The sequence below is a fragment of the Ursus americanus genome, chromosome 9, assembly GCF_024610735.1.
Source record: "Ursus americanus isolate L20-20 chromosome 9, mUrsAme1.1.p, whole genome shotgun sequence".
NCBI lineage: Eukaryota > Metazoa > Chordata > Mammalia > Carnivora > Ursidae > Ursus > Ursus americanus.
Genome location: NC_142135.1, coordinates 27,043,887 through 27,287,679, shown reverse-complemented (window position 1 = coordinate 27,287,679; position 243,793 = coordinate 27,043,887). Strand labels below are relative to the sequence as shown.

At 35.2% G+C, this 243,793-nt stretch overlaps 1 long non-coding RNA gene, 1 other non-coding gene and 1 pseudogene across 5 annotated transcripts; 1 reads left to right on the top strand and 2 right to left on the bottom strand.

Annotated features, from left to right (window-relative positions):
* The first annotated feature begins 23,891 nt into the window (after nucleotides 1-23,891).
* On the top strand, nucleotides 23,892-132,376 carry LOC123797781 (uncharacterized). Of its 4 annotated transcripts, XR_015725750.1 has the most exons (7): nucleotides 23,892-24,153; nucleotides 38,581-38,648; nucleotides 66,082-66,232; nucleotides 67,999-68,109; nucleotides 71,993-82,494; nucleotides 126,932-127,191; nucleotides 132,161-132,376. It is a non-coding gene; the product is annotated as an uncharacterized LOC123797781 (long non-coding RNA). The 4 variants fall into 4 exon arrangements; XR_015725749.1 differs by lacking the exon at nucleotides 132,161-132,376 and having other exon boundaries at nucleotides 126,932-129,724; XR_015725748.1 differs by lacking the exons at nucleotides 126,932-127,191; nucleotides 132,161-132,376 and adding an exon at nucleotides 106,901-112,164.
* LOC123797989 (U6 spliceosomal RNA) lies at nucleotides 129,115-129,221 on the bottom strand. Its single transcript, XR_006781144.2, has one exon. It is a non-coding gene; the product is annotated as a U6 spliceosomal RNA (small nuclear RNA).
* Nucleotides 132,377-167,942: 35,566 nt separating the features above from the next.
* LOC123797965 (pre-rRNA-processing protein TSR1 homolog pseudogene) lies at nucleotides 167,943-170,422 on the bottom strand (annotated as a pseudogene).
* Nucleotides 170,423-243,793: the final 73,371 nt, after the last annotated feature.

Sequence of the window (243,793 nt, the reverse complement as noted above, 5' to 3'; positions counted from 1 at the left end):
TTAATAAAAACCTTTCTGACTGACTTTCAAGATACTCAGCCTCCCCAAAGACAGGAAAGCCTAGTTTGAAAGAAAAAAAAATAGATTAATTGATCTTCATGTGAAACTTTCTAGATAACTAGACAGATATTAACCTTTCTGAAAATTCAGAGTTAAATCCTCGCTGCTTGAAATATGTTGCTTTTATAAAGCTAAACCGTCCATGAAATGAACTTGAACATTATGGAGTGCAAACAAGGAGATGATTATTTTATCATCAACTTTATTAACACAATTTATTAAAGGTCCTGGCTGGGTACAGGGAGTACTAAGTGAGGTACTACAGGGAATTATAAGGGAAAAAGCTGTTCGGCCCATCTAAGAAGGACCTCTGGAAGGCCTGAGAAAGGGGAGCTAACTTTACTGAGCCAAGGGAATTTAAAAGGAAATAACCACCCTGTTTTCACTGTAATTGGTCCCTTTGAGGCCAGTTTTGCCTGAAGCAGATATAATTTCAAAAGGAGGTTGGCAACACAAGTGGGTTCTTTAAAGGATCTGAGGGAAAGCATGGGATTAAAGATTGGGGATATATTCCTTGGAGCTTTTCCTGTCACTGAGGCAGGATCTCTGTTTAGCTCATGGGATATCTTCGACTTTTCTTGAATCCTTTCTTTTTACATTTTATCACTCTCCTGAGTTTGCTGAGTCCAGTTGTAAAAATATTGAATAGTGACTTTTAAACCCTATGCTTAATCATTAATGCTGATAATAAAGTACAGTTGTACATATATACAGAACATGGTATATCCATATCTGTCTATGCATATCTATGCACCTACTAAAAATAAATGAGTTATTATAAATTGTTGATTAGAACAATGCAATTATTTCTGAAAGAAAACACTTTCTTCCCAGAAAATCATGAAAATAAAACAAATTTATTAAACATCTCAATAAGTAGAAATAGTATTTATGGCTAAGGATGATAAAGAAAAACAGTCTTCATGGAGCTTGTAGGACTTGTGTTGGCTCTCAAAACTAGAATTTTAACAGAACGGAGATATGGAGGGAGGACAATCCAGACAATCCAGGTGATGGAAATAATATGAAGAAATGCATGGAGAAGTTATTCTCAGAGACTGCCCCTGAAACAGATAGCCACTGGCAGTAGAACTGCAGAAAAGCAGAGTCGTACAGACTTGGGGAGTCACCAGTAATTAGCATTCTAAAGTGCCCAATCGAACTTGGCTACTCTGACTTCTTTTGTTAATTTTTGTTTTGGAGAAAGAGACAGGATGGGAGAGGTCATGGAAGGAGGAGATGGCAATAATAATAAAATAATATATTTAATGAAAACATATCTTGTCTGGCGGTGCCTGGGGGACTCAGTCGGATAAGCGTCTGCCTTAGGCTCAGGTCATTCCAGGATCCTGGGATCAAGCCCCGCATCGGGCTCCCTGTCAGCGGGGAGCCTGCTTCTCCCTCTCCCTCTGCCTGCCACTTGCCCTGCTTGTGCTCTCGTTCTCTATCTCTCTCTTTCTCTCTGTCAAATAAATAAATAAAATCTTTAAAAAAATATAGCTTGTCTGAGCTTTGTTATCCAAGTGAGTATTGTTAAGGAAATGTTTAACATCCCACTGTCTTTGCAGCCATTTGTAAGATGGAGATGGTGTCCTTCTACCTGTGGTGGTCTGTCCCTCTTATTAGGGAGAATAGGATTTTCTAGGTCAGGCGGTCCTTCAGTGAAGAGTGCTCACCTACTTGTCTTTTCTTCTACGCTCAGGAACTGCTCCTGCCCTGGATTTGCTTCTGCCCTCAGAGGAAACATAGCATCAGTGTAATAGGGTTAAATGGATTAAATAAGTTAACGTTTGCAAATTACTTGTAATGGTGGTCATTTACATAAAATGAACAATGGGACAAAACAAAGCAAAAAGAAATTTCTTGGTTTCTGTCTATATCTCTCTAGAATTACATAAACTGCTGCCTAAACTCCATTCTTGCTACCATACATTTCCCTTTAGTTCTTAATCCATTTTCAAGTTCCACTGTTCCTGGTTCAACCCTACCTTCTGACTGCGATGCTTTGCCTACTGCTGTATTTCTGAAACTTGGTTATGTTAACTCTTTCCATTTATAAATAAGGGAGTTCTAATTTTATGCCTACAGCCTTTCTTGGTTCCACTTTGTTGGCTCAGAGAGAAAGGTGTTATTAATACTTTTTTCTATTGTTTCACATTTCTGGCTCCACTAATGGCCCTTAGCGCCTGTGCTGGATATTTTCCATCTATTCCTCCAGATCCATTCTCCTAACACCATCTCTGCGTCCTAGTGGCTGACCTCCATAGACTGCAGCGCCAGACTTCCTTGTCCTTTGGTTTGGGTGATTGAAAGCCCTTGCAAGGTATCAGAGTGTACCTCACCGAATGTCTTCAACAAAGGAGAGCTTATATGAGTCAAAGAGACAGTACTATATACATTTTTAGAAGAAAAAAAAAAAGATTGTTAAATGCTGTTGCTTTTTATTCAGTGCCATTTGGGAGCTCTGTTCCTTAGCCTTCCCTCCATCTCTCATGGATCTGTTCTGTTGGTATAATACAAAGAACTTGAGCTTGTCCCAACACAAAAGACAAAAGAGCTCCCTCACTTTAGAACGTGCAACAGAACCTAAGTCATTCACAAAAAACAAACAAACAAAAAAAAAAACCAACCCAAAAACAAAAGGAGCATTGCAGACACATCTTCAGCCAACTCTTCTTTCTTTTTCTTAGATCCGTCTTTTCATGCCTGAGGGGAAAAGGTCAGATACGAAGCTAGTTTACTTTGTTGAAAAGAGCGAATTTGTGTTACCTGCACTATTATTCTACAAGATAATCCCCATGCCAGATACTGCTAATCGAACAGCACTGCTTTTCTCTGAACCATGTTCTGCATCAGCATCCTTCCCAACACAACATTCCAGACAGCCACTCCCAGTCCGCCAGAATTGGTATTCAAGATTAAGTATATTTTTCATCCCTTCTAAGAATAGAGGAACAAAAAGAGCTCCCAAAGCTCATCCAGGGTGTAGTTTAGCTTACCACAGAAGGTAGAGTACGTATGAATTTGGAACCATCATTCTAACAAATAACAGAGTTTTTCTTTTTTACAATTTTGGAGAAATGTTCGGTTAAACAGCCTAAGCAATTTAGAATTTTATATATGCTAATATGCTTTGCTCATCTTCAACAAATGAGAGCAGTCTGTAGCTTGTATTAATCAGCTCTATTTTGGTTGTAAGTGAGGGAACTCCAGGTGGAACGAGTTTAGTGGGGGAAGACAGTTTACGGATGCCAAACTACAGAAATGCACGGGAAAGTAAGCAGCAGTCCAAGGCAGACATGGAACCAAGGAGAGTGATATTGTCAGGGTTTGTTTTTTTTTATATCATTTTTCTGCTTCTGTCAATTTTGTTTTATTCCTTAGTCTTTTTAGATTGGCTTTTTCTCTATGTCATAGAACATTCCACTAACATTTCCAAACTAGTACTCAGGGCTTTGCCAAAAAGAGAGAGATTGCTCCATTTTACTCTTTTTTTTTTCCAATTAAAAGAATAAAAGAAGGAAACACACAACGGACTTAGTTTGGGACATGCCCTGGATGTGGAATATTATAATGGTCAGCCCCTAGATCCATAATGGTCAACGCTTACAAATGAAGAGCTCATAATTGAAAAACGAAGTGCTTTTGTAAAGAGCAAATGCTATTGGATAGACAAAACTTATTTGATCATTGAATTTTTTTTTAAAAGAATATCTTACAAGGACCTCTAGTTTGCTAAATATCCTCTAGAAAATATTGGTTAATTTTAAAGATAGCTCTCAGAATATCGAAATGGTAGTACATGGCTTTTAGAGAAATCATACATTGAGAATTCTGGCCGTGTTAGGTACATCTATCCTCAGCGAAACAAAGCAGTGGTTTTTCATACTTGTTTAAGCAAAATTTTCACTCTCTTTAGTCATTTTGCATCCTTGTAATATTTTTATCGATTATCAATTTCTTTCTCTTTACCCATATTTCATAAACTTTTGGCAATGTTCAAATTGCTCTGATTGTGGGAAATTCACTGCTGAGTGAACATTTAATGTCTTTAAGTTTTTATACAGTGTTATTTTACAATTATCTGGCAAAATTGCAGGTACTTTAAATTGTCATCCTTGCATGTGTGTCTGTATGTGTGCAGAGATGTGCATGTGTGTGTCAGGGTGTGCTATGGACATAAACTGAGGGCATATAACTCAATCAGCAGGTTCTGTCGTAGCTCACAGAGAAAGATGGTGTCACAAAAAAGGGCTTGGGAATTAAGAACAACCTACAAATTGTCCTACTTGTGCAAAAGTTATTATTACTGATGAGAGTGTATTGTTTTGGTGACCATAACTATGTTCTGTAGTAGATGATTTGTCCTGGCAGGAAGAAAAAAGAGTCATTTTTCTCCTTTAGGTATTTCTGCCTTACTTTTTAGGGAATTTGGATATTGATTCCCCAAATTGTGGTGCCTGAATTGTCAGCATTGTTTTCCATTGGTTATTCCAAAATAAAAATCAAACGAAAGTTATGCAAATGCATTCAAATTATTTGATCATAAAAGAGCGTATCATTTAAGATTAAGGATCGGTTGAATGAAAAAGAAAACCCAAAATATTGGTGATTTATATAAAATAGAGTTTAATTCTCTACTATTTAAATTAAGTCCACAGCAAATAGTCCTGGTCAGATGTGGCTCTTCCATACTCAGGAAAGGTCCTTTGTCCTTCCACTCATGATTACTTGCAAAAGTTCTATTTTCATGGTATAAGTTGAATTTCAGGCAGCAAAAAAAGACCTTCAGTCTTTTAAAGAGTGTTCTCAAGAATTGTTATCCAACGATTCTACTTTAGTGTCTCTGGTCAGAGCCTAATCCCACGTTCTCATCATTGGCCTTCTCTTTATTTATTTACTAGTTGAATAAGTATTTGACACCCTATGTAATCTCTAGAATATTGACAATAAATTATAAGTTATATAATTGTCAAAGTCAATTCACTACAGTCCAGTCATTCCCTGATTGAACAAATTTGTGTGTCTTGACCTTTACAACCAAAGTTAGTCCCCAGACCATGGTGAGGTTACCCAAGCAATGTTGTGCAGGGATGCTTCCCAAAACCTGGCCAGTTGGATTTTTTTCTGGTGATATCTGCACTTCTAAATAACTCTTTTCAAATTCAACATGTCATAATCTTCATGGTTGCAAATGCCAACTTTGTAACCGGGCGTATCTACATTTACTTAACACATTTGAGATGACCAGGATTGTTATTTACAAAAGAGCAAAATAAACAAACAAAATATAACTATGACATTTATAATAAGTTGATTAGATACAGGACAAAATATCTAATTCTGATACTAGAAGTAACTTGGATCAGTGAGTCATCAGCTAGTTAGAAAGTCATATTGTGATTTTCGAGATAGTAGCTTTACTTTAGTCTTTATTCTCTGCAATTCAAAGTGAAATAGAGGTTTATTAATCTGATAATTTCATGATGTCAGCCTTCAGATTAGTGTCCAAATATTTGGATGCTAATAGATTCATGATATTCCAAATAACATAGGTATAATGCAAAGATCCTTATTTTTCCTCCCATACACACACTCTTTTTCCTTAAATTAGAATTTGTGGTTCTTTGATCTTCCTAGGAAGGTTCCGTCCAGCTTCAGGATATGTGGATATGTGGATTAAAATCTGTTGATCTTTACTATCCCTCACATCAAGCACTATCCAAGTCAAGGGCGGCAAACTTTTTTTTCCTATGACAAGTAAACTTACTTGTTTTGTTCTTTTAGGGTAGACTTAATAGTTTCTTTTAGATGTGCAATTATTTTTAAATAATTTTCCTTTTTCTTTTTGAAATAGCTGTATGACATTTCTCTTAGAAATCAGATGAATTAAAATTAGTTGAGTTTTGGGAATTAGAGGATTTATTTTTTTTTTAAAGATTTTATTTATTTATTTGACAGAGATAGAGACAGCCAGCGAGAGAGGGAACACAAGCAGGGGGAGTGGGAGAGGAAGAAGCAGGCTCATAGCAGAGGAGCCTGATGTGGGGCTCGATCCCAGAACGCTGGGATCACGCCCTGAGCCGAAGGCACACGCTTAACCGCTGTGCCACCCAGGCGCCCCGGGAATTAGAGGATTTAAAGCATAGATTGAATGATTGAAAACATCTCTAGGTAGTAATTTTTAACTTGAATTATGGTTCCAAGGGTTGAAAACGCAAGTGCTGTAAATTCAGCACGTGAGCAAAGGACAGAGCATAAACAAATGCAGAATGAATCCCAGAAGTGAGAAAAACATTATATACATGAAAAAGTTTTGGCAAAACTTACTATAAATTGTAGGAATCCATGAATCATAAATTAAGACAGTATAAAACGTTCAAACATCTCTGGCTATAGCTTACATTGAAAATACAATTTTATCTTAGGACAGTTCGCTGCCAATTCAGAAAATATTCTTTCATTTGACGAAGAGGGTAACTAAAAAAAAAAAAAAAAAAAATCATCTCCTCCCTACAGGTGGGATCCTCGTGTGTGCAGGCACTGGAAGACTACAGCTGTGTAAAGATGGGATTTCTTCCCATGAAGCAGAGATGAAATTTTCCCTGATAAAAGGTCTATGGTTTTTAAAAGTGAGCATTACTGTTCTCCACTGTTGCAAATGGGTCTTTTTGCTCATTCAGCAAATGTCAGTGATCGCTTAATAAACATTCAGTCTCTGGAGTTTAAAAGGAGATAGGAATGTATTTCTTATCCTTAATATCCATAGGACCAAGTGGTAGGTATCAAAGAAGGCAAATACTGCTTAATGTACAAAGATTTACTAGCAAGGAAGCACAAAAGAGTCTTATGACCTATTCAGTAGCTCTCTCCCTTCAATATTTTCACTGGAAATTTGTATGAAGACTTAAGTCCAAGGTGGACTTATAGATTTTTCAGGACAAAACTGGCCAACCGTATAGTGAGGTCAAGTATATGTTCCTTATGAATTTGGATGCAGGAATGTTCTTAGCTTGCACTTACTACACTAACACTACATAATAGTCATGAAATCTGAATGGCATGAAAAAACTAAAAAATATATACTTAGTCCAAGCTTTTTATATTGGCAGGTGGAGATGAGGGGCTTGGCTGGATGGCTCTGCTTTAAGCCGTGGCAGGACTTGACTCTTTGCTAAGATATAATTTGGTGTGGGGACCAAGATATTAAAGATGCAGTTACCTGGGGGAAGCTCATTTTATGGAAACACTAGAGACAGAGTGGGCGACCTAACTGCCCAAGTCCTTTTTAAGCCTTTGGTTATGTGACTCACATTAATGTTCTACTGGCTAAAGTAAGGCATGGCCAAATCAGTAACGAAGGGGTAGAGAAATACACTCCTCCTGAGTTAGAGAAACAGCAAGTCGAATGGTAAAAGATGTAGATATAGGGAAAGGTGAAAATTGGAACCATTAGAACAATCTAGCCCGAGGACCAGCAAGGTTATAGAAACTCAGGAACTGCATGCCCTGCTTGCCAAATTCTTACACCCAATATTAAGAAAATGAGACTTGTACTATCTTCCTAATCAAACACTGTTGTTTGAACATCACTATTTCACCAATAAAAGTATTGCTTTAATATCCTCTTGTGCATTGACAAACTCTCTAGTGTACATTTCCACGATGATATCAGAAATGTTGAATAATACTGTTTAGAGTATTGATGCCTGCTTAAGGTACCTCATGCACAATCAAAATAATCTTAGTGTTGTGGACACACATATGTCACATCCTTTATGCTGGAATATGTTTAATAGAAGTTGACACACAGACAATACAAGAGCCACAAGGCTTTCAAAGAAGTAATACCACCTGGCTTTTATAAGGCAGTCCCACCTATGTTCTAGGAAATTGGTCCCTCAGATTTTAAATTGTATATGCTTCACGGAAGAGAATTTCAGGCTTTTTAATAACTTGTATTGAGCAGAATTATAGACACACTATTTCCTGAAATTCCTTTCCATAGTTCATTCTCTTTACCCTCACTTGGCCTTGGATACCTGGTGTTACCCATTCCTGAAGTGTGACCACCCTGACATATTATCAATTGGTTAACAACTAGCCTAAAAACAACTACAAAGTTTTAAAAACCAATGGTAATGTCAGAACTACATAAAATTTCTTTTAATAAAAAATTTACCCTGGAGGGAAACAGAATTTCTATCCCAGCTAGTTAGCTAGAGATTGAAAAGGTGAGGAGATCAATCTCTCAGAAATGAGTGGCAATTCTTGGCTGCAATCATCGGGAAGGAGAAATTTGAGTAAGTTGAAAAAATATTCACGTGAAAATTGCTCTCCTGATACTTCCCAATGCTGGTAGGGGAGGCCAAGCAGGCAATCATTCAAGGAAAGTTAATTGCCTATGAGGCTTGCAGCAGAAGAATAAGCCAGAGGGAAATCATTGGATTGGAATCCAAATATAAGTTTTCAGAAAGGAAATTAGTGAATGATAATAAAGTCAAACATAGGGAAAGAAAGCCTGTAAAATACTACTAAAATGATAACAGACACTTGAAATGTTTCTAAATATGAGGAAACTATGCCCTTAAGTTATAGCCCTATTTGTATACTAATACACCTGTTAGTGGACAAAATGAGACTACAGTTATTTGAACAATAAAGATTAGAAGCAAAGGGTCTATTAGAATCCATGGAGTAAAGGTATGAATCACAAAACATCAGAATATCTTTGAAGAGAGGTGTCTGGCAATTATTATTTGAACCATTAAGGAAAATAAAACTATGTGCAATATTTCTGAACAGTAGGGAAATCATTACAATAAACCTCTAAAGAAAAAGAGTGCTGAAGTTTTTAATAGAATATATAAGAGGTCCCTGAGGTTCATGGACTTTTTCCAAAATCTCTACAAATTATCAGTGAAATATTAGGTATATTTATTGTGGAGTATTTTTTATTTTGTCTTTGACAATACCTTAAATTCTTTTGACTCTTGTCTTTAAAAAAAGGAGTAAGTGATTGTTTGTAAACTAATACTGTTTTTAATCTATAACAATAAATTCTAAGATGCAAGAAGTTATTCCTATTATTTCAAAGGTCAAAATGTTTAATAAAATAAAGTGTACAGGCTGTGTGTATCTGGGGACAGAGGATAAAAATATATGTAATAAGATAAATTTATAATTAGAAACTTCAATGTCATCTACTTTAACCACTTCATATAAATATGAGAAAACCACTCTTAGATAAAGTAAGTACTTTCCACAAGTCAGAATTTTTAGTTAGATATTAGTTAGATCTTTGGCCTCCTAGTCAAGTGCTCCTAAACTCCAAAATTCCCACTAACATTCTGACAGGGGAGAAATGTTTCATAGATATAAAATGAAATATAAAAGTCTTAGCTGATTGCAAATTGAGAAATATTTTTTTAAAGATTTTATTTATTTATTTGACAGAAAGAGAGAGAGCACAAGCTGGCAGAGTAGCAGGCACAGGGAGAGGGAGAAGCAGGCTCCCCGCTGAGCAGGGAGCCCGCCATGGGGCTCAATCCCAGGACCCTGACAGAGATCATGACCTGACCCGAAGACAGTCCCTTAACCAACTGAGCCACCTGGGTGCCCTGAGAAATATTTTTATAAATATTCTCTGGAACAAAAAAGGAAAACAAAATAAAAATTTTAGACTATTTAAAGAGCAACTTTTTTTTTTTTTTAAGATTTTATTTATTTATTTGACAGAGACAGCCAGCGAGAGAGGGAACACAAGCAGGGGGAGTGGGAGAGGAAGAAGCAGGCTCATAGCGGAAGAGCCTGATGTGGGGCTCGATCCCATAACGCCGGGATCACGCCCTGAGCCGAAGGCACACGCTTAACCGCTGTGCTATCCAGGCGCCCCTTTAAAGAGCAACTTTATACTAATATATAGAAGACGAAGCTACAATGTTATTCTGAAGAAAATAAATAATTTAAATACCTCCATTGCTAAAGAAAACATTGCTATTCAAGAACTAAATTACTCATTTTAAAGATTTAGGGAGGGGTACCTGGGTGGCTCAGTCGGTCTGACTCTTGATTTCAGCCCAGGACAAGATCTCAGGGCTGTGAGACTGAGCCCGGCATTGGGCTCCACTCTGAGCACAGAGTCGCTTGTCCCTCTCCCTCCTCCTCTGCCTTTCCCCCACTGGCGCTCAGGCTAGCGCTCTCTGTCTCTCTCTCAAATAAATAAATATAATCTCTAAAAAAAATTGGTTTAGGGAAACAAAGTGAATCAAAATTATAGGAGAATTTAAAAACTCAGGAATAATCAAAGAATAGATACATTCTGAAATTGGTTCTTGGAAAACAAAAACAAAATTTATATAGTGACTGATTAAAAAATAAGAAACCTATAAATGTTTAGGAATGAGTTTGGAAATATAACTGTATGGAAGAAATTAAAATAAGTTATAAAATCTATGAAACAAAGAAGAATTTAAACTTCTAGAGAAAATAAATTATTTCAAAGTAAAAAGTAAATTTGCTAAAATTGGCCCAAGAAGAAGTTAAAATTTAAACACATTTCTTATCAATGAAGAGATAAAAATGAGGGTTAAAAAAATTAATATTTTATACCTGAGCACTAAATAACTTTTAACAAACAGGAAATTTCAGTGCTCTTGAAAATGTTCCAGAACTATAAAAAGATGAAAATTTTCACAGTTCCTATTTATGAAACTAGAGTAAGCTTAATATCAAGTTTTAAGATAACTAAAAAATATAGATCAACTTTTCATACGAATATAGATGCAAATATTCTAATGTATTAACTAATGTACCTAGTGATATAATGAAGTTTGATTTTATCAGGACCAAATAGTGTTTATTGCAGGAAAGCAAGGGCAATTCAGTATGACATTCATTCATTCAAGCCAATTTATTTATTGGTGCTTTTTCTGCACCAGGAGCTTTATGATTTTGTTGTGAATATTACTTTTTTTGTGTGTGAATATTACTGAAGGTTGACACATTCCTATCCCTGTTGCTTCCTTTATAATGAATGATAATGAACAATAAAAGGGTGACAACTAAATAAATACTATAATTTCAGGGAGTGAAGAAGGCTATGAAGAAAACAAAAGGAAAATGAGGAACCGAAGTGGACATATGCTGAGGCTATTGTAGAGGCAGTGTTGATCGAATGCCTCCTCCTCCAAATAAACAAAATGATGTTCCGGTGTGAGATGCAATCTATGCAAAGATCTGGAGAAGAGCAATTTCTGAGGCAGAATTTAAGAAATGCCATGTAGATGGAACACTGTCCATAAGGAGAAGAGTGTTTCGTCGCAGTGCGACGGAAGTGGCATCAGCCTCCAGGCCAAAGCAGGCCTTTGAAGTCACAGTAGATTCTATTCTAAGTATTATGGAAAACGATGTTCATGTTTTAAGAACAAAGATGATGTAATCTAATTTACATTTAAAAATATTATTCCCAGTGTTTGGAAAAGAACTGAATGAAGGATGACATAGTGGTACAATTACGAGGCTCTTTTTTTGAAAAAGATTTATCTTTATTTATTTATTTATTTATTTATTTATTTATTTATTTATTTATTTGAAAGAGAGAGAGAAAGAGAAAGAGAGCAGGAGGAGGGGCAGAGGGAAAGAATGGTAGAGAAGCAGACCCCCTGCTGAGCGTGGAGCTGGATGCAGGTTGCGGATCGTGGGTCCCAGTTGGTGGGTCTTGATCGTGACCTGCACCAGAAATCAAGAGTTAGATGCTTAACCAACTGAGCCACCCAAGCGCCCCAAGAGACTCGTTTTAGTAGTTCAAGTAAAAGGTGAAGATGGCTGGGACTAGCAAGGGGTCTACGTAGTGGGGAGTAGCCAAATTTGACATATAGTTTGAAGAAATTGCAGCACGATGTGAATAGTAGATTGATTTGGGGGATGATAGAAAAAAGGAATCAAGGATAATTTGTTACTTAATATGTATATAGATATGTATATGTACACGTATTTTTTGTTGTTTATGTATGTTTACCTGTGGGTAGGAGGAACGTGCTTCTAATTTGTAATGTGATTTATTAAGATGGGAAGAATAAAGTATAGTGTGTGAGAGAATAACATTCATTTTTAAATACTAAGTTTCAGTTGCCAAATTGATTTGGGCTTTTTTTTTTCTCTTGTGGAAAATTTTTTAATTACCAACTGAATATATTACTATTTATGTTTTCTATTCTTGAGTTAGCCCTGGTAATTTTGCGATTTTAGAAAAATTTTCATGTCATCAAAATTTTCTAAATTTGCTAGCATGTTTGTTCAAAAAAATTCCCTTTGTAGGATCACCTCCTCTATGAAGACTTCCTTGTCTCCCTCAAATGGAAAAACAGCTCTTGACATTATTTTCATGCTTCCCTTAACCACCCAGAATCTCTCTCTTACAGCACCTCAGACACTATACTGTAATCATCAATGTATGCATCTGTCTCTCCCCCAGACAGTGTGTTCCTTAAAAGCCCAGGCTGTGTCTTAATCATTTGTTGAATTGTCAGCGTCCTTCAAAGGGCCTAGCCCAGGTAGATTGGGTATAGGTTGGGTTCCCCAGAAGCAGACTCTGAGATGGGGTTTGCTTGCAAGTGATTTATTATGGAACTGCTCCTAGGAGAAATGTTGTAAAGGAAAAGAAGGCCAAGAAAGAGGAGGAAGCCAAGCAAAACTGTAATTTTAGGCAAAAGTCCCATATAGGAGAGCTTCACCCTGACCCCATTGGGAACTCTGAAACATTAAGTCTATGTCTCAGTAGTTTAAACTGGGAAAGGAAGGAAGGAAGGAAAGGAGGAAGGAAGGAAGGAAGGAAGGAAGGAAGGAAGGAAGGAAGGAAGGTAGGAGGGGAGGAAGGAAGGAAAAAGAAAGAAAAGAAGAAAAGAAAGGGGAGAAAGAAAGAAAAGAAACATTTTTAATATCTGTAGTCCAATAGTGATGTTTCATCTTTTATTACTGATTTTTAGTAATTTGTATCTTTTCTCTTATTTTCTTGGACAGTCTAACAAAGGGTTTGTCAATTTTGTTGATATTTTCAAAGAAACCAATTTTATTTCATTGATCTTTTTCTTTTGTTTTCTATTTTCTAGTTCACTTATCTCCCCTGTAGTTTTTATTATTTCCTTATTATTCTTCATGCTGTGGGTTTAGTTGGATTATTGGAGAGAAGGTGTGTTGATCTACTCACTCCATTATGCCAGAAATGAATGTCTAGTTAAAGCAGAGAGGCATCATTTCAGACCTCATTAATCAGAATCTCTGGAGGGGCTTCCACTGAGCGTTTACTTCATAAAATGCCCGTGCTGAATCTAATGCCCACCAAGACTGAGATACAATTATATTCGGCAGTATGAATTTGGTTAAGTCTGTGTTCAGAAGCAATTACATTCATATTCCTGACATAAGATAATCAAGCTTAAATGATAACCTAGGTGAGGAATCAACAAATTTATATATATTTCATATATATATGAAACTTTCAAAATGACAAATATTATTATCATATCAGTTTTCTAGAACACTCTTCTGAAAACATTCACATGTGAAGTCAAATTGTAATGAAAAGCTTGTTTGACATGAGTAGGTAATTAGGACAGAGAAAGCTAAGTAATTGATTGATGGTTAATTTGATTAGGCTTTGAGAGCTTGCTATCTCCTTTTCCCCTTGATGATCACACCTGACATAGTAGATTCAAATATCCAAAGCAATCAGGCACTCTTCAACGGACAGTATTAGAAACATATTGACAGCTCTTTCTCTTTGGTTTCACCTATTCTAGATTTCCTTCAGATCTTTAATTAACAAGGTTGATTTAAATGCAAGATTAGTTTTAGTTACATGATTGGATTTGCTCATATACAGTCTTCACAGCCATATATCTAAAATCTCCTCCGTTATAGGCTATTTCTGTGTGGAGCTTCATTATTAAGAGGGGGTGACATACTATCAAATGATATCAAGACTAGAATAAAGAACAGCTTCATTACGGATGTTTTAGCAGCACTCTAGATAAATGGCGAGAGATGATTATAGCATTACTTTTTCAACATTGAATAAGGACCAAAATCATCTTGATGTTACAGTTTTAGACCTGACAGAAGACTTTAGTGTAACCTTATAAATACTATTAAGTTACTATAAAAGAGAGAAAGAATGAGACTTGTGTAACCTTCTAGGTATTTGTCTTTAGTCTCCACTCAGATCAAAGTTCTCTACCTGGCCTTTAGGCTGTCGAAGGTAGCATTTGCGTTGATAAGCTCTCAACTAGTCATGGAAGTAGGTACATATTCCACACGATTATTTGGACAGTTTTAGCACAGTAGACCCCCATTCCTTTGCCTTTGTTTTCCTTGTGTTTCACCGCAAGAGATTTGGGCCTGACTTCTTAGATAAATGGCTCCATCCCTGTCTTAGTTCAGGCTGCTGTAACAAATACCATAGACTAGGTGGTTTATAAACAACAGAAATTTATTTCTCATAGTTCTGGAAGCTGGGAGGTGCTGTCACATTTAGTGTCTAGGGGGTGCCTAGTTTCTGGTTCATAGGTGGTTGTCTTTTCACTGTGTCGTCACATGGCAGAAGGTGCAAGTAAGTGAATCTCTGGGATCACTAATCCCATCCATGAGGTCTCTACCCTCATGAGCTAATCACCCCCCAAAGACCCCATCTCCAAAAATCATGGCACTAGGGATTAGATTTCAACACATGAATGCGAGGGGGCACAGACATCTAGTGTATAACAATTCTTGACTTCACTTTGCATATGTAGACACCAGAATGCTCCTGTGACACCTGCTGATTCTGCTGAGAATCTAAGAGAGAACAAAATGATTGCATTTGCACCGGAAAGGACAACTAACACTTATTTTTATTTTTAAGCAAGAAATCCTTAGAAGCAGTGGAATTCAGTGTGTTCGTGAAAAATAATTGTCATGTTTGTTGTAGTAAAAAGTCTACAATAGGGCTGTTTTCACACGGGAGCAGATTTATTTATACAGGATTTCCCGCTAGCAAAGCAAGTTTGCTTCAACTAAATTACACAGAGACAATGCTTAAGAGACTCCAGAGAGAGCAATCCCAACTCAGTAATTCCCAAGCAGCTTTCCCTATGGTGATTCATAGTCTATACCCTAGCAGTTTTTCACTCAGCTTGATTGTTGCTAAGCAACAAATAGGGGATAGGGGTTAAGCTTCTAGAATCACTTACACATTAATTATAAGTGAGTAACATTAGAATAATGCAAGTTTTAATAATGAAGGGTATTACATACGTTGTCACAGTATGCCTTTTTTCCTACCCAAGAGAAGAAAGACCTGTGTGTTACTTGTCATGGCAAAGTGACATTTCATTAGCATTTGGAGGTACCAAGGGAGTAGGTTTTAAGAGAAACAATTAGGTGTTTTAAAGCTATCTTTTCCTTTCTCAAAGGTTTTCTTTCCTAATTGCTATTGACTTTGCATTCTTTGAACTACTGAAGCTAACAATAGCATAAGTAGGTGTTAAGTTTCCTAGTTAGGAAGTTGCTGAAGTGTTTTGATGATTGCATGATTGCCAAAGACTTTCAAATGCAAGGGAATTAAAGACCATTAAATGCAAGGAATTTAAAGACCAATTTTTTTGTTCCCTACATTTAGAGATCTTGATCAGAATTTTATTTTCCCACCAGGAAAAAGCAATATTCTACAATCATAGTGCATCTCCACTCACATTTCTCAAAGTGCTTGCACTGCTATCTACAGTCACTCTCTTTTGTGAAGTTTTATTTCTATATGACTCTCTTTTCTTTCTAAATGAAAAACTCTGGGACATGTATTAGCTTAAGCAAATAACCTTTTTGTCCTATGGTAGCATGCCAATATTTGGCCATTCAGATAGACTATGGAAAACCTGAAATGTTGTCAGCAGTGAGCTGCCACCAGATGTATTTACTCAGACTGGAAAAGCCATTGTAGTTGTGCAGTGTAGGCGTCTCAATCGGCAAAACTTGGGTATGAATGATTTTAGCTACACCGTAGTCTATCAACTAAAGCCATTTACGAGAACTGCCAAATTAAAAATGCTTTCGACCCTCACATATATAAAAATTCTTTGAGAAAAGTGCACATTACTGTGAAAAATGAAATTCAGATAAACACAAGTCTGATTTCAAGCTTGGGCACTTGGTACTGGCATAACCGTGACTCAGTGCTTCACTGTTTCTTCGTCTTGGTTTCCTCACAAATGAAGTGGGGAAGGAGGGTGTTAACCTAACTCAGGGATAATTGTGTGACTGCAGAGATGACTCTTCCTGTCAGCCACACCCACTCTTATTTCTCTGCTACATTTTCATCTTTGTTGGCCAATGTGCTCTTTTGATTTTCCACTGTTGTATGTACGCTGTCACATGGATTTATCGCTGGGATACAGGAGGCAACACTCCTTCTATCAGATGCTATCAGATAACAACATTTTGCTATTCCTGTATGAAATGAATATAAAAAGTGCAGTGATCAGTCACTGACAAACACCGAGAGAAGTGATGTGATTGGCCGCACGTCTGCGCCTCTATTATTTCTGTAGTCATTTGGGGGCTGAGGACGTAGCAGTGAAGTCTGTATTTTGTGGGTTTACTCACGGTAACTCTCACCCTGACTCCTACTGTAACTGAAATTTGAACCATTTTATTGTGACACTGGTGCTGTTTCACTAGACATTGGTATCCGGAAGTTACGTGCGTCACAGCAGTGAGCAGCGAGGGCTGCTTGTGTATGTGGGTGTACCTATCTTCCTTCCTCCCTGAGAGATCATGGACTTTGTCTATTTTATTCTCTGCTGCCTGCCTGGCACTCAGAGCAATGCTAAATACCTAATGATATCTGAAATTGATAAAAGACGATGAATGCTGTCACATGTCTACAGTCTTATCAGAGAGCCTGGAATACGTAACAGTTCCTCACTAAATGCTGGGTTTCTTAGTGTTTACTTAATGCCTCCAGTTTTAAGAGGTAGATTTGTCAAAATGAATTACGCACTCACTGTGCTCAAGCGTATATTTGGCACAGTATAATGTTGTGAAGGAAGTTAGAATTTATTTCCCTGAAATAGTCTGATGGTACAGCTTAAGGCTTTGTGCTTTACTGTCATGGAGATCTAAATTTGACTCTTGGCTTTGCTGCTTCACCCTAGGTTGAGTTATTTCAACACTCCAGGTGTCAGTTTCTTTATCTACATAAGGACAGCTACTATGTCTATTCACCTAAGTAAAGTATGTGAGGCCCAAGAAAGATTATAAATGCAAAGTGTTTAGCCCAGTACCTGGCACTTAGTACGCACACAAATTATTTTAGCTTTAGTTTATGAGTTTCTGACCTAATAAGGAAGAACAAAATTTAAACACAAAAGATATAATGAATTTAAAAATGTAGATGACGAGAATACACTACAAATATATCCAACTGTGACCACATGCTATATTTTAAAATTCAAATGTAATTTCCCCCAAGTGTAATTGACTTTTTTTTGGAGAGTAAAATCTGAAATTGAGCAAATTCCATGTCCTTTTCTTAGAGGAAACCACTGTAGATGTTCACGAAGCAGGAGTCTATAAATGTCTATGGAGAGATCAGAGCTGTGGAAAATTATATTGAGAACTAAAGGCAAATGTAAGATTATTCTGAAATCAAAACAAGTTAAAATGATTCAGTGTTTTAATTAGGGTTTAAAATATGGCAAGTTGCTTAGTATCTAGTGTCTCAGTTCCTTCATTTATAAAATGTGGGTGATAAAAATTCTGATCTCATTGAGTGGTATGAGGGTCAAATGAGAAAACACATTTAAATTATTTATCATAAATCCTGGACATAGGATGAAATTTAATGACCTTTGTATTCCTTTGTCCATATTAAATTAATCTTAATCCCTGACAATTCTTTCCTTATTATGCATTTTACTTCCGCGTTTTCATTGCTTTTTTTTTTTATTTTGCATTTTCTTTTTCATTAATGCTATTTCCCTACTAGTCACATGCTCATTACAAGATTAATATAATAATCCTCCTTTGGTTTCCCTGTCCTCAATTGCTCCTTCATTTACCCCTTTCCTGCAGTTTTTAATCATTCTCTCTTGTACACAAGAAAAATCCAAACTTCCAGCCACCAATTATAGTTCTTACAAACATTTCAATTAATTTTCCCTATATTCGTCCTGTTTTCAGTCAAATAAGTCTCCTTATTATTTCTCTATTATACTCCACAATAATTTGTTTGGCCACCATGGATGAACAGGAAAGTTCTCTGTATTCCATCTTCAGTTGATTGGCAGCTACCTCTTGAAGGGCGTTCTGAGGCTGCCCCTAAACTCAGGAAGAGGAGAAAGCCACAGTTCACTAGTGATGTGGCCTATGGGCTCAAGAGTGGGGACAGGATGAGCATCAGAGATATTTGTCATTTCTGACTTTTATCATTCCCCTGACAAGACATCCTTACATGCCTTTTCTCTGCTTCTCTAAGTTCTAACTTTTTCAGAGATTCAGCTCAAATCGCACCTCTTCTATAATTATCCCATCTATCCTAGCCCACAGTAATCACTGCCTCTCACATAGGACTTACAACCTGAATCTTTTCTTTGTCATTAACATATGCTACTTGTATGTTTACGACCTATAGATCTTGTGACGTCAACTATATTGTACTTCTTTTCAGACAGAGAATTCCGTGTGCATTGATTATCCATGGTTTTCAATAGTCAATAATAGCAATACCTTACATTTTTTATTATTTTGTCTTTTTACATACTAAACCCATTAAGATTTAATTCTTCATGGCCTTACCAGAATCATGTATTAATAATTTGAATATTTACTGGTTTTTGTAGAAAGTTTATACTCACCAACTTTATTTTCATGTCAGATGCTATTCAATTCATAGTTATAGACTTGGAAAAATCTAGGTAGTGTGTCTTATAATTCAGCACATTTTTATGAGTCCACACTGACAGTGACAATTTAGTTAAATTAACTATTAGAACAAATATTAAGCATATATATATACACAGCAATTATGGATTCCAAATTAGAGAAAAGGGAATGTAGTATTACTCCTTGAGTATTAAAAATATAGGGGAAGGGTTTTGATTTTAGGATAAATTATGATATTAACTTAGAGCCATTCCACTTCACCTTCTCAGATCTTCCTTTGTTCTTGAACTCCTCAAAGCGGTCTAGAGATTAAAGTTTTGGGATTATTCAGACAAGAGTTTAAACCTAATTGCAATACTTCCTAATAGCTTGATCTTGGACAAGATACTTAATTCATTTGAGCTTTAGTTTCCTTGCAGTAATTTGAGATTAATAATCTTATTTTAGAGATTATTGAGTGGAGAAATGCAGTAAAGTCTCTTGTATATAATTATGATTCAGTAAATGGTAAAGAATATGTTGTGTTTGACACTTGTACCCGTATCTTTTATTGATTTATGAAGGATGCATTCATCATTTTCATTATTATTTGAATTTTAACATACTAACATATTTCAATGACTGGAAATACAACATCCTTTATCCTGGAACATAGATCAAAATTCTAAATAAAACATTAGTAATTGACTCTAATAGTGTTTTATAGTAATTCTATAATATGACCATTTCTTTAATAAGATAACAAGGATGATTTAACTTTTTAAAATCTATTAATAAAATATTTATACTTAGATCAGTGTATTTTTATATTATTTATAATTTATATAAACATACATTTTTATAGTCATTTATATTTATTAGATTATTTATTTATACTTATTTAATTACTGCATAACAAATCACTCCAAATCCTAGTGGCTAAACAACTATTATTTCTCTTGAGTCTGTGAGTCAGCTAGGCAGTGCTCCTGTTCTGGTCCAGGCTTGGCTGACATTGACTAGCCTCAGTCATGCTTCTGTGGTAAGGTAGCAGTTGATAACCTTATTTACTCAATGGGTAGGTGGCTGGCTTGGGGTTTAGGCAAAATTCATCATTCGTCAGCCGAGCCCAGACTTGCTTACCTCATAGTGGTCAGATTTCAAGAGATAGCAGGGAAATATGCAAGTTCTTTGAGACCTAGGCTCAGAATTGAAAAATAGCACTTTTGTCACAGTCTACTAGACACAGTAAGGCATATGGACAGTAGAAATTCAAAGGATAAAGAAATCAATTTCTCTTACTGGCAGGAGTTACAAATGCATGTTTTAAAGAGGTGTACCTACAGGGAAAGGTGGAGAATTATGGAGGTTTTTGTAATATGTCACAATATTAATACAGTAAAGGGGAAAATAACAATAGAACATATCAGTTGTTCTCCTGAGAGGCCATTATATTCAACAAACATGGCAAAAACTTTATGTAAAAGAGAAGTAGAAGAACATTGCCTTAACTCGATAAAGAATATCTTTAGAAACCTAAAGATGTCTTTTCTATAGTCAATACTTGGATTAGTTTCCTAGGGTTAATCCCAACAAAATAACACAAATTAGGTGGCTTAAAACAGCAGAAATTTATTGTCACAGCTCTGGAAGCTAGAAGTCTGAATTCAAGCTGTCTGCAGGACAGGATTCTACTGGAGACTTTGAAAGAGAATGGGTCCATGATTTTCTTCTAGCTTTTGGGGGTTGCCTGCTGTCTTTGCCATCCCTTGGCTATTTCACTACAATCTCTGCCTCCGTCTTAACATGTTTTTCCCCAAGTCTCTATCAGTGTGTCTCCTCCTCTTTGTATGATAGTAGATGCCTAGAGGATGAAGGGCCTACCCTATTCCTGTTTCACCTCATCTTAACTAATTACGTCTGCAGCCGTCTGCAGCCATCCTATTTCCAAATGAAGTCACATCCTAAGGTTCCAGGAAGGACATGAATTCATGTGGACACCATCCAATCCAGTATATTACTGTAGTGGGATATAGATATATACCATTCAACTACTTTTCTGAAAATTTATGTCAATTTTAGATGAGATAAAGAAATAAGATAAAGAAACGGATTTGGATAGGAGATCAGTTATTCCTACTAATTGCTAATAGGATTGTCTATCAGGAAATGTCAGTAGATTCAGTTATAAATCATTACAATTAAGAAGATAGTTTAGTGGAATGGTTGAATTCTAGACAAAATGGTGAAACAAAAATAGTAAGAAAATATAGTGGGGGGAAAAGACACTACTCATAAAGAGGCATCAAAATATAAAGAAAGTAAATGTGCAGGTCATATATGAGGAAACGTAAAATATCTCATAAAGATAAAAGCCTTGTATAAATAGTGTGAAAGAACATTTTCTAAGTAGAAAGCTTAAATATTATAAGGATATTAACTATATTCATATAATATGTAATACTAACTGTAATATCCATCTGGAATAATTGTAAATAAAGCTCCAAAAAATTGAAAACAAGGAACAATTAGGTGGGACCTGCTTTAACTGGTCTCTAAAATTATTTTAAATTTCTGGAGATAAACAGGGTGCTGATTCAAGAAAAAACATGTAGCTCAATGAAACAAAATAACAGGTTTAGAAACAGGACTGAGGACTTGTGGAAGTTTTGAAATGATATGTGTCATTTCAAATTAGTGGGAAATACTTCCTTTTCAATAGATGGCATAATTGGTTATTAATTTTGGTAAACATAAATTAAGGCCCTTTAGTTCATAATGGTACAGATTTTAACAATATGAAACAAAAACACTAGGATAAAAGCTGTTTGTATTCCCTCGATGTAGGTCATCTTCAGGCAGCCTCTAACCCTAGAAATAATAAATTACTGTCAGATTTGACCACATAAAACATTTGAAAGGTCTTTACAGAGAAAAACATCATAAATAAATGTAAAAGACAAATGATAGTATAAAGGAAAATCTTAGCAAAACATTTAATAGACTGACTTTCTTTAAATCAGTAAGTAAAAGACACACAGCCTAATAGAAAAATAGGAAAGATGTATGAATGGGTAATCCATAGAAAAAGAAAAGGAAATGGCCAATAATATGCTACAAAAAATGCTCAAAAATCACTGTTAATCAGAAGGTTTGAATTGATGAGATTTTTTTAAGCCATTAGTTTGATAAAATTTGAAAGACTGAAAACATTTATGTTAATTTATGTTAATAAGGGCCTAGGAAGCAGCCATTCTCAGATACATAAAAATACAATACCTTATGGTTAAAAGCTAGATTGCCTGGGTTCAAATCTCAGTTGTGCCACTATGGGACCTTCGTCAGAGTCAGTTGTCTCATCTGAAAAGGAACACTACTGCTGCTGCTGCTGCTACTGCATAGCTATCTGATGGGGATGAGGGGCAATCAGGTTATTATATGTAAAAATTGCCTGGCACACCACAAATATTGAATAGATGTTGGCTGTAAACGTCATTCCATATTTGAAGAGATATGTAGTGTACTATTTTGGAGGGTCAGTTTCTGTGTGTGTGTGTGTGTGTGTGTGTGTGGTGTACACAAAGTACAATACTCATGAAAATGGATTCGATAACGTGTGTGTACTAACATAAGTAGCTCACAATTTAATTATACATAAAAAGTGTACATTCGTACATTAAAATTGGATGACTACAGGTATATCATGATCTTATTTTAGTAGAAAAAGGAAAAAAAACTTATTTTTATATGCATATAGAGACATGTATAATCAGAGAAGATTTCCATAAGCGCCTAGCATAGTGCTGGCAGGATACCTGGTGACTCTCTCAGAGCTCCAATCATAAAATCCAGGGGAAGTTTTGGAGGGGCCATATGAATGCCCGACTTCCAGCCAAGCACCGTGACTGGAAGGGTTAGATGCTCTCATTGGCTCACTGTGGGCCAAGTATTCAGGCCTCTGTATAGAAAATGGGAGATCCTCATGGCAAGAGTGGAAAAGAATAATTCCTCAAAATTGGGGGAACTATACCCGAAAAATGGTGAAATGGTTTTAGGAAGTTTAAAAAAAAACCCATAACTACCACATTTCCAACTATTTTACATATTTCTCATTGCACCCCCCTATCATACACATTGCAGTCATTGCTCACAAACCCACACACATGCACACACAACATTATTACCACCTTTCTTTTTTCAGTTAACAATAAATGGCTCTATCTATTTAATTATGAGAGTAACCCATACTCATTAGGGCCTATTTACTGTGAGTTTTTTGTGGCTTATTGGTAAGTTATGAAGTTGATCTGGAACTATCCCAGATTTGAATTAAAGAGTTTGAGTTTCTTTTTTTCTTTTTTTAAAGATTTATTTATTTATTCGACAGAGATAGAGACAGCCAGTGAGAAAAGGAACACAAGCAGGGGGAGTGGGAGAGGAAGAAGCAGGCTCATAGAGGAGGAGCCTGATGTGGGGCTCGATCCCATAACGCCGGGATCACACCCTGAGCCGAAGGCAGACGCTCAACCGCTGTGCCACCCAGGTGCCCCAAGAGTTTGAGTTTCTGCTATAACTGAAAACGCCTTTTTTTTTTTTCTGGTGAGAGAGATGGATAAATATCAAGCAGAAGATGGAGTGATTTTTATGGATACGATTTCATTGTTCAGTCAAGTCACATCAGAATGAGGCTTATAAAATGACCTTTGAGACATTTGTTACCTCAAGGTTATAATTGACAATGATATCTTATCATAAGGAGAAGACATTTTTATAATCCTTCCTTCTACTTCTCTTTTTGCTAAAAAAGCTAACAAAAGCTAGACATGAGGCAGAAAAGAATCCACGTGTATCCAGTTGGATTTGTTAATGATTTCGTGACCTTACACCAAGAGTCTGTAAACTATTGCCCTCGGGCCAAATCTAGCCAGTGTTTTTACCGTAGAAGATTTCATTGGCATCCAGCCAACCGTATTTATGTAGGTCCTCTCCGCGGCTGCTTTTGTGCTACCCTGGCAAAAGTGCTACACATGTGTCCCTACACATGTGACAGGGACCTGGAGGTCCTCAGAAGCTAAAATCACTACTATCTGGCACTTTACAAAAAAGTTTGCCAACCTATTCCTTACACACTCACCCCAACATAGCCAGCAATTCAAACAGCTTCCTTGCCTTCTGCTGAGACCGTCCGTGTATATTCCGGTAATTATACTATTTGTTTTGAAATGGGTACTTTTCAGTTAATTTATTTAAAATTATACTTGATTTCCTCTACATGGGATTTTAAAAATGCCTCTTAACAATTTCTTATTTCTAATTTAGCTTTTCCTCTCTTCTTTCAGGAAATTTAATGCCTACAGAGCCTCAATTACATTAAGTGGTTTATATTGGTTTTGAATTTGTTATAATTTGTAAAATTGCAAGCAGGCATTGAAACCAAGAGTAGATTAATGGAATTGTGATCACAGAAGGTATTGGTACAAAGTAGCACAAACTATTTATTTATTACTTGTTGCAAAACTTTCTAAAAGTCTTGTTTGCAAAGTGTTTTACCCTTGGCACAAAACTTTCGGGTATTTTATCATGTTTAATTCCCGTAAGAGTATGAGATATAGAGATAATATTATTTCCATTTTATAGATAACAAACCAGCCTAGAGAAACTAGTTGAATTGCTCTAGGTCATATAACTAGAGAGAAGGAATTAATCTCATACCTTTTGATTGACTTACACTTCCATTGCATATATACTTTGCTACAGTTTCAGTCTATCTATGTTCTATCATCTCTTTATTTACATGAAATTTAGCTACGTCACGTAAAGCAGATAAACTTAACTGCAGAGACTGTTTTATTTAGGCCTCGTGGATTCCACTGGATAGCTTAGAGCACTACTTTGAATACAGCAAATCACTGCTTTGAACTCAGTAAAATTTTTGAATATTATGTTATTATAATTTGAATATTATGTTAACAAGCTAAGTTTAATCATAGGATTGGGTGGAAAATATAATTATGAATCTATGGCTTTGTCTCACTAAGTTACAAACTTCTTGAGCTACCTGTTTAGATGATGTCCCTTGCTTTCTATTGTCTAAGCATCTTCACCTTTCTTATTGTAAAAAACATCTTTCTTGTTGTTGGGAAAACACCCTACTCTGTATTGCAGAAACCTCTGAGGGAGTCCATTGTAGCTGCGTAGGCCAGCTTGCTACCTGGGCTTGTCCAAATAGAGCAGAGATCTTTAATCTAAATTGCATGTGCTCCTGGGAGCTATTTGAAAGCTGGGGTAGCCTGCTTCAGGTAACTTCTACGCTAACAAAATAGTGGCAGAGTTATCTCTGGATTGTTTTAGTGTAATAGAAGTTTTCTTGAGTTGGGAATTTTAATATGAAAAATGGCCTCTCTAAAACAACTCTGTGCAAGCTTCTATCTTCCTCATGCTCTAGTCTCTCCCTTTGGCAACTTCCCCACTGCACTGTAAGCTTCAGCAAGGGAGGGACCATGTCTGGCTTTTTTCCCATTGCTATGCTCTCTGCACCTAGCTCAGCGCTTGGCATGCTGTTAAAGGAGGAGTGATTAATAGCTAGAAGGACTGGAGGAGCAGACTGAGAGGGATTGTGCACACGTGAGAAGACAGCGTCTATGAAGGCAGAGAGTAATAAAAGAACACACTGCAGTTAGGTCACTGAAAGACGCTTTATAGAATAAGACAACTTGGAGGAGAAGGTTAAGGGGTGAGAAAGGAGATCATGAAGAACTTCATGGAGCTAAGCAAAAGAACGGCTGCTTTATTATGGACCCTTTAGTGAAATATTGAAAAATCTCTACTTAAGGATTTAACTCGGTAGGTTTTGGAAAGCTTATGGGGGTAAAAATGAGGAGGATAGATTGAATGGAGCCAAGACTGGGAACAACGACCATTAGATGTTGTTGTGGTAGCTGGGGGCCCTTGAACTAAAACAGAGGAAGTAGAAATAAATAAGAGAAGAACAATTCAAGAAAATTACAGAAATCATCATCCAAAAATCATGTCTCTTTGTTAGATGCAAAAGAGTGATGAAATGAAGGAATTTAGATTTACAGGAAGCATTCAAAGATCATGTTTGGAAAGAAAGAATTGAGTTTTAAAACCTTGCTTTGAGGTATTTGTGAAAAATCTAAGTGAAAATATCCAGTTAACTTTAAGGACGTGGGACCCAGTATTCATTCATTCAGGTCGTCAGTCACTGTTTTGTGTGTGTGTGTGTGTGTGTGTGTGTGTGTAAGACACTGTTATAAGTACCAAGGGTTCAGTGGTAAAGAGAGCAAATCTTTGCTCTCATGAAGCTTAAAATCTAGGGTTTGTATCCAGACAGCAGGTTATTCTAAGCAGGGTGGTCAGAGAATGCCTCTGAGGTGATATTGAAACACAGACCTTCAAAATGAGAATGAATCTTGTCACATTAGCTAAGGGAGGAGAAAATTTAAAATGGTGGCAAGTTGTCAGCATTGTCAAAACCCACAGAGTGCAATAGAATAAGGATATAAAAATGTCCATCTGGATCTAGCTACCTGGAGGCAATTGGTGACCTAAATGAGACTAGTTTAAGTAGGTACAGGGACAGGGGTTAGATTGAAAAAGGAAGGCATGGATAGGCATAAAGAAATACAGAGTTAGCACAAGATAATTTTTAAAGAAAAGCTTGGTTGTGAAGTGGCAGAGAGAAGTAGCCTCAGGATCTGGGGAGTGCCAGGGGGGACATTTGTAAATTTTCTGTTATGTTTTTTTTCATCAATCTACAGAATGAGTACATTTTATGTAACCCTCATTAGAAGATAAAAATTAGCTCATTGAGAAAATGATATATTATTAGAGGTGGGTAGTAATATTTTTTCTTAGTCCATTACTTTCGTGGTAGAACAAAGCGGACAAACCTGGGAGCTGTAGGTAAACTATCTGTATGCTGTATGATATAAAAGTCAAAATCCAGTCACTAATAGATTACAACAGAATGACTTGGAGCTAATGGTATTTTTTAAAGCATTTCTAAATTTCAGGGATGGGTCATTTTCCTTTCTTCATTGTTTTCGTAAGATGAGAGCAATTTTTAAAACTTTCCTCCGGGGAATGATTAAAATATTTGCTCTTTCTGATTCAACATTATCACGGAAGCAAGTCTTGGTAAAGAATGCTACACTTTCAGTAATAAACATGCAGATACACCTCTAAAAAAAAAAAAAAGCTGGAAAACTAAGCACATTTGGTCTAATAATCTTAGTCCCATCATGTTATTTTCTTTCCGAATGTATAAGCAATTCTCATTGCACCAAGTAGCACTTAAAATATATTGTCAAATGATGACAACAACCATTATTTTTCTTCTCTTTTCAGTGATTGTTCCTTTATTTTATCAGGCAGTGATGCCATTTCTGATTTTTAAAGTAAGACTTTCTAGCTACTTTTTTGAAAAAGCTTTTATCAAGAAAGCCTCTGGCGCTGAAAATTAAATGTCTCCAGGAATGTTTTTGTGCCATTAGGATGTGAACTAATGATGAGCTCTCAGATTGGGTCTATACCTAGAAACAGCTCAGGAGACCCCAGATTTTAATTGACTGCAGCAAGTAAGATAGGGCTGTGCTTAAGATGTTAGGCGACTGTCAGGTCTCAAACAAATCGTTGAGCATTTTTCATAACCAATTAATAGATGACACCTTAAATAACATGGCCGTGCTATTCTTTATTAAAAGAAAGTAGGGCAGAGTTGCTAAACGAAAAAAATGCTAAGAATATCTGCAACTCTGACAATTAGATTTCTATTCAGAGTTCTCTGCAATTGAGGTAACAGAGGTGACCCTAAGATTTTCCAGAGACTTCCTTCACAATCTAAACCTTTCCCACCACAAGAATAATGCCAATATTATGTGTATAGAAAGTTACTGAAAATATTTCTGAAATGATGATAGTTTATCTGGTGGATAACAAATACACCTGGGCTTGCTTTTTGATCTGTGCAACCATTACTAATTTCATTACAGACTAAACCATTCCTTTTTTTTTTTTTTTAAGATTTTATTTATTTATTTGAGAGAGAGCAAGAGCACGCACAAGCAGGGGGGAGCCGCAGGCAGAGGGAGAGGAAGAAAACAGGCTCCCTGATGAGCAGGAAGCCTGACCCAGGGCTGGATCCCAGCAGCCTGGGATCAGGACCTGAACTGAAGGCAGACGCTTAACTGACTTGAGACACCCAGGTGCCCCCAGACTAAACCGTTCTTTCAACTGTGTATTAGGAGTCTCTGAGCTCACATCACAGCTTTTCCAAGGAAACAGGAGTCTGTGAATTATTCTTTCACTACTGTTTGTGTAAAAGGGAACAAAGGGCATGTAAATAGCTGTATTTATTCAATACCATAAATGCAGATCCCATTATTACTAGCAGACTTCTTATTTTCTCTCTTCTAAAAGGTTATTTCAATACTGGCTGTTTCCAACTCAGAAGAGATTCCTTATGGCAAGAAAATTATAATTGGCCATCAGGTATTGAAGCTCCCACAAGTCCCACTTATTAGAACTTGTACAGTCTGCTCATGTTACTAATTGTGATAAAATTGAATTAAGGGAGAAATAAAATTTAGGATAAAGAAGGAGGAAGAATAAATTATTTGATTTGATTTTCCTACTTCCAAGATTGGTATTAAGCAAGATTTTCCAACAGCTTGCCAAGCTATACCCATATCCTCTCGTTCTCTCCAGCTTCATGGTATATCATTGTCTCAGTCTTGAAATTTCTCAAGAAGGGGGAAGAATGAAATTCTTATGAAATTACCAGTTGGCAAAAATCAATGGAGAAAGTTAGGGGCACTTAGGGTAAAAGTGGAGAAAGGAATAAAGGCCATTCTTAGGGAACTCCCAATATCTATATAGTGGGAATTAAAAGACTCACACAGACATTTTTTCTATTTTAGAACAATTAGATTATTCAACTATAAAATATGATTGCAAAGCCTACTACACAAAGTATCTGGGAAAAATACCCTGCATGGGTTTGAGAATTAATATTCAATAACTATTGCCTCTCTTCCATGAAAAAAATAATTGCAGATTTCTAGCAAGATTATATAAGCATTAAAAGAGCATATAGGAAGATACGCTATTATTATTATCATTATTACTCCCTTCTCTACTTTCACCCTAAGTGCCCCTAACTTTCTCCATTGATCTCCATATGTGAAAAATGCAAAGAAGATTCTTGGAAAATTTATAGAAGAATCTTTATGAAGTCATTCATGGAAGTTTCCATAAACATTACATACACGATAAGTGTCAACATCTTTACAGTGGGGATTAAAAAATTCACACAACGCGTTACGATATTTAAGATCAATTATATTAACTGCGCTAGTACGAAGCTGAGCCAAATGGGATCCAGCATTTGACCAATTCGCAATGCTCTATCTGCCTTCATGAGCATGGTAGGGTCGAGCACTCCTGCTATTGGTACTTTATTTTAATTCAGTTTTATTTGACAAATATCTTTAAGCACTGGATTTGGGGATGTCCTCCCTGAAATTCATCTGTTGAAGCCCAAATCCCCAGATGATTGTGTGGGAGGTAGGGCCGTTAGGAGGTCATTAGGTTCAGATGAAGTCATGAGGGTGGAGCCGCCATACAGCAAGAAAGCCGTCTTCTGCAAGCCAGGAAGAGGGGCCCCCGCAGAACCCAACCATGCCCCTCCACCTCAAATTTCCCAGCCTCCAGAACTATGAAAAATAAATGTGTATTGTTGAAGTCACCCAGTCTATGATATTTTGCTACAGCAACCTGAGCTGCCTAAGGCAAGTACCTATTTTATGCCACGCAATTTGCTAGGCATGTACTTTGCAAAATGAGTAGGATAGGATCCTCGCCCTGAAAAGTTTCACTGTGTTTTTGAATACAACTTGAGTGGTATGAAATAAGCGTTGAAACATCGGAGTGGTGACATCAGTTACATTTACACACTAACTTGAAAGAAATCAGATTTTATATTTACTGGGAAATATCTAAATCTTGCACTAAATCTAGCGACATGTTTTTCTGTTTCTCAGTATGTGTATTAAACTGTGCCAGTCTTTTGATTTCATGGTCTGAAAGAGCTGAATACATGCGAAGAGACTACAGTCTACTGGTGTCTAAACAAGGAAACTTATTTTCCTTATACTGATATGAATGGAATATATTTTATCTTGGTACAGGCAGAATCCTAAAAGAACTGACACTCTTCAATAAAATGTTTCAAATCTTGAGATTCTTACTGTAATTTTGGAGACAGGAAGAAAGCACAAGATAAAAGAAAAAGATGAAAAGTTAGAGAATGTAGTCCAGAAAATATTATTGTATTACCCGAGAAACCTGTTATAAATTAGTTAAGTCTATGAAATTAGGGATTTGACTTGTATTTAATCTCTTTCTTAGGACTTCATATTGAGAGCCCAGGTAAAACATTATCTATGACTGAGAAATGTCTTCTTGTATCTTAAAGTAATACATATTTAGAGGAACCAAAATGCCTTATTATACTTTCAACCCCCCCCCAAAAAAACACCTAAAAGAATTTTTTAAAACAGGACTTTGTGTATATGCCTCAAGAAAATGATGATAAATGATTCCTATGCTCTGTGTGTTTTCCATTGTTTTTACCTCTCCATGGTTTTGCTTGTTGTTTCCTTTTATAACATCTATACTTGGGTTTTATGTCAATTTCTTTCTAATTATCAATTATCTTCAAACATAGCAAATTTTTATGAAAAATATTGTGGGGTGCACGTGGAGTAGGAGTCTCCAAAGTACATTAGTTGGCTCGAATCCCTCTTACCTAATTTGTGTTTTCTTCCTATGGGGCTTATCTTCCCATCCACCTTCAAATCCCCCACCCCACCAAGCTTTCATTTAAATTCCAGTTAGTTAACATACAGTGTACTATTAGTTTCAGGTGTACTACAAAGTGATTCAACACCCATACATCACCCTGTGCTCACCACAAGTGCACTCCTTAATCCCCATCACCTATTTTGCCCATTCCCCCACCCACCCCTGCTCTGGAAACCATCAATTTGTTCTCCACCAAGTTTTTGATGTGCCTCACCTTCTAAGCTCGAAATGTAGTTTCATTCTTTTGTCAGTGTTTCTATTGTTTTCAGTCGTGTCCAACTAAGACAGTCTCCTCTTACCTTGTAAAACTTATTTTTATAGCTAAAGAATCATTGGAGGCAACTTTTAGAACTATGATGATTTGGGGAAAAATTCCAATACTATAGGTCTTAGGATTTATGTGACAGCTTTCAGCTTCCTTTTTTATTTTGACCCTATTTGTACAGGATTATTTATTAATTAATTTATTTATTTATTTATTTAATTTATTTATTAGAAAGAGAGAGTGTGAGTTGGGGGGGGGGCAGAGGGAGAAGGAGAGAAAGAATCCCAAGCAGGCTCCATGCTCATACAGAGCCCAATGCAGGACTCCATCTCACAACCCTGAGATTATGACCTGAGCTGACATCAAGAGTAGGACACTAGCTGGCTGAGCCACCCAGGTGCCCCTGTACTGGTTATGTCCATTCTGGTTTGTTGATTGTGATTTTAACTCTTGTTTAATTGAGCATAAAGTTTTATGTCAATTTCTTTGGTAAAACTTTAAAATCATTCGAAGATAAGGAAGACAGTAAAATTGTATTTATTCCAATTGGTCACCTCTTCTGTCCATGTTAAATAAAATGTAATGTGGCCAACTATACAGGAAAATATGCTTGGCTGTTGAAAATGCAAATTGCTGCAAACTTTAATAGAGGAATTTGGATATAGATCAAAATCCTTAAAAACGATTTTAGCCTTTGGTCCTGAAAATTGGCTGCTAGACATGGATCAAAGGACATAAAATGTCTCCTAACATTCATTCATCATGTATTTGTATTGCTATGGGTTTGTTGTATAAAGTGACAATTTGGAAACCCCCTAAATATCTAGGAGCAATGATATGGAGATTTCATTGTGAGTATGGATAGTGTTCACGTTGCATTGTCCTGATGAAAAAGTTTAAAATCACTGATCCCACTTCTGTAAGAAAATACATATACTTCATTTTATATATATATATGGAAAAATAGATAACAAAATGTTAATAATAAAGAGATTATGGTGATTTTATTATTTGTATTGTATATGGTACATTTTCCACAGTAAACTTTCAATGTTATTTTAAAATAAGAGAAAAGATTTGCAAGATTTTCTGACTACCAATAACTTTATTTTTTTCTTAAAAATTCAGTTCTTAGAATGTACTTAGCTTTTTAAAGTTCAAATATTTACTTGCTAAAATAATAAGGAAAATAATACAAGGAAGCTTTGTTATGTGATTTAGTTCTTAACACAAATTTTTCCTCTCTATTGAAAATGAGCTGAATAACCAGTGACCACTATCTCCAGTAACATAATATCTTTTAAAATGCTTTTCAACATAATGCTAATGTAGATTGAAATACAACATAAATTCAAAAATTCATCTACCAGACTGTCAACCACCTTATACAGAGCATAAAAACAGATCTGATTGTTAGATACACTATTATTTAAGCTTACCTGCTTAGTTTTGTTTGTTTTTCTTCTAGAATCCTTTGCACATATTAGATTCTTCCAAACCACAATGTGTGTTACATTACCAATAAAAGTATATTTTAACCACAGTAATGGTTCACTGACACATAATAACTGTTGTTTGAATGAATACATGAATATGAGATGATTTAAAAAAATAACAATAATTTTTTAAAAGATTTTATTTATTTAATTTATTTGAGAGCGGGAGAGAGCAGGGGGAGGGGCAAAGGGAGAGGGTGAGAGAGAATCTCAAGCAGGCTTCCTGCTGAGCATGAACCAGGTGCGGGGCTTGATCTCACGACCCTGAAATCATGACCTTCCTGAGACAAAACCAAGAGTTGGACACTTAACTGACTGAGCCACTCACATGCTCCAATAATAATTTTTGCTAGTTCTTTTCCCTTTTACCAGTTCGTTTTTGAAATAGTAATCCCTTCCAGTATAATTCCACTACATTAAACCCTCTCTTGTTACTCACAGCCTTTGTTCTCTGTTCCTACAAAATCTTCTTTTTAAGGTACTGATCTCTCTATGCCGGTTTCATAGTTTTATTTTACCAGGTATATCTGAATAAATACAAATAAACATTTATAGAATGAAAGCCAAGGGTTGTGATGTGTCTGTTAAAGTTCAAGCTACTGAAAAATGTGAGAACAGTCCAAATATTTATGCATGTAACCTGGATAGCCTTTATACTTAACAAACTTATGAGCCTTGCTTAGGAAAAATCACTGCATTTCTAGGTTTGTTTCCTGACGCAGTCACTGTTTCTGTGAGGTCCCTGACATGGGACTACTGATTAGTTCTTGTTTTTTGAAACTTAACTTGTTTTCTGAAACTTAAGACATCTTTATTCCCTTTGCTACTTGCTTCCATAGCTTATTCATTGTTGCTGCCTATGGTTGGAATTGTTCATTCTACATCCCGGCAAGAACAGAAGCACAGATTCCTTTCAGAGGTTGGGAAATGAAAAAAGGGAGTCTTTAGCAGAGGGGTTGATATTACTAGTGGAACAGTTCTTCGGTTTCACACACGACACTTTCCTTCCTAGAATATTCCATCCACTTCTTTATGTAGAGGTCCTGGGTTTGAGATTATAAAGAACAGCTGATGAGTAACTGTTTCTATATCTGCAAACACGCTGTGACAGTCAAAAGTCTTGGCTTGATCTCTGTACACAGAGGATCTCTAGGGTAGGGACCAAGATGTGTTTATATCCATACATATTTACACCCACACAGATATGTATACATTGTAATTCTTTAAAGTGATTCAGAGATAAAGAAGATGGTAAAATTGTGTTTAATCTATTTCAACTGATCACATTTTCTTTCATGTTAATATGTAATTTTGTCAACTGTACAGGAAAATATGCTTGGCTGTTGAAAATGCAAATTGCTGCAACTTTTAATATAAGAATCTGGATATAGATCAAAATCAAGTGGAATTTATTCCACATATGCAAGCCTGGTTCACATTCAAAAATCATTTAATGTTTCAACAGGCTATAAAAGTAAAATCACAGAATCATATAAATAGATGCATAAAATGCATTTGAAAAAATCAAATACCCATTCATGTTAAAACCCTCAGTAAACCAGGAATAGAAGGTAATTTCTTTAATTTGATAAAGACTGTCTACAAAAAACCTATAACTAATATCATACTTAATGGTGAGAAGCCTAAAGCTTTCCCACTAAGATGTGTAAGAACAGGTCTGGAGGACAGAAAACAAGTATTTTAAATGCATTGCCGACCTCGTGTTTACTACATAAATTTACCAATTTGCTACATATTTTATTGATATTCGTATAGCCTAGGCTTAGAAATACCAGTGATTTAATACTAACTACCTTGTGAGATAACTTATTCCTAATTTCTGTTTTTAAGCTGATCTGAGATCCTCCATGTAATGTCCATCTGTGATTCTAAACTCTCTTGTTTGGAGGAAGGTTGGACAAAGTCTGGCAGTTTCTCAAAAAAGTTAAACATATACATCTCATATGACCCAGACATTTTATACATATATCTCCAAGATTTTATATATATACATATACATATATGTGTATATATAATTATTATATATAAAATATATATAATACATATTATATATATGTGTGTGTATCCAAGAGAAATGAAAATAGTATTTAAAATAATGTATATTTAAAATTTAAAATAATGTATATTTTCAAAGGCTTACAAAGACTACAACCCAAATATCTATCAACAAAATACAGTGAATGGCTATGCAACTGAACAGTACTTAACAATGAAAAGGAATTCTTTATTGCTACATGCTGCAATTAGTATCCTCAGAATAATTTTTTTTTCTGAGTGACATAATCCAGTCCAAAACTATATGATTTCATATATATAAGATTCTAGAAAGGGCAAACTAATCTATAGTGACAGGAGTGGCTTGATTGTTGTCTGTGTGGGATGGGAGAGGTGGCAAAGGGCTGGAGCAGAGATTACAGAAGGGCTGCAGGAGATTTTGATGACTACAGATATGTTCACTACCTTGATTTTGGTGATGATTTCGTGGATATTTACACATGCCAAAACCTATCAGTTATATACTTCTAATATATGCAGTTTACTATATGTCAATTATACCTCGTAAAGCTATCAAAAATACTCTGGATATCCAGAGTAGTACTTGACAGCTGTAATTTAGATATTCATGGCACATCATGAAAAAAGTTGAAGACAAACAATTAACATGTATAACTTTATTACTTCTGGAATGCAAATTTGTGGAACCACAATTATAAAAAGTAATATTTTCCTCTGCTCAGATATTTGCAAAAATGGAGGTAATGTATCAAAAATGTAATCAATTTGGTCACAAGCTTAATCCTGTGAATGTGTCTTTATATATCTTTTAAAAATATTGTCTAATTAAATGCATGTGTATGACTTAGAGAGTTTAGTATGCTGTTTTTTTATGGACGCTAAAGAAATTGTAATTGGCATAATGTAATGGCAAAACATTTATTAATATTACAGATATAATATGTGCCAGGCACTTTCTCTTCAGCAGCTTATGATCCAATTTGAATATGGGATTTACATTAAAAAAAAATCACTCTTCTGTGTTGAGAATGGGATTAAGTATTAGAATTGCAATCTAGTAGAAACGAGACACCTCCCCACCTCCCTGCCCCCATTAATAGATCAGTATTCCAGGTAAGAAAAAGGTGTTTTAGCATAGTTAGCAGTAAGGTGTAAGTGAAATAGATAAATATACGATATACTTTGGGAGGAGAATTAAGAGGACTTGCTGACGTAATCCTCAATCTAATGTCTGTCTGTGGTTCCTAACTCAGTCCTTTGGAACACACTAATATTTGATGAGTTCAGACAGATTCTAATTTGTTTTGAAACCTAAATAGCAATTTCTACATATAGTGGATTTCTTTAACTCGGGGGACATTAGCCAGCTTTTATCTTTTAAATGTAATATAATATGACTACAGATAGTGATGTTTTATAACGTTTCTATTTTGATATTAATGAATGAAATGAAAGCAATATCACAGTAGCTCACGAGAAAATATACTACTACCTAAGAAAAAGTGTTATTTCAGTTGTGAACCAAATTTATTTTACCAGTAGATGCCAGTCTCAGCTCACAAAACACACTCAAGTAATTGCATATTGGTAAATTCCATTAGAGGGATTTCTGTTTAAAAAATGTAGAATGGCAGAGATTTTGTGTCAAGAAAAAAGGCAATTAATGAACTTTGAAGGCAGAACACAATACAAGCTCCTGAACAAGGCTATGACTCTAACAACAACTGGAAATAAGATTAATCACTTCATCCAGATTTTTCAAGTGGATACGAGGAGATACTATCCCCATAAGAAGGAAAGGAGAAATAAAAAGGAACAAAAAATACGTAACTGCACTTACTGAAGTGCTTTCTCTGCTTACCTCATCTTCACTCCTTTTCGTTTTTTGGCGGATGTGGAATAAAAATATATAATACATTGACACCAACTCAACTGGATTTTTCTCTTCCAAATGGCAATAGCCTGAAGTTCCTGAATTGGACAAGGAGAGGCCTGGCTTACTGCTACCTGCAAATCGATTCATGTCTCATTGAGGCCAGGTATACTCACGTACTGGATCAAAATTCAGTCAAGTTCTTAGACTGTCTCTCTGTGAGTAGCTCAAATGTGCCAAGGCAGGTGCCATTCACTTGTACCTATAATAATACCGTGAGTCACAGATGTGATTTTTTTAAAAAAAATCTTTCTTAAATGAATTATTCCAAGAGATAATAGAGTCTGGTTTAATAATGCTTTGTGTGTATGCTAGTGCCTCAAATTTTTCTCCGTCCATTAGCCTTGCAAAATTATATAAATACTTAAGAGGGTGACACAGCATTAAATTTTACCAAAACAAACAAACAAACAAACAAAAAGCAACCTCTGGAATACAGAGTTTGCTTCCTCCAGGAAAAGCTAAAGCAATTTCAAATGTAAGTTATGTTTGGGAAATACCCCTATACACAGAGGTGTCAATTTCATGAACAAAAATACTGTTGCATAAAGGTGTACCTGAAGATAGCCAAACTAGCTTCCCTTAATAAAGAGGAGAAGAGTGAAGTGCTGGGTTGTAAAGCAGGAAGCTGGCTCTCCCTTTCCAGAGCACTGAAGGTTTGTGTGGACCTGGCAATTGACCAGGGGGAATATACAGAACCAATAAAGAACTTGTCCTCATTAAATAAAATGTCCCTACCCACAAGGTCCTTTCTGTATGATCCAAGAAGGGATGCCCAGGAATCTGTAAAGGGAATGTGAATTAATCTGTACATGGTAAATTTTCTTAGCAGTTTTCTCTGCCCCTTATTTTTGCACATAAAATATAGTAGGATTAAGAGAGAGATTTACTTCTCAGTCTGTAAAAGTCACTAAAAGAGAATTGAAATACATTGAAATATAGTACCACTTAACTCAAAATTCCACCCCACTCCTGATTCCTTACCTATCTAGAGATTATGCCTATTCTACTTTTTCTAGGGAAAAAAGTAGAAAACATGTTCAAATGGAAAATAGAAACAAAACAGCAAAATCAAGCAAACTATCAGCAAAAAATTTTATGATCGCTTACCTATTGTGTATTTTAAAGCAGGGATGTCTAAGTGCAATGGTTTAACCCTAGGGGTACCAACAGCCCCGGAATCAGCTGGCTGACTGCTGTCTAATGTTGACATTCTGTAAAATTCATTGTAAAATTCTAGAACTAAATAATAAATTACGATACTCTTTTTAGAAGGCCAAATCTTTGTTTTATTTCCTTCATTTTCATTTTTACTTTTTTAAAAAAATTTTAAACACTTTACAGTCTGTGTTTTTCAGACAATCACAAAACAATGAAGGAATATAAGAGAAGGAAGACAAGTGGAAAAATGTATGTCCTACTGAGTGAAAAAAAGAAAATTAATTTACTTTCAAAACAATACCATATCCTGCGGCAATCCTATGTGTGATGTGTGCTTTGCAGATATAATACCTGAAGAAAAGTGAAAAGGAAACCAATTCCAAATTAGTTAAAATGTTATATCATCAACGTTACCGTGGGTCACACGTTTCAACCTCTTCCCAGTAGGATCTGCTTTCCACCATCACAGCCACCCGTGCACAAACCACCGTAAGCTCTTGCCTAGACCGGTGTTTGATCCTGTGGACTGATATCCCTGCTTCTGCTCTTGCTCTTTTCCAATATGTTTTTACACAACTGAGTGAACATTTGTAAATGGAAAGCAGACCGTCCATTTAATACCTTCCAATGGCTTCCTGTGGCTCTAGAATAAAATAAAAACTCAATAACTGTGATTTACACACCATGCATGAACAGGCTCTGCCAACCTCTCCCTCCTCATCCCCACCGACTCCCTCCATAACCCGCCCTGCCCAGCCACGGGCACATCCAGTGCTCACTGAGGTGAGGCCAAATGAGTTTTGTAGTTGCTTGGATATTTCCAACTCTTTTTTTTTTTTTTCCTTTAGGACTTATTCATTTGCTGTTTCTTCTACCTGGAAGATTATCCTTTAAATTTTTGCGGGCATTGTCCACAGTAAGTGTTAGGTTTCAATACCATGACCCAGCAGGTACATGCATGTGTGTTTGTGTGTATGTGTGTATAAAACTGCAATGCGAAGTTTTCTATAACAGTATTTGTCTTTGCTATATGTGATATCTCCGCTTTTTTTTTCTATTTATTTTCTTTTCTAACGGCTGGTCACAACCTACTACATTGCTTTTATTCGTCACTATTGCATTGAAACCCAGAATCAGATGACACCTTTTTTTTTTTTTTTTATTCATCACATAACTGAGTTACTGCCATTAATTAGGTCTCAAATTAAGTATAATCATCTATTCATGAAGGTTGGGTCTGACCACCCAATCCCTTTGAAAGGAGTCCTTCTCGGTGTGACTACATAGTGACTTGTAACAGTTAAGCATTTATTATTTTGCCTGTTACTCTGTGTCAATAAACTGTACAGTCTTCCAGGAAGGGCTGCATCCCTCAGGGTACATTTTCTTTTTAATCTGGTGCTGTGTACAGAGCCTACACATAGCACAGGCCATCAATAACCTTCTACAGCCCCTCTCAGTACTGGTTAAAGAAAGTCCGCTTGCTCTAAGTTTGCTGAAATCATTCGTAACCATAAACCTACTTATGCAGGTAAGCTGAAAGAAGTAAATGCACATAAATAATTTTAAAAATTGGGCCTCAAAGTATTCTTAGTTGTTTAAAATTACCGGATTTATTTCCTGTGGCTGCTGTAACAAATTACCAGCACCTGGGTGACTTACAACAGCACAAATTTATTTTCTTACATTTCTGGAGACCAGGAGTCTGAAATCTGCGTCACTGGTCCAAAATCAGTGTGTGAGGAGGGTCACACCCACATCGAAGGTTCTAGAAAAGAGTCCATTTCTTTCTTCTTCCAGCTTCTGGTGGCTGCTGGCATTCCTTGGGTTGTGGCTGCATTACTCCAATCTCTCTTTTTGTCTTAAATTTACCTTCTCCTCTGTATGTGCCAAATCTCCCTCTACCTTGCTCTTAGAGGATACATATAATTACACTGAGGTCCCACTTGAATAAACCAGGATAATCCCATTTCAAGACCTTGATTTAACCACATCTGCACAGAGTGTCATAAGGCGATATTCACAGATTCTAGGAATTAGCATATGAATATCTTTTGGGGGTCCATTTTTCAGCCTACTACAATTATCAATTCATTTTGCATTAGTATGAAAGATCTGTACTCACTCCTTAGTAGTACTGTTATTTGGCACTGAATTTAGTCTGAGAAGGATAATTCAGAGGCATATTAAAACACTTTCTTTTTGTTTAATGATTGGACTTTACTGTTTGTAGGAGTAGTGAATATTTCTACTTAATACAATAATAACTGAAATTAAAAAGCCCTCCTGAGTCTAGCAAAATCTTGTAAATTAAAAGGTTTAGGTAATTTGAGAACCAGATCTAACCCCAATGATAGTGGGCATTCAGGGACCCAGCCTCCTACTGACTTCATGTTGTTTAGTTGGATCATCATGGCGCTGTACAAGTAAGAGTGCCCATGTCCCATTCACATTCTAAGCATCCAGCTAAAATGTCATTGAAATATTTCTATATTGAAGCTAGAGAGAATTTATTTCCAGAGTTAAGAGATCCTGTTCCTCCAGATCGAGTTCAGACAGTATTCAAGTTAGGAGGGGGGTGGGATACCAAATAAAGATGATTCCAGAGTAACAAGGGAAGCTTCAATATTCGATGTCTATACATAGAGCATAGAGCACAGAGGCAAATGACTAGACTTACTGATAAAGGCTATGAAGAGATAATTGGATGCCCTAGTTTATCAAGGAGAGGGAGGGAAACCAAAGAATGCCAACAGTACTTCCCTAGCCATGTGGTTGCCATTGGGGTGTTATCAGATATTGCTCATAGTTTGTGGGACTAGATCTTCAACACAGGAGAGGTTTAATCATGCTCAACAGAATTAGTCTTAATCTTCAGAAAACCTGCAAATAAAAATAAACAAGAACCAGCAACTCGAAGTAATTTCCCATGTAGGTAATTTAGACAGTCTACTCTACCTGTTCAACAGCATCATCATTCGGATGCCTAGACTGGGTAAAACCAATACAGCAGGCCCAGCTGTCCTTATAGAACTTTCTCCAGGCTTCTTTCACATTGCATAAACAGCTGCGAAACTGACCTAAGCAAGGGATTCACATTTTTTTTTTAAGTTAGGATGTGGAAAAATAAGAAAAAAACTCAGACGTATATGAACCTAAACATTTAGAGCAGACTATAATTTTCCACCTAATATCCATTCTCCACGTTTTTAATAATAGAACTTCCATTTTCATTTAGGCAGCAATGGGGCAGGTAAATACCACGTTTCCAAGACTCCTTGTAGCCAGTGGTGACATATGACCCGCTTCTAGCAAGTCAAATAGTTGTGGAGCGTCTACAAGAGGCACAGGAACTGAATTTTAGTGAGGGGGCATTGTTTCTTCTCTCCTGTCTTATTCTTGCTGCCTGTAATGAAAACCGTAGCAAGCCTCCTGCGGTACACAGTACCCTCGAAACAGGAACTAATGTAGTCAAGGGTAAAGCAGATATATTGAAGAAACCTTGTTTCATGGGGAGGAAAAATAAACATCTACCTTGTTTAAGCCACTATCATTTTAATATGTTTTTACATTCAGTTGAACCTAAACCTGACCTAATGTGTCATTAACTGAGTCATTGATAAGTTCACTCAAAAATGTATTCAGTGGCAAACTGTCAGCAGTTATAAAAAGTTTGCTAAAAAGTTTCTAGGTTGGTAAACATGATGGGCTTCTCAAAACAGTACCTATCTATATAATCTAGCTTTAGGGAACTACTTACCCTAAAAATTAAATTATTTTATTTCATGACCATAAAACATTAGAATTCAGTCATTACCTACTCTTTTGCAGACCTCACACAGGTTCGATTTTACGGCATTTGCAGTTCATAATTTTCCTTGGCCATTTTATTTTTTCCAACTTCAAATGTGACCTTTATCATCTGAGTCCCCAGTCAGCAGTTAATCTTATGTTTTGATGTCATGTTTCATGGCTAAATTGCTATAGTGTGGAAGGTATTCCAATTAATATGGCAAGATGTTGGAAGGAATGGCTAAGTATTTTGATTTCACATATCAGCTGCAAGTTACAGCTGCTTTGGTTAAAAGACAATTTGTCCACATGAATGTAAAAATAACATATGCGTCATTCAAATTCACTTTTATGATAATTCCTTAATCCCTCCCTTAATTTTCTGTCAATCTAATTTAGCCTGTTGCTCAAGTGCGTAAATATGCTAGTCAGTCTAACTGGTTCTAAATATAGACATATCACACATATAGGATAAGCTTCTTTTGCTACATCTCCATGAACCAATCTTTTGATTTCAAAAGTAAAGCTCTGGGTCATACTTAGTTTTTAGCAGCTAAGGAGCTATTTGGAAAAGGACATTTCAAGTTCGATTTTGCTAATATCCTTATCAAGTTCCACAACTGTCAGATTTCTCTTAAATCCAGATTTCTATTAAATGGTTGTAGTAAGGCATTGGTGAGGGGACCGGCAGTTTTATTTGAATTCATTTGTGTCAACTGGGGTTGTTACCTGACCATTAATTTGTTGTTTAATTGTGGTTCATCTCCATGGTAGCACTAAGAGGAGCTGGCATACTAATGTTAATCTTTTCTTTGGGACCATATTGAATATGTCAGTCCTGCATTCTGAAGTGTGTATTTTAGGTGAATAGGCTATTACATAGTTTTTTTTGTTTTTGTTTTGTTTTTTTGTCTTTGGTAATGGTCTGTATCTTTCTCTAAGTTGTGGTAAAATACATATAATATAAAAGTTACCATTTTAACCCTTATTAAGTGTACAGTAAGATGATATTAAGTGCATTCACCTTGTTGTATAACCAGCACACGATCCATCTCCAGAACTCATGTTGCAAAGCTGAAACTTTGTATCCATTAAACAAAACCCCCATTTCTCCTTCCCACGTTCTGGCAGTCACCCTTTTACTATCTCCATGAATTTGACTGCTATAGATACCTCATATAAGTATTCGTCTTTCTGTGATTGGCTTATGTCACTTAGCATAATATCCTTAAGGTCCACCCATTTCGTAGCAGGTGTTAGAATCTCCTTTCTTTTTACAGCGGAATAACACTGCACTGTGTGTCTATACTCCATTTTGTCTATCCATTCGTCCCTCAGTGGGCACTTGATTTCCCTCTACTTTTTGGTGGTTGTGAATAATGCTCTTATAAACGTACAAATACCTCTTTGCAATTTTGCTTTCAGTTCTTTTGGGGATATACCCAGAAAAAGACTTGCTGGATCATATACTAATTCTATGTTTGTTTGTTTGCTTGTTTGTCTTTGAGAAACCGCCATGCCCTTTTCCACAGGCGCTGCATCACCTCACATTCCTACCACCGGTGCACAGGTGTTCTAATTTCCCCTCAGCCTCACCCAGACTTGCTATGATTTTGGGGTCTTTTTTGGTATTAACCATCCAAATGAGTATGAGGTTATTACATTTTTAAATATCATAAATTGTGTATATGTTGATCAGCTGTGTTAATCACGATAACCTAACTTTGCCATGTAGATGAACAAAATAGCCAACAGAAAGTTGTATCATAGTTTGTATTTTTATTTGCGTTATGATTTTGTAATAAATGCTTGCATATCTGGTGTCTGGGCTTCATATAAGGTTTTTTAAATAATATTGTTGAGTTGCTTTTAATATAGGCAAATAACTTTTAAAAATAGATTGTATTCTATAAATTTATTTGGAAGATCATCATTAAGGACACCGAGAACACTTTCCCATAGACCCTGCATTTTAAAAATATGTCTTGGGTTATCCCACAACTGAATATTTGACCAATACAGTAGTTGAAATCTGGTATGCTAAAAATTAAATCATAGAAAATTATAATATGAGATTGAATACAATATTTGTAATGTGCTGCAATTTAAAATATGTTTACAAGGGACAGGCATTTTGATATACTCAGATAATATTATAACTTCAAATATACATTTAACGTTCAAACAATTCCCTGCAAGATGTATGCATTTCAACATCAAATATGAATCTTATACGATGTGAACAATTTGAAGTACTTTGATGACAATCACTAACAATATAAACAAATACACCAAGAGCTCAAATGCAGATAATTCAGAATATATACAATTTTTTTTAGCTTCTCTTTTAAGAGATAGTACATGGAGCCTATTTGAGGATTACCTGAATGTACACACAGAACATTTCTGACCTTGTTTTAGCAAATGCTCATTCAGAAATACCCACTTGAAGCAATAAAATCACATTTGTTTTCATGTCATAAACATTTAATTTACAAAAGATGTTCAAATGTTTTTTTTTTCAACAGATTTTTCAAAGAAATTTTTTGTTTGTTTTCGTTACTTCAGGTATTATAAAAATGACAAGGCTTTAAGCACAGAAGTGGTTTCATATGTAAATGAAACATTTGCAATTGCAATTGTTATGACTGCCCACACTACCCTGACTGGAACTTGAACGTCTCTTTTAAAAAACAAACAGGCATGCTTTGAAATGCTAATCAAGACAATTTGCCCCTTGTAAATGGGGTCCTGTAAAGGGGATCGATATGGACTTGAATGATACTGTTTACCAATTCACCCTTTTAGGAGGTGTAAGAAAAATTTCACCAATAAACAAATTTGATCTTGGGTTAAGGACCAGTCCCATTTTCCACAGGTCATCTCTAAACACAAAATCTTGGAGAGAAATGGGAATTGTCCTATTGACTAACACATAAGTCACTGTCGCCTTACAGTAATTGCACTACAAACAACAAGACCTGTATTGCTTTACTTTCACAGAAATGAGGAAGGATCCTCTATTTCTAACATCCTCCCTATGCTCATCGTAGTATGGGTCCATACACGGAAGTTTTCGGTGTAGGTTTATTTTGACTGATCGACGATGATACAATATGTAGCATTTAAAATATAATAGTCATTATTACCCAAGCAGTTGCATTGAATTCATTTTTCTTAATTTCCATCATCCTTCATGAGGAAGCCATCTATTATTATTATTTTATGGACAATGGCCCAAAAAGTTTTAAGACGGCTGCAGTTTTGGTTTACCTGTCTGAAATATGTTAGTGCTGCAGAAAATTTTAGAGCTGATGAACCCCAACAGCTCCAAGCCCCAAATTACAAGATTTTCTGTAAATACGAGTTTTGACCAGCTATTTTCCCTTTCACAAATCATTTGAAGTTCTTAAAAATATGAACCAAACTATTAGGCTCAAGAAAAGCCCTTTGGTTTGTTTTCCGGTGCTCCCTGCGTCGATTCACATAAAGAAAAGTGGATGTGGTAACCGTATTCTGACTAAACTGTGAGTGCTTTAGGCCTTCTTTCCTGGAATTTTAATGCATAAAGAAATTCTCTTTCCTTCTGTAGTTTTGTCACGTATTCATCTGCATACTGGGAAAAGCTGCTTCTACATCCTGGCATCAGCACTTTTTTTTTTTTTTGTCACCTATGAAAAGGACGCGTGGACATTGGAAAAATTTTGTTTACCCAGTGTGTTTGTTTTTCTCAATTGCTTATTTTATTTTATTATTTTATTTTAATTCCAGTACAGTTAATATACAGTGTTGTATTAGTTTCAGGTGTGCAATACAGTGATTCAACACCCAATAGCTTCTTATATCATATTTCTGTATGTTACATGGCCTTCCTCTTGGCATCTCTTGAATTACTGTTTTATATTATTATGTGACTATTTCATGTGCTTTTAAATTTACATACGTTTTTATCGTATGTTCTTTTTGGAAAGGCACCAAGTCTTCTTATTAAATAAGTCTACTTACTTTTCATTAGCCCCGAGTCCATTCTAGTGGTGAGGATCGAGTTTCTTCTTGATAAATACTCATGGGTGTTGTGATTTCTTCGGACTTTTGCTTTAAGACTGTGGCATCACAACGGATTTTGAATTGGGCAGCAATAGAGCCGAACTAGCAGCCGCCCATGAGCTTAGTTTTGGAAAGTGTTTCAGCAATCTCTTTTGCTGCTCTTCCATGTTTAGTAATTTAATTCCAACTTAACCAAAAGAGCCTGGGGGCATAGGAAAGATGAGTGTCTGCAACTGAATTGTGGGTTTTCTTTTTCACATGCTTGTGTTTCTGTCTTTTGAGCCAGGGGGAATTAGCTAATAGGAATACTATCCAAATAACATAGCTAAATTGAGTTAGTTCATACTGCCAAAGTAAGTTGTTTGTTAGGATTTGTGAAAAATATCAAATACTAAAGGGTCTTCAACTAATCTGGATTGATGAGGTGGGAGCTTGCTGAAATTCTCTTGAAATGACTTCAAATAACATTGGGACTCTGGTTTCCTAGGCTGTATTTCTATGCTTATGTTTTTCACTTCCAATCTTTCAAACATTGGGAAATAAAATTCAGAATGATAGGGATACAATATAAAATGAAACGAAACAAAACAAAACAAACAAACCTGAAACTGGTATTAAAACTTTCCTAGTTTGCTTATCTGTTACTGAGGAAAAAGGTGCTTTATTTTAAAAATAAGGATAATTTCAAGAATTTAATTTAGTATTTTAGAAATAGTGTTATCCAATCATAATTGGCAATATATGTATATTTGAACCTTCTTATCCACTAAATCTAGAAACTCAGACAAGCAATAATAGCTAATATTTACTGTAACGTGTACTTTATGCCAGACACTGTTCTAAGGGTTTTTTAATTATTAATCCTCACAATTAACCTAATAGGTGGGATTATTTCTATTCCCATTTTGTGTGTCAGGAAACTGAGGCTGAGAATGGTTAAGATCAAACAGGTGCTAAGTAGTGGGATTAGGAACAGCAATTAGGAATCTCTTATTAAGTCAAGCATCTTTATGTTGGGTTCATATTTTGTGGCTCTTTATTCTGGTACACATGCATTTGAATGCTTTGTATAACTTGAACACCATTTGAAGACTACCATTTCTAAGACAAGCATTCACAGTTTTCTATAAACCAAAAATTAGGCTCTGTATAATAACTCTGTATAATTGCAGATGATTTGTGGTTTATATGATAAAATGTATATATGCTTAATACATTTGAAAATGTAAAGTCCTTGTCTGTATTGTCTCAGAGAGATACCACAGTGAGATGGTTGTGTAGAAATTTTCTGCTATATTGGAATAGCAAGATTTTTATGTACTTGGAGTCGCCTAATGGAGATCATACCTCCTTTCCACTTAATCACTTTCCCTCCTTCCTCCTCCCCATTAACAGTAGGATGATCTAAAGCTGACCTTTTTTCCCCCAATGGCACTTTGTCATTTTCCCTTCCTCACACCTTTTGTGCAATACACAGGTAGTAGGGGAGTGCATCCATATGTGTGTCTTGGTGAGGTATCGCTGATGCAATTCATTAGCCTTCTGAGGACATATATAGCACAGAAAGTATACCAGGTTGATTTTTTTTAAAGCTAATGAGCCTCTGATTAGCATCTGACTAGCTATAGTTAGCAAGATGTGTGCCCTTCCAGTGATTTTTCGTGATTAACATAATCCAAGATTCTTACCATCTTTGAAATTTTCTTTTTTTTTTAAGATTTTATTTATTTATTTGACAGAGAGAGAGAGAGCACAAGGAGGGTAGTGGTAAGCAGAGGGGAGAGGAAGCAAGCTCCCCTGCTGATCAGGGAGCCTGATGCAGGGCTCGATCCCAGGACCCTGGGACCTGAGCGGAAGGCAGATGCTTAACCAACTGAGTCATCCAGGTGCCCCTCATCTTTGAAATTTTCTCAGCAACTAGCTTAAGGAAAATACACTCACATGCACGCACACATAGACACACACACACACACACACACACACACACACACACTTCTGATGTTCTTGTGGGAAACAGAACAAAATAAAGTTATTACACTGGAAGAAATTATTTTCAATAAATAATGCTTATTAAATATTCCATTGGCAAGAAAAAAACAATATGTTATTTTGAAGAATATGGCAATAAGAAACTTGCCTATATAGGGTGATATATTGATGTGGCCACATAATATACAGAAGTTCTAGATGGGTAATGATAGGTCTCTATTTGAATCCTGAGTTAAAGTTTCATTAATTCCTACATTTTTTCCACTCATCGTTCATTCATTCATCAGCTATTTACTGATCATATGCCTTATGACCTTAAACTGTGCGAGTTAGAAATGTGACCAGGAACAATATAAACATGGTCCCTGTCGCAAAATACAGTCTGGTGGGTGTAGACTGGTAATTAAGTCAGTTACAGACTGTGGTGAATGTTGGGGTAGGAGAAATGCACAGCAGGAAGAAATCATCTAGTTGGGAGGCCATGGAATTTTTATTAGAAGAAATGAATTTCAACCTGATATTTAAAGGATGAAAAGGAGGTAATCAGTGACATAACTAAGTGGAAATATTGTGTGTGTGTGTGTGTGTGTGTGTGTGTGTGTGTGTGTGTGTGTGTAGGAGGTAAGAGTAGATGCATAGTGCTCTGCAAGCTATTTTCTGAATCTGCTTTCTTATTTTTAACATGAAGTGATTTGGTCACACAAATTCTAAAACCTTTTTTGCTCAGGAAAATTCTATGTTTTTATGAAATTCTAAAAGCAAGATCACATTAATGAAAATAGAAGAGTCAAGTTCTCCTAATGCTTAAGCAATAAAATGCCTTATCAAAAATTCCCTATTTCTTAAAGTTACAACTCTTTTGAACAAATAAAGTAATAAATAGGCTTATTCCAAAATGAGTGGAAATCTTGGATTATGTTTAATGGTTCTTTAATATTTAGTAAATTACTATTACAATAAGCTAAATAATTACCTAGGGCTTGAAAGGATGGGTGCAGTCTCCGAGGTTCATAGGTTTCTACCAGGGGTAGTGTATAAAGTGAGAGATACTGGTTCTTAACATGAGAACAATCCATTTGTAAAAAATAAAATCAAATTGTATGCAGAGGATTAATTTCATAAACTCTATTCTGTAAAAGACCTCTTATTTCATCCTACAGAGAAAATTCTTTAAAATATTCTGAGAGATTTAGATCAGAAGAATCAGATCTATTGTAACTATAAATTCTTGATTTCTCCTAGCGTCCTCTAGAGCCCAACCCTGACAATCTCTCACTTCTAGAAACCTGGAAAGAAGGAAAGAGTACAGTTATAATGGCAAGATAGTAAAATTTTCTATTTGGAGCTTGTGGGCAATGGAATTTTGATTGAAATCATTGGACTAAACTCAATATCAGAATTACCCCCCATAAAAGGGTATTGGCTCCTTGTCAGTAGACGGACTGTGGAGAAACCATTCCTGAGAACACCAGGAAGATTTAGGCTGCGTTACTGTTTGGCAACATGCAAGCATGAGCTCTATTTTCTCCCTTCAGATAAAGATATGGCCTTGTTGACCTGAGACTAGTTCAAGACACAAGAAAGATTTTTCCAGTTAATTTTTGTGTGTGTGTGTGTGGAAAGATCAGATAAATAGCCTCCCCTAAGACTCTAAAGACCTAATTAAGTTTAATATGTTAACAGTTGATAAGAATATTCCTATTTTTAAAAGAATGTTTATTTAATTCAAAATAATGTACTTTTAATGGTGAAAATTCAGAACTATTGCCAGTTTTGCAGAAAAGACATCTTTGTACAAACTGTACAATGAATTTTGCTTTATAAGGAGAATATAATACAGTATCAAATAATACCTGTATACAGAGTGTTGTTTCAAGAATTATTAGCTCTAGGGGCGCCTGGGTGGCGCAGTCGTTGGGCGTCTGCCTTCGGCTCCGGGCGTGATCCCGGCGTTCTGGGATTGAGTCCCACATCGGGCTCCTCCGCTGGGAGCCTGCTTCTTCCTCTCCCACTCCCCCTGCTTGTGTTCCCTCTCTCGCTGGCTGTTTCTCTCTGTCAAATTAATAAATAAAATCTTAAAAAAAAAAAAAAAGAATTATTAGCTCTAGGGGTCCCTGGGTGGCTCAGTCGTTGAGCATCTGCCTTCAGCTCAGGGCGTGATCTCGGCGTTCTGGGATTGAGCCCCGCATCAGGCTCCTGTGCTAGGAGCCTGCTTCTTCCTCTCCCACTCCCCCTGCTTGTGTTCTCTCTCTCGCTGCCTGTCTCTCTCTCTCTGTCAAACAAATAAATAAAATCTTAAAAAAAAAATAATTATTAGCTCTAAGACTTGGCATTTTCCCTCTTATGTTTTTATTATTTTCATTTGTAAAATGGGGAAAACAATAGAAAATCAGTGATTTGTAGTCTGGATTAAAGAGATGGCATAGGTAAAGAATTTAGTATAGTGGTTAGTACACAACAAGTGCTCAATAAATGCTGTTATTTGCGAAAATGTAGGGGAAATAAGAGCAACAATAACAATATCAGAGTGAGATTAGAAAAAACATCAACATTTTCATAAAATTAATCTGTTTTAACATCAAAGAACCGTTGTTTCTCTTCTCCCATCTCCTATCCTGCCCACAACAAGGGAGTAAATTGATATATTTAATTTTATGTAAAACATTTACATTAAAATCAGTCAATTAGCTCTTCTATAAAATTCTCAAAATAAATATTTATGGTATTCTATAAACATCACTGTTCAAGTTTATCCCCAGTGTTTTCCTTAAAAATAGAAAATCAAAATAAAATTTGCATCTCAAATAGTCTCTATTGGGTCTTAACAGTAGCTTTTCCTCACATGTGGACTATAATAAAACTTCACCATGAAAGTAAGCATTTGTTGAGTTTCAGCCAGACCAGTCAGAGAGTAAAATAGGACTGTGGTCCTGCCCCAGTTGGGAGAGGAAGCAGCAATGAAATGATTCAATGCATTCAGTCCAGGACTCGCAACTCGGAGCCAAAGAATGTTGCGGTCAGAAAATGAATTATGAGCAGAAAGAAAAGCAATGGATATAATTAAACTTGTATTTGTACTAGAAAGCAAATGAAGGATATTCAAAATTTTATGATAGAGGACAAATATGTCAATAAAATACTAAATTCTTAATGGTTACTGATCAGATATTAATTCTAATTCTTAAAACTCCACAAGCTGTATTTGATCTTCTAATAGTTTTATTTTACATTAACCATATACCCTATCTATCCCGTGTCTTGAATTTTAATCTCCTGGAGTACATAAATCTCCTGTATATTATAGTGGAAGGGCGTTAACTGAACAAGATGCAAAATGCCATTAGAACAACTTTCAAAATATTTTAAAAGTCAATTTTTAATTCTGTGTATTTTTAACATTTATCTGTTTAGTCTCTATTATGTGCTGGGCAATGCATTAAGAGTGCTACATTCTCTATAATTTAACTTTAATATCAGTCGTATCGGGTGAACGAGATTATACTAATTTTACAAGTGAAATAACTTGATTCAAAAAGCTTGAGAATCTTACCTAAGATTCTGTAGCTAAATATGTATGAGAAACCTGGATTCATAGCTCTGTCTGCCAATAAGTTACGTTCTGTTTGATTAAGAATAAAACTAGACTTACATAGTTATACACTCATATATTTTAAAAAGGTAAGTAGATCTTCAAGGTGTGCTACATAAAAACAGCATCTTTCCAACTTCCCACTCCCTATAGGCATAATATTCAAGTTATATATAATTATTTTGGTATTTATTTCCATATAGCTAAAAAAATTAAGTCTACTTTTTAAGACCATGTGATTCATCTAAAATAAGCCATAACAAATTTATAAGAATCAGGACCTCATAGATAATATTCTCAATAGTAATTTAATTATGAAAGAAGAAAGAGATTTAAAATTTTTCTTCTTATAATTGAATGAGTTTTATTTCATTGCTTTAGATTTTTCAAGGCATTTTTTAGATGGATACAATTTTATGATTGTTTAATCTTCTTGGAAGTTATTCTATTCCCTTCTGTTGAGCATTTTTTTAAAGATTTTATTAGGCATTCTAATTGAGATCCTAGTCAATTTTATATATATGTATATTATATATATATGTATATTATATATATAATATACATATATATAAAATGTATGCATGTATAATATATGTATATATTATATATATAATATACATATATATAAAATGTATGCATGTATAATATATGTATATATGATTTTTATTCCTTTACATATAAAATTATAAAATTAAAAATAAGAGTCACAAAAATTGTAAAGAAAGCAATAGAAAATCCAACAAGATCTACAAATTCCCACAGAAAATTCAAGGGAGAAATGGAACCAATAATTCATCCAAATAATTGGAAACCATAAGATGTAAAATTAAATTTTCCTTTATATCAGCAATACACAATGAAAAGGCAAGTAAGAATATCCTATTCACCATTACATCAAAAACTATAAGGTATGTGAATAAGAATGCATAAAATGTTTTATAACAAATTAAAAACATATTAAAATGTGTGTCATTTAAATATTTTAAAAAATTAATTATTATAAAAGAATATAAAACAACTGAAAAATGGTGAGCTGTATCATGTTCAGCCATGGGGAGGTACAATACAGTTCTCTGTGGTGGTAATTTTCTAAGAATGAGGCAAATTCTTTATCTTCAATATAATGATTTTGACATGCTTGAAGAATATAAAGTTATATGTGGGATTATTTGCCCTGCTTATTACTGATAGGAAATAGAATTGCATTTCTTTACATATAAGTGGGATGGAGCCTATTGAATCAACGTAGAGAGGAATGCGGGACTTTAGAAAGGAGGAAGGAGACGGAGAGTAAAAGAAAAAGAAAGGAAAGGCCAAGGGTATGGCTGAGAGGAAACACTTGAGAGAGCAGACATAATTTAGCCATTACGGGGCTGTCACTTTTGTTTCGTTTTCATTTCGTTTTGTTACTATCATAGGGCTGTGGTTCCTGTGCAGTATACTCCCCTCTTTACCTATCAAGTCTTCTTCCCTTTCCACCTGACTCACTGATTGCTGTTGCATCTGTGAAATTTTATTTAGGTGAAGCTTGCAACTAAGGAGGATGAGATGGCTGATTATCAGTCACAAATATAAAAATAAAGGATAAGGTTTATGAATAGAAAATGAGTGTTGTGCTTCCCCTTCTTTATTGGCCATGATCCTTAGAGAAATAGAACCCTAATAGCACACGATTCTCTCTATATGCACACATATGTACACATATATATGCACGTTTACATACATACACATATATACATACATATACATGTTTCATACCTGTAGGAAACAGAACCAATAATGTATGTGTGTTTGTGCAAATACATATATATGATTCATTTTAAGAAATTGGCTCTCATGATTGTTTGGCACTGGTGAGTCTAAAATGTGTAGGGAATGCCAGGAGGCTGGAACCTCAGGCAACAGTTAACGTAACAGTTGAGCACAATTTCCTCTTCTTCAGGCAAACCTTAGTTTTTGCTCTTAAGGCCTTCAACTGATTCGATGAAATCCACTCACATTATTGAGGGCAATCACCTTTACTTAAAATCAGCTGATTGTAGATTTTAACCACGTCTATTACATACATTCACAGCAACACCTAGATAGTATTTGATTAATAACTCGGTGCTATAGCCTACCCAAGTTGACCCATAAAATTAACCATCACACTTACCAAATGATACCGAATATATAGTTTAAAGAATATACAACCTATATATACCAATTAATATATTCCATTTACTTACCTAAGTAATTTATACATTTTAACGGTTCAGTCTCCACAACAATCCATGAGAGGATTATGATCCGCACCTTATGGAAAAGAAAAATGAAATTTAAAGATATTTAGTAATGTACGCATGATGGTCCAGTCAGTGAGCACCAACTCAATGAGATTCAATCTCAGTGTGCAAGTTTTTCCCAATCTTGGGATAGCTCTGTATATACACACACACATACCCCACGTTAGAAGAAGAATCTATTAGAATTCTGGTTAAGATTTTCTTTTATCCGCAGTCCTACCCTACCCTAAGTCTAATCATTTTAGGATTTTCTTTGGATAATACAATGCCTGGCACATAATAAGTGCTCCATAGAAATTATCAAATGAGTGTTTATGTACACGAATGAGAGATGAGTGAATGAATGAGTAATACGTTAGTGGGTTGTGCTATTTTCTCAGTGAAAGACTGCAGTTATTTTGTCTAGACATTCTTCCTTTCCAAGAAAGAAGGAAAATAGTTTGCATATAGGATGAGATGGAAGTCCATCAATTTGTGATTAACTGTCCAGATACACTAAGATTATAAAATTTAAGGAAATATGCTAACCCACTGTACCAACAACATTTGGTTATACTAGAATACATAATATCTTTGTGTAGCCCTCCACAGAATTACCCTTCTTTCCACCCCTTGTCTGAAATTATTTTGATAAGAAAAAAAGCACATTTTACTTCACACTTTGAGACCAGAATATTAAAAGGCATATATAACTGTTGAGAAATAAGCACAAATGCCTTTTATGCAGAAGATGATGCTATGTCAGCAAGTCCCTTGTTTTTTGCAGAAGTGGTGGATTAAAAGGTTGGAAGTTACCATCTGGAAGGACGATGAATAAAGAAAGAGAAATGGGATGCATTGAGACTAAGCTAACTATTATGCTAATGAATTTTTTAAAAAGTTACCTCATTTGGTGTGGCCCTGGTTCTGAGAAGGAATGAGGGGCAGCCCTAAAGCATGCTCTGTGAGCTCTCAAGCTCAAATAAGGATCTGAATAATACATAGCAAGAAAGAGCCAGGGTCCTTGTAGGACATTTTCTTCTTGCATCAAAGCTGGGATGCACATTTCTTCACATTAGCTTTTTTAATTGGGTTTAAGTTTTAAAACAAATGTCCTCTGTTTGACTTTTGGCCTATGGTTTTACCCTCAATTATTGGGGACTGATAGGAGGCTTGACTTCTTTCAAGTAGCATCCTTAAGCTGAGTGAATAATAGATTGATAAAGCCAATTAAAACAATAAGGATATATCTATATTATCTATCTCCTTGCTATGGGCATACTGAATTTACAATAAATATTTTATTTCATTAAAAATAACTGCAGTATGATACAAATCTATGCTTCTTATTTTCCCTTCCTTTTTAAAGTCCAGTTAAGCTGTGTGACTTCTGAACCATAAGAACAGAAATTCCAGGAGCTAATACAGGTTTTCTGTGCTATCCAAAAGTAGAATGCTCTTGTGAAAACTTCCGTAGGCTGAAATAGTAGAAAGCAAAGAAGTGATTACCATTAATTTATATGGAAAAATTTTTGACTATTCCCAGACCTAGAAAATAACCTCTCTTGGGTCTTTCTGATACCTGAGGGCACATCTTGCTACCGGATGCACAAAATAAATTGAGACAAAGCAACAGATGCTCATAGAGTTCAAAGCTATGGCAGCCTGGTGCTGAGATGCTGAGCGCCGGTCCCTGGGAAGGAGCTTGGCGGTGAGGCTGTCCCTGCTTGGGGTGTGTGCTGCCTGCAGAACAGCTCAGTGCAAAACAAAGGCTGAACGCTAGTTTCACTTTTCTCCTTTTTTCATAAAAGTGGAAATCTTTGGATTTCTCTTGACCAGCACAAGCAGGTACCTTATGTAGGTTTTCATAAAAGCGAAGGGACCTGATGCCAACTTTGAAAAGCAGATAATCTGTATACTATCCAATTTGAAAAGGAGGCTTCTGGCAGGCTGGTTCAAATATGCAGAAGTAGCCGACACGATTGATGCCTGGCCTGGAGCTCTTGCACAATGACTATAACAGCACAGCCTGTCCTGTTAATGGTCCCTGCTTCTGCTGCTTCCAGGCCCTACTTCTACTGATTTTGGAAATAGTGTAATTGTTTCCTTAAACAAAATTCCCGGCTGACTTGTGGAAACTGATAGAAACTTTCCAAATTTCCATATCAGTATCCAAAATTCCAGGAAGAGTTCGGACAAGTTCACTGTACTGAAAATCAAGATCTAATTTCTTTTTGTGTTCTTTAGAAAGTACAGCTGTGATTTCTGTTGCATTTTTTCCCCCATAGCCTAAATATGACTAGGCAGGTGAGCACTCTTGTCTGTAACTTTTGGAATATTTAATTTTTTGTGCAATGGGAAAGAAGTCCTCAGTCTGCTCTAGAATTCTTTCCAGAGTCAAAGCACTTTCTGAGAATTGCCTAAATACAATTTGGCCTTATGGTGATTTTTATTTATGTATAAGAAACAATCCAAGGGAATGGGTTTCCTAGTACATCTGTTATCCACTCTCTGATAATGAGGGGTGATAAAAATAGATTTAACAATATGTATATCTTCCCAACCATCTATTTAACCTGATGAAAAGATAGCCAGCCAGCCAGGCTTTGATTAGCTCAAGGCAGAGAGTCAGGACACAGAAGAGCAACCAGAAATATCTGAGAATTCTCTTGTGGCCATTGAAATCATGGCATATACTGGTTATTTAAAAATCCTCTCTGATATTGACTGACTGATTAAATGGAAAAATAATATGTCAACTCTTATTTCTGGTAAATGAAACAAAATCTAATCAGCTCCCTTACCTCAGCCTGCCATGTTAATAAAAAACAATGAAGCTCTGTGTGGACTACTTCTCAAGTACACAGATGAGATAATCTTGAAAAGAGTAATTGCTATGGGCTTGCTTTGTTTCCTAACAAAATTTGGAGGGAAAATCGATTTCTTTACACCTCATCTCACCCACGAATGCTCTAGAAAATACATAGTTATTTTATTTGAGATCTCACAAAAAAACACCATGGAGGCCCTTAGTTAAGGTGAGAAGAATTAATTCTTTAAGATCAGAGGTCTTTGATAACTAAATGATATGACAACTTTCATGCTTGATGTGTGAATAAACATGAGATAAACTTAAAAACAGAAATGTGTTTCATCTAAAAGAATACCAGATTCTGTTAAGAAAATTAACACACGGGGTTTGATATGCACTTGAGTTCGGAGCTGCATTCTATCAGTGGTGGGTACTTGTTTTCCTGTGTTTCCACTTCCCTGGTGGGAATCTAGATGTGATTTTTAAGAATCTTTTCTCTGTAAGGTGGAAAATCAGGCTGCATAGAAAAGCGACCTTAGTTATGTTAGTCCTGAAGTAGTTTCAGCAGGTCTTAGTAACTGCACATTAACCGATCTCATGTATTTTATAATTATAACATTATGCTTCTGAAATGCAGGTCTGCAACTTTGTGTTTTCATTTCTAAAATTCAGAAAGTTGTGAAAAACAGAGTTTTTTTCTTTTATAACCATGTAGCAAAAAAAAAAACAAGATTTGAGTTGACATGGTCTTTAACTCATGTAGCATGAATATTTATAAATTTCTCTGATAAAGATCTTTATGTTCTATTACAGTGTGCTCCCCTAGACTCCCCTGTATAATAACTGTATTATATTAGCTTTCTAAAACCCGAGATATATCTGGTTGTGGGAGTTTCCTAGAAGAATTGCAGATCTTACACTTTCCTCTTTCAAAATCTTTTGTATGGTATAGTTTGAGCCTAATGAACTCATTTTGGTTATTGTTTTTGAGGCAGTCTCAGTGTTACTACTTAACTTTTCATTCATTAACACTGGCCACTTAACCCCAAGAATATCTCTTTGTTTTTGATGTGATTTGAAGAAGCACAGTAATTCATCATTTTAAAAATAGGAAACTTAAGGAAGTCTTAGTTTAGCTAGTACAAATGGATCTGAACCACAACACTCAGATTTGACATTTAAGGTCTAAATTTTTATAGTTGGTCTGAGGAAAGAAAAGATGTCTTAATCTAGTGTTACTTCATGATTTAGATAGCAATAGAGTTTGTCAGTTTTTTTTTTCTTTTTCAGTCCATTCATCTTTGACATTTCTTTTCTTCTACTAAAACAACAACAATTCAAAACCAAAACCAAAAAGGAAGAGTATTGATACTTATTTGAAAGTATCAATTATATTTTGGCATGTTTTCTTCTATTAAATTTAGTTAGAATTAGGTCACTTTTTTAAAAAATCTGAACATAATTAAATGTAATTATCCCTGAAGAAAGAAAAAGAAAGGTATTTAAAATTCTTTTGGGTGACAGGATTCATGGAAGATCAATAATTGTTATTTGTATCTACATTTACTTTATTTCATTTTGAAATACAAGTAAACAAGTTTTTGAAAGCATATGAATGAAAAGTAACATGACTTTAAATAAAGTCCTGGTAAATTTTCATGAGTCACTTTACAAATGGATCTTTTCATTAGGTACAAAATTGTAATTTTCACCCATAAAGATTCAAAATAGAATATTACATATTTTTTCTTCACACAGATGGGCAGTGAGATTGACTTTTCATAGTAATGTTAGGATGTATATTTAACATAGTTTTACATTTGAATACTCTAAGAAGTCATTCATTTATTTTAATATTTATATCAATATGTTCAGAACATGTATTTTGAAGCTCAATAACATCTATATTCTATTTCAGAAATGTATATATATATATACATATATATATACATACACACACACACACACACACACTAATGAACTAATGTAGAAAAACCTAATGATTTTTGTACTAATGTACAGAAACCTAATGTTTTTTGATTAGCTGGGTTAAAATTTTATTTACTGTATTTGCCTCTGAGTGACTCCTGTAACTCACCAGGCTGAGTTCCTTTTCAGTGGAAAAAAAAGATTTGAAATTACTGAGTGTTTTCAAAAGAATTCATTCACTTAATGAATATTTATTGAACATCTACTTTATTCAGACACTATTATATCACTGGGAATACTACAGTGGACAAAACAGACCAAAAAAAAAAAAAAAAAAAAAAATCCCAGCCATTGAGGAGGCTAACCGTCTACCAGGGCAAGGCAATTGATGCCCAAAGTAGAGCAGATAAGAGGTTAAATAACAAAGGGGCCACAGAAGCAGATAGAGAAATTCAAGGTAGGGATTTGTAATTTGAATCGGAGTGATCAAAGGGAAATGTTACTGAAACGGCAACATTTTAACAAATACCTGAAGGAAGGCAAGGACTAAGCCATGTAGATAACTGGAGCAAGGTATTTTAGTGAGATCAATCAGCAAGAGCAAAGACCCCGAGGCAGGAGCGTGCCTTCTGTGTTCCAGGAAGAATAGGATCCTGTGTCCATAATGGATGCTTGCTTTTTCACAGATATTTGAAAGCTGAGTTTCCAGAGTGTTATTTAAATGACTATTTATAATTAATACATCAATGAAATGAGATTATGTATAGATATCATCCCAAAGAAAATACTTTGCTATTCATCGTGAAGATGGCTTGAAGGGAAAAATAATACCTAGAAAAAAGGGAAGGGAGAGTCCCTTGCTCAATACTAGTCAGTCTGCTTTTGAAGCATTGCATGAAATTTTTTCATATTTTGTTTTAGAAAGGTTACAAATAACTAGAGAACCCAGAGGGAAAGATCAATATGGTAAAGGAACTTAAAGCCTTATCACATAAGAGCAATGAAAGGATCAAGAATGGTGAGTCTGCAGATGAAAAGCCTTTCAGGAGGGAGAATAAACAGAGAGGAGATGATAGCTCTCCCCCATCTGATGTTTTGCCAGAAATAAGCACGAGACTTTAAATCTCCAAATTATACTTGAGCTCAACCCTTTATTTACATGTTGCTTTTATGTAGCCAAATTATAATTAGACTTTCTACAAGTGGCCAAAAAAAGGAGAGCCCGAATATGACTCAATAGTTACTTTATGGATACCATGTTTCAAGAGCCCGGAAGCTATGCTGGCCACATGCATTCTTTCCCTCCGGTCGTTTTTACAGTAACCTGATGTCCTCATCTCCATGTTGCAGCTGAAGAAACCACAATTTCAGGGCTTTAACTCACCTCTGCAGAGTCATACTTCTGGTGTCTCCAAACCCCACATTCCTTAAGCCTCCGCTGCTATCCAGGAATCCCACTCCAGTGCAACACAAGGAAGAACTTTCTAGCCAAGAGAGATATTGAGATTGGAGCTACTAAGCTCATGAGGAAATGAGAGTAGGATTGCTCAGGTGGTCCCTGACAGGCTATGTGACCATTTGTTGAGGATTCAGAGTAAGGTGTTTCAGGAATGTATTTCTAACATCCCCCCTGATGCTAATGCTTCATGATTATAAGTTGTATGTACGTTTAAAAAAATCAGAATACTTGATAGTAAAAACTTGTATGTAGTCTTGTTTGTATTCCATATGTTTTTGAATCAATTTGATTTCATTTTTATATATTACACTCTTAGTTGTTAGGCTTACTTCTCCAAATCAAAATCAATGTGTTAGTTACAAAACAAAAATCAAAGCTAGACTTTTGTATATCTGCTTATTATTTTCAAATTATGTCAGAACCTAAAGACATCTGGCAAATACACAGCTTAACATCTAATGATAGCTCCTTTACAAAAGGTTTATTTTTTGTATTATCTAAAATATTTGATTTAACCAAAAGCTGCTACAAAATCTATTCCTTAACATCTCTCCCTTCACATGGTGTGTCCCTTAGTGACACAAGCGTGATGCTTTTGCAGACCAAAAGACTTTCTATTAAAATACTAGAATATATTTCCAACCTATTTTTAATAAATAAAGCCCTTCTTTGTTAGTATGTTAGTTTATGATTCCCTCTGTTTCTAAATGAATAGCAGCAGGAATTCTTAACTGCTGCTTGGATTCACCCCAGAGAATAGAAACTTCAAAGACCTATGTATGATTTTAGGTTTGACATAAAAGGGAGACAGAGGTACATATTTTATAAATAGTATTCAACCTATGCATGACAGATTAGAGCTTGATACACCTCATTAAAAATGTCCCTGCTGCTTGATTTTCTCAAAATATTGATTTCATAAAATATTGATTTTCTATTTGCTGTAATGTTCCCAAGCTTGCCTGATTATTGAATAAATGTCTCTACTTCCCAGATGTATGCTGTGTCTTTTCCATATACAAAAAAATAGACTGCCTTATTAAAATGAAATAATAGTCATGTTTACAGTAGTTGGCACACATGTTGAACTTATTTTGTACCAAGAATTTCTTCTGTTTAACTCGCTACTATTATCGTCTCTTTCCTATTAAATGTGTGTCAGGATCTACATTTTTCAAATATTACCTTGTCACTAAGGCCTTCCTTGAACATCTCACTTAAAATCACAACCTTTAACATTTCTGCCCTATCTTAAATCAATAGTGTTAATTATTTCCTAATCAACTGCATATTATTTTTTTAATGTGGTTTACTGTTCACTTCCTCCGTTCAGAACAGCAACTCCATGTGGAGAGGCATTCCTGCCTTTTTTTGTCCAGAGTGAAAGTGACTCAGAGCCTAGAAGGTATCTTGCATGTGGTAAGGACTCAATAAGTATTTGTTGAGCGGCTCCATCTTACCTGTGATGAAAATGAAATGAAGCAAGTGATGTCATCAGTTCTTGAGCACCTCTCTGTGCAGGGTGCCCTGCAGCAGGAATGGGCATAAAATGGGAAGAAAAAATCTGATCTGGGCCTCACTTTCTCATTTCCTTGAAAGTGACTCCAGAAGTGAAGACATTAATCAAATAATTGTAGGTCAGGTTATATGTATCTTATAATTACCACCTATGATAAGGACTAAAAAAGAGAAACCTAGAGCGTTCGAAGAGCCTAAATGTCACACCTGGCATACCAGGAGGTGAGGGATAAACCTTTATAGGACAGTGATGAAAGATTAGGGAACCCTTGTAAGGAAAAGGGATAAAAAGAAAGTAGGAGAGAAAGAAAGAAGGAAAGAAAGAAAGAAAGAAGAAAAGAAAAAAGGAAAGGAAAATAACTTTTTATCAAAAAACTTGCTCATAAAAAAAATCTTGCTCATATTCTGGTGCATATTTTTTTTTCTGGTGCATATATTCAAGCACAGAGTACAACTGTGGTCTCGACGACCATTAAGTTGCATATTATAAACACTAACTCACAACTCCTTTATATGAGCTTTGGAAATCCTAATTCCCTCTCCCAGGATTTCTGTTCATTTCTCTTTCCTTTTCAGGATCACTTTGGGCTCTAAGCTGAGGACCTTTACATACTGATTTAGTTTAGGGTTTCTTCCACCAAACTTATTTTTTCTTGTTCGAACACTGGTAGTCTGGATAAGAAGCCCTGCCTCTTTCCTTAATTGACGTCGAGGCATTTTCTATGCATAGCATGTTTCATTGAGTCATTAGGAAGACAAGGCATTTTACTCAGCCGTAATATTGCCGCAATGCTGAATTCTAGACATCCCTGTCTCTAAAAGCTATTTGGCCATTAAACAGCTAGGACCCCAGCTTCCTACCATGTTGCTTGCTTCCCTTGCTCTCAACTCTTCTCCTCTAAGATTGCCTTTTCTATTTTCTCTCTTTGACATCTCTTTCCATTCATAAAGCGATGGCATTAAGTTCCCTTCTCTCTCTCTATTACTCTCTCTCTCTCTCTCCAGTTCCTAGTAATCCAAAGCATAAAGTCTCAGGATCTCATCACTCTCTTAAGATGTATTTTTTAAATGACCAGTCATTCTAATTCAGCATATCTAGGGTTTTGTTGTTTCTTTGTTTCAGTTTTAGTTATTAGAAGTCATGTGATAATGAAGATCTTTGTGCAGTAGGCTGTCATAAAATTACATGGAAACCAATTTCTTTGACCTTCATCTCTTTACATTCTTTCAGATACCTTCAGATACAGATACCTGGCCTTCTGAGGTCGATTCCTTCTTTTCTGGAGTATGTCCTTTATAAGTTATTTTAAAGAGAAGCTAGTGAGCTCTTGTTTTTAAAACATCTGAAAATGTTTTGTTTTACTTTCATTCTGAGTTTTGGTGGTTATGCAATTCTAGCACAATGACTATATACTCTTAGCACTTTAAAGATCTTATTTTACTATCTCTAGCTTCCAATGTTGTTATTGATAAACCAAAATTAAGATATACTTGTTCTTACTCAGATGTCAAGATATACATCCCACACACCCCAAATAGGTGTGAAAATGTATATTGCTTACACAACTGAGGTCCCTGGCGTGAGCAGGAAATGACCCTTAAGCTGGTCCAAAATGGCTTAAGAAAGCAGGGCAGGGAGATTGGCCTGGCTTTCATGGTGGTCGGGCATGGGGCTGGGATGAAAATTCCTTTGCCCTGGCAGGGGATTGTATGGTTCAAATCTCACGAAATCTCCGGAGGAGTGTGCACGAGGCATTTTTATCAGTTTGTCCAGAAGTAGGACACCAGGGGAAGAGAAAGGGTGAGTCTTAAAAGTTGTCAGCAATCAAACATCTAGAAGGACTCCTCATCTAGTCAGACTCCTCATCACAGCCTTACAAGTACTCGAACACACTTATATAAAGTTTCACCAAGATCCATGGGACAATCATCCAGATTCTGGAGGCAGGATTTCATTACCTTCCACACCAATGCCTGGAATCAAGACCATTGAGAGATGGAGCTTCAGGTACTCCCCAGAAGGTAACAGGCCACGATTATTTACAACAGGGTCTAACACGTCTCTACAGTATTTTAACCAATCAGCATTTCGACAATGAGAAATATTTTTAACATTCATTATTCTAATTCTAAGCCAGGGCCAAGATCTTCCCCAAATTTCTCTTATTACTGCTGAGCTGCAGCTGAGATTCTTGGAACACTTAAAGGAGGCTCAGCATCATGAAAATGGAGTTTGACAAAAAGAGGACTTGTAATGCTTCTCCTTGACTCGTTCCTTGTCTACCACTGTGTCAGCGGTTCCAGCCCTATTAGGTTGAATCCTCTTGTGGATAACAAAGATTTTCAAATTTCTACGTAGCATAATGCATTGAAACTCGGGCCGAACATAACACGAACATACACCTTTTCAAAAACATATTTACATAAAAAAAGGAAAATGATTTTAAAAAGCTTGTAACTCTAAGTAGAATCAAGAGCTGCAAAGTAGCTGATCAAGAAAAGAGCATTCACCAATGCAGACGTGACCTGTTCCCGCACTCTAACAGCTCTGTCTTAGCGAGCAATGGGTGTACTACCTTGGGACAAGTACATTCGTTTTCACAAGAGTGGCTTGCCAGGAAAACACATGTATAAATTAAACTCACCCCAAAACACCTTGGTTTATATGTGAAACAGACGTAATTTCCAAACATAGATAATTTAAACAGACTTTTGACTTCAGTGAACATCTCTCAGTGCTGTGTATGTATTACAGAGGGCTAGCATCTTTGGCTTTTCCTTCTAATTGCCAAGGTACTTTTACTAAATGGCAGCCAAGAAATTTCCTCTACAGTACGACCCACCTAATTAGTTCTCATTTTCTGCCTCAGAACCTGCTCTTCTCAGGATAACTGCCAGTGTGAATAATCCTTGCTTTAGGGAAGATTCTAGATCCCCACACAGCCCACACTGTGGTGTGGATTTGTCCTCTGGTCCTCCAGAGGAACTCTGCTCCCCACCCCAACACACATACACACGCGCGCACACACACGCACACACACGCACACGCTGAAATCAGATAGAGATGGCACACTGATGGGTAGGTGAGAGACAGACATAGCATTTTGGAGTCAACTTTAATTAATTGAAGTAAATAATTTGCCTTGCCATCTCAGCCTAAAATATTTGCTTTCAGGTCACTTCAGTTTTCTTTAGCATGAATATGCCCTTGCTTTTAGTTTATGTAAGTAAATGCCTTTTCATAAGATTTGCTCAAAATAAAGACAATTCAAAAGGGAATTCAAATCTCAATCTTTTTAGATATTACAACTTAGATGTGGCTCTTAAATAAAATATTTCCTTCAGCTTCAACCATTTAATAGCTATAAAGCCTCAATCCAGAAAAAAAAAATTGTCTCGAGTTTCATTTCTTTTATCAAAAAATAATGCCTTACCTAAATAAAACATAGTGTTTGAGTCACATGTTCATCTTTCTCCGAACTTCATTGTTGATATAATATTTCTGGAAGTTTTAAAGCTGTTCAGGAATATAAGGCAGCAGAATCATTGCTTTTTACTTGATCACCAAATTTCCATGACCAAATCTTGCTTACACACCACGTTTCTTTCGAGTGCTGCTAGTTCTTTATGGTGAATCTTCAAGTTTATAGCAAACTGCTTGTTAAAGTTTTAACCCTAAGTAAGTTCTGGACTTGTTTACACATGGCGATGAAATTTTTATCATGCTGTGAATTTCAATGCAGTTGTCAACGCTGCTATTTATTCTTAGGTTTGCAATGTCCTTATTCACGTTTGATTTTCTGTTGTTATAAATCAAGTTCCGATTTCTCCATAATATTTGAATTAGAAAACACAGGATGCAAGGTTTTTAACTTCCTACTTAATATCACTGCTTACATTTTAAGAGAGAAGCCAAAATGAAATTCTAACAAAGTGGGCTTTCAGAAATTGAATGTTATCAGAGAAGTGCCATAAACTAAATGCAAGAATCATGGTAAGATTCAGTGGCCATTGCAGCTGTCCCAGGAGAGACCTACAACAATGCCGTGTATTGATCTTCAGAATATTCTGATCATTATTAAGAAAATGAGCCAAAATTACAGAATGCTTAAGTTAGAAAAAATGTATGGTATGCCAGCTAAAAAATCTGGAGTGATAATTGGGAAGGTTTAAGGAAGCGTTTTTCATAAATGAACTGTTCTCTGTATATACTCAGATAAGATGCTAGTGTGACATAGGTCAGGTCTGTGGCCCGCAGTGCATGGAGCTTTGGGAAATTAAAAACAAAATAAAACCAACACCTACAATCAGATCACTTCAGTGTTTTAGAATCTAAAACCTGGGGGAGCCTGGGTGGCATAACGGTTAAGCGTCTGCCTTCGGCTCAGGGCGTGATCCCGGCGTTATGGGATCGAGTCCCACATCAGGCTCCTCCGCTATGAGCCTGCTTCTTCCTCTCCCACTCCCCCTACTTGTGTTCCCTCTCTCGCTGCCTGTCTCTATCTCTGTCGAATAAATAAATAAAATCTTTAAAAAAAAAAAAAAGAATCTAAAACCTGGGAGGTAGGATTTCCCCAGGGGAGTATTTTATGAGTCTGTAATAGCCATTGGTTTTGATCAGCACATACATATTTAAATGAACATTATTTTATTATAAAACATTATTCATGTTTTATTTTTTATAGTTAAGGGCATTATATTGAATGTTTTAAATGGGGCGCCTGGGTGGCTCAGTCGTTAAGTGTCTGCCTTCAGCTCAGGGCGTGATCCCGGTGTTCTGGGATCGAGCCCCACATCAGGCTCCTCTGCAATGAGCCTGCTTCTTCCTCTCCCACTCCCCCTGCTTGTGTTCTCTCTCTCACTGGCTGTGTCTCTGTCAAGTGAATAAATAAAAATCTTTAAAAAAAAATTATATGTAAAAGGTGATTTTATACATATATTTTAATCCAGGAGATTAAAAGGAGAATTATGAAATATTTATCTCATAGAAGGGACTTTGATAGGATGGAAGATCACTGTGCTACTTCAGACAACGTCTTCTTCATCTCTTCCCATGGTCAACTGCTATGAGCATTTGAGGAAACACATGCACACTTCTGAGGTGATTATCTTATTTATGTTGAAGTCTGCAGCATCTAGAATAGTTCCTGACACATAGCAGATTTGCCATATATGTATGTTGATTTGGATCAAGTGCATTAATCACCCAATGCCTACTGATTTAGCCAAGCAAATGCAAGCATTATGTAAATCTCTGTTGGGCAGCTGTTTGCAGACAGAATCATTATATTACCGCACTAGTATAAACCAAAGCCTTACGTTTAAGGCTCATCGCTTCTTTAATGCCAGCTCTAAATAAAAACATGGCAGAAAAGACCTTCCATTGGCCTTGATGAGTCACTTGTCATTTATGGCATCCTGAACTAATCACAACGGAAAGAAAGTTGAGTACTAAAATTCAATAAGACCTTGGTCAACACTAAGAGATAATGCATTGGAAGTCTGGCCAAATTATGTGAGTGGAGTAAAGAAGCAGCAGTAACCCAAAAGAAAGTTGAAAGGGGTTGTTGGATGGATAAACTAGGAGTCACCTTTGAGAATCTGAAGATTATGGAAACTTTTCCTAGAAAGATTTACATGTGCACTCACACAGAAACATACAAATTATGCTTCATTACACATCAAATTGTTTGTTTCAAAACCCAGCTTCCCTCCTTTTGAGTCAGTTATGGAACTGGTTGGGTGTGAAGCCGCAGCTGGCTGCATTGAGGCTACTCCCCACACAGGAAGTCTGATCTAGAGAAGAGAATGCTGCCGGGCACAACAGCAGAATTAAGAGAAAGGGAGAGATCTGAGTCCTTTGACACAATTTTCCCTCAAATTTGTTTTACCCACAATTTCCAGTTATATGAGGCAATAAATTTGGCTTTTAATTTGTTTGATTTGGGTTCTGTCATTTGAAACTAAATTAGTCTATTCAGTACTGATCAGTAACTCTCAATATATTAAGAACAACTGCATTACGATATTAGCAAAATTATTTGGCCACAATATCAACACATGACACTGCAAAATCCTTATCTTTTAGTAATTAATTTTAATTGCTTTTTTGCTTTTAGCCTAACAGAAAGAGAATGCATACTGTGGCACATGGATGCATCTAAATTTACCCTGAAATGGTTATGGATCTCTTTTCTTGAATGACAGTGGTCTGTTAATTTTATTATGAAGTACCTGAAAACTATTCCCAATAGGAAATTAGAATAAGGCCCATAAAAGATAAAATATTTAAACTCAACCTGGATTATGGAGATGAAGCTTGTTGAATGCTGACACTTGGAAATATACTGGCAGTCTGTGTATGACTCTTCTACTGGGGATTGTTTTCTTGATGATTGCCATAATATTATGCACATAATTTTTTGTTTGTTTAATTACTATTTATTTGAAATATATTTTTATTTATTGGGATTAAAATAAAAGTCATGCTAAGCACAACAATTAAAACATGTTCTTTAATTTCTAAGCAGCTGTGCTTTTTGGGGGAGTTGTTGGGCAAATTTGGTGCAACTTCTTAAAAACTTTAAACAAACTATGGACCTAAATGGTCTGCAAATACAAACTTTCTGTGGCAATAGATCTTCTCAGGCAGACTTTCACAGTTCATGATGATTTTCTCTACTGGTATCTTAGCTACACATATGGAAAGTAATTTCAGTTAGAAGCTCATTTGCATGTCTTTCTTTTTCCTAAAGAGAAATATAGCTATGATATTAAAACAAAGAATACAAAATATAAGTGCAAACATTTGAAACATTTGCTTTTATAATAAAGTTATTGAAATAAATTAGAATTTTTATTCTCTAGTTTTTAGCAATTCCTGAGATTCTGTATCATATTGAAGAAATTTACACCACACGTATATGGCTCTATAATATCTTATAGAAGATTATGGATTCACTAATCATTCATTAAATGGTAAGTTACCATTACTTTGATTAGAATTACAAAGTTACAGAATAGACGTGTTCCTCTACAAGATTTGCTGAGGGCTTAGCATTTTTTTATTCTTTTCTTTCTGGTAGATTTTCTACAAGAGCTTGACTTAGAAATAGCATGTCTTTCTTCAGATTTATGAAGACATATAATTTTTTTCCAAGCAACTTAATAGCATGTGATGTAATTGTTGAAACACTGAGGTCAGACATGCAGTAGCCTCTGTAGAGATGTCTAAAATCTACTGTTTCCCACTTATTCCCTGTAGTCTTTAAAGGAACCACAAAAGAAACCAAACATACAGAAAATATGTCAGTTTTTTTCTCCCAACCGAATTTCCCCCAAATCAATTTCCCTCCATCTTAAATTTCAAATGAGACATTTCAAAGGATTTTGAAGATAAGCATACTTCTTTTCTTCTATTTATTATCCCATACCAACACATGTGGATAACAATGGAGTCCCATGTTTGTTTTTTAAAATATGTACCATACGGTAGATTGATGGTAAAACTAAGTAGTTTTAATTCTGAGATTAGAAAAGCAAATTTTACTGCTCCTGTAATCAGCTTAACAACAGTCTCCATTAAATTCTTTAAATTAACTGAATGTCTCATACAAATTAATTGCCTAAGTAATTACCTATTTTTTATTGTTTTAGCTAATTCAACTCATTTTTTTGAGACCTAGAGAAAAACTAATAGTATACTAAGAAGTTGATCACTTGAGTCCCAGACAAAAATTTTCCAGCGACCAAAAATTAATTAATCGGTTAATATTTCTGGCCTAAGTCTACAAGCATAACTGCCTTGATCACAGAGATGTTCAAATCAGTCAAAGACTGCCCTCCTTTCTCTAAATTCCAAGGATGTTTAACACACTTGACTGATTTTTGATTTGTCTTAAGGATCACAATGGTCAACTAATTGTGCATGTTGCCATAGTTACCAAGTATCTTTTCTTTGGCTGATTAAACTTGCAAGGTGAAAAACATTTCCACTGACTATTCATTATACACATTGGAGGCTGAAGGTTAAAAATACCACTTATACTCTAATTATTACACTACCAGGGTATAATGAGTGCTAATCGCATAGCTCCATTGGATATTATGTACAATTTGTTACAGCCCAGAAGATGCTTAATATCTTATTCCAATTGGTCAGTGACTTAGTGATTGAATATATGGATAGTGTAATAATGATTTTTTTTTACTTTAATTCAAACTAACTTCATTTATAAATATCATGTTCAGTATTGTAAGAAGAGATTTTGTATTTGTGGAAAATCTTTTATTTGAAATGGAGAGAAGAAAGGATAACATTAGCTAATTTTGTTTAATCCTATAATTGTGAACTTTAAAATATTCATATAACAATCACCAAAAATTTGCATTCTTTAAAAGAAATTTTACTTTACTCACTTTTAGTTGTGTTATAAAGGAGAAAAAAAATGCTTGGTGCTACTTTCCTTTCATTGTTTCTATGGAAAGAAATGGAACATATTAATAGATAAGTGATCTTGAAGGTGATAATTCAGTAAAGTTTTAAACTGTCTGAGTTATAGATTTGTGAGAAGCTTTAATTTAAAAATTGACATCACTGTTCTAAATATTTTCATATTGATATTGATATATAAGGCCAAGAAAATTCACATTAAATAATTTTAACTTATAATAATATTTTAGACGGAAAATAACATTATTTTTTTGTGCATTTTATACCTACTCCATATTTGGACAGCTTTCGAAATGTAGGTTAGGGTCTGGAAGTGGATCTAAATGATGTACTTTGTACTATTTTATACAATTTACAATTTTAGGTAATAAAGAGATTCTATCTCCATATTTCATCTTGCATTTTTTTTTTTTTTGGTAAGGAAAATTCTAATTGTGGGATAAGAAAATATTTTTCATTCCTTCAACTTTTTGGTTCAGTTACCCAGCTGATTAGATCTGTGATGCTCACCACTCATCCCAGGCATGACGGGATATGAGCATCCTTCTCTCCTTATAGATGAGAATGTACCTATTTTTAGAGGAACCACCTATGATAGTTAATGAAACTAAATAGTAAAGCAACATTCCAAATAGACCGCTATTTCAAAAATGCAGTGTCTTAAAACAGAATTTCCTCATGTCCTCATATTTTGCTGAGCTGTCAGCAGATTCAGAAACAATTCAGAAACAATTAACATTTGAATCCCATGCAAGATGAGCACCACCATGTGCAAACATCTCCATTAAATGGAATTTTAAAATGTCTTCTAAAAGAACATTTAAAAATGTTATTTTCCTTAAGTTTGAATTGTTTTCAGGTCGTATTATGTGTCATAGTATGATCTCCTTATTGAAGACTACAGATATCTGCAGTGGCTAAATGAACCAATGAGATAATGTCCTGTTTCTGTACGACACTTCTTTATCAACATGGTACTGAATTACACTGCCTTCAAGGACACTCCCTCCTACCCCCATTAATACTTCAGTATAATAATAATTTTCAAATGTCCAGAACAACAGAAATATATAGTGCAAGGAAAAAAGTATCACCCAGGACATTATGTGTAAATATCTGTACTTCTCTTCATTATTCAGATCTGAGCAGGATAAAATGTGACTTCTTTGGACAGTTGTAGGCCAGATGTACTAGGGATATACTCAACAAAGTAAGTATCCAGTTAGATCAAAAATTATCTAATCACCTGACTTACAACATTTTAAAAATATTATTATAATTGGGATGGCGGTCAGGGCTTAATAAATGAATGGATAGACAAGTAAGATTAAAAAAATTAAAAATATAAAAGGAGTGATGATAATGGTAACTATAACAAGGAAACAGATTAAAGGGAAGGAATACTATAAAAGCAGCGCAAATAATGAGCTTTATATAAAAAGGAAGAAAACATTTGTCCATCGGAAAATATATAAATAGAAACAGATGCAACACATGGTATGAGAATTTTTTTTAAGATTTTATTTATTTATTTATTTATTTATTTATTTATTTATTTATTTATTTATTTGAGAAAGAGAGTCCATGTGCGCATGAGAGCACAGGGAGGGGCAGATGGGGAGGGAGAGGGACAAGCAGTCTCCCTGCTGAGCACAGAGGCCCCCAGGGTGAGGGGGTCGTGGAGAGGAAGGGATGGGTGGTTCTATCTCAATACCCTGAGATCATGACCTGAGCTGAAATCAAGAGTCAGATGCTTAACCAACTGAGACACCCAGGCACCCTACATGGTATGAGAATTTTAAAAGGAGTTTATATTTTGACTTAAAACGTAAACTATGTGCTTGGCACAAGGTAGATATGAGTAAGTATTAAACAAATGAACTGAAAAACTTACATACTTACAAAATGAGACAGTGATAACATTTTCATGTTTGTTTATTAGCTAAAGAAGGGATAGTACTCCTAATAAAATTACCATAGAAATAATTAATTTATGTTGGCTTCCAAAGGAAGAGTTTCAATATATGAAAACAGATTAATATGGGGAAACATAGAAGGTAATATGTTGTAAATTCTTACAGAAGAAAGTGGCTATTATACTCATTAGAGGTCAATATTAGTTACTTTATTATCATACAAGTTTATTAATGATCTGGAAAATTCGGTAAGTCATATATTAAAATTTGCAGATGGCTCTGGTTATGACTATTTGCTCATAATATGATGTAGTAATTACTTTATTATTACTTGAATTTAATAGGGACACTTTTATGTTGATATGATAGTGCAGAGCTAAAAAAATGAAATTGGGCAATACATTTAGAAGGCGAAAGAAGTATGTAATGAGAACATTTAAATATTTCTAGATGAATGCAGCTCAGATAATCTTTAGTTCTGATCTCTTTTCAGGACCTTCAGTGGGTAAGTAAAGGGAAGACAGTAAATTCTACATTATATTAGGTAAGCATGAAATTTCCTTTTTTCATATATTATTTCATCAAATTAAATTAATCCCTATTTTCATTTTAGTTAGAGCAAATATAATAAAAGGAGTGGAAATCTCTATTCAGTGGAGCACCAAGTAATAATAGTAGTGGTGATGGTCATGGTGGTGGTATTGTTGACTTCTAGATAATACCTATTCATACCTTTCCATGGCCAGGTCCTGTGCTAAACAGTCTGTATGCTTTCAACTCATTTAATCATTGCAACAAGGAATCTATTTATTATTTATTTTATTATTTATTATTGTTGTCGTTCTTGTTATTATTTAAATTGTTATGGGCATATAGCCTGTTATTTTATTTTATATTTTTTCTTCCAAATTTTTATTTAAATTCTAGTTAGTTAACATATAGTATAATATTGGTTTCAGGAATAGAATTTAGTGATTCATCACTTACATTTGATAGCCAGGGCTCATCATAACAAGCGCCCTCCTCAATACCCATCACCCGTTTAGCCCACCCCGCACCCACCTCCTTCCATCGATCTAGCCTGTTTAACAGAAACACAGGAACCCCTCTTCTAGATCAAATCACTATTTTGGGGGTACTGATACATCAAATGTAAGAACTCCAAACCTATTTAGGGCATTATAGAGGCAGATTGTACACAGCTTTCCACTCCCAAGAATTTTTTTTTTTTTTTTGAGAAATTTTCTTATTACGTAGCTCATATTGAATGCTATTACGTGGAGATCAGTATGTGGGAAGAAAAACACGTTGCATAAGGGAGACAGAAAACTCACTTTGTGATATATGACATTCAATCTGTGTCCAAGGCCGGAACTCTGTGGTTGATTAGAATGATGATTTACAAATCAATTAGTAGTAATTAAGTGCTCATACCTACAAATGGTAAACTGATATTGGCTTCAATACGAAGAGTTTCAACATATGAAAACAGACTAATGTTGCAGAAACACAGCAGGTAATAAGCTATAAATACTTACAGAAGAAAGTGGCCTATGTGCTCATGAGATGTCAATGTTAGTCACATAATTAGTCATAAACTTGTTAGTCGTATGCTCATTAAGACAGTCATGCGAAATTGAGAGGGAAAGGTTGATTAAATTACATATATATGTATATATATATACACACATATATATAAACTTTATATATATATATATATATATATATATACATGTATCTTTGTGACTTTATAAATATATAAAGCCTTTTCCTTTCCCTATCATGAATCCTCTTTCCATATCATGAATCCTTTTTGTTTGCTATAATTTGGCATTGGCATTTGCCATTTGGAATTTTCCTTATAGTACAGTGTACTGTTACCTTTGTTTTAATATCTTAAAACATAGCTCCAAAATAAACATTATGTTTCTTGAGTTCTGGATATATGTATAAAACTAGGGAAAATTACAATATGCATTAAATGAATACTTGATCAGTTCCTAGTTAATCCAGAGTGAATTTTATAGAGTTCCAAACACTGAGAATTCCAGAGTAACTACAGTAACAACCCAAACTTTACTTTCTAAACTTATTAGTATTACATTTTAATCTATATATGCATATATGCAAATAGTAGATAGTTGAAGTAGTGTTAACAGCACTAAAAAAATGTCTGATAAAGGCAATAAAGAAGGAAAAACAAAACTCTTCTTAGCCTTTTAGAGTTTTCTTTAGAACTGTCTGATCCACTGGAGCATAAACATGTATCATCTTTTGCAAAGGCATCAGTCATATTCTTAAATAGGCTATTTGCCAAGTTCATTTAAGTGATGCTACCATGAACTGAAGTTGGGATTTACTACTTGGCCTATATATTATATAGATTTACTAAAATGTTATTTCAAGCATGTAGCCCTAGAGGTCACTCAATTTAACTGTCCCCCAAAGTTATAGTAATTGATTACAGTGGAAATCAAATGGGTAGCCTATGAAACTCATAACCACAACTGAACTCCATTAAACACATTCACAATGTCAAAGTCAATTGCTTCTGGCAGTGCCATTCCTGTTATCCTGTTGATCAAAAGGTAATGGGAAGTGACAAGCAATACCATAGACACCCCATCGTAAACAAAATATTCTTCAAACACTTAAATGACCACGGTGATAGCCTGTTTTCATAATTGTCAAATCCAGCTGTCTTTTACAGCTTTCAGAAACATGCCTATGTTTTATAGGAGCAAATCTTCCCCTAAGGAATTTGAATATAAGCTAGTAAGGTACTCCGAAGAAAGCAAAGCAAAATTCCATGTACAGAATCAATGTAAGGATCTCATTTCCATATACAACATGTTTGTTTATGTGGCTGTTCTTTCTTATTCTTCACATAAATAAAGATGCTGGTGGTGTCAATTCATTAAACCTCTTCTCTGTCTACAGCACATACTTTCAGGGTTTTATGAATTTACAATGATTTTCCTGCTTCGAATAACCTGTGCTCTGTTCTTGCCACTGGCTATCTTATCATTCATGATTTGCCTCAAATAAACTTTCCCTCTATTGCTTTCCCTCAACTTTTTCATTCCCAAAGACAAGTCATTGGCCTTTTATTTGTGCTTATATATTTTGTTTAAGATCTGAAGTATAATAAACTGTATATCTCAGTCTTGTAATTCAAGGCACATCATAGTCAGTATGTGTGAGACTGAATGCAATGTTTCATCCTTTCCAAGCCAAACTGCTCATAGTCTTGAATCAACTATGTAAGTGATTGGAATTACCATCGATTTATCTCAGCCACCAAGTCAGGAACTTAGAAATTGTTAATAAATAAAATACACTATGCTTCACCATCAATTGCATTTGTACAATTGAAATCTTGTCAGTACTTCATAAAAATACATGTCCAAACCCTTCTAACTTCTAACTCTGCCACCAGTGTCAAATATCTATGGGCTTATCATCAGCTTCCTTTCTAACTGGCCTGTCTGAAAAATGTCCCTCTTTATTTCACTATTTTGTATTGATATTTTCCCCCCAAAAATAAATATGGCTGATGGAATCCTCAGTAAGTCTAAAAATATCGAGGTATTCATGGACTCCTCATTGCCTATGAGACTAATTTTTTTCTTTACTTAACAGACTTTTTTTTAAAAGAGATTTTATTTAATTGAGAGAGAGAGAGAGAGCACAGAGGGAGAGTGAGAGGAGTAGCAGACTCTCTGCTGAGCAGAGAGCCTGAGGCGGGGCTCGACCCCAGGACCCTGATATCATGACCTGAGCCGAAGGCAGCCGCTTAACCTACTGAGCCACCCAGGTGCCCCATTCTTTACTTAACAGAAAATAAACATCCTTTCATATATCCAACCTAAACAATGATCCAATCTCTCTTCTTGATACTTACTTCAGGTACAAACACTCTCCTTATCATTACTCTACAAATTAAATTATTCGAACATGTATCCGAGATACTTACTGAGTGCTCATTGTGTGTTGGGCATTGCTTTAGGCCCAAAAGTTATAACAGTGAACCCAATGCACAACTCATCAGACTTGGCTTTATCTCTAATGTCCTTCAGATGCTACTTAAATGTCACCTTCTAATTCAGGCCTTTTTTGACTACTCTGTTTAAAATTTCACCGCACAAAAACATACTTTCTCTCTTCCTGATTCAGTTTTTTTCCCCGTAGCTCTCTTAATTCTAAAGCCACTCTATATTCTAGAAAGTTTGTTTATATCTCTTCTTTCACTTTTATCAGGTAAGCTCAGGAAGCGCTGGGATTTTTGTCCTCTACAAGTCAGTAAATAGAGTGAACAGCTCTAATATGTGAATTATCCTCAAAAATAAAGTGAATCTAACATAACTCAAGCAGTATTTTATAGTCCAGTTAACTGATGTCCAAGTGGAGTTTTCGCCTCCATTGTCAATCCTAAATGATCTTAGTTTTATTTTATTAACGATGGTTAAAGATTTATGTAAATCCCCACATTGCATTTTCTATAATCCAATTATATTCATTTCATGTGTCAAGTCCTGCCTCAAATAGCTCCTCTATGAAGCCCTTCTTGATAATCCTGGTAGAATTGCTTTCTTCTTTGTCTGTGACACTGAAGAATAAGTAATGCTTCTACCAAAGCATTTATCATACTGTATACACAATTATTTTAATTTTAGTCACAGTTATATAGCATTAGGTGGGGTGAAATAGGGTAAGCAAGCATTAGCCTACACAATCAGAATTTCTTAAGAAATACTGTTATGTTTTTTTCTCCTAGAGAAGAAATGTAAAATTCACACTAACTGTATTTGTGGTTCAGGTGAGCACATTTTAATTTAAAGCTCTAATATGAACAAATGTCCAAGATGTATTTTAATTTTAAAAATAATGAAAATATGAAACAATGCATCAGTTTTGCTTAAGGAAAAATTTGTGATGAAGCTCTTTATTTCTTGTTCTCTATACTTTTTTTTTGATTTGGACCATATGGATATGTTATATATAAAATAAAAATAACAATGCAGTTATGCCCTCCCTTTTTGTATTGGTCAGTGTAAAAAGCTAGAGATATATTCTTATTTTTAAAACAGGTAAAATTCTGATTCTTTAGGGTAGTTGAACCATTTGTGATGAGCTGTTATATTTTGATATCAAGCCCTATGAGGAATAAGCTAATGAGAATAAGTACTTGATTTGTGTGTGTGTGTGTGTGTAACACTCTTGGGAAATATTAAAACAATGTTCACTCAATTAAAAAATACTTATTAAGCTTCCATGCTAAGTGGTTGGTCCACACTAGTTAACCTGATGACTATATTTCCTGCCCCCTTGGAAATTACTGACTATTCAGGAGACACCAAAATACATTACTAAAATGACTAAATGTGGGGCGCCTGGGTGGCTCACTCTGTTAAGCGTCTGCCTTCAGCTCAGGTCATGATCACAGGGAAGTGGGCTGGAGCCCTGCGTTGGGCTCCCTACTCAGTGGGCAGCGGGGAGTCTGCTTCTCCCTCTTCTTCTGCCCCTCGCCCCGCTTATCCTCTCTCTCTCTCAAATAAATAAATAAAATATTTAAAACAATTTAAAAAATAAAATGACTAAATGCAATATGTACAAATACTGTGTTAAGAAAGAAGAGAGTACAGCTATAGAGAATGCAAGGAGCATAGGTCTAACCTGGAAGGCCTTTGAGGGAGGGTCATATGCTGAAGCAAAAATGACAAGGAATCATTCATGAATAAAGAGTCAGGAAAAAAAAAAAAAGAGAGAGAGTTAGGGATCCATATTCCCCAAAGAGGTGATTTCTTGTTCAAAAGTCCTGAGGCAGTAAGGAGACCACTATGGCTCTACTGATATTGGAGAACAATCTACTGATATTGGAGAAAATAAAGAGAGTAGAATGATATGAGGTTGAAAGGGTTTGCAGACACCAGATTCTGCAGCGTCTTGTGAGATCAGTTAGGAGTTCACATTTCACTCCAAGTTCAAAGGCCCTTGTGAACACAGATGCATTCTAGCTCATTATACCCTTTCAGACAATATTTCACTCTTCTTGCTACATTCTTAGGGCACTTTTCCCTGCACATTATTTACCCCTTATTTCTTTCTGCAAAATAAGTTAAAGCTGACTTTTGGACTTCTATGTTTCATCCCCAAGGAAATTAAGATAAACAAAATCTACAAGCTCATGTAACCTTGACAATATTGCCTGGATTTCAAAGGAGCAGATAACAAAAGTCATTTAAATCTCAAACAGAAAACTGATCCCCTTCAGCATAATGTTTCATAGATGCAGAGCTCTTGTGTACCATGGAAATCTGCTGATTTCAGCATGCTTAAAATATAGTTTCACATTTCCCTTAAATTCACACATTTCCCTTATATAAGAACTTAAAGACACTGATGAAATTCCCAGAAACCTTGTAAAATTAAATGAACAAAACATTATTTTCCAAGAACAAAACTTAAATTGAAGAGAGAAAATTATATAATAGCAATTCCTTATCATTATTATATAAATATCATTGTTGTGTGGGTGGAAATTTGCATAGCATTAGCATGTATGTATTAAACATTCCATTGCTGGGTCTATAATTTTGTAATAATTACCAACTTTATATAAAATACTACAATAATAATTGAAATCCCCAATAAAATTTTTCCATGCTTAAATTTCAATCACTAATTCAATAATTTCTTCATCTGATGAATGTATGTACTCTGAAATACATTACTACAGACCAATTTGTACTTTTCAAATGTAAATGTCTCATTTCTACCGAAGGTTTTCTTTTGAAGAAAAAGAATACAAAAATGAAAAATGACATTCAATGAGCACATTAAAATTACTACTCGATTTTCACATTTCAAGGGAATAGACACATCTAATTAAAGTTTCCATCAAGTTTATACCCTTTAACTATGCGTAGCCTTTAGCAGTTTATTAAATTCAAGTGAAGGAAAAATACAGTTCTGGCAGTATTTTTTCAAGTTTAGGATTAGGAGCACTTGAAGTGCTTTCGCACCACAGATTCCCAGATATTATGAGTCCTTAGATTTATTGTGGAAACCTGGAACTTAGCATTTTGCCAAGCACCCTTGTGATTCTGATTCATACTCAGATGAGACTTCCATAATAAGCAAACACCTAAGAAGGCAGGATTTATGTGTTTGTCTTTACAAAGAAACAAACAAACAAATTCTCTGATATAAACAGCTCTCCCCCTATTATTCTTCCCTGATGATTACTGGAGGCCCATGGCTCTGGGAAAAACACATTGTAGGTGCTTTTCCTTTTTCCCTGTTCCAGCCCATGGCTGTAGAATGAAGGATTTATACGAAGTAAGCTCATCTGTCTCGTACTACAGAAATTTAGTGGGAATCGCCCATGTCCTGTTCAAAGTCAGACATGAAAGAAAAAGTTACATAACTGAATCAAAAGTGAAAAAATACTCCACATAATTACAAAATATGAAATTTAAGAAGCTTATGGTAATGCATAACTTCTAAAGGAAAAGAGCCTGAAATGGAACAAATAAGCAAAACTACAAAACTTGAATTATATCAAAATAAATTAACTCCTAAATAGCCAGAACTAGTAGATAATGTAACTGGTATCCATTTAGGCCTTACTCCATGCCATGCAGTGTTACAAGATTTTTTAGAGACTAACTCATTTAATATTCACAATATTGTAAGCAATAGCAAATGTTATTCTCCTTAATTTACCAATAAGGAAGTCGAAGCATGAGAAGGTTAAATAACTTCCTCATTCGGAAGCTTGCACAGCTTCTCACTGTCCCAGCTAGGGCTGAAAGGAAGCAGTGGGCTCCCGACAACTTCACCATACTGACTCAATAAACATGACCCAAACTCTTATGCACACATTTAAAGAAAAATTCCTCAATCATCTGTAGGCTTTACAAAGATATATTTTTAAATCTTTTAGAGTTTCATAGGAGCTAATATTCTCAGATGACCAGTTTGGTTACTTATCTAAAGTAGAAACCCAGTCCCCAGACTAATAAAATGTATGTAAAGTCCGTTGGCAGACATTTCATGTATCTACTAACAGAGAAGAGCAATAAAGAAATGGTCATTATAAAAAATAACCAAATGGACATCCTTGAGTTGAAAAATGTTATAAGTGAAATAAAAATTTTGGGGCACCTGGGTGGCTCAGTTGGTTCAGTGTATGACTTGATTTCAGCTCAGGTCATGATCTCAGGATGGTGAGATCAAGTCCTGTATCAAGCCTGCATCGGACTCCCTGCTCAGCAGGGAGTCTGCTTGAGATCTCTCTTTTTTCTGCCCCTCCTTAAACCTTAAAAAAAAAAAGAAAGAAAAATTTCACTAGAAGACTCATCAATAGATTTAAAGATGGATTCCAGACTAAACAATTCAAAGATCAGAGAAAAAAGAAAGAATAAAAGGAAACGTACAAAGCCTTAGAGAAATGTGGGACACCATTAAGCTCACAAATGTATGCTAAATGGGAATATCAGGAAAGAAGAGAAAGAAGCAGAAATAAAAATCAGATATAAAATGACTGAAACTTCCATAATTTGCTGATAAGCTTTGATTTATGCATTCAAGAATTTCAGTAAATTCCAAGTAGAAAAAACAAAGAGAACCACAACCAGACACATCACAGTAAAAATGTTGCAAGACAAAAAGTTTCAAAAGGAGCAAAAGAAAAATGCTCATCTGGTACTATAGAAGGAAACCTCAATAAGATTAATCACTGATTTTTCTTCAGAAATAATGAAGGCCAGAAAGCAGTGGATGACATATTCAAAGTTTTACAAGAACACAACTGCCAACTAAGAATCTTATATTTGGCAAAACTATCTTTCAAAAATGAAGGCAGAATAAAAACAGCATCAGCCAGGTAGAGTGCTATTAAAGATATAACAATAAGAAAAATGATGCCGTTTCTAACTTCATGAATTTAATTCTACTTATTGACATTTTATGGAATAACTTGAAGAATTGATGAGTTGTAGATCTATAGTGATTTTCTAGACACCAGATCTCTACCCCAGTCACTACCAATAATGGAGCTATAGTTTTAAAGAAATCTGAATCTTGGAGCACCTGGGTGGATCAGCTGGTTAAACGTCCGCCTTCAGCTCAGGTCGTGATCTTACGGTCCTGCGAGCAAGCCCTGCATCCAGCTCTCTGCTCACCGGGGAGTCTCCTTCTCCCTCTTATTCTCCCTCTGTACGCTCTTTCTCTCTCTCTCTGTCAAATAAATAAATAAATAGGGGCGCCTGGGTGGCACAGCAGTTAAGCGTCTGCCTTCGGCTCAGGGCGTGATCCCGGCGTTATGGGATCGAGCCCCACATCAGGCTCCTCTGCCATGAGCCTGCTTCTTCCTCTCCCACTCCCCCTGCTTGTGTTCCCTCTCTCGCCGGCTGTCTCTATCTCTGTCAAATAAATAAATAAAATCTTAAAAAATAATAAATAAATAAATAAATAAAATCTTAACAAAAGAAGAAATCTGAATATTTTTAACTGTGAATACTTTGGTGACATATATGAATATTATTAATATTTGTAACTCCATTTTATAAATGGAAAATCCCTAAGAACTCAGAGGGAATTCCCATCATGTTACCAATATGCAAGCTCTATAGATTTAGTTTCATGTAGGATCATTCTACAATAATACATAGCAGAATCTAGCAGAAAATTTTCTCCTTGCTTGTTCAAAATTATTAACTACAGATTAGCACTTACTTCCTAATTAGAAATAAAACCAGTTCATGAAATTATTGGGAATGATTTCATATTCTTCTTTCTTTGGTCAAAGTACTGTTACTCCTACCGGCTAGTAGATGGGTCAACTAAGACAAGGACAGACAAAGTCACTTGGAAAGAAAGGCAACAACTAGTATGTGGCAGAACTGAGATTTATAGCGTTTCAGAATTTTGCAGTATTCTGAAATGCTTCTAATTCCTATTATGTTGCCTTTCAAAAAGTTTGATGAGAAAGGAAGGAATTAGAAGTATAGCTTGAGGGGAGAGGAATGTGTATGGGAAGGAGCTTTGATAAAAATATAAAATAATATTAACATTGCACACAACTTTGCATATAATTTAATCCTCTTGATAATTCAGGTAAGTTTCTGGGTTTTTTATTACTTCTTATTTCTTATCAAGTATGAATTTTTATTATATTTCTCCTGTATTCTATAATATTGCTGTTATAATTGCTCTGCATTTCTCTTCCTTGAGATCTCAGACAAATCAATTTTTGCTTCACACAAAGTATGATATTTTCCATTGTGTTCCTTCAAGTATTTTGTAAAAGTTAAAAATCTGTTTATCAAATAATAACTAGGAATAACCCTTTACTATTATTACTCCTTTCTATTCAATTGAAGAGATAAATTAAAGAGAATATTAGCTCTACTGCTGGGTTTCCAAAGGAGTCATATTCCATTAAGACAATCTAAGTGAGAGATGTTACTTCTAGTTCCAAAGACAGGCTTATTACTTAATTGTAATATTTTTTTGCAAAATGAATTATATATATATATGAATTATATATACACATAGATATCAGAATTTTTAATATAATTTACTGGAGCAGGCTCATATTTTAGTATATCCTCAGGCATGAATAATAGTCAGTCATTGTGGACTTGTGGACATTTTCCCTAATATGAACATGTTTTTGGTATGGTTTATGTAATGGCCTCTAAAAGATACCACAGTATTTATTTTAGGAATGAATGCAATAATGGGCTAATTTTGTTCACAAAATTAAACCGATAAAAATGAGAGACAGAATAGATAATCTTATTAATGGGGCACGATTTTATTCGTATGTTGCTTTTTCCTGAGCCAAAATCCAGGTGTTGGCAGGACCAAACTCCGTCCAGGGCCTTTAGGCAAGAATCCATGCCTATCTTCTCACTTCTGGTGGCTGCTGGCATTCCTTGACTTGTGGCTGTGTCATTCCAGTCTCTGCCTCCTCCTCCTCTCTGTGTAAGTGCAATATCCCACTGCCTCGTTCTTATGAGACACTTATGATGGCATGTTTGACCTACCTGGATAATCTTTAATTTCATTATGTCTGCAAACATTTTGCCATATAAAAACATTCACAGATTCCTGGTACAAGGACCAAATATCTTTGGGGCCACAGTTGAGCCCACTACAAATTTTAATTACATTGTGCTAAATGAACGGAGACAGACTCTAAATGTTACGTATGACTTGGTTCATTTATACTCTATTCCGGTGTAGGAAAAAACTATAGGAAGATGCTGGTGGTTGGGGGAGGGATTGACTACAGGGAACGCAAAGGAATGTTGGAGTAATGAAACTCACTTGTGTATTTATCATGATGATGGTTACCTAATCGTTGTATGCATTTGTTAAAAGTCTCAGAATGGTATGATAAAAAGGGTGAATTTTACTGTATATTAATTATATTTCAATTTAAATAAATAAAAGGAAAAGAGATAACATCAGGTCCCCTATATTCTTATTGAGTGTGACTTGGGTATAAGGCTTGGATGGAAAGTTGTCTCTTCTCAGCAATGTCAGGTGGGTCTGCAGCCATGCTTTCCTGTTTCATCTTCAACTGGAGATAATTTAATCCTGTAAAATTCTTATTTGTTCAGAATTCTTAGATGGTACTCTAATTTTTTTCTATTCACTGTTTTCTATTTAGCTGCTTCATATTTCTCCAATAATTCTCATATATTTTTTTTGAGAGAGAATGGGGGGAGGGGCAGAGAGAGAAGGGGAGAGAAAATCTCTGTCAGGTTCCACGCCCAACGCAGAGCCTGAGGTGGGGCTCAATCTCATGACCTTGAGATCATAACCTGAGCTGAAATCAAGAGTCAGACACTTAACCAACTGAGCCACCCGGGCACCCCAATAATTCTCACATTTTAAAGATATTTTGGCCTTATGATTTGCAGTAGAGAATAATTTTTCTCAAATACTTCCCAAGAACCTGTTTCTCAAAACTTCTCCTTTATTATTGTGACTTAATACAGAAGGCACATGCACACACACATGTGTGCACACTTGTGTGTGTCCACTGATTTAAATATATGAGCTACTTTAGGGTAAACAGTTAGTCTTTTTGAGAGGGTATCATTTGAACTGAGATTGAAGGACAAGTAAGTCATGTCATGTAGTGAAAAGCATGAACTCTACACAAATATGAACCTGAAGTCACACTTGATACCTCCCTTCCTTGTAACCCTCTTACCCAGTCCCTCACCAAGTCACATCTATTGTACGTTCTATTTTGTAACACTTGCCGCTACTCAATTTCTCTTCCAATAATGTCTTAGTTTAAGCAACCCTCCATATCATGCCGGGAAGTCTCCCCTCTTACTAGCTACCCTCCCACTTACTTGAAACACATCTATTTTGAACCTATCAAACTTTTCCTTGTGCCTTAGCAAAAGTGACCTGATCCAAAAGTAAATCGAATCAGGTAACTTCTCCTGACTTTAAGCACCTCCTGTCAATTCTTTGCCTTAGGAAAAACTTTCCTGTTCTTTCTGAACAGAACATATCTTACGATTATACAGGTTTTATTTCACCATATACCTCTCATTCATAGGACTGATCACAATGAACTTTTATTACTTTTATGTTCATTTGATTAAAATCTGTCTTCTATCCTAATGGAAAGATCCATGAATTCAGAGATTGAGAATTTTTTAAAAAATTTTTTGTTTGCCATCACATCCTCCATCATTTGGAAAATAATGCTCCATGAGTATTTTCATGTTTCTGAATGTTCAGTGCTTTCTGAAAAGAAATTCCTGGCAACTTGAGTTAAAGGACAATTGATTAAATGATAACCCTGCCTTGGAAGTCAGAGATAGTGAATTGCTCTGGATAGATTTATAGGTTTATCTGCTCTGGAACCATTTATTTAGATTCCAAACAGTTGTAAGAAATCCCCCTCTTCTTCCTAGACATAATTTGCTTACATTAGAGAGCAAAACTCCTTCTATCCTGTAAGCAGAGGTGAGGAGAGGCAGATCCTCTGGCAGATTCTATATAACTCCTGAAGTTCTGAGATTCATAATTTCAGTGAGATCCTCTTCTGAACTACAGATTATCCTGTGTATGCAGGGTTCAGCTCTCTCTCACAGTACCTGCCTCTCCTCCATGGGAAATAAATAGGGCATGGGGAACAAAGCTAAGATTGCTATTAAGTAAAAAATTGGTGTTCCTCCTATCCAGAACCTTTATGTTTATTATCAAGATATCAAGATAAAACAAATAAATATAAAGACTTATCACTGGTGTTTTGTACATGGTAACTAATTTTTAAAGGAATAATTAACATATATATAAATTGAATATACATGGGGTTTCATACCTATATATGTCATTATATAATTACATATAATCATATTCTCTCCCCCAAATTATTTATATATATATGTAATATAATATATATAAAATTGGTAAAGAACCTCATAATGAGCTACATATATGTATTATACACATGTTTATTTGAATATAAAGAATTATAGTATTTATATATGTAAACGATCTTAGTTTCAGAAGTCACCACCTGCATAAGCACTGGTTACTTTAAATGTCACATAGTTCTTTTTTTCTTATTTATTTGAATCTAGAAATTCTGAAATTTCTTTTATTAAATAAAGGAAATGTTATTAAAACATTAAAGAAATGTAAAAAATCTATGAAATTGATAATACAGTTATTATACCCAATTGCCAAGATACTTACATTATGTAGTAGATAGTTTCTGTCACACTACCTAAAATTGGTTAATAAAGTGGGTATAATTCAAATTGTGTTTTTAAATGCTTTATCCCTCGAATTTGGCTCTAAAATGATATTTCCTTAATGTAAGCCATATATCTTTCTCCTCCAAGAGTTGGTTTTATTGTTGCTTCTCTATTTCCCTACTTTAATATATTTTGTGGCAGTATTTTATGCTATTTTATTATTTAAAATAAATATAAAATATTTATATCCATCCTAGCTATGTTGGAGCTTATGCATAACATGTTGCATTCAGTTTCTCCCAACTTCCATAAAATTGTGCATGATGATATTGAAAGTGTCCACTCCTACCCTTAAGGTTGCCCTGTCCTAGAGACATGAAAATATTAACACAGTTATCAATTCATCCAGCAAATGTTCATTGACAGCCTATGTGCTCCAAATATTGTCTTATGTCACCAGAAGTTGTCAATTGTGATGGCGATTGCAGTCCTTACTCTCAGAGGTCTGAGCTAGCATGGAAACTGATGTTAACCCCAATATAAAACCAGCTACAGAGTAGTATTTAGAGGACTAAGTGGCATCATGCATAGGAAACACCTGGTTGAATGTTTGCAGACATCAAGAGTTTAATATGCTTAGTATCATCATTGTTTTTCACATTAAGAGTACAGCAGAGGGTAGGTGCTTAGAGGGAGCTAAATTATAGCTGCCCAAAGTACAGCCCATGGCCCTTAAACCACACTGAGAGCAGGGCATGGGGAAACCTGACCTGATGCAACAAAATGACGGGCAAAGCTTTTGTGAAAAGTGCACAGCTATCACTTTGCCTTTCTCGCATCGGCTTCCAAATCTTACACGGACATCTATTTTTGGAGGACTCTTTGTCATACACAAAGTGTTACTCCAAGGAAATACAGAAAATGTTGTTGCAGAATTTCAGGTTCTATAGTATAGAAAGACAAGTTAGAAAAGGGTTTTGAATGGACATCCATTGAATTAACGGCATGTGCAGTCTACAGTTTTGGTTACTCATACACACACACGTATCCGCCTTATTATACTTAACTTTTAAATAACAACAATAATATTTATCGTGGCTCAGTTGGTTAAACATCTGCCTTTGGCTCAGGTCCTGGTCCCAGGGTCCTGGGATCAAGCTCCGAGTTGGGCTCAGGGCTTAGCAGGGAGTCTGCTTCTCCCTCTCCCTCTGACCCTCCCCACACTTGTGCACTCTCTCTCTCTCTCAAACAAATAAACAAAATCTTTAAAAAAATAAAATCGTATAAAAGAAGAAAACAAACAAAAACAAAACAGACAATAAAAAATTCTAAGTGAGTCATTAAATGTAATAGAGGGATCTCTCTACTCCTATTTTTACTTCCCAGACCTACATATTCTGGCTGTGGGTGAATAAAATGAGACACAACAAAACATATATTCCTTATTCTTAATGTATAAAATATGGTATTTTGTGGAAAAATACTAACACTGAAAACCCTAAAAAGAATGATTCAGAAGAGGACTTTGAATGTCAATTATTTTAATAAGAAATATAAACAATAAGAAAGTACCATCTCAAAGATTCTTCGGTGGTATTTAAAAAATTTCTTTCAGTGTTACATAAAGTAATTGTGCAGTTACTGTAACTGGTGTCTTCTATTTTATGATGTTTGATAAAAAGAACAGTCATGAGTTCTTGAGGCAGCCATGCATATTTGCCACTCAGATCTTTCTTCAGGAGAGAACCTATTGTTAGGGGTATAGTTGACTGACAGTCTCCAGCTGTGGCAATTTGGAGATCCAGTTCAGTTTTCTTTTGGAGGCCAGTATCTCTAAGCTCCTTTCAGTTGATATCAGAAGATGGCAGGTTTACTAGAGATGGACCATTTCTGCCCAATGTGAGATTTCTCTGATGAGAAATTTTTTCTCTAGGGTTCTATTGACTTAACCAAGACCTCAGATTAGTACTCTGTGTCTCTCTTTCAAGATTATAAAAACCAACTTTAAGCTTTCAGGCTAGAAGGGAAAATTCAAGTTTTTATTCTGACCTTTGTGGAAATGTTGGGATTTACATGTGCCCTTGCTACTAAAAGGCTTTCTTAAGCTTATTTTTAAGTCTAGAAGCAAACAACTTTTCCAGGATTTTGAGGCCTTTTTTCCTGAATTCTATTGCTTCCCCTTCCTATATGTTTGAAAACCATTAAATTTCAACCAAGCTTATCTTTTTCTTGTATTTTCCTGCCAAATGCAGACTGTGTTTGCCAAAACTACATGGTTTGTGTGTGTGTGTGTGTGTGTGTGTGTGTGTGTGGTTTCTTTTTTCTAATTACTTTGCTCAGTGCTATTGTCAGTACACTCAGGATTTGCCTTCTAAGGTATCATGACCAACAGTTTTACTAAATGGTTTTCCACTGAATAAAACATCGTATTCTAGAAACAGTCTGTTATGTTTCTTTTAACGCTCACTGTATGACCACTAAGCAAACACTATTTGAAAGTATTACTCTCTTTAATAATCAGTGTAGGATAAATGCAGAAACAAACAATCTTGGATTTCAGTAACTTAAAAGTAAATCATTATTCCTTGCTTACATCACTGTCTATGGTAGTGAAGGAGTCTCTGCTCAGTGTTCCTATTTACCCTGGTCCCTTACACCCTATCATTCTAACATCTTCAACCACAGAGCCTCCCAAGTTAAGGTACATGGAAAAATGAGTAGTGAGGGGGCACACCCACTCTTAACTCTCCACAAGAAGTGATATTTCAGCTCACAATTGGTGAGAAGTAGTTACGTGGCTAGTCATATGAAGACAAAAGAAATGGGGCTAGAAAGTGATATTTAATTATTTTTCCAGAAATAGGAAAACTGCCTTGTTGTACCTCCAAATAAATAACATTTTAAAGAGGAAATCCTTCATGTTGAACCCATGAAAAATCCCAGTTCTTGCCTTCAAATCATTTTTATCAAGAGTCTACTAAGCAAGCATTGGAGTGACTGAAGATAGAAGCTGGCTGAGGAGCAGATGGGTCATTCTGAGTCTGTTATTATTGAGAGCATTTTGTGGAGAGGGGACTTGTAGGCAAGCATTCCAGGCTCATTCCTAAAGATCTAACCACATAATTATTCATTAGACTTTCTGGTCACCAATCTTTTCTCCTTCCTTACAGTCCATTTAAGCTGTATATATTTATAGTTGTTTTCCTTAACAAAGTCCGGTGCATTTTATTTCTAACCCAAATATTGCAAACACTCAGAAAATTACCAGTACAAAGTTAAACACATCCAGAGTTATTTACACAATGCAAAAGACATTTGAGTTTGATTTCCATTTGTGGAATTTTGTTACAGTTTCTGGCTTTGACATAGGTCACTGAAACTTGATTATCTCTCCCCACATGCAATTTTCTGTCCTAACGGAAGAGAAAACTTGGGTTTTTAGTACATATGCAGGAATGATGTTGATACTGCTTTACATTTTAGTAGGAAGGCTGCTGTCCCACAGCTTGAGGAGAGGGAGGAGAAGTTTTAGGACAGGGAGGGACCACATACTCAGAAAAGGAACAAGAGACAAGAGAGGGTTGAACAACAGGCACATGAGGACCCTGAGAATTTCTGTGCATGAGGATAAGGAGGGCATGACCAAAACTGTCCTTCCTTAGATGTACAAACACAGCAGGTAAGCAGAAGCATTGGGGAACATTCAAGTCACCTGACCACAAAAGGAAGGCATGCAGAGGATGAGAACTGCATGAAAAATTGGGGACACATCAATAAATTATGTACACTATGCAATTTACATATATAGTTATATAAATATATATATAAAGGTACAGATTAATTTGTTATTCTGTGTAAACAAGGATGCTTAAGAATGTACTAGTGTGAAAAAAAATGCAGCAAGTTGTGGAAGATTTTTTCAAACTAATGTTCTGATTATTATTATTATTATTATTATTATTATTATTATTATTATACTGCAACATAACCAATCATGCTCCTGCTATTTCAGTTATCCTCCATGAGGGCAAGGCTCAAGCAGGACGGTGTTCCCAGAGCTGCTGGGCAAATGGGCAGCAGAAGAAACATATGTCTTTATATGAATTTTCTTCCTGCGGAAACTACTTGGGGTCTAAGTGGGGGACATCTCCCTCTTTCCACGACCTATGTTTTTCCATGAAAATTGGTCAGAGGGATAACTTAAAACTCCGCCAACTATGAAGATTTCCCTTCTCAATAGATCAGTGGGACTCCAAAGCTACCACATTTCACTTCTGGCTGGTGACAGCATATTCTGAAGAGCGTTTTGTAAACCAGGCAGAATTATTTTTTTTCTCCTCTCAATCAGTTGGACATAAAGAATTTCCATAGAGGTTATGGCGTGTGTTGAGGAGTAGTAAATGCACTGGAAGCGTGAGTGAGCTGCTTGCGGATGAAGTGCAGTTGATGATGTCTAAATATATGGTTAGATCAGCCAGCTTAGAAGGCAAGCTGAGGTTATGGGGCCATTCAGTTTTCCAGCGGAAACTATTCAGCCTGTACCAGGGTTCAATAGCAAGCAAAATCCATTTCTATTTCTCAGAAGCAGACTCGGTATTTGATGAAGACATTGCTGTGTTCTAAAATCCTAAGGTCGTTTCTCTTGACTTTATTTACTTAGATTCCATTGATTCAAGGTTTCATTCAACTAACTAAGCAAACATTCCCAGCTATGAGTTAAAACAATGAAGACGAATAACCTGCAAGTGTGATCATATCAATGAGTCTACTTCAATCTAAATTGTCTTGCACCTTCTCTGGGGTAGCGCCTTCAGAATCCATTGCATATATATTTCCAAAGATATGCCAATATAAATAAGCAAAATACTGCAATTCCTCTGGTGTTTAAATTTTTTCCTTTTGAATTTGACTTTGGAATTTGTCCTTTGGGATATAGAGAAATATGTTCCTAGTTCTAATTCTGGAGGCAATAAGACATAAAAGGACAAGCTGAAGGAATTGACACCTCTTGCAAAATTACTACCTTAAGTTGCAACTTTATAAGATGTTTAAGTGAGGAAAGACAAGCTCCATAAGACAGAGAAGGGGCCGCTGCAAAGAAAATTCTGTGAGGTTAACTCTACTCTATTCAGACCCATCTGAATCCTGTAAAATGGGTTCAAATTCCGGGGTTCTCACTATTTCTTACAAGTTTCCTGGTGATGTTGTGAATTCAACTTATGCTGTATTTGAGTAATAGGATCAGGTCTACATCTGATTTTTTGATGCTTGTATTCTGTAGTAGAGAGAGAAAAGAACTATTTTAGAGTAGACAAAGAAACCTCTGCTTTTTATGATCGAGTATTTAGCTGAGATTCTCAAACTTTGAGTTTGACATTTTATTTAAGACTTCCAGCGCAATTAAACACTATTCAAATCTTTCTTACTTTAATTTCAACTCTGAATTTTTATATTCCTCATGCCTTTCACAATGGTCTATAAAAATAAGTACATTATTCACCAAAGCTCTACTTTTAATAAACGTTTCCTTTTAGTTACTAATTTAACTGTTTCACCACAGTATGCCATAGATTATTAATATAGTATCATCGAAAGCTAAATGCATCATCACTAAAAGGAAATCCAATCAGGTAAGATAATAAGTCCTAGATTCACAAGTTCTTAAGTGTATACTAACCTGGTATTGCTCTGATAATAATGGTTCTATCAGTAAAGTTTTTGTAATTTAAAGCAACCTAATCCCCTACTTAGACCCCAAGTAGTTTATGCAGGAAGAAGATTAATATAAAGACATTGATTCATTTACAAAATTTCTGAGAGAATCAGAGTCAGTCTTCGCTAGTGAACCGAAAGAATCACAGCAGCAATTGCACATGTGCTAGCGTAACATACGACATTCTAAAGTGTGCGTCATTGTTATAGCTGTCCTTTCTTCAGCACCTGTAATATTTTACCAAGTCTAGAATAAATTTCCCTCATCATGCTTGGTAGAATATTCAGTAACTTTACATGTTGTCATCGCCCTGTGTTGCTTACTTCTGCTTCTGAATCTCGTGGGGGGTGCTGCTTATTAGTGGGTCCAGATCATCCACAGGATCCAAGTTACAAAGGTGTCTGGAAAAGATAATTTTCACCCTTTTTGTGGTCTCTGTATTATAGAAAGGCAAGCTCAAAAGGGGTTCAAACAGGTTGTGACTGAGTCAACTGTTAAAATTTAACACAGCTGGAAAAAGTCTTTTCAAGCAGAAGGCTTGGAGGTGAAAGAAAGTGCACGCTATTCAAAAGTAACATGGCTAAATGGTTGAGGAAATGTTTATATCCTCAGAAATTTACAATGCATACTGATTACTCTCTAAAAGTCTTCACTTTGACAATCTTTTGGTCCAGGATTTTTCAAATTTATTTATCCTAATTAAACTTGTTTTGCATAATACCTATTAACACGTCACCCAATAGCGTCTGTGGGATACGTTTTAGGAAACTTAATGCTAGATTGAAAGTATCAGAGGAATGGTGATGGACAGAGATGAGGCTGGAGACACTTGTTTGTCTTGTTAAGGGAATTGGAACTTTATACCAATAGAGGGAGAATCACTGAAGAGTTGTGAGCAGCTCATGGTACAATGAAATTTAATTTATGTCATGTGCACCTGTGTCAAGCAGGTAGGCCAGTTAATCAGTTGTTTCATTAGTCTAGATGAGAAATTAGGAGATTGAAATATTAAGTGTTAATATCAGTCAAAAGTTCTGAGATATTATAAAAACAAAAAAAAGTTTAAAGTGCCCAACTGAAGCTAGTGTGAGGCTGAAAGGTAGGTTGCATGCCACTGTCTCTCACTTGTCCCTATTCCCCGGCCTGTCTCTTGAGAAAGTTCCAATTTAACCCTTGATCACATCAGAAACAAGGGAAAGGTGAATATTCCCACGAGTGCTAAGGAATAGCAGAAACCATAGAATAGATCTATGTTAAGAACTTAGGCTCCAAGGGCCAAAACCAGAGAAGCAAAGTCAAAAGCAGTCAGAGACTAGGGAGAGACTAAGAGACATCAACACTGAAATGGCTATAAGAGTATCCCTACGTGATAGCATTGTTATAAATTATAATTTTATTTTAATTATATTTGAAACTTGGCCTTTTGGTGTGTGAGTACATTGGGCTAAGTAAAAAATGTAGAATTTATGCATTACCATGAAATGAGAGGGTCAAGAGAGACAAAGAAGCTGAAACAAAATTAGTGTTACAAACACTTAACAAGCCAGTGTTGGTTTGGACGGGGGAAAAAGCAGAATGGATAATAATATCTGATCATATCTTATCTAGTACAATAAAGCACTTCAAATAATTTGCAATATGCCCGTATTTTAATCTTCTTATTATTAGAGATTGCTCAGAGATTATTATAATTTTAGTTTCAAGATTTGTTGTTATTATTATGAAAGTTATCTAGTTGTCAGTGGAATTAGTACCAACGATCCAAAACTTCAATATATATTGCTGAACTAACAGAAGTGAGGAGCTTATATATTTCTATGCTAGTTTGATAATGCTTTTTTTAAGATTTAGCTCCCAGCAGGGAAAACATTTTAATTTGGCAGGAAAAAGTGATATTGAACATCTAGCTCATAGTTGGATATTTTTCCCCTTGAAATTTGATAGATTTAAAATGAATAAATAAAATGTGAAACCCTCAAGTCAATGTTTTATACATAACTTGGGGAAAATGTGTTGAATTCTACTAAATAATTGATGACAACTAAAACATCTATTAGCAACATATAATTTGTATTTCTGACTGTACTCTTATATTATCACATCCTGGTGCTTTTACTTAAATCTTTTGAAATAAGCCCTAGAGTTAACCACTTAATTTAGTTATAGAATTCTCTATGGAAATTTACATTCATGGTCTAAACAAGGTGACACATTATGTATACATATTTTAACTTCTTAAATGTAAAAATTACTTTGGTGCATTTTTGGTGGGTAAGGGAGTGGTCCATCACAAATTAAAACACCCTAACCATTTCTATAGCAAATACTTGGGCACATTTGTCCTTAGAGACTAACAAATAAAACAGAATCTTCTAAGAAAAGACACACTTTTAGAAGATCCTCTAGTCAAATTATATAGTTAGAGTACACACACAGGTTAACAACAGACCTCTCTGCATATCTGAAACATTACTAGAAAAATTTTATTGGAACCATGTAAGGTTCACTGCAGTGTCTGGAGTGACAGTGTGGCTTTTTAATCAATACTAACTTGTCCACTAATGTAAAGAATCAAAATATATCCAGATGTGTTTTAAATTTTGTTCCCCAGACTGAGTCAGAAAATAATCTTTACATGCAAAGTAAAAATTGTCAGCTGATTATTAATTATCAAGCCTTCTTGGGAAAATCATAGTTTTAGAGATGTCTGTATCAAACGGCTTCCAAAACGTATAGATTTCTGATCTTATTTGCATTAGAGGAATGGATTATAGAATGGAAATATATTTGGATGTAAAATTGAACATAATGTTCTATAACAATTTAAACATAATATTTCCCTTGAAGTGCAGACTCAAATGTGCAATTATTTGGCATCTCTGCTTTGAAATCAAATGTAACTTTTAAAAAAGATTTTATTAATTTATTTGAGAGAGAGTGTGTGTGAGAGAGAGTATGAGTGGGGTGAGGGGCAGAGGGAGAAGCAGACTCTCTGCTGAGCAGGGAGCCTGACGCAGGCTCGATAACAGGGCTTCATCCCTCAGGAGCCGAAGGTAGATGCTTAACCTACTGAGCCACCCAGATGCCCCCAATAGAAATGTTTTAAAAATGACAAAAAACTCAGTTCCTGGGAGTCCCCATTTAAGTTACTTTTCTCACAATTTTGCTATCATAGTAAATGGACACTTCATGTTTCATATGGCTCAACAAAATCTCAGAGTTGTCCTTAATGATTCTTTTCCTTTCAGAATCTACATCAGACCCATCAGGAAATATTATCAGATTTATTTTCAAATATTATCAGATTTATTTTCAAAACTAGTATGTCTACTTTTCCTGCGTCTAATTCCATCTGTCTCCTTAATTTATTTCTAAAGTCTCATAACTGTTTTCCTGACATCTGCCTTTGGTTCCTTTGGTCGATTCTCAACAGAATGGCTGTAAGCTTTCCTTCTGACTGCAACAGTGTAACTTGTATCATATAACTATTTAGATGAGATAACTATTAAAGTTAGGTAAAGTATTTTTAAAAACAGCTTTTTGATTATATTGAGAGTAAGAAGAAAAGAGAGCATGATCCTAGAGAGAAAGGGGGTGTATTGAAGAGAAAATTAGGAAAACAATCCCATTTACAAAGCACTCAAAAGAATAAAATACCTAGGAAAAAATTCAGCTAAGAAGGTTGACATAGAAGGAATTTTTGCAGCCCCCATTCAAATGTTAAACACCGATTTCCAATGTGATGCTATTAGGAGGTCATCCTTTAGAAGCTGATTAGGTCATGATAGTAGAGACCTCATGAATGGGATTGTGTCTTTATAAAACCTGTGATGGTGTTTTGATGTTCCCTATCTTAGGTCGACACTCTATTTTTTTTCTCTACTTTTCATCCTTTTTATGCTTTCCTCACTGATCACCACCCTTTTAGTTTACATATTCTTTTGTTTAATATATTAGCATATGCAGTCTTTATAACATACATACTTGTTGACTTAAGAACCACTGTGTTTTTAACTTGGAGTTTCTCTATCTTTTGTTTTGGTTTTATAGCTTTACTCTAAAAGAGTAATTTAATTTCCCTTACTTCCCAAGATTAAATTAGCTTTCAGACATTCCTTAAAGAAGTTATTTCTAACAATTTTAAGTTTGCCTTTTTAATTCCTGAATAAGAATAGTAGCCACCATTTCTTTAAGCTCTCTTGAACAAAACCCAGTGTACTTTCTATGTCCTTCAAGTCTACTCTATCTATCTATCTATCTATCTATCTATCTATCTATCTATCTAATACAGATATATATGCATATATATATATATATGCATACACACACACACACTATCACACATATATCACCTAGTTACCCATCATTTCTCCAATCTCATTCCAATCCTTTTGTAATGAGTATACTGCTTGCTGTACCAAAACTGCCATTCTCATCATTCTCTAAACTCATTTACTATTTATCTACGTATCACTTCATTTCCATTGTTTCATCTCCCTGCCATGCTTTCTTGTCTAAAAATCTACATAGTTTGTCCCCTCGCTTTTCTGGGTCTCGAACAGATGTCATTCTATCACAGAGGACTTCTCTGATTACCTCCATCATTGTGGATACCCTTTATTCTACTTTATTTCTTGGCTTATGCTTATCATCAACTGACGACTTATGATTTTTTATTTAAGAATCATGAAAGGAGAACCTCTATTTGATTCACATTTATATCCCCAGCAAGTAGAAAAATTCTGGCACAAAACTGGTTTCAGTAAATATTTGTAAAATGAATGAATAAATGTATGTCAGACACTATATGAAATCTTGTCTGTTCTATTTTTTATTAAATCATATGTTAACTAATTTTATAGATGAGGAATTAGAAGCTCAAAAAGGTTAAAATAATTTGGTATTTCAAAGTTCGAAAAATTACTTAAACTTTGTTAACCTGCTAGCAGTAATCAGCCATGATGTTCAAAGCCTGTCTTCCCTAACATATGTCACTCTTGATGAGCTTTAAAAAATACAAGGAAGTGAGGGAAGATGAAGGGGAATATTGAAACAAAATATATAATTCAGGGAAAGCTGACCCAGATGAAACTCTCAGGGTTCTCAGGGTGAAGGTAGGATTGAAAGTAGAAAATAGAGATTCTGGACTGAAAGTAATTTAGAGAAGTGGTATCACATAGTAGCAGCCAAGAAGACTGGGGAAAAAATGTGAGGATGGGAAAGAAAAAAAAGAAAGCATACTTTCCTGTTAGAATTTGCCTCTGTAGCTGGCGAATATATTTAAATTCTCAAGACTACAAGGGGGATGAAACATATTGTCCTGATCATCTTAGAACATTGTGATGAATGAGATAATGAATGTGAGAGTGCTTTGAAACTGTAGGGGAGAAACAGTAATTTCCCCTTTATCCTTCTTGGTGCTTGGCTGAGACTCTGCCTCCACCCCCGTATTTAAAGACAGATTAACAGGAGAAAAACAAACAGAAGTTTAATAACGTGTATACCTTCTATATACATGGGAGATACCCAAGAAAACTCAGTAACTCCCCAAAATGTCCCAAGCCATTGCCTAAAATACCATCTCCAGCTAAAGATAAAAAAAAGATGTTGGGGGGAGCAATTATGCGAGGTTATCAGGCAAAGCACTATAAACAAGGGCAAGGCTCTTACGCAGACTTAAGAGTTTTTGGAGATTTGGTCATCTCTTCCTGGTACAGAGAGGGAGACACCTTTACAAATGGAGATTTCCCTTATCAATGTGTATCTTCAAAAAGCTTAACTCCTACTCAGCTTCCAGAGCTTTCCCTATGTCTGTTGGCTCTTAAAAATAATCAGTCTAAAATAATCCTTACACCAAGATATCGTATTTTGGGGTGACAAATTCTGCTTCCCTTCAACACCATAAAGCCTATTCAGTTATAAGGAATTTGTATTCAATAGACGTCAATTTTCTTACACTCTGAGTAGAGGCTTTCATGTCTCAGCTTCCCTGTAATTATTATTTATTTTTTAAAAATCATATTTTCCACAATCTTGTCTTTCAGATTAAAATGAATTCCAAATGTTGTGCAGCATAGATCCCATATGGCCTTTCTCAGAATATTAGATTGCTTATCTTCCACATTTCAAGTCACACAAACTAAATCCTCTTGTGGAAATGTCAGGGGATTAAAAGAGGAAAAAGAATTTTAAAAGAATACTTTATAAATGTCATTTTTTTTGAGATTTTCAAGGAATTTTCACAGGTAAACATATCTATTCCATTATCATGCCAATCCAATAAGAGACATCTTTGAATAATAAGACAAAAATACCTGTATATGGAACTTGGGGATTTCTATTTGGTGGAAGTCACAACTACTTATGAAGCTTTTGTAGAAGGATTATTAGTAACTTATAGAAAGACCCATTTTTTTGTGTTTTGATCTTTGTAATATAAAGGAAGTTCTCAGGCTTACTGTCCCAAATGTTAACTTTTGGACTTGATAAACAACTTGATCAAGATTAGTTCTACTAGGACACCTGGGTGGCTCAGTCGGTTAAGCATCTGCCTTCAGCTCAGGTCAGCTCAGGTCATGATCCCAGGGTCCCCACCTCAGGCTTCTTGCTCAGCAGGGAGCCTGCTTTTCCCTCTGCCTGCTGCTCCCCCTGATCTCTCTCTCTCTCTCTGACAAATAAATAAATAAAATCTTAAAAACAAACAAAAAAAAGATTTGTTTTTTTTGTATGTTAATATTTGGATGAGTATTTTTCTTCTCTTTTACGTATCTCACTATCACAATTGAATCAACTGAAACTACTAACTTTCAGTGCATGATATTTATAATTTAGCACTTATAATGCTACAAAAATGTGTATATTTCAGGAGTTGATTATTCCAGGAGATTATATATTATACTCTTAAATTTGAAAACATATTAAATGACTTGAAATAAAGGCTATATAGTCTTTCTATAATTTCTTTCTAAAATCATAATAGTGTTTCCAAATAATTTCTACTGTGGAATTGGAAACCAGTGGTGCTTATTAACACCTAGCCGTTTAGCGGTGGTGAAAAGCTGTATTATGAAAGCAGATGAGCAAGCTCCCTAGGAACACTAAGGGATAGCAACAGAAAAACATGCCTGGGGTATCTGAGCAAATATGTAATTAAAACAAACAAACAAAAACAGAACTACAAAATATTGCAGTTTAAGACCTAAGAAGTATGTACTGTGGGAAATGCTCTAATGGCCTTCTGGCCATGTGTTAATTTTGTCTTTATGTCTGAGTTCATCATTAATTATGTCTGTAATAAATTAAAACTGTCTTCTTTCCTGACTGAAAGGGAAAAGGGTGTGAGTGGACCTCCTTCCTAAGAAAATGGGATGGTATATATAAATGGGAAAATAAGGGAGAGAGAAATGATAATGTAAAGAAGGCAATAAAAAATGAAAGAATATTAACCAGGGGGGAACAACAAGGAAAAAAATATTGGAATTACTTTATAAAGATGGTATTATTTCAAAGAGGGTGAATTCTGATATTCTGAAAATTAATAAAGATTCCGTATATTTGACAAGTTAATTCTGCAGTGTGGTGAATATCACAAACATTTCTAAAGAGGATAGTATACTCTGTGCCTCTATCCATCTCACTCATTGATTTCACTCAGTTGAGCTGATTGAAACAGGAAAGAGTAATTCTTCAAGTCAAACCTTACTAGGAAACTAAAAGGAGGCCCAGATTGGTTCTGCATTCTTAAAACTGAATACATAAATTTGGCATAATAATGAGGAACACAGGAATGATTCAGTTGCTACTATAGTAAACAGGATCTACTCTCTGAACCATGCACGACTCAACATCACAAAATAATTGGCTTCAATTATAGGGACATAGGGTATTTCATAACATTTGGTGTGAAGTTTGTTAATGTGTGAATGTCTTGTTGATCATGTGGTTTTAAAAGTGATAAATAGCAAACGTCCCCACAGCAAATAGCGACTGTCCCCACAGCAAGATGACTGGAACTGGAGCAGGTGAAGTACGACAGAGTACACATGAAACGATGAAAACGGGGACGGTAAAAAGCAGCTGAGAGGAGGTGTGAATGGAGGACCCCTAATCTCTGGGGGTGCTGGGCAGTTGAGGCTAGGTAGCATCAATGCCTCCTAACTCAAATGACCTCGCACCTGCTCGTAGAGCTGTGCTCCCTTTGCCTCTTTCATATCTGAGTGAAAGACCTCCCTTTTTTTCTTCAAGGGCAATTTCACCCCCAGAATGTGAGTATATACCATCTTACTGTTTCTAGTATTTCACCATGCTTACGCCATTTTCTTGTTATCCAGAATCATTTCCCTCAGCATGTTCAAATTTCTGCCGGTATTAAAAAAAGGAAAAAAAAAAAAAAAAAGAAAAAAAACATTCAAACAAATTAACCTCTTTCTAATTAGTATTCCATTTGTCTACTTCCATTTATAGCCAAGATTCTTTCTCTACTATTAAGTTTTACAATTTAGCTTCTTTACCCACCCCTCCACCGAGAGTGCTATGGCAAGCTATTGGTCATAAATTACCTTCTACTTTGTGAAAATGAATCATTTTTAATCCTTATTTTATTTGATCTTTCTGCAGGGTTTGCCAGATGATTCCCTCTAAGGAGTCTTTCCTTGAGTGTTTAAGGGTTCCTGGACCCAGTTCTAATGTAAGGAGGGCACCCCCTACCCCACAACATTAAGAAATTCTCAGACACCAGTAGGGTGTCCAAGAATCCAACCCAACTCTGACATTATCTACCCAAAGATAGCATCGGATTCCATAGGTTAAGTATTCCGTCTTACAAGACTGTCCCCCACCCCCAACCTCCACACACATTTCAGTGGCCTGTCGCAAGCCCCAGGCTATTACTTGTGCTTCTGACCCACCCACTACAGATTGGAGGATCCAATGAACTCTTCCTTAGGTTCTTTCGATTTGCTCCAGTGGCTCACAGAACTCAGGAAAACACCTATGTTTACAAGTGTATTGAAGAATATGATAAAGGATATAATCAACAGACAGATGGAAGAGATGTGTAAGGAAAGGTAAGGGGAATGGGAATGGATCTTCCATGCCATCTCCAGGAGTGTCACTCTCCCAAATCTCTATGGGTTCACCAACCTGGAAGCTCTCCAAACCTAGTCCCTTTGTATTTTTATGGAAGCTTCATTACTAAGTCATTGACCATTGGCTGATTCAGCATTCAGCCCTGGAGATCTTGGGGTGGGACTGAAAGTTCCATTCCTGTACTCGCAGGGTTGGTTCTCCTAGGCAACCAGCTTCCCCAATCCTTAGGCTACCTAAGGGCTTTCCGAAAGTTGCCTCATTAACATAACAAAAGATCCTTATCACAGGAAATATAAGGGTTTTAGGAGCTGTGACCCAGAAACCATGGATGAAGACAAAACACCTATGAGAAATACATATTTGGTCATTTAAATGACCAAATATATATTTCTTATAAATTACAATATCTCACTGGGGTTCCCATGACAATGATTTTTAAATTCTACCTTCCTCATTGCTTTTTCCTCAGACCTTGACATGGTCTTCTCTTTCTCTAAAAATTCTCTAATGGGTTGCGTCTTGGGAAATAATCTCACTTTCCACTTTCTTCTTTGGGATTTTCATTCATTTCCATGAATCCTGGTCAATGATACCCACTTTCCTATCTATTTTGAAAACTTCAGACCTATTTGTCTGACCTTGTCCAGAATAGCCATAATATGAAATAAATAAGTTAAAGAATAAATTATTAAGTAAGGTTATTTTCATGCCTTCACTAATAATTTTTTTGCATATTCTTGGACTTGACCTAATAAAAATATGAAACATTCTTCTATTTATAGTCATTTCACATATGGAATGGATGTTATTTAAATAAATTTCTCATCAGTGATTCTCGTAAATGCAGAGAGGTACGTTCTTGAAATGATCAGCCCTTGCTCTAGTGCAATGGAAGCTGGATGAATTCTATGCAAGTATCAACCCAAATGTGTAAGTTTGTTGTCCATTGACAGCCCACATGAGATACTGCATTTCATTTTATGTTGTTATTTTAAATGAAAACTCCTGGGGCGCCTGGGTGGCACAGCGGTTAAGCGCCTGCCTTCAGCTCAGGGCGTGATCCCGGCGTTATGGGATCGAGCCCCACATCAGGCTCCTCCGCTAGGAGCCTGCTTCTTCCTCTCCCACTCCCCCTGCTTGTGTTCCCTCTCTCGCTGGCTGTCTCTATCTCTGTCAAATAAATAAATAAATAAAATCTTTAAAAAAATAAAAAAATAAAAAAAAATAAATGAAAACTCCTGCCGTGAAATCTACGAGTTTCAACAGGGAATCACTGGCCTCCTCTATTCTTTTCCTCACCACGATTGCGTTTGGGGATTGGAGAAATATAGCTTGTTTTCTTTTTTCATACAGCACATTAAATAGAACCAGTTGCAGGACTGATACAATGCTCAAAGCTACAGGAAATTGAAACTTATAAACTTCTAAATATACACTTTGTAGCAGGTTAGTTTCCTACCTTTAACATTGAATTAGAGTATAATTTCACATATTGCTTTTTCCTTTCTTTCTTTTTCAAATTATAAAAACTGAATTTTCTCCCTCCAGTCTGTTTTTTTTTTTCTTTCTTTCTTCCTAGGTGGCTCTGTTGAGAGACATCAAACTAGAAAACATCAAAAATGGCACGGGAACTAAGCTGCTGTCACTAGAGAACTGCTTTTTTGTGATTCTGATGCAGAGAAAGAGCTGAACTTTTGGAATTTAAGTTCAGTTTAGCTTTACATAGCAATATATATATATATATATATATATATATATATATATATATATATATTTCTAATTTGTGTGACATCTCCAAATAAATGCTGGGAAAATTGACTTTCCAAGGGGAATCTGAAGTGTCCAGTGAACTTTGGCCATGGAGTTTCAAACAAAGGAGTATAACAAATTCTGATTTGTTTGTTTTGATTTATCAAAGAGCTTTAACCTGAGATAAAACAGGACTGAATTTTTAAACTCTTTTTGAATTATTCAGGTCCCAGAAAACATGAGAACTGTCTTTTAATCATCTTGTTTAGAGATTCCATTGACCGAATGGATACTCCACTTCATTTCTGACAGTAAAGAATGAGAAATAATTTAGTTTCACTAACTCTTGATGAGTGAAAGCTCTTATGAGCTTACATAAGTTATTTGACAGAATGAAATATAAATTGTTAAATTACAAAATTCAAAGTTTTTGGAATTCGTTTTTGGAAGAACCAACACTGAAAAATCTTGTGCTGCTGTCAGGGTTCAATTTTGTCAGCCTAGTGTGCAAAATAAATAGTAAAGCTCAGGGTTACAGCTTTTCTGCTTATATATGTGTTGACAGATTGTGCTTATCAAAGTCTAGAGGTTCAAGGAAGGTGGCACAGCAATCATCACTGGTTCAGCCATGGCTGTCTTCCCCACTACAGTGGTTTTAACAAAAATGCAAATTGACCTCAAGCTGCCCTTGAAAGTTGTGAGCTGAGATATGGCGAGCGTTCACCACTAGACTTCAGACACAAACATGCAAAACCGATATAATTGGTTACTCAGTGAAACTTAAAAATGAATGCTTTTACTAATTTAATAGACGGAGTGAGTTTACATACTGAATGCATTTACTATTCAAAATGCTTTACCTAGAAAGAGGTTGCAAATACTAAGCAAGGAGATAGAAAAAAAATTTTTTTTTTTAGTATGTGAGGCTAAGGTGATGTGATTTCTTTGAACATAACTTGAAGATCAGTATTAGTACAAAGCTATTTATTTAAGGTAGATGAAAGAAAAGAATAATCTTCACCTTAAAATACTTGCTTTAGCAGACTGTATTTTCAATTTATCTGAGACAACTGTACATTTTGCTGAGCTAACATGAATAACAAAGAAAATCGTCAATGCTCAAATATATTGTCAGTTTCCATGGAGACCAAAGAAATCATAACCCTTGAGTTCAAACAATTTGAGAAAGGCTAAATACCACACCACATGGAAGGTGAGTAGTGAATGGGATGAAATTGAATAAGTCATGGAAACACAGTTACATATGCCAGGCTTAATATGCATAAACTGAATTCTTTACTTTCCTTAAATTCCCCTAAATACCTAAAGTTGTGATATGTAATGACACGGGTAGTGCACATTCTGACCCAAGTCAGAACACTTGGATTAGGACTGACTCTCCCTTAACAGCTGCTTGACTTAGACTAAGTGTATACTTCAGTTATTAATTCCTTTCAAGAAGCTTAAAAGACGGATAATAATCAGAATTCAGATGAGCAGCTGAAGGGTCAACAGTCTAAATTCAGCTGATATTTTACCCACTTGCTTACATTCTTTTTTGCTCTCAGGACGGTGCCTTTTCAACTTGCTAATATTATGATTTTCCTTATCTTCAGTCATTGGCAATCTGCATCTTTCTGTCTCAGTATCTAATTCTACTTTTGTGGGGTGGAATGTAGTGGTGTGTTAGGGTTCTCCACTCTTCCTCTTGTGCTGTCGATGAGATTTATGTATACAAGAATCTTAAAAGAACAGTATTTTGAAAACTGATACCAGAACTATGTATGATAGAACTATTAACGAGGAAACTATCATTGTTTGGAAAAATTTTTATTATAAGTTGCTTGAGTGGAAAGTTAGGCCCCAGAGTAAAGGTATCTGAAGGGACAAAACTGAAAGGAGAGAGAGGGAGAGAGGCATGAGAAAAAGGAATTTGATTTTTCATTTGAAATGGAAAAAGTAATTATAACTAGAGGAGAATTCAAAAGGGGGAGAGAAGATAGTAGGTGGTGCAAGGAAGTTCCTTGGAGGTTCAAGAGCCACAACAAACTTCTAATAAAAGAGTAATGTCTCCTGTTCATTTCATTTGAAGTTGGCTACATTTCTGTAATAAAATTCCTATCTAAATCATCCCACCTTGAACTTTAGTAAAATCTGCTATACTTCAGTATACTCCCAAATGCTGTGTGTGTGTGTATGGGAGAGAGGGGCTGTCTTGTTACTCATTCTTTTTAGGTTTCTGGACTTAATTCCAATGTTGGAGGTAGGGGGACACCAAGCTGGTATCTGGAAATTCAACTCAATTCTGACACTATCTACCCAGAGATAACGTCAGATTCCACACGTTAAGGGTTCAGTCCTACTAGCCTGCCCCCTCACCCACTTCAGGTGCCATTCTCAAGCCCAGATTTGTTACCTGTACTTCTGACCTACTGGTAGTAAATTAGAGGTTCCCACTACCTCCTCGGAGGGTTTGATTAATTTGCTAAAGCAGCTCACAGAACTCAGGAAAACTGTTTATTCACTAGATTACCAGTTTATTGTAAAAAGATAAAACTCTGGAACAGCCCATGAGATGCAGAAGGCAAGATATGGGGAAAGGGTGTGGAGCCTCCATGCCTCCCCAGGTATGCTACTCTCTCAGCACCTCCCTGTGTTCACCAATCCAGAAGCTCTCCAAACCCAGTTCTTTTGGGTTTTTATGGAGCCTTCATTACATAGGCATGACTGATTAAATCATTGCCCACTGGCAAGTGATTCAACCTCCAGCTCCTTTCCCCTCCCCAGAAGTCAGTGGGATGAGACTAAAAGTTCCAATCCTCTAAACACATGGTTGATTCCTCTGGCAAATCACCTCATTAACCTAACAAAAGTCACCTTTATGGTCTTTATCACTTAGGAAATTCCAAGGATTTGGGGAGCTGCAAGACAGGAACTATGGGTAAAGACCAAACGTATATGAGAAATATATTTTGGTAATCTAAATAATAAAACACATATTTCTTATAAATCACAATATTGCACTAGTAAAGAATTTCTTTATTTGCAAGTATTTATTGTCTCCTCTCTGCCAGGCATTGTACTGGGAGCTGGAGGCACTGTCATTTTAGGAAGAGGTATGATAACAATAAAATGGAGTAAACAGTGGTAAGAGGGTTATTTAAAATGGTGTTGGGAGGACATTGAGAAAGTGGGGCTTATGCACATCTTCTGTCTTAATTTCTCTGAATTTTTGCTGAACTCAACTAAAAGCCAAGACATCTATCTGCTGCATGTTAAAATGGACATAAATGGACTTTCTGCCATTTAGCTAGCAAACAATCAGAATTATATTGATGCAACTGTTGGCTATACCAGCCCTAATCACATTCCCTCCAAAACTACTTATGTAAATTCCCTCTTTCCTCTTTAAAAACTCTAACCTCTATTGTCTTTCCAGAGCATGCTTTCGATTTCAGTCAAATCTGTGTCACTGGATTACAATCTCTAAACCCCAGATAATGCACATATTTTATTTTGCAGCTTGCAATGTTATCTTTCATTGGTTGACAGGTATGTAGGATTTTATTAGCCAATTGGGCAAGCATTTAAGGTACCCATAAGAGGTGGTATAATTAAGATATATATGGGTCCTATAGAAGTGGGGGGGGGTGCACATCACACAACTGAGTAAAGGATAAGGTTTTAGCACACTATTAAAGGATGGCTTTCTATCTCTTTATCTATAAAATAGGGAATGTAGTAACTGCCCTAAACACTTCACAATAATGTTCTATGGATCAAATGTAATGATAAAAGCACTATACAGATATACTAGTCCAATTTTTCGGAAATTGACTGTTATGTTAGATTTAATCCACTTCCATTACGGCATGGTACTAATAACTCACAGTGATTATGGAGAGTAGTCAATTTGATTATTGTTACAAGTCTTGTTCCAATATTTTAACACAAGTTGACTTAACCTTTTGCACTCTTCTTTCTGTCCTTCCCTTTCATCTTGCGGCTGTATGACCAATATCTTAGAAGGCACGTTGAAGGATTTTAAATGTATATACTAAAATAAGTCACTTGTTTTCTGTTAACATAAATCACTTGCTTTTGGAATTTTAACTGATTGTTGGAGGTGACTCCTGGTACCTGTCTGCTGGCTTGTCTTTATATTTGAAGGTCGGACTGGTAGTTGTACAGAAAATTTTGTAGTCAGGTGTTTCAAAAGTACTCAGCAAATAATGGTAACTACTCAACAGGAATCTTGGTAACTTCTACTCCTTCTATCAAGGTGGACTAATTTTTCTCTCTCAGTCTATGAGTCAAGTGTTTTAAACTGTCAACTTTCACTTTGATTTTCAGTGAGAAATGCTCTAGTACTTGCTGTAGACTGAATGTGTTCCCCAACCAGATTCACGTGTTGAAAACTAATCCCCATATGATGGTGTTTGGTGGTAGGGCCTTTGGGAGGGGATTAGTGCTCTTATAAAAGACCTCCCAGAGAGCTACCTTCCCTCTTCTGCCTTGTGAGGACACAGAAAGAAGGTCGTCATCTACAAAGCTGGAAGTGGTTCCTCACCAGCCACAGAATCTACAGGTCTCTCGATCATGTACTTCTCAGCCTCTAGAAATATGAGAAAGACATTTCTGTTCATAAGTCACCCAGCCCATGATATTCTTTTTTTTTTTTTTAAAGATTTTATTTATTTATTTGACAGAGATAGAGACAGCCAGCGAGAGAGGGAACACAAGCATGGCCACCCAGGCGCCCCCAGCCCATGATATTCTTGGTACAGCAGCCTGAATGGACTAACCGTAATCTTCAGAGAACTTTGGCTGCCCTGCCTAGACCTACTTTATAGGCCTGGTGGATGCAAACACAGCTGCACACATCTGTGAGGTTCTCCCAGAGGCAACTGAGAGCCAGCACTGCCAGTCTTCTTACTTCAAAGTGGTCAGTTATGGTGTGGTGTTTATTTATAGGCATGTGTTGAGTATCGGCTACATACCGGGAGTTTTCTAGGTGAGTCCAAGCTGAGTACAGGCTTCAGCTGAACCCGTTTCTCTGCCAGTGTTTTTTTCTCAACCCTGTCTTTCATCCCTCACTCCCATACAGGTTTTACCTGACTTTCTCATTAAAGCACTTGAACAAGAAACTCCAGTTAAGGCACCACTTCTACCGAACCTCGCTGAAGATATAGAATTTACATCAAGTGATCATGAGGTTCTCCTCATGTTAAGAATTCATTCAAAAATAGGGGCGCCTGGGTGGCACAGCGGTTAAGCATCTGCCTTCAGCTCAGGGCGTGATCCCAGCATTATGGAATCGAGCCCCACATCAGGCTCCTCCGCTATGAGCCTGCTTCTTCCTCTCTCACTCCTCCTGCTTGTGTTCCCTCTCTCGCTGGCTGTCTCTATCTCTGTCAAATAAATAAATAAAATCTTAAAAAAAAAAAAGAATTCATTCAAAAATAAGAATAAACATAGAATTTTACACTTATAAGTGATCACATAACCTGTTGGTTACGTTTTATATTTTAAGGCCTTGAAACCTCTTTTTTCCAATACATGTTCTTTTGTATTTATTGAGATATTCTGGCTACCGTTTAAATGATTCTTTAGTTTATAAAATACGTATGATTGTACTGGAAAAGGAATAGTTACTATTGCCATTAGATCATAGTTTAGGATCTCTACAATAGGCGAGAACTTTAACACTTATATCCAAGTGGATGTAATTACTTATCAATTTTAATTTTTTCATTTTAAAAATAATATTGCTTCCCTTTATTCTCGTATTTCCTTTGTCAAAACTGAGCCATTGCTGATCCTAATAGCTCAAATAGAAAATTTTCTCTCCCCTGGTATGAAACAGACTACTGTAAGATATTACTGAAACGTTCTGAAATGTACTTATGAATCAAAATATTTTGGAAGGACAATCCAGCCATTGTAAGAACCTTTCTATTAATTAGTACTTGAATTGCTCAACTTCAGCTTTTTAATATGAATAGTTGGAAATGGAGATCTAAGAAATTTTATCCCGAGTTTCTTGGGAATTTTAAAATGTAGAATTCTAAGATTTTATTATCTAGGGAATTAAAATCTAACCCTTTCTATTGATTATGCCATGTATTTGAATACATAGCCAACTAAAAAGAACTTTAAAGAATGTGCCTAGTTATTGATAAACCCATGATTTATAATATTCAAACATCTTGAGTTCATATTATAAGGACATTTATTTCAGCTATATTTCCTTTTCATGACTATATCCTTCAATCTCAAATTCTACCAGTGAATCAATTATTTGTAATTGCCGTGTTATCTATCTAATGAGAATTCATAGATATTTTTCAAAAAGTGAAATAAAGCAGTAAAACATGGGCATTACTTTGTAACTTATTTCTTGTCATTCTGACCATATCTAACAAGCCAATTCCATTTTTATGGCAAAAGGGCTATTTATCCTGGCTTAAACCTGTGTTCCTCAAATGTTGTGCTTAAATCAGTCAAACACTTTTCTATAAGGCTTTATATTAACTTGCAATTTGAAACTTGGTAAACATATGGATATCTGAAGAAGACATATATTTATATATTTATATCATAAAGAAATCTATAATTAAAAATCAATAAATATGGTACAATCACAACTTAAAAATTAATTGTTTACATTTACATGTTCTTTTCTGGACTTCGCTTGCATTCATATATGCAAAATATATAGTTTTATCTTACTAGTTTTTTATTTTGCTTTTGCCAATATTTTTATTTAAATAACATAGAATTCCATTGAAAAAAGGATGTCATAATTGCTGCTCATATGTCATAAATCAAGATCTCTCTTTGTCACGTCACACAGTATATTTGTAAGAAATTTGAGAATTTTATCTTTATTGGTTTTATTGTGAGTTTTGTATTTCTCACAGTTCAAAAGGGAAAGAATAAAGTCACCAATAAAAACAGTATAGTCCAGAAAATAAATTATTTCATTACATATAAACAGAATTAGGCACAAGTTGGATAAAATGGGGTTGTGTTTCACTATAAAATTATTTTTTCTGATAGGAAGAATGGGAAGCAAAGCATTTATTAAAGCTTGTATGTATGTGCATGTACTAAATTAATATTACTAGACACACTATTGATAGATGTTAAGTTGAGGTGTTTGTTTTGTTTTGGTTTGGTTTGGTTTTGTTTTTTTGTTTTCAGATTTTCCTAAACAAGTCCAGATTGGATCTATGGTCTAGATTTTCATTTTCATTGCAAGATTGAAAATGAACAGGATTTCCTTTTAAACTTGAATAATGAATCTTGTCTTAATTCCCAAATTCACTAGTGATTGGAACCTTAAAAACTTGCCAAAATGGGTGGGGGAATGTAGTCCAAGATGACACTGTAGGAAGACCCTGAATTCATCTCTTCCTATGGACAGGCCAAAACCATACCAATATATGGAATAACTCCTGCTGAAAAAGAATGGAAAACAGCTGAGCAGCTCCCTCCACAACACAGGATTAAAACACTACATTGAAACAGGTTGGAGAAGTAAAGTCACCAAAAGGCAGGTCTGTCACTGCCCAAGTGGTGTGGCTACACCGAATTGGGAGGAGGGGCTCTCATGGATTTGAAGCTTTTCCTAAGGATTGAGGGGTCTGTCCCCAACATCAGGCACCCCAACCATTGGGACCTGCACCAGAGAGACAAGGCCCTCAAAACATCTGGCTTTGGAAAGCAATGGGGCTTACATCTGTGAGATCTGGGAGGCTGTAGGCATCTAAGATACTCCTTTTGAGAGGCTCACATGTGAACTCACTCACCCTGGAAGCCAGCGCAAAGTGTGAGAGATGACTGGATTATATGAGAAAGAGATTAGTTTTCTAATTTTAAAGCATTTGTAGAAGAGGGAGGGATCAGTTGGGACTTTCTTTGGGGTAGAGTCACTGGCAAGTGCCACTTTTGCCCTCTCCCTCTCCCTTGCTATTATAGGCAGGTGCTCAGGAGCATAGACTCACTAAAGCCAAGAGCATGCCTGCCCCTACTGCTCTTTCTCTGCATCACTAAAGCCATAGACCTGCCAGTCCCCAACACTTTTCCACAGCCTAACTATAGCCAATGGGTGAGCACAATCCACACAGGGGATGCCTCTTGATCTAGTGTTCAGAGGGGCTGCTGTCCAGAGGGGCTGGTGTTCCTGGGCCCCAAGGGACTATAACAACCAGAAAGACAGTTCAGGGCAGGCTACCACAACCAGGGGCCTTGCCCACAGCAGACTGAAACCCCTCCAGATCTCTTGGTCTGGATGTCAGCATGGTCTTTGATTGAAGTCCCACAGGACTTTATATGTTTACATATGTTAAGAGCTACTGCTTGAAGATCTGGTTTCTACTATAATCAACTACTAATAATCAACAACTACTAATAATTAAAATTCCGCCCCTCCAAAAAAAAAAAAATATTGGAAGAAATAATGGCTAAAAACTCCCTGATGTGAGGAAGGAAACAAATACCTAGGTCCAGGAAGCAAAGAGAGTTCCAAAGAGAACCCAAAGAGATCCACACCAAGGCACATTATAATTAGAATGTCAAGAGTTAAAGATAAAGAATATTAAAAACAGCAAGAGAAAAACAACTTGTTACATACAAAGGAACCCCCATAAGACTATTAGCTGATTTTCTAGCAGAAATTTTGCAGGTCAGAAGTGGGGAAAGGAAAGAAATTTCCAACCAACAGTACTCTACCCAGCAAGGCTATCATTCAGAATTAAAGAGAGAAAGATTTTTCCAGATAGCAAAAGCTAATGGAGTTCACCACCACTAAACTGGCCTAACGAGAAATGTTAGAAGAATTTTTTTTTTTAAAGATTTTATTTATTTATTCGACAGAGATAGAGACAGCCAGCGAGAGAGGGAACACGAGCAGGGGGAGTGGGAGAGGAAGAAGCAGGCTCATAGCGGAGGAGCCTGATGTGGGGCTCAATCCCATAACGCTGGGATCACGCCCTGAGCCGAAGGCAGACGCTTAACCGCTGTGCCACCCAGGCACCTCTAGAAGAATTTTTTTAAGCAGAATAGAAAAGGCACTAACTAATAACAAGAAAAGTAATAATCTCACTGGCAAGGGTGAATATATAGTAAAGGTAGTAGATTAACCACTTATAAAACTAATATGAAGGTTAATAGACAAGAGTAGTAAACCTAAAATTATTTGCAATAATTAATTAAATAAAAAATTAAGAGATGTAAAATAGGACATCAAAACAAAAAATGGGGAGGGGGAGTACTAGCAAGAATAAACAATGGGAAAAAGACAGTCTCTTCTACAAAAGGTGTTGGGATAACTGGATAGCCACATGCAAAAGAATAAAATTAGACCACTGTGTTAGTCCATACACAAAAATTAGCTCAAAATGGATTAAAGGCTTGAGTGTAAAACCTGAAACTACAAAACTCCTAAGTGAAAGCATAGCAACAAGCTCCTTGACATCAGTCTTGGCACTGAATTTTGGGATCTGACTCCAAAAGCAAAAGGAACAAAAGCAAAAATAAAGAAGTAGGGCTACATCAAACAAAGAAGCTTCTATATAGCAAATATAACTATCAATAAAAAGAAAAGGCAACCCACTGAATGGGAGAAGATACTTGCAAATTATGTATCTGATAAGGGGCTCATACCCAAAATACATAACAGCTCAAACAATTCAACAGCAAAATCAAACAATTCAATTAAAAAGTAAGCAGAGGATCTAAATAGAAATATTTCAAATGTAGACATACCAATGGCCAACAGGCATATGAAAAGATGTTCAATATCGCTATCTGGGAAATGCAAATCAAAACCACAATGAGCTATTACCTCATACCTGCTAGAATTGCTATCATAAAAAAGACAAGAAGTAACACATGTTACAGAGGATATGGAGAAAAGGGAGGAACCCTCATGTTCTGTTGGTGGGAATGTAAATTGGTGCAGCCACTATGGAAAACAGTATGGAGCATACTCAAAAAATTAAAAAATAGATCTAGCATATTACGGAGTATTTATCTGAAGAAAATAAAAACATTAATTTGAAAAGATTAGGGATTGAACATCCTTATGTTCATTGCTTTATTATTTGTAATAGTAAAGATATGGAAACAACATAACATCCATCAGTGGATGAATGGATAATGAAGATGTGGTATATATGTACAATGGAATACTACTCAAACATAAAAAAGAAAGTCTTGCCATTTGTGACAGCATGAATGAACCTGGAGGGTATTATGCTAAGTGAATTAAGCTAGAGAAAGACAAATACCTTGTAATTTCACCCATATGTGGAATCTAAAAAAGAAAACAAATGAACAAACTCATAGATACAGAGTACAGGTTGGTGGTTGTCAAGGGGAAGGGGGTGGGAGTATGCTAAAAGGGTGAAGAGGGTCAATTGTATGGTAATGGATAGTAACTGGATAAATTGTGATTATCCTTTTGTAGTGTATACAAGTATTGAATCATTATATTGCACGCCTAAAACCAATATAATGTTAAATATATAAACTTTAAAGAAATTAAATTAATTTTTTAAAATTGCCAACATGTTCTCCATAGATGCTTTTGAGATTTAAATTGTGACAGGATCTGATTCACTAACAATATTTTAGGCTGGAGTCAAGATTCTCATAAATTTTAAAAACATGGCTCCAAACTTGACCCTGTCCAATTACTTTTCTGCATTGGAAGTGATTGCAGTTCTGGGTCATGTCTAGGCTGCTCAGTGTAGGTATGATTTAAAAGCCATTTTCTGTAAAAAGCTTGCCTTACCAAGATAAATAACATGTGTGATAATTTCTTTCCAGTGGGTTTGCTGCCACTTTTCGATTAGTATTGAAATAAGAGTAATGGCATATTCTCTGGTTTGTCCTATTTTTTAGGAAAGAAAAAATGAACGTGAATTCCATTATATTTAGAAGGAGAACTATTTTAGAATGAATCTCTTATATTTATGGACAGATATTAGTTATATTGGAATAGTCTCAGGTGTGGATATTTTCCAAGTTGTTAAGATTGTGATACAAAGAAGAAGCTTTAAATGTCTGTATCATTACTTTAATTTTTAGCTAACAGGAAAAGTTATCAACATGGACAGCCATGCAAAATAAGAATATAGGGTGATCGGTATATCAGAACAGCACCAAGATGAAATTGTACCAACAATTTCTAGAAATATTTTTAATTTGTTTTAGACCATTATACATTATGATAGTCATGATGGCATTTACTAAAGGACTCTAAGAATCTCTTCTGAAACTGGTATTCGGGGCGCCTGGGTAGCACAGTCGTTAAGCATCTGCCTTCGGCTCAGGGCGTGATCCCAGCGTTCTGGGATCGAGCCCCACGTCAGGCTTCTCTGCTAAGAGCCTGCTTCTTCCTCTCCCACTCCCCCTGCTTGTGTTCCCTCTCTCACTGGCTGTCTCTCTGTCAAATAAATAAATAAAATCTTAAAAAAAAAAAAAAAGAAACTGGTATTCATCAAATATTATGCTGTAATTATGATTAGAAAACAACATTGTGGTGTTCTATATTCATTAATCTTTGATAATTGTCGCACCAAATGTGCAGTTTTAAAAGCAAAATAAGATCAATCGCTGTCACTGAAAGCTTTACTTACAAACCAAAATCAATGTTTCTCTTTTTTTCTACTTAAATTAAGATTGTGCAATTATTGGAAAAGGGCAATTAGAATAAACCTTATGATTTATAACTCTAACAAATATAAGATTTCTGCTCCAGATACACAGGTTCATAACTCTGCCAGTACTAAAACATCGGAAGATACACAAAATCTATATATGTGATTGTAGACCTGGTGAGGCCTCCTTGAGAATAGCTTAGCTATGAAAAATCCATTTGAAATTCCAACAAACTTTTTTATAGTGGAGAATTAGTCACTCTCTTTATACTGAAAATCATGCTTACTGAGGTCCAATGTTTTCTCACAGATGAGCAGGTTAGGGCATAAGGAGATTGTAACAAAAAGGTACTAGCAATAGTCATTCTTCATTATTTATGTATCAATTCCATTACTGTGGAATGAGTCTCAAATTTCTGTCAGAACTCTACTTCTACCTTATTTTTTCTGGAGATGCTAGTTAAAAATATGGATTCCTGGTACCTATACCAGGAAAAGACCCTCTTAAGGGAGAGAAAAGGGTCAGAATTTTCAACATTTTTGTACACTAACTTTAAATCAAATGGTTGCTTGGAAGTCTCCTCCTCGCTTTAAAGAGAAAATGAGTAGGGATTACTGGCTCTATGGTAGATCCCATAACACTTTCAGAGCTTCCACGTTGTGTGGTTTTGCTATAAGGGTGAAGATACATCACATGTGCATCCTAAACAGAATGATATATTTTAATTTCTTCCATGAGTATACACTGCCCTATGAGTCCCAAAGGTCATTGTCCTTTTTTGATCAGGCTAGGACTTTCCAAGACCTCAGAAAGGGCAGCTAAAGGATATGGTCAAAAAACCAAAATTGTAGCTTTATATTGACAATTTTTCACTCATGAATATATTTTCATTTCATACATACAAAAGGATATATGTACCCCAGAAACAAACTCTGAAAGATCTTTATAAAATAAATACTGTGAATTTACCACTCAACTAATGATGGAATATTAGCAATACTATTTAACAGCCTAGGTGCATTGCCTACCTTTCCCACTAATAAGCACTTTCTTAGCATTTTTGTTTACCATTTCCTTGCTTTCTGTGTGTGTGTGTGTGTGTGTGTGTGTGTGTGTCTATGTGCGTGTGTATATACACATCTATCTATCATCTATCTATGTATCTATCTATTTATCATATAACTTCTTCATAGTTCAGGGGTTTATATTAAATCATTTAAGTATGTTTCGAAATGTTTAATTTTACTCAGTTTCATACAGTATGAAAATTGATATTTTGCATGATTTTTCTGCTCTTTACTTTTTTAACATCGTGTTTTTTAAAATCATACTACCTGATGCATGTAAGCTGTAGCTATTTTAATTTTGCTACTTATAGTAATCTACTACATAAATATACACCATTTATCAATTTCTATGTTGATGGTTATTTTGGTTATTTCAACTTTTGCTATCATAAACTACATGGCCATTGTATGTCTCCTGAAGCACACTCACAAGAAGTTATCTCAGGTGCATACCTATCAGTAGAATTAATGGATCATAAGTTGTGCACATATTCTTCTATACTGGCTAATGCTAATTTGCTTTCCAATGCCCCTGTACCAATCTAAACCCCCAACTCCCCATATCTGCAGCAATTCTCAGAGTTACCAGACTTAAAAAATTTTTTATGAATGTGGTTGCTATAAAAATGGTATCATAGAGATAAAAACTTTCTTTCCCATCTTTCAGAAAAGAATGAGTCCACTTTTGTTTGCTGGCCACTGATTGTTTCTCTTATAAGGAAAGCTTATTCAAGGCTTTCAGGAAATTTTAAATTCAATTGTTGGTCTTTTTGAATTGTAGGAGTTCTTAATACTACATTTTAAAATATTAATCATTTTATGGTTAAATACGCTGCAAATATTTTTCTAGTTTAGGGCTTATCTTTCACATTCTTTTACTAACAATTCTCTAATGTAGTCAAATTTATCAATTACTTTATGGTCAGATTGTTTTGCATCATCTTAATCAAATATTTCATAGATCAGGGATTATAAAGATGTTCGTTCACATTTTCTTGGGAACGTATTAAAGTTTGTCTTCCACATTTAATTTTCTAAATCATTTGAAGTTGATATTTGACTTTAATGTAATTTAATTATTCAATTTAATTTTGACCATGGGGATACATAGTTGTTCCAATACTATTTATTAAATGTTCATCATTTCACCACTGCTCCGAAATTTGAGATGTGTGATATAGCATGCTTCTATATTTGCATGCCTCAATTTACATACTTTTTTTTCTGTTCATCTGATAAACTCATTTACCATGTGCTAACAGTATATGATATAATTAATAGAACTTTAAATAAGTATTAATGCTTTGACATCTCTCTCACCTATTCTTCCAGAATTTCTTGGCTATTCTTAGTCATCCAATCTACCTTCTAAGTTATACACTATTACTTGAAAATTTTTGTGTTGATTGTATATTGTTTTTCAATTATATCCATAAATCATTTTGTGATGATCTTACACTTTAATGTTAGTAAGGTTTCTGTTCAGTGACATGCATGTTTTTCATTCATTCAGATTTTCTTTAGTATATTCTACTCTGTTTTACAGTTACCTTGAAGAATCTCTTGGCACATATTTTTGTTCAACTTTGCATGGTTGGTTCATTTATTACTGCAATTTACATAGCTTATTTCAAAATATATATGTACCTCTGAGAATAATAAATATATTTTCTGTTCCTTTTTGTATTTATGGCTAAAACTTCCAACACAATGTTGAATAGAAATGTTAATAATGGCCATACTTTTCTTGTTTTGAATTTATGAGAGGAGATGCTTATATTTCTCTACAAAGAATTACATAGATTTTTAGTATCTATCCTACATCTTCTAGTCTATGTTTAGCATACTCAATTTAAAAAAATAAAGAATGGTCATTGAATTTTATCAAATATACTTTTGCTTCCACTGAAATAATCATATGATTTAGGGATTTTAATCACTAAATATGATGTTATTAATTCATTGAATATCTAGTATAAAACTAATGATGTATTTCTGAGATAACCAAACTTTGTCATATTATTCACTTGTTTAGTATTTAATCATGAATGGCTGAATGCTCAACATGCTTATCAATTTATATCTTAACCCTTCTGGCAAGAAATACAAAAACCTTAGAATACATGAACTCTGATCAGTTTCTTTCCAATTGCCATGTTATTTGTATTCAATAGTTTAGTCTGTCTTGAAAATATACTTGTTTCACTTTAATTTTTGAAAAGTACTTTTTCTGGTTTCAAGAATCCTAAGTTGATAATATTTCCCTTCAATTTTGTAAAAATGTAATTCCACTTTTTTTTTTTTCCAGTGTTCTGTGTTGGCATTTGCTCAAAGGGCAACACTAGCTTTGATATCCACTGCACGTATCTAGTGAACACCCCTATGTGCTAGCCAGTGTTCTAGGGTTCACTCACTGCTCATTTTAGTCCAGGGTTCCCTTTGATTGCCCATCACTGGGTCATTCCTCCAGCTTTTATATGACTTTAGCAATGCCATGAAAGGTATGTTACAACTTATCTCAGAAGTAGTTGTATTCTAGTGAAAGAACTTTATAAAGAGTTCTCTATACTAATAAAGGTAGAAATCCTATTAATTTAAATTTGATACTATCTCAAATATAATATTGTAACCTGCAAATGATCCACTTTAAAACAAAACAAAATTAGTTATCAACATGAATACTTGACCCATATTTGAAATAATTATATCAGAATGTTTCAGTGAGACATGATCTCTACACATATAATGATAACCATAGGAATTCCTAGAATAATCTATTCCTGTCTAAAATTTTAAAATGCACTGGCGGGATGCCTGGGCTCAGTTGTTTAAATGTCTGACTCTTGGTTTCTGTTCAGGTCATGATCTTATGTCATGAGACAAAGCTCCACGTCAGACTCTGTGCTGGGCATGGAGCCTGCTTAAGATTCTCTCTCTCCCTCTGCCCCCCCCCCCCCCCGCTGCATGCATGCACTCTCTCTTTCCCTCTAAAATAAATAAATAAATCTTTAGAAGTGTATTGGCACGTTGAAACAGCATAATGAGGAGTATCTTCATAGCTCAAAATAAAATATAAAACTGGTAATTAGAAACATCTATAAGCAGCTTGCTTGCCTTGTCTGAAAAAGGATTTTTCTCCTCTATTCAAACAGATCTCAGAATCAGGGTATGGAATCTAAGAGGTAATGATAAAAGCGACACTAAAATGAACTCCTAGTAGATTTATTTTATCCTAGATAGCTCAAAATTACTTAGCACCCCTTATTTTTTTAAAACCTCATTACATCTGAGGTATTGAGGTTGACATTTGTGTATGTGTGGAAGGAATGAAAAATGCGGGTAGTTTTGGAAAGAAAGTCCTGTTCTTGGAGAGAAATACAATTCACCAAGAGAAAAGCAAGATGTACAAATAATCCTAGTGGGGATGAGTGAGGAGGAAAGGAGTATGTTTTTAATGTGAACCAGATAGGGATGACAGGAGCTTCAGAGTTTCAGTGAGACACTGGGTTGATCAGCTTTCACATTTCTTTTCATCTCTTTGGTACATTTGAGAGTCCTCCTGAGTGCAGGATTTCCATAGCTTGAATAAGTTTTGAAAAATCCTGTTTTAAAAAAAAAACACCTTTTATATCTGGCATTTTATATTGGATAGTATTGTAGTTCTAGATGTATTTTTTTTTTTTCCTGAAGGTGTGCACTATGGTGTTTAAGCCTGTGGTTGGCCTGAGGTGTTTTCTTTGTCGTTTTAATAAAGGCCTCCTGTTGGAGTCCCACTTCCTTTCTATCTACTACTCTTCCAGCCCAACAGAGCCAGAGCCACAAGAAAAGCAAAGAATCTTTTGCCTCATGGAATGTTTATAGGCAGTCTGGGATTAAAATAAAAGTAGAAATTAGCAAGTCTTTTGATGCAAATGTATATTTTAAAGACATGTAGGATATCTTTCCTACAAACTCTTCAAAATACGAAACATGTTTCAATAACATAGCCCACATGATATTCAGAGCTTATATTCTTAAAGTCAGATACACTGAGATATAATTCACATACAGAAGAATTCACCCTCAGTTCTATATACTATTTAGTATATGCAATCATGTAACCACCACCAGATAAGAGCAGTTCTATCTTCCCCCCAAAAAACTTGTGGTCCTTGTTGTCAACCCCTGTCCTTAACCACAGTCTTTTGCAACCACTGATCTGTTTTCTGTCCTTAAACTTTTGCCTTTTTCTGTACCTTTTAGCTATTTTAAGCATTATTTGTTTATTAGAAATGTTTATTGAATACCTACCACACTAAAGTCATCATTATCTACAGAATTATACCAAAGTCTGTTAATATTCAGCATTCATTTCTAGTCAGATTTGAATGTTGTTCCAAACAAAATAAACATCAATTTATGAAATAGCCACATGTCATATGCAAATTTCTCCCATAATTACTACATTTTTTTCAGCTTTAAAAGTCTGAAAATGGAGACGGTTATTGGTGGGAGGCGAAGTCGAGCTTGGTCCACAATAAGATTTGTTGATTGGCGAGTGATCTGGAACTCACCTTGACTTTCATAAACAATACTTTCAGAGCTGCTTTGACCACAGTCTGTGCTGGAGGAGTTGAAGATTCTAGCAAATCCCTACTGATTATGCAACCATGTATCTAGACCTCAGCTGACTGATTTAGGTGAAATTGGCTGGAACCGATTTATACAATCCACAGAGAAAAAAAAAAAAAACAAACTCCAGAGTGTTCATGCATATGATACTCCAAGTTAAACCTTTTCAAAATCAGAAGTGAAAATAGGCCAAATTGCTAAGTGTTTCTCTTGAGCTTTCCTTTAGAAAGATTCCAGTTTTGCAAAATGGCTGTTTACTTTTTGGCACAGAGTCTCTCATCTGAATTTGATGAACCTTTATTTTTGTCAATAAATTACTCACAATAAGCTGGTAGTAGTCTTTCCCTTGCACTTAGGAAGTATGAATATTGGCAATTCCTTTCAGTTTTCTCCTTGAATAACAGGGTTTTTTTTTATTTTAAATTGAGGTTATTCAGAATAAATCAAATAAGAAGAGTTGAAATATGATTAAATTATCCTTATAGTCAAGGAAGTACTCAATCAAATTATTCACATTCCTATTGTGTCATTTTACTACCAAATATATTTTCTCATCCACATAAATGTGAATTAATATTCAAACCACTTCTGACTTAAATGTATCTGACTTCACTCTATCCCAAATAAAGGAAAACAAAGTTTTAAAGCTCTTTTATCAAGTATGTGCATTCTCCTATTGCCAAGCCAAACTGTCTATTGTCAAATAGCAACCAATGAATCTAAATAACTCTTAAGCTTTTGAAGTGGATATATACATAGTTTTTTCATCTCTCCATTTCCATAAAATAACAATATTCTTGGTGTTAGAGATAATGCTTATGTTTATCTGCCACTGTCCTCAAAGTTATTCCAAGCACATAAGTATCTAATATTAGACAATATTTAATCAAATTCTGCACAGATACAAGTAAAAATCAGATATACTAGTTGGTTAAGCCTGGGGGGAGAAACTGCATGGGACCATTGAACTAAGCAACTCGTTGACAAGTGTGCTTTACATGTGAAGGCAGCATCTCCTCTAGAAAGCCTTATCTCACTCCCAGTCTAGACTAGTCTCATCTTTTTTTTTTTTTAAAGATTTATTCATTTATTTGAGAGAAAGAGAGAAAGAGAGCACAAGTAGGCAGAGCAGGAGGCAGAGAGAAAGGGAGAAGCAGGCTCCCCACAGAGCAGGGAGCCTGATGTGAGACTTGATCCTAGGACCCTGGGATCATGACCTGAGCGGAAGACAGACGCTTAACCGACTGAGCCACCCAGGTACCCCTACGCTAGTCTCTTATACAAGGTGATGTAATAATTTTTTAATTTAGCTACTTCATTCACTGAAATGAAAATTCCTTGAGATTATGAATATGTGGTTTAATCATTTTCTGGAATCCTTCATGTAGAAGCATCTACTAAATGATAAATAATTAAATATATGTTGAAAACATTTTCTTTATGCTATAGTATGCTGTAAAGAAAGAAGCTATTTAAATGTGCAAGATAAGTAAAATATATCATTCCAGGTACACAAATTAGAAATACTGACTTAAACTGGGTTCAGGAAGTTACCAAGACCTTAGGGCATCAAAAGTGGAGTGCACAGCAAATGTGCTTGGTTTGTCTATGAGACTAGACCCTAGTGAATTTCTCCCAAATGTCTGCTTTGTGCCAAACTGTGGAGGTGGCAATAGACAAGTATGTTTGGTTGCTTGTGCTTTTGGTGTTACATCCATTGAACTGCCAAATTCAATGCCATGAAGTTTTTCTCCTATGCTGTCTTCTAAAAATTTTATAGTTTTAGCTCTTACACTTAAGTTTTTGATCCATTTTCAGTTGATTTTATTGTGCGATGCAAAGTATGGGTTCAACTTCATTTATTGGCATGTGGATATCAAGTTTTTCCAACACATTTCTGGGAAGAAAAACCCTGTCCTTTCCCTATTAAATTGGCATTGACATGGCATCCTTGTCAAAAAGCATGTGACCATACATATGAGGGTTGATTTGTGGGCTTTCTATTCTAGTCCATTCATCTGTATGTCTACCTTTATTTCAGTATCACACGGTTTGATTACCATAACTCTGTAGCAAGCTTTGAAATCACGAAGTGTGAAATCTCTGGCTTTGCTTTTTTTCAAGATTGTCTTCCCTCTTTGAAGTCCCTGAAGATTCCATAGGAATTTTAGGTGTCTTTCTAAAAAGTCATCACCAAACCCAAGATCATCTAGATTTTCTCCTATGTTGTCTTCTAGGAGTTTTATAGTTTTTTTTTTTTTTTTTTTTTTTTTTTTTTAAGGAGATGGAAGTTTATAGTTTATTGAATACACCACAAGGGAGCAGTGGGCAGGACAGCAGAGAGGCTGTCTGCCGGCATTTTATAATTTTTACTTTTACATTTGGGTCTGTAATCCTTTTGAGGTAATTTTTGTGAAGAATATAAGGCTTGCATCTAGATTCATCTTTTTACATGTTGCTGTCCAGTTGTTTCAGCACCATGTGTAGAAAGACTATCTTTTCTTTATTGTAATGAATTGTTCCTTTGTCAAAGATCAATTCATAAGTAATTTTAAGGGAATATTTTAGACCATATTCCTTGTCCCAACAAAAACTTTTATCCATGGTTTTAATATATTTTGTTGATTGTCACCTCCAACAATTTGTTATATTGATGGCTGCAAAATTAACCTCATTGTCATTGCTATTTTCATACATGAAAATTTAAAGGAGTAATTTAGCTCTATAATATTTTTAGGCTCATTATGTTAAAAACAAATGATGTATTTGTGAAAATTAATAAAAGGAAACCTCACTAAAACGAAGTCAGGAGGCCAGAAAGGGGAGTTTTATGCCATACCACTCCACATCAATTATAGGAAGGACTGTCAATTACATACCTCAACAGAATAATCCTCAATAGGAAAGAATCATCAATTTCAGGCCCCAACAAAGATGTACATTGCATCTTCTACCAGAAATTGACTACCCCAGCAACTCACCCTGGGCTCTTGCTTTTTGCCAGTGAAATTTCCTTCAAAACCACCCCTCTCAACTTCCTGTTTATTCTCCATAAAATAACATTCTTTTGTTTCATTTATTGGACTAGCTTATGGTTTTTGCTGTAAACTGCAAATTCCTGAATTGCAATTCTCTGATATTCCTGAATGAACTGTATTGTTGGTAATATAACTGACTTTTATTTTTAAGAACAGCACATTCGAAGTTGGGATGTTAAAAGAATATGCAAAGAAATGCTTAAGCCAAGGAGTAACTTTAGTCAACATATAACCACAAATACATACACCACAAATGCATGTGTTTTTCATTTTAAAGGATTTAACTACTTCTCATATACTTGTATAAAGGATCTTATAAATATTTTTCTTTTAATGTCCTACCATGATATAAAATGTCGCTTTAAGTTTGCTTGTTGAAACTCACTCATGTATTCAGTCATTAATTAATCTAAACAAGCACATTTATTATCTAGCCATTTATGTGTTCAGAACCAGGTGAAGTGTTGGTGGTAGAGAGATAAAAGACATTGCACTTGCTCTCAGGAAAATTTAAATTTGGTGTGAAAACAGATGATTTAAATATAGCATGAAGGATGTTACCCAGTAATCAACAAGTGCTAAAAGAAGTTATTCACGGAGCATGGGTTTTGAATTATTTTTTCTAATGTAATCAACCTCAGGTAACACACAAATAATTTAATAAACTTCTTAGAAAAAATTTGGTAAGAAAAACTTAACAATGGCCAAACTGTTCTTCTAAATACAATTTCTACATTTAATAGTGTAAAAATTCTCTGAAAGCATAGGTAAAAACCCAGAGGTCTTAGTTCCCTATCTAGAGTTATTAGTTTTCTGTTTTATAATTATATAAACATTTTTAAACTTTTTTAATTTTATTTTTTTAATTTTTTATTTTTTTTTAAGATTTTATTTATTTATTTGACAGAGAGAGAGACAGCCAGCAAGAGAGGGAACACAAGCAGGGGGAGTGGGAGAGGAAGAAGCAGGCTCCCAGTGGAGGAGCCTGACGTGGGGCTCGATCCCAGAACGCCAGGATCACGCCCTGAGCCAAAGGCAGATGCTCAACTACTGAGCCACCCAGGTGCCCCACTTTTTTTTAATTTTAAAAGTAAAATTGTTTTTCTCACTATTTTAAAAGGATATTATTGTGTCAAAACTAGTAATCTAAACTAAAACTAGTGCTCAAAGACTTTGTCCTCCTCAAAGTATAGTAATTGTGATTTTTAACTTTAAGCATTTCCATCTACTTTCATGTATTTATTTACCAACCAGGACTCTAATACCCCTATTATTTTAAAACATTCATTCAACTAAATCTTCTTTTAAAAGATAACATGGAGACATGTAGTTTTATAGTACATTAACTTCAGTTAAAGAACTACAATGTTCATGCTCTAAATTTTTAGTCCGTTCTTTGGCCAACTACTCTGAAGGCTTTCATTTCTGGTGAGGAGGGAATTGGTATCCTTGTTCACAGAACCTGCAGTTTCTTTTGGCTTCTGGAAAACAATAATACTGCCTGGCAGTTTGTCATGACAATTAAATGAGGTAATGCATGTCCAATGCTTACCACAATACTTAGCATTTATAAAGTGATCAATTCTAATAATTTCTATAAAATCCAAAGTTTTTATCAAAATATTCTAACTTTTAATAACTGGACTCTGCCTGGTTCTCCAACCTTCTCAGTGTTTCCTACCCTTCCTCTCAATATTTAGAGCTCCAAACATAATAAAATTCTTGCAGATAAATATGCTTACTAGTTCAGATCCTTGGGACTTTGCACATGCTCATCATTTTATTGGAATGTCTATTCTTGTCAAACACCTACAAAATTCCTGTTCTCCCTTCAAGGTTTAAATCCAGCATCGTTCCCTGAGGAAGCATTCCTAGATTGCTTCTAGGTAGAGTTGACTATTGTCACCTGTGTGTCTCCAAAATTCACTATATATCGTTATTACAGCACCTAAGTCACTGTGTATGGAAAGTACTTTTGTGACTCTGATTCCCACTCTCAAGAGTTAGCTCCTTGAAAGAGCAGGAACCATATCTATGGCACTCTGGACAGGATAGTGGCTGGTAGCTAGCTGGTATTCAAAGAATGTTTGATGAAGTATTTATAAGAACTTCAAAATGTCATATCATGCATATAGATGACCAGCCAAAAAATGTGATATAATGAGGAAGAGTCCTTAGGGTACAGTAATTATGGGTGAGGAATAAGAAGCTTGGTGCAGGAAATATTATAAAAAGGAATTTCAGATTCTTCATAAACATTGCCTATTTCAGAAGTGAGATTTAGGCTTACCTTTTCTGTTTAGGTAAGGGCTAGTGCTGATTTGAATGTTTGTGTCTCCCCAAAATTCATATGTTAAAATCTTAATGCCTGATAAGAAAGTATTAGAAAGTAGGGCTTTTGAGGTTTAGGTACTTAGGGCATGAGGGAGGAGTCCTCATGAGTGAAGTTAGTGTTTTTATAATAGGACCTCATAGAGATCCCTTGCCCCTTCACCATGTGAGGACACAGCAAAAATATGTCAACTGTGAACTAGGAAAAGGGTCCACTCCCAACTATGCTGGCACCCTGACTTTGGACTTCCCAGTGTCCAGAACTATGAGAAAATAAATTTCTATTGTTTATAAGTTTCCCAACCTGTGGTATTTGTTATAACAGCTCAAATTTACTAAGACAGAAACCCCACTCTCAGTACCAAAATCTGTATTAGGTTCTCCAGAGAAACAGGACCAGAAGAATATATGAGGAGATTTATTATAGGCATTGGCTGACATGGTTATGGAGGCTGAGTAATCCCACAGTCTATGATCTGTAAGCTAGAGAACCAGGAAAGCTGGTGCTATAATTCAGTCTAAGTCTGAGGCATGAGAACCAGGAGGTCCAGTATCTGAGGGCAGAAGAAGGTGGACATCCAACTCAATAAGAGAGAATTTACTCTTCCTTAGCCTTTTTGTTCTTTTCAGGCCCTCACTGAATTAGAAAATGCTGGCCCACATTGATGAGGACAGATCTCAACACTCAGTCTACTGAATCAGATGGTGTCTCCTAGCCCAGTTAAGTTAGCACATAAAATTAACCATCATAGCTAGGTTATAAAAATTCACTTTAGACACAGTACACTTCTGGTTCCGCACTGGAAACATTAGAATCAGGTGTGTCTTCTTATCTAAGCACTCTTAGATCTCAAGGGTTTGAAGAGATTTTTAAATGTCAATTTATTTTTGGTTGAAAAAAATGCAGATTTTTTTATGCCAAGGGTTCACTTTATTATATCAAAAATAATGTGCAAATGCAGACATCTTTTTGACTTCCTTTACAAAGTATAATGAAATAGTAACATTTAAGGCCTGAGGGTAAAATGGATGATTTTGGTAACTTAGGGACAGTGCAAATCATTAGTAAACAACCCATTGCTTGAATAATCTAACCTATTTGACAACATAGAAAACAACTCCTCTGAAGTTCAGATGTGCGATTATAGTGCAGCTGAGTCCCAAATCTGCTTGCAGCCCATGATACACTCCTGCTGAGTGAGCTGTCTGATTGCTTCCTTGAAGACATTTTATTGTTGATCACAATTTAAGTCAATGTATTATTAATTTTGTTGGTAACTTGATTTTGATATGCCTTTGTGCCATCCTTTTAAAAATTCTCTGTAGCATGTACATGAAGGGAGCTAAATGGGGGATGACAAATACATCTTGAGCATTAACTCCACAGGTGGTCTTGTTGAATGACTTTCCTCAGTGTTCTCTGGGGAATTATGTCATTTTCAGTGGTTGAAAGTTATTTTTTAAAATTGAGTTATCATTTCCACAACTATAACTGTTATCTCCCACAAATAAGGGCACATCTGTAGGTGATCTCACTCAGTGTTCCATTCAACCAGTATCAAATGGTACTGTCCTTCATAGTCTGAATAGCACCCCAAAGGAACCCTACGTATTTGGTTTGGGGCCCTTGATATGGTAAGAATATTAAGTGATTCTTTATTACTACTGATAGAGGTATTTTTCTTATATATGGAAGTCAAGGGTAACTGCTAAGTTAATTTAATAACCGGTAAGTACTCTCTTCTTTCATCTCTCATGAAATCCAGCAATGAAAATGTAATTAAAACATTATTACATTTATCAATATTAATTTTAGAAGTAACTACTTACAAATAGTTGAATAATATTAAGAAGCAAGTTGAGGTTGTAGTCAAGGTCATTTTCTATTTGTTAATTCCTATTTATCTATTCTTTCCTGCCATCCTACTTGTATGGACAGTAAAAATAATTTCCCCTTAAATACACAATGTCCCCCCTGTATCAGTTGATTTGTTAGGAATTAGTTGGGCAGTTATGTAGTCAGGGTCAGGGTCCCCAGCAAGAAGATATGGAGTCAGGACAGCTAAAATAAAACAGCACTGACACCCTGCTTTGCAGCTTAGACAGGAGAGGACCACACTAGCATTCTGTTTTGCAGTCTTTGCAGTGACTTCTGCAAAACATCCTAAAATAAGACAATTAACCACAGAGCATATGTCATTACCACGGGCAAGGGGTGGTAAGACAAAGGCCCCAGATGTCACTTTTACATGACATTTACAAGCAAGTAATATAAAAAGAAGGAAAAAAAATCTTCTTAAAGAGCCTATAATATTAACAATGAGACCTAGAATGATCTTTAATGAAGCCATAATTCTGGGACATTAGCTAGTCTCAGAGTCACTGTTTTCTCATTTTTTTTTTTTTTTTTTTATGAGACAGACAGCCAGCGAGAGAGGGAACACAGCAGGGGAGTGAGAGAGGAAGAAAGAAGCAGGCTCCCAGCGGAGGAGCCCGATGTAGTACTCGATCCCGAAACGCCTCCCGAAACGCCTCCTGAAACGCCGAGATCACGCCCTGAGCCGAAGGCAGACGCTTTAACGACTGCGCCACCCAGGCGCCCCACTGTTTTCTCATTCTTAAGTGGGGATTGTAGTGTCAGTAGTTGCGAAGATTAAGATACCCTGAAAGTGCTTTATAAGGTAAAATTACTACGTAAAAGGGAACTCTTTATTTTTACATTTGCCATTTGCTTTTATCATTAAATCTCTTTTTTGAAAGACAGTGACAAGCCAGAAGTTATGCAATTACTCCCCATTTATGTTTTATCACCTAGTATCAGCCTAGGTACTTTTCAGAGAGCTCAGAAATAAATCCATATAAAAACAGTCCACTGATCTTTGACAAGAGTGTTAGGCATACCCAATGAGGAAAAGACAGTGTCCTCAACAAATAGCGTTGGAAAACCTGGATACCATATTTAAAAGAGATTGGACCCCCATCTTACATTATACCCCAAAATAGACTCAAAATGGATTAAAGATTTAATATAAGACTTGGAACTATAAAATTCCTAGAAGGAAACTTAGGAGAAAATCTTGACATTGGGCTTGGCAATGTTTTTTCTGGATCTGACACAAAAAGCACAGGAACAAAACAAGGAAACAGATTCTCTCCCAGAATCTCCAGAAAGGAACATAGTCTACCAACATATTGACTTTAGCCCAATGAGACCTGTTTCTAATTTATGACCTACAGGACTGTAAAATAATAAATCTGTGTTGTTTGAAGCCATTAACTTTTTGGTAATTTGTTATGGCAGCTATAGAAACCGGGTACAACCAGGTAGTTCAAAACTCCTAGAGAAAAAAATTAAGTGATAACCCTCACAGGAACTAAATCTTCTAATAACGATAAAAAATCACTTTCTTACACCTTTTAAATAGTAAAACTAATAAATAATATATACAGTATAAGAATAAAAGAATAAAATGGTAATGGAGATAGTTTCAAACACCTCGCAGAGATAGACAAGGAAAGACACCAAAGGAAGTGTACCTAACTCAGATGTGGTGGAGGGAATACATTTCTGGGATAAATGGTAGTGATATCTAAACAGTGACTCAAAAGATGATTAAATCTCTGTCACATGGGTGGAGATAGGGTGTTGAAAGGACAAACTACATTTTGAAAAGACTGGAAATTTAAATAAAGCATGATAGTCAAGAAGTAAGATAAGTTCAAACTAAGAAGATCCAAAGTGGAAAAATAGGTGCCAATATAAGGGCTCGTTTTAAGAAATGTCTATGTCCCTAAATCTTCCATATCACTAGTCCCTGTGGCTTCAAGGTTAATTACATGTGGTTTAGGTAAATGTGAGGAAAAAATTGCTAATTTCCCATCAGTACCAACTCATGAAGTTATCCAGTTATGAGCAACTCTAACTCCTACTATCTGTATTTCCAAACAAGTATGCACTACAGTCCTGTGACATTTTGTCTATTTTAAGAAACTGATGCCACCAAATTCATTTCTTTATAAACAGAATCAAAGCACATAATTACACTTTCAGAGATTTCCATCACATTAGCTATTCTGAACACTTACACTATCATTCTGGAAACACCAGTTGCAACAGAAAAATAGTAACCCATTAAATTTGTAAGTCCCAAAATACCTGAAGCATCTGTCTTTTAAGATGAACTTGTAGAAGAAATTACACAGAAGATAGACTTGGTGACAATCTGTCATCAACAGTAACCCAAACACATTAAGTGTTTTTATATATGCCTTTTAAGTGTCAGTAAAGATGACACATCCTGGGCATAGTATAGCAGCTGCCACCAATGGAAACTGCCTTGTTTTATCTTTCTCTCTTTTATGGTTTACTTTGCGCTGACCAGAAGATGTTACAGCCGCAGATGTAAGAAGCCATTTAGAGAATGTCCCTGAATACTTTATAAACATTGATTTCACGGAGAATGCTTTGCAATTTTCTGCACGTCCTTTGTATTTTTAAACCTGAGTCACCTCATCCATATGTCCAGCTACGATAGCCAGAGAGCCAAAATTTGTTAGTTAATATCAAAATTGATATTTCAAATGAAAACTAAAAGGAAAAAACAATATAAAATTATACTTTTACAAATTTGTATATCATTCTTGCACAGAGGGCATGCTAATCTTCTCTGTATCATTCCAATTTTAGTATATGTGCTGTCAAAGCTAGCACTATAATGTTTACTTTTAAACCCACTAATCTTATGTTTCAGGCAAATTTAAGTTTGGGACAAACAGCACTATTATCAGCTGTAAGAAATCTAAAAAATTTGATGTGGCAAAAATTGGACAATCTGACACATGGACACAGATTTTTCTTTAACAACATCTATTTTAGCTACAGTAATTTCTTCCTCTCTCATGTTTCCAGGACCCTCCCAGAGCCAGTGAGATGGAAAGTGATGAAGAAGATAGGTTTTCTGGGTACAGGATACTTTCTTTTTCAAACCTCCCTCCTTGGTCCTCATCTCTAGAGAGTAGAAGTTGTGTACTTGTTTGTTTGTTTGTTTGTTTTTCCTTTAGAAAAATATGAAAAAGAGGGGCATCTGGGTGGCTGTCAGGTAAGCATCTGCCTTGGGCTCAGGTCATGATCCCAGGGTCCTGGGACAGAGTCCCATGTCAGGCTCCCTGCTCAGGGAGCCTGCTTCTCCCTCTCCCTCTGGTGCTCCCCCTGCTTGTGCTCTCTCTCTCTCTCTCATAAATAAATAAAATCTTTAAAAAAAAAAAAAAAGAAAAATACAAAAAAGAACAATGTACTCAATGATCTATTTCTTCTTTTGTTCTAGTGTTTTGTTTGGCAAATCTAACTAAGTTTAGTTCTGGTAAATAAACTTTCTGGGTCTCTTTTTTTCAGGACAGCAGTTTTCCCTATGAAGACAATTCTTTGATAGATCTAAGAATTGTTGTTTTTCCATTTGTTCAGCATTTTTCTTCTTGTGAGGAGAGGAGTGATGATCTTTAAACCCTTTACATGTCAGATGGGAAACCAGAAGTCTATGATGTGGTTTTGATGTTAAAAACCACTATGGATCTCTGATAATAGTTTATGCTTTACTTTAATTACCTAAGAAATGAGAATAAAGTACTGTATATTAAACTATACTGTATAATAAATTACATACATCATTTTTACAAAGGCCATTACAAGTTCTAAAGAAGAGTATGTCATATGAAAAGAACATGTACTCAGTGCATACAGATTTGATCAACACTTTTAATTTCTTGTTTCCCTAATTCCCCTCAGGTTGGTGCCATCCCCTTAGTGAGCTGAGGTGTGCATATGCTAGGTCTCTTCTACTTTTCAGGAATTCAGGAATAATAAAAAAAAAAATCCACCTTTTTTTGGTTTACAACATTAGAAGTTGGAAATATGGATTTATCTTGACTGATTTTATTAAAAGAACATGAACAGCCATCTGACAATACCAGAGAATATAAACTATGAGTTAAATATCATTTAAAATTAAAAATAGACATACCCTCTGATGTGGCAATTCCACCTTTAAGAATTTATCCTACTAATACATTAGCACATACATAAAAGATTTATGCATATGGATACGTACAAGGATTGGAAACAGCCTCAATATTAATGTAAAAGTATTAGAAACAATCTAGTATTTTTTCAGGGAAGCCTTGGCAAGTAGTCCGTGGCAAACATTATGATTACAACAAAGAAACTGAAGTACTGGGAAATAGAGTAAGTGATATATAATTAGTAGTTACTCTTAACCCAGTATATCAGGTTGTGTTCTCTCGAATTAAGTGTTCATTTAGTTCTATTATTTCAATTTAAGATTATTTTCTTTTCTCCTTGTCAGAATTTCTAAGCCTTTGATTATTCTTTCTCCTTCAGTGTCCTTAGGTTATGGTTAATATATCTAAGAATAAAAAATATAAATTTGTCATCTTCTTCAAACTTTCTTTGAGTGCATCCTAAATTTGTAAGAATATAAAAATTCTGATTAATAGTATGCATTAAATTTGTTTCCTTAATATCATTTGTGCTTGTAATGTTTAGATTAACATTACTTCACACTTAGGAAAAATAGCATTTTATTTGACATTTTCAAAGAGCAGACATAGTCCTTTGCCTACTAACCTTTAGAAAAATGAAGTGAGGCTTGATGATGTCATTGTGACTAGTGTAATCATTTCAACAATGACCCTTTCCACTTTAATGTACTCTTACCTTTAATCTGGACAAAATGACATATACTTTGTATTTTTCTGATACAATTTTTTCACGATTGTTTTTTGCATTGTGTCCTTCATCTGGCTCTGTCTCTAACATTTTTTAAAGGAGAGGTAATTTCTACCATAGAACAGAACACATTAACATCTTTGAACCGTGTTATGTGGTATAGAATGGTTATTTATGATAAGGCTTTACTTACAATACACAGAGTCAGTAAGTTGTTTAAGTTAAATGATTATAAAATAAAGTATAATGATAATTCTCAAGGGGATTAGCTGGGACTAGTGGGTACAGTCTATGTGTGATTTTTTTTCCTATTCAAGCCAATGTGAATTATAAGCTCATCCTTAACGCCGCTTGATAAGAGTACTACTATCTTTCAGATGAACATTACAAATTAAATATTCCAAACCCAAAAGTTTCATATAGTCCCTTTCAGTAGCCTTTATACAACACCAGCTTTTGAATGTTACACTCAAATTATTAGGCTATAGCAGAGAAAAAGTTAAAGGCCAAGAGATTTGGAAGTTCACAAACTGATAATGTTAATAATAATAGTAATATTAGTAAGATCTCCAAAGAGAGACAAGTTCAATGAAATATTTTAAATGAGTAAATATTTTTCATTAATACCACATTCAAGTTCTTGTTTACTAGACTAAAAACTGAAAAAACAAAATGTAGTAGATTGTATTTTCCAAAAATGGCTACGGCAACATTTCCGTTCACAAATTCTCCTTTAGTACCTTGTAACCTCTCATCAAGTGGTAGAGTCTATTTCCCCTTTCCCTGAGTATGGGTGGGCATTTGAACTGTTCCAATGAATAGAATGTGCTGAAAGGGATCATGCTGTGTGATTTCCAAGACTAAGTCCAAAAGGGCCATACAGATATTTTTTTTTTCTCTCACTCCAGGGGCTGAACCCATACCCCATGATCTGAGAAATACCAGGACATATTGAGAGACCATAAATAATTTTTCCAGCCCATGGTTCCAGAGAAGTCTCAGTTGACAACCAGCTTCAAACATTAGACACGTCAGCCTTCAGATGATTTCAACTCCTAACCTTTGTACCACCTCAGTCCTGAGCAGATGACAGATTGATGCACAAAATAAACTTTGTTGTTGTTTTAAGCCACTCAGTTGTGGGGTAATTGTTTATGCAGACATAGTAACTAGAACATAGAGCACCAGGCATTCTCATTGTTTTTTTTCTGCTCCTGCAGAATATAAACCCCATAATGGCAAGAATGAAATCTGTCATATGTGCCCAATGTCTGGCACACAGAATATGTATTAAGTAAAAATCAGGTGAATTAATGAATAGAATTTTGACTGAACTGTTTTAATACTGAAACTTTTAGAAATGTCCTAATGCCTCTCAAAGTCTTTCCTGACTCAAAATGCCTTAAATATTTACACTAGAAAAGGAGTTTCTCTCTTCTTTGTTTACTGTTACATATTGGATTTTTCCTAGAAGCCCATTAAATTGTTAAGAAACGTTGATTAATAGTAGCCATAAAAAGCCCAAATTAACCCTCTGCCATGTCTTCTTCCCCAGGCTTGGAACACATTGTTCTTGCTCAGGAAGCAAATTCTCCTCAGCCATTCACCTTCTTCAAACCCTTCCAAAGATTTTCTCTCTTTTTTTTTTTTTTAATTTTTTAATTTAAATTCAATGTAGTTAACATATACTGTATTATTAGTTTCAGGGGTAGAATTTTGTGATTCATCAGTTGCATATAATACCCAGTGCTCATTACATCAAGGCCCTCCTTAATATCCAACACCCAGTTATACCTTCCCCACACCCATCTCCTCTCCAGCAACCCTCAGTTTGTTTCCTATAGTTAAGAGTTTCTTATGGTTTGCCTCCTTCTCTGTTTTTATCTTATTTTATTTTTCCTTCCCTTCCCCTATGTTCATCTGTTTCATTTCTTAAATTCCACATATGAGTGAAATCATATGGTTTTTGTCTTTGACTTATTTCACTTAGTATAATACCCTCTAGTTCCATCCACATCGTTGCAAATGGCAAGATTTCATTCTTTTTGATGGCTGAGTAATACTCTACTGTATCTTCTCTATCCATTTATCTGTTGATGGACATCTGGGCTCTTTCCATATTTTGGCTATTGTGGACATTGCTGCTATAAACATCGGGCTGCATGTGCCCCTTCAAATCACTGTGTTTGTATCCTTTGGATAAATACCTAGTAGTTCAATTGCTGGATGGTAGGGTAGTTCTTTTTTTAACTTTTTGAGGAACCTCCATACTGTTTCCCAGAGAGGCTGCACGAGTTTGCATTCCCACCAACAGTCACCACTTAAATCTCCTCACCATTTTTTTGCCCCTTTAGTACTTTGTAAATATATTCATTTCTTATTGTGATTTGCATAGGAGTGATTAATTTAGACATTTTGCATGTGATTTTCAGTACTTTTCAAATTTTGAGGACATTACAAATATATAAAAGAATGAAGCCATGTGTCTCTGCTTTGCTGTTTTAATCATGTATCAGATTCCTGTGGCAAGGAGGCAAATCAGATAGCGTTAGTATTTTCTACAGATTTCATGTAGCACCCAATATCTGCCCTCCACCCCAGTGGTCACATCCTCTTTTATATGTAGGAAAAGTAGTTTCTATCATATTTATTGCTGAGTCAGCCAATACAATTGATTACTTTTCTGCCTTAACCTGCTCATGTAAGTGTTGTCCTTTGCTAGCTTTCGTCACTGTTCTTTCATTCCCCTAACAGCAGGTGGTTTCTCATAGCAGACCCTTCTAAAGGTTAGGGAGCAGCAGAATGCAATTACTACATAGGTCTGGATATAACTGTAAATCCAATGGCAGACATCACTCTTCCTGAAAATGAATCAGCATTTCCCAGGGAAGGTGATTTTTCACTGCCTATTTTTTCTTTTCAGACACAGGTCCCTTGTCAGATTGCTAGAGCTTCTCCTTTTCCTTGACTAAGCCCAACCTAAACTCTAGTTATCTTGCAGAGCATTCCATTTTCCTTCTCCCACCCATCTGAAAAATCACAAATCATTATTATGGTTCTCTACTTAGTGAGACTAATTTTCTGAGCAATACCAAGAAAACTTATAAAGGCTTAAAAATGATGTCTTTTAGAGGAAATAAGGGGATGAGATCCTTTTCTTCTAGATAAATTGCAATGATATTATTGTGAACTATAGACATATAGATTCTGCTTCTTTTGTCATTCTTCTCATGCATTGTCAATTATGTTGAGTGCAATATAGATCTAAAAAATAGTAAGTGACTTAAAGAGAAGTATAAGTCTAAAAATCCCATAGGAATTTACTCTGTGATTCCATTAGGACTAGTATTTTTGAAGCGTTTCACTGTGTAGAAATTAATGAAAATATTCTCAATCCTTAATGTTCTTTATCAGCTAAAATTTGAGGAAGAAACAATATTTCAGGAATTTCCCTCAAACTACATATGAGTTTGAAGATGACCTAATTCTGTAGTTTAAAAAAATAGCTTTTAATGCATTCATTTATATAAAAGCATAAAAACATAGAATCTGTGTCTTGAGTTTTAGAAAAATCTTAATCCTTTCATTAACATTTGCTCGTAGGAAATGAGGGAAACACTAACTAGCCTGCTGCTGGGTAACTCTCTTTCCTTTTCCTTAATATACCAACTTAGGGCTCTTCTTTATACATGGCTCTAACTTCTGAAATTGCCTGTGGTCACTGGATAGAGAAATTCTGTGACAAAGTGGGACAGGGGAAGGACCTTGTTACTCTTGGGTCATAGAAAAGACTATGACATTGTGCAACCCCAAACACACTATTCACCTCACAGCTGTAAGCAGTGAATATGGATTAGCAAACTTTAAAAGGCTTTTTTTAAGAGGTTTTGATAACATATATCTGAATAAGATCATATTACTTGTAAACTAAAACATTAACAGTCTATCAGCTTTATCTCTCACTTCCTTTCTCCGGTTAAAAGTTACATGGCACGAATGTCCATAATGGAGACTAACTTCTTCATTAGTACCCGCAAGCTGAACTAGACCGCTAAACATACATTTATCAGTGTCAGTAGATATTGAAGAGGAAGAAGAAACGGACATGACTTGTTCAATTTGAATTATAACTTAGTATATTAACATTAAAATTCATAGTCAAAGCATAAAAAGAACTCACACCATGCAAAAGCCTCTTATTTCACTACACAAAGTCAATTAAGAGTGAAATGTCTCAACTCCCTATTCCCACCCGTCCATGTTCATGTTTCTCTATCTGCACCCACTCGCCTTGTTTTGTTCCATATTAGTGCTGCTTTCTCCTGCAGTACTATTTTCTGACCCATGTATCATCCCTGCTTTTTATGTATTTTTAACCTCTCCTTCCCTATTGACTATCTCTTGATCGTGAAATCTATTCACAAGTACCCCATCTTAGTACATCCTTCTAAGCAAAACAAAATAAAACAGTATCTTTCCATTTCCATCTTTCAGTCACCACCATTAAGCTTCACATTCTTACACAACTAATCTTTTGAGAGTATTTTAGACTTACTGACTTTCTCATACCCATTGTTCATTCTTCAACTCAGAACACTTCATTTCTTTTCTCCAAAGTCTATTCATTCCACCATCATCAAGGTCATCAATCCTTTATATTACCTGATCTTGGTGTGAATGACTCTGCCCTGATCCTAACTGAAATCTGCAGTATTTGGCCCTGAGAAACCAATTCTTCATTACCCAAACTTTCCTCTCACTGATATTCCAACACAGCACACTTTGCCTTTTCTTTTTTCAGTCAGAATACTCCTTTTTGGTTGGTGCCCCTCTCTCTGTCTCTCTCCCTCCCTTGATGATTTTGCCCACTTCCATTGTCTCAGCAACCATGTATATGGTCACGACACCCACATTTCTGCCTCTAGCTTGGCAGAGCTTGAAATAATAGCATCCAGCTTCATGACTGACCTCTCCGTCTGAAAACCCCTTGTATGGAAACTGGCATAAATTGCTTAAGAAGTATGTTGAAAGAAAAAGTGACTCATTTGTTAAAAAGGGAATATTGGAGATTGAGGAAAAAATACATTAGTACTGGCATTTCTAACAGATGGGAACTAATATATCTCTTTTTTACACAAAATTAATTTTGGGGAAGAAGGAGGAATTTTTCTATGTTTATGCTTTTATTCACTTTTCTGATGAGACTTTCCACAAGCTTTCTATCATGTTATAAAAGCACAGCAGAACTTTATAGGATAACTTCACTAAGGAGCTTCTGATAAACAAAGTGGGACAAACGGTATGTGAAAGCAACTGGGTACTTTTTTTCTCTTAAGACTTGATTTGTTTATTTGAGAGAGAGAGAGTGAGAGGGAGAAAGAATCTGAAACAGACTCCACACTGAGCACAGAGCCCGACATGGGGCTCAATCCCATGACCATGAGATTATGACCTGAGCTGAAATCAAGAGTCAGACGTTTAACCAACTGAGCCACCCAAGTGCCCCAACAACTGGGTGCTTTTTAGTGGAATTCTTTATTACCTACAGTTTGCCTCTCCAAACATAGCCTGATTTATTTTATTTATTATTATGTTTAGTTAGCCAACATATAGTACATCATTAGTTTCTGATGTAGTGTTCAACGATTCATTAGTTGCATATAACATTCAGTGCCCATTACAACACATGCCGTTGTTAATAGCCATCACCCTGTTACCCTATCCCCCCCACAGATGGACTTGTAAGCAGGCGCATATATGGAGCAGAATCCAAATGAACAGTATTCAATTAAAAAAATAAAAGAAAGATGACCCTAGACATCCAAGTATTTGTTTGACAAACTAAGATATGCTGCATTTACATATGAGTCAAATGAAAAGAGAGCTATGAATTACATCCAGAAATCCAGAATCAAATCCTTGAGGCAGAAAATCCTGGAACAAGAGAGCCAGAATGGGTCATTTCACAGAGAATAAAATTGAAGAATCCGACCTTGCCAAGTCGACATTCACACTGAAGACCACTGGAGTTTATATTCCCTGGATCCCCGTTGATTTTTTAATCTCACTAATTAATTATTGAAAAGCATTTAATTATCCTTTAGCTTACCAAGATAAGTACAACCTTATGGGAACCATATTTCTGAAAAATACCGTTAGCAAATTTTATCTTATGTGAAGGAACTATATTGATCCAATTAAGAGATTTCAGAAATTTCTATAGTTATCAAAGCAATGAAAACATTATGAGAGTTGACACACTTTGCACTTCTGGTTTTACATACCATGTTTTACTCTACAAACTAGAATGAATATTTATTCTATTTAAGATATTTTTTCAAATTGGACATTGATGCAAATAAAAATACTTTATCATCTGCTGTGCACTGACAGGCGATATATGTAGACTCTCTTGACAATGAGGTATGACTCAAAACAGGAACCATACAGCTGTTTTGAACACCCAAATTCTAGGATCTTATACATATTTTTCACTTGTCATTTGAACTGCATTAAAATAACATTGACATATATAAAAAGAATCTAATGTGATCTCTTCTTCCCTCTCTCTTTCTCATAAATGTCACTTCCATATTGGAGTCTTTTCTTGCTAATCAGAATGAAGTTACAGAGTTATGACATAACAACAAACATTTCTGACACCCTCAAGTATTATTTCACCATTGACTTTGTCACCTAGTATGTAATACATTTCCATATTATTTATCAAAGAAAATCCTAAATGATTAATATATGGATCCACCAAAATATTCTTCTCAATTTTATACAATAGCATATAGGCATGTTTATTAAATTGTGCAGAACAAGACAATAGAATTGTCTATAATAATGTATAATTCAAGGAGTTTCTAACTTGTTATAATGTGCATACCTATTTAGGGCTCAGTCGATTCTCAAAAAGAAAGAAAAAAAGTACATGCCATGTCTGTAGGTAATAAAGCATGTCTGGAAATAGTAAAATAAATCACCATAGGAAGATGAATTGTTGAATGAAAGGTGAGAGAACTTTTCCTTGTACAACAATCAGGAATTCACTGAACAAAACAAATTATCCCCTGCCAGCCATTTGAATAGTGGCCTCAGAGAAATAAAAGGGTTTTAAATAGAAAAGAAGCCTGTTAAATGTGTATAGGCAGCTGCTTTGCACATCAGATGGCATGACAATAAATTTCATATTTGTTAAGCTTCTCCAAATAACATCATTGCTTTACAAACTTTATTAAAATAAACAACACTAAAGTTTTTTTTTTTTATATGAGAACAATTCCTTAAATTTGACTTACTCTTGAATAAACAGATCGACATGGATTTGGAAGAAAGAACCCATTATGTTGTAAAGATAATGGCAAGATGAAATAACTATGAGCTTCAGCCAACAAAAAGAAGTCTACCTTTTACCTATATAAGTTTCTCACAGTTAAAATAAATTTTGGTTAGATGACCTAATTCACAGAATGTGAATTTCTTAAAAGACATTGTAGAAATACATTGGTTGGTTACATTTTTTATAAATGTAGTGAAATTAGAATTTCTGTAACAGATAAAACATAAAATTGCAAAAACTTTTGCATTAAAACCTCAATGGTCCCATGTCTGTTTTCATTTTTGAATAGTTATTGATTAATACCTTCATTTTAATTCTCTCCATCAAACCCCATTTTGTTACTTTTGGGGATACTGAAATATTATTTTGTGTTCCATTTAAGGACAGATATAAGCTGTCTTTGGTTCATAAACTAAACTCACTGATTTCACAGACGTCCCATGGGGGTTTGAGTGAGCCTGAGCTGTGGCAAGTATTCAGTCACTGTGAAATAGATCTGGGTTTTCTGCCTCAGATTTAGACTGACCTTGAGTTCTGTAAGACTCTTGAATTGACGAATCAATTACAGTGTTCCAAAATCACCTTGGCTCCCTCCCACACTGTTTTCCTTTCCCTCCTGTTTATGCCCAAATATACACAGGCAGCCAGACAGTATACCTTGAGAAGCCAGACAGGATGTCAGCCAGCCATGGCTCTTTTGAGCTAACCATTCTAAATGTGAAAGAGAGAAGATATATCTCCTGAATACTGTAAGTGTCCTGCCAACAAATTCTTCCATCTTCCTTCTTCCCTGAAATCTGTAATGATATTTCCCTTTTTAGATTTTCTATAAAATTTCTTGCCAGGCCAATAATTCTTACTATTTGTAATATCATGAAATGCATAATATGTATACAGAACAATAGGATAAACAGAGGGCCTCTGACTTTTCCTGAGGCTGAAAGACTAACATTTCCCCCAATTTGAAAAGTTCTGACTTAGAAAAATGATGGAAGAATATGTTGCATGTATTTTAATTATTTCATATACAGTAATTTTGTCTTCCAAAAATGTATTTTTTGAGACCATCCTCCATATTTTTGTCATTTCCCATTTCGACCTACACACTACTGGTTCCACACTAAAAAGGAAAGAAAAGAAAAGGAAAAGAAAAGAAAAGAAAAGAAAAGAAAAGAAAAGAAAAGAAAGAAAAAATAAAGGAATCAATAAACTCCTTTAATAACTGGTTCTGCTTGAAAAGAAAGTTATAAAAGTTCATTGCTCCCCATTATCAGTACCTATACTATAACTTAAGGAATTGTATTTTTGTGTTTGCTTAATCATCTAACTGGAAAATATAATTTTAATGAACTTCATTTTTGGCTTTCACGTGTTTAAAATCATTATAATTGCACTCTCAAAAAGAGGATAAAGTGCATAGTCTATATTCAAAGAACTTACAAGCTAAGATTATAGCTGAAGAGAATTTACCATAAATTGTTTTACCATAAATTGTTACCCTCCTTGTCTCTCTCTCCTCTCCCCAGTAAAGCTTCTGATAAATGCCTTCACAGAATGGTCATAAATTTACACCTTTGATCTTTCTATCAAAACTGATTATATAGTGTCTAATACCCAGAACAATTTCCATCTAATTATTACAATGACATTTATCAGAATAATGTTCCTTGACATTTACCACAAATTATACTATTTAGATTCTGTAACTTGGATCTTAAAAAAAAAAACAACTCAAAGTATTTTCTGTCATAGTACATTGTACATACTGTACATGTACTTGGATTAGTTTTGCAATTTCCTTTTTAAAATTTGATAACTTTTTACAGGAATCTATGCCACTGGATTAGGTAGAATTTTTATTGAAACTGGCATTTCTCTGATAAGCTTCTCCATTATTTAGAATGTGACCAACTTTCTTATATACATTTATTATAAAATGTCTCCAAACTTCTCTTGCAAGTGTAAAATACAGACAAGATGGAACATTAGAATTCTCCTTTAAAGGCTGTCAAGGAGAAATAAGAACCATTTCAATAGTCCATACATTCCATGGCATGATTTTAGAGCTTGTGTCATTTGGTTGTGCTGCTGATTTTTAAAATTAGCTATAAAGCTCTGCTTAGTCTTTTTATTACAGCAGTATACACAGTACGGTGGCATTTTGGAAGCTTCATGAACTTATTCTTTAATGATAAAAGAGTTTCTCAAAGAGACTATTAAACACTAAAAATGTTTTCCAGCTAATAATGAACTGCATGAGCAAATGGAAGTCAATGAGACATAGGAGGAAGAGCAATGATCTGAGGTCATGAGATTTTAATTCCAGATACAGGTTTGCTTTATTGAACTCTTGCAGTTCTATTTGAAAAAGAAGAGCTGCTCATATAGTGTCTACATTCCTTAAAACTGCAAATCTAATGATTACTTTTCTCCAGAGGCCAAAAAAGTGATCAAATAATCAAAATGAATCCTTTACATATTCTAGGTGTTTAAGGAGACATGGAAAAGTAAAGTTTGTTCCATGGATCGAGGAAGATAATTCAATGGAAAAAAATGCTTATTTATAACTTCCTATACATTTAGTGTGGTCAAAGGCATTATATTGGTCTAAGCTGCTAGTCCAGGGTCCTGGGAAAATTCATAGCTAGACCTTGTGGATGATTTCAAATAAAAGACACTTTTTTTTTTCTGATTTCACTTCTGAAGGATAATAGAAACAACATCAGTTTCTAATTGTTCCACAGGAATAATGAGAAAATTTAATACAATTGTATTGGAAATAAAATTTGAAGCACATATTGAACCAATTTGAAATATGTTATAGAAAAATAAACTAAGAACTAAAATTGTAAGTAAACTAAGAACTAAAATTCTAGTTATTTTCCCCATAACATTCTAGAAAGAATTACAATATTTGGATTTAAAAAAATGAATCAAAATCCAAGCTTTCCACCTACCAGCTGTATGAGCTTTGACAAGCTATTTAATTTCTCTGAGCCTCATTTCTTACATCCATAACAAGAGCTAATAAAAATGCACTCACCAAATTAGTAAACATAAAATATTAAGTGTATAAAATTACTTGTACTCAGTGAATAGCTAATAAAGTTCCATTCCCTTCTCCCTTGACTTAAAAATTATATAAAGGTGGATGGACCTCAAGGGTACTGTACTAGGTGAAATAAGTCAGACTGAGAATGACAATTACCATATGATTTCACTCATATGTGGACTCTAAAAAAGAGAAAAAAAGAATAAATAAACAAAAAGCAAAATCAGACTTATAAATACAGAGAATAAACAGATGGTCGCCAAAGGGGAGGGGTTGGGTGAATGGGCAAAATGGGCAAAGGAGAGTGGGAGCTACAGGCTTCTACTTACCGAATGAATAAGTCAAAGGCTTCTACTTACCGAATGAATAAGTCATTGGGAATATACTAATGATATTGTAATAATGTTGTATGGTGACAGACAGTAGCCACACTTGTGGCAAGCATAGCATAATGTATAGAGAAGTGGAATCACTATATAGCACACCTGAAACTAATATAGCATAGTGTGTCAACTATACTCAAGAAACGTTTTTTTCTTTATGTGGGGGCATCGAAGGACTTTTCGCTCTGTCTCAATTTCAAAGCATTGTAAGTTTTAAAGACTTCCAGGGGAAGTTCACACTCACTCTTAGTCCCTTGTTCCAATTTACTAAACCACATAAGTAAGCAGTTCTTCTGCCTAGAATACATTGAACCTACAATAAATAAAACACATTTTTCTGCACTGTCCTCAGCTGTCAGATCCCACTTTAGAATGACTCATGTTTATGCACCAAAGAATACATCCATACATACAATCTTTTTAGTATATAGTTAGTTCTTGAGATGATAAAAAGAAGGAGTAATGAGATAATTCAAACATCATCTATATTCGATTTTGGATTCCATTAGTTTTTGCTTTTCTTCAGATTTACATTCTTAATTATGTTTTGCTCAGACTAATATTCAAATTAGATTGATTCCCTAAGCATAATTATCAAAGGTAGGGGAAGACAACTTAGAAGAGTGCTGGCTGATTGAAAAATATCTGTATTTTTCACTAATAATGAAAATATGAAAAAATATAAATACATGTAATTCACACACTGGATCACCTACATGTAGTGAATAAAGGGTGAGTAAGTCATCTATCAAAATATTAATAAAATATACATTTCAGCACCTAATTACTACTAAGAACTCAGAATTACTCTCACGTGATGCCATGATCATTCCACTACCATGAAAATTCCAGCCCCCAGAGAAAAATCAGTTATTTGTGCCAATAGAAAGTGGTGTTACCTCAGATACATGTTTTTCTTACTGCTGTGGTGGTTTTGTGCTGGACAGTCATATTATAGTTGGAAAAATCAAGCTTTCAACTCAGAAGTCGTTGGGCTGCTTAAGAAAGTATTTTTGTAGGGGACAAGAACTTAAGTTCTGAGATGTGATAGAAAAATGAAAAAGGGTGAATGGTTTAAATACTTGACTGATTTTTTACATGGAAAATTTTGGTGTGCAAAATTGGCAATGTGCTGAGTAGGCAGTAACTAAGGTTCACATACTGTCCACTAGCATTTATTCTAATCAGCTTGTGATCTGGCCAATAAGAGCAAACACAGTATAACAAAGAAAGCAAAACACATTTTTAATTCCAGAATTCTCACTTAGCTAAAATTCCTCTGCCCAGAGTACAAAATGATAGCATAGTTCCCCTGTCAGTTTTCATTGTTTCTCACTAAATTACTTTGACTTTATTTCAATGTCCTTGAGTGCTTATTCTTTGGATTCTTGCTCTTATCTTAATTGTTCTCAAATGCACTGCAATAAATAATCACATTGAGATAGAAGTAGCAAAGAAGTGAGCTCACAGTGAAAAGTTAAAGTTGATAGCGCAAACATAATGGCACTTTGGTCTTTGGAAAGAAAGGCAGCCCTTGTCCTTTGTCTGCCTAAGAGTCAAATTGGAATTTTATCTGTATCTTGGTCAATTGCATTGGCTATATCGCTAATAGTAAGCAAGGGCTGAATTGGGATTTCATGATCAGTTAAAGTTTAAAAAATCCAAATAGGTAAAATAAAATATAATTTTATTTTTCCATAAAGTGAGCTTCACCTAACTCTCCACATTCTTTTTTTTTTAAATAATTTTTTATTATGTTATGTTAGTCACCATACAGTATATCCTTAGTTTTTGATGTAATGTTCCATGATTCATTATTTGCATATAACACCCAGTGCACCATGCAATATGTGCCCTCCTTAATACCCATCACCAGCCTATCCCAATCCCCCACCCCCCTCCCCCCTGAAGCCCTCAGTTTGTTTCCCAGAGTCCATAGTCTCTCATGGTTCATTCCCCCTTCTGTTTACCCCCCCTTCATTCTTCCCTTCCTTCTCCTGCCGATCTTCCTGCACTAACTCTCCACATTCTGTCCAGAAGTGCTTGGTCTCATCCAGGTCTACTCACTAGTAAATCCAGTCAAAAGAGGCACGACTCACCAATTTCTGACACAGTATGTATAGATATACCAAAATATGACTCCTACAGATACTGAGGCTTCTGGAGGAGGTCTGAGGTAATGGAGCTCTGGAGTTAACTTATTTCACCCATGCGCAGCCTTCTTCATTCACACTGGTAAACTGTCCAAGTATTGTCACTCTCTTCTTGCTTTGATATAATAATGTTTTAGAAGGCTCTAGAGTATGGGTCTTTTTGTTGTTGTTGCTTTTGTTCCAGTGAGATTTAATGTTAAGACTCATACACCAAAAGGTCAGAGTAAGTTTGGTGCAAGCTTTTGAATTTAGCAATTCATAGGCTCAAATCAGTTAAATTTGTGTTTCATCAGTCACTTACTAGTCACTTAGTTTTTGGGTTTTTTTTTTAAAGATTTATTTTATTTATTTGACAGAGACAGCCAGAAGAAGCAGGCTCCTAGCGGAGGAGCCTGATGTGGGGCTCGATCCCAGAATGCTGGGATCAGGCCCTGAGCCAAAGGCAGACGCTTAACGACTGCATCACCCAGGCGCCCCATAGTCACTTAGTTTAAAGAGCAAATTGATGCCAAGACTCGTGAATTCATGTTGCTACAGCTAGCTTTATGAATCTTGAACAAAGTAAAACTATTCTAATCTTCAGTTTCCCCACAGCTTTGGAGGTTGGGAGTCCAAGATCAAGATGCCCACAGGATTGGTTTCTGATTAGGCCTCTCTCCTCGGCTTTCAGATAATGCCTCTCACTGTGTCCTCACATGACTTTTCTCTGGAGAAAATGGAATGACTATATATGTGTGGGTCTATTGTTGGATGCTCAGTTTTGCTTCACTCCCCTATATTTCTATATTCCCCTATATTACTGCCATGATTACTGAAGTTTTATAATAAGTTAAAACAAGATAATGGTTTTTCCAACTTGGTTCTTGTTTTGATTATTCCAATTATTTTGTCTTATCAAATAAATTTTAGAGTTAGCAGATCAATTTATTTTAAAAGGCTATTAAGATTTTGATGGGAATTCCATTAAATTTATGGAGGAATGGAGAAAATTGACATCTTACCATTATATTTTCTAAACCATGTACATGCTGTATCTCTTGAATTATTTAGTTTTCTTTCATGTTCCTAGCAATGTTTTGATGTTTTCAATGTACATATCTTGCATATAGTCCCATAAATGCATTCTTATTTCATTTAAGCTGATAATATAAACAGGATTTATGTATTAAGACTCATTTTACTAATAATACAGAGAAATGTGATTGAGCTTTCTATATTGACAATGTATCCTGACACCTTACTAATTTCACTTCTAATATTTATCAATGATTTTATAGTTTTCTTAGTGACTTCTACATGTATGATCATGTCATTTACATATAAAGAAATGTTTACTATTTTCTTCCTAATGTGTATAACATTAATATTCTTGCATTATTCACTGACAAAGACATCCAGGACAGTGCTGCATGAAATGATTAATTAACTTTGAGTTGATCCTCATTTTAAATAGAAAACAGTGTTTGTCCATTGATTATGAGGTTGGCTGTATTTTTTTCATAGAAGCTCTTTAACAGGTGGCAAAAATCTCATTTATTTATAGTTTCCTGAGGAATTTTATCATTAATTATGAGTCCAGCTTTTCATCAAAAGTGGGAATTTTCTGCACAATCTAAATTCTTATGTAGCTTTTGATCTTTGCTTCTATTAAATGGCGAATTCAAGATTGATATATGGATATAAAAGCAATATTCTTTCTAGGATAAATTCTACTTGGTAATTCTGTATTGTTTTTATACATTGTTCAATTTGATTTAATAATGTATTTTAATAATTACTGTATTTTTGTGGAGAAATACTAGTTCATAGTTCTTCCTTAAGATTGGTATATATGTTTTGGGGATCACAGTAACATAAAGATCTTGATATTCCCTTAATTTTCTTTTTAATGTTTGTAAGATTTGTAGTGATGTTTTTAAGCAAATGCACATTTATTTTGTAATCAAAGATGGAAATTTATGATTATGTCAGAGCAAAAGATGTATTAATGTTTTCCATTTATCAAGGCATCATCTTGATAAGACATTTATAAATTATCTGTATATACCTTGCTCACTCAACGTAGTACAAAGTAGATGAGCTAATCTTTCCTCTTTAGCAGTTATTATAAAACATATACAGATTTTATTATTATTATTATTTTGTGGCAAAAACACTTAACATAAGATCTACCCTCTTAGCAAATTCTATGTGTACAATACAGTATTTTAAACTATAGGCACTATATTGTATATTGGATCTCCAGAAAGTTAGGAGGAGTTGTAGGTTTCACTATCTTTTGGTTTTAACAGGTGACTGTATTTCTTCATGTTACTGCATATAGTGAAAAAAGTTGTTGATAGAGCTATAGGCACAACCAAGGAAGGGAGGGTGGAAGGAAGGGGGAGGGTGGAGAGGAAAGAAGGAGGGAGATAGAGAAAAGTTTCAGGAAAGCAAAGTATCCCTTTTTATGTAAAATCTCTTCCTTTGTCCTTTTACAACACAATTTCTGGAAGAATTGTCTAGAAATTACTATGTCTATGTCTTCATCTCCCATTTGTTTTTCACCTTACTCCCGTAGAGATCCTAGCCATCACTCTAATAAGTTTGGTCTATGGTACTATTAACTTGCATCTGTCCAAATCTAGAAGGATAGTTTCTGTCCTCACTGCATTCTCTTTCTCAGCACCATTTTATACAATTGTCTACACCCCTCTAAAGATAGTACTTTTTGGGTTTCCTTGTCCTCATACTCTAGTTTCATTTCCTTTTCAATGGCCACTCCTTTTCTGCTTTTTTACCATTTTTTTTTCCTGCTGGACTAGTAATTATTGGAATGTTCTAAGGCTTACCTCTAGTTCTTTTATTCTTATGTGTCCATATTTTCTTTTGTGAGTATTTACAAATAGTGTTTATTTCCAGCCTAGGTCTCTGTCCTGTGCTCCATACTATCATATAAATGCCGTATCTTTAGAGAGGTTTTTCCTGACCACCTAATCTGAATATTTTCTTCAGTCTTTCTAATCTATCATTTCACTATTTTATTGTTTTTAATTGCATTTAACACTATCTAAAGATGTCTTGTTTATTTGTTCTCATAATGTCTGTCTCCCTTCTTCCTGATACCCCACCATCAGGTGGAACTGAACATAAACCCCAGGATAACTATAAATTAGCCATTTCCTTCACAACTGAATCCTCAGGGCTAGAGCAATACAAAGAACATAATGGATATTTAATAAACTGAATATACAAGTCTAGTATTAATCAACATATACACCTATTTGTCAAGCAAATTTTTAGTATCTGTGGAGACAAGAAATTACAGGGATTGAGATGGCAAAATGTTTATCTACTATGTTCTAATTTTCCAGAACTGTCAACTTTTCCAATTAATACCATAGTATATTTATTATGTCATAAGTCTTAGTACAAGAAATGCTTTCCAGTGTCTGAACTGTATCTCTTAGATTGTGAATTTTGCTGATTATTTTCAATAGGAATGAAATAATGTAATAAACAGAAAAAGAATTTAGCCTTGGAATCAGATACATGTAGGTTTATTTTTTTGCTTAATGAGTTAGTAATCCTTGACTTTATTAGGTTAACCTGAACTCTGAGCATCAATTCTTTACATATGCACATATAAACATATGCACATATAATTATTGTATACAAGTGCTATAGTGAAAATATGTGTATGATTCTGCAGGAACCCGGTAGTGAGTGGACACTCTGGCCAGAAGAGAGGCTTCACAGAGTAGTTTACTTTTCAGCAGGATTTTGAACTTTGAGTAGAAATTTGGGAGGAGACTGAGAGAATTCAGAATTCAGAAAATGATACAATGTATCCAAACATAAAGTGGCATAAAACATGATAGCTTGTTCTGGAGACACAGTATTATTCTCTGCAGCTAGAACACAGGCTTATACAGTTAGAGACTAGAGTAATATAATTTGTCATTCCAAGATTTGGGGTTTATTAGTGTAATAAATACAGGAAAACACAGCATTAAATGCCTGAAATACTCAGTCATCATAATTTGCTCTTAGTTGGATGTGCACCACTTACTCAGATGTTTTCGGCTAATAGAAGGAGCAAATAGAAGTGGGAATACTATCTGTTCCACAATACTCATTATCTCATTATTTCTTTTTTTAATTTTATTTTATTATGTTAGTCACCATACAGTACTTCATTAGTTTTTGATGTAGTGTTCCATGATTCATTGTTTGCGTGTAACACCCAGTGCTCATTGCAATACATGCCCTCTTTAATACTCATTACTGGGCTAGCCCATCCCCCCACTTCCCTCCCCTCTGCAACCCTCAGTTTGTTTCCTGGAGTCTATAGCCTTTCATGGTTCATCTCCCTCTCTGATCCCCCCCGCCCCGCCTTCATTTTCCCTTTACTTCTCCTAATGTCCTCCATGCTATTCCTTATATTCCACATGTAAGTGAAACTATATGATAATTATCTTTCTCTGCTTAACTTATTTCACTTAGCATAATCCCCTCCAGTTCCATCCATGTCGATGCAAATGGTGGGTATTCATACTTTCTGATGGCTGAGTAATACTCCATTGTATATATGAACAACATCTTCTTTATCCATTTATCTGTTGAAGGGCATCTCTACTCCTTCCACAGTTTAGCTATTGTGGACAATGCTGCTATGAACATTGGGGTGCATGTGGCCCTTCTCTTCACTACATTTGTATCTTTGGTGTAAATACCCAGTACTGCAATTGTTGGGTCATGGGGTAGCTCTATTCTTAACATCTTGAGGACCCTCCATACTGTTTTTCAGAGTGGCTGCACCAGCTTGCATTCCCACCAACAGTGTAAGAGGGTTCCCCTTTCTCCACATCCTTGCCAACACTTGTTGTTTCTTGTCTTGTTAATTTTTGCCATTCTAATTGGTGTAATGTCATATCTCATTGTGGTTTTGATTTGTATTTCCCTGATGGCTAGTGATGTTGAGCATTTTTTCATGTGTATGTTAGCCATTTGTGTGTCTTTTTTGGAGAAGTATCAGTTCATGTCTTCTGCCCATTTTTCAACTGAGTTATTAGTTTTTTGAGTGTTGAGTTTGAGAAATTCTTTATAGATATTGGATATCAGCCCTTTATCTGTAATGTCATTTGCAAATATCTTCTCCCATTCCGTGGGCTGCCTCTTAGTTTTGTTGACCATTTCCTTTGCTGTGCAGAAGCTTTTTATCTTGATGAAGTTCCAAAAGTTCATTTTTGCTTTTGTTTCCCTTGCCTTTGGAGACGTGTCTTGAAAGAAGTTACTGTGGCTGATGTCGAAGAGGTTACTGCCTATATTCTCCTCTAGAATTTTGATGGATTCCTGTCTCACATTGAGGTCTTTTATCCATTTTGAGTTTATCTTTGTGTATGGGGTAAGGGAATGATCTCATTATTTCTTTAACAATGCATTAAAATTATCTGAACACATTGCTATCCACATAAAACTATACTGTCTCCAAATTCTTGAGGTTAGATGTAATCATGTGGCTAAGTGTTGGCCAAAACAATGTTTCCAGGTTTAAAAAAAAGTGTCACTTCTGGACATGCTCTTAAAAGCAATGGACATATCGTACATTTGCCCACTTTATCCTTCTGCAGTTTGAGGGTGTGGATATGGGGGTGGCTGACGAAGCAAGCATCTTAGAATTCGAGATGGAAGCCACATATTTCAAGATTGTAAAATAAGGAGATAGAATTAGACTTTGGGCCATCTCATGGAACACAGTTTTCTTGCCAGCCCTGGACTAAGTAACTGAGACTGTGATATGACAGAGATACAAAATTCCACATTTTTAAAACAAATTTTTTTGGGGAAGGGTGGTTGTAGCAGCTTAGACTGCATCATAACTAATACAGAAAGAACGACAACAGCAACAACAAAAAATACAACAAAAGTAGCAGGCTGTTAAACTGTGCTTTCCTGTTGTTCCAGAACTGAACATGACCTAAATTTTGGAAATGACAATAAATACCCCAATATGGAGGAAGCTATCTAACAACTGGAGTTAAATGCTTTCTTTATAGTTTACCAAGAGGTAACGAAACTGGCAGTTCTACCACCATCTACCAGTGCGCAGATAAATCTTCTCTAAGACTGTAAGCAAAACTGAGAAGTGAAGACGGAATCAAACTTTATCAGTATTGTTTGTGATAAGACTATTTCTCCCTCTCTCCCAGACTATTCTCCCTGAAGCCAAGAAAAGATGGAGAGTCCAAGAGAATAAGTTCTATGATTCAGGTGAGTCCACAAAAAAAGTAAACATATTGCTTGCTGTTGGAATCTACATAGAAGAGGAGGACTGCTCATTTACCTTTAATCTGCCTGAGTTGCGATAGTTCAACAAACCAGTTATTCATATGTAATATTAACATAAAGGAGCATTTTAACCTAAAAACATGTTTGTGACTCATTGTAGATAGTCTTAACTATTTTGATACCTACCAGATGGCAAATTCATAAAGTAAATGCAATGCATGCATTTTAAAGTAGTTTTAAAATCTGAAAATCATTTTGACTTTATCACTTTTCCATATTTTGAAGTAAACCACAAGCTAAAGTGTTAAATGACTCAACATTATACTGATGAAGTTCAAAGATCTATGCAATGTTTTGCTAGGTACTTTATATAGAAATGGAGGATAATTTGTGCTAAAATTATTACAAGAAGCTTGGTAAGGAAGGTCAATTTGAAATACCATTCTATTTTAAGAGAATACAAGGGCTTACATCTTTTAAATATTAGAGTAAATTAGCAAATATGTTTATTTTCTTAAATTGTCTTTATGGCAATGTCACTTTGAATAGAGAGATTAAAAAGTGCTAAAATTTTGCCCACATCAAAATAAATTGCCCTTGATTAATTTATTTGTCAACTTATTGGTTGGATTATATTTATAACCTTAACTTTATCATCTTTTCAAAACATTATAACAATTTGCTAAGATTTTAAATAGTTCTGCAAAATTGATAGGTCATCAAAATGTAAGCATCTACGAGGAAGAGAAAACATTATTAACTAGCATACATTTGGGAAAATAAAACCCTGCAGAGAATAAATATGAGCAATTGAAAGCACACATTAAAATGTTTTACTTATTTCTGTAACACAAATGAACTATATTTTACTTTTTAATGTATTAATTTCTTACATTTGAGTGTTTTAAAAAATTTTTTATTATGTTGAGGTTTGTTTAATAGTCATTTTGAGCAAAGAGAAAGACTAGAAATTTCTTATCTTAACAATTTCAATAGATAAGTGAGCATTTATTAAAACACCAAAAATATTATTTACCATGATGGTTGACATACCTTGGTACATTTCCACAGTTTTCTAGTTCTAGGGTAATGTAATTCAGGGGATAAGATGTTTAAAAAGAAAGAAAGAAGCTGCTGAAAAAATATCTCTTTCACAGTGATCTGATATATTCTGGAATTTTTATGTTTTAAATCCCCAATGATTTATGAACAAAAACTTTTAAAAATCATGTTTTATATTTTCACATAAGTTCCTCAAAGCCTCTGGTTTACCAAAGCATCAGTAAGTATTTTTTTAATGGAAACAATGATGACATGTAAAGATCAGCATTAGAACCTGGTATGAATGAAATATGCCAGTAGAGATGCAAATTGGAGTACTATGAATAACGAATTTAAGGTTTAAAGTCTTAGCAAAATGCCTAGTATATCTTTGATTCTCAGTAAATGTCTGTCCTAATAACAAATAATGCAATAATAATGATCATGTCTATATAAAACCTAATTTGATCCAAAGAAATATTAGCTATATTTGGAATAAATCATTTGGCCTAGCACCCATGATACAAGTTTGTTCAATCAGGAAACTGATCATCTCACTTAAAAATATTTGTAGCTGTTTCTTTCCATTACTAATTACATGCTTTGATAACATCTTTAGGAGATCCTTTCAAAATTAACCTTCATGAAGACCCAAGAGAAGGCTGAGAAATTTTTATTTTTATTTGTTACCCTTTTCACTCAAAACTGTATATACTTTTTATGTCCCCAAAGGAAGAAAACATACATTAATTTGTGTGAATCTGATTTTGATACCTATAAATCAATTCCTATTTTATGACATGAATCTCATATTCCAGGTTCACAATAAAACACTAAAGATGAGTCAATAACTACTTAAAAGCTTCAGTAGGTAAAATAGAGCATTGAATAATAGAAACAACTGAAATCACTGGATATTTAAATAATTACTATAGTTGACCAGTACAATATGGACATTAATTACTCACTACTATATTCACTTATCTTATTGCTTCCATTACTACAGGCATTAGTGTTGATGTTCCGTAACTTGAAGAATTTATTTGCTTAAGAATGAAACTGATGGTTGTGACTGGTTTTCATTCATCAATTCCCATTTTCATTATGTTTGAATTTCAGATAAATTTGATTCAAGATCAGTAGCCTATGGCAATATCACTGATATGAAAGAAGATGAGAATAAAAAGATGAAAAATTGAACTGACAGTGCTGTGTGGAAAGTTGTGACATAAGTCAGTAGACCCTAGTTGGCTGGATTTCATAAACAGCTTACCTAGGAGGTACATAATAGAAGAGAAGCAACATTGATTTATTAAATGATTATTTAACTTGTACTTTATAACATAACATTTAAATGCCTAAATTGTAACCTCACTTCAGAATATTTTTAGTATAGATTTGTATTGAAAAGGATACACCATTCCTTAACTGTTATGTCAGAGGTGAAAAGTTGCATCTGGAAAGGACAATAATTAGAATTCATAAGATGTCAGGAGAACATAAATTTAGTTAGGAAAGTTGTGTGTTTGTGTGTGTGTGTGTGTGTGTGTGTGTGTGGAAAATCACTTAGAGAATTTTTAAAGATAATAACATAGAAATTAGTAAATATAGTTTAATCATTTATTTATTCATCCACTCAATATTTAAGGAATGCTTAGGTCATGGAAATACTTATATACTTGAACAAAACTGACATTGCCCTTGCCTCATTGAGATTGCAGTCCAATGAGAGTTACAGAAAATAAACTATTAATTATGGCCAAGTAGAGAGGAGATTATGAGGTGTCAGAAGAGCCTGGTTACCTACACATGATTGTAGTGGGAGACATTCCCTGAAGAAAGCGACTTCTAAACTGAGATTTGAATACAATAAACTTCAACTAGACAAAGTAAGAGGATCAAGTGTTTCAGGCAGAGTGAAAAAATTGCAGAGCCAAAGGCATAAGTAACAGGAAGCTTGCCAAGTAGAAAAAAAAAATGAACCATATCCTTCTTTCTAGAGGATAGGTAACAATAGTAAGAGGCCAGTGAATCAAAATTGAACCAGATTATGCAGACCTAATGAGCTACATTTGTTACTTTTTAACTTTAATTAGAGAGCACATCCATCAAAATGTTAAAAGCTGAGACATGGGAATATTCTATTAAAATTATTTTGACTGAGTTTAGAAAAGGGATAGTAGGTGGTCTACTCTCGTGTCAGGGAGATTGGTTGAAAGGCTGTGAAAATTTAAAAAAATGATAGTTATCTGACTTTGGAAAGAGCAAGAGAGCTGAAGAAAAATGAATAAATTTAAATAGCAAACAGGCATTAGAATAGACAAGACATGGTGACATGGTAGTGTATGGATTGAAAGACTATAAGGAGAGCATGGGGAGAATATAGTCCACGTTTTCTAGCTAAAACAACCATAGATAGTATCTTACTGATAATGAATTCTGGAGAAAAAGTTGACTGGGCTGGGGAGAGAAGATGGATTGATTTATGTTCATATTTTAAGAGGGCCTATTGTGTGCATGTTCTTCCTGGGGCCTAATTCCTGGGTTTATTATCCAGAACTATCAATTACTAGCTGTGGATTCTGGGTGTGTTACTTAACCTGTCTGTGGCTTGTTTGTCAAGGAGGGATATTGATAGGTACAAGTCACAGGGTTACCTGATTGTTGCAGGAGATAATAGAGTAAGGCATTTAGATTAGTGCCAGGTGCAGGTGCATAAGTACTCAATAAATTTTAGATACTGTATCACTTTTAGCTCTCTATAAAATACACAAGAAGACAGTCTCAGGAGGAGAGTGGACACACATCTTAGATGGACAGGCTTTGCCTTGGAGATATAGATTCAGGGACTATCAGAACATAGTTGTTATTTGACATTATGAAAGAGGAGGTTAGAATATACAAAGTAATAATAAAGGTGTGCCTAGAATAACACTTTGAGAAGCACTAAATATGGAAGGGCATGAGAGGAATGAAAATTTGCTGAAAGATTAGAAATAAGCAATTAGAAATTTAGGAAAAATGTAGAATAACAAAGTAAAATGAAGAAATCTATTAAGAAAGATATGTTTCAGATTTAGAATCCTACTTTTGCTGAATAAATACGGTTTGGAAGGAAAAAAGTGTCAAGGTAGACTTCACGATATTATACAACCTAGTAAACGATGATGCTAATTTCTAAGGTTTAATAGGAGATGAGGTTTGAGGTGAGGCCTCAAGAAAAGCTCCTAGGCAGTGAGTGTAGATACAGGGGAAAAGCGTTCTGAGGCCTGAGTCACTTCAACATTTAAAAGTAGAGACAAGAAATGCCATTAATAATTTCTAAAGATTTTATTTATTTATTTGTCAGAGAGAGAGATAGGGAGCACAAGCAGAGGGAGAGGCGGGTTCTCTGCTGAGCAGGAGTCCAATGTGGGACTCAATCCCAGGACCCTGGGATCATGACCTGAGCCAAAGGCAGATGCTTAACTGACTGAGCCGCCCAGGAGTCCCAAGAAATGCCATTAATTTTTTATATCGACTTTCTCTCCCACAACTTTACTGAAGCTGTTAGTTCTAGTAGATTTGTTGTTGTTGTTGAGGCTTTAGGTTTTTCTACATATGTGATCTTGTCATCTGCAAACAGATAATTTCTTTTTTTTTTTTTTTTCCGCCAGTGCGGATACATTTTATTTCTCCTTCTTGTCTAATTGCCATGGCTAAACTTTTACCACTATATTGGAGAGAGGTGGTAAGAATGAGCATCCTTGCCTTGTACTGGACCCTTGAGGAAAACTATTTCAGTTTTTCCTTACTGACTATAATGTTAGCTATAGGTTTTACATATATGGACTTCATTGCATTTAGTTAAGTTTTTTTCTATACATATTTTGTTGGGACTTTTTATCATCAGTGGGTGTTGAATTTTGTCAAATGCTTTTTCTGCCTCTATTGAATTGATTATGTTTTTTTATCTTTCATTTCTGTTAATGTGTTATATCACATTGATTTGCAAACCAAAATCAGTGGTATATCTATGCACTAACAAAGAACTATCTGAAAAGGATATTAAGAAAATCCCATTTACAATAGCAACAAAAAGAATAGAATACTTATGAAAACCCTAAAACAAAGAGGTGATAGATTTGCACACTAAAAATTATAAAACATTGAAGAAGGAAATTAAAGAAGACAGAGCAATGGAAAGGCATCCCATGTTCATGGATTGGAAGAGTTAATATTGTTAAAATGCCCATACTACCCATACAATGTAATCTGCAGATTCGGTGCAATCTGGATCAAAACCCCAAAGGCATTCTATACAGAAATAGAAAAAAATTATAAAATTTGAATGAAGCCACAAAAGACCCTGAAGAGCCAAAGCAATCCTGAGAAAGAACAAAACTGAAAGCCTCCCACTTCCTGATTTCAAATTATGCTACAAAGCTATAGTAACTAAAACATAGACAAATAGAACAGAATAGAGAGTACAGAAATAAAAATATGCATTGACAGCCAACTTATCTTTAACAAGGGTGCCAAAACACCCAAAGGGGAAAGAATAGTCTTTTCAATAAATGATGTTGGGAAAACCATATATCCACAAGCAAAATAATGAAATTGGACTCATATCTTACAGCATACATAAAAATCACCTCAAAATGAATTAAAGAGTTAAATGTAAGACCTGAAACCATAGAGAAAAATAAAACATAGGGAAAAAGACTTCTTGACATTTATCTTCTCACTTTTTGTTGACACCAAAAACACAGGAAACAAAAACAAGATTAAATAAGTGGGAATACAGCAAACTAAAGAGCTTCCACAAAGAAAACAATCAACAGAAGTTAAAAGGCAACCTACATAATGGGAGACAATATTTGCAAACCACACATCTGATAAGGAATTAATATCCAAAATATTTGAAACTCATACAGAGCAGTAGCTCCCCCCGCCAAAAACAAAAACAAAAAAACCCAAAAAACAAAAAAACCCCACAACAATTAAAAACGGGCAAAGGACCTGAATAGACATTTCTCCAAAGGAGACAGAGATATGACCAACAGGTATATGAAAAGGTGCTCCACATCAGTAATCATCTGAAAAATGAAAATCAAAATGATATTATCTCATGCCTTTTAGTATTCTCAAAATGTCAAAAGATAACAAATGTTGGTGAGGATGTAGAGAAAAGGGAATCCTTGTGTATAAGGACTGTACATGTACATTTATGGGAATGTAAATTGTACAACTATCATGAAAAACAGTACAGAGATTTCTCAAGAAATGAAAAATAGAACTATCATATGATCCAGCAATCCCTCTTCTGGATATATATCCAAAGAAATAGAAATCAGGATCTCAAAAAGATATCTGTATTCCAATATTCATTTCAGTGTTATTCATATACAGCCAAGAAATGGAATTAAATTAAGAGAAAATGTTTATATATAAACACATATATAACAAAATGTTTGTATACATATGTATACACACACACACACACACACACTAGACTATTACATGTATATACACACAAGGGACTATTATTCAGACTTAAAAATAAGGAAATAAGGAAAATTTGCCATTTTTGACAATATGGATGAATCTAGAGGACGTTATTCTATGTGAAATTAAGCAGGCAAAGAAAGACAAATACTGCATAATCTCATGTTTATGTGGAATCTAAAGTAGTCAAACTCATAGAAGCAAAGAGTAGGATGGTGGTTGCCCGGGGATGCAAGGATATCATTCTCAGGCTTTATTGTACACCTTGTTGTCTATTGCTCCAATTTTTATCACATTTTGAACTTTTCAGAAGTGAAAAGACTACTGTTTTGTGTTTTTGCTCTTCCAAGAAACATTATTGACTAGATGTTAGTCTTATGCATCGTTACTTTTGAGCAGTCAGTCCCCCAATTTTCAGCTAAACTGATTTTGGTCTATCTCCTGGTATAACACAATATTGTCGATCACACAGTTTTCTCAATTAGACATGCTGTGCCTCTCTGTCCTACTGTTTTTCACCTCACTTGTACACACTTAAAAGATAATTATTAATCAAAACACGATTATTTTCTTGCTTTTTGTAACAAACAATAAATGAGTCTAAGTGGCTGTGATTTTTCTCCAAATAGAGTGGGAGAAAATGGGTACGTACTGTAACTAAAATATAGTCCATACTTAGTGACCACAGCTGTTTCCCTTATAAAATAAAAGATACTAGTAATTTAGAGGCCATACATTTTTTAAATGTTTCCTATTTCTGTATGTTTATGATGAAGGGCTCTTGTGATGTATGAGAATAAACCCATGAAAATAGATTATTAAGCACATTTTATTCTATATACTTATAACACATTATACACTACACAATTAATGCAGTAGAGTTTTATTCTATAGTTATTACATAGGAGATTATGACATTAATGTAGGATGATTATATATATAACTTTTAAAATTTTTTCCACCAATAATGGATTATTCTTCTAAGTATTTTATAAAATTTATTCTAGTATATTTTCTTATCAATGTTATTAACCTACTTGTTATACTAAAAAAAAAAAAGGTTAGTTCAATTCAAAATCTCAAAATCCACAATTTGGCCACTTCCAATCTATCAGTCCCACATTTAATTTCCAATAAATAGGAGCAATATCCACCCTGTTTCATAAGCCAGAATCCTTTTTATTCCCAGTTCTCAAAACAAATCTATATCCAAATTTATTTGATCTTACTGCATGAACATTCCTTGAATCTATTCAATCTTGTCTACAATCAAGTCCAAGTTTCTGTCTGTCTGCATACCCCCCAATTGATCTTTTATCTGTTCTTGCCTTTTCCCAAACTGTTTGTTACAGTGCAGTGAAAACTGTCTTTTAAAAATGCAGATTTAATCATGCCATTTCCAATACTCTTAGCCTATAATGATTCATATCTCTGCTGGCTTCCATGACTCTGCATGGCTGGGTTTCTTACTGTCTGGGTTCTGCTAGCACTGGTTCTCTTTCAGTTCCTTCAATTATCCAAGTTTCTCGCTATTATAATGCATTTGACTTCTGCTTAGAATATTTCTCATGCTTCACTCACTTGTCCTCTCCCTTCACAAGCACATTACAAAATCATCTCCCACTCTCCTTTTGTTATTTCACCAGCAAGCATGACATAATACCCTTCATTAATCACTTATCACACATGGTAAAGATATATGAAATCTTCGATTAATGTCTTCTGCCATCATCCCTGCTGAACCTTAAGCTTCAGTAGGACATAGTCCCTTTCTATATTGCAATCAATGGGAAGTTTTGTGACATATTAAAAATTGTCAGAAACCTTAGTCATATGGATATGTAATCAAACACCAATGAAAAGGGAACTGATCTTATTTTTTGTTCAATTTGTAATCATCAGATTATTCTATGATTTCAAATGTATCTCATTATGTTGTTTCCAACACTAATTACTTGAATTAAAAATTTCTTTGGGTTTCTTGCAAAGAAGCCCATAAATTTCTTGAAAGAGAATGGTTATTCCCTTGGGAGTAAAAAACATGGATAATTCTATCACTTAAAATTATTTACACATGTTTATTTAGCTACCTTTCCAAAAACTGTGGCATTATTTTCATTATAGAGTGAATGGATATTATTCCTTCTATAAAATTGTCTTCAAAATGAGAACATTAGATTTACTGAAGTTTCTATTGAAGTTTATCCTGCTTTCTCCTTTGTATTAGAAAAAAATACTCAAACACAACACATACAGCTGTTAGGTTTGTATATAGATTTCTTTATTTCTCTTAATATCAGTGTAAAATTAATTGTGAATTTATTAGCTTGACTTTTCTTTGTGAACAGACTAATAGCATATATTACAAAAATAATCATTTTAATGTTAATAATTATTGTGATCAATTGACACACTTAGAAAATACACATGTCAAAAGAAGATAAATATACAATCCCCATGAGCCCATAATCCAGAAATATTTACTTTTTTTTTTTTTTTTTTAGTAATCCCCACACCCAGTGTGGGGCTTGAACTCACAACTCTATGATCAAGAGTTGCATGCTCTACCGACTGAGCTAGTCAGGTGCTCCTGGAAATATTTACTCTTAAAATTTAGCTTGATTTCTTTCCAGATTTTTGAAAAAAGCTTTTTCACACTTTTATTATTTTGTGGTATAAACACAATAGTGCACATATAAGACACTTTTAATACTTAAACTTACAAAGTGAATTATAAAATAAATATTTTCTCATGTCATTTTATAGGTTCAAATTCTGTGCGTTATAATATTGCACAGCCCTAATATGTTACTTAGGAACAGATACAATGGATATGCTGCATTTATAATGTATTACACTGCCAAATGAATATTTAAAAATTTCTAAGGTTTTACTGTTTTAGATATTGCTATGGTGAATATATCAGTATGTGCATTTTGACCACATATCTATTTTCATGTATTTTAAAATTTATCAATTCATTTTAGTTATAATAGTTAATTTAAAATTTAATATGTTGACTTTCCCGAAAAATTATGAAATTTTATTATAATCATAATTTGGTCAGAGTATTATCAAGGTAAGCTTTTATTAAAATTAAAATTCAATTAATTAACATATAATGTATTACTTGTTTCAGGGCTATAGTCTACGATTCATCAGTCTTATATAATACCCAGTGATCATTACAACACATACCCTCCCCAATGTTCATCACTCAGTTACCATCCCTTCACCCTCCTCCCCTTCAACAACCTTCAGTTTGTTTCCTATGATTAAGAGTCTCTTATCGTTTGTCTCCCTCTCTGGTTTCATCTTGTTTCATTTTTTCCTCTCTTCCCCTATGGCCCTCTGCCTTGTTTCTTAAAGGTAAGCTTTTAAGGTGATGACTGGTTGAATAAAAGCTATATTTCTTTTTTTATATTTATTGTTTTCTATTTTAATTCCAGTATAATTAACATACAGTGTTATATTCATTTCAGATGTAAAATACAGTGATTCAACAATTCTAAACTTTACTCAATGCTCATCATAAGTGTACTCTTTAATCTCCATCATCTATTTTACCCATTCCCCCCACCCACTTTCACTCTAGTAATCACTGGTTTGTTCTCTACAGTTAAGTGTTTATTTCTTGGTTTGTCTCTCTCTCTCTCTTTTTCCCTTTATTCATTTGTTTTGTTTCTTAAATGCCACATGGTATTTGCCTTTCTCTAACTTATTTCGCTTAGCATTATACTCTCTAGCTGCATCCATGTCGTTGCAAATGGTAAGATTTCATTCCTTTTATGGCTGAATAATATTCCATTGTGTATATATAACACATCTTCTTTATCATTTATCTGTTGAGGGGTGCCTGGGTTGCTTCCATAATTTGGCTATTATAAATAATGCTACAATAAACATCGGGGTGCATGTATCACTCTGAATTAGTGTTTTTGTATTTGGGGGGTAAATACCCAGTAGTGTGATTACTGGATCATAGGATAATTCTCTTTTTAACTTTTTGAGGAAACTTCATGCTGTTTTCCACAGTGGCTGTACCAGTTTGCACTCCAAACAACAGTACATGGGGTTCCTTTTTCTCTACATCCTCACCAACACTTGTTGTTTCTTGTGTTTTTGATTTTAGTCATTCTGATTGTGTGAGGTGATATCACATTGTAGTTTTGCTTTGCATTTCCCTGATGATGATTGATGTTGAGCATCCTTCCATGCATCTGTTGGTAATCCATATGTCTTCTAAAACTATATTTTAATTTAGCCTATTTATTTATCATGCTTAAAATCCAATATCCTTTTTTTCTTTCTTACAACATATTATTTATGGACTTTTTCCCCTTATGATATCTTATATAAGGTCAATTGATCTTTTTTTTTTTTTTTAAAGATTTTATTTATTTATTTGACAGAGTGAGACAGCCAGCAAGAGAGGGAACACAAGCAGGGGGAGTGGGAGAGGAAGAAGCAGGCTCCTAGTGGAGGAGCCTGATGTGGGGCTTGATCCCACAACGCCGGGATCACGCCCTGAGCCGAAGGCAGACGCCCAACGACTGCGCCACCCAGGCGCCAAGGTCAATTGATCTTAATAGATGCAAAATAAAGTTCTTGAAGATAAATTGTTTGTAACATCAAAAGAAATCATTGTATCACTTTTGATAATACACAATTTGATAAAAATGAATCAATGGCCATTATGGACAAGCAAAATTTAGATTATTCAGTTCTATTTCTAGATTCCTGTATATTAACTGTAGTCTATGATTCAGGAACTTATGAGTATGTGATTTTTTATTTTATCTGCCTTCTGAATGTAGTTGGATTGTACACTAATCTAACATTACTCCTGTATCAATGTGATACACTGAGAACTACTTCAAATAAGTCTTAGTTCACATAATTAATGATAATTAATCTCATGTGTTAAATTGAAGGGATGCCCAGATATTTGGTCAAACATTATTCTTAACGTGTCTCTGAGACTGTTTTTAGAAGAGATTAACATTTAGATTGGTAGACTGAGTAAAGTAAATTGCCCTCCTTTATAATGGAGGGCCTCACCAAATCAGTTCAAGGCTTGAATACTTCAAAAGGCTGACCCTTCCTTGAATAAGGGATAATTCTTCTAGCTTGACTGCCTTTGAACTGAAACATTGTCTTTTTCTTTACTCTGCTTTTGGACTCAAATTGGAACATTAGTTCATCTTGGGTCTGGAACCTAACAACATTCAGATTAGAACTAAAACCTCAGCATTCCTATGTCTTCTGCTTGTTGGCTCACCCCACCCTGATCTTGGGACATGCCCACCTCCATAATCATGTGAGCCAATTCTTTTTCTCTGGAGAACCTTGACATATAAATATGAGAACCAACCTAAAGAATCAACACAAGTCTTTTAGAAAATGTTTATTTACATATATAGATTTAGGTTTTGTTGAATTTACAGAGCAATATACAAATCATTGAAATTTAATGACTTAACCTATATCCATACTCTAAGAAAAATAAGATGTAACAAGGAGAGTGTAAAAATGTGGGGCTTACTCATCTTAGAGAAAGTAAGACTTAGAAATGTTCACTTCTCAGAAAAATTAAATCCACATGATCAGAAATCCATGTGTGCTTCATAGATTATTCTTATTATTTTTCACAATCATATATTCATTCATGTCAAAAACTTGTTGATTTCTGTATTAGTTTCTGTTGAGTAGTGAATGATTACATACACACACACAAAATGAGAGATATATGTTATGTATTTATTTCTTGTTCATGGGTTTCTCTGTCTGGGCAGTTCTCCATGTCCGCTCCATGTGTGGCTACCAGAAGCATGTTCTTTTAGGGGGCCTTAGACGAAGTTCCAAAGATAACATATATTGGTTTCTTCCTTTAGCTTATAGTATGAGGCCTAAAATTAAAATCACATGCTGCCTTGACATCTGGTAATATGGGGAGGGCCTCAGATGTCAAAACCACAAGTTTCCCACTCCATCTGCAAACACAGATAAGGTCACTTAGCCAAACAAACTTCCTTTTCTCAGAGACCAAGTACAGCGTCTGCTTATCCCTTTGTAGCAGGTTCAGTTCCCTATCAGTTCACAGAATTACACAAATAAGCCAATCACATCCTCCCAAGGACCCAGGGATACTTCTCTTTCTTGATACTACAAAGTCTGCTTCCCAGAGCCCTGGCTGTTCACTCCATTCCCCTGTGCAACAACCACGTGTCCCTATCTGGCATGAAGTATGTTTTTCCACTAGACTGTCAATATATGTGACTAATAGAGTGCTGTCAATTCCATCTCTCCAGGTCAAGTGTCATGTATTTGGTCCTCTCTATAACCCTACGGCAGGAATCCATCCCTTACCAATGGAGTGAATGAGGAGATTAAAATATAACATATTATATATAGGTTTATAAAAGCATGAAGTTAAATGTTACATATTATGTATTTAGGTATTTTTCCAGATTTTTTCCTGACAGTGAGTTCAATAAAAGCACACATGAACAAGATTAACACATGAATCAAGTAACCCAGAGAAACACACCTATAGATTTACAATATCAGTTACTGCTTTTTAAAAAAAAAAATGTTATACCTCAACATTGCTTCTTACCATACTTCCCTCTTAAATTATACCATCTGCCCTAGTTCTCTTCCTACAGTAATGAGTATATACTTTTTCCTATGATAAATCCATAAGAACTAGTGATGTACTATATGTTGGCTAATTGAATTTAAATTTAAAAAAAGTGGGTGCCTGGGTGGCTCAGTCAGTTAAGTGCCTGCCTTTGGCTCAGATCATGATCCCAGGGTCCTGGGATTGAGCCCTGCATTGGGCTCCCTTGCTCAGTGGGGAGCCTGCTTCTCCCTCTCCCTCTGCTTGCCGCTCCGCCTGCTTGTGCTCTCCCTCTCCCTCTCTTTCTGTCAAATAAATAAATAAAACCTTTAAAACAATAAAAATAAATAAAATAATAAATTAAAGTTATGGTGTTCTTAATGTGTGCCAAAAAAATGGATTCAAGGCAATTTATCTAAGAACTAGGTTTTTACTAACTTAACCATAGTTTTGGAAAGAGTGCAAATCAGTTGCCATCTGGAAAACAACCTTGTTTTATTGTGTTATTTTTGTCATTAATAATGATTAAAAAACACTTACTTGAGTTGTAAACTAGACAGTGAGCAAACCATTGGAGGCTCTGCTGTATGTATTACTTTTTTAGCCAGTACCTTAAACAGAACTTACTGTGTTACAATTCTTCTAGACCTGTTATAAATAATAACATACATATATGAGTTATCTTTTCTCTGTAATATTTCAAGTGTTATTTTGTCTGTTATCAACATTTATAAACAAGTGAAGAGACAATTGGTTTTTTTGTTTATTATGCTTGTACAGATTTTACTGTTGAAAAGCTGACTTTGTATAAACCTGCCCAAAATTTAGGATTTCAAGCTATACTACAAAGCTGTGATCACAAAGACAGCATGGTACTGGCACAAAAACAGACACATAGACCAATGGAACAGAATAGAGAACCCAGAAATGGGATCCTCGGCTCTTTGGGCAACTAATCTTTGATGAAGCAGGAAAAAACATCTGGTGGAAAAAAAGACAGTCTCTTCAATAAATGGTGCTGGGAAAATTGGACAGCTACATGCAAAAGAATGAAACTTGACCCCTGTCTCACACCATACACAAAGATAAACTCCAAATGGATGAAAGACCTCGATGTGAGACAGGAATCCATCAAAATCCTAGAGGAGAACATAGGCAGCAACCTCTTTGACATCGGCCAAAGCAACGTTTTTCATGACACATCTCCAAAGGCAAGAGAAACAAAAGAAAAAATAAACTTGTGGGACTTCATCAAGATAAAAACTTCTGCACAGCCAAAGAAACAGTCAAAAAAACTAAGAGGCAGCCCACAGAATGGGAGAAGATATTTGCAAATGACACTACAGATAAAAGACTGGTATCCAAGATCTACAAAGAACTTCTCAAACTCAATACATGAGAAACAAATAATCAAATCAAAAAATGGGCAGAAGATATGAACAGGCACTTTTCCAATGAAGACATACAAATGGCTAATAGACACATGAAAAAATGTTCAAAATCATTAGCCATTAGGGATATTCAAATCAAAACCACATTGAGATACCACCTTATGCCAGTTATAATGGCAAAAATTGACAAGGCAGGAAACAACAAATGTTGGAGAGGATGTGGAGAAAGGGGATCCCTCTTACTTTGTTGGTATAGCCACTCTGGAAAACAGTGTGGAGGTCCCTTAAAAAGTTAAAAATTGAGCTACCCTATGATCCAGCCATTGCACTACTGGGTATTTACTCCAAAGATACAGATGTAGTGAAGAGAAGGGCCATATGCACCCCAGTGTTCATAGAAGCATTGCCCACAATAGTTAAATCATGGAAGGAGCGGAGATGCCCTTCAACAGATGACCGGATTAAGATGTGGACCAAATATACAATGGAATATTACTCAGCCATCAAAAAGAACGATTTCTCAACATTTGCTGCAACATGGATGGGACTGGAGGAGATAATGCTAAGCGAAATAAGTCAAGCAGAGAAAGACAATTATCATATGGTTTCTCTCATCTATGGAACATAAGAAGTAGGAAGATCGGTAGAAGAAGAAAGGGAAGAAGAAAGGGGGGGTAAACAGAAGGGGGAATGAACCATGAGAGACTATGGACTCTGGGAAACAAACTGAAGGCTTCAGAGGGGAGGGGGGTGGGGGATTGGGATAGGCTGGTGATGGGTATTAAGGAGGGCACGTATTGCATGGTGCACTGGGTGTTATATGCAAGTAATGAATCATGGAACTTTACATCAAAAACTAGGGATGTACTGTATGGTGACATAATAAAATAAAAAATTATTATAAAAAATTTACTCTGTAGGTAAATCTTGTTCATGTCAAAATTATTTTACAAAAATGTGTATGTATTGAGCTTTCATGACATCCCGACTTCTGTATCAGTACCATCATCTAACTGTCTACTAGTGATACCACTTTGGTCCACGGCACCATAATCACTTCCCTGCATTATTTCAGTAACTTCCTAAGTGATCTTATAGCTCCTTAATGCTCTCTAGAGACTATTCTCCGTCTTCTACTATATTCATTTTCTCTTGAAATGCAAATCATATTATGGCACTTCTCTGACCCAAATTCTCCACTAGCTTCCAATCTCAGAGAGAAAGCCAAACTGCTTATGTATGTGGTTTCCAAAGCGGACTGCATTGGAGTCATCTAAGCTACTTTTTAAATTGTCTTTCACTGGACCTTAGCCCAGATCAACTGAATAGGAATTTCTAAAGTTGGTGACAGACAAGAGTATTTCTTAAAAGTCCCCCAGTGATCTTGATGGGCATCTGGGTTAAGAACCACTGACAATAGTGATCTAGCTCCTTTTTTCTGACTTTATCTACTACATTCTTTCTTGCTCATTCCACTCCAGCCATTATGGCCTTCTGACTAGCTCTCAAACTATTACTGCTATAAGACCCCCCCACACACAATTTTCCTGCCCTGAGATTAATACTTTAAATGGTTCTAGTCTGATTGTCCTCTGATGCACCGTCCCCACTAAGTGGGAATCTGTGGAGACAGAGAATGTGCCAACACACATATTCATTTTAGATCATGCTATGGACTCCTGGAATCCCACAATCATCTACCAAAAAGCACCTAATCCCAGTCCCAGGGCCTTCGCAGGCCTCTTTGGATCATCTCCACCAGGGTAGTCCATGCCACAGGTGTAATCACTCAAAACAACTCTCTGGATGACTACTCTGTCCAGATTCACTGATAGTCAATGGCCTGTGGCAATGAGGCTGTGCATTCCATTGCTATTCTATTTGGAAAGCAGCACAGATGTAGGAGGAAAAGTGATTGTGCTGTATATTGTCACCACCAAGGCCACGTCAGTAGTCAGAAATCTCTAAGATTTATGTTTTTTTTTTTTTAAGATTTTATTTATTCATTCGACAGAGATAGAGACAGCCAGCGAGAGAGGGAACACAAGCAGGGGGAGTGGGAGAGGAAGAAGCAGGCTCATAGCGGAGGAGCCTGATGTGGGGCTCGATCCCATAATGCCGGGATCACACCCTGAGCCGAAGGCAGACGCTTAACTGCTGTGCCACCTAGGCGCCCCTGAGATTTATGTTTATCTGCTGCAGTGTGCTGAGAGAATAAAGGTGGGAGGGTGCCCCCAATATATTCAGACAACTCTCTCAAGAATAGATGCAGAGTTAGGATGGGAAAAAAAAAAAAAAAAAAAAAGCCCTGCTCTTCATTGGCAAGCACATACCTATGGCCAAGAAGAAAATTCAGATAGGCATATAACCCCATCTCTCCTTTAACTGTTAGGGCCAACCAACTAGGCTCTTTCCCCTTCTCCCATTTCACCAATTCTTACCTCTTTCCATAGCAACAGTATGCAACCCAGTTGGTGTGGGAGAGGATGGGACTGCTTATTGAACTGGTATTGGGGGAGGTGCTGCACTGTCTCAGCATTTTCAAACAGTTTCCCCAGAAGTAAAGCACATTAGTACTGTGTATAGTGGTGGAAATGTAGACTTAACTTCCCTAACTTGGGTGAAGCAGGCTGAGAAGTCAGCTCCTTATCAATCTGTTTCTGTTTAATTTACACAAAACAGATGGGATTCAGTGTCTGTAGACACTTGGAAATTTTGTTTTCTGGTTACTTCAACTCCCTATCTTCCCCTCTTAAACAGCTTTCAAAATCCTAATGGAAAGTGGATGTTTCAGTAGGATTTAATAGTTTTTTTTTTTTTTTTAACTAGCAATAGAAAAACATCCGTATTTTACTGAGATACCTTGTTAAGGTCAAGAAAAGCCTTTTGCAAAAAAGGCAGCAGACTTTTATCTAGGCGAAAGTAGGTAACACAAACTTTGCCCAATCACAACCTGTAGGCTCCCATCCCTAGTGTGCTAGCCAGTAGCAATGAGATAGAATCCCAGTGAATCCATTCACCTGTGTGCACTTCGGACACTGCTAAAGAAATCTCACTTTTTACCCACCGTACTGATTCTGGTACATATGGAACAAAAGTCCATTTGGGAAAAACTCATTTATAATGCTCATCAGTACTATGTCCTGAGATTTTAGCTTCCCATCAAAACTGCACTTCATGTGGCCATGAAGTACCTAAAGGCTCCTTGATCTTTGCCCTATGGCCCTACTTTGTTTTTAGTTGCAGTGGTTTAAACCACAACACATCCTCTCTGTTGAAAAACATGGAATGCACTACTGCCATCTTAGTAAAAATTCTGAAAGGATGACCACTCAATATAACTTTCTTGATGAACATTCTGTCTGGATCCACTGACAACAGATGCCTGTGGTAATGAAGTTGTGCCTCCCATTGCTATTTTGTTTGAAAAGTAGCATAGATGCAGGAGGAAAAGTGATTGGCCATATATTGTCACCACCAAGGCTACGTCAGCAGACAGGAAATCTCTGAAATTTATGTTTATCTGCTGCAGTGCACTGAGAGAATAAAGGTGAGGCTCGGAAGTGCCTGAACCCACAGTGGAAGATCAGCCCCTCTAGCTTTCACAGGCTCTGCGTTGCCGGGGTCCCACCACATTCAGTACTGACATCTTCTGCTCATCAGGTAGTAATGAAAATGCAATCAATGCTGCGCTCCTTGCTTGAAGCACTCAAACACTGAGACAGGGACTTCAGACATGAAGTGTGATGTACTAGCCAACCTCAGTTCTTTCAACCTCTTTTTTTCCCTCAGTTTCTTTAAAAATGCATTTCCTAGTATTAGTAAAGTTCTGAAACTGAAAGATCAGAGCATAATCTCGAGGAAGATTTTTCTTAGGATCCCATGAAGACGTGCAGAAGAAGGCCTCTGAATTTTTAAATTGAATTCTTGCAGCCCTGTCACAGGCGTGGGGCCGGGGGGGGGGGGGTTGTCTCTTCTTCATCTGGAAACAGTTCTTCCAGTCTTTCTTATTTATATTTCTCCAACATTGTTTTCCGTTTCATCCATTTTCTCATCATACAGATCATCATCACACGTGGACTCTCCTGTAGTCAGTTTCACATTCCTCCCCCTGTTCCTCTTTAGTACCCTCATTCTGAGATTACTCTTCAATAAAATCTTCATGTTCCATACCATCAAATTCATCTTCCCCACCACTTTCACCATCCTCATCCCACATCTATTCAGCTTGGTAGTTTGATATCCCTTTGGGAACCTTCTTTACCACCTTGGAACTTTCCTTCAAGAAGTGATTTTGCCTTGTTCAGCTCCTCTTCAGTGGGCCAGGTTTGGTCTTCTTCCTTCAGATCTGGAATAACTTCTGCTTACAAAGATTCTTGTCTATCAGGGTCTGCCTTCATTAGGACCTTAAGGTCTTCCTCCATACCAGCTACAGCATCCATAGCAGAAATCTCCGTGCCACAGTTGGTCCTTTTGGGATTTGACCACTTTAGGATTTAAAGGGAAAGGGTCCATAGGACCATTTATCTGTTTCATCTGGAAATCACCCTGTCCAATGATATGCAGCGAGCTATTCACATTCAGAGCCTGCTCACAAGTAGAGCCTGAGATTTTCAAGGTGCCCACCAAGTTCTTCTCTTCATTAGGCACAAAGTCGGCAGCATGTGCAATCAGGTAGACCTGTCAATCTAGAAAGGCAAGATGTCGTTGCTTTTGGTTGACCAGCCTGAGTAGCATCTTTACCTCCTGTCAAGTGTCTACAAGAGAAGCTTGTTATCAGGAAAGCGCTTCTCTACTGCTTTACTTAGCTTTTTGCTGGCATCTATTTATTTCTTCAGTGGGAGGCTAGAAACCCCTTAGACAGCTAGTGTATAGGTGGGAAGGCCCTGAGCAAAGAGGCAGGAAAGGCAGTGATCTCCATCTCCAGCCTTCTAGAGGATCAAGGAGGAAAATGATGGTACCTGACACTTTAGCCATGTCTAACATAGTGTGCAGATCCCTGGCCTTGTAGATGTGAAAAACCACTGATGTTTTAAGGGGGGGGGGGGTGCCTAACAGAATAAAGCTAGTGGTGCTTCCCCAGTCATTCAAGTGTACTGTTCCAGTGTCCTTATCCTGAAGCAGTGGAAGTCCTCTGGCAGGGAAATCCTGTTGTGTAGGAGCACAACCAGTACCAGGTGAAGAGGGCCATCCTTGCTGCCCAGCTGTCTCTTCTTTACCAGAACCACCTCCTTCTTCCGCTTTCAGAGCTGGCTGGCATGATGCCTCTGGTCTACTCTATTGAGCTCTTTTCTCACCTTCTTGCTTAGGATTTTCAATGCTAGACAGCCTTTGCCATCCTGCTGCACAGATCCCAGACTCTGATGCTGCCTGCCTTTATGAGCTTTATTCTGCTGCTTGAATGGGCCAGAACAGTGGGCCGCCATGCTGCCACTCAGGAGTATCTAGTCAGCCTGTGTCAGGCTGTTTTAATCAGCGATTCCAAGCCAGTAAGAAACCTTATGGTATGATGGGTACTGATGAAGTCTACATAAGTCTGTAGCCCATGCATCTGCTGCTGTCTCTGAAGTCTCACAGTGTCCATAGTTTGGAAAGAAAATGGGTATGACATGAAGTGAGGGAAGAGTAATGGCAAATTGGAATATGCAGAAGTGAGCTGGAAGTTTGAGGTAGAACTCCCAATGTTGATGATTTAGACAACCAGCAAAAATGCTGATGCACTTGATCATGAAACTTTACAAAAACCACTCCCAGAATTTGGAGAATCTGAAAGAAGATATCCTACAGGAGGTAAAGCATCTGCAACTTAGCTGCTTCCCCAAGTCTACAAGGCATGTCAACATAATCCTGAAATACCTTGTATATAGCAACAGCACCTAACCTCACTTGCTAAGCATTAACATGCTGCTGTTTCACCTTGCCTTCTGAATCTTTGGCAAATTTCTCTAGGTTAGGCCAACCTTATCCCAGAACTATGAAGGATAGGGATTTGGAAAGGAGATAGTTCTAACTAAGCTAAATCAACATAATTTAAAGCCCTTGTAATCAATTCCTTGTCACCTTGGCCAATATATACACTATTTTAACCTATACAAAACTTCCAAATAAAGGTAATGGCAAAGTGATGTTTCATCTTTAATGATGCAATTATCCCTCATAACAATAAAAAACATGCTAATCTTTTCCCAAAGAGGATACAAATCATTTTAACCATTTTGGTGTAAAATATATTCCTCTCCTAGCTGAACCACATTTCCCTTGATTTCTTACAGCTCAAATTTTGAGATATGAGGTCAGCTTCTATTAACACTTCTTGTGTTTGACAAGAGGGGAGTGGAAGAGGGAAAGAAGTAAATATTTTATACATAACCAAATATGCTCATACTGATATAAGGCAGAAATACAAATAACTATTGTAGTCCTCGTTTCTGAAACTATTCATGTGGCCATAGCCCAGTATTTATAATTATCTTCTTTTCCTATCCATTCATGACTCTGCCCTTAGTTACCACATTGGCTGGTTGTGTTTTCCTGTCTGATGGGGAGATCAAACCTTCATTCCTGAAGGTTCTGGGCCATTAGCAGTCCTACTGAATTTGAGTTGTTATAGTTTCAAATTAATTTTAAGTACAGGATATAGGAGTACCAAAATGCACCCCAGGGTATCACCTACATTCCAAACAAAATCTTCCTTATACTCCGTAAAGTAGCAACCTAATTTCCTAAGAGTACAGTAACCCTTAACCTAAACATCTCACCTGGTAGAATAAGATTCTTTAATTTTTGATTCATTGTCATTAGGAACCTAAAGTGGCCAGGTGGCAAATTCAAATTGCAATGTATTGAAACCATTGTTAAGTCCTCTTGTGAAACTATTCTCCCATGGGAACTAATAACTGTGTTGCAGAGTCCAAAGTTCTGTGCACTTAAGGACAGAACGTAAAAATTTTACTAGTGCATCACAAGGGAAAATAGAATGACTCCTATTTCCAATCTTGGTAAAAGAGTTGTATTAGCAAGTCGAAAGGATGGATTTGTTGCCTACTAAATCCAAAACTCTCAATAAACACCATGGTTCTCTCTTAGTAGTAGAAGGAGCCAGATGCCGCAACTTATCTTTATGAGTTACCCCAGAATACTAACACTAGAAAGTAAGACCAAACAAGCACCATGTCCTTATTTATTTATTTATTTATTTATTTATTTATTTATTTATTTATTTTTATTTGTGGTTAAGATTTATTATAGTGATGCCATCAGGATGCACAGCTAGACCATAAAGGACAAACACATAAAGGTGGAATCTGGATGAATCCCTGTGTGGGCTTCCTTATGCTCTTTGCTGCCTCTGAGGGGTCACACGGAGTGCACTCTTCTCCCATCAACAGAACTGCAACAACATGTGAAATATTGTCTACTATACAAACCCATTAGAGACTCAGGGCCCAAGACTTTTATTGGGAATAATCACATAAGCTCTCTCTTTTTGGCACATACCAAAATTCCAGACTCCCAGAAGGAAAGCAGATATTTAGGATTAAGTCACATTGCTTGCACAAATGGTCTAGGCACTGTGAGCCACCCTAATCAGTTCACTGGAAATACTCCAAAAACCAAGTCACCAGATGCCGGTCAAGGCACCTTCTAAGAAGGCTATTTCTAAGAACAGCAGTCTCAGGTCGGCTACATCAACTCTCCTCTGCACAGTACCCCTCTGCTGTGCTACAACTGACACTGATACCAGAGTATTCCCAGGCCAGACTATCTTTCAGGACAGGATTCCTCTGCCACGTCTCTGATATTTGTGGGCAAGCACCATGTCTTGTATAACTTTAACTCAATTCTGACACCAAACTCTTTGTTAAGGCAGATAAGCAGTAACTCATCTAGATTTGTACATTTTAAGTGCGTCCACAATAACTTGAAGAGTAACTCATGCTCATAAAAATATGACAAAACTATGAAATATTCTGAAATTCTGAAAAAGTCATATAATATTTCTATAATTGTTCAAAATATATTGCTTTGAAGGGTTCTCAGTGAATCCTAGTGCATGACCCACTTAAGAAATGAATATAATCTCCACTTTTTCTTTCAGCAGTTCACAGAATACATTTTCTTCATTCCTTCAACACATTTATAGTTTGACTACTGGATGCGTGGCACACTGTGCAGAGTTTACAGTAGCAATTGGAATGGGCCAAGTCCTCATGGTAAAGTAACTTCTTTTTTCTGGAAGGTAAGGGAGGATAGGGAAAAACAGGCAATAAACAAGTAAAAGTACTACAGAAAATTTCAGATAATGTGCTATGAGGAAAAGAAAACACTGGTAACATGAGAGAGTGATTCTATCCAAAGGAAGGTACTTTGGATAGATAGATTAGGGGCTTCTTTGAAGATGTGATTTTTGAACTGGAAACTAAGTGACAAAGAGGCTATAGGAAAACTGAGATGAGAGCTCCAGGAAGACACTAAAGGAAGAGCAAGCTTCACAAGTTAGGGACAAAGAAGCCAGTGTGAATGGAGCATAATGAGAAAAAGGGAAGAGTGATGCTGTACGAGTCAGAAAAATAAGCTGGACCCAGAATATGTAGGGCTTTATAGAGCATGATACATAATCAACATTTACTATAAATTTGATATGTTAATTGTGTCTCTTAAGCATGAGATTTGCATAATGTAGTTCACATTTCGGAAACTCTCTTCTGTGACTGGAACTGGGCCCTCCGGAAGTTATGGAATGTAGAGACAGACTAGTCAGGGGGACATAATAGTAGCCAAGATAAGACATAATGATACCTTTAACAGGATGTTCTTCTTCGAGAAGGAAAGAAGTGGCTGTAGGATATGTTGGAAGCAGAACAAAAAATAGGGTGTGTAATACATATTGAATTTAGAGGTATGTGAGTGGAAGACAAATCAAGAATCTCTCCTAGGTTTTGATCCTGAGCAACCGCGTGAAATGTTTTGCCACTTAACTGAGATGAAAAGCATGGGTTAGATGTGGTTTTGACAAGGAGTTAAAGAGGTGGGAAGTCATGAGTTATGTTTAGAAATGTTAAATACGAGATTACTATTTAGCATCCAAGTGAAGATATTGATTAGTTTGAACCATATAACATTGTCCTTTTTTGTAAGCTAAAAGCTGTCTAATGCCATAAATTTCATGTGGTCCTACCACCGAATAGTATATAGTTGTATATATGAGGCTGGAGTTCAAGGAAAAGCTCAGATTTAGAGAGAAATTTGGGAAGAATTGGCATATTGATGCTATCTGATGCCATGGAGCTAGATGAAATCATATAAGAACAAAGCATAAATAAAAAAGGGTCCATAGGAGCACAATAATATTTATTGATCAAGAATAGATGGGAAGTACAAGAAACCTCAGGAAAAGCAACTGAAATGAGTCAATTTTTTTTTTTTTTTGTATTTCCTTGAACAAAATAGCAAAACATTTTTGGGGGGGGTCTGATCTTTTGGCATTGCTGTTTTCCATTTCCTGACACATTAGAAAGATAAATACAATTTTCTGAGCCACTGTGAGTCTGAAAAGTTGGCTCTTGATCCAACAAAGAACCATAGTAAGTCTTTTCAAAATTTTACAGCCCTAGTATTTACCTACCTGCAATATTTCAGTGTTTTATATGCAGCTGCAACTTCCACCACCTATTCCATAAAGTATTGACAGTTTAGGGTAGACTAAAAAAATACACAATCATAATATCTTTTTATATTATATCATAAAATGAATTTGACAGAGAATTTCCAAACCCATATTTACTTCATAAATGGCATAATATAAACTGAGCATTTCAACTTTCTTTTTTTTCACTATATTGTTGACTTTTTCATGTTTATATTCAGAAGCTTCATCTAGGGCAAATGTATACTTGTTATCTAAATTTAGAAGGCATCTCTCAAATTCCTTATAGTTTTGTTGCCAAAACAGAAATGTAACATGCAAATGGAAATCATATGGGATAATATAAAATTGACCTAGGATGAATTTGGATAACCAGACTGAAAAAATTCACAACAACAAGGTAATTAGTTAGCAGACAACAGGCTACTGAAATAAACTGATGGACGCCACTCTGGGCATTTTAAGCACTGGAAACTCAATTCTGCCACCTCTCACAAATGACACCATTGAAACCTTGACTCTGTCAACTTGAATAACCTCTAACTTCTCTTGAAATTTGTGATTCTCTCTTAATATTCAATGCCTAAGTAAGGAAGCCCTGATTCACCAACCCAAGCTCACATGTCTAGGACCTATTGAGTGTGGGTGTAGGATGGGGCCTTGCCTCCCACCAGATACACCATGAAACTAGGGATTCCTTCTAAATTTAAGAAGTGGCAATTGTCTACTATAATGAGCTTTTTTCCTCCATCACCTGCATGTATTCCTCTATTTACACTTGTAAAACAATTGATTCCATGTGACATAATACAAGTGTTTCTTACACCACTGAAACAAATTCCATTTCCAAAGGAAGATGCCCTAAAATCTGATTACTTTTTGCATCCAATTCTAAGTACAGACTCTTTAGGAAATCCTTATTCCTTTCTATGGAAGAAAGCTTGCTATAATATAGAAATAAATACAAAAACTAAAAAGGAATTAAAATGGATAAAAGTCATAGTCCTTGGTGTTTAAAACTAAACATGAGGCTACAGTACATATTTACAAATTGCGTCCTCAATCACCCATTTCAGATTCTTCTGGCTTTGAGGCAACACCTCAACTTGTCAAGTTTTTGTACCCACTGGTATGATCTATACTTTTATTAATGAGAATCTGTGATTTTGATAATCCTGCCTGCAAAAATTGCAATAACATTTGGTACTCCATGTAGTTGTACTAGTGGGTACTTTAGAGGATCATCTGAGTTCTATTCATATTCTTTATTCCACTATGTACTACCTATTCCTCTCATAGTGAGCATTAATCATGCCAGTCAAGATAAATACCCCTTTTTTCCTTTTGACCTAATTGCATGAGAAGCTGCACTGGCTAAGAGACAAACTCAGCTTCTAAACCAATGCAATAACGATCAATCAATGCAATTTAATGAGTATTTTTGAAGCATTCCTTGGAATCTAAACTTCTAAATCAGTAGAGCCCAGAATCATGGGAGTAAGTACACATTTTTCCCTAAGTATATATTTATGTATATTCTTTGTTTCCTATTGTACTCTATTTATGGGAGCAAATTTTTCAAATATTTTTGAGTTAAAAGGTTTTACCAGATGAACAGGGATATGTTATAGTAATACAGTTTTTTTTCCCTTCTTTATAAAGTGAAGAATTGACATACAATATTGTATTAGTTTCAGGTATACAACATAGTGATTTGATATTTATACACATGAAATGGCTACCACAATAAGTCTAGTTACCATCTGTCACCATAAAACTTACAATATTATTGATTATATTCCCTGTGCTGTACATTACATCCCGTGTGTTATTTACTTTATAACTGGAAGATTGTGCCTCTTAGTTTCATTCCCCAATTTCATCTACCCCTGCCCCAGGAAATCAGTTTGTTCTCTGTATCTATGAATATGTTTCTGTTTTGTTTTGTTTATTCATTTCTTTCATTCTGTAGATTCACATATATGTGAAAACATATGTTATCTATCTTTGTCAGATATGTTTCACTTAGCATAATGCCCATAATGTCGATCCACGTAGTCACAAACAGCAAGATTTCATTATTTTTATGGCTGAGTAATATTGCATTGTGTGTGTGTGTGTGTGTGTGTGTGTGTGTGTGTAGCACATTTTCTTTATCCACTCATCTATCAATGGACATTTATTGAGGTTGCTTCTGTATCCCAACAATTGTAAATAATGCTGCAATGAACACAGGAGTACATATGTCTTTTCAAACTAGTGTTTTCATTTTTTCAGATAAATATGTATAAATGGAAATGCTGGATGGTATGGTACTTTATAATTATTTTGACAAACCTTCATACTGTTTTCCATGGTGGCAGTACCAATTTATATTCCCACCAACAGTGCATGAGAGTTCCCTATTCTCCACATCCTTGCCAACACTTGGTATTTTCTATCTTTTTTTCCTAGTAGGTATGTGGTGGTATCATTTTGGTTTTGATTTGTATTTCCCTGGTGGTTAATTTTGTTGAGCATCTTTTCATGTGTCTGTTGGACATCTGTATGTTTTCTTTGGAAAAATGTCTATGAAGGTCCTACGCCCATTTTTTAATTAAATTGCTTTGTTATTTAATAATGAATTCTGAATTTTTTATATATTTTAGATATTAACCCCTTATAGATATATTGTTGGTGAATGTCTTCTTCAATTCAGTAGGTTGCTTTTTCATTTTGTGATGGTTTCGTTTGCTGTGAAAGAGCTTTTTAGTTTGAAGTAGTACCATCTGTTTATTTCTGCTTTTGTTGTCCTTGTCTGAGGAGACAAATTCAAAAAAATATTGCTAAGACCTATGTCAAAGAGCTTACTACCTAATGTTGCCTCTAGGAGTTTTACGGTTTCAGGTCTTACAGTCAAGTCTTTAATCCAATTTGGGTTTATTTTTGTAGATGGTGTAAGAAAGTAGTCCAGTTTCATTCTTTTGTATGTAGCAGTAAAGTTTTTCCAATATCATTTATTGACAAGACTGTCTTTTCGCCATTGTACGTTCTTGCTCTTTTGTTATTGATTGACCACATAAGTCATTATTTCTGGACTCTTTATTCTGTTCCATTGATCTATGTGTCTGTTTTTGTGCCAGACTGTTTTAATGACCAAACCCTGCAGTATAGCTTGAAATCCGGAGTATGGTACCTCCAGCTTTCTTCTTTCTCAAGATTGCTTTGGCTATCTTTTGGCTATTTGGTTGAAATTTTCCTAGATTTTGATTGTTAATTTAAAACACATTTTACAGTCCATGGGACAGCATCATAACTTTGCAAGATTTTATTCCACATGTGACTCCATACTGAATCTTCAAAATCCATATGTATTTATAACGTTATTCACTTCTAAGATATATCAGAGTACTGAATGTCATGGACACCAGTTGATGGTTGTTTTGCTATAAGCGTAACTATCTGGTCAGATACATATTTTAGAGAACTTAAGGAAGGCCTAATAGATGCATATGCATATAATTAGTGGTGTTGGATGAATGATGATGGACAAAACAAGCAAATCGAGCAAATATAAATTTCAATATTCAAAGACTGGCATGGGAACACCTGTTTGGAGAAGTTTAAATCTGGGGTGTGGGTCCTAGCTATGGTGCAATGAGATATAGGAAATAAAACATGGGGAAATTCTCTCTTGGATGGGAGAGGGGGAGATATTAAATATCTAGAACTACTCAACTTGAATAGCATTATGTAGTGCCCCTGGTTGTTTTGGACAACAGATGGAACAGGGGCTCTGGAAATATAATAGATGATCAAAGGAAAAGTAATAGAATAATGTATACTATACTTGGTTTAAAAAAATGGCCTTTAATGGCTTAATGGCTGTATTAGACTATAGCTCTGGTGGTCTAATTGGAGAGTACTTTTAGGGAATTTATTTTAGTTCTCAAATATCAAGTAATTATCCTGATCATCTGTGTAGTTGCCTACCTCTGAGATGACCTCCAGTGACCCCCACCTCCCTGTATTCATACTACCATGTATTCCCCTCCCAGCTCGTCCTGGGATTGATATGTGTAACCAATAGAATATGACAGACTGATGGTATGTTGTTTTTGAAGTTAGTTTATGAAAGGTATTGTGGTTTCCATCTTGGTCTGTCTCTTTTGCATCACTCAGGGAGAAGCCAGTTGCCCTGTAGCACAGCTCAATGCTGGAACACAGGTGATAAACAACTGAGTCCTTGGACCACTGACCATATGAGTGAGCTATCATGAAAGCAGATGCTCTAATCTCTGTCAGACTATGACTCCAGTCCTGGCTGACAGCTTAACAGAAATCTTATAAAAGAGCCTCCTGAATCAGGATCAGCTATTAAACCACTATTGGATTCCTGATCACTATGTGAGCTAATAAACATTCATTGTTTCAAACTGCTGAATTTGGGGACAATTTTATACAGCAATAGAAAATTAATTAAATTTGTTTGATAGATTATCTGGAAAACTTTATAGACCTATACTGATAACTACTGCTACAGTCCTGCTTATGATTTTTGACCATTGACTTAGAATCCTTGCTATATCAGGCTTAATGAAGGTGATTAATTTTTAGCAATAAACCAAAGAAAGTGGGATAGATCTTGCGATAGACGTTTTAGTATGTGACAGCAAGAAAAAATTAAAGCATAATTAATGTCTGTTAGTGTAAAAAGAGGCTTTAGAAAACGCACAGTGAAATCACTTGTTTGATAAAAAGATAATTGATTAAAAATTGAGCTTCAGGTTCACACCATGATTGACTTAGATACTTAATCAAGGCCTTATTGGACTTACCTAATTGCCGAATTATGTCTAAGAAGATGGTCTAATTTGTGGATTATTTAATTCTGATATGATTTTTTAAAATTCCCTGTTAGTTGAAATTTTTTCCAAAGTGAGTCGTAACATTTGTAGTCAGTGCAACATGGTTTTCTTTATATTTTTTCCTTTTAGTAGTGAGTACACAGATAGGTACCTCTATTATAAATGCATAAGCTTGGGAGTAGGGGAATATATATCTATGGTATTTACCATTTGATGAAGTTTTGCAATTTATACCAATACCAATTTATTTTAGTATTTTACTCTTATTAGGTCCACTGTAAATACTTTTTGAATGGAATTTAATTGTATTGCTAACTCTGATTGACATAGGATTACTATTATTTTAACAGCTGCCATCAACTTCCTTAAATTTCTTTGGGGGAAAATGTTGTTACAAAGACTGTGTGAAGGAAAAATCACCTGAAAGGCAGAATGAATTCTAAAATGCCATCTCCTACAGTTTCTATTTTAAAGACATCTTAATAGTTATAAAGAACCACTTAGGAAAGATATAAATATATCTCTCTCTTCCTTCAGGTCTACTAAGCAAATTAGCCCTAAAAATACCTAAAGACCCCTCAGCTGAATTATGACAAGTAGCTAAATTATTTATAGATGTGTGTGTGTGTAGTGTAAAAGCTGATACTAAAAAGCCTTTCTTTGGGGGGGGGATTTTTTTTCTTGCATTTCCTTATGTGTGGTTTTTGTTTTTTGTTTTGTTTTGTTTTGTTTTGTTTTGTTTTGTTTTAGGGAGAGAGAGAGAGCGCGAGCAGGGGAGGGGCAGAGGGAATAGGAGAGAGAATCCCAAGAAAGCTCCATGCTCAGTGAGGAGCCCAATTTCCCCACCCTGAGATCATGACCTGAGCCGAAATCAAGAGTCAGATGCTTAACCAACTGAGCCTCCCAGGTGTCCTTTGTATGTGTTTTAAAAATCAGGTGAAAGTTTCTCTAAATAGCAGAGAGCCTTGGAATCTGTGATAATGCAAAAATACACCGTGAGAAAAATGCTTCAGTGACAAGGGTATCTTATCATTGATTGAAAGATCGTATCACGGGGCGCCTGGGTGGCACAGTGGTTGAGCGTCTGCCTTCGGCTCAGGGCGCAATCCTGGCGTTATGGGATCGAGCCCCACATCAGGCTCCTCTGCTATGAGCCTGCTTCTTCCTCTCCCACTCCCCCTGCTTGTGTTCCCTCTCTTGCCGGCTGTCTCTATCTCTGTCAAATAAATAAATAAAATCTTTAAAAAAAAAAAAAAAGAAAGAAAGATCGTATCACAAGTGGCTTAGCTATTTGGAAATAATGCAGAGCAAAAAAGGCAGTGGGTAATTTACAATAAACAATAGAAGAACTCATACTAGAATCCAGGTGTTTGCTCTTCCAACCTAGTCTTCGGTTAAACACAGAGATTTTATGGTGGTTGGATGATTAAACTAGAATGTATGTCTGGAAATGAGAGCAATGACAGTAAAACGGTACCTATTGTAATGTTGCGACCCTATTTTCTGTGAAGGATAATATAGGGAAAACTTAGCATCAAAATGTTTATTATAATGATACTTAATAATCACAGCAGTGACTACCACCTGGCATTGAGAAGCAATGGCTCTATGCACCTACCATTTACAAAGCTAACTTTGTATTTTTGTCAAAGAAGATCGGTAGCTTAAGAGAAAATGGTAGGTAAAGTAATTAATTAGTAGTATTCTATTCTCCAACAGCACAAGATCATTGCAGTTTCTACTTACTCATCTGTCAGGGTTTTGTAGGTACGTTTACAAGTTTTTTTTTTTTTTTTTTTAACCATAACACCTGCACCTAGAATCTCACAAAATGTTTGTTATGCTAAATATACTTAAGCTTTTCAGGTTTCTGCGCATATACTCGGTATGAGTTGTATGTTAAATAGCAATAGGGACAGGTGTCACAAATTAGCCTGTTAAGTTTGCTGAGCTTAAAACAAAATACCGCCATGTGTCTTCCGCATTTTAAATAACTAACAAATACTATGCTTGGAGGTGATTAAATTTGAAAATCTATTTTTAAGTGTTCCTCCTCTCTCCTTTGCATCTCATTCTGATGGAATACCTTCTGTTTCTATCCATTTCCATTGACATTGTCCCTTTTGCAAGCCCATGAAAGAGAATGTTTTCTAGCTAAAAACATTTTGTTTTTAAAGGAGTTTTGGCTTGAGTTTGCCATAACTCTTGTTTGAATGACTGATACTGATGGTGGTTAAAATGCTGGGATTATGTTGAGAACTTAATGTTGTATCAAGTCACATTTAAATTTCTTTTTGTGTTTCTTTTACATTTTATATGGACATTTAAATGTCTGCTCCCTCAGCTAGGGAAACTCTGCCAATAGCAACACAAGGAGAGCATTAACATGGGTTTTTCTACTCACCTGTATTTTGCGTTCTGTGTGCTGACAAACCTGAATTATGTGCCTTTGGGGCAAGATCTGAAATCAATTTTCTGTATTTCACTTTTTGCAGCATCACGTTAATGTGGAGATTTAATAAGTGTGTGTCTATGGATTGATAACAAATTTATCATATAAATTTAAAAACTTAGTTTGTCACTTTTTCTTCATTTTCTTTTTCTCTCATTGTTTTTGAAGGCTTTCTATATGTTTAATTTTCAGATATCATTTATATGTATATTTGGTCTCAATATTTCTGAAACTAGTATTAGAATATGGCCATATTTAATGTTTATATTTGTTTATATGGGCTACAAGAACCAAACAATTAAACAAGATATTTTAATTCTCAGAAATATTTGAAAATAATAAAAATTTTAACCAGAATTTGATTGTTTCTCCCCAATCAACCTTTCCCCCTTTAAATGATGTGCAATGAATTCTAACTACTAAGCTACTGGGTTTGCAAAAGTCTCTTACTTGTAGAACGACAGTAGAGAGAAGAAGATGAAAATAGAGAAAGCAGAGAAGTGGAACATACAACATTCCATATTGTCTTCTTTCAGTAGCTATAATTCTAGCAGTATAAATATTTCTAGATAATATTTCTTTTCAGTTAATCCTAAGATAGGAAATATGAATTCAAATAGATATGGTTAGAGCCAAAATGATTTCTTTGTTTAATTTTTAAACCCCTGTGGAATTGTGAAACAAAGCAAAACAAACAGACACAAGGGATATGTAGAAGGAAATTTGAGAGTGAACATATCTGAAAGTTGAGGAGAACAGGAAGGAAAATGATCTTCAAGCATCAGAATAGAAATGAGCCTGTATACTTTGCTCTCAGGCTCTGGATTTCTGAAAAGAAAAGCACTAAGGAAGCAGGTGTTGTATTAGACAAAGAACAGAAAAAAATCTGGAAGCATGAGACTTTCACTAATTTCAACCATACATGAACGCCTGGATAAACTGGGATTCTAGCCAAATGGAACGGAACAAGGCAACAGAAACAAATCATGCTGTGCTTCACTGAGGATATTAGCAGCTTGATAATTGTGCCTGAAATGGTTTTCTTTGTTTCTGTCTAATTGCCATTAAATTCATCATTTCACACGGAAGTTAAGGCCAAAACTCAAGAACATTTTGAGTCATGTCACTTCATTTAGGACTTGTTTTATCTGCTTAAAATCAAGTCGATTTTTCCACCTTACAAGTTACCCATCTGAAGGAAATGATTATAAATGACCTGAAAAATTATAAAGATGGGTGCTGGGAGATCTGTATTGCTTCCTATCTTTCTATTATCCCTTTTTTCCCGGTGTGAATTTTGAGAAACATATTTTCCCATTTTGAAGATGGAAATATAGGGGGGGATTAATGATAATTTTAAGGTGTAGCTAGTAAATGGCCATTGAACCCCAAATTTCTGATCCTAAGTAATATGTTCCTTCAATTATTCGATGCTATTGAACAAATAAATTGCCCACACATTGAAGTTTTTAAAAATTATTAGTTGCATAACGACTTCAGAATGTATCTCCAAGGTGAGATAGAAAGGAAAGGAAACCACTGCTCTCCTACCAGTGGTGTTAGCACCAGATAAAGGAGGCTTCTAAACTCAGTTAAGCGTATATAATTACATATGCCCTAGAAGTTATACTCTTGGAAAAGGGTAGTGATGTAAATAATGACAGGAAAAATAAAATCAATATTTTTAGTCTTAGATTTACTTATGTTTCTTTATCAACTATAGTAGGAAATGTAGTTTAAACATTAGTAAGAGAACTGAGTTTTTGGCATTTGTTTCTCCATGGCATCAGTGCAGGATAACACATCTCTTCTATGTTAAACAACCGTGTGGCCAAGTAATTCTCTATATCCCTTCAATTCTCCAGATTTTTTCCTGCCAACACTGGCACCTGGCATAAAAAACTAGCCAGCCCTAAATCTCTGCCTATGGCAGTCTAAATCCCACATGTGTTGCAAATTTAAAGCATTTACAATTATTTATTTACCAAAAGAAAATTCTTTATGCAACTGATTTATTACATTAACTCTCTCCCAACACGCATCTTTTAGTTAGATTGTCTGCTTGAAGGTACATCATTTTTCTTTACTTGAGCTGAAATAAATCATATTGCTGTTCTACCTTTGCAATTTACTCAAGTTGTGATATTTCCCCCAATATTGTGATTTGGTGTAGAACTAAAAATCATGAAAACTGGAGAGTTTACTATCTAATAAGCTACTTAAGAGAATCAATATTTTTAGAAAGTCAGGCATACTTTGGGATTCATTGCCCAATTTTAACATTTTCTTATCCCTACAAACCATTTGAGAACAGTGTCATTTATAGGGGCATAACTGACTAATGTTGGGGACTTTTTATAGAACACTCTATTATGAACACTATTTTCCAAAATGCCTGTAGGCACACTTCATTACATGCATGAACTCCTTTTTATTTAGAAATAGTAATACATATTGAGCTGTGCAAAACCATTCCTATCCAGTCCTATCTTAGTCCATACAAAAGCCTCACTGGAAGGGGACATGAAGAGGTTCTTTCATCCTGGTTGGCATGCCTTCCTTCTTTTCTCTCTCCCAATAATTTGAGTCAGAAAACGTAGGTTCAGAGAATTTAGCTGGTTGGTGAGGAGTATGCAATGGCCTAGCAACCTTGCATAAATCTGAGATAGTTCTGATGGGCCATCCTGGCTATAGAGTTCCCTGCGAGGCCTTCCGAGACTGCTTTTTGTTCCAGTTGCCCTTCCCAATCCCATTTCCTTTCTTGTATACAGGTGATGATCTAAAGGTCACACCTAACAAGTTGCCCGTACTCTATTCTCCAGCTCAGAGTCTGTTTCAAGGAACCTGCAACCGCTTTCTATAAGAAAGGCTTCTGAAGGAATCATTAGGCTTATGTCTTTTGTTTGTGTTCCCTATCTGAAAAACCAATGTCACAAAGCTTTTCCCTTAGTTTCAGGGAATACTTGTGGCAGTATTTAAAAAATCCAGAAATCTACAGGGAAGAATAGTGAAAATAACCATGGGCTTGGAGCCTCATGTTCTAGTCTACTTCTCCTCTCTAGCTGGAGAATATAGAGAAATGTTAGGTGTAACATTCCATGTCCTAAACAAGATATAGCACAATATATGTCACATAATAGTGCTTCAATATTTTTTAGTAGGCCAAAATATAAAACCTTTCGTCATGAAGTAATCACAACTTCTACATTATATCAGTTCAATAAATAAAATTAGATTATTTATAGTGGTTTGAAGAAAGGGCATGGAAGAGAGAAAGAAACTATTCAGAAGCATTTTAGTTATAAATCTCCATTTTAGCAAGACTTTATTTTCTGGGTTCTTTTTCAACTTTTTGAGGCATAATTCATAAATAACAAAATTTGCAATATGCCAGAAGATGAAGTTGGACTCCTATCTTACCCTAGACACAAAAATCAACTCAAAATATTAAAGACAAACTTAAGACTGGAAACTGTAAAACTCCTAGGGAAAAGGCTTGTGACATTGGTCTCGGCAATGATCTCATGGATCTGACACCAAAGGCACAGACAATGAAAACAAAATAAGCAAGTGGGTGTGCATCAAACTATAAAGCTTCTGCACAGCAAAAGAAACAATCAACAGAGTGAAAAGGCAACACACAGAATGGTATAAAATATTTGCCAACCATATATCTCATAAAGGGTTAATTTCCAAAATATATAAAGAACGCCTACAACTTAATAACACAAAAATAAATAACCCAATTAAGAAATGAAAAAAAGGATCTCAATAGACATTCCTTCTGAGAAGATGTACAAATGGCAAACAGGTATAAGTAAAGGCGCTCAAGTTTAGGGACATGCAAATCAAAAAAGAGATTTCACTTTATACCTTATAATGGCTATTATCCATCCCATTCCCCCCATAAAAGGCAATTGTTAGTGAGGATGTGGAGAAATTTGAACACTTGTACATTGCTGGTAGAATGTAAAAATTACAAAATGTATAGCCATTACAGAAACAGTATGAAGTTTCCTCAAAAAGACTCTACTTCAAACACATTGGGAGTAGAAATTGCCCTAAAATTTTATTTGTATCGTAAAATTAAGCCTAAGAATGGTAAGTTATCTGATGACAATCCTTAGACAGTCATTCAGGTATTCTTCTTGTTTGTTTTATTTAAAGACAGAGTGACTGTAGAATTTATCATTCAAACCAGATAACTTTAAATGGAAATGGAGCACAATTACTAATTATGAAAAATGAAAGGAATAATCGAGGACTATACTCAGCAAACCAACATATGCTGTCTACATTATTTGCAGTGTTTCCAGGCTGAAATGTATGTTCAGTGGAATATTACTTGCCATGACACATGCCCTGATAGAGAGTGATTGGCTCTCTTTAATTTCAGAGGCTGATAATGTTTGAACTCAATCACGGAGGCATAGAATACAATGAAAAAAGTCAATCTTAAACATGAGTCCATGATTTAGAGTTTTCTGGAAACTCTGAAAGACAGCCTCATGACACTGTGATGCTTCTCATATATCACACAGGGAATAGAATTAGAGAAACTGAGCACATTTTAATTTATTCATTGTTGGAAGATTAGTAAGGAGTCATCTGGGGTGCATAAATAATTTAGCAAATAAATATCTTGACTTTATGGCACAGAGGTAGTATTGCTTTACTTCTATGATTTTTATTTCACTGTGTATGACCTTTATCAAGGCTTTTCAAATACTCCTAAAAATATAATCACATGGGAATTTTGAAAAAAAAAATGCATGTTCTGATTCAGTAGGTTTTGAGTAAGGCTCTAAGAATCTACATTTATAAGAAACTGCCAGTAACAGTATAATGCTGTTGGCCCAGTTACATACTTTGAGTTGCAAGAAAACATATTAAACTCTAGAGACATCTATTATTTCAAAGCTATTTACAGCCAGTCATTTCAGGCAACTCTAAAAACAATGAGATACTTATCTTACGGTATCTCTGGGAAAGTATAGTGTTCCCTGTCCATAAGTTACTCAATTGCTGACAGGGCCAACGCCCTAAACAGAAAGAGTATATCTTTCTTATATTTTTGTATTAATAAATATAATTCATAAAAATATTAACAGCAGCTTACCAATTATAACATTTAATTGTTTATGAAGTACTGCTTAAATGTTTATCTCATAATCAGGGGGAAAGCTGATTTTTTTTAAAACAAGTATATCCATATTAAGACAATCAATATACAGTAAGTTTAAAATGAATACTTTTAGAATATTAGAATATTTATTTTTATTTTGATAGTTACACTCAATATTTTAAATGTCAAATGCTACAGAATTAAGTATAAAAGCAATGTTATTGGGGTATTTGTGGGGCTAATAAATACCAACTTTCTTCATTACCTGAATTCAAAACCAATTAACAGATAGATTCAAGTCTCAGACAGATGGAGATCTAACTATCACCTTAGTTAGTAGTGAAGCTGACCCTGAGACACGTTTATAAGGTATGGCTTATTCATCTTTACCCCTGAATAAAGCACCTGTGTTCACTCAGTCACTGGCACAGAATAAGATTGTAGATCTCTCCAAACGGAATGGCCTATCCTTTTTATACTATTGAAGCGAAGAGAGTAGTCCTGAATATAATTTCAGAATAGGCAGCAGGTAAGAAGAAAGGAAAAAAAAAAATAGGCTGCTTCCTCACGTCGACTTATTCACCAGCTAACTCACTCTTCCTCCCCTGAGGAAGTGAGTTAATAAGGGAGTAGTAAGTGATGGAGCATAGAATAGCCTCGCATGTTACATTCCTAGATATATCTCCCTGTGGAATGGGAGATAAATGTTACTTACAAACCTGAAACTCTTCAGACTTAAGTAGAGAACTTAATAGAATTCTGCAAACTCATCTGAATAAGTTTGGTAAATAATATACAACAATAAGAAAAAAAAAAGATGATTTTTAGATAATACATAAAATACATATAGCACTTTAGAGTTAAAGTACATCTGTTGATGCAGTCTATCATATGTTTCACAATTCTGTGTTAGCACAGTGCCTAGCTCATAAGAGAGCTAAAGAAATTTTATGTATTTTTATTTGAATTATTATAATCCTCATTTTGTACATGGAACTAATATTCAAAGTAGTAACTGCTTATGTAACTAGTAAGTGATGGAATTGAAGCTCAAACCCACCTCCGGTTCTACCACTGGTACTGTATATCTATACCAATACACCAAATTTACAAGTTTTTTGGTCAATATCACCTTTTTGGAACCACACAGTGAAATGGTTAGTTGTAAATATATATAGTCATTATCCAATAAAAAAGACAAGTGATTTTGTTTGGAATACATGAGAATGAAATGAGGTGATTAAAATGAGAGCTCCTGCAGGTTCTCTTTATTTTTTATGAGTCTAGATAGAATAGTGACCAAAGGCATAAACAAATGAGTTAGATTGCTCCAGTTCCATGTTCTGTTTCAACTATCTGTAAAAATTAATTTTCTAATCTACTCTGAAAAATAGAAATAATGATAGCTCTCATATAAAGAGATCGGGATGTCTTTAAAAAAATGATTTATTTATTTTAGAGAGAGAAAGAGAGAGCATGTGTGTGTGCATGTGTGAGTGGAGGGAGGGGCAGAGGGAGAGAATCTTCAGGTAGACTCCCCACTGACTGGGGATCCCAAGGCAGGACTCTATATCTCAAGATCTATGAGATCATGACCCATGAGATCACCACCTGATCCAGAACCAAGAGTCTGACGCTTAAGTACCTGAGCCAATCAGGCACCCCAAGGGATTAGTATGTCTTATTGAAATTATAAATTCACAGTGTCCAGGTCAAACCACTTAAAATTCAAATGGATTTCTTCTCTTCTTTCTTTGCTTCCTTCTTTCATAAAGTATTGCGATAACTTAATTTAATTTATATCAGGCAATAAAGATACAGAATCCATCCTCAGGAGACTTATGGTTTAGTGAAGAAAAGAGTCATTAATCAAAGATTAAAGTTGCATACAAAGAAATACAAACTTTCAATTATGATAGGCACTGGGCAGGACATATCTTCATGGTGTAATTTAAGGATTTGTCAAGAAAGATTTTCCTGAGAAAATAATAACTGAGTTGTGGTCTTAAGAGAAAGTATAATTTAACTAGTTAGAGACGGATGCCTGGGAAGACTCTTCTAGTAAAACAGACACTGGGGAGAAGAACAACAGCCAATTCAAGGAAGCTGGAAACCAGAGAAGATTAAGGAAGATCAGGTTCAAAATGTGATATTACATGCTAGTAGTAAATAACCTAGACCAAAAAACTGTAGTAAAAAAATAAACCAAAAAAACCTAAGAAACCAAGATGTGCTTGGCTCTTGGAATAGATAGACATTATCAGTTACTATAGTTAATTTAACAACAAATTATATTTTTTATTATTTTTCACTATAATTATATAACTAATATTTTGATAATAAAAGATTATTAGCAACTTCTTTCTAAAATGTATAGCCTACCACTCAATTCACTAATTACCTCTGAAACTAATACTGTGAATGGAGCATATAACCAATAAAAATTTCTAATAGAGACTACAGTGAACCAGAATATTTGTAAAAGTAGACTATTAAAATGCAGTACATGTGGCTAACAGGGGTTCGCCAAATTTTATTAGGAACACAACACATATTGCCAACTGTTTTTCTACATATTTTGCATCTCACTGAACATATTGGGCAACTGATGACTTGTGCTACATTCATGGTCAAGTGTGCAGAAAGGTGAGAATTTCACACAAATTCATTAGTAACACCTGGGACTGCCTGGGTGCCAAGAAAGTATATTAAGCAGGAAAATAGACTGGAATAAGAATGGCCATTAAGAAATAGAATGGCTTCTTATCACCTTATTTCACATAGACATTATAAAATGCTCCAACTGTCAAGTGATGGCTGTCTTACCAGATGGAGGTTCTAGAACAGTAGTCTCACGTTAAAATGATGGTGGATAAGCTCTTTATCAGGCTGCACTTGACTATGAATGGGACATTTTATTTATGAGCGCAACAAAAAAACAACACAAACTCTGATTTTACCTCTTTCTCTCTCCTTCTTTTCTTTTCCCTGAAACCTTTCAAAACCTGGGATGTTAATATATGACAGTCTTATATGTAATTTTGACTTTGGGTTATAAGTAGCCAGAGAGTTTTGTTGACAATTGTACAGAACTTATAGTGATACTTCAATGAGTGTGAGAGAACTTTTTCAAGGTTCTCAAAAAACTACAGTATATAAAGATTCCAAGTTATTTGATTAATTTAGAGAAATTGGCCAAAAATCAGAAGACAGACATAAATAAAATGACTTAATATGAATACGATATTGAGAACATAGTTGTATGCAAAACTCTAGAGCTGTAGTGACAATATTTTAAATTTCAAGAATCATCTTTATTTTTCTACCAATTCCCATATATTTACTAAGCAATAATCATCATATTTTTCTAATTTAATTAAATATTGACAAATACACACCTAGAAACTCTATTCAGAAACCTAAGAGAGTCAGCCTTAATTCTTTCTCTCCTTTAACTAATAAAATCATTAATACTTGCCAATATTATTTAATAATATCTCTTGAATTAATTGGCTTCTCTCCATCACCACTGTAACTATCATCCCCCAAGCAACCATTATGTCTCAGTTGGATACATCCAATTCTCTATCCTTTCCTATCTGCACTCACTATCACTTTTTTAGCCAGTTAACTTTATAAAAGACATACATTACATAACTTACATCACACCTATACTAAATGCTCCAATAATTCCCATTACACATAAAATAAGATCTTCACTACTTACCCTCTCACCCATGTCACCTTCTCCAGCCTCATTTTTAGTCAACATGCCCCCTGATCAGTATGATCAAGGCATCCCGGTCTTCCCATTCCTCTCCCACACTATCTTTTCTATGAGCAGTTTTCATAGGTGGAATTCTCTTAGCTTCCACTCTTATTATTCTTAGTGCCCACTCATTCTATCCTCCAGATCTCAGCTCAAGTCTCATCTGCTTGGAGATGCTTTTTGTAAGAATGCTAGGAAGGTAAGTCTAATTAAGCACTCTTATTTTCCTTCATGGCAGTTCCTGCATTTTCTTGTTTTATTTATTTATTTATTTTTGTGTATTTTTTCCTCTGACTTCTTCAGTAGACTGTATGCTTTATAACGGCAGCAACATTGTAGTTTTTAATTTACCATTTATCCTTGAGAATTGGCACATAACAGATGTTCAAAAATTGTTTCAAATAAATAAGACTTATTTTAGAAAATTATTAGAATTAGGAAGAGTATAAAAACAGTCCCTGAGTAAAACATGAACAAATGCTCAGACAGACACACCCACACTGACACATACATGTTGCATGTAAAATCTAACAAAACACAACTCTAGTAGGTACTCTTTTTTTCTTTAGCTTAGAGTAATGGGAAATCAGTGGCAAAAGTTATAATCTTGTTTCACATTTCTACTACAATAAAGAGAGAGTTGTAAAAATAAGTTTCTTGAAATTATTATTTAGACAGAGGAAGAGAAAGGAAATATTTAGTAATAAAATTAATTTGAATATATATATATATACACCGCTTTACTGACTCTTTCAATTTTGTGAGGCTATTTGACTAGTAAAATATTCAGTACTCACTTCTGTAAAGAATATTCCTTAAATGGGTTTATTTGTATGAATATCAGAATATTTATTTTAATACAGTTTGTCACTTTGGGTATCTGGATGAAGTAATACGTACAGGAATTACCTAACTTGAAAAATTATGAAGAAAAAAAAAGTTCTTATTGTAATAAGGAATGGATCCCTAATTCAGAACAATGATCAGGCACAGTTTAATACATATATGAATATATAAATAATTCTAAAAAGATACAAAAATTTTGGCCCTCATTCCCAAGATTAACCTTTAACTTTGTAGCTTTGGAAATTATCTTTGTTTTGTTTTGTTTTTCTCTCTACAATTCATGTTTCTTTTTCGAATGATATCCGTTTACCTTTTACCTTTTGAGATAATCCATTTTCTATTTCTGGACTGCTATGAGTCTTTTTAAAATGTTTTTACATCTTAGTCATGTTTTGAACCATAAAGCTGTATAATTCCACACTTGACTTTCTAACCTAAGCACAACTATTTCTAACAACAGATTCCTTTTACTCTTTGAAAGATGAAAAGATTTCAAAAGACTCATTAGCAAGTTGGCTTTAAAATTTGCCTTTAACGCAACACTTCTAAGGCACCAGACACCTGATCATTAAAAAAAAAATGTTTTATATTTTACAAACACCCTGTAAATAACATGCTTTTCTCCAATCACCTAATGTTTCATTTTCCTTCACGTACGATTCTGTAAAAGGCCCTTCTATAGTTTTTCCTTTCACAGTAAATCATTACATCTTCAATCTTATTTGTGTTTTATTAGTTATCTATTGCTGTGTCAAAGAATAGTCTGAAACTTAGAGGCTTGTTTCATTTATATTCACAAACATTTATATTTCACAGTTTGTGTGGATCAGGAATTTGGAAATGTCTTGGCTGGGCAACTCTGGCTCCATTCTTTCAAAGTTTGCAGTCAAGATATCAGCTTGGGCTTTGGTCACCCAAAGGCTTGATGGGCACTGGAGAATCCACCTCTTTGGTGTGTCATTCATATGACTGTTGGCAAGATGCCTTAGCTGTTCCCTATGTGGGCTTCTCCATACGGTTGTCCTCACAAAATGGCAGATGGCATCCCCCAAAATAAAAAATAGAGGAGAGGGTTGACTTTGGGGTCTGCACATAATGTGGGTCTCAATGCCTCCACAAATTTTAACTCATTAGGTTTTATAGCATTATGAGAACCACATCCCTCTTTCCCTTGCCATAGTGACAGTCACCCTGTATAGGACAAGTGGAAAAGACAATTTAATGGAGAGTACTTATTTTTCTGAGAGTCAAGTAAGTAGGCTTTTACCACTCTTTAGATTCAGAACAATCTTTGGGGGACTAAGTAAATTGTAGTTTAGCTTGTCTCTCCATTTAACTTCTTGACTACAATTTGATTTTTATTTTAAACTTCCTGTAGATTGGAGTAAGAAAATTGAAGCCTGAGTAAACTTCTATGTCAAAACCCCTTTATTATATACCAGCAAGTAGCAGTTGTAGGTTCCATACCTTTTCGTCAGCACAACACCAGGTCTTTCAATTTGCCTTGAAAATGTATGTCAATTGCTCTTAACAATAGCTACAGTATGGTTCCTTTCCATTAAAGACAAATCATCACAAATAATTTCCTAAGATATTTTCCTGGGGACCAAATGGTTTTTGAATAGAAAACAAAGTAACATCTAGCTGCTTTACTATTGTGTATCTCCTTATTTATTCAGCCCCCCCCCCCCATTTTCTTATCTCTGAAGTCATGTATGTTTACATGAGGTAAAAGGCTGAAGTCCTTGGCTCTGCTAATGTAAACCAGGATTCCTGTAAGATCAGCACACTGCAGTTTTCCAGTTTTCCATTGTGGTACTCTATTAAATATTGGTAGCTGTTTCCTACTGGTACTTTGCTCCGAAATTGTCTCTCAGTTGGATTTTGAATAGCAATGAGATAAGTCATTAACCTTAATCATGAGAAAACATCTACTGCATCTAAAAAGAAATGCTTTATTTGGTGATGAGATTTATGAATCATCAACTTGGTGAGGAATTTCTCTTTCACTCACCTAGTGTTTTTTGTGCTTGAAGATCCTAAAAATTGAAACTGCTCTTATTTTAAAAAAAATATTATTTACAAAGCAATAATTAAAAGTCAAGCTATATTTGATACATATTTATGATCCATAGTATCTGTATGCTAATCTAAATTTGTAGAAAGGAGTGTAATAGGATTCTTGGCTTTTATAAAGCATGTACTTGGTTTCTTCCAAAATTAGAAATTATGTTTATTTTTAAAGGATAAAGTAAGTTCTGTCTGAAAACAAAAATGTATTCTCAAATTCTTCATAAAAGGCTAGGGGTATCAAAGAATAAAATAAAAATAAAATATCTCTCCTACATTACTATTTGAATTTAAATGTGAATTGCTATAACCTCAGTGGTTAATATACCAAGAGGAATGGGTGGCTGTGTAGGAAAATGATCCAATTTATAATATGTTTCAATTTCACTATATGTTTTACAGTGATAAGATAACCATATTAAATAGACTACATTTTCATTAATCACTTGTAATTTTTCTTCTAACAACTAATGAAATGTTTATTTGCAATTCTGACTTTTCTAAATTTCTACATCAACTTTTTCCCTAATTCTATCTTATGTCCACATACTCAAAGGTTGACAAATTTTATTTAATTGACATAAATGGGGTAAGAAAGCAGATTTTAAAATTATGGTTATACAAACTTATTATTCTAATGGTGGAATTTTGTTTCAGTCATTAATAACTTTATCATTTAAAAATAGTTACTATTTTCAAAAAGCATTCACACTCATTTAGTGTACCTTTAGATCTTATGGGGAATTTCTGTTGTATTTAATTATGGTTGATTTGGACACATTCCTTTCTAGAGAATTAATTTCCAAAGGACAATATTTGTAGGAGCAATGGTAGAGATTTGTATAAACTAAGAATTCTGTTCTAAAATCATGCCTATAACTTATGCAATTTCAAGACCATATCATCACCGCCTAAATTGGTCATTTATTGTGTATGATCTTTCATGACTTGGTAACCCATTCCAGAGGATGATAGATTATTTCCTAGCATCAGGGATGTATTTCTTAAAAGTGAACTAAAAAATAAAGCAAATGAACTAAAGCTATGATAATTTATCTTGGAAGTAGGCAAGGTATAAATCTTAAAGAAATGACCAAATGTATACATTGTCAAGTAAAAAAAAAGTTATGTATCAATGGCTTAAACTTAGGTATTAGAAAAGCTGGATTCTCCAGGAAGTGTAAAAATGGATGTGAGAAAATGGAACAAAACAGATGGATTGACAGTAGTAGGCAAGTTATTTGAAAGAAATATAAGTATTTCAAATGGCATTTGTGGCCCATAGGAAGACAGTCTGTTGTACTTTGACATGTCATCTTAGGATGTCTTAGATATTTTGGCCTCCTTGGCCTCATTAAGAACCATCTTTTTCCCTTATTTTTATAAATGTTCCTGGTCTTGCACCTTCAGCCACGCATGCAACCATCTAATGAAGCCACAGTCCTGAAGTTGGGCTTCAGTGAAACATTAAATCATTTTCTAGGTTTTCCTGCTTTCCGTGCCTTTGTGAATTCACCATGCCACCATGCAGTAGTTGCTAGGTTACTAGTCAGCATTGACTAGTTGCACATATCCAGCCTTCAGTTCTTGACTTTTTGAAGAATATTGATTCAGTAAGACAGATCGATAAAGGGTGGAAGAACATTCCTTGCAGAAAGCACCATGTGATCAATGTACAAAGGCATATATGAGCATAGCTGATTATTTAAGAATGAGTGGGCCCATCAGAAATAGGGTAATTAGAATGAATGTAAGACTCAACCAGATTCATCTTTTCTTGATCCCATACACACTTTTTTTCATGCAGAATTAAAATACACATGATCTCTATAATTCCGTTTATAACTATACATTATAATGAAAATCATCCAGTTAAAACATTGGATATATATTTTATGATTTGGGGGAAATATATAAAATAAGTATTGTTTTAATATTATATATCTAAAACATATATAATATTATAAATAGGCCCTTTGTAATATTATGTGCAATTCTAAATGCAATACAATCAATTTGACAAAAATATACCTGTGAAAATACCCCATAGGTACAATGGGAAATTGCATGTGTGAAGTCTTCTATATTTATGCATATATGGGGGAGGGTTTATAGTATCACTTTAAGCCATGCAGTTCTATTTTAATCTATATTTCACCATACTACTTGTTTTATCCAGAAAAAAATTTTGTTTTAATGGTCACAGAATAATCATAGAAATAATGTCTTTTCCATTTATTCTACATTTTACTCTATATAAGCTATATGTCTTTGGGCAAATTATTTAGCACTTGAGACTTGAATATTTTTGTCATAAAAATATCAATGGTGTTTTGATAAGAAACAATTATTAAGCAATATAGATCATTATGATCTGGGCTTTATGTATCACTTGAAGGCTTAAGGAATGCATTTACTTAAAAATACCCCAATATCTTCAAATAATCCCTAATCCTCTAATGAGGCTGTATTTTTTACAAGGCACTATTAACCATTCTGGTGAAATTTCTTTTCCTTTAGACTGTATAGCACCAAGAGAGTAAGTAGTATGTCAAAGGGAAGGTGTTTGTTTGTTTTTTATTATTGTTATCTTACTGTAGTTTCCACTGTTGTATTTCCCAGTAGTAAGAGTATTAAAATAGAACAGAATGTGTTTGCATGTAATTGAGATATAATTTACATACCATGTAATTAGCTCTTTTAAAGTATAAAATTCAATGATTTTTTGTACATTAACAGAGTTGTGCAACCATCATAATCAATTTTTGAACATTTTCAACATCGCCTCCTCAAAAACTCTATATCCATTAGCAGTCCCTCACCCGGGTCATTCCTTTCTACCTTAGAAATTTTCAATTTATAGTTCACTCCAAGCACACATAATCAGTTTTTCTCTCTGATGTTCTTTGCTTTATTTTCTCAATTTGGTAGATAACAAAGTGATTAGTGGAATATTTAATCCCCTAGTCTCTGGCACTGTAGAGCTAAATAGTTTTTAGCTACAAGTAAAATAGTTTATAAGTAATCTAATTCTTTTGATAACACTAAAAATGACATGAAAATATAATAACTTCCCTTAAAATGACCTCCAAGCATCTCTGGCATGGTAATATGAATATTTAATTGTAAAGATGAGCTTATTTAGTTAAAATAAAAAAATTAGCACTTCTAATAAATGTTATTTATCACTGGATGTGATTTGCCAGCAAAATTAGCAAAATGCTTGGTAAAATTTTTTTCCTATAAGAACACAAAAAGAGAACTGAAATTTATTTAATAACAGAAAAAGAAAATAAGAAAGTTTATGTCGTCTATCAGATCAATGGGGCGAAAATGGGGAAGACCTGCTTCCCAAGCAAAAATGACATCATTCTGTGATCTACTTATATCTCCAAGTCTGAAGTCTCTTTATTACAACTACATAAGGTCACCTCCAGGGCAGCATTCCCTGTGACCCATGTGGGACTGTCTTCCAAGTAAGGTATTTCGTACTTAAGAGATTAATTTTTTTTTCTCTGTCGTCATATTCCTGATAAAGCTGTGTCCAGGGCAGAATTCTTAATTTCACGTTAATAGCTATGCCTCCCAAGAAGAAAGTGGCTTCTTCTTTTTTTTTTTTTTTTTAAGACTTTATTTATTTATTTGACAGAGAGACTGAGAGCACAAGCTGGGGGTGTGGCAGGCAGAGGGAGAAGCAGGCTCCCTGCTGAGCAAGGAGGGGCTCAATCCCAGACCCTGGGATCATGACATGAGCCTAAGGCAGACGCTTAACTGACTGAGGCATGTAGGCACCCCAAGAAAGTGGCTTCTTAACCATACATTTATTATTGAGGAAATACAGAAAGAGTTAGTTTCCAGAGGGGAATTGATATATTTTGTAAATATACATGTTTTCGACCAGACTAATATACCTGGAGGAAGTGATGGGTCATCCGAATGAAATGATATTGCCTAATTGTGTTTGCAGGACAGATTGCCCGGCACCACATTTAGTGTTCTGCAAAACACAAAGTACACAGGGGGTGTGGATGGCTCATTATACATCCTGTTAATGGCTTAACTCAATTATTACCAGTGTTGTTTTAGAAACTAACCTACCAATTTAAAATGTACTTGGGGCTGTAAATAACATCTTAAAGAGACAAATACCTTCACAAACATTGCTGTAACATGGACTGTCTTCCAGACATTTAGCCGCAAGACTTCATGACGGGATTATAAACTAGTTTAGTGTGCATTACAATGATGTTTCTCCATAATAGGAGTCTCTGAATTACTTTGATTTCATACTTTATCTAGGATTAAACTTGAGGCTTTGCACCAAGCCTCTGAAACAGATGCTGACTCCAGGGTATAATTCTTGTCAAGACAGCCAAGTAATGTGGCCTCTAGGACGAGACACTGCTATCACTATGGATTATAGACTGCTAGTACTGAAAGAACTAACTTGGAAATGGAGTTTATAGATTTTCTCTAATTGTGAGCTTTCAGCTGGTAATGCAACAGTTCGGCATTCTGCTTTCAAGGTACAATTATCCAGTGACAATAGTCCATGCTTTCAAATTTTAGAATAAGTGAATAACAAGACTTACATTTTACTATAACTTTAAATGTCTCAAAATATTTTCATATATTACTTATTTTGTTTGGTTACACAATACTTAAAATATCATCCTTTACAAAAATGTAAGTGAGGAATGCTGTCTATTAAGTCTTCCTGGACTTATTTACGTAAATGTAAAAATACATTTGAAAAAACATTTTATTCAAAGTTCTAGCACTCTTTTTTTTTTTTTATAATGATTTTTTATTATATTACGTTAGTCACCATACAGTACATCCCCGGTTTTCGATGTAAGAAGTTCTAGCACTCTTAATTTAAAAATGTCAGTTTTGAAGGACCAAATCATTCTCTGAGTGTATACTTATTATTCGACAAAAATACTTAATTTCATAGTTGTTTTAATTCTGTATAAGATAAACTAAAAGACAACAGACAATAGGGCAAAGGACAAAAACAGCCATTTCCTAGAAGGAATGAAAATGGCAAACAAACCTATGAAAATATACCACACTTCATTAGTCATTAGGAAAATGGAAAGAAAAGTATAGTAAGATGATATTTTATAACCACCAGTTAAGCCAAAACCAAAGTGAAGGCAAAGAAGCGGAAAAACAGAAACCTCAAGCATGGATGGTGAGAGCGTAATTGGCATAACCATTTTGGGAAATAATCTGGACTTTTCTGATAAAATTAGACACATGTATAACCTAGGGCACAGCAGTTTCTATCTTAGTTACATAAAGTAGAGAAATATTTTTATATATGTCAAGTACAGGGAGAGGCTGTTCATAGCAACATTATTTGCAGTGTTATTATTTGTAATACAAAAATTGGAAACATTCAAAGCATGCGTTAATAGAAATATTGAAAAATTACGGCACATACATATAATGCAATATAACAGATATCTATGGGACAAAGCACTGTGATCAAGAAAACAAATCTTAAAAATATAATGTAAGAAGGACAAAAATATCATTTTTAGAAAGCTCAAAACCAAACAAACATGAACAATATTTTTATAAATACGGCTTTGCTTTAAAAAAGAAAAAGAAAGAAAGGATAAACATTAAATTCAAAATGGAAGTTACTTCGGGGGGGGCAGTTCAAAGTGTAAGTTGATGAGAATGCATAGCTGTATTTTTATGGGATGCTTACTGGATTTTTATACACATATACACATAATTTATATATATATATAATTTATACACATAATTTATATATAAGTGTGTATATATTTTATACACATAATTTATATGTGTATAAATGTGTATATGTTATTGCATAAACCATATAAAATTCTACAACATTGCTATCTAAAAGTCTTGATTTTCTATCAAATATAATCCTAAAAATTATAAATCCATTATTTTGAAAAGTCTAACTCAAAATTTTTATGTCTAATTATATCAATGATATTAAAGTCAAAAACATGGTCCTCTCATGTTATATTTGAGAAATGGAATTTCTTAATTTAAAAACGAAACGAAAAAAGGAAATTCTTTATGTCCTTCACATTGTGCTCCACTTGACTGTCAGCCAAAGGGTTTTGGCAAATTCTGTAGATCACAGTATATATTGAAAAGCTTATATTCATAAACCACAGCTTCATAAATTTGAGAATCTGTGCAACATCAATAGCTACTGCTTAGAAAGATGTGGGCACCTTCTCATGACCTAGCACTTTTCCAGGGAATGTATAATAACTTCAAATTTGCATTTGGAATTAATCCTTTCTCTTATTTTTGTTTTTGTTCCACGAGTACAGATGTCACTATATATTTTTGCCAGTTTATTTAATGGTGTGTTAAAAATGAGCATAAAGACTTGAAAACTCCCTTTGTCAAAAGTTTTACAAAGTAATAAATCTTCCTTGTATTTGCCTATCTAAAATGTTACATCAAATAAGCAAAATGGAGAGCTTCGCAATATTCATACTTCATTAGTTTACTTGAAAACATTTCACATATTCTCAGCATTTGTTAAATCATCAACTGTATTTGATACAAAATGCTACTGATTCTATTTTCATAGCAGGTTGTCACCTAAAAAATGTGTTAACAGTGTTCCTGACAAGAAAACAATGAGCTTTTTATATCTAATCTGTTCTTCTCTCTTACATGTTATTAAGTAAAAATATATATATTTAATATGTTAATGTTTTAAATATTAAAGGAATATAGCCTTTTATAAACACATGAAGCATAAATACAGAACATGAGAGCTCCACAGAGCAAGTTTTGAAAACTGTTATACAGCCTCAGTCACGGGAAATGTTGATAATTTGCTAGAAAAAAAAATAAAAAAGGAAACTTCTAAAGCAATATTACATAATCACCATAATTACTGCCTTTCATAGTTTAATTATAGCCTTAATATTTTAAATGAAATAAAGAGAAAATATAAGGGGCGCTTAGGTGGCTCAGTTGGTTAAGCAACCAACTCTTGCTTTTGGTTCAGGTCATGATCTCAGTCAGAGTCCTGGGATCGAGCCCCTTGTCAGGCTCCATGTTCAGTGGAGAGTCTGCTTCAGGATTTCTTCTATTACAGTATGCTGAGTATATGTCAAAAGTTACCAGCTTAGAAAAACATGTATTATCTCCCAGTTTTATAGCTCAGGAACCTGTACAAGCTAGCTTATCCGGACCCTCTGCTTCAGGGTTTCTCAGGGATTGCAGTCAAGGTGGCCAATGCTGCAGTCACCTGGAAGTTCCTATGCGGAAGAATTACTCCCACACTCACCGTTCCACACTCACTGTAGTTGGCTGGATTGTGCTCCTTACTGGCAGTTACAAAGAATTTCTATTCCTTCCTAGCTGCTGGCTGAAGATAACCCTCAGCTTCCTGCCATGCATGCCTCTCCATGGAGAAGTTCACAACTTGGCAGCTTGTTTCAAGTGAGAGGGCAGGAGAGAGTAATAAGCAAGTTGGAAGTCACAGTCTTTATAAACTAATTTGGGGGCCAATATCCACCACTTTTATCCTACTTATTGGAAGCAAGTAATTAGTTTCAGCTCACATACAAAGGGAGAGGATTTTACAGTGAGTAACCGGAGGTGGGATTGTTGGGAGCCTCAGAATAACAAATTTCTTTCTGAATTTCAATCTACACCTCAGGTTTCAAGACATGAATACTAATTTCAGAATCATCACTACGATAGAATGTGAGGTAAATATTTGTAACACTTTAAGGAGGCCATAAATGGTGTTGAAATATGCATTTGGCTAGTTGACTTTTTATATACTAAAGCTGAAAGTTAATAGAAGATTTGGGCCAAATAGTAAGACTTAAACTGAAGTGTGATGCATGCCTGGGTGTTTGGTCCTTACTGCCCTTATATTATAATTTTAAGCAGGTATCCATGTCATTTTCCTGATTTTAGGTGAAAGATTTGATCATCAAATATTATATTTTATGTACTTTTTGGTAGATAGCATTTACATAACTAAAGAACTTTCCATCTATTTTTTGATTTTTAAAAGAGTTTTTATATTACATTTGGGTTTTCAACTACCTCAAATGTTTTTTATGTATATGCAAGGGTAATAACATTTTTTCTACAGTTTATGAATGTGGCAAATTATATCAGTAGGTCTCCTTGATGTTGCACCACACTTGAATTCTCAAGACACACACACACACACACACACACACACACACACACACTTCAAGAAAATATTTTAGGTGCCAAATGAAAACATATGTAGTATGTATCTCACATTCCATTCATCTCTATGTTTATCCTTATACCAATACCACCCTGTCTTCATTACTGCAGATCACAATTCTCTTGAAATCACATAGTGTAAGTCCTCTCGTTTTGTTCTTTTCCTAAATTGTTATGGATAATCTGGGTTCTTCTAGGCATTTACATACAAATTTTAGATCACGCTTCTAAAATCTAGAGGAAATAAAGAAAACCCTCTGGGAGATTTTGACTTGGATTGGATTAAATCTTTATATATCAATTTAGAGAAAATCACATATTAATAATATTGAGTCTTTTGGTCAATGAATATAGTAAATCTGCTTATTTAGTTCTTTTTTAATCCCACTCAGAAATGTTTAGAAATTTTCAGTGTACAGGTCTGACACATATTTTGTTCATTTTTTTCCCTAAGTATTTTGTGTATGTATTGTTTTATTCTGGATGCCTTATAAATGATATTGTTTTATAATTTCAAATCCCCATGTTTGTTGGTGATATAAGAAATAAAATTAATTTTATATTGATTTTTATTTCCCAAACTTGCTACCTTTATGCATTAGTACTAATTATTTTGAGTCTATTATTTTCTCCCTAGATTATGATATCCTCTTCTAATAAAAACAATTTTATTTCTTTTTAAATCTCTTAAGAAGGAAGGAAGTTTTATTATCATAACATGCTACCTAGTAACACATTAATAGGATAAAATATGCACAGCTCTCACTTGGCTTTCATTATATGCAGGCACTCGATACCTACTAAAAAGAACCTCTTAATTATGAATAACCAGATAGATTTAAGACAAATTTTGTATGTCTTATCTTTCCCCTTTCCCAGAAGAATCATGTTTTATTGAGAGAATTTTTTTTCCAGTCCTCTTTTAGGATTAAATAATCCCTAAACTTTAATCCAATCACCAGTTTTTTTTTAAAAGAGAGAGAGAACATGTGTAGGCCAATGGTGGGGGGAGGGGAAGGTGGGGCAGAGGGAGAGAAAGAATCCCCAGCAGGGTCCATGCTCAGCAGAGAGCCCTATGTGGGGCTCTATCACACAACCCTGAGATCATGACCTGAGCATAAATCAAGAGTTGGATGCTTAACTGACTGGGCCACCCAGGCGCCCCCAATCATCTATTTTTAACACTAGCTTTTATTAATTAACTGCATTTGGTCTGTGTGCTTCTGTGATATTGAAAATAATGCAACTAAAAAGTAACAGTGCTTATATAACTTCCAAAGTCAGATGATTCTTTTTTAGGTTTGTTTTCATTCTGTGAATAATTTTGGTGCAAATAGAATTCCCTGTATTATCCCATATCTTCCCTAAAATGATTGTTCCATTAAGTTGGTTCCTGCCACTATGGCAGTGTTCAAGCTGTCTCCTTGGTTTAATCAAATTCTCCATGATTGGAAATAAGGAGGCCTTGACATGTAACAGAAAATTCAAGTCTGAAGATTTTGGGTTTACACATTGTGTTACCAGCACTGGAAGTGCTAATTAGGAGTCTAGGCTTAAGTTTTTAAAATTCAATTTGTTTGCTGGCATAAGCAAAGATGTAGTAAGCATACTATGATCTATCACTCCTGCTTATTACATCTAAAAACTCCATACAAAACACAAAAAACAAGCATGTAAGATACCAAAAAGGTAAACAGAAGAGATGGATTATAGAAGGGAGTTAAACCTGGATATGATATGCAACATGTAAGGGGAATGAGTTTCCCAATTTCCCCCCTCTTTTCTCTTGAAGATTTGACCCAAGTTTAGATAGACCTTAATTAAAAAGTTTTGCCATGGTGGTCATAGCACAGGCAGCTAAAGTTTAAAAACAAAAAGTTTTGGGGCCAATGGACCAGGAAAAAAGTCTTCAGCCAGAAATTATGGAAATCCTAGAGAGACAAGAGCTGGAGGATATCTCCTATTTCTGTAAATGAGTATAGAAACCTGCACAAATCCCAGGGTTACCTCTGTGCTGCATGTGAAAAGGATAGACCCAAAGCAACAAAGCAGTCTGAGAGAACTGAAACTCAGTTTACATTTCCACCAAACTGTCAAACTTTTGTACATGCATTGGGAAGACACAAAGAAGTACAGCAAAAGCTTTGAGAAATGGCCTAAAATTTAGGCAACCACCCCAAATTCAGACTAACTCCTAAGTGTTAACATATGAGGGAAAGACCCAACAACAGAACAAGGTTTTTGACAGCTGAACTGATATTGAGACCACAGGCCACAGAAGGTTAGACAGAATTTGTAGTCCGAATTTGAAAGCAAAAATGTAACATTGGTGTGCTTTTTAGTATCTGTAGATATAATATACATGTCAACTATGCAAGGTGGGAATAAAAGGATCTATATGGTTGTAAGACTTCAGTATTTCAGTTGAAGTGGAAGTTAATTAATTTTAAGTAAAGTGATGAAAATAAAACTTACAGCATATCTGATGGGTTTTCAAAATCAGTAGATGTAATACACTTGGTAATTATATCATCCAATGGATGAATGGGGAATTGGGAAAAATTATTGTAGTACTTCCACTTTTACTTAAAAGTGGTAACATATAACACTAGTAGACACTCAATCTTGGAGATAAATAATCTCCCAGGAGCAACACTAAGAAGATAATGTAAAAAAGATGTAGCCATGAAATAAAAACTATAGTGAAATAAAAAGGAGATACTAAATATACACAAAAGATCAAAAAAGAAATATGGAAACAGTGAAAAAATAGAAGGCTAAACCAAAAATAGATGTTAAAATGATAGAAGTACATTAAATTATATTAATCATATTATATGTAACTGGGGGAAAAAATGACCTAACTATATGCTGTCTTATAGGAAACCACTTAAGGATATGAAGACAAAAAGTAAAGAGATTGGGAAAAGGTATACCACAAAACACAAATCAGATAAATGCTGGAAAAAACTAATGCTTCTGGCCAAGATGCAGTAGAGCAGTAACAAAATTTAATCTCCTTCTTAAAAATGAATTAAAGAAAAAAATATGAAACAATGGTTTTTAAGACACAGGATATCAAGCAATAAAGGATAGTATTCTCAGACATGAGGTAACAAATAAATTGAGCCCTTTGGTTACCCCAGTTTAGTGTCTTGTCCTACTCTTCTCTGGCTACTGTAACAAAATACCATAGACTAGGTGGTTTAAACAACAGAAATTTATTTCTCACAGTTCTGGAGACTGGAAAGTCTGAGATCAAGATGCTGACCAATTTGATTTTTGCTGCAGGCTCTCCCTGGCTTACAGTCAGCCACCTTCTCACTGGTGGGGAGAGAGAGCTCTGGTGTCCCTTCCTCTTCTTATAAGGGTGCCAGCTTTATCAGATTAAGGCACCATTCTTTGACTTCGTTTAACTTTTATCATCTCCTGATAGGCCCTATCTCCAAACACAACACTGGGGATTAGGGCTTCAACATACAAATTTTGGGGAGACACAAACATTCAGTCCATTACGAGTCCGTAGAGAGTTCTGACCACAGTGCAGGAGGAAAAACTTACATGAAGCTTGGCGGTTAAGGAGATGTAGCTGACAGTGGGCAAGATCAATGTGACTACTATTTATAGGACATGGTACTGAAGAGGAGAGAGCTGTACAGAAAAGAACTCTAGAAATATGCAGAGGTCCCCTTCAGTTATTTGGCAAAGTACTAACCGTGGCATGTGTCCTCAAGTTACCAAGACTGAAGACAGAATCTCCTCAAGGGAATAGAGGGAAGAGTGCCTGACACACACATAAGGCTAGAAATAGGTGCCTACTCTCACCAACCAGACTAAAAAATCTCATAATTCAAGGGGCATTGAATACAGTTTTCAGAAAGGTCATGGCAGTAAGTAATGATCACCCTAAAAGTAAAAGTTGCTCTGATCTAGTCTAACTAATCTTACTAGCAATACCCAAAGGATCAAAGTGGTTCCAAGTAAGTTGAAAATCACTGACCTAGGTAATTCTCGAAAACCCCCTACCAAGGCACCAACATTTCACTTGGACCTCAGTTTTTAAATAATGTGATTTTCCTAGTATACCTTTGATTCCACAAAGAAGGAAGATAGGAAGCTGTTTAAAAACAAAACAAAACAGGGGCACCTGGGTGGCTCAGTCGTTAAGCGTCTGCCTTCAGCTCAGGGCGTGATCCCAGAGTCCTGGGATTGAGCCCCACATTGGGCTCCTCTGCTGGGAGCCTGCTTCTTCCTTTCCCACTCCCCCTGCCTGTGTTCCCTCTCTCACTATCAAATAAATAAATAAAATCTTTTAAAAAAAATAAATAAAAATTAAAAAAATAAAAAAAAACAAAACAAAAGAAAAAAAACAGATGTTTTTTCATTTCTGTAGAACTTTAGAAATACTAACTAGCCATAAAATAGCATTAATAGCTGATCTCATTATTTAATGACCACACATATCATTCAGACTTTGGGCTCTTCACATCTCTGTCTGATTATCTTAATGGAGTAGAAAAGATTTCTGAATATGTTATTATATGTGATCGATTGTATTTAAAAGTATTGCATTAAATATTTTTTTCAAAGAGGAGTTTTGCTAAAGTGTTGTAATTATATACTAGGAAATTAAACTATTCTATGTAATTTAATAGCTTAATCCAAAATTTTAAAGAAGAGCCAAATAGAATAGTATCTCATTCATACATTCAGCATACAAACCAACCAGAGATTTCCACAATTAAGATGATGAAAAATTAAGATGTGACTAATTACTTCTATATACTGTGTCTAATGAGCATAAACAATTGCAAAATATATTATCCCAAAACTGACATTTTCTCAGAAATGATTTAGATAATGGCAGCATTTCAAGGACCACAGTAATAACTGATCTTTTTATCTAGACAGAAAAAAAATTAAAGTCAATGATTCTTGTTAAAGTTGTATCTGTGCTTCCTAAAGGCAACCCCTTAATTTTACTTTTTAAGGAAACATTAACAAATGTAGTTATGGAATAGAAAATGTGTAAATTACAGTACAAAAGTAAAGATAAAATTGAATTTGTAAAATGGACATGTTTAGCACATTATCAATGTTTTAGAGGGAAGGCTTCAGTTATATGAGATCATATAAACATAAGAGTTTTTCTTAAAATAGTTAAATTATTGTATAATTATAGAGTTAAAGTAGCATAGATTTTTACTGGCAATTTCCCTTTTTACCTTACAAAGGATTTATATTCCTCTTTTTATACAGATTATGGTTTCAGCCTGTTAGAACTCATGGAATTCGTGAAGAAATGCATTTAATATGTGCCTAGGTTTGTTCTTACTGGGATATCTTTTTTCATGGTTTCAAGAAATAACTTTCAGCTTTGTTTCTTTTGCAGAGCAAGCAGGAATCTATTTTGCAGTCTGGAAAACAACATGGTCATTTGGAAAAAAGTGTCATAGAATTCCTGCTAACCATGAATCCAATGTTTGTCCCAGACATTTAATGAAGAAATTTGATTACAAGTAACACAAACAAATCAAATAAATTCAACAAAAAGGATTTAATAATTAAAAAAATAAAGATCTAGAACAAGTTCCAGGATTGCCTGAATTGAGTGATTCAAATAGAATCTGGATTTGCTTGCACCGACCCTTTGTTTCTCTTTTCTGTTTGTGAGTTGACTTACTACCTCTAGTTCTTTTATATGAATTGTACTTAACCACCCTCAATCATTATGATTATGACTCATCCTCATAACTCTGAATTCAAAGAAAAAGAGTGTATGCCTCTTTGGAAAATTCAGTAGAAGACTGATTTATCTGGCTTAATTTGGCTGTCAAATCCCCAAGTGTTTGCAACATTACTGTATCTAGAGGGATAGCCCTGCAACTGGCTTATCTTGCATCATGTGCTTTCCTCTGCAACAAAGAGAACAGTAGACTGTTCTATGTAAATGCTAGATTTTTTTTGGGGGGGGGGGTTACCTAAGGCTGTTAAGAGTGCCACAAAGAGGATAATGTGATGTTACTTAAAAAATGAGTATTCAATTAATCAATGATTTAATAAAGACAACTCTTTTGGATTCAAGATTCAGACATTTTAAAATTCAGTTAGTTGTAATAATCACTATTAAGGATGCTTTCATAACTTAGTTATTAACATTCCTTTAATTATTTAAATGACATTTTAGACGTACATATTTGAGTACCATTTTAAGCATTTTAAACCTCTAACAAATTTACCAAAGAGCTAAACCAATCAAATATCTTTAATAAGTACATTAGTTTCCTGCAGCTTCTGTAGTATTTACCACAAACAAGGTGGCTTAAAAACCAATGTTATATTGAATAATCTGTTCCTGGTCTCCTGTAGCTTCTGGTTGCTGCAGATATTCCTTGGCTTGTGGTAGCATAACGCCAACATTTGCTTCTCTTCACATGACCTTCACTGTGTGTGTGGATCCATCTCAAAACCTAAAGCAGCTGGGTGGTTTAAATTCCAGCATGATGGAATCATTATTATGTGCCTTATGGAAGCATTCCTTCCCTATTCCTTTGGAAGGAATAGATAGATTCCTCTAGACAAGTAGACAAGTAGAACATCTGATAGATTTGTCCACTAGATAAGTAGAACATAATAAGGCCATGGAGATATGAAGCAAAAATTTGCTAGTGGATCACTGGGGTAATAGTAGGTGGTGCCACACTAATTTCCATTCATTGATTCCTAGAACCGAAAATCCTGGCTATGGAAGAAATAGCACCACGTGTTGGATGCTAACTTATATACAGCCTCCTAGAGGACACTGCCCCTGCCTTGCAAGATACTGCCACCTAACCTAGGTAGTACTGTAACTGAGTCTTCAAAAGGCTGTTCTATCAAGCCAGCTCTCCGGGAAGATGAGGAACATGGTGAGACCAATAAATTCCATGAATATGGGTCCACGGCCACACTTCATTTGTTGTGAAGTGAGTTTCTTGATCAGAACTAATGTGTGGAATACCACAATCATGAATAAGACATTCTTTAAGTCCACAGATGACAGTTTTGGGAAAGGATTTCATGAAGAAAAAGTAAATCTATACCTAGAATATCTCAATAAGAACAAAGGGCCGAAAAAAAAAAAAAAAGAACAAATGGCTGGCCCTTCTGTGGTGGAAGCTGTCCAACATAATCAACCTACTACCAGATATCTAGTTTATTACCATGAAGTATGATGCCGTATTAAGAAATCATTGTTGGTTTCTACTGTTGACAATATGGGCAGTCAGCAGTGGCGCTAGCCAGGTCAGCCCTGATGAGTGGAAACGTATGTTGCTGATCCCATGCAAAACTTTGATCCTTGTCATCATGGCTACTTTATTCATGAACTCATTGAGCAATGACAGAGAGACTTGGGGAAGAGGCTGACTGGTATCCAAATAATGTGTCATCCTATCAACTTGACTACTAAAATATTCCTCTTCTGAGATCACCCTTTGATGAACATTTATACAACACAAATATTTTTATGTTTTTGCCCATTCAGAATATGTATCCACATACCTCTCACTAAATTTCCTTGTCACCAATTTTCCAATTATCTTCCTTCCAAGTTCCTGACCACCTGTTTCCTACAGCTTATAATTAGTAAAGTCTCTATATTAGTCAGGGTTCTCCAGAGAAATAGAAACAACTGGACATAGGCAGATAGATAGATGATAGGTAGATAGATAGATCAATAGATAGATAATTCTATATGCCAACCTCATTGAGCTAAGGGGTGGCTAAATAGCTGGTAAAGCACTTTTTCTAGTTGTGTCTGTGAGAGTGTTTCTGGAAAGATAAGTATTTGAATCCTTGGATATCAACACTCCCGATTCTTGGCCTTTTGGACTTGAACCAGGAGCTGCATTATTGGCTCCCTACCCTACTTTCAGACCTTTGGACTCAAAAAGGGACTTACACCATTGGCTCTTAACTCAAACTGAATTTACACCAAGGGTTTTCACGTTTCTACAGCTTTCAGATGGCAAATCATGGGACTTCTCAGTCTCCATAATTGCATAAGCAAATTCCTATAACAAATCTCTTCATATATTTGAAGAGATTGTATATACCATATATGATATATATAATATTGGTGCTGTTTCTCTAGAGAACCCTCACTAAAACAGAATTACATATAGAAAGGGCTTTATTATAAGAATTCAGTTCACATTATTATGGTGGTTTAGAAATCCCAAAGTCTGCAACTGGTCAGCTGGAGACCCTGGAGAGTCAATGTGTATAGTTCCAGTCCAAATCCAAAGGCCTGAGAACCAAAAGAGTTGATGGTATAAGTTGCAGTCCAAACTCATAGGTAGGCTCGTGACCTAAGAAGAGCTGATGTTTCTTTCATGTCTGGTTTGAAAGCCAAATAGGACCAATGTCCTAGCTCAAAGTAGTCAGGAAGAAAAGAGTTTCCTCTTATTCTCAGGACGGTTAGCCTTTTTGTCTATTCAGCACTTCCAACTGTTTGCATAAGGGCCACTCACATGAAGGAGGACAATCTTCTTTACTCAGCCTGCCGATTCAAATGTTAATGCTAGTCTCATCCAAAAACAGCCTCAAAGACATATCCAGAATATTAGTCACATTTCTGAGGCATAATTTAACTCATATCTGAGGGGCTCATATTCTCCTTCTTACATACAGGCTGGTTGAGTGGGAACTTTATTTCAGGCTTTGGTTAACAAATCATACATTCTGGGACTAGAAATTAGCATGCTCTTTTCATAGCACAAAGAAGCACAAGAAGCCATGCCAAACTATGAAAAACATTACAGCCTCTGCCTGTGTCATATCCTTTAACACTCTATTTTTGAAAACATATAACACAGCTGAATTTAATATCAGTAAGGGAAGAGTTATGTTTCACTCTAGAGGGAGCTAAGTCATCTTGCAAATGGTATGGTTGTGTAAATCTATGAGAGAAAAGGAGAAAAGCAGTAAAAACTTGAAATAACAAAAAGCAGTAATATAAAAATAATCAGCATTCTTCCCCATGCTGATTTTGTGTGCAATGTAATTGAGCTTCTGAATGCCTAGGATCTCAAGCAGCATGTCTGAACACCTAGCCATATAGTGAATTTAAAATTATTTCCAGTTATCCATTTGATGATCAAATATCTTAGTGATACTTGATTTAAACAATGGATCTAAGAAATGGATGCATGGTAATGCCACATCTACACACATCTTCATCCTAAATTTGATTACTAATTGATTAATAATGCCACAACATTGATTCACAAGAGACATTGATCAACTAAAGAATGACATATTTATATCTACCTCTTTTTCCTCCTTTGTCAACTTTACCCAATTTAAATAGAAATAAAAATTCAGTGGACAGTGTAACACATAAGAGATTAAAGGTTAATGACTAAAGCATGGTTACATTGCATTTCATATAACTCTAAGTCACTTACAGAAAAGGGAAAATATTGCTAAATTTTGGGAGGGATTTGAGAGCCTCTGGTCTGATAGTCAACTGGACTCACCATGGTCAATCAGATGCTCATTTATTTTCAGCTTCATACTACCCAATGTCTCTACTTGCTATACCTGTCTGGTTGTCTCTGTGGGGTTTTATTGACTTATAAACTTGCAGTTAAAATGTTTCTTACATTATTTCATCCTTGATATTGTTATTCATACTTAGCACAATCAACTTTACTGGAGGATATGGAAAGTTCATTGTTAATTAAATATGGCTGAATAGTTATAGTTTCATGCTTAATTTAATCAATGTCATGGAAGCAATTACATTGGCCTCTCTTTTATATGAAATAGGAAAAATATCCTTAGATAGATGTTGATGTAAGCTGCCCTTTTATTTAGAATCATTTGTGGAAAACAAGACATTTCTAAAAATAATGCAGAGACTCTCAAATTTCAATAAAGATTCTACAAATCACTGGCTTTTTAATAATGAAGAAAAAGGTGTCACATTTCTCAGGTTCATCTATGACAATAAAGGTTCTTTGTTAACAAATTCTTTCAATCTCCCCAGTTTATCTTTTTTCTTTATTTTTTGAGCCTATAATCTCATTACCATTTATTTGGTGCTTTGCTTTCAATGCTGAGCAATTGTTTGCAGCACAACCTCCTGGGATTTCTTTCACTTTTCTAAACTCACCTTTACCTCCTCTGTTCAAGCTTTGCTTTTACTAATCATGCCCTGAACAGTTAAGCCTCACATAGGAATCTTGGCAATATTGGCTTTTTCTCTCAATTGGACACTATATTCCAAAAGTGTTATTTCCCCCCCATTCTTTTTCGTTTCAAAATAAATGAATCTTTCAGTGATCTATGCTTCTACTTACACTCTATATAGATTTACTGTTTTATCCATCGTAGTGGTAGGAATTTCAGTTCTTTTCAATGAATCCAATTAAGATGGTCACTATTAGTATATTGATAAATTAGACTTCATTTAAAAATCCTATTACCTTTCAAAAATTTCAGAATAATTAAATACATATTTTTTGAAAGAATGCTTGGTGTATTGATAGCTTCATACCTACAGCCCCAGAGATTATTTTTTTCCTTCTTGGATCTAGGATACAAAGATTTCTCTACTGATTTAAAGAAAATTTGATAATATAATGCCAATAAAATAAAATAAATATGTTATGTAACAAGGCTGAATACATTTCATGCAACCACAATTGTTGTAATTAAAAGTTATCTCTAACCGAATTGGATTACACCAGTTGATGCATGATTGAATTTTGAAAATATTTCAAAGATACATGTACATTCACACATGCACACACATATCTCCTCTTATATAGTAAAGCTTCATATGCTATCATATTAATTAGTTCCTGGTACATAATTTTTAAATATAATCCTTCACGCTCTCACATGTTATTTTTGTCTTATTACATCTTTTTTTAAAATTAGGATTGCCTTGCATTTCTAGTAGTGTTTGCTTTACATATTAAGTTGCAAAATTGCTTATACATACAGTTTGATGATTTACGTTATTTGTCAAGTGTGCCTTGCATGGCTTTATAATTTTAATCATATTACTTGCTATTAACATTACATTCCATCCGGTCCAAAATTAACATTGCCACTTCTATTTTCCATTCCTTTGCATTTGGCTATTATGTCTTAGCTCACTCTTCTAGTATGTCCTTCCTCATGAGTACGGTCATTTCTTTATGTCTCTCAACCCTATCTGACAATCTTTTTTTTTTTTTAAAGATTTTATTTATTTATTCAACAGAGATAGAGACAGCCAGCGAGAGAGGGAACACAAGCAGGGGGAGTGGGAGAGGAAGAAGCAGGCTCATAGCGGAAGAGCCTGATGTGGGGCTTGATCCCAGAACGCTGAGTTTCTTTTATTTTTTATTACACTTTTGCCAAAAATCTGTTGGCAGTTGTATGTAAATGTTTCTTGGTTGTCTGTTCTGTTCCTTTCTTTTATATCTCTCCCTAACAACCTGCAGTACTTTCCTACTAGCTCACACAATTGCTTAAAAGCTCCCTTTTTGTTTCAACATGAATGAAATCAGTTTCTCTCCCTTACTGCATTAGTCTCTCTCCCTATTGCAGTAGTCTTGAAAAAAAGCCTTCCGTTAAAAAAAGACTTTTTAACCACTGTCTAGGACAATTTCTTTTTGACACCTTTGTATAGCTTTTATAGTGATTGCATTACACACTGTATACATATATACACAGTCTACTGGTGCAGTTTTACCAGTTCAAGGAAGTATAGAAACATTAATCCCTTTATGTCAGTTTACCCTTTCCATTTATACAATAAATATCTTTAATATTTCCTCTATATACATTTGCAGCCACACCAAAAAATGCTATTTCTTTTGCTTCAACAGTCAAACAAAACTTAAACAGTTCAAGAAGAGAAGGAACGTCTACTGTATTGACCATAAATTTGTTTACCATATTTTTTTTCTTTCCTCAAGTTTCAACTTTCCTTATTATATTGTTTCCTTTCTGTTTAGAGAGTTTTATTTAACCATTTTCTAGGGAGGTGCACTGAGGGAAAAATCTCTAAGTTTAACTTGTGAGAATGTCTTGATTTCCTCTTAATCCTGAAGGATATTTTTGCTTGCTATAGGATTCTGAGTTGACACTTGAAAAATGTTGTGCCACTTCCTCTGGCCTTCATGGGTTTTAATGAGAAATCCCCTGTCATTTGAATTATATTCCCCTTATAGGTAAGGTGTCATTTCTCTCTCACTGCCTTCCAGATTTTTTCTTTGTCTTTCTTTTTCAAAAGTTTGACTATGCTGTACCTTAATGTGGATTCCTTTGAATTTATTCTTGCCTTTGTTTAGCTTCTTGAATCTGTAGGTATAAGTGTTTTGCAAAATTTGGCAAATTGTCAGTCATTAGTCTTTTGAATAATTTGCGTTACCACATCTTATTTCTCTTCTTCTTCTAGGACTCCAATGACACAAATCTTAGAATTTCCGTTACAGTTCCACTGGTCCTTGCTGTTCTGTTCATTTTATTTTCAGTCTTTCTGTTGTTCTATTTTCAAGTTAACAGGTTTTTTGCTGTGTCTTCTCCATTCTGGTGTTGGGTCTATCCACTGAGTTTTATTATTTTTTTTTAATCAGCTATTTTATTTTGTTGACATAAAACTTCTTTGCCAAGACAATGATATTTAATTTATTTTGAGAACTGTTTTGTACTTCCTCATCATGACATAATTATGATGCTACTTTAAATCTTTGTTGGATAACCTAACCTTTTTATCAGCCTAGGTTGCCTTTATTGATTGTATTCTTTTATTCACGTTGAGATCTTTATAGTTCCTTGTAAGACAAGTAATTGTGCTTTTTTTCCCCCTTTTTTTTTTTTTGTTTGTTTGTTTTGTTTTAGATTTTATTTATTTGGGAGAGAGAGAGAGCACAAACAGGGGGAGGCACAGAAAAGGATGCTCTTTGTTATGTAGGTCCCTGGCTCCCCCGTTAGCTTTCAATGGTTTCCCTTTGGCCTTAAAGGTTAGTGTTGCATCATTCCTACATTCCACTGATACTTTGGGGGGAAGGGGCTTCATAACTCATGGGTAGAGGTAAAATTTTTGACTATTTCTTGGCTTTTTCCTTTTTTAATGTTTTTATTTAAATTGAACTTAGTTAACATACAGTGTTATATTAGTTTCAGGTGTACAACGTAGTGATTCAACACTTTCATACAACACCCAGTGCTCATCACAAGTGACTCCTTAATCCCGATCACCCATTTAACCCATCCCCCCACCCACCTCCTCTCTCAGTTTGTTCTCTATAGTTAAAAGTCCGTTTCTTGGTTTGCCTCTCTCTTTTTTGCCCATTGCTTATTTGTTTTGTTTCTTAAATTTCACATATGCGTGAAATCAAATGGTATTTGTCTTTCTCTCCTTGTTTTTTTCTGACATTAACAGCAGGGAGGAGGAATGTCTCATCACTGACAAATTGGTTTGGAAATCCAAACTTCCTGAATAATCCCCATACAATCTAGGGATTGTTGTATTATTGCCTGGTAGGGATGAAAGACATGGCTCACTAGTAGGCCTTCCCTCACACCACCCCACTGGAGGAGTTGGGAAGGTTTGTCACAACATGGTGATGCTGGAAATCTAAGCTCCCACTTGGGCTCTGCTATCAGTTTTTTTCCCCCCTAAAAGTTTCTGTTTTGTAAATCTGTCCCTTTTCTGGATCTTTGGCTAAAGATGTAGACTTTCAGAGGAGTTTTTTTGTCTTCATGTGTTGGTGTCCTTAGCTGGCAGCTTCTTCCATCCCAAGTCTGGGAAATATGATGTAAAAAGAAAAACCAGGAACTAATAATAATGTCATTCCTCAAGTTTTGATATCTCTAATCACTCTGCCTTCTTTCCACCTTTCAGAATCTCCTTATGATGGTTTTACAAATAATATCCAGGATTTATAATTGTATTTAGTGGGGAAAAAGAAAAATTTTACTCTTTTTTATCAGAAGCAGAAGTCCTCAGGTTTTTCAATTAATTAATTCTTTTGTAATATTTTCTTCATATATGTGTGTCTTTGACTGTGTGGGATTCTTGGTTTTGTGTGGATGGAATGTGTATGGTGCCATATGGTAAGCAGGCAAGTTGCTAACTTTTATGATAGATGATATCTAAATGCCACCTATAGCTTTCTTGTTTTCTATTTTGGTGCTAAACCTTGCTTGGAGTGGGATTTCCATACCTAGAACAATCATCAAAGAAAGGAGATTGTTTCATAATACATACATTCCCACTGAAGTCCCCATCTTATAAATGTATATTAGTCAGTTTTCTGTTGCATTAAAGATGTATAGCAAACAACACTCGAGCTGTGTGGTTTACAACAACGAATATTTATTTTTCTTGTTCTCTGATCAGTGGGCAGGATGAAATTAGCTTCCGGTTGTGAGTCTGGTAGGGTTCTATTCCACACATTACATTCTGGGACTAGTGGCAAGAATATGTTATTCTCATAGAGAGGGCAGACATACAAGATGGCAGAATTAAAAGAGCCCCAACCAAATCACCCAAGCACATCTAAAATATTTATTTTCATCACACTGTCTAACATTCTAATGACCAAATCAAATCCTATGGCCAAGAGCAAAACGAATGGGAGAGGGAAATATATTCTGTGTACTGTAGTCAGAGGCACTCCAATGTAAAACTGTAAAGAGCCTGGACAGCCAATTCTGTAACAGTGAGGAAGTAAAGTTTGAGGAAAATTAGTCATTCTACCACAATTAGCTTTATGTCTAGAAGTGAGGAAGCAGTTCTGAGCTGGAAAATCATTACCATAAGTGTCTGCTCCACCAAAATAGGTAAAATATAGAATTAGATTAATTACTACCACGAAGCTACCTTGACAACAGTCAAATGTAAAATCATACATATCTTCAAGTTAAAACAAAATAAATGAAAAAATGGATAAAAAGCATTGATTATTACATTCACCAGTATGTTTTCATTTAAATAGTAACCTCTATGAGTAACCTCAGGGAAAAATGTCTGCAAGAAAGCTTGATGTGTGAAACTCAGATTGCTAAAGCCAACTCCTCTGAATTGCAATAAAATAAAATGGAAATTCGTCAGTAACCCAGCTTAGCTAATTACATTTATCAAACTTAGTTATATTAACTGCCTAATTCCTAAAGCCTCATTTCACTTATTACCGTGAAAGCCCAAATGTGGCTCATTCTATTTTAAAAGGCAGAAAGAAAAGTCACAATATGTCAAATAACTCCTTAAAGAAACAGCCCAGGGTTATATTGACATGCAGAAAATGAAGTGGAAAATTGAGATAATTATTTAGATAAATCAAGGAAAAAATAAGACTAACCTTTGCCCCAGTTGCTTAGAAATTCTGGACAATTGAAAAGAAATCTAAAAATGTCAGAACAGTTGTTTCAAATCTCTTAGCAAATTTATGAATAAATTTATGCCAAAGTATATTATTACTTAGAAAGAAAAATATTGTACTCATAGTTTGTGGTGCCATAGACATTACATGCTAAACATGGTTCTCACTTTACTTTTCCACTTTGTTTCAATGGACTTCAGAATATTTTTCCCAGACAAAAGCTCCATAATTTTAACTGTAAATCTTTTCCACTTAGAATCTCCATATTTAAAGGAAGGATGGGGATAGCTTTGCTGTTATTAGATCAGATTCATGAGCTGCCTTATTTTTTATACTTTTGACTGTGGTAATACCTGACATACTAGAGATTTCTTTCTCAGCCTGGATCAGTGAAATTTTTCACTGAAACAAAAAAAAAAAAGTATCCTCCCGCCCCCGCCTTACATACAGCCCTCTGCAACAAGAATGCAGCTAGAAAATGCAGTTAACCCAGCATGGTATAGTTTATGTATAATTGGTAAATTGTACAGACAGAAACTAAAAGACCACTTCCGAGTCATGTTCATTTGACAGTAACAGCTAATGTACATTGAGGAATTAATATAAGTCAGCTACTGCTCTAGTTCTATACAGGCATCTCGTTGACACCTACAAACAACCTGATAAGCTAAATTCAGTTACCACCAGTTTCCAGATAAGAAAAATAAGACTGAAAGGGATTGATGCACCTTAAAAGAAAAAACTTTTTCTTTATTCCCAACACTTCTGACACCAAATATGTGAAGTTTGCATACTAAGCAATTCTCCAGTTCTTGGTAGGCACCAGCTGTTGTCCCACAATTTAATTAATTTGGCACTAACTACCAGAGGTTAATGTAGACCCCACAGGTTAAGGGCTCAGTCCAACAAGACTACCCCCTGCTTCAGAGGCCATTAGTGAATGACTCAATCCTTAGCTCCTCTCCCCTCCTTGGAGGTTTGGATGGGGCTGAAGGTTACAATCCTCTGATCACATGGTTGGTGCCTCAGACAACTATTCCACATTCTGAAGCTCTCCTGGAGTCCATCAAGAATGACTCCATTAACATAAACTCAGGATGTGATCTATTCTGGAGAATGTTCCATGTGCACTAGAGAAGAATGTAAAGTCCATCTGATCCAGTGTGTCATTTAAAGCCCTTACTTCCTTGTTGATCTTTTGTTAGATGATCTGTCCATTGCAGTGGGGGGTTAAAGTCCCCTACTATTATTGTATTATTATTGATATGTTTCTTTGATTTTGTTAGTAATTGGCTGCTCCCATTTTAGGGGCATAAATATTTACAATTGTTAGATCTTCTTGTTGGATAGACCCTTTAAGTATGATATAGTGTCCTTCCTCATCTCTTATTACAGTCTTTGGTTTAAAATCTAATTTTTCTGATACAAGGATTGCCACCCCAGCTTTCTTTTCATGTCCATTAGCATGATAATTTTTTTCCACCCCCTCACTTTAAATCTGGAGGTGTCTTTGGGTCTAAAATGAGTCTCTTGCAGACAGCATATCAATGGGTCTTGCTTTTTTATCCAATCTGATACCCTGTGTCTTTTGACTGGGGCATTTAGCCCATTTACATTCAGGGTAACTACTGAAAGATATGAATTTAGTGCCATTGTATTGCCTGTAAGGTGACTGCTACTGTATATTGTCTCTGTTCCTTTCTGGTCTATGTTACTTTTGGGCTCTCTCTCTTTGCTTAGAGGACCCCTTTCAATATTTCTTATAGGGCTGGTTTGGTGATCGCAAATTCTTTTAGTTTCTTTTTGTCCTGGAAGCTTTTTTTTTTTTTTTTTTTAAAGATTTTATTTATTTATTTGACAGAGATAGAGACAGCCAGCGAGAGAGGGAACACAAGCAGGGGGAGTGGGAGAGGAAGAAGCAGGCTCATAGCGTAGGAGCCTGATGTGGGGCTCAATCCCATAACGCCGGGATCACGCCCTGAGCTGAAGGCAGACGCTTAACTGCTGTGCCACCCAGGCGTCCCTGGAAGCTTTCTATCACTCCTTCTATTTTCAATGACAGCCTAGCTGGATAAAGTATTCTTGGCTGCATATTTTTCTCGTTTAGTGCCCTGAATATATCATGACAGTCCTTTCTAGCCTGCCAGGTCTCTGTGGCTAGGTCTGCTGCCAATCTAATGTTTTACCATTGTAGGTTACAGACCTCTTGTCCCGAGCTGCTTTCAGGATTCTCATTGTCTCTGAGATTTGTAAGTTTTACTATTAGATATTGGGGTGTTGACCTATTTTTATTGATTTTGAAGGGGTTTCTCTGTGCCTCCTGGATTTTGATGCCTGTTTCCTTCTCCAAATTAGGGAAGTTCTCAGCTATAATTTGCTCCAATATACCTTCTGCCTTTCTCTCTCCTTCTTCTTCTGGGACTCCAATTATTCTAATATTGTTTCACTTTATGGTGTCACTTATCTCTCAAATTCTCCCCTTGTGATCCAGTAGTTGTTTATCTCTCTTTTTCTCAGCTTCTTTTTTTTTTTTTTAAAGATTTTATTTATTTATTTGACAGAGACAGCCAGCAAGAGAGGGAACACAAGCAGGGGGACTGGGAGAGGAAGAAGCAGACTCCCAGCAGAGGAGCCTGATGTGGGGCTCAATCCCATAACGCCAGGATCATGCCCTGAGCCGAAGGCAGACGCTTAACGACTGCGCCACCCAGGCGCCCCTCTCAGCTTCTTTATTCTGCTTCATTTGTTCTTCTATATTACTAATTCTCTCTTCTTCCTCATTTATTCTAGCAGTTAGAGCCCCACTTTTGATTGCACTTCATTAATAGCCTTATTGATTTCAACATGGTTAGATTTTAGTTCTTTTATTTCTCCAGAAAGGGATTCTCTAGTGTCTTCTATGCTTTTTTCAAGCCCAGCTAGTACCTTTGTAATTGTTATTCTGAACTCTAGTTGCAACATCTTACTAATGTCCATATTGATTAGGTCCCTGACAGTTGGTACTGCCTCTTGTTCTTTTTTTTGAGGTGAGTTTTTCCATCTTGTCATTCTTGCAGAAAGTGGTTGCTTATCTGTTTATGGAGTTGAAGCTATTCTTTTCTCCGATCTCCAGTTGAGTTTGCAGGTATTCAGAATGGTATGATAGCTATCTAGCTGAATTCCCAGGACCAGATGAAATTCGAGCTCTTAAAATTTTTTGGTAGGGGACTTGTAATGCCATAACAAATATTAATGAGACACTAAGTGCATCATGAACCAAAAACATATAGAACCTCTTGCTACTGTAGACCACCTTGAAAAAGCAGGATGGACCCCCATCAAAAATTTGGTTGGGATGTCAAGGCTGATGGCATCACATAAACAGTAAGAGAACATGAAAAGATTTGTTACTCACATAACAAGGTTTTCTTGGGGAAGCAAGGAAGATCCAAAAATGGCTTGAGAGACCAAGGAAAGAACACTGGCTGGGAGTTATTATGGTAGTTTGGAGATGGGATCAGTAAGAATGTTTCCACACATGGCTTGAATTTCCCACAAATGCCAAAGGCAGGAACATCTAGGCTTTTTAAAATCAGTTTGTCCAGATGTGAGAGAGAAGGAAAAGGAGGGGAAATGAGACTTAAAGCTGTCAAATAGTCAAATATCAACAAAAGAGTGAGACTATTTATGACATTACCTAAATAACTTCTTTATATAAGTGATTACTCTTGGATTTAATTACAACATACAATAAATTAATATCATACATATCATTTATATACATGCTCACATAGACATTTGATGTATAACCATTAAGTGTCCATCATAATTTAGACATTAAGCTAGGTGCTGAGTATTTGGCTAAGTTCCCCTGATACGATCTTTCATGAAATTTATAATCTAAATGAAGAGTGTCATAAATGCAAACTAGAAATGAGTTTGAAATTGTGGTAAATATCATTAAGACTACAAAGAGGATGCTGTGTGACAAAGAAACACAGAGGATCTGCTTTATATTATGTTGTCTTTTAAGGCCTCACTGATAAAAGTGACCTGTGTGCTGAGTCTTGAAGGATGAGAAGGAGTTGATCATATGGTGGAGCAAAGGAAATTGTCCCAGGAAGACTGAGTATTATAGATAGAAGGCAGAGTTTGGAACAAGCTAAGTGTGTTCAAAAAACTGAAGGAAGCTTGGCATGATTAGAAATTAGTGTCTGAGGGGTAGGGACACATTCTGTTAGGTTTGAGACATTGGTGATGAGTTTGGCATTAATTTTAAGTGCCTTGGGAGACATTAAATGCTTTTTAAGAAAGGGAGTAGTCTGATGTATTTTTAAAAGACCAAATAGGGCTAAAGAGGTCTCTAGTTGGCATTACTGAAGAAAATAAAATGTTATGGAAGTAAGAAAATGCTATCCTGAGAATGTAGAAGAAAACTGAGCAAAATACAATGCATGTTTCAAAATGAAGTAAAAAAATTGATGAGATTTTTAAGGACCATGTTTTATTTCCTTACTCATGAACCATCTAATACATGCTATAAAAGGAATAAGGGTGTATTGGTAAGGGAAGAGGAGATAATTATTTTTCCAAACACATAAATTGGTTCTACATTAAAGATTGGTGGATAAAAGTATTTATATATATATTATAATCTACTCTATAGAGTCTGAATGCAAATTAACTATGGATATTATAATTTGTCATAAGCACTCCATATTTAAAGACATTGATGTTAATTGTGAAAGTTTCTTAGAAAAACTAAGAGATAGCTCATTGATTTTGGTGTTATGTAATCATGAAAAAGCTAATACAGTAAGTTAAACAAACGCCATTAAAAGATTGAGTTAAATATTGCTTTGTGAATTTTCTTTTCTTTTCTTTTTTTAAACATTTATTTTAGAGGGGGTAAGGGACAAAGGGAGAGGGAGAAAGAATCTAAAGCAGACTCCCTGCTGAGCACAAAGCCCAACACAGGACTCAACTTCACAACCCTGAGATCATGACCTGAACCAAAATCAAGAGTCAGGTGCTTAACTGACTGAACCAACCAGCTTCCCCTGCTTTGTGAATTTTAAAATAGTTTTTATTTTCAACTTGTTGGGGATAATGAAAGAAAAGGCAATACAACTGAATGTTTAATATGACCTTGAGTTATGGTGCAAAAAGATAATTATTGAAAAACAAAACTTGGTTAGATACCTTGATATGACATTGATCACCTTTCACTTTTAATATTAAATGGAGTATAAGAATTTATAAAAGCTCAAATTTTTTAAAAAATGGAATTATGTAAATTCCATTTAGTTCAGACAACTTAGATAATTTAGACATATTTTTTCCCAGTAAAGGAATAGATTATAAATGAATTTAGAGCATTATTTTGTTATCATTTTGTTGCAGAGAGGGTATATACATTCAAAGAATTTATTAGCCTTAATTGTTTAGTGATTAAATTATATATTTCATTTATATATGTGTTTCATATGAATTATATATAAATCATATATTTTCTGTACTGCTCTCCAAATTTGCCCACATGTGAATAGGAATATATTTATTTCAAGTCCTTAATGTCTTTAAAAAAACACATGCTACAAAAACACTTTAAAAATATTTAGTACGTGCGAATACATTGCATTTGACATGCTAATTTACATTTTAAAGCATTATATACATGTATCATTTTTATTTTTATAAAAAACATACTTACATAGACTTGAGGTCTCAAAAGAAATTACTGAGGGAGATTCCCAGCATTGGACTAATTTTCCTAGATTTTTTGGGCAATCAGTTAATGTAATAGATAAGTTAGTTCCTCAACCCTAAAGGTTTCTTTATATCAATGCTTTACTCTTATTTTTTATAAATTCTTCTCCTTGAATGTAGGTTTTTAAATTCTGTTTCAATAATCAATCATACGACAAAGAGAGAGAAAAACAGGAACAAGTTTCAGCTATGATGAAAATACTTTGGAAAGTTTTGCAATCCTATGAATGAGTAGTAATGGGGTTAGCAGACCCAGAAAATGCCAACTCCTAAGTAGAATATGGGTAAGATGAAAAATAACCTAACCCCTAAGACAGATCATCAAAAAACTCAGATAAATGCTAGGATGAGGATAGATGAGGATTGAAACCTGTTTAAGAAGCAGTTTGACCCTTAGAGTCCCTTCTAAACCTGTTTTATTGATTAATTGCTCTTCCTCACCTATCAGAAGGTTAGAGGTTACACTCTGGAATGAAAAAGCAGAGACCACTGGATGATCACAGCTGAGCAGAGAACATGATTACAGTACCCAAATCAAGAAAATTCAGTAAGTGTAAGGGTACAGCATGCTGAATCCTGAAAGTGCCTAGTTCCCTTCATGTGTCTCTAAGGAACTGGAAGCCAGTCCTTTACCATCCAGGCAACATATTGAGATCTTCCCTAAGAAATCCAAGTAGATCACAAGAAGAACCAAGAGAAGATCCAAAAATTATTGACATCAGAAATTTTTTAAAAAAAATAGTCCAACTAAAGTATCTGCAATGATGCTCAAATTCAACATGGATCACCAACTCATTCAGAAACCTGATTGGGTTCTTTAGAAAAACTTTGATGAAAAGTTGCACTTAGATTATTAATGGTGGGGGGGTTACCCTCAGTAAGTACATACCAATAAAGGAATAAGGCAGAAGTGGACCTAAGAAGTTGGTCTCTAATGCAGGTGTAACTGAGGCCCAATGAGCTCTGTAGCTGGGGTGGCCTTTTTGAATTGTCCCCATCAAAGAATTAACAGCCATCCCTTTGTATCCCTCAGTGTCAATCAGTACTGCTACTGAGAATAACTCATTTCCAAGCACCTTTGAACATTTGTGATTCGATCCTTCAAGATGGGATGAAAGCTAATCAGCTTCAGTAAGTTAACTGAAGAGTCTGGTGAACCTAATTTGAGAGGAAAACTTGCCTTACCCCAAACCCAACCCAAAAATGAAATGCTCTTTTCAAGCAGTTGGAAGGCTATGAATACAGGAGCATTAGTCTGTCTTTATGAGGATGGTGACTTAATGACATTGACACTGATGATGTGAGGAGAGAGAGGGTGTCGGTAATATAATCTTGGTCATCTTACATAATTTTGCTTTTGGGGAGATAAGAATATATTTAGAAATAGTTACTTACCTACTCGCTTAGAATGTATAGGGTGGCATGATCGTCAAAAGAGCAAAATCTTATGAAAGAATATCAATCACAAGAAATGAAAAGATGGCAAGTGGGAAGCAAGATAGAGCTCTTTAGATGACTTTGAGAAATTCTTTGGGGAAAAAAAAAGAGGAAATTGATGGTGTTTCTACTAAGGAATTCTGTAACACATGATCAATGTTTGAGGCATAGGAGTGCTTCTCCTACGCCAGCTCTACCTATTAAAGAAAAATGGCAAATTTACTTTCTATAGTTCTCTGTCCTTGTCTGGAGGAATTTAGATGCAAGTATGGCTGTGATTTGGACAAAAGAAATATTTGAACAGTTGGCTGAAATCACCTCTCAAATAAAGCCATCGCCTCTGAAAAATCAAGTTTGAAAGGCTGCTCATTCAACCCCTGAGATTCTTAGCCTTATTGCAATAATTTGGATGAATGACTGAGGAGTGGTGTGCAGTCTTAGGGTTGTGAGATGTAGGTGGTCAAAGCACAGTAAACCTTAAGGGCCATAAGGATGGTGACCTGAAGGGCCAGGCTCTGAAACTGAGGGTTGGATGCTCTGCGAATGAGAGGCAAAATGTAGGGGTGGACATATAAATTGGAATCTGTGGCTGGAGATTTTATTTAGTGGTTGTGTCACCTAGATTTGAATGCATACTTAGGGTGGATATTGTTTGTGAATGGGGCATGTGGCTTTTGCTTTTTTCATGTAGATATTGCTTAATGCCAACTTTGACATGGTTTGAATTGGTCATGCTGAATGGGAACCACTGGAATTGTCCTGACCTTCCTCAGTAGTAACTATTTAACAATACAGAATTCTAGGAGGCCATTACGAATTCACTGATTTGATCAAAGAAACTGTGGTTGGAATATTGATTCCAGATAGTGTCCTGTTGAACAGAACTGTCTGGCCAGTGCATAAGGCAGATGGTTCTTCGAGGTTAAAATTACACTATACAGTAGTAAGCTAAGTGGTTCTTTTGTTTGTGTCAGCTATTCTTGAAGTGATTAAACAAACAAACAAAAACTATACAGAAAGTACAAAAGGCCAAGGAGGCTAGTATAACATTATAAACCTGGCTAATGACATCTTTTCCATTCCAATTTGAGAGTTCAGCCAGGTGCAATTTTCACCTTCATGGAATGGAATCTACTGTGTATTTGTAAACTGCCACAGGAATACTTAAAATTACATTTTCATAATTTAGCATACTTTTCATACAGCATAACTGTATTGCTGTTTAATAGAACTTCTTATGGTGGTGGAATATTCTATATATACACTGTCCAACCTGGCAGCCACTAACCACATGTGGCTATTGAGTATTTGAAATGTGGTTAACAGGACTGAGTATCTGACTTTTTCTTAAATGTTTATTAATTTAAATTTAAATAGCCACTTGTGGCAGGTGGCTTTCATATTGGACAAAGCAAATCTGAAGATGTTAATAATAATCAAGATCATGTTGTGCACTATTGATATTATGATATTATGTCATCAGAAGAAGAAGTTCAGGAGGAATAAAGGACATAGAGACATGTATGGCAAATAGAGACTGATTCACAAATCCAGCCAACATCCAAGTCTCAGTCCAATTTGTGCATTCCTGGGAATTACATAGATGGAGCAAACAGAGACAGAATCAAATCATGAAAAATAAATTACCTCTAACAGACCCTTGCAATATATATAAAGTCCAGAGAATAGCAGAACTGTTTGAATTTTGGCAAAAATCATATTACTTAATTAGGAATTATTGTAGGTCCTACTTACAATGTCATAAAAAAAGACATCTGAATTTGATTCAGAATTTGATAGGAATTCTGAGAAGAAGCAATTGATTTAGAATAAAAAATAGAGTGTAGCACAAGTATCTCATTTGGACCTTATGATTTAACTATTGAGATAGAATTCATCATATATGCAGTAAGAATAAATAAAGACTGAAGCATTTGGAAAAAAATTAATAGCCCTTCTTTGAAAAAGCTATTTGGTTTTGGACTTGAAGTCTTTCTGAGACAGCTGCTCATAGAGCCCATCTGAAAGGCAGTTGATAACTTCTGAACTATTTCTACCATTGAAGGACATAATTCTCAAGCTATCTTGATAATTCTCAAAATATCTTACCTTGGTTAATTTCAGAGATATTTTTGAAGGGGTGACACAGCAAAGCTCATTCATAAGACAGAAATGGCATGGTCAAATCAACACCAAAGAGAACTTCACAGTCTACTGTAGATACGAGCAAATTGCTTATCCAGTTATCAGGCCAGTAATAGATCTCTTTGAGAACTCTCTGCCCCATCACTCTGTGGTCTGAGCCCTACATCTTTTTAAAAGAGATAAAACAAGTTGTTCTGAATTGAGGGCTACATAGCTGTATGGAAATTAGCAGCAATATTCTTGGCAAAAGATAAATCTCGGGAAAGACAAGTTGAAGAATTGGCAGAGTTGAGAGATGTTCACTTATATGTAAATGAAGTTAGGCTCCTGCTTTCTAGGGAGTACTTATATACTCACTGAATCTTGGTGTATAACCAATAGCCTCACTATGTAGTAGTCATGAGACTCTGGATGATGACTAGTTAAAAAACAAAATAAAACAAAAACCTCTTATAGTGGCACTAAGTTATGGAAATGTGTGTGGGAAATTAGAGGAAGAGTTAAAGTGGATCATGTGAATGCCCACCAAAAAGTCCCAGTGATGATCCAGAAGGAGACTGAAATGCTAGGGCAAATAATTTAGTCAGGTCCATAGAGGAAGATAGTGGGGTTCCTGATATTAGCATGCATGAATATGAGATATTCAGGCCATGTGTCAGTGGGATGAAACACCAACTACATAGCACCGGATGAAACTGAACTCAATGTCAATAGAAAAGAAATTGGCCATGGGTATATTTCCCCTGAGGGAAAAGGCTGGCATATTTCTGGCAAATAGATTTCACAGAACCTTCCTGGGCACGAGGGAGTCACAATTAGATGTTACTAAGTTTGACACCTGTGGCCTGTTAGGCTCTCCTTATCAGTAACCAAAGCACTTTGGAAAATGTAATAATATTTTGGACAGTAAATTCTTTATCAGTTTTGTTTACTTTGATAAATTTTATCCTATAAAGGTGCACATTTTCCTGATACAATGTCCAAAATAAAATATTAGGATCACTGAATTCAACATTCATATTTCTAAAGCATGACTCATGACTCATAAGTTCATCCCATGTAGCCAAATTAAGGTTAATTGTAAATTTAATTCTATTACCAAGAGGAAGGGTCAGTTCTGTGAGTTTTTACCTTCCTCATCTTTTGACATCTGCCAGACTGTGATGCCAAGGTAAGTATTAGTAAAACTGCTGTTATATACTGGCTCTGTGGGTAAATAGTATGCCCATTGATTTGGAAAGGTCAATTGTGGGATAATCGTGAGAACCAAAACAAGGAATAAATGGAAAAACAGGACGGACAAAATTATTACACACAGAAAAAGTGCTCAGATAATTGGATTTCAATCCAGTACAGAGTGCAATCACTTGTTTCCACAAGGAAGTATGAGAAGAAGAAAAAAATACTCTTGGCTATCTGTTTCAGATCTAGTGCTGACTAACGGCTGATGTTTGGAGAAATACCCCCAGACTTCTTTTCTTCAGGAAAAGAATATTGAATTCATGTTTGTTTTCAAATACTCCCTAAAGACTCTACCTCAATAATCTGTTGGAAAAAAAACCCCAAAAAACGGATACAGTTCCCCCTGATGACTCAGAGTATATGTACTTCCTGCAACTCTCTCTGATTCATGTTTTGTACATTGTGAATATCATTCTAGTAATTTATTACCACATTTATTATTGTTTCCTCAAGTTTGCTTTATTTTGGGAAATACGCATAACTTTTATTTAAGATGCCATTATTCACTATCCCTGCTAAAATGTTCCTTAATTTCTTCTTTTTTTACTTTTTTTTCAAGTAGGAAGAATTTATTTTAAATGATTGATCATGATAGATCTATAAAATACGACCATTACATCACAGCCAGAAAAAAAGAAACTTAAAATTAGCATCCTTAAAGTTTCTGCCTTTTTTTTTTTTTTTTTCAGAGAGGGGGTGTGTACCTGCACAAGAGCAGGGGTGAGGAGTGGGGAGGGGCGGTTTGGAGGGGCAGAGGGAGAGGGAGAGAAAGAATCTTAAGAAGGCTCCATGTCCAGCATGGAGCCCTAGTCAGGACTCGATCTCCCAACCCTGAGATCATGATCTGAGCTGATCAAGAGTCAGACACTTAACCAACTGAGCCACCCAGGCGCCTCTCAAAGTTTCTGCTTTATAAGTCTTTTTTTTAATAAACAACTCTCTTCCTATTATTTATTAGCAGAACATGACAGATTGATTCAGTCTCTTTAATGGTATTCTTCCTGATTTTCACATCAAGTGCAGGAGAAACTACACTGGACTATTCAGTTTCACATTCTCACGTGTACATCCACAAACAGCTAAATGTCCAATGAAAAGGTTCATTTCTCTATGTCGTTTATATATTTTTAAAATAGTTCTTAACCTAGGGCTTCAGAGTGTGTTTGTGAACCGCATGAATGGATTTTAATTGCACATGCAGTTTTCTGCCAAGTGGGTCCAGAACAATAAGCTGCCAAACTTTATGGCAACTCAATTTCTCCATCTTCCTGCTTATGGTGGAGGCTGGTGTTCCTTGGCTTGAGGCAGAATAACTCAAATATATGCCTAACTCTGTCTTCACATGATCTTTTTATTTCTTTACTTTTCATAGGAGGTTGGCCTACACTGTTTTTTTTTTTTTTTCTTTTTGGGGACTGTGGGATTGGTCACATAGTAGAAACAGAACCAACAATTATAATGACTTGCTGTATAATGGGAAGTAGATGGATTTTGGATTCAGATATTCCAGAACTTAGATGACTCTACTGCATGTTACTGACTGCATAATTTTCCACACTAAGTAACTTACACATTCTGAACCTCAGTGCTCTTATGTTTAAAATGACATTAATAGTACCTTCCTGTGATATTATTCAGTAAGATCCTACGTGGAAAATAGGACCTTTACTGATACACAGCAGGTAGTCAGGTAATGATTGTTTTTTTTCTCTTTCTCTCTTTAATAAGTATACTCATCTTAATATCTGAGATCAAACAATATTCTAGGTCACAATGCAAAGTAATCAAACTACTGAAACAATTTTTCTATCCTTAGACATAAGTAAAGGATATTTTATTCAATGGGATTTACATTTGAACTATCATTGCCCTTGCAAGATTTTGGTAGAGATGTACAATATAACAATTGCCCTTTAATCAAGTATACCACATACCATCCGTGTCGAGAGCTATAAATATTAAATACTTCAATAATTTGCTGTATGCTGTATTCATACTTTCTGGGTCAGAAATTAAAACCAAAAAAGAATATTGCCTTTTCAATGTAAACTTTTGTCAGATTATTTTACAGAAATCTAGAGAGCCAGCTAAAAATAATTGCTTGATTTGTTGTTGAGTAGCTGATTTTCATTGAAAGTAGTATCAAATTCAAATAATGCACCTGATTTAGAAAGGATACAACCCCCAACTCTTCATATTTTAAATTTTTTATTATGCATAAATCCAAATTCTTCAAAACATTGAAATTAAGCCTACCTTATTCTAAAAATAATAAAAAGGTAGCTCTGAATTCTGAACATTATTGATTAAAGTGCTGTTGGAAAAGAAAATTAGCAAGAATACATGTCAGGTTTATTTCAGCTTTATTAAACTAACATTTTGCTTGTGGGCACAAGAAATTATAAAAGCAGTCTTTTAGCTAATTAGCTCATTTTTAAAGATAAACCTCCTTTTCCCAAGTAAGTTTCAAATCATTATGTTATGCAATTATAATGGTCAAATCATTTTGGACCAAGATGGATACTGTGAAAGAATTCTAGGATATATATTCTCCCTTCTTTAAACAATTAAATCTAATTTAGTTATAACTCCACTAATCCAGAAAGCAGAATTTAAGAATCCCTATTTTAACACTCATGTTAAACCAGAAGCAAGTGAAAATTACTATCTTAAAACCAGGAATTATATTCCTTTATATGGAGCTTTGTAATATTCCAAGCTCTTTTTCATACTTAATCTCATCTGATTCTCACAGACACTATTATACCTGCTTTTATTATTTTTATTAGACTGTACTTCATTGGCCTTTTTTTTTTTATTTGCAGAAAAACTGAGAGGATAGTACAGACACTTTCATGTAGCTTGGACCCACAGTTTCTGCTGTTATTGACACTTATACTGGTATAATGCATTTATTACAATTAATGATCAAAATTATTATATTATTATGAATTGAACCCATGTTTTCTTTAGACTTCCTTAGTTTGTGCCCAATGTCTTTTTTTTTTTTTTTTTTTTGTAAATTTCAGGATCCCATCCTAGATAACATACTCTATTTAGTTGTCATGTCTCTGGCTCTTTAGGCTCCCTTGTCTGTGGCAGTTACGTGCACTTCCCTTATTTTTGATGAAATACTAGTCAGGTATTTGTAGAACGTCCTACTATCGGCATGTCTTTCTCATGCTAAAACTGGGGTTATCACTTTTTGGGAGAAGAATGCAAAAGTGAAAATGTCATTTTCACCACATCATATCAGGTGTATATACCATCAACATGATTTATGAATGTTGATGTTGGCCCTGGTCATCGACACAAGGCAGTGTTCATCAGGTTTCTCCCTTGTAAAGTTAGTATTTTTCCCCTCTTTCATTACTACACACCTTGGAAGCAAAGTCACTAGGCACAACCCACACCAAAAGAATGGAAAATTATATACCCCTCTTTGAGGGTTCAGTATCTACATATATTATGTAGAATTATTCTGCATGGGAAATTTGTTTCTTTTCTCCACATATTAATTTATACAATTATTCATTTATATCAGAATGAACTCAGATATTTATTTTATACTTTAGGTTATAATCCACTGCCACTTAAAATTTTTTTTTTTTTTTTTTTTTTTTTTTTTTAATCTTGTTGCTCACATTTTCCACCTCTCTACCGTTCCACCACTAAAGCTCTTTCAGTTGGCTCCTGCACTGTTTGGAATACCCCAAAGAATGCATTTTTAAAAAAATTTTTAACACTTTCTTACTTTTCAGTACTGTAAGAGGCTCCAAACCCATCTTGCATATTTCCCCTTGCATATGTGTCCCAGGCCTAAAAACTGTAATTTCTCCAAGGATCCCAGCTTCCTTTGATTAGAAAATGGTATTAAAAAACCAAGATAAGGGCATTAGGCACGCCAGTGGCTAGTGGGGCATCATTTGTTTTAGGCTTTCAGCTGACAGAGCAAAAATATACATGTTAATACTGATGTGTTTGTACATACATCTATAAATATTTTTATATGTAACCATTTGTGTCTATATTAAACTAAATATGAGTTCATATTGCTCACCACTGATCATTTTACTGTCTTTATATCTTTGTGATTCCCGGAATGTCATTAATTATAGTCATATAATATGCAGATTTTTAATACCTAATTTCACTTATTAATATGCATTTAAGTTTCCTCTAAATTTTTTAACACTTTCATAGATGTATTTTATTGCTCAATAACATTCCATTATAGGCATGTAACACAGTTTGCTTATTAATTCAGTTATTGAAGGACCTCTTGGTTGTTTTCAGTTTTTGTAAATTATGGATAAAAGTGCTGTAAATATTTGTATTCTGACTTTTGTGTGAACATAGGTTTTCAAATTAAATGGGTAAATGTGAGCATGATTATTGGATCACATGGTAATACTAAGTTTGGCTTTGAAAAAGGCTGCCAGAATGTTTTTCAAAGTGACTGTGCCATTTTGCTTTCCCACAAGCAATGAATGATTTCCTTTATTGTCCCTGTTGCCTCACATACTCAGCAGCATTTGGCAGAGTCAGATTTTTGGATTTCAGCTACTCTAATAAGTGTATAGTAGTATTTCATTGTTTTAATTTGCCATTTCCTGTTGACAAAATGTGTTGATCATAATTTCAGTTATTTAGCTGTTATCTGTATACCATCATTGGTGTTATGTTTGTTCAGATCTTTGGATATTTTTTATTTAGCTTTTTTTCCTTATTGTTGAGTTTTAAGGGTTCTTGGTATATTTTGGGTACAAGTCTTCTATCAGATACATGTTTTGGAAATATTTTTTCCCAGTCCATGGCTTGTCTTTTGATTCCTTTAACAGGAACTTATAGAGTAGAAGTTTTTTAATTTTAATAAAGTCTAATTTATTAATTTTTTCTTTCATAAATCATGTATTTGATATATCTAGACACTCATCAACATATTCTATTTCCAACGGACTTTCTCTTCTGTTTTTTTTTTTTTTTTCTAGAAGTTTTGTGTTTTAAATTTAGGTTCATGATTCATTTGAGTTAATACTTTTGTGGAAGGTGTAATGTCTATGTCTAGATTCATTTGTCTGCATATGGATATCCAATTGTTCCAGGACCATTTATTAAAGAGATTATCAATTCTCCATTGACTCACCTTTGCTCCTTTGTCAAAGATTAGTTGATTCCACCTGTGAGTCTATTTCTTAGCTCTCTATTCTGCTGCATTGATTTATATGTCTATTTCTTCACCAATCCATACTGTCTTGATTACTGTATCTTTGTAAGTCTTAAAGTTCTCCAGTTTTGTTCTTCTTCATAACTGTGCTGGGTATTTCACATCTTCTGTTTTTCCTTATAAGCTTTAGAATCAATTACTAAAACCCATGAAATAGCTTGCTCAAATTTTTAATTTTATTGTGGTATGATCAAGTTCGGAAAAACTGACACATTATCAATATTAAGTATTCCGATCCATGAATATAATATGTCTCCATTTATTCAGTTCCTCTTTAACCCCTTACTAGAGTTTTACATTTTTCCACACATAAATCTTATATGGATTTTATAATATTTATATGTACATTATATATTTATACATTTATAAGTGTTCTTGATATTTGGCACTATTCTACATGGCGCCACATTTTTAATTTCAAATTCTAATTGTTCATTGCTGGTATATAGGGGAGCAATTAATTTTTATGTATTAATCTTGTATCCTGCAACCTAGTGCTATAATTATATATTTATTCCAGGAGTTTCATATTTGTTTTTTGTTTTTGTTTTTTGCTTTTGTTTTTGGTTTTATTTTTTGTCTTTGTTGATTCCTTGGGATTTTTCCCTATATACAATCAAGACAGTCTTTTTTCTTCCGTTCTGCAATATATATATACCTTTCTGTCTTATTGCACTAGTCAGTGCTTCCAGCACAATGGGAGTAGAAGTAGTGAAAGGGAACACCCTGTGTTTACTGTTCCTGATTTTAGGGAAAAACCATCCAATTTCTCACCATTAAGTATGATGTTAGCTGTAGGACTTTTATAGATACTTTTTACCAAGTTAAAGAAGTTCTCTCTGTTCCTAGCTGAGTTTTAATTGTGAATGGCTGTGGATTCTTTTCCAATGCTTTTCTTCCCCTGTATTGTTCCGTTTGTTTGCTTGTTTTTGGTTTTTTTCTTTAACCCATTAGTATGGTAGATCACTTTGAATGATTTTCAAATGTTAAATTGTTCTTTCATACCTAGAATAAATACCATCTGGTCATAGCATATAACTATATTTATGCCTAGTTGCACTTAACTTCTTAATATAGTTGAAGATATTTGCATGTAAGTTCATAAGAAATATTAGTCCCTAGTTTTCTTTTCTTGCAATGTGTTACCCAGTTTTAGTATTAGGGTACTTTTGGTACTATTAAATGAATTAGGGAGATTTCCTTCTGCTTCTGCTTTCTGGAAGAGACTGTAAAGAATTTTTATTTCTTCCTTGAATGTTTGGTAGAATTTACCAGTGAAACCATCTCGGCTTGGTGCTTTCATTTTAAGGTGAGTAATTATTGCTTCAATTTCTTTAATATATTACAGGTTTGTTCAGAGATCTATTTCTCCTTGTTGAGTTTTGGTAGTTAAGTCTTTCAAGGAATTCACCCTTTTCATCTTAGTTATCATGTTTATGGGCACAGAACTGCTTATGATTATCCTTTATTTTCATTTTCATGTACAGGAGAAATCACTTTATTTCCACTTTAATTTTGAAGGACAATTCTGATGGATATAGAATTTTAGTTTAGTGTTTTGTCTTTCAACATTTCAATATTTCACTTCACTTGCTTCCTGTTTACTTGGTTTTTGAACAGAAGTCAATGTAATTCTTATTCTTTTTCCTACGTAGGTATTGTTTAAGTGTTTTGACCAGTTGATAGCTTTGGTGGCCTCTGATCCTGCTATGCACATCTTGACTATGATTCACTATATTTGCCTCTCTTTACAAATTTCTGGGTTGTGGTTTGCCCAGTGACCTCAATTCCCTGAGAGGTCCAAGAAAACTCATTGATTTCAGTTTGTTCAGCTCTTGTAGCACAAGAAAGATGATTTCACAGCTCTACTCATACTTGAGCTGAAATTGGAAGTTATATATTTACTTTATATATAATAAAACCCAAGTCATTCTTGCTTTCACCTTTCTGTGCAGTCTTGTCATTTTTACCTAGTAATTATTTATTATCCTCTTTTATCTTTTCTCCCAGATCAAGGATTGATTTCCATTCTTTCTGAATTTGTGGTCATTCTCCCCAACTTATTCTCCACATGGAAGCTTGCAAGTGGCTTCTCATTAATTTAAAGGTAAAATCCAAGAACACAGCATTTTCCCCAAGAATACCACAAATTCTCTCTTTTGGCATCTGATTGCCTTTCTAGCCCTCGCATATTCCAACCTTACACCTCTAGTCACAAATTTAGCAAAATGTACTACCCTAACGATTCCAGAACAACATTAACACTTTAGAATAATTTAAGTCCATACATTATCCTTCTCTTCATCATTATTTTGGGTATTTTACATACTTTTTTAACTCTAAAAGACCTTATTTTTCATACTATCTAACTTGTATAGATATATCCAAATATTTACCACTTTTGATCTTCATTCTTTTATTGTCTGAAATATATTCTTTAAAATTTCCTTTAGTGACAGTCTACTGGTGATAAATTGTCTCTTTTTTGGTTTGAAAATGTCTTTATTATATCTTCTATTTTGATGAAAAAATTTGCTAGGTGTAAGATTCTAACTTAGCAGTCATTTTCTCTTAATGGATTGAATACATCATTTTTCTGTCTTCTGACTTCTACTCTTCTTTATAAGAAGTCAGCCACCATTCCACATGTAAACTGTTTTTTTTCCCCTTTCCTCTTAACTTCTCTCCTGTTTCATTGTATCTCTACATTTATTTAATCATTTTTTTAGTTTTATTTTCCACTTCACTAATTCTCTCTCTAGTGGTTTCCATTATACTATTAAAAGTTAAATGAAATATTTATTTTAATGTGTTACATTCTATCTCCTAGAAGAAGTCTTTGACACTTTTAATAATCCACTTATCTTTATTCATCTTTTCAAATCTATATTTCTTTGGTATACTAATTTTTATTCTCTCTTTTATAATTCTAATATTTGAAGAATTTTGGATTTGACTTTACTTTCAGTTGTTTCTACTATCTTTCATTTATGATAGCTTGTTTCCTTATATATTTGATTGAACTTCTCATTTTCTTTAGAAATTTATCCATCATAATCTTTTAGGTCCTACATATGTGGGTTCTTCTTAAGTGATTTTGCATTTGTTTTTGTCAATTTCTTGTAGCAGTTTGGGTCTCACTCTTAATGGGCTTAAGAATTTACAAATTACTTAGGCAAGAATTTGGGCTACAAATCCACATGAGTGCTAGACTGACTTCCTTCCTTTTTCCTTCCTTCTTCCTTTTTCCTTTTCTTTCAGCACAAACATTTTCAACCAAGCAAGTTTTCTTTTTCTTTTTCTTTGTAGTTCATATTTTCACTGAATGTGTAGTTCTTTGTGTTCATCTCATAGCAATATCTCCCATTTGAGACATGTGCTAGACTTTGTCCTCTGTACCCTAAGTCCCACAAGGCCATACAGTTTTTGCTAACATTTACTTAATTAGCAAATGCTGGAATGTTGAAAGCTCATTTCGGGTTCCATTTATCATCCTAGTTTGCTGTGATTTAATTAGTTTTTAGTGTATTACTTTATTTTTATTTTTTATTATTTTTTAAAGTTTATTATTTTTTAAGCTTATTATTTTTTTCATAATCTCTACACCCAATGTGGGGCTCAAACTCACAACCCCAAGATCAAAAGTGGCATGCTCTTCCAACTAAACCAACCAGGTGCCCCTTTACTGTACTACTTTTAAATTTTCATTTTATTTAAAATACAATGTCCTTGATCAACTTTTTCAATGGGAAAAATGATCCAAATAACAAGTCAACGATACTGTTGGCAATGGGATGTCTGAATTACTATTCAATACATATGTTAACAATTTGATTTTACATTTGCACAACTTTGTGTGTGTATGCAAATAATATTGACTTAAGGTGGCCCATGCTTTCCATCACTTATTTTATGATGAAGACTTCCTGAGTTGAAATCCTGGCTCTTAACTAATTTATGTAATCTTTCTATGCTTCGATTTCTCTATCTTCATGGAGATAATAGTAATACCTGACTTGTAGGGTTCATTTGAGGATAAAATGCATTAATACATTATGTAAAAGATATAGTTCCTATCACATATAAAGTAATATTTACATGTTAATTATTACTATTTCTTTAATAATATCTAAGCTTAGGGAATTCTTTCTATTCCAGGGGGCTAATAACTATTCAAATATGTCATGCTATCTGTTCAGAGCTTTACTCTTTCATGTATAAATATTTAATCTGTTCGTGCTCCTATACATTTTAATATACAGAATAATGTCTGAGTTTTAAATAATTATTTCTCTAAATAGCTAAATGTTTTTACATTCAAAAAATGTCTTTTGTGCTTGTTCTTAGATTGAATTATTTTTAAGAAGGTCTTTCTGGGTGTTCCAATTTTGTCTAGGTTATGATAGTTACAGAATATGACACTGGATTCCACTCATTTTCTGACTTGGATTTCAAGTGGGACTTTAAACACAACTAACGGAATGGAATCTAAGACATTGTTAGAATCTTAATGCTGAAAAGAAAGTTGGCCTCAGATTTGTTGGCCTATGAACTGAGCATGAGGCAAAATGGAATTGAGGTCTTCAATTCCTAATCTTATTTCATCTTACTCTACCTTATTTTCTGAAATTCTTAATGTGTTTAAATAATTATTTGAAGTCATTGTGTAAGATAGAATATCCCAGGTCTGTGCAGCAGTGCTCAGTTTGAGATCTTTCATCTTGTGTCCTTTTTTTTTTTCCCCCCAGATTTGTGGGAAGAATAGCCTCTTTTAAACTCATGGTTGATATCCCAGATTAAGAGAAATGATATCCCAGATAAGAGAAATGACTCCAGATCTGAATTATACTTCTGATTTAGGTAATTTTTTCCCTCCCAGTTCTAATTTTTGTCTGTTGACCTCTAACAAGTATGCTAAGAAGTTAAATAGTTTAGTTATGGGGGCATTCCCTTATTCCTGAGAGAATAGTTGAGGACATGTTTGACTTCCAAAACCATTCATAAGATTCTCTGTCATGCCATATTTCAGAAGTTGTAAAGACATACTCAATTTCTATGTTTAGAGCCCATTTTCCATCAGCTCTGTACCTTTAATAAATAATATTTATTTCTTATGCTACTTTCTAGGCTTATAGAATCATAAAGAAGAATTCTCCCAGAAAAATGCTCATAGTTTATCGGTAATAGGGATAAATACTAAATTTTAGATATGACAATTGTCAAAAAACCAACAGTATAAAATTGTGTTACTGCAATAACCACATATGGAAATGAAAGATGAAGTCACAGCAGCATATCACATTATGTCCTAAGAGTTTCCTGAGTGCTCTTAACAATGTAAAAAAATATAAAGTAAACATAAATCATAAAAATATGCACACTGTAGTCTCTTTACTTTCTTTTTATATTTTTTGAAGTATTTAATTAGCATTGAGACAATTCAATAGGCAATTGGGAATCTGAACTTCTTCATATTTCTTCAGTAAAGATGTTAAGGAGAGAACTTGGCATTTAAAACGGAAATAAAGAAGGAGGAAAAATATCCTTAAAATAATAAAGAAAAGCATATATGTAAACACTTATAAAAACTGTTTATAGTTATATTTAGAAGAGTCCATACTTCCTTTGAAGATTAAAAACCATCTACAATCACAAAACTGTTTAGAAATGCCTAGATACTTCAGGTGTAATGGGTAAGTGCTCATTATTCTTGAAAAATGTCTTGATATGCATAGCATTGCATTCACTCATTAGAATTTGACTATATGCATTTAAATTTCCAAATGACACATTTTCTTTTCACAAAGTCATCCTCTAGGATGAAAATCTTAACTGCTACCCGAGAATACAAAAATGCATTCACTTAAAAATGAAGATGGATCACTTTTGTTTAAAAATCAATTTAAATGTTCTGGGGAAAATTGTATCATTGCTGCAATTCACACCTGTCAAAAATCACTGGTTTCTCTGAAAGGAAAACAAAGCTGACAGATTTGAAGACAATTTTTGTATATGAATATTCAACTGCATTTTTCTGCTCACTGTGGTTAATCATATCCTAATTTGTCATTTAAAATATTTTAATACATCAGCTTGTGATCTTGAGGCACAATATGTTAAATATAAATATACAAGAAACATGATACTCTTCACAATTCTTAGAAAGTGCACATATTTTATTCTTGAAAGTAATCTGAAAAATAAGTCAATTTATGTTACACCCTCAGTTCTTACATTAGTAAAGAATATTAATATTCTATCAAATATTTGTTTTTTTGATACAATGAAAAGTCTGGATATTTTCAAAAATCTATATTCTAGATATAGCAAAGTAGAATAGTAAGAAATTTACTTCAAAAATGAATATGAAATTTTCAATAAAAATTTTTTCTCACTATAGTCCAGCTTTGGTCAAAGCACACTGTAAACCCGTGACCATTTTTTAAATACAAAAGATACAAAACAAAGAAACAAAGGAAAATAAAACAAATGGTGTTTAGAGAATGCATGTAATTTTAAAAGGTTACTAAGAACACATACCCTTGATTTAGACTTTGCCATTAATAATCATGAAACAAATTCCATGGAGGCTGTGAAAACCAACAGCATTTCTTCCCATCAAAATCTCATTTTAAAATTGAAACATTTTAAAAGTAACACCCAATCTCAAAATGCTTGGAAAACAAAAGAAGTTTATCACCACACAATTGACAAGAGGCTGCTTGTTACATTCATAGTGGGAGGCAGATGGGGAATGATCTGTGTCCACACCTTAGAGGCTCTCAGATTTCAAACCCGGGACTGTTTACACCTAAGACTTCAAGAATGGTAACTACGTTTTCCAGCTAACACGCAGCAGCCTCAGACTCAGATGACTGCTGTTAACACAAAAGAAAAGAAAGATTTCTCCTTGCCACTGGGAAGAATGCAGAGATCATACCACATACAGGAGGATAACACTGAGGTTTAACTTTCTTATTATGATATTGAGTCATAGTTGATGGGAAGAATCTTTTCGAAAAGCTGGGTAGGATGGTGTTGCTCCTGCGGTTTCAAACGATCCCTGTGGGATTCGTCCCTGTCAAGACGCAGGGCTCTGGAAACTGAGCCAATTACTTTCTTGGAAGTTCAATATAGTGTGCTATCTAATGTTGTTAGGGAGAAACACTACCTGCAGTTTTCAGGGTTTTGTGATGGAGAAAGAACAGCGGAAGTACGAGGAGGTAAGCCAAAGTGAGTCTGGCTGCAGCTGTATTTTTAAATATGTCCCTGTCAAGCATATAGCCTCAGGCCTGGCCAACTCCTGATGGGCAGATTTGGCCAGTAAAATACAGAAGGCCAGAGTTAGACTCAGTTTATTTACATATTCAACAAAAGTGATGTGGTTTTGGGATACAGGTGAGGTTCAGTGGGGTGGAGTCTGGAGCCGACAACCCAGAAAGAATTCTTGAGACGTCTTTGGTACAAAATGGTGGTTTATTAAAGCACCGGGACAGCACCCCTGGGCAGAAACAGCTGCTGCCCTGGGTTGTGAAGGGTGGCTGATTATATACTATAGGGTTGGGGGCAGTAAGGAAAAAGGGAGGTTGAGAAAGTACTTTCATATGTTAAAGAAGACTCACAGGATACCAGAGGCCTTGCCATCATCCAGTTAATGTTGTTTACCCCTCTAGTAAGGCATTAACAGGAAGATAGTTGGGAACTTCCTGGATTTCTGCAAGATCTGTCTATGGCCTGCAGGTTATAAAGACATTTAATTGGATTTACATTCCCTTCTGGAAGCTGGGTTACTGATAGCTTTGTTCTTGTAAATACTAAGACATTTGTAAACTGAGGGAGACTCAAGTCTTCCAGGATTGTGGTCCCTGTAGGTTAACTATTTCTTTTTCCTTTAGGGCAGCCAAGAGTGCCTGAGGAATGTCACATACATCCCACAGCGGGGGTGGGGGTGGGGTGTTGCAGGGTGTTAGTTTCTGCTTTGTCCTCAGCTTGCCTTCTGTTCCTTCATCAAAAGAAAGAGTAGCAAAAGGAGGCAATCCAGGCTCTGAAAGGGTGGAACTGAAAGAGAAGGGCCTCAGTGATAATGCAGTGCAAGTTTAGGAGCATTCTAGGAAGTGTTTATAGATTGCAGATGTACCCTAAGGGTCTGAGCAGAAAGCCTCAGACCTCAGAACCTTGGCGATGGTAAGAAACTGAGTCATGACAGCCTCCCAGGAAATATAAGGAGGTGAGTAGAAATTGGGCTCAGAGCACCTTCCCATAAGCCTTCTGTCCAGCAGAATGTCACAGGAGGATGACAGGGTGTGCCTCCAAGGGTCAGAAAAGCTGAGATTCAAACCTGTCTTGTGTGGCCTATGTGAACACATGTGAAGCTGCTAAGGTGCTTCCATGCAAGTTTTTCCCTAAAATACCAATGAAATATAAATTTTTAATGATATACCTAGTGCCTAGGATGTGATTTTCCTTTTCTCCTTTACATTCCATTTTTTCCTTTACCACCATCAACACACACACACACACACACACACACACACACACACACACACAAACACACACACAGAAATACGAACACAATAATATTAAAATTGATTATAAATTCTGAAACTGCCATGGAACCAGTAACAATTTCTCCATGTAGATAAATACGTGACTTTATTTTTTACTTTTTTAAAGATTTTATTTATTTATTCGACGGAGATAGAGACAGCCAGCGAGAGACGGAACACAAGCAGGGGGAGTGGGAGAGGAAGAAGCAGGCTCATAGTAGAGGAGCCTGATGTGGGGCTCGATCCCATAACGCCGGGATCACGCCCTGAGCTGAAGGCAGATGCTTAACCGCTGTGCCACCCAGGCGCCCCAATACGTGACTTTAAAATCAAATTTATGGGGGTGCCTGGGTGGCTCAATAGGTTACGTCTGCCTTGGGCTCAGGTCATGATCCCAGGGTCCTAGGATTGAGCCCTGCTCTGCAGGGAGCCTGCTTCTCCCTCTCCCTCTGCCTGCTGCTCCCTGCTACTTGTGCATGCTCTCTCTCTGTCTAATAAATAAAATTTTTAAAAAATTAAAAAAATAAAATAAAACTTATGGATGTAAGTAATTACAATTATATTAACACAAAGCAATTTTAAGGCCAAATCTCACTGTAATAATTTTCCATCCTGTGTACCATCATTGGATAGACTGGGAAAGAAAAAATGATTACAGTTTTTCTTTTTTCTGTATCTATGCTTGATTAAAAATGGAACTACCATATGATCCAGCAATCCCACTTCTAGGTATATATCCAAAAGAACTGAAATCAGAGTCTCAAAGAGCTCTCACGCTCATATCAACATGATTCACAATAGCCAAGGTATAGAAAAAACTCAAATGTCTATCAAGGGCAAATGGATAAAGAATATGTAGTATACTCATACAATGGAATATTATTCAGCTTAAAAATAAAGAAATTTTACCATTTGCAATAACATGGGTGGACCCGCGAGACGCCATGCTAAACAAATTGTTAGTTACAGAAGGACAAACATAATAGTAATTCCACTTATATGAGGTATCTAAAGTAGTCAAACTTATAGAAGCAGAAAATCTAATGGTGGTTGCGAGAGGATGGGGAGGAAGGCAGTAGAGAGTAATCATTCAGGGGGTATAAAGCTAATTATACAAGACAAATAAATTCTAGATATCTGCTGTACAATGCATACATGATACATGCCTATAGTTAATACAGTGCTGTGCGCTTAAAAATTTGTTAAGTGTAGGTGTCATGTTAAGTGTTCTCACAACAACAATAACAAAAAGCAAAGGAACACAAAACTTTTGGAGGTGATGGATATGTTTATAATCTTGTTTGTGATGATGGTAAATTGGATGTATACATATCTCTAAATTCATCAGATTGTATACATTAAATGTGCTCAGTATTTTGTGTATCATTTATACCTCCATAAAATTAAGGGGGGGTACTTTTCATCTTTTTCCTTAGAGAGATTACATCTATTTGTTCAACCTTTTAAACGGCATTAGTCTTTTGACTTGCTTTTGCTAATAGAACACACCAGAAGAGATAGGGTGCCAGTTCTGAGGCCAAGAGTCTTTGTGCGCTTCCCTCTCTCTTCCTTAGCACCCTAATTAATACCATCATTGTGGTAAGATGCCACTGTCACCAAAAATATCTGTATGACACCATCCAACAGAAAATTGACCTAAAGTTGCATGGGGGAGGCTGCTGAGTTCAGGTTTGCCCAGCCGAGTTCAGCCCCAGATAATGAGCTAAATACATTAGATGTTTCAAGCCATAAGTTTTCATCTGGTTTGTTATGTGGCAAAAGGTAACTAACACAGACATATATTCACCCTAGTAGCAGGAAGGGTATTCTATCAGGGGGTACCTTTGGGGCATGGAAAAGAGTTACCTAATATCTGAGAGATTTCCCAACTTTTCGTGTATGTTCAAGTAAAGACAGCTCTATAATTTCCAAAATTAGTCACTCCAAATGGAAAAAAAAAAAGACTTAACTTTCTTCTTTTGAATGTAAATATTTAGTGTCTTCATTTCATTCTATTATTTGCAAGCATGACACTTCAGTACTGCAGCAATGATCAAAAGAAGTACAAGAAGTAAAGCGGCGATTTTATTAAAATTC